Source organism: Mustela erminea, chromosome X, assembly GCF_009829155.1.
Source record: "Mustela erminea isolate mMusErm1 chromosome X, mMusErm1.Pri, whole genome shotgun sequence".
In the NCBI taxonomy this organism is placed as follows: Eukaryota; Metazoa; Chordata; class Mammalia; order Carnivora; family Mustelidae; genus Mustela; species Mustela erminea.
In genome coordinates, this window is record NC_045635.1 from 32,931,112 (window position 1) to 33,198,120 (window position 267,009).

The 267,009-nt window shown below is 41.4% G+C and overlaps 3 protein-coding genes, 1 non-coding gene and 1 pseudogene across 4 annotated transcripts; all 5 read left to right on the forward strand.

Annotated features, from left to right (window-relative positions):
- The first annotated feature begins 2,903 nt into the window (after window positions 1-2,903).
- On the forward strand, window positions 2,904-3,374 carry LOC116582895 (annotated as a pseudogene).
- A 7,723-nt stretch (window positions 3,375-11,097) lies between these two features.
- LOC116583843 lies at window positions 11,098-11,226 on the forward strand. Its single transcript, XR_004282939.1, has one exon. It is a non-coding gene; the product is annotated as a small nucleolar RNA SNORA77 (small nucleolar RNA).
- Window positions 11,227-27,854: 16,628 nt separating this feature from the next.
- Window positions 27,855-28,764, forward strand: LOC116582828 (ferritin heavy chain-like). Its single transcript, XM_032330621.1, has one exon. It carries the CDS (start codon window positions 28,073-28,075, stop codon window positions 28,622-28,624), a length of 552 nt encoding a protein of 183 aa, XP_032186512.1. The 5' UTR covers window positions 27,855-28,072; the 3' UTR covers window positions 28,625-28,764.
- A 56,906-nt stretch (window positions 28,765-85,670) lies between these two features.
- On the forward strand, window positions 85,671-189,679 carry LANCL3 (LanC like 3). Its single transcript, XM_032331307.1, has 5 exons — window positions 85,671-86,609; window positions 170,381-170,504; window positions 172,617-172,814; window positions 179,870-180,077; window positions 186,853-189,679. Exons 1-5 carry the CDS (start codon window positions 86,037-86,039, stop codon window positions 187,010-187,012), a joined length of 1,263 nt encoding a protein of 420 aa, XP_032187198.1. The 5' UTR covers window positions 85,671-86,036; the 3' UTR covers window positions 187,013-189,679.
- A 7,892-nt stretch (window positions 189,680-197,571) lies between these two features.
- Window positions 197,572-237,716, forward strand: XK (X-linked Kx blood group). Its single transcript, XM_032330764.1, has 3 exons — window positions 197,572-198,003; window positions 205,846-206,108; window positions 233,816-237,716. Exons 1-3 carry the CDS (start codon window positions 197,759-197,761, stop codon window positions 234,640-234,642), a joined length of 1,335 nt encoding a protein of 444 aa, XP_032186655.1. The 5' UTR covers window positions 197,572-197,758; the 3' UTR covers window positions 234,643-237,716.
- The last annotated feature ends 29,293 nt before the right edge of the window (window positions 237,717-267,009 follow it).

The following is a 267,009-nucleotide window of genomic DNA, read 5'->3' on the forward strand; positions in this document are numbered from 1 at the left end:
ATTGGCAGTTGATCTTAAATTTTTGTAATAATAATTAGTCTTAAACTCCAGTGTGCATGCCTATATCATTGATTCTCAGAATTTTGAGTTCCAGTGTTAGAGTTTTGCTGTTTATATTTTAAGTTTAAACTAACAAAATCAACATTTATCGGAAACATAAACAGGACTAGGAATAGCTTGAAGTACTATACACGATATAGAACATAGCACTAAGTAACTATCTGCCAAAAATACCATTTTCACAGACAGTAATATTTTCACAATTTGACAATGAATTCATTACGTGGAAGTGGGATACCTCTGGAACTTGTTTCTCTTTATTCTGCCAGCTCAGTTTCCCACCTTTTTGCCCCAAGTTTCCCAAGGGTTGATTCACTTGTTTGGATGCATGAGGCAGCCTGTGGATTTTCTATAAACAAAGAAATCACTTTGTGCTCAACTTCTTGCAGTTTTATGGGCAGAAAACTACAGGTGCTCCTTTGAGGTCTGGTTATAATGTTCATCAGAAAAAATTTTCCCTTTATTGATGTCATAGCCTCAGAGCTGGAAACAATGAAAAGTTGGGTTATTTCCGGAATGCTTCTCTTAGGCCAGACAGACACCGTTATCATCACCTTCTTGTTTCCACTCTCCTGCTCGGTACACCACACTCTACACTCTCTACACAGAGACCTTCTTTACTTCTCAGAATTTCAGTGTCCCACATCACACGTACTGGGATTGTTTTAGATTCTGCCAAGAAACTTCTCTCTCTCTTTTTTTTTTTTAAAGATTTTGTTTATTTATTTGACAGACAGAGATCACAAGTAGGCAAAGAGACAGGTGGTGGCGGGGAGGGGAAGCAGGCTCCCCGCTGAGCAGAGAGCCCAACACGGGGCTTGATCCCAGGACCCTGAGATCATGACCTGAGACAAAGGCAGAGGCTTAACCCGCTGAGCCATTCAGGTGCCCCGCCATGAAACTTTTCTAAGGTTGTCCCTATCTCCTTAGAATCTTATTTTGTAAGAAAGCTATTTACAAATTTTGCTGTTATTGCTTTCAAAGAAAACCTGTGTTACAGTATTTTTTTGTTCAAACCAAATAAACTTTAGTTCAGTTTAGTAAATGGGTGAGATTTTTGTAGGCCTGCCAATTAGTAAACCAACTTCCCTAATATGGTTGAATTTGGAATGCCTGCAACACTTACCTACTTTCCTACTCCTAAGCTGGCATGTGAAATTAAGAGCTAAAGTATAAATCTTTCAGGGTTTTAGACATTTTATTAAGAGATAAATAGCCTGCCTTTGCCTTCTGAACCATTTACATAAAGGTACTTCATATAAAGAAGAACGCACCTTAATGAGCCACCCCACCAATGTTCATACTCAGGCACATGCATATATTAATCCCACTAAAGTATACTTTCAAGTCCCTGCCACCAGTTTCAAATTTCATTTTAGATATTAAACTGTATTTTAGATACTCATCAGTCCTTGGTGATGACTAAGATTGATTTCTTTAACATTTTATGCATTTATTTGAAAGAGAGCACAAGCCAGACAGAGAGAGAGAATCATCAAGCAGAATCCCCACTGGGCAGAGAGCCTGGTGTGGGGTTCAATCTCATGAGATCATGTCCTCATCCAAAAACCAAGAGTTGGATGCTTAACTGACTGATCACCCAGGCACCCCAACTACAATTTATTATTTAGAAACTAATACATATATGTTTCTTTACCTAAAAAGGACCACAACAGATAGAACACTTGACTACCAAAATTTATTAGCTCCAGAGACAAAGTCAACTTTAGGGAAGAGGATGGATGACTTATCCAACCCACACCCAAATTTGACAGAACTAAGTTCATCTTGATTATTGCCTTCAGGCTATTTAGAGTAAGCTAAGCCATCTGTAATGTTTAAAATCCTACAAGCATATTCTACCATCCATTAGTTCCATTTTTATGATCAAAGAAATTTAAACGCAATGCTATAAACTTGAGAAGGGCAATTATAAAATGAAATTTACATGTGGCAGGGAAACTCAAGAATTTAATGTCTAATATTTTATTGTGCTTGAGTAAAATCATCTAATTTAGTTCAAAACTCCATTCTTTGTGAAAGAACATTATCAACAATAAATAAAAGCAGTAGTTTAAATTTCAACGTGACTTTTTTACGTGTAAATCTTGTGTTTAAGTGGTCTCATTTTCACAGAGACAATAGAAGATGAGAAACAAGCATTGAACTCAAAGGCCTGAATTACACTCTAAGAACTGCCATACTGGCTAACTGATTCTGGGCCAGTTCACCTCTCTGAGTTTTTGTTTTGTCACTTACAAACTGAGAGAGCATTGGACTAGTATATTAGTTAGGACATAAGTTATCTCTTTCCCTCAAGTAGATGTCTGAGCATAAGCATCCCAGGGTAGTGTGGTAACTTCAGGTAACAGGGCCCCAGATTCCTCCCATCTTGCTAGTCCCTTTGTAGGGTGTTGTCATCCCCTACATGGTCCAAGATGGCTCGCCACTACCACTTCTGCACTCCACCAAGCAGATAAAGGGAATAAAAAGGGGAGGAAACCTATTACTTCAGCTCACATCCCATTGGTCAGAACGTAGTTACCGGCCCAATTAGCTGCAAGGGATACATGGCATACAACTGTTTGTATTGGGTGACCCTGTGCTCAGCTAAATACGAGAGTTTCTATGAAGTAGAAAGAAGAGATAGCAAAAAATACTGGGGACAATGGGCAGTGTTTATCACAATGAGATAGCCTTTGATGTCTCACGTAAGGCTACACTTCTTAGGTTCTAAGTTGTGATTTTTGCTTTCACATATAGTGTTTGTATTTGTAAATTCTGCTCTTAGGAGATAGTTTATGAACTAATTAAAAAATAAAGATATGCGCCCTTTTACGAAGATGGCGCTGAAAGCTAAGAAGGAAGCCCCTGCCCCTCCCAAAGCCGAAGCCAAAGCAAAGGCTTTGAAAGCCAAGAAAGCGGTGCTGAAAGGCGTCCACAGTCACAAAAAAAAGAAGATCCGCACATCACCTACGTTCCGATGACCCAAGACTCTGCGTCTCCGAAGGCAACCCAAATACCCTCGAAAGAGTGCCCCCAGGAGAAACAAGCTTGACCACTATGCCATCATCAAGTTCCCCCTGACTACTGAGTCAGCCATGAAGAAAATAGAAGACAACAACAAACTTGTGTTCATTGTGGATGTCAAGGCCAACAAGCACCAGATCAAACAGGCTGTGAAGAAGCCCTATGACATTGATGTAGCCAAGGTCAACACCTTAATCAGGCCTGATGGAGAGAAGAAGGCATACATTCGGCTGGCCCCTGACTATGATGCTTCGGATGTTGCCAACAAAATTGGGATCATCTAAACTGAGTCCAGCTGGCTAAATCTAAATACAGTTTTTTCATGATAAAAAAAATAAAAAAATAAAGATATGCTACTAACAGATGAGAAGTGGTATTTTATATGAATATAAGCAGACTTCCCACTGGTATAGTTTGAGAAGACAAGCCAGGCTTTCCCTCCAATGGTCACTAATGTGTACACTGAGCTATGTGGATTTGCCAGTATTTAAATATTTTGATAGACAAAAGAGGAATTCCATATGATTCAAACTTAATATATTCATATACTTCATATAGAAGGAGTATGCCAAACATCTAAGGATAATTATAAAATAGCATTGCCAATCATCAGAATTAAATAATTATGACTATTTCAAGAAAAATGAAAAACTGGGTTCTTCACAGTATAGTTAACCCCTGAACAACATGGCTTTAAACTGCATGGATATGCTTATACATGGATTTTTTTTTGATAAATATATTGGATAAGTTTATGGAGATTTGTGACAATTTGAATAAAAATCTCTCAGACAAACCATGTAGCAGGGACATATAAAAATTATTTAGAAGTTATGCATATCATGAATTTATAATATATATACAATTTTATCATTTACTTTCATATATACAAAGCTATTATAAAAAGTTAACATTTATTGAAACTTACACACACATAGGGACCATGCATGGCACCATTTGCAGTTGAGAGAAATGGAAACAAACATAAAGTTGTAGTATCAATCGTAACCACAAAAAATTAACCATAGTAAATGTGTACTATGGTAATAGTTTCATAGCCACCTCCTGTTGCTACTGCTGTGAACTCAATTGTTGTGAGCTTGAACTTAAACTTAAAACACCATACAGTGCTAACCAGATCCACGTGAGCAGTTCATCTCTCCAGTAAACTGTGTACCACAGCAAGAAGTGATCTCTTGTGTTTCTCATGTATTTTTCATTGTGTTGTGTGTAATACCTCCAACCTTGAATAATACCATGTGATGCTGGAAGTGCTCCCAAGAAGCACAGAAAAGCCATGACATCACAAGAAAAAGTTGAATTGCTCGATATGTACTGTTGATTGAGGTCTGCTCCTGCAGATACCCACCATTTCAAGATAAATGCATCCAGTATAAAGATTATTGTAAAAATAGAAAAGGAAATTCATGAAGCCATGACTGCAGCAATGCCAGCACGTATGAAAACCTTGCACTTTTTGCAAAATATCTTTTTATCTTGTATTATAGGCGTGACTTTCATGTAGGTACAGGGTTGCTATAAGAAAGGCATACCTATAGATTCTAATATGATTTGAGAAAAAGCAAATCATTATATGACATTTACTCATATTTGACAACTTAAAGCAAAAGGAAGGTGAAGGATTTAAAGCTGGAGAATTTAATGCTAGTGAAGGATGGTTTGATAATTTTAGAAAGAGCTTTGGCTTTAAAAAAATGTCAAGATAAGGGGAGATGCAGCTTCTGCTGACAAAGAGGCATAAGATGAATTCCCAGACACCTCTAAGAAAATCACTGAGGAGAAAGGATATCTGACTGAACAGGTTTTTAAGCAGATGAAACTGCTCTATTCTGAGAAAAAAAAAATGCCACAAAGGACGTTTATTAGGAAGGAAAAGAAATGAGCACCAGGATTTAAGGAAGGAAGGGATAATTCAACTACTGTTTTGTGCAAATGAATTTAGGTTTATGATCAGGACTGTCTTTATTTACAAAGCTGCTAATCCCAAGACTTGAAGGGAAAGATAAACACTGGCTGCTAGTTTTCTAGTTGTACCACAAGAAGACCTGGACAATGAGAAGCCTTTTGCTGGATTGGTTCCACTGATGCTTGCCCCTGAAGTTCTTTTAATATTGGGCAGTGCTCCTGGCTACCCAGAACCCCATGAGTTCAACATCAATGGGGTCAAAGTGATCTACTTGTCCCCAAACACAATGTCTCTAATTCAACCTCTAGATGAGGGTCACAAGGACACTAGAGGCTCATTACATACATATTCTATGGGAGGGATTGTCAATGCTATGGAAAAGAACCCCAATAGAACACATCATGAAAGTACGGGAGGATTACACCATTGAAGATGCCATCATTGTTCCAGGAAAATCATGAAAGCCATTAAGCCCAGAACAATATATTCCTGCTGGAGAAAACTGTGTCCACATGTTTTCCTTGACTTCCCAGGATTGCTACAGAGCCAGTCAGGGAAATCCTGAAAGAGACTGTGGCTATGGGGGAAAAAAAAGGTGGGGGAAAAGGGTTTCAAGGTATAGATCTTGGACAAATCCAAGACCTAATCGACATCACACCAGAGGGACGAACAGAAGATGACCTGACGGAGATGAGTGCTTCCTAACCAAGTGCCAGACGATGAGAAAGAAAATGTAGAGGTCGTGGTGCCAGAAAACAAATGGATATTAGACAGCCTGGCAGAAGGGTTTCAATTATTCAAGACTGCTTTTGACTTCTTCTACAACACAGACCCTTCTATATGTCAGCACAGAATGAACAAACCTTTTAGAATCTGTAAAAGGAAGAAAGTGAGTTTTACTCACGCCCAGGTTAGGACAGCTGCCCAAGATACACAATCTTCACAAAGAAGAGAGTGCTTTGGGGAAGGCATATGCGATGTAGGGTTATTTACTTTTTTTACATAAAAAGTTACAAATCATCATGACAAAAGACATTGCAGAAAATTATAGACTAAGCTTTTAGTGTGAGCAGGTCTGTATGATGTCACTATCATGGGAACCAGGGAGGTCTTACTTATTTTTATAAGTTTGGGATGTTCTTTTTTAGGTCATTTGACGACAAAGCAGATGTACAATGTTGTGCTTGGGGCAGAAAGAGATCCCATGCACTGAGGTTTTGCCTAGTCATTCTGACCATGGTAAATGTTAAAGCATAGCTTCCCTAGGAGCCCATGAGCAGGGCCAATAAATATTAAAAGTTGAAAATTTCCTTTATTTTATCCAATGATACAGACACTGGTTTTGTAAAGCGAAATGACTAAAGAGTGAATGAAGGATTGGTACCATACAGAAACATTTTAAGAGAAATCAAAAAAGTCTTACGGGGCGCCTGGGTGGCTCAGTGGGTTAAGCCTCTGCCTATGGCTCAGGTCGTGATCCCAGGGTCCTGGGATGGAGCCTCACATTGCATCGGTCTCTCTGCTCAGTGGGCAGCCTGCTTCCCCCTCTCTCTCTGCTTGCCTCTCTGCCTACTTGTGATCTCTCTCTGTCAAATAAATAAATAAAATCTTTTAAAAAATCAGACAGAAATTACAATGTATTTCTGGAAAGTTACACCCAGGGGGCCTGTTGCTCATTCCTTCCCTTCTGCCTCCTCCATCTCTGCCACCCCTGAGACAGCAAGACCAACCCCTCCTCTTCCTCTTCCTCCTCAGCCCACTCAACACGGAGAGACAAGGATGAAGACCTTTATGATGATCTGCTGGTACTTAACAAATAGTAAATAATTTTCATGCTGTACAGTTAATGAATGTACCTGTTGTATAGATGTGTGTCTTCTTATGAAAATCTAATAACTGTATGCCAAGAAATAGATGAGATTTTTTTTGTCATCATCATTGCTTAAGTATCCATCATGTAGAACATCGTGTGCAAATCTTGGAAGTGGATAACCTATCCTTTCATAGGCATAAGATGAGTGGTATTTAATATAAAAATAATAATGTGTATGTTTTTCATTTTCTAACTTCGCTTTTGAAGACTTCTATTACCATACAGTAGGCATCCCCTCATAATTGGAGAAACTGTGTATCAGCCTATCATCACAGGTAGTTTTTTTTAAATGTAATGATGTTTCCAACATTTTATTATGAATATTATTATAATATTGTATGCCATAAAATTTTATAATGATTCATTCATTAGTGTATAGGCTAGGCTACTGTGAAGCAATCCATATCAATTTTGCTAGGCTGCCATAAAGCAATTGTTTTGTTGCTTCATTATCAATATATGTATGTGTTATACCCCTAAGTATTTCTTTTTCACATTATCTTTTCATGTTTGATGTCCAGTACTAATAATATGAATAGCATCTACAGTGTTTTGTATCATATAAGACAATGCTGATGCAAGTACTGACAAAAAAATGATTCATCTTGTAACAGACAACATAATCTTATGGTATGGATAAATACATATAGTACCAGAAATATATTTTCTCTTTTTTTTGGAAGATTTTATTTATTTATTTGACAGAGAGATCACAAGTAGGCAGAGAGACAGGCAGAGGGGGAGGGGGAAGCAGGCTCCCCGCTGAGCAGAGAGCCCAACACAGGGCTCGATCCCAGGACCCTGGGATCATGACCTGAGCCGAAGGCAGAGGGTTAACCCAGTGAGCCACCCAGGTGCCCCAGGAAACATATTTTCTCTCACAATTTTCTTAACATTTTTTCTCTAGCGTACTTTAAGAATATAATATATAAAATGTATAACATACAAAATATGTGTTAATCAACTATTTATATTTTCAGCACGGTTTCTGGTCAACAGTAGGCTATCAGCAGTTAAGTTTTTGCAGAGTCCAAAGTTATACATGGATTTTTAACTATGCAGAGGGTTAGTGCTCCTAACTTCCATGTTGTTCAAGGGTCAGCTGTGTTTTGTTTTGTTTTGTTGTTTTTTTTTTTTTTTCACAAACACATGACGTTAAGTAACACTTTTTATATAGCTCTTGTATACTTGGGCTGGAAATATGAAACTCTTAAGAACCAGTTTTCCCAGAATATATTTATGACTGGACCAGTATTGCAAGATACTCTCTTTCTAAGATAAATAAATAAAATCTTTAAAAAATACATTTACAAAGGGGACCTACAAATTACTCCTTTTTTTTCCTTTTAACATAGAAAATATTAAAAAAAAAACTTGAGCAGGCGCTTCATTATTTCCATATTTACTGGTATGAACTCTGAAATTGTATTTCTCCAATCAGAAGAAGAAAGCATAGCTCATGACCTTTTGCAGACTACAGTGCATCGTTCTTTAGCGCTGTTTCTCATGTAACTGCCAATTTACATGAAACAGTCTCTTGGCAATAATCACTCATCCAGAGCAAGACACTATTTTTGATGCACTCTTTCTAAGACAGCAAAGTTTTCATCTTTGAAAGGGATCAGTTTGCCTTTCCACTTATAAATACAAAAATTTAAAAGTACATTTAAGGATGCTATGGTATTATTTAACAAAGAGTTCTCAGTTTTAGAGATATATACTGAAATATTTATGGGTAAAAAAAGATAACATCTTACAGTTTCTTCAAAATAAGAGAGGAAGGGGAGAAATATTGTTATGAATTAATAATTGTTGAAGGTGGAAGACAGGAACAAGGGAATTTATGGTAAGATTCTGTCTATTTTTATATACAATTGAAACTGACCATAGCCAAAAGACAATTCATACCCCCCACAGCGCATATAGCTGGAACAAAGCATATTATTTCATACAAGGATAATGTTATCACAAAGTATTACAAAAGCAAATTTAGTTGTTTATATTTATTGTTAAGCTTAGTATATGGTACTATTTAAGGGTCATAAATTTTATTTATAATAAGCACAATAACCTAAGAATAAAATCTAGTTAGTTCTCCCTAACATTTATACTCTTATAAGAAATGAGTTTCTAGTATTTACACTATTTTTATAGTATATTCCAGAACTTTCCCTGGTAACTTTTTCAATATTTATACACCACCATTGTTGGATCACTGAATCTTGAGAAAATTTTTCTACTCCTGACAGAAACAACAATGCATAAATCTTTTATTGCATGCAAAAACTACCTTAGAGATTTGAAGAAAATGGGAAAGTGTGTACTTTTGTTTTTATGTATAAGAAACATATGGTTATGCTTTGGGGGGTAACTGTTGATTGACAATATGAGAAGTGATTTAAATGTAACTTCCAAAGTTAACTTATACCAAACAATTCCCTTTGGCAATTAAGACTTCAAAAGCAAATGAGAGGTAAGTATTTGATTTCCCACTTAAAAATGTAATTTTACTGGGGCACCTGGGTGGCTCAGTGGGTTAAAGCCTCTGCCTTCGGCTCGGGTCGTGATCTCAGGGTTCTGGGATCAAGCCCCACATCGGGCTCTCTGCTCCATGGGGAGCCTGCTTCTTCCTCTCTCTCTGCCTGCCTCTCTGCCTACTTGTGATCTCTGTCAAATAAATAAATAAAATAATTTTTTTTTAAAAAGTAACTTTACAAGTTATTACCTTAAATAACAAATGTAGGGACACCTGGGTGGCTCAGTCGGTTAAGCCTCTGCCTTCAGCTCAGGTCATGATCCCAGGGTCCTGGGATCTACTCCCACACTGGGCTCCTTGCTCATCAGGGAGCCTGTTTCTCTCTCTCCCTCTGCCACTGCCCCCTGCTTGTGTGCTCAGTCTCTCTCTCTCTCTCTCTCTCTCTCTGCCTGCCACTTTACCTGCTTGTGCTCTCTCTCTCTCTCTCTCTCTCTCTCTCTCTCTGACAAATAAATAAAATTAAATTAAAAAAATTTTTTTAAATGTAGTATGTAGATCATGGCCACTTAAACCATTTCCCAGTTTTACAAAGCAACCATTTTATTCAGCACCATTGACTAAAGAGGTTAGCATTGAATTTGGAAACATGATTTGAAACGTGTCTCCTCATGGAAGAGTCTTGGAAGTATATTTTATTTCTAAACTGTAAACAAATTTAAAGGATCCAACTGATAAAATGTGAATGTGACTTCAGACCCTAAGCAGCTTTTCTGCCATGTAAAGATATATTCTCTCCTCAGAGACAGTATAGCTCAGGGTCCTCAATCACCATCACCACCGTTTTTTCCCCCGCTTTGTCTCCCCCAGCAGAGGTGGTCATGTGACATTTTCCTGCACAACCCCAACCCAGAAATTTGAATTCTATGGTGCAATTAGATGGTCATAATTGAAGAGAATCAGGGCATTTAATACAATGGGTTTGGTATATGATCCAATAATGTGACTTATTTCCAGCATGCATGCCCACGGACTCATAGCTAGCTACTTTCACACATGCCCTTTATTATCTCATTCTCTAAACACTGTCTATAGCCTTTTATCACATTTGCAAAAAGGTCTATATTATTAATCACTTTCTTCAGGACACAGCAACATAACATGAAATACCACACACTATCCAACAAGTATTCCAGATGATATTAATGGTACCAAATTGAAGTTTGACACTATTTGGTACTTTTCTCTCTTTGTTGACTTTAAAAGCCCAGTCATTCCTGAAAGCTCCCTTACTTATCTTAGTAATCTCCACCCATGAGTTCATCTAATACTTTATTAAAGTATTAAAGTATTCCCGCCCAGAAAACATGTCCTTCACATTTACTGTCTACTAGGTAAAGTATGCATTGCTGCCTTTAATTGGAACTAAACTATCTTTTCCAAGTTCCAAAGGGTGACTCTTCACTCCAGAATTTGAAAAACAAACAAGGCCTAAATTAATTTTCTCTGTATTCACTCAGATTTTATAAGCTTCAATCTTGCACTCATATTAGGATCTGTCTTTGAAGACTGAAGAGTTCTTACTTAGAAAATCTACTCGGTAGAGTTCTCCAGCCCCTCAATTATACAAATTGCTGTTACTGAAGACGTTTCCAGTCCTGCTAATGTCCTACTTGAAGTCTGTGATCAAAACTGAACAAGGAAATATATGTGGGGGAAAAAAAATCAGTGTGTACAAATTCACTCTGCACCCAGCTGCAGCCCCGGGGGGGGGGTGCTTTTTCTGTATTCTATAGAAACATCCCCAAGTGGTGTGATCACCTTAACCCATCAAGGGCGATGCAACCTTGTGGGGATGCGGGGAGAAGAAGAAACATTAATCACTGTGGATTTCTGTTGGGTGCTATGACGTGTGGAAGCTTACATTTTGAGAGAGATACTGCCTTGATCAGACCAACATCAAGTCTAGAGCATATGATTTCATTTATTAGTCAAATCGTTTGTTGACTTGTTCAATCATTCATTTTTTAAAATCCAGTATTTATTGAGCTGCTACTGTGTGTTGTGACCTGCATATTGTTGAAACAATGGTGACCCTACCTTCATGGCATTTATGGTATAGGTAGTTATATATGTCTTTCTCTTTCTGAAAAAAAATGTAATTGGCTAGCACTCATGTATATGTGAGGGTTGTATGTTAGAGGGATGTTAAAAATGCATAACCAAATAATGAGGAAGAGGCAGAGTGGGAACAAGGTTACTTAGGGTTAGTAGCCGAAGTATCCAGGTATTGCGAAACATCATGCCCAGAAAGTTTTAGCTGTAAGAACACTCATGAGGACCAAATAGTCACTTTTCTTTGAGTCCATACTCCTCGTTTTACTGTGTTTAATGACTCCTTTTACACTAAAACAAGATTCATATCCATTCCCTAGCCACACACAGAGAATAAAGAGTAATGTTTGTCTTACCTATATAAGAAGGCCCATAATAAGGAAAATTTCCTAGTAATGAATAAGGTTTTGTCTCAGGGTTCCCTCAAGTATACCACTGGAACAAAGATTGGACTGCAAGTAGTTTGTTTTGGAGAAAACACCAAAACACATAATAAGGGAATGGGGAAGTAAGGCAGGGAAGGGAAAGAATCCAATAGAATAAGTTCATGGGCAGGTTGCCACTGTAGATGACTGGGACTCAATCCCAATGAGGAGTCTCAGAGATACTATGAACCATGCACCTCAGAATTATGCCTTCCATGAGAAAGAACCTGGAGTATTTATGCACCAACTACTGTTCCTCCTTGTATGAGGGTAGTTCCTATTGGGCCTTAACTCTCTAGCCTTTCTGATCTGCCATCCATGAACTGAGCTCACTCCTGGGGACAGAGAAAACTCTCTGGCAGAGAGCACAGGAAATATCTTCAGGTGACCCCAGGGCAGGCATATGGGCAGTTGCCAGCAACAGATTTTTAAATAAATTTGTATTTTCTTAATCATAAGAGTATTTACATACTTATGAAAACAGAAGTCCATTGTAAGACATTATTCAGCCCTCAGACAAAGCTCTTCCAAGGTCTACAACTCAAAGATTAGGACTATTGTCCTATATAACTTAAGAAACAATAAAATAGAAATATTTCTCTTCTCAAAATATCATAAAGAAAAAATCATACTGCATACTTATTTCCTTAGCAGATAATCCTATTCCTTCAGTCATTTTTTTGCAAGCAAACTCTGCCTTAGAGGATGTAAAATAAGATGCGACACCTTCATGTAGGGTAGCCCTTACCAACAAGATTTTTGGTATTCAACTTTCTCTTATAGTGATTCTTCCACACTCCTCCTTGGGTCAAACTGACCATTACATTAAGTAGTAAGAGGTCAACAGAGTCATTCCTAGTCTAGAACTTTCCATAAGAAAGTCACAGTCTCTGGCCACACGTGACAGAGGAAGCATCTGAATTCCTTCTAGAATAAAAAGTACAACTGGGTTATTAGGTGTTTGAACCACATGCGCTCAATCATAAAATAACTGTCAGGAGAGTATTAAGGACCAGTAATGATTCCCCCATGGTTCTTTGAGCTCATTTCTGCAAGAATTGAGTTTGAGTCTATTGGGGGCTAGAAAATGCTGAAAGCAGACTATAATTTTTCTTTTCTTTTTTTTTTTTTAGCTTTATCACCCACTTCTCACTCCTAGACTAAAAAATGGCAGTGGGCACTCAGAAGCCACATTTGAAGTGTTAGTTTACTTAATCCAAGCAGTAGGTATACCCGTTAGGCAATTATTTGAGACCTATTATGTGTACTAAACCGTTTAGAGGGGGAAGAGGGAAGGAAATATTGTCAAGACCACACAAAATTACATTCGTCTTGAAAATCAGCATACACAAATAGCAATGGTTATTAGTTGAATTGACCAAGGAAAAAGAGGTTGGGAAAGAGGGACTGAATAAATTTCTAGAAAACTAGTTTGAGTTCTACAAGGAAAAGAAATCTAAGTATCTTTTCTATCCTGACAATGAAATATTGATCTTTCCAAATGAAGGATGGAAGACCTTCATATGTGGAAATGCCACCCATAAAACAGAAGCACAATATTGAAATCAAGAATAACAAAAAAGGGGGCGCCTGTGTGGCTCAGTGGGTTAAAGCCTCTGCCTTTGGCTCAGGTCATGATCCCAGCGTCCTGGGATGGAGCCCTGCATCGGGCTCTCTGCTCGGCAGGAGGCCTGCTTCTCCCTCTCCCACTTCCCCTGCCTGTGTTCCCTCTCTCTCTGTGTGTGTGTCTGTCTCTGTCAAATAAATAAAATAAAATCTTTAAAAAAAAAAAGTGTGATGTTCTAACCAGCACATGCGAGGAGAGTCTGCAAAACCTAATTACCCTCGTGCAATCCATGACTAGAGGCTTGGCAGCCCACTGAGGAAAAGCATTGTTCATTCTCAAACTACAGTCCTTCATTATTTTTAAAACTTTAAACTAATTTTCTAGTAAAAAGTGAGCAAGGAAATACTATTCCACGGATCTGAATAAGAGAAAACTGGTCTTGCCAAAGGTTAGGACAGTCCCAAGAAAGCTGGGGCAGGGGGCAGGAGGTGTTACTGTGCTACTATGGAATCACAACAGCTTTTTCCTGGTTGTGTCTGTACTTTTCTGTTCTCACATTACTTAAGCTGGGAGAGGCCTCAAGAAAGTACATGGCCCAGTGTCCTGTTTATACTCCGTTTATTAGAGAGATGATTGAGGTCACTAGGGGGTACAGTTGAGAGTCGGATCAAACTTTATTCAGTGTTCATGTCATCTTGGGCAAATAATTTATAATCCGGATTTCCATTTCCTCATGCTAGAAAATTATAAAGAAGCAATTCCTACCTCATAGGATTGTGAAGCTTAGCAACAATGCAGAAAATAAATTAGTCTGGTAAGGACTCATCACATCTTTCATTTATTATCTGGTCACAGCACTGGGACTGGCTCCCTGGTCACCTCTATTAACCAGGGCTCACTGGGGCCAGTCTCCTGAGGAGACTCACAGCTAATAGCACTATAACTCATTTCTGAGGAAGTTTATCTACCACATGTATTCTCTGTAAGGCACAGCACAGCCTTGAACTTAAGAACATTCATAGTCCTTCAGCACTACATGTGGGAGCCACTTAAAATAGCTAAATCACCCAAAAAGGGGGGGGCAAAAAAACTTGGTACAAAATAGACCATGACTAGAACACTTGTTACATTATGAGAGCTAAATCAAGAAGGCAGAGTGGGGGTCCTGGTTCAAGATGGTGACACAGGAAGACCCTGAGTTCACCTTCTCCGCAGGCACATCAAATGAAACCAACAGAACAATTCCTCCTGAAGAAGAATTGAGGGTGACTGAGCAACCAAAGACAGAGAGAATGGCAAGAGCACAGCAAGAGAAATGAAGAAATGGTAACAAAGGTAACCCCGACCCCCAACACTGTGAATGGCAGTGGGGATAGTACTGAGGGACCAGGAACAGATCCCTGTCCTAAGGCACAGGAGAAAACCTTCAGTTTAAAAGGGCCACTTGTATATAAAAAAGACAATGCTAAAACTCTGCCAAGTGGTGGAGGAGCTATGGGAAAGCTCTCCAGTCAGAGGGACTGGAGAACCACACAGCTTATATTCCCACCTCACCTTAAATACCTAGACCAGAACACAGTCCAGATACCATAAAGGACCATGCTAGTCATCTAGGTGAACTTGCTAACTTCAGTGATCTGAGGGTCCACAAGTCCACACCTGCTCTAGACCTGCTGGGACACAGAAAAAAGCTGCAGTTTAAAAGGGTTGAAGAAGCGCAGGAAGGTTCTCTCTCCCATCCCGTCAAAAGCTCAGACCAGAGAGGTTCTGGCTCACAGTGAGCCTGTGACCGCAGTGAGCCCAAGCTCCTCAAACCCACACCAACAGCACTGTGATGCTAGGGCAAAGAAAACAAGCTGTGATAGTGTGTGTGTGTGTGTGTGTGTGTGTGATAGTTTTTACTTTTTTTTAAAGATTTATTTATTTACTTATTTGACAGACAGAGATCACAAGGAGGCTGAGAGGCAGGCAGAGAGAGGGGAGGAGGAAGCAGGCTCCCGGCGGAGCAGAGAGCCCAACGCAGGGCTCGATCCCAGGAGCCCAGGACCATGACCTGAGCCGAAGGCAGAGGCTTTAACCCACTGAGCCACCCAGGTGCCCCTAGTTTCTACTTTTTAATTTCATTTTTTTTTACTTTTAAAAACTTGTCTTATTTTATTTTGTTTTGTTTTTCCTCGCTTTTTTCATTTTTTTCCTTTACACCTTTTATTATTTTCTTTTCTTTTTTCTTTTATTATCACTCTTTCCTTATTCTCTCTGTAAAAAAAAGGGGTTTAAAAGAGTAACTAACATAAACTGCCACAGCTCCTGCTAGCCAGCAAAAGTCACCAATCACACACCATCTGCACGGGGGACACCATACGCAAGACCATTCCAACTTTAGAAGTAGCCCTCCCACCAAATCCATAGAAACCATCACAGAAAATCAAGCAAAATGGGGAGACAGAGAAATATGCTCCAAAGAAAGAACAAGAAAAAAAAAACAGAAAAAAATTAGTGAAATAGAAATAAGCAATATGCCTGATAAGGAATTTAAAGTAGTGATCATAAAGATACTCACCAAGCTGAAGAAAAGAATGGAAGAAATCGGAGACCTCTAATAAAGCGATAGAAAATATTAAAAAGAGCCAATAAGAGTTGAAGAATAAAATAACTGAAAAAGAAAAACACACTAGAGAGAATCAATAGTAGATTAGAGGATACAGAAGCACGGGTCAGCACGCTAGAAGAAGAGAGAGGGGAATAAAAGCACACAAGCTGGAGAGCAAAAAGAAGAAAGAATTTTTTTAAATGAGGAGTAAGAGTTCTCTTAGAGAACATTCACATTAAAGGGGAAGAAAGAAGAATATACAATGGGGAAAAGACAGTGTTTTCAATAAATGGTGCTGGGAAAACTGAACGGCTACACATAAAAGAATGAAACTGGACTACTTTTGAAGATCATGCACAGAAATAAATTCGAAATGGATGAATGACCTAAATGTGAGACCTAAAACCTTAAAAATCGTAGAAGAGAACACAGGTAGTAATTTCTTTGACTTCAGCCAAGGCGACATTTTTTCTAGGTGTGTCTCCTAAGGCAAGGGAAACAAAAGCAAAATTAAGCTGTGAAAAAAATTTTTTCACAGCAACACAAATAATCCATAAAAGAAGGAACAACCTACTGAATGGGAGGAAGGTATTTACAAGCAATATTTCCATTAAGAGGTTAATACTCAAAATATATAAAGAAGTTGTACAACTGAACAACAACAAAAAAATCCTATTAAAAAATGAGCAGAGGACCTAAATATTTTTCCAAAGAAGACATACAATGCTAACAGATACATGAAAAGATGCTCAACATCACTCATCATCAGGGAAATACAAATCAAAACCATAATGAGATGCCATCTCACATGTCAGAATGGCTACAATTAACAATACAGGAAACAACAGACATTGGCAAGGATGTGAAGAAGGAGGAACCCTCTTACACTGTTGGTGGGAATGCAAGCTGGTGCAGCCACTCTGGAAAACAGTATGGAGGTTCCTCAAAAAGATCAAAACAGAACTACCCTATGACCCAGCAATTGCACTTCTAGGCATTTACCCAAAGGATACAAAACTGGTGATTCGAAGGGGCACATGCACCCTGATATTTATAGCAGCAATGTCCACAATAGACAGATTATGGAGAGAGTCTAAATGTCTATTAACTGAAGAATAGATAAAGAAGGGACGAGATATATATATATATATATATATATATATATATATATATATGTCTACATATATATAAATATATACGTATAAATATATATATTTATACATATGTATGTATAAATATATATAAATATATGTATAAATACATTATACATATATAAATATAAATATATTTCCCATAATATATATTTTATATATATATATTCCATACACACACATATATATTTAATATATATATATAAAATATATATATAATTTATATATATATAAAATATGTGTGTGTGTGTGTGGAATATATGATGGAATATTACTCAGCCATCTAAATCAATGAAATCTTGCCATTTGCAATGACATGGGTGGAGCTAGGTGTATTACGCTAAGCAAAGTAATTCAGAGAAACACAAATACCGTATAATTTCACTCATATATGGAATTTAAGAAACAAAACAGCTGAATATAGGGGAAGGGAAAACAAGAGAGGGAGGGAAACAAACCGTAAGAGACTCCACAATAGAGATCCAACTGAGGGTTGCTGGAGGGAGGTGGGTGAGGCATGTGCTAAATGGGTGCTGGGCATTAAGGAGGGCACTCGTTGTGATGAGCACTGGGTGTTCTATGTAAGTGATGAATCATTTGATTCTAGACCTGAAACCAATTTTACCATATGTGTGAACTAACTAGAATTCAAATAAAAACTTGAAATAAAAAACTACAAAAAAGATATCACCTCATGCCTGTTAGAATGGTTAAAAATCAAGAACACAAGAAACAAGTGGTGAGGATGTGGAGAAAAAGGAACCCTCACATGCTGTTGATGGGATGCAAACTGGTACAGCCACTTGGAAAATAGTATGGAGGTTCCTCAGAAAATTAAAAATAGAAATACTGTATGATTGAATAATTCCACTGTTCAGTGTTTACCCAGGGAAAACAAAAACACTAACTCAAATACCATATGATTCCATTCATAAATAGAATCTTAAAATGAATAATAAAACAAAAAGAAATCAGAGAGAGAAAGACAAACCAAAAGAGATTCTTAACCATAGGAAACAAACTGAGGGTTGCTGGAGGGGATACGGGTGGGAGGATGGGGTAACTGGGTGATGGGCATTAAGGAGGGCACATGAGGGGCGCCTGGGTGGCTCAGTGGGTTAAGCCTCTGCTTTCATCTCGGGTCATGATCTCAGGGTCCTGGGATGGAGCCCCACTTTGGGCTCTTTGCTCAGTGGGGAGCCTGCTTCCCTCTCTCTCTGCCTGCCTCTCTGCCTACTTGTGATCTCTCTGCCAAATAAATATATAAAATCTTTTTTAAAAATCCTCAGTACAGGAAAGATTTAGTTCGTCTACCCATTTTCTGTAATGTAGAGATTTAAAGATGAATGCCTTTTAAGAAACTCTTAGTACTTTAAAAACTATCCTTTTGAGAGGAAGTTTGCTGTATGTATTAGTTATCTAGTGATGCTATAAAAAATTAACAGAAAATTAGTGGCTTAAAACAACACAAATTTCTCACCATATGATCCAGTACTTCCACAAAGAGAAAAAACCACTAATTCAAAAAGATAGATGCATTTCTATGTTTACTGCAGCATTATTTACAATATCCAAGATACAGAAGCAACCACAGTGTCCACCGATAGATGAATGGATAAAGAAGATTGGGTGTAAAAAAAAAAAATGTGGTGTATATACATAATAGAATATTACTCAGCCATAAAAAAGAATATCTTGCCCTTTGTGATAACATGGGTGGACAATAAGAGGGTATTATGCTAAGTGAGGAAGACAAATACTATGTGATTTCACTTATATGTGGAATCTAAAAAACAAAACAGACTCTGAAATACAGAGAACAAACTAGTGGTTGCCAGAGGGGAGCTGGGTGGGGAGATGGGTGAAATAGATGAAGGGGATTAATAGGTATAAACTTCCAGTTATAAAATAAATAAGTCATGGACATGAAAAGTACACTATAGGGAAAACAGTCATTAATATTGTCATAACGTTGTATTACAATATTGGTGACTACACCTATTGTGGTGAGTATAGAATTGTTGAATCAACATGCGATACCCCTGAAACTAATATAACATTGTATATTATATGAATTTTTGTATTGGTCAGTTCTGTAGGTCAAAAGTCTGACACAGGTCACAATGGGTTAAATCAATGTGTAGGTAGGGCTTAATTCCTTCTGGAGTCTCCAGGGTAAGATCTATTTCTTTGCCTTTTCTAGATTCTAGAAGCTGCCCACATTCCATGGCTTGGAGGCTTCTTCCTCAGTCTTCAGTACTGCTCCCTCTCTATGACTGTTCTTCTTCCACAATAGATCTTTCTCTGACCAAACTGGGCAAATTTCTTCCTTTTTAAGGACTCATGTGATTATATTTGTCCCACCCATAGAATTCATCTGATCTCCCTATTTTAAAGGTCTTAATTTGATCATATATGCAAAATCCCTTTCATCATGTAAGTGCACATTCATAAATTCCAGGGATTGGGGTGTAAATATCCTTGGGAAGTCATTATTCTGTCTACTACATGCTGCTTTATAAAGGAAACTAATTAACACACCTTGTATGAAACTAAAGCCAAATAACTTGCACTTAAAAAGGTATTTTTTCTTTGCACATATAAAAAGAATTATGGTGCTCCTTGAAGCTTACCAGTTTTCATGGTAATTGGGTCTTGGAAACTACATAAAGTTCAACTTTGTTTCTTTGACAATGTTTTTATTAAAGCATTTACTGAAGTGAATTAGAACCTGAAAATTGACTTACCAGGCACCAATTTGCAATGACTAATAGCCATTATTTATTTACAGCTGAGAGTAATCAAAATCTGGCTGCTATCTTTCTATGTAGGGGGGCCACATTAGTAAAAGAATGAGGTAGGAAACTCTTATATTTGGGGGAGTTATCTTAGGTAATTTTTCTACAGGGAAGCTATCTAACAAGAAACTTCAAAATCTTTTTTTTTTTAGTTATTTATTTGACAGACAGAGATCACAAGTAGGCAGAGAGGCAGGCAGAGAGATAGGGGAAAGCAGGCTCCCTGCTGAGCAGAGAGTCCGATGCGGAGCTTGATCCCAGGACCCTGAGATCATGACCTGAGCTGAAGGCAGAGGCTTAACCAACTGAGCCACCCAGGCACCCCAAGAAACTTCAAAATCTTATTCACAGGTCTACAGGATCACTTTTGCAGGACTCAATTGCTATTTTTTAGGCTTGGCTGTGGATTGAATTTAGTTGTGTTGGGTTCATGTCCACTCTACATGTGTCATCATTTGGCAACATGCCCCAGATATGGTCTTCAAATGGTGGATCTAAAAAACATAAGACGCCAAGCCCAAACATGCAAACACATTTACATCTTTCAGTCAAATGCGGGAAACCAGATGTCTTCTCACATAGCATTAACCAAAATAAATGACAACGGACACACAAAATCAAGGGTCAGGAAAGTAGTCACAGACAGGGAGGGAAGAAATAATTGTGAGTAAATAATACAATCTACCGTAAGGGAAAAGAGAGTACAACAGAGTTCCTGGAGTGACATGGAAAAGGTGACTAGTAAGATTCTAGTCTCACTAGATCTTGGGTCTCTAGATCTGTACCATTCCTAGACTGACTTATGGCTTGGATGATCACAATGACTGACAGCAACAGCAATAAGTTACACTGGGAAATTATGCAATAAATACAGATGAGAATTCAAATTTTAAAAGCTAATGACAGCCTTTGTTCATGCCACAAATCTAGCTTGAACAAATCAAGTGATTTTCCAAAAAGGCACTTGGAAATGTGAATGTTGTTAGGCTTCCATCTAGTGGCCGCCAAGAGCCATTGTTCAAGACGGATGATGAGTAAAGCATGTTAAAGACAGATAAATGAATAAATAAATAAGTAAATATCTAGAACAGGGAAGATTTTGAAGACGGCAGCATAGTAGGAGGACCCTAGACTCTTATCCCATGAACACAACTAGATAACTATCAAATCATCGTAAATACCCCCAAAATCAACCTGAAGCCTGATAGAAGACACTCCACAACTAAAGAGAGAAAAGAAGCCACACTGGAGAAGGTAGGAAGTGCAGAGGTGTGGTTCAGGGGAGAAACAGATCACAGATGTTGTGGAGGGGAGGGAGCTGTGGTTGCAGAGAAGGCAGAGGCGGGGGGGGGGGGAGCACCCAGGGGAATGGACAAGGAGAACATTTCCCTAAAGCCACTGGCTTGGAAAATGAGAGGGTTTGAATTTTGTGAGTTATTGCAACCAGCAGGGCTTAAAGCCTGGAGTTTTAAAGGTCAGTGAGCTTGGCTGGGATAGAACCTATAGGGTACTGTGCTGCTCCTGTAGAGAAGGCAGGCAAACAGCTGGGGGGCAGATAGCATGGAAACAGTGATCTGAAGATCACCTCGGGCATGCAGTGGAAGAGATTATTCAAGCTTCTCAGAGTACATCCCTAACAGGCAGCGTTCATACCGATGACTCTCTGGGAACAGAGGAGCTCACTGGTACTCTTTCCCTCCCCACCCCTCAGTGTAAATACTGAGCCACCTGGGGGAAGCAGCACAGTATCTAAGGGCTGCCTAACTTGCTTACAACAAGCCCCACCCCACTGTGCTCTGGCAGGACTGTCCTTCTCAGTCAAGCTTGCATCAGTCTTAGCACAGTGGGCCCCTCACCCAAAAGACCAGCACCGGTTCCTGCCCACACCATGTCTCTAAAGCCTGGAGTTTCAAAGTTCAGCAGGTTTGGATGGGATAAAGCCAGGAGGATATTGCATTATTCCTGGAGAGAAGGCAGGCAAACAACCCAGAGGCAGACAGAGTGGAAACAGTGATCTGAAAAATGCCTGGGACACACAGAAGGGAGATTATTTACTCTTCTCAGAGCATGACTCTGGAAGGCAGCATTTATGGAGATACCTCTCCAGGAACAAAGGAGCTGGCTGGCACAATTTCTTTCCCCCACCCTTCAGCGTAAATATTGAGCCACCTGTGGGAAGCAGTGCAGCACTGATGCTGGATGCCTAACTTGCTTATATGCAGCTCGACCCCTCTGTGTCTGGTGAGACGGCCCTTCTCAGTCAAGCTTGCCCCAGGCCCAGTGGAATATGCCATTCCCCTGGAAGAGAGTTCTGCAGAACCTCAGTGCTGGTGGAGTTGGTGTTAGGTCTCATTTCACAACCACACCAAAGCACACCTGGTTAAAACTCACCACATTCAGGCCAGGGAGCAAACACTGCCCACAGCAGGCAAGGAAAACCTTTGCAGATGACTGGCCTGAGGGATGGAGCAGCCAGAACACAACAGCAGAGCACATGCAGCACATGCTAGAGACATGCCCATGCCAGAGCACATGCACTCCCTGAAGCACTAGGCCCTCTGCATTACAGAGCCTCTTCTTCATAAAGCCATTATTTTCCAAAGCAGGAGACATAACTGGCTAAATAAATAGAAGACATCAATGAAGCCCTTACCACAGAGATAAAAGAGTCTAAAAAAGAATCAGTCAGAGATGAAGAATGCAATAAATGAGACCGGAAACAGGTTTGACGCAATAAAAAGCAGGCTAGATGAAGCAGAGGAAAGTATTAGTGACCCAGAGGACAAAAGAACGGAAAATAATGAAACTGAACAAAAGAGAGAAAGAAGAATTATGCAATACAAGGAAGACCTGGGAACACAGTGACTCCATTAAACGCAATAATATTCATATTGTAGGAGTCCCAGGAGAAAAAGAGAGAGAAAAGGGAGCAGAAAATTTATTTCAAGAAATAATAGTTGAAAACTTCCCTAATCTGGGGAAGGAAACAGACTTCCAGATTTAGAAGGTACAGAGATCCCTCAATAAAAGCGGGCCAACACCAAGACTTACTGTAATTAAATTTGTAAAATATAAGTGATAAAGAAAAAAATCCTAAAAACAGGAAGATGAAAGAAGACAGTAATATACAAGGGAAGACCCATAAGGCAGCTGGAGATTGTGCAAAAGAGTGGCATGATATATTCTAAGTGCTGAATGGGAAAATTCTGCAGCCAAAAATAGTCTATCCAGTAAGTCTATTATTCAGAATAGAAGGAGAGATAAAGAGTTTCCCAGACAAGCAAAATGAAAGACATTTGTGAACACTAAACCAGCCTTGCAAGAAATACTAAAGGGTACACTTTGAGTGCAAAGGAGATGCCAAAAGTGACAGAGATGAGAAAGAATCAGAGAACATCTCCAGACACAATAACAAGGTGAATTGCTGTCTTAACAATAGTAAGTCTTCTGATCCATGAACATGGAATGTCTTTACATTTATTCAGGTCCTGTTCAGTTTCTTTCAACAATTTTTTATAGTTTTCTGTGTGTGTCTTTCTCTTCTTTTGTCAATGTATTCCTTAGTATTTTATTCTTTCTGATGCTATAGTGAATGGAATTGTATTAATTTAATTTTCAGATTGTTCATTTACTGGTGTTTAAAAGCACAACCAACTTTTGTGTATTGATTTTGTATCTTAAAACCTTGCTGAACTTGTTTATTAATTTCTGTAACTTAAATTAAATTTCTGTAAATCCTTAGGGATTTCTATACATCATCTGTAAATAAAAATCGTTTTACTTCTTCCTTTCCTATTTGAATGCCTTTTATTTCTTTTGCTCATCTAACTTACCTGGTTAAAACCTCCAGTACGATGTTGAATAGATGTGGAGAGATCAGATATCTTTGTCTTGCTCTTAATCTTAGAAGAAAAATTTCACTTTCACCTTTAAGTATGATATTAGTTGTAGGTTTTTGTATATGTCTTTTTCAGGATTAGGAAGTTTCCTTTTATTCTTAGTTTTTTGGCTGTTTTTATCATAAAAAGATGAAAGATCTTGCAAATTCTTTACCCACATTTATTGAGATGTTTGTTTTTGTCCTTTATTCTATTAACATAGTGTATTGCATTGATTGATTTTCATATACTGAAACAGTCCTGCACTCCTTAAATAAATCCCACTTGGTTGTGGTGTGTAATCATTTGTAAATGTTGCTGAATTAAGTTTGCTAGTATTTTGTTCATAACTTTAATAGCTCTGTTCAATAGCACTATTTGTTGCTTTCTTTTATTGTGATGGCTTTGTCTGGTTTTGATACATTGCCATTTTATTTCTTAACACTTTTTTGATACTGTGCCATTTTAATCCTTTTACTTTCCAAAGATATTCTGTTGCTAAATAAATACGATTTTTCATTTTTCCTTAAAACATTCCACTTTCTGGATTTCTAGTTACTCACTGAAGGAAAGAGAGTGAAATTATGGAAAAGGAGAGAAAGTAAAACTATGAAACTAAAGCAAAGAGAGGCAAAAATACTCTCAGCATATCATGGACATGTATGATTGATCTCTAAGTAATTTTAACTTATTAACTAAATTCTGTGGCCTTGTCATAGGTTTTAAAACAGTTGACTAAAACTCTCCAGAGCTCTTTGGACTCCATTTTGTCAAAAGAGAACAAGGTGACTCTGGCCTAGATACACACACACACACACATACACACACACACACACACACACACACACACACACAAAACCACCACTATGACCACCTCCATGACCACCACACCTCCTTTAAACTCACACTCTGCCAAATTTGGTCTGAGAAGAAACTAACATTTCGCCACTGTAGAGCAGTAGCACTTATCTATTCTTTTTCATTTTTTAATATGAATATGTGGTTCATCGCCAGTGAGAGGACCAGGGCAGAGCCTAGTGAAATCATGCTGATAGTTCTCCTCTCACTCTGAACACATTGACATGGATAAAATCAAATTAAAAGAAACATCAAGGGGACACCTGGGTGACTCAGTGGCTTAAAGCCTCTGCCTTCAGCTCAGGTCATGATCTCAGGGTCCTGGGATCGAGCCCCACATCGGGCTCTCTGCTCCACGGCGAGCCTGCTTCCTCCTCTCTCCCTCTCTGCCTGCCTCTCTGCCTACTTGTAATCTCTGTTTGCCAAATAAATAAATAAATAAATCTTTTTAAAAAAAGAAACATTAAGAAAAATCTAGAAAGGAGTCTTATTATTCAAGGACAATCTTAGTCTGAAGGTTGGATTTCCATCCTTTTTCTTAGGGGTAGGAAATTAGGAAGGTAACTGACAAGAAAAACATTTGATTTTGAATTGGCTCTTCTTGTTCAGACACCTGGTTCTAGGCATACAGCTACAAATCATTCAAAGGACAAAGCCTTGGGTAGTCATCTCAATTTGCCCTGGTCCAAAACCTACCAAGAACCCTCATTCTCCCCATGTCTTTGATCCAGTATCCTTTGGCATCATACAGTGGAAACAGAGTTCTCACCTAGACCCTTATTCCAAATGACCAGCCCAACCACAGACCTTATAGCAGACCCATTGGTCTCTCCCTACTCCCAATAGGAGTAGACATGCTTGAAAACCCTTGGTGTTTTCAAGGTTCTCAACATTTTACTTTTGTCCCGGGCTGTGAAATACTTTGACTTGTGACAAAGTCTTCCTTACCTCTGCCTAACTGGACTTACTTTATTCTTCATTCTTTTAGGTCTTTTTAAAATTTTTTCTAAAATTAACATATAATATATTATTTGTTTCAGGGGTACAGGTCTGTGATTCATCAGGCTTACACAATTCATAGCACTCACCATAGCACATACCCTCCGCAGTGTCCATCACCCAGCCACCCCATCCTTCCCACCTCCCTCCCCTCCAGCAAGCCTCAGTTTGTTTCCTGGAATTTAGAGTCTCTTATAGGTTGTCTTCCTCTCTGGTTTCATCTTATTTCTTTTAGTTCTTTTTTAAAGATTATATTTATTTATTTATTTGAGATACGGTATACATGAGGAGGGGTGGGGGGAGGGCAGGGAAGTGAGGGAGAAGCAGACTCCCCACTGAGCAGGGAGCCCAATGCAGGGCTCCACCGCAAGACCCCAGGATCATGACTTGAGCCAAAGGCAAACACTTAACCAACTGAGCCACTCACTCAGGTGCCCCTTCATTTTTTAAGGTGGGAAGTTAGATAATTTATTTAAGACTTTTATTCTTTTCTAATATAGGCATTTAGTGCTATTGATTTTCATCAAAACATTAGTTTTAGCTGCATTTCAAAAATACTGGTATGCTGTGCTTCACTTACATTGAGTTTCTAATAATTTTTAATACCCCTTGATCTCTTGAGTCATGGATTGCTTAGGTGACTATTGTATTACTGATTTCCAAAAATTGGGGAATTTTTCAAATAATTTTCTGTTGATGATTTCTGGTTTAATTCCACTGTGGTCAGAGAACATATCTTGCATGATTTGAATCCATTTAAGCTTATTGAGACTTGTTGTACAGCCCAGATGATGGTCTGTCTTGGTAAATGCTCCATATGCACTCCAAAGTAAGATGCTTGTAAAGAATATGTTTGTGAAGTTTCTTATGTATCTATGATTTTTCTAAACATGACCCTTATTTTTTTCTTTTTCCTCCTTTTTTTTCTGACTACAGCAAGTAATACCCCATTGGTTGCCTGCAGAGAGTAGAACTATGTGGTTTTTGAGCCATGTGAATGCATTCATTATTTTAAAAAATGGGTATTTATATTTTTAAAAAGTAAAAGGTGGTAACTGAACCATGGTGGTGGACCAGACCCAAAAACAATGATATATACAAACACAAACCAGAATGAATATAGTTAGGAAACCAGAGGTCATGAAGAATGCTTGGAAGAGTGAAAGAGGAGCCACTTTCAGACTGATAAAACCAGAGAACTTAAAATACCTACAGCAGAAAGTCAAGCACACTCGAAGAAGCTTCAAGAAAAGAGTCCATGAAATCAAAGGATAGCAGAAGGTCCTGGGAGGACTGTGAGATTAAAGAGTTACTCTCTGAACAACAAATCTGTTTTCTCCTGCTCTGCTCTGATCCTCCCTTAACCTTACTTATATTCAACAAAGGCACAGTGGCAACTGAACTGCTTTAATCTCTTTAAACTACACTCCAAAGACAGTGAATTACTTGACCAGAAAGGGAACCCAAGTCAGAGCAGGTCTGAGAAAACTGTGGACCTTCAAAGCAGAAGAGAAATGAAACAAAACACATCAACCTAGAAGAGAGATCCACTGAAGTCTTTCAGTGTCAGAGAAATGCCATGCTTTTGGCTTTGGGGATGGTATCTTTCCTAGTTGCAAGCTCCATGACATGTACTTCCAAAGGAGAAAACCACTCCTTAATTGATATATTCCATCCTCTCCATTCAGAGGAGAACCCTATTAGTGAAATGAACGTCACAAGTATAAATCAGATCCATGCTAATTACCTAAGCTAATCAAATGAATCCTTCATTACTAAATATGAACGTGCAGTTTTAAGTATTTCAGGAAAGTCAAAGAGAAGATGATAAGCAGAAATACTTATATTTATATTTTACAGGAAACAGAAGAGATATTTACTGAAAATTCAAATTCACATTCTCAGAATTTGGGGAGACAATGGTTTCATAAAAACAGGCTGCAAGAAGGAAAGTACTTGGAAAACACACACATTATCCCAAAATTAAAAACACCAGGTACACAGCACAGGGTTGCCCTGACTCATCAAGCTCCAGCAGAACCTAGAACATTGCCCTTGTGGCCATCCCCTACCCCCTATCCCCAAACGGAAGCTTGCCCCCCCCCTTCCCTGGACCCCATTTCCGGTCCGATCCCAGGGCTCGCCCAACATCCCAACGGACACTTCCCTGAAGTCTCAAACCGCCGCTGCTTCTGCCTCTGGCCTCCCTTGCCGCTCAAGCTGGGAAATCTCCGAGGCCACCACCGCCGTCGGCCCCGCCGCTGCCCGCCGCGCAGCCCTCGCCTCCGCGCCACCTTCGCCTTCGCCCTGGTGCCCGGGCCGCCAGCCATGGCCACCCCGCTGCTCTCCCAAGTGCGCCAGAACTACCACCCCGACTGCGAGGCCGCCGTCAACAGCCAGATCAGCCTGGAGCTCTACGCCTCCTACGTGTACCTGTCCATGGCCTTCTACTTCGACCGCGACGACGTGGCCTTGAAGCACTTCGCCCGCTTCTTCATGCGCCGGTCCCGCAAGGAGACCCAGCACGCCGAGAAGCTGATGGAGCTGCAGAACCAGCGCGGGGGCCGCCTCCGCCTCCGCGACATCAAGAAGCCGGACCGCGACGACTGGGAGGGCGGCCTGAAGGCCATGGAGAGCGCCCTGCACCTGGAGAAGAGCGTGAACCAGAGCCTGCTCGACCTGCACCAGCTGGCCACCGACAAGAACGACGCCCAGCTGTGCGACTTCCTGGAGAGCCACTACCTGCACGAGCAAGTCGAGGCCGTCAAAGAGCTGGGGGGCTATGTCACCAGCCTGCGCAAGATGGGGGCCCCCGAAGCCGGCCTGGCAGAGTACCTGTTTGACAAGCTCACCCTGGGCGACAGCGACAAAAAGTACTGAGTTGGGACTGTTTTCCCCATAGCCCCAGGCCGCATGGTGACTTTGCCTGGTCACCATGCCGAGCATGTGTATTGCAGTATTGCTTCTGCAAAAGGTTCCAGTTCTTTTTTCCCAGTTTTGCCATAAAAAAGTTGTTTGGTTTCAATAAATTTATTTGGCTCCTAAATTTAAAAAAAAAAAAAGGTCTCTGGTTGATTTGAATGCAAATCTTTCACCTTTTAGGTTTTAAAACAGGAATCCAGGAGTCCTTGCATCCCCCTAAGCCCATCCACATGCATCTCAGGATCTCGGGAGGTGGAGGGAGAAGATATTACATAGGACCCTGGAAAACACACATCAGTCTTGCCTTTATAAACGATGTGGGGGCAAAGGGGTGGTGCACGGAGGTGGGTGGTCTGGGGCCCTGGTTGTTAGTGGGTGAATATGTATGCTAAAAGTATAAAAGGGGGGCGCCTGGGTGGCTCAATGGGTTAAAGCCTCTGCCTTCGGCTCAGGTCGTGATCCCAGGGTCCTGGGATTGAGCCCCGCATCAGACTGTCAGCTGGGTAGGAGCCTGCTTCCCCCTCTCTCTGCTTGCCTCTGTGCCTACTTGTGATCTCTGTCTGTCAAACGGATAAATAAAATCTTTAAAAAAATTTTTTTTTTAAAATTTTTAAAGCATAAAAGAACATGGTCTACAATTTACAAAGGTGATTGTCCCTATGGAAAAAGTGAAGAATGGGATTAGGCTGGTATTAAAGGGAGTCAACTTTACTTGAAAACTGTTAGTTTATTAAAATACACAAGTGTTAACAATTGTTTCTTCTGGATAGCAACACTGGGATCTTAGAAACAGGAATGACACAATATTTCTTTGACAAGCTTGCCCTGGGCAATAGTAAACGTGTAACTGACCCTTAGGCTGGCTTCCCATAGACAGGGGAGTGACTTTATAGGTCACCATTTTAGACATGCATACCGCCCTTACAAAATATCCAAATACAAAGTTCTCCTTCAATTGTACCCTTGCTTCCATTAACGTAGCAGGAGTATACAAAACCCCAAACTCCGTTATTAGAATGGCTGAAAAATACAAGGTCAGGGTTGAAGCTCAAATTTGTGATACTGAACATGAAGTAGAATAAATTCCCCCGAAAGTTAAGCCAGTGAGTCTGGCTGCTTCATCAAATGCAGCCAGTGGGCAAGAGCTGAAGCTGGGAGGCCAATCAGGAGAGCCTGCAGCAGATCCAGTGAGAGACCTCGGTGGCTGAGCTGGACTGAAAGCTACAGAAAAGGTGACAGACACAAATTCTAGTCGGATTTGGGTGAATCAACAAGATTTGCTCATGGACCACAGGTGTAGAATGAGAAATGAGGAAAATAATCCAGGCCCTGGTATTTGCACTCAAACCCCTGAGTTGACGGTGATGCTAGTTATTAACTGGAGGATGTCTGCTGGGGGACATGCGGGGAGGGGAAGGCATGTCATGTAAAATCTGAGAAGCCTTTTAGATATGCCAGGGGCACTGCCAGGCAGGGGGTCAGAAAAATGAATCTGGAGCTCAGGTGGGATGTCAGGTTGGAAATAAACATACGAGAGACATCAGTCCCAGACGGTGTTGAGGTCATGGGACTGGATAAGCTCCCAAGAAAGAGTGTGGAGAGAGTGTGGCACAGTCAACCTCATGCCCAGGCAGCTACGGTTAGAGGATGGGTTGAGGTGTTCCAACACCCAGAGGGCTGCTGGCCCCACCCTGACCATTATCTCTTCCAGACTGTGACCATGTGTGCCCATCCCCAGTGTCCCCAAATCAGCCTGTTCCTGGTGTAAGTGTGGTTTCAGGTTGCTCCTTTCAAGATGTAGAGAGCAGTTAGCCTATTACCTTGTCCTCATGGCTATTAGAAGGAAATTACTTCCCAGTTTTACTTTTTATGTATTTAAAGATTTTTGTCTATTTATTTGACAGAGAGAGAGCCAGAGAGCACAAGCAAGGTGGGGGCATGGTAGAGGAGAAGCAGGCTCCCCACCGAGCAGGGAGCCTGATGCAGGACTCAAACCTAGGACGCCGGGACCATGACCCGAGCCTAAGGCAGACACTCAACTAACTGAGCCACCAGGCACCCCTACTTCCTAGTTTAAGGGGGAAAAAAAAAGATTCCTGGAGGAAATGCTGAATCTGTTTTTTTTTCCTTTCTTTCTGTTTTCTGGGTAGAAAAATTATTTCTCAGTAAAAACATTTCCCAAGGAAATGACAGCACTGCTTCTCCATGGATTTTTTTGTGTTCCTCTTAAACAACTCAGCTTCTTTTTCTGTCCACAGTATTTGACCAAATGAAATCTGTACCCGTATAAATGCTAAAGTTGTCCTTGCCCAGGAAGAATACTCAGAACATGTTTCTTCTGTACCAGGCTGGTTACATAGATGAAGGTTAAAATTTAGATTTTGCATGCCTTGTCAAGGACGCATGGTTAGCTTAGCCTCTTTAAAGCTTGCAGATTGCTTTGAACATTTCCTAAAATATGAACAAGCTTCACTACACCATAATTACCTTTCACATTTCACTGTGACTATGCTTTAATACTTTCTTAAAAATGAGGATTATGTCCCTTTAAGTTTCCAGAAAATGCTCTTGCCCCTTTCCTCTTCTTAGTCAAACTCAATCCTTTCACACTTTCCTTCTCTGCCTCCTTGGAGGACCTTGAATAAATCGTATGTTTGATCTCACATACGTATGAGACCATACATACATCGTGTGTATGATCTCGGATCATACATTCAGGTGTTGACCGATGCTCTCTTCTACATATGAGGAAGCATAGGGTGAGCAATAATATATGAGTGCTTAAAAACTATAAATCAAGGATCCTTCTTACTTTCCTGTTTTGGAGAAGCAGTTGGTGTAGTGGCTTCTTAAGCTCACGTTGCCTGGGTTCATATCCCAGCTTAACCACTTACTAAATTGGGTGAATTGGGGCATATTACTTAACTTTTTCCTGCCTCCGTGTCCTCCCACGTAAAAGAGGGATAATAAAAGTGTCAACCCCACTGGTTTGCTTAGAAAACTAAATGAGTTAATATTTTTAAATGCTTACGTAAGTGCTTCTAAGTTCTTCGTGGTGGTGTTCCTTTGAGAAGATTTCACATCTGTACTTTGCCACTGGGGGTCTCTCTTGCATTTCAACCAACTGGGTCATTCTGCATACCAAGAAGGAAAAATCCTTGCTAGCTGCTTGGCAGTCAGGTCCTGCCAGGATTCAGGATAGCAGATCACTGTTTTCACTGCCCCAAACTCAGGTCCAAGCCTGGAGGTGTGTTTTGCTGCTTCAAACAGCCTCCTCCTCAAATTACACCCTACAGCTTTTTTTTTTTTTTTTTTTTTTTTTTTTGCTTATTCTTCCCAAACCCAGGTTGCCTGAGTTTCTCTTTCCAACTTAACTACATTCCATTCCTCAGAGGTGGGAAAGAAAACATAAAGTGCTAAACTTGATCCCACCATCATCTTGGTGTGTGACCTGAACTGGAGAGCAAGGGGTGTATTGGGAGGGAAGAAGGGCAAAAGGGCTACTGATAATACAATAATTAAACTTGATAAATCGCTTTAGCACAGAGGTTCTCAAACTTTGCTGCACATTAGAAACATGTGGAGTGTTTGGAAATCTCAATATCCAGTCCACATCCCAGGCCAAATACATCAGCCTCTGGGGCAGGACCTGGACATTCTAGGCATGAAAACCAGATCAAGCTCCTTACTACCCAAAGTGTGGCCCTCTGACCAACAGGTCAGTGTCATCAAAGAGCTTGTTAGAACAGAGAGGCACCCATTCAATTACCTGTTTTCTGTGGTTACGTTTGCACTACAAGGGCACAGTCAGTAGTTGTAACAAAGACCATAGAGCCTACAAAGCCTAAAACATTTACAGAAAATCTCTACCAGCCCATGTTTTATAGTAACTTGCCACAGGCCCTAAAATTCATCTAACTCTTCCAAATATTTTAAACTTTTCACCTGCTTTTATGCATCTGTTTGTCTTTTTCTGTTTTATTTTCTCTCAGTTTCAATCAATACTCTGGAATGCTTTGGATGTATACAATCTTTTATAATGCTATAAATATTGCCATTGTCACCTATCAGACTGACATCTTTGTGTATTTCAGCAAGTCAAACTGTGGGCTTTCTTTGTGTCTTCCGTTTTGCCAGTCCCTCAATGTGCCTTTGTTAATTGAAGGCCATCAATCATCCTGCTTCTGGGAGCATCGGAGTGGAACAGTGCCTGACTAGCCCTTTTGACTGATTCTCCATAATCACATAGTCATCACAGAGGCTGTTTAAAGTATACTAATTTTTAAGTTATTGCAATCTATTCCAATCATTTTTCCTACTGTGAGGCATTTAAATTTCATTAATATGCAGAACTACCGCCTTGCCTGAGGAGGAATAGATTCTTTCCCTTTTATCTGTATTTCAGTGTTTATTTTTTGTAATGTTGCTTTTGGTTTATAATTTATTACATATGATATTAACTATGTCACACACAACAAGATTTATTCTCTTTTTTCCTGTGCGATAATTCTCCGTGCATTATTTTTTTTTCTCCCAAAGTTAAATTCTTCTATAAAGTTTATGGAGAAATAAAAGTTTCAATTTAAAATATATTTCAGATCTATAAATTATAAGATAAACCTAAATTAAGACATTCTAGGAAAGGAGCATTCATGCCATTTGTGAATTTCTGGGCCAAAGAGCCATTCTTTCAACAAATTATATTGAATTCTGTGATGTGTGCTTCACTATACTTGGCCCTGGCAATATAAGGTGACTAGGGAACACTCCCCAACACACAGAATGGTGGAAAAGACAGAGGCATAAGTAATAAAATACTCTAATCTATTTGGGTAAGATCTAAAAGAGGAAGACACGCAAGGTGCTCTATGAGTCCAGGAGAAAAAAGTAGTCTGAATTTTACCTGGGACTTAGGAAATACCCACTGTGGAGGTAACACTGAGTCTTGAAAGATGAATTGGAGTTCTTCAAGTAGAGAAGAGAGGGAAAGGTATTTTAGCCCTTTGCTTTACAGTCAAATGCTCTACTCCTGAGCTATACCCCAAGTTTATTTGCTTTAAAGAAGCCAATTGAGAGGAAAAGCCTATAAATTTAGGAGTGGAAGGGGCTACGGTTGATGAAAGGAGACCCAGAGGAGGGGTCTCCTTTATAAAGTAGATTTACTTTATACAGGAGGAAGGATGGATTTTTCTTTTAAGAAACTCTATAAAAACTCTTCTCTCAGAAGTAATCAATGACTTAGTAATTAACATCTCCATAGGTCTTTATTCAGCACTTGTCCTGCTTAATCACTCTGTAGCAATTCCTGTCTTTTCAAGATTTACCTATGATATATCTGTAAAGAAATATACAGACCTGACCACTGTTGGGGAGGAAAATTCTTTTTCCACACTTCTAAGTTCTATGGCTGGTCAAACAATTAAAAGGACATAAAACAGATTAACAGGAGAAAAACAAATTTGATTTCATACATATGGGATTCCCAAAGATACAAGGTTCAGAAGTATCCAGATAATTGAGGTTTATATAAAATGTAAGAATGAAGGGGGGTTAGGAGGCTAGAGATAAAAAAGAGGAGGAAGGCCATTCACAGCAAGGCAAAGAAGCTGTTTGGAAAACAAAGGTTACCCTGTTAAGCAGATAAATTTCTTAGTAAAAAGGTATCTCTGGTAATAGCTCTTTTCCTAGTACAAACAGGCAGGTAAAGAGCTTTCCCTAAATCTCCTGGGTTTTGACTGCCTTTAATTCAAAATAATCCTTATGCCCAGGAGGCATATTTTGGGATGGCAGATTCTGTTCCTCTTCCCCACCCTTTTAGATTATGCTGCTGACCTTCAACTCTTTTTTTAAAGATTTTATTTATTTGACAGACAGAGCAGCAGGCAGAGAGAGAGGAGGAAGCAGGTTCCCCATGGAGTAGAGAGCCCGATGTGGGGCTCGATCCCAGGACCCTGGGATCATGACCTGAGCTGAAGGCAGAGGCTTTCACCCTCTGAGCCACCCAGGCGCCCCTCAACTCTTATTTTATATATATACTCCCCTTGAGTTCAGCCACATCCACAGCCAATGTTGGTATCTCTAACTCTCTCTTTCGATTTCTCTCTTCTCCCAGATGCTTTTCTTGACTACGAGACTAGCACAGTTACCTGTGAAACATCTTCGTATGGATGTTCTCAGAAAACTCAGACTTAACAGGTCTCCAGATGAACTCATTGTCCCTTCCCCAAAAGCTCCCTAGATTTGCCACACCTTCCCATAGTCTTACAAAATAAATTTCAGAATTACCCTAGACTTCTGGCTCTTACTCAGTCTGGACATACTTGATTTCTCTCCTTTCCATGTGTTCCTCTCCTCACGCACACACACCCCACCATCTTTTTCGTCCCTAACAATTTTTCCCCACCTAACAATTTCTATAATCTCTGAACCTGTCAGGATTCTTGGTAGCACATCACAAAATCTGACTCTGCCTAATAAAAACAGAAAAGAGTTTTTTTAGAAGGCTGCCTGGAACATATTGGAAAAGCTATAGAAACTTGACCAGAAAATTAGAAGCATCATAGTGTTTTAAAAAAAAATCCAACCAAATAAACTTGAAGAACTAATTGGCTTTACTAAATGACTTGTGAATTGGGAAGCACCTCATCTTCAAGTAGAGGGAAGCTCCAAAGGGTTACAGAAAGGAAAAGGCTTTTTTAAAGCCAAGACAAGGAAGTCATAAACAGAAAAGGGAATATTTTGGGTGAGATTATCTACCTTTGGGGACAAAAGAAAAGGGTCTTAGTAGGTCAATTACTTCATCTTCCTTCAGAATATGGAGAGTGTCCATGTAAAAGTCAACCATATTGGTAATGACCAGAGAATTGCTGACTCACTGGTTAAGAAGACATTCCTGAGGGAGTTTGAAAGTGCAATTAGGTTAGGTATTAAGACCTAGTGGGGTGACTTGGCCTAACCAATGCCATTTGGAGCCTGTCGTTTCTTTGTAATAAAAAGTGGAGCTTTGTCTCCCATCTGTTGTGACATTTTTCCTCAAACACAAAGAATGCTCAGATGTTGGACTGTCCAAAATGATAAACATACAATCTAGTTCTTCTTATCCTCTTTTAGTAGATGTTGTGATCTGCCCAGATCAACTTGATCCACCAGGAAACCCAAACCTCCAGCTGTTTGTGAGTACACTGCAGCTGACAGCATATACCTGTGACCTTCTCAGAAAGACTGACCTTGACTAACTGGGACAACCAAGGACAGAATCATAAACACTTGGACCCTTTGCCCTGTCTCTGCAGTGAGATTTATGCTGAGAATCTCTGTTCTGTATCAAGCCAAGGTTATATTTTGTATGAGGTTATATCCTTGCTTGGCTCTTCCTCTTCCCTATTCTGCTTCCCTTAGCCCTGTACAGATTTCTCCTGAGTATACACCTTCAAATAATCCCTGTCTTGGGCTCTGTTTCTGGGAAACCCAACCTAAGATTCACCCTTAGACAGAGTTGACCACCCTCTCTTTTATATTATCAAAATTCCTATTGATTTCTTTTTAATGGCACTTACTACTATGTCTGACATTTTTTTCACATGTGTACATCCCTTAATAGTGTAGGAGCCAAGGGCATGTGCCCCAAGATGGACCACTTTGGCATGAAGATTATTTTGAGTTACAAGCAACTGAAACCCAGAAGATTCAGGAAAAGCTCTGTATCCCTCCCTCAACTGCCTAAATGTACATTGGAAAGGACAGCCTGTACTAGATATTCCTCTTTACCTACAAAACTTACCTACATAATAGGGCAACTGTAGTTTCCTGGATATCTCCTCTCACCTTCCTGCTAATGGCCTTCCTCTTCCCTGTATCCTCAGATGCCTATCCCTCTCTTGGGATATGAACTCAAGATGTTCATTTAAATTTCATATTGCCTGACTATGTTTGGAATTTCATGTCTGTGTGGATTTCCCATATATACAAAACTAAATTTGATTTTCTCCTATTTTTCTGTCCTATGTCAATTTGATCCTTAGCCCAGCTAGGACAGAGGAAATTTCTTCCTCCCCAGCAGTAGGCTAGGAAATCTTTAAGTGCAGAAAATGGATTTTTTTCCCCTCTCCTTAGGCCCTAGCATATATGTAATGGGGACTTTTAAAAATAGTGAGGTGAACAACTTAGTTGAAAATTAAGGCCAGATCACAGTGGACTAAAGGATGAGTAGAAATGAGATAGTGGAGACAATAAATATAGTGGTAGGCTATTTGTTGCATGTCTAGTCCAACACATCAGCAAAGGACCAACCAATTCCTCCATTGTGCATACACTACCTACACACACACAAACATTCTAGGAAAGTCTCATACTCAAGGTCCAGAAATTCTATTTTTATATCCCCAAATATTCAAGAAAGTGATAGGTCTATCTACAGAAGTGATTACTGCAATAGTTTCTTAATCAAATTTTGTCACTCTGCTGAATATTCATCACTTTTTAAGATCATGCCTTTGATGAATTTTTTTTAAAAATGAATTCATTACAAAGAAGCAGAAGAAATACCTTATGTGGCCTCCAGAAAATAATTCAAGTATTCCAAATTACACTTAAGAATTATTTTCTATTTGTGCTAGAGTTGAGGAGATAAATAAATCAGCTTTTTTTTTTGTTTCCTTCTTGTGTCAGAAACTAATTAACACATAAGACCCAAGAATCAAAGAGATAAGGTTAAAAATATCATCTTTGTTACTTCAAGATTGAACTGCAGAATGAAACTGAATGTATGGCAATAATGGATCCACCAAAACCTCTTCCCTAACAACACATTCAAGAATGTAGTTTCCCACTTGCAGGTGGAAATCATTTCCCGGGGAACTCATCACATGTAGTTTGTAAGAGTGTGTGAGTCCCTTGGACAAATTGAATGAGAGAGAGAGGAAGAGAGAGAGAGGAGCTGTAGAGCCACATCGTGTTAGCTGGGTCTTCTGGGAGGCCAACTCTGAGACACAGAAATCCAAAACCTTTTAAGGACTGGGCAGTAAATCCTGTGAATGATAAAACAGGGAGGAAGTGGAATCTGGCCATGTGTGTGTATATGATGTTTGCACAATGGAGGAATTGGTTGGTCCTATATAGGTTGTTCAGAAAGGGACTTTGGGGGGTGTCTGGGTGGCTCACTGGGTTACAGCCTCTGCATTCAGCTCAGGTCATGATCTCAGGGTCCTGGGATCGAGACCCTCATCAGGCTCTCTGCTCGGCGGGGAGCCTGCCTCTCTGACTACTTGTGATCTCTGTCAAATAAATAAATAAAATCTTTAAAACAAACAAACAAACAAAGACTTTGGCAGACAGGCTTTAGGGTACCAGTCATAATCCCTGTCTTTGGGAGCTACTGCGCATACAGCCTTTGCTGATGTGTTGGTCTAGGCAGCCAGTTTTGTGCCATGGCACCTCTGTCTTCCCTGTAAGTTGCCCAGCCCATTTTGACTCAGTGCCTACTTGTAGAATCATTCACTGTTGTTGTCTCACCTATTGCCCCTCAGTTCACCCAGAAGATTGCAGCTTCAGTGAACAGTTCCTTGTTGCCTTACTCACCAGATGTTTCTTAACTTGAGCGTCTGTATTTTCCTGACTAAGGGCATTCTCTGGCTACAAGAATATTCTAGGTACACTTGTGAGGTAGGCCAGAAGTACCAAGAAATTTATTGCCCTAGGAATATATCCTGATTAATAAAGGATAGAAGTTGGTGGGTACATCCCCAATTTCCTCACTCTCTTGGAAGGGCAGTTTTGGTTTTTTTTCCAAGATTATATTTATTTGTCAGAGAGAAAGAGAACACAAGTGGGGGAAGTGGCAGGCAGAGGGAGAAGCAGGCTCCCTGCTGAGCAAGGGTCTTGATGCGGGACTCCATCCCAGGACCCTGGGATCATAACCTGAGCCAAAGGCAGATGCTTAACTGACTGAGCCACCTAGGCATCCCTGGAGGGACAGTTCTATAATATAATCTACAGAGTCTTTCAGAGGGTCTCCAGCAGAACTGAGTTCCATAGCAATAACCCACTTATTAGCAAATCTTTTTCTTCTTTTAAAAACTTTTTATTTAAATTCAATTAGCCACCATGTAGCACATCGATAGTTTCAGATGTAGTGTTCAATAATTTATTAGTTGCATATAACACGGCATGTTGTGTATAACATGGCACATGACATCATGTGCCCTCCTTAATACCCATCACCCAACTACCGTAACCCCCCCTCCCCTTGGCCACCTCCCATCCAGCAACCCTCAGTTTGTTTCCTAGAGTTAAGTGTCTCTCATGGTTTTTCTCCCTCTCTGAGGACTTCCAATTCAGTTTTCCTTCCCTTACCCTATTATCCTGTGCTGTTTCTTATATTCCACATATGAGTGAACCATATTATAACTGTTTTTCTGTTTGACTAACTTCACTCAGTGCAATCCCTCCAGTTCCATCCACACTTATGTAAATGATAAGTATTCATCCTTTCAGATGGCTGAGTTACATTAGCATTGTGTGTGTGTCACATATTCTTTATCCATTGTCAATGGACACCTCAGCTCTGTCCATGGTTTGGCTATTGTGGATATTGTTGCTATGAACACTGGGGTGTAGGTGCCCCTTTGGATCACTATATTTTTATCTTTGGGTTAGATACCTAGTAATGCAATTGCTGGGTTATAGAGTAGCTCTATTTTTAACTTCTTGAGGAACCTCCATATTGTTTTCCAGAGTGGCTGCACCAGCTTGCATTCCCACCAACAATGTAATAGGGCTCCCCTTTCTCCACATCATCACCAACACTTGTTGTTTCCTATCTTGTTAATTTAAGCCATTCTGACTGGTGTAAGGTGGAATCTCATTGTGGTTTTGATTTGTATTTCCCTGCTGCCAAACTATGTTCAGCATTTTTTCACGTGTTTGTTGGCCATTTGCAGGTCTCCGCTGGAGAAATATCTAGTCATGTCTTCTGCCCATTTCTTGACTGGATTCTTTGTTTTGGGGGGGGGATGTTGAGTTTGATAAGTTATTTATAGATTGTGGCTACTAGCCCTTTATCTCATATGTCATTTGCAAATATCTTCTTTCATTCTGTATGTTGCCTTTTAGTTTTGTTGACTGTTTCCTTTGCTGTGCAGAAACGTTTTATCTTGACGAAGTCCCAATATGTTTATTGCTTTTGTTTCCCTTGCCTTAGAGAAGTGTCTTGCCAGGAGTTGCTGCAGCTGCAGTTGAAGAGGTTGCTGTCTGTGTTCTCCTCTAGGATTTTGATGCATTCCTATCTCACATTTAGGTCTTTCAACCATTTTGAGTTTATCTTTGTGTATAGTGTAAAAAAAAAAAAAGACCAATTTCATTCTTCTACATGTAGCTGTCCAATATTCCCAGCACCATTTATTGAAGAGACTGTCTTTTTTCCATTGGATATTTTTTCCTCCTTTTAAAAAAAAAAAAGATTTTTATTTATTTATTTGACAGAACAGAGATCACAAGTAGGCAGAGAGGCAGGCAGAAGGGGAGGGGGAAGCAGGCTCCCTGCTGAGCGGAGAGCCCAATGCAGGGCTCCATCCCAGGACCCTGGGATCATGACCTGAGCCGAAGGGAGAGGCTTTTAACCCACTGAGCCACCCAGGCGTTCCTATTCTTTCCTCTTTTGTTGAAGATTAGTTGACCAAAGAGTTGAGGGTCCATTTCTGGGTTCTGTTCCATTGATCTGTGTGTCTGTTTTTGTGCCAGCACCATACCGTCTTGATGATTACAGCTTTGTAATATAGATTGAAATCTGGCATTGCAATGCCCCCAGCTTTGGTTTTCTTTTTCAATATTCGTTTGGCTATTTGGGGTCTTTTCTGGTTCTATACAAACTTAAGGATAATTTGTTCCAGCTCTGTGAAAAATGATGATATTTTGATAGGGACTGCACTGATAGTATAGATAGCTCTGGGAGCATACACATTTTAACAATATTTTTTTGTTCCAGTTCATGAGCATGGAATGTTTCTCCATTTCGTTGTGTCTTCCTCAAATTCTTTAATAAATGTTCTATAGCTTTTAGAGTATAGATCATTTACCTCTTTGATTACATTTATTCCTAGGTATCTCGTGAGTTTTGGTGTAATTGCAAATGAGATTGATTCCTTAATTTTGCTTTCTTCTGTCTCATTGTGTATAAAATGCAACAGATTTCTGTGCCTTGATTTTATATCCTGCCACATTGCTGAATTCCTGTATGAGTTCTAGCAATTTTCGGGTGGAGTCTTTTGGGTTTTCTTCTTGCAGTATCATGTCATCTGTGAAGAGTGAGAGTTTAACTTCTTCCTTGCCAATTTGAATGCTTTTTATTTCTTTTTTGTTGTCGGATTGCTGAGGCTACGATTTCTAGTACTATCCTGAACAACAGTGGCAAGAGTGTTGTTTTCCTGACCTTAAAGGAAAAGCTCTCAGTTTTTCTCAATTGAAAATGATAGTCACTGTGGGCTTTTCATAGATGGCTTTAGTGATATTGAGGTATGTTCCCTCTCTCTTTACACTGGCGAATTAAAATCAAGAAAGTATGCTATATATTGTCAAATGCTTTTGCATCAATTGAGATGATCATATGGCTCTTGTCCTTTCTTTTATTAATGTGATGTATCACACTGATTGACTTGTGAATATTGAACCACCCTTGCAGCCCAGGAATAACTCCCACTTGTTGGTGGTGAATAATCCTTTTAATCTACCATTGGATCATGCTGGTTAAAATCTTGGTGAGAATTTTTGCATCCATGTTCCTCAGGGATATTGGTTTGTAATTCTCTTTTTGATGGTGTCTTTGTTTGGTTTGGGGAATCAAGGTAATGCTGGCCTCATAAAATGAGTATGGAAGTTTTCCTTCTATGTCTATGTTTTTGAACCAGCTTCAGTAGAGTAGGTATTATTTCTCCTTTAAGTGTTTGATAGAATTCCCCTGGGAACCCATCTGGCCCTGAACTCTTGTTTTTGGGGGGAGGTTTTTGATTACTGCTTCAATTTCTTTGCTGGTTATTGGTCTGTTCAGATTTTCTATTTCTCATGTTTCAGTTTTGGTAGTTTATCAGTTTCCAGAAATGCATCAATTTCTTCTATATTGCCTGATTTGTTGCATATAGTTGCTCATAATATGTTCTTAAAATTGTATTTCCTTGGTGTTGGTCATGATCTCTCCCTTTTCCTTCATGATTTTATTAATTTGGGTCCTTTCTCTTTCTTTTTGGTAAGTCTGGCCAGAGGTTTATCGATCTTATTCTTTCAAAGAACCAACTTCTAGTTTTGTTGATCTGTTCTACCATTCTTTTGGTTTCTATTTCATTGACTTCTCCTCTAATCTTTACTATTTCTCTTCTCCTGCTTGGTTTAGGTTTTATTTGCTGTTCTTTCTCCAGCATCTTTAGCTATAAGGTTAGCTTATGTATTTGAGATTTTTCTAATTTTTTTTAAGAGAGGCTTGTATTACAATGCACTTCCCTCTTAGGACCAGCTTTACTATATCCCAAAGGTTTTGAACAGTTGCATTTTCATTTTCATTAGTTTCAATAACTTTTAAAAATTATTCTTTAATTTCCTGATCGATCCGTTCATTTTTAGTAGGATGCTCTTTAACTTCCATGTGTTTGAGTTCCTTCCAGATTTTCTCTTGTGATTGAGTTCAAGTTTCAAAACACTATGGTCTGAAAATATGCGGGAAATAATTCCAGTCTTTTGGCATTGGTTGAGACCTGATTTGTGACCCAGTATGGGATCTATTCTAGAGAATGTTCCATGTGCACTCAAGAAGAATGTGTATTCTGTTGCTTTAGAATGGAATGCTCTGTATATATCTGTGAAGTCCATCTGGTCCAGTGTGTCATTCAAAGCCCTTGTTTCCTTGTTGATCTTCTGCTTAGATGATTTGTCCACTGCTGTGAGTGGAGTGTTGAAGTCCCCAACTATTATCGTAATATTATCAATGTGTTTCTTTAATTTGGTTATGAACTGATTTATATAGGTGACTGCTCCCAAGTTAGGGGCATAAATATTTATAATTGTTAGATTTTCTTGTTGTAGACCCTTAAGTATGATATAGTGGCCATCTTCATCCCTTACTACAATCTTTGGTTTGAAATCTAATTTGTCTGATATGAGAATTATTACCTCAGCTTTATTTTGAGGTCCATTAGTGTGGTAAATTGTTCTCTACCCCCTCACTTTCAGTCTGGGGTGTCTTTTTGTCTAAAATGAGTCTCTTGTGGGCAACATATGGATGGATGGGTCTTGCTTTTGTATCCAATCTGATATCTTATGTCTTTTGATGGAAGCATTTAGCCCATTTACATTCAGAGTAACAACCGAAAGATATGAATTTAGTGACATTTTATCATCTGTGAAGTCTCTCTTTCTGTAGGTCATCTCAGTTTCCTTCTGGTCTATGTTACTCTTGGGCTCTCTCTTCACTTACAGGATCCCCCTTAATATTTCTTACAGGGCTGGCTTGGTGGTCACATATTCTTTCAGTTTCTTTTTGTCATAGAATCTCTTTATCTCTCCTTCCATTCCAAATGAAAACCTTGCTGCATAAAGTATTCTTTGCTATATGTGTTTCTCATTTAGTACCCTGAAGATAACATGCCCTTTCTGGCTTGTTGGGTCTCTGTGGATAGGTCTGATGCCAATCTAATATTCCTGCCCCTGTAGGTTTGTCTCAAGCTGCTTTCAGTATTTTCTCTTTATCTCTGAAATTTGCAAGCTTCACTACTATGTGTTGGGTATTGATCTATTTTTTATTAATTTTGGGAGGGATCTTCTCTACCTCTTGGACTTGAATGCCTGTTTCCTTCCCCAGATTAGGGAAGTTCTCAGCTATGATTTGCTCAAATATACCTTCTGGCCCTCTTTTTCTTCTCTCTCAGGGACTCCAATAATTCTTTTTTGTTGTTGTTGTTTATTTTTTTAAGATTTTATTTATTTATTTGACAGACAGAGATCGCAAGTAGGCAGAGAAGCAGGCAGAGAGAGAGGAGTAAGCAGGCTCCCTGCCAAGCAGAGAGCCCGATGCAGGGCTCGATCCCAGGACCCCGGGATCATGACTGGAGCTGAAGGCAGAGGCTTTAACCCACTGAGCCACCCAGGTGCCCCAGGGACTCCAATAATTCTAATACTGTTTTGTTTTATGGCATCTCTGTTTTCTTGAAACCTCCCCTCAGGATCCATTAGTTGTATTTCTCTCTTTACCTCAGCTTCCTTCCTTTCCATCAACTTGTCTTCTATGTAATCACTTACTCCCTCTCCTCCCTCATTTACCCTAACTGTTAGAGCATCCAATTTAGAATGCATGTCAGTTAGAGCATTTTTAATTTTGGCCTGATTACATCTCATTTCAGCACTAAGAGACTCCCTAGTGTCTTTTATGTTTTTTTCAAGCCCAGCTAGTAACTTTATAATCATTATCCTGAAGTCCAGCTCTGACATTTTACTTATATCCAAATTGATTAGATCTGTGGCAGAGTATTAGTTCTGGTTCTTTATTTTATTGTGAATTCCTCCCTCTATTCATTTTGTCCAGAGAAGCATGGATGACTGGGTAAGCAGAATCAAAAATATCAACAATGACCCAAGCAAAATAGAGAAATCCAAAGAGGTCAGAAACCATAAAAGAAAAGAAAATAGGGCGCCTGGGTGGCTCAGTGGGTTAGGCCACTGCCTTCGGCTCAGGTCACGATCTCAGGGTCCTGGGATCGAGTCCCATATCGGGCTCTCTGCTCAGCAGGGAGCCTGCTTCCCTCTCTCTCTCTCTGCCTGCCTCTCTCTCCATCTACTTGTGATCTCTCTCTGTCAAATGGATGAATAAAATCTTTAAAAAAAGAAAAAGAAAAAGAAAAGAAAAGAAAGGGAAAGAAAAAAGTGGGGGGGTGGATATGATTTCACAGGATGGATGAAACAAGGTGATCCACTTGGTCCTGAGTGTACTTTTCTGTGTCTTAGAAGACACTAAATCCAAAAATTGTAAACAAAGCAAAACTTATATAAATACAAAAATAAATTTAAATAGAGAGAAAGGAAGTAAAAAATGAATATATCTATAAAATGTAAATGTAAAAATTGAAAATTGAAAAAGGACTTAAAAAACCAAAGAGTTGATAAAATAAGAAAATAGTTGAAGAGGGAAAAAAAGAGAGAAAAGAAATGGAAATTTTAAACTGAAAGATAAATCAATCTTGAGAAAAAAACCTCAAATTCTATATAATATTTTTCCCTAGCACTGGAGTTTTATAGTCCTGGGTGGCCTGTAAACTTGTTGTTCACATATTCTTCCAGCTGGTCTTCTTGGGGGAGGGTCTGCTGCACTGATTCTCAAGTATCTTTGTCTGGGCAGAGTTGGACCGTCCCTTGCCAGGAGGCTGGGCTCAGTGTAAGCTGTTTTTGGTTGCTCTGTGTGGCTTTTGTTCCCCGAAGGCTTTCCCACCTCTTTAGAGGATCAAAATAAAAGTTGCTGTGCTTTGGTCTCCAGCCCCTGAACCAAAAGAATCATAGTCCCCTTGCTTTAGTAAATCCTCAGGGATAAGCTGTCTTCACTTTTGTGTGCGCTAAATTCTGCAGACTGGTATGGTGTGTGCCCAAACTGATCCTCCTGGGGAAAGATGGAGGGTCGCTGCTTTCCTGTCTTTTGCAGGGCCCCCGCACTGAAAGCTGCCCCCTAGTCATGCATGCACCTGCTCTATTCCTCCCAGGGGAAGGCAGATTATCCTTGCATTCCTGTCCTTTGCAGGGTCCTCACACAGAGAGCCGACACCTGATCAGGCTGCAGCTCACGGTTTATGGTGAACAGAGCTGAGAGCCCCCTCCCGAGCTTGCTGACCATAACCAGTTTCCCTGCTGCAGTGCTTGGGAACTCTACCAGCTCAGGTACCCCCATTCTTTCTCTGACTCTGGGTATCCTGAGATTATACTGTCCCACCTAGGATTCTGCCCTGCTTCACCAAGTAAGCACCTCCAGACAGGGATGTCTCTCACTAGAGCAGATTTCTAAGGGTTCTGATTTTGTGCTCTGGGACTATATCACTTTCCAGTAGCTGGCTTATGGAGGCTCCCTTCCCCCACTATTTATCTTCTGATATATGCCCTCAGATTCACTTCTCTGCCCCTTCTACTTTTCAAAAAGTGGTTGCTTTTCTACTTGTAGAGCTACAGCAATTCTTTTCTTATATCTCAGATTAAATTCATGGGTGGTCAGAATTATTTGATAGTTATCTACCTAAATTCAAAGGATCAGATGAAATGAGGTCCCCTACTCGTCCACCAACTTGCTTTACTTCTTTCAACAAATCTTTTCCTGGTTTCCCCACTCTTTTCCCTTTCTATGCTTCCCAGTATCACTCTGAAAATTACTTCTACACAAACCCTTTTCTCAGGATCTACTTTTGGGAGAACTCAAACTAAGACCCCACCCCTGGTCCTACCAGACTTTCCTTAGGAAATTTTTTTTTAAAAAAATGAGTTGGTGAGAAACAGAAAGAAGCAGACATATGGAGTGCAGATAAGTCAAAGAAGTTACGGAGCTTTATGGTAAAGAAGCAGGAACTCTTATGTCTGTCTCCAGAAAGGCCTTGAATACAGAACAACTTCTAGTTACAGCTCCTACGAGACCCAGTCCCATGCCCATGAACTTGCCTGCTGCTAGTTTAAGTATGTTTCTGTTCCTTGCAAGCTAAATAGCCTTCACTTGACCAGAAGGCCAAATAAATTCAAGCTTGTTCCAAATATGTCTTTTCATATCAGATTATTTTCATTTGTAATGGAGACAGCTTGTAGTTTCATCATTAATGACAGTCCTTCTTAACCATAACATTCTAAGATGTGGTAGAAGCTCTGGTCCCAGCAGGGACTCATTATTAAATAATTCTGAAGTTTAGGGGTACCTGGGTGGCTCAGTTGGTTAAGCCACTGCCTTCAGCTCAGGTCATGATCCTGGAGTCCCGGGATCGAGTTCCGCATCAGGCTTCCTGCCCGGCAGGGAGTCTGCTTCTCCCACTGACCTCTCTCCTCTCATGCTCTCTCTCTCAATAAATAAATAAAATCTTTAAAAAAATAATTCTGAAGTTTAAAAGGTAGTCCTGGAAACATTTGTATAGAGAACAACTTGTTCATTTAATTTGATTCTTGTTATTTCCAAACAGGCCCTGAAGAGGGTAGAATTTCCTATTTCAAATCCCATAGTCCCATATAACTTTACTTTTTTTAGACAGCTTGGTGATCACTAATTAAAAATATTTTTGTCAAGTCAATTTTTAAAAATTATTCTGTTATTCCAGCTTAGTAAGAGAAAGTGCAGGGCATACGAGTGGGTAGCAGGTAGAACTTCCACCAGAGTGAGATTACCCCTCTGAGGAAGATAACCCCAACCATGTTTTTAAAAATCCCTTCTATTCTAATTACCTCAGCAGAGGAGAGAGAAGAAGAACTGAGCGGAAAAAGGAGATCCCTGAAACTACAGTCAGATCCTTGGAAAATACATTCCTTGGGTCATTATTATTGCCTATTCCATAAGTCGGCTGAAATAGATAAGATTAGGCTTGTTAGCAAATATCTGCACAACCAATCAATAAAGAGCTCAGATTGTGCAGACCAGTTTCATCCAGCTTGAGTGTTTTCAGATTTTGAGATAATGATTTGTGAGTTCCTATCCTCTAAAGGATATCTGCACAGTATGGCTTCCTAGGAAAAAAAAACTCAGCAGGCCCCAACAAGGACTGCCATGAAAACATTGCAGACTGCATAGTTTGGCAAGAGGAGGCCTGCAAAAACTGTACAGTCTGAGACCCTTGGCACGGACCCTAGCTTCAGGCCTGAATCACACTGGCTGGCCCTGCAAAGAACCATATTTAACCTTATCTCATGCCAAGTCTTTATCTAGTGCAGGTCACAGAGGGATTTTAGGTACCTCCTTTCATGTAGACTTTCTTGCTCCTCATGTTGTGCTGAACTATCCTGCTAAGAAACCTGGGAGACCCCCACTTAGCTAAATGTCAAAGATGTTAGTACCAATAATGGATAAACCAATACCATGGGCACCTGGGTGGCCAAGAAAAGCTAAGAACTCGTCCATATCAAAGAAGGCTAAATAAATACTCTAGTTTCTCTTCAGATCATATAAATCTTTCATCTTTTAAAGGAGGCTAGAGGGACATGACAACTACATGCAATGCATAAATCTGGATTGGATCTGGGGGGAAAAAATCTTCCTATATCATTATTATGATGATTGGTGAAAATTGATATGGACTATATATTATATGACAAATAACACTATATTGTTAAAAAACAAAATTCAACCAAGTAAATTTGAAGATCTAATTAACTTTTGATTAATAAGGTCGCCTGGGTGGCTCAGTGGGTTAAGCCTCTGCCTTTGGCTCAGGTCATGTTCTCAGGGTCCTAGGATTGAGTCCTGCATTGGGATTTCTGCTCAGCAGGGAGCTTGCTTCCCTTCTCTCTTTGCCTGTCTCTCTGCCTACTTGTTATCTCTCTCTCTCTCTCTCTCTCTGTCAAATAAATAAATAAAATCTTTAAAAAATAAAATAAAATAAAATAAAATGATTAATATATTGGGCAGCATCCCATCTAACAAGTAGAGGAGAGCTCTGAGGAGTTGTACAAAAAGGAAGGAGGGTGGGGAAATAAAGTTATTAGGGAAAGAAAAGATTTGTTCCAGCAAGGTAGCTTTCTCTTAGGATGAAGAACAAGGAACCCTATCATGCTGATTACCTCGTCTTCTTGGGGGGCAGGGGGTGGAGATGGGAGAGGGATAGAGAGGGTCCATGTTTAGACCCAATATCTAACCCATTTCACCCACAGAGTAAAGACAACACAACTGAGGTATGTAGAATATCAGTACATCTGATAGATTATCTCACTGGTGCAGAGAATTCCTGACTGACCAGTTAAAACTACGTATCTGAAGGAAACTGAAATTGCAATTAGAGTAGGTATTTACGCCGCAACCTGGTGGCTTGGACTCAAGTGCCACCGTTTGGGGCATGTGGTTTTCTTTTTAGCAGTATTAATGCCAATATTCCTGAATTTGATACTTATGCTACAGTTTTTTAAGAGAATTTCCTTGCTCTTAGGATATATACGGTGAAGTGAATTAAGCTGCATCCATCTGCCTCTTCAACCTGAAATAATTCAGCACGTGTACGTTTGTGTGTATGTATGAGTGTATGTCCCCGTCCATGTGTGTATACAGGGGAGGGGTGAAAAAATTTCATTCTATCCTTCTAGTTTCTTTGGCTGGTCTAATAGTTAAATTGACTTAAGACAGATTAACAGAAGAAAAATAAAGAAAAGTTTAATAACATGTATACTTCCTATTTACATGGGAGAGGGTCAAGCATAACAAATAGCACGGAGGACATGGGGAGTTAGGAGAAGGGAGTTGGGGGAAATTGCAAGGGGAGGTGAACCATGAGAGACTATGGACTCTGAAAAACAATCTGAGGGGTTTGAATTGGCGGGGGTGTGGGAGGTTAGGGGAACCAGGTGGTGGGTATTATAGAGGGCACGGATTGCATGGAGCACTGGGTGTGGTGAGAAAAGAATGAATACTGTTATGCCGAAAATAAATAAAAAATAAATTAGAAAAAAAAAGAAAACTGAGTTACTCTCTAAAATGGCTGAAGACATCACCTTAAATATCATCTCTGGCTAAAGACAAAAGATGTTGGGGGAAGGAGAATCTAGTTATGGAAGGTTACCAAGCAAAGCTGCATAATCAAGGGTAAGGTTGTTATGCAAATTTAGGTCATTGCCTTTTCCACTGAAAAGAGTTTCTAGAGATTGAGTCATCTTCCTCTAACCAGTGCAAAGAGGGAAACACATTTACAAATGGAGATTTCCCTTATACATATAAATGTCTCTTTCAGAAGGGTACCATCTACTAAGTTTTCCAAGCTTCTCCTCTGTTCGTGGTTTCTTAAAAATAATTAGCCTAAAATAATCCTTATGCTTAAGAGACGTATTCTTAGGGGGTGGCAAATCCTGTTCCTCTATAGTACAAACACATATAATGCATATGTGCAAAAACGTTAACAACTGATAAGACTAAATAAAGGTAAAGGTAGGGAGTTATTTGTATGTTATATGCAATTTTTTGTAAGTTTTGAATTATTTCTCAGTAAAAATTTAAAATACCAATTTTTTCATTAAAACATGGGTTTTTAAAATTTAATTTTGATTTTAAATCCAGTATAGTTAAGACACAGTGTTATACTGGTTTCTGGCATACAATAGAGTGACTCAACAATTCTGCGTATTACTCAGTGCTCATCGCAATAAGCGTACAATTCAACTCCTTCACCTATTCCACCCAGCTCTCCACTCATCTCCCCTCTGCCAACTACCAGAGGGGAGGGGAGCTTCTCTATAGTTAAGAGTCTGTTTTTTGGGTTTTCTCCTTTTTTATATTTTTGTTTTGTTTTGTTTCTTAAATTGCAGATATGAGTGAAATCATATGGTATTTGTCTTTTTCTGATTGACTTATTTCTCTTAGCATAATGCCCTCTCTATTTCCATCCATGCTTTTGCATATGGCTAGAGTTCATTCTTTTTTATGACTTATATTCCATTTAAATACCCTAATGCTACTCTAAAGTGGAAAGAGAAGGGGTCTGAGGAAACTTGAGAACTCTTAGGTCCTCCAAAACATAACTGAGCATTATGAGATAAAGCCACTAAATCACTCTGAGACTCAGTTTCTATAAAATGATTGAGCTGGTCTAGGTAATCTCCAGGATGAGTTCTTGTTCTCACACTTGGCAGGACTTTTCGTTCCACATCTTTATTCTAAAAACACAAAGTCATAAACTATTTTTTAACGGTATCTATTCCTTATTGATTCATTTAAATATAGCAGCCTGCTTCCTGAAAGCAAAACCACGAACTGGCAACAGTGACCAGTTTCAATATAAATGTCTGGAAATAAAATTTAATGCATTTTAGAATAGAACTGCTCTAATAGGAAGCATAATTAATTCAGAGGCATCCTAATAGAGCAACCCTAGGTTTTTGGAATAGGTTCATTTCACCGTTAGAGTTAAGAGAATACAATTGAGGTGTACAGAACATCAGCACGTTTGACACATTTTAATACGGGATATGCAGTTTATACGTCATATAAATTTAAAAATGGCAGGAAAAAATAATGAATAATTTCATCAACAGATTATAACATTATCTGTTGGCAATATTATCTGACTTCTAGTGATGCAATATAAGCCCAACAGCTAGCTGTAAGAATAATGAATCTGAGCAAAAATTGATTGTGAAATGTTCTTGGCTTAAACCTGGAATAGCCATCCTGCTGGCCGAAGAGAAATCTATGCAGTAAATCGCTTCAGGAGGCCTAAGGATCTAGAAAACTCTGCTTCTAAAGGGTAAAGCATCATTTTCATATGGAGACCTACTTTCAGGTACAAAATTAAATTTTAGTTGGCCTCAGCTTTTTCCTTTTTCTGAAAGACCCAACTCACATATTTGTCATGCCTCCAGTTTCTGAAAGCTGGCAATGGTAGTCTTTTCTCAGATGAATTCCAAGGCTCGTTCAGCTTGGTTAGTTAATTACAGTCATTATCATGAAAAATACTAGGTCACATTAGTTCCATTTTTTGCTGAAGAGAGTAATGTGTGAATGTTTAGCCTGGTCATTTTGTATTCAGCAACTAGCGCTGGCTTTTATTGCTTGGCTGTGACATTGGTCGAGGTCAACTGCAATGCAATGAGCAAGCAGGATAGACTAACTCATGTCAGGAATGTGGCAACTGCATAATGTTACAGCATGTTTTCTTCAACACAAATGCACTGAGCCATTGCCCCATTTCCAACTCTGTCATCTTGGAAAAATGACTTGGCCTCTCCGTCCCTAAAATATTCTATCTGTGAAATGGGGATATGCTTTTATTTCTTGAAGAACAAAGCCTGAACTATTTTCTTAAGACAACAAAGAGTTTCTACTTCAGAAGGAATCGTGAATCTGGTAATGCAGGATCTTCCTTTTGTTCTTTCACAAAGCTTCACTGAAACAACAGGAAAGGGAATTCTTTTTAAAGAAGGAAACTAGAAAGGATAAGTTCAATAGGAGAAAGACAATAGCAACAAAATTTGAAGATTTTTTTTAAAGATTTTATTTATTTATTTGACAGACAGAAATCACAAGTAGGCAGAGAGGCAGGCAGAGAGAGAAGGGGAAGCAGGCTCCCCGCTGAGCAGAGAGCCTGATGCAGGGCTCGATCCCAGGACACTGAGATCATGACCTCAGCCGAAGGCAGAGGCTTAACCCACTGAGCCACCCAGGTGCCCCTACAGCAACACAATTTGGAAACTGGAAAGTAGTAAATGACCTAGAAAACCTGAGAAATAATCCTAAACTGGCAGCAGGAAAAGCCAAGAATCAAAATGATTTATCTATCGGCCCCTTGAACAGCTTAGCAACTGGTGATAACAGCTAATCCTGAAAGTTGGGGGGTAGGTGGGACTGACTGCAAGAAGACTGGGAGAAATCCATTTTATGAAGTGTTTTGAGTCCACATCCCCTTCACTATGTACTACACTCGACTGCCCTATCTTCATTATCACAGCAAGTAGGGGGTGGTCATTGAAGAGGATAGGATAGGCCACTTCTGGGTGGGGAAAACCAAGTACCGTTGAGGTCAGGAGTACTGTATGAAAAATAAGGGAGTATGTAAACATTCATATACTGAACTTGATATGCCACTTCTCTCAGCCCTTGTATTCCACTCAGACCCTGTAGCAAGAAATGGCAGTCAGACTTGTGCCTTTTAGGCAGGCTATTGGATAATCTTTCTTTGCGGATGTACATATCAGATGTTACCCAAGGGAACATGTCAATCATGTTATCACATTACCATGTCACCCATTCGCAATAGAGAATACCTACTCCCATAGAATTTCTCGTCAAGTATGAACAAACCAAAGAAAGTGATCTTTTGAGGAAAGCCTCTAACCTGAAAGACAGAGGTCAAATAAGACGAAACAAACATACAAACAGAAAAAGGAGTGTGGGAAGGTGAAACTCAATTTGCAAGAAGACAACTTTTCTAAAGAGGATAATTTCAGGGGCACCTGGGTAGCTCAGTGGGTTAAAGCCTCTGCCTTCGGCTCAAGTCATGATCTCAGGGTCCTGGGATCAAGGCCTGCATCGGGCTCTCTGCTCAGCAGGGAGCCTGCTTCCTCCTCTCTCTCTGCCTAGTTGTGATCTCTCTGTCAAATAAATAAATAAAATCTTAAAAAAAGAGGATAATTTCATTAGTATTTTCAGAGAGAAGAAAATATCACATCCATGAAGTAATAAGGGGGGGGCTAGTAAAAGGAACATTCAGAGAACAAAAAAGTATTTCAGGAATGAAAATTATGATAGGAAAATTTAGAAGTTTGTAATACAATGCTGAAAAAATCTTCCAGAAAGTAGAGCAAGAAGACAAAGAGATAGTATGGAAAAGATAAGAAAATTAAAGGACAAATCCAGATGGACCAAAATCCAATTAATGAAAATCACAGAAAAAATGGCACAAAGAAAATGGACAGGAAGAGATTATTAAAGAACTAGTAATAAAATGTTCTATAACTCAAGGACATGGGCTTTAAGTTTAAAAGGCTTATCAAGTGCCTAGCAAAATTTATAAAAGATAGACCTACATCAAGGAATATCATAACTGATTTTCAGAACCCTAAGAACAGAGATAATCCTACTTGCTTCCAGAGAGAATAAACTGTTCATGTTCAAAAGGCCAAAGATTAGAATGACTTCAGACCTCTCAAAAACAGCCCAGTAGCTAGAAGGCAAAGAGGAAATGCCTTCAAGATTCTAAAGGAAATTTGTTCCTAAACTAGAATGCTATTTAATTATCAATGAAGTATCAAAATAGAATGAAAATCTTTTTGTACAAGAAAAGTCCCCAAATTTACCTCTTTTATGTCCTTTCCTAGGAACCTATTAGAGGATGAGCTTCATCAATATAGGAAATAAATCAAGAAAAGGAAGATAAGGAAACTAGGAAACAGTGGATGCAACTAAAGAAGCTAAGAAATTCACAGGCTAAAGTGTGAGAGGAAATCATAGATAATAATTGAGCACCAAGAGTAGATACCCAGTTCTACAAATTGGGAGGTGGTTGGAAGATTTTAGAGAGGGTTATTAAATGCTGAAATGGAGAGAACACTGGATTATTAAAAGTGTTAAGAGGAGATTTTGACAACTAATGGAGAGTTCCATTTTGAGTTGATAGTAAGAATGTAGAAAATTAAATAAGAAAACAAAGAGTGGCAATCATTAACTCTGGGTAAAATTAAAAGTTGTGCAAAAATGGAAAAATAACCATAGTATTGTATGGGGCTCAGTTGTGAACAGTATTTATATAGTCAAGAAAAACACTTAATATTGAACTCCCCATAATTATGCTATTCATATATGAAGATGATAGATGATGGGTGCATGTGTGTGGTGGGTAATGGAAGGGCGAAAGTGAGCTATATCCTCATCCTGAATAATGGAAAGTTAACAGATAATGCTAAAAACTGAAAACAGGGACGCCTGGGTGGCTCAGTGGGTTAAGCCGCTGCCTTCGGCTCAGGTCATGATCCCAGCGTCCTGGGATCGAGTCCCACATCGGGCTCCTTGCTTGGCAGGGAGCCTGCTTCTCCCTCTGCCTCTGTCTGCCATTCTGTCCGCCTGTGCTCGCTCTCTCTCCCTCTCTCTCTGACAAATAAATAAATAAAATATTTTAAAAAAAAAACCTGAAAACAAAGAAAGCAAAAAGCAAGTTAAAGATATCGAATTAATTAGCTAAAATAATTAAAGACTGTTGCCACTGGAAGTGAAAATGGGGAAATGATTTGACTTTTATATTCTGTGCAAATATAGCACAGAATATATAATCAATTATAAGAAAGGAGACGCCAATAAGAATAACAAGAATTAAAGCACATCAAATTTGTTTAAATTTATGCCAAAAAATCAAATTATTTTGAAAGCTGAAAAATAAAGGGAAAGAACCAAGCATTTATCTTGCTTTTCCTATATGCACTGTACGTCAAAGTGAACAAATAGTTGAACAAGGAAAATTTCTGTTTTTAGAAGTATTCCAGCAATAAATGAGGAAGGAACAGAGTTGGAATATGACTGTTTTGTGACCCTAATGATATAATGAATCTGGAAAGTGACCATCGGTGTCTGCTAACTGCATGAAAAGCAAGAAAATCAGATATTATGAGCCTTATGATGGAAGTATCTACAAGTACCACCTACCTACAATTTCTTTTTTTTTTAAAGATTGTATTTATTTATTTGACAGAGAGAGAGAGAACACAAGTAGGCAGAGCAGCAGAAAGAGGGAGAGGGAGAAGCAGGCTCTCCGCTCAGCAGGGAGCCTGATGCGGGGCTCGATTCCAGGACCCTGTGATCATGACCTAAGCTGAAGGCAGCTGCTTAGCCAACTAAGCCACCCAGATGCCCCTATAAATTATTCTTATAAAAAATTCAAATCAAACAAACTAAATTTCTAGGGAAACTTGAACACTGATGGATGATATAAAGGAATTGTTATTTAAGCATGTCAATAATATTGAGGTGATTTTTTTTAAGTGTTCTTATGTTTTAGTAAAGGGTTTCTTAAACATCAGCATAAATGAGAGGGTAATTTAAAAAACAGATTGCTGCTTTTTCACCGCCATCCTACTGTGTGTAGCTGACTTGTTTCTGGGCAAGTCTTCTTACAAGACTTTCAGAATCAAGTGATTCCTGGCCAAGAAACAAAAGCAGAATCATGCCATTCTCCAGTGCATTCAGATGATAGCTGGTAATAAAATCAGGTACAACTCCAAGAGGAGGCACTGGAAAAGAATGAAGCTGGGTCTACAAGGCATCACACATCACGAGATGACACACCTAATTGGCACCACATATTTAATTAAGCTGTGTCAAGATCATGTGTTCCCTCCAGCACTCTGTAAACATCCTTCCTTGTGACCAATAGACATGTTTTTACCAGGGAAATGATTTTTCTGTTACTATGCCTCTTCACCAGTAAGTTGGTTCAGTAATAAATGTGAGATCTTCCAGTTCTAAAATAATAAAAACAGATTGCTTAGTCCCTACTCCCAGAGTTTCTGATCTGGTAGAACTTTGGTAGAGCCTGAGAATCTGCATTTCTGACTAGTTCCCCAGTAATGCCAAAGCTGCTGATATGGAAACCACTGTTTTAGACCTGTATTCTGAGGTATTTACAGATGTAACTATGTGATGTTTGAAATTTGTTTCAAAATTATATGGGAGGGAAAGGAGTAATAGAAGGTAATATGCTAAAAGATTAACCGTGAGTTGGTAATTATGAAAACTGGGAGATTACAACATGGAGGTTTATTATAGTTTTCTGTCTACTTTGGTGTATGGGGGAAATTTTCTATTATAAAAGTTTTTTTTTTTTTTTTTTTAAGGAAGGAAGGTAAAAAGACAACAAAATGAACTAAATAAAGCAAAATGTTTATAGGGATTTTCTCTGATACCCCCAGTTTTTTTAGCATGACCATGTATTACTTTTCTACTCAGAAAAAGTATTAAATTTATTCATACTTTTAAATGTTACTAGTCTGATATATTATTACAATAAATAAAGGAGAGGTTCAGCAAGGTTTCTGGACATATGGGCAACACGCAAAAATCAGCTGCATTCTTACATATCAGCAATAAAGAATCAGAAAGAGTAATTTCCAAAAAAGGATTATCAATATTACCAATAAAAATATAAAGCTCCTTGGAGGGGTTAAATCTAACGGAAGTTGTACAAAACTTCTATGCCAAAAATTTTAAAATTATTGAAAGACAATAAAGGTCTAAGTAAATGGAGAAAAAAATTATATCAACAGGCGCACTCAATATTTTAGTTATCTACTCCCCATATTAATCAATAATTTCAATGCAATCCCAATCAAGATTTCAGCTGTATTTTCATGGGACTTTGGAGGCTTATTTTAAAATTAATATGGAAGAACAAAGGACCAAGAATAGCCAGGATTATTTTTAAAGAAAAGAACTAGAAAGAACTTGCTTTACCATATAACAAGACTTGTTAGAAAGCTACAGTACCTAGTAGACAGTATCGGTTCAGAGATAAACAGAGAAATGGAACTGAGTAGGAAGTTCAGAAATCAACCTATGTGTTTATAGAAACTTTATATATGATAGAGGTAGTATTGTAGTTTAGTGGTAAAAGGACAAATGGTTTAATAAATGACATGAGGAAGTTGGTTAACAATAGCGGAAAAACTGAATCCACACCTCACATCATACACCAAAATTGATTTCAGTAGATTGTGATATTTAAATATGAAAAAGCAAAAGTTTAAAACTTTTAGGAGGAAATGAAAACATAATCTTTAAAAAAATTTTTTTCTTTATCATGGGAGGTAGAAAAAGGTTTTAACAGTATCAACCTTAGGGAAGGGAGGGAAAACTGAATGGGAAATCATCAAGGAGGGAGAAAAAACATGAGAAACTCATCACTATAGGAAACAAACTTAGGGTTAGTGGAGGGGAGATGGGTAGGGGGGTATTGGGGTGATAGGCATTAAGGAGGGCACATGATTTGATGAGCACTGGATGTTATATGCAACTGATAAATTGTTGAATATTGCATCTGAGACTAATGATGTACTATATCATGGCTAATTGAATTTAAATTTTTAAAAAGTATCAACCATAAATGGAAAAAATTAATGAATTTAAAATTTAAGTACATTAAAATTAAATGCAACACAGGTATCATAAAACACTGATACACATCAAAAGATACCATAAAACACTGACAAGACAGACTGTGAGAAGATTTTTATAACACACATCACTAACAGGTTTAGTTATGAGAATATATTAAAAGTTGCTGCAAATAAATAAAAGAAAGGCAAACAGCCCAATCAAAAGTGGGCAAAAGATACGAACAAGTAACTCATACACTATGAAAACTCACTGACCAATGAACAAAGTAACAATATAATAACCTAGGAGATAAATATTAAAACAACCACAAATACCATCATATATTCATCAGATCTACAAAAAATAAAAATTTTGATAATACCACAGGTTGATAAGGATGTAAACCAATTCAACCTCTCAGTGCTGCTAGGATTATAAATTGTCTCAACTACTTTGGTTAAAAATTTGGCAATATCTAGTAAAATGTATGATCTCGTGATTCAGCAATTCTGATCCTAGGTATATTCTTTAAAGAAACTCATACATAGAAATGAATAGATGTTTATAGCATGATTTTAGTAGGAAAAGGAGTAAAATCGCTTTAATATTCATCAGTGCAAACTGGCTAACTATATTGTGGTATAGCATGGTCATACAATACTATACAGCAATTAAAATGAATGAATTGGAGCTACATGTATCCATGTATTTGAGATAGTCCCAAGACTTATGATGATCCAAAAAGTAAGTTACAAGTGGTATGTACAGTATGATACCATTTGTATATAGTTTATCAACATGTAAAAAAAAATATATATATATATGCACATACATAAATTATATATGATATATGCAAAGTATAAAAATACAAACAGAAATAATAAATGCCAAATTTAGGGTTGTAGTCCCCTTTAGAGTAGGAGAAGACAAAGTCCAATAAGGACAAAGTCTTAAAATCAACCAACTAAAAATAATAGTAAGGGAATGATTATAACATCATTTTCAAAGTCTCATTGCTGATTATTTTATATACATGAAGTATTCAGGAAGTTTTAATGAAATGACAAAGGCACCAACTGCTAGCCTGAGCAAACTGTAAAAAGTCATCACTAGCATCTTATCAAACCAAATAATGAGAGTTACTGCTCTATTGTTAGCAATAAGAAAATGATGAGGGCGCCTGGGTGGCTCAGTGGGTTAAAGCCTCTGTCTTCAGCTCGGGTCATGGTCCCGGGGTCCTGGGATCGAGCCCCGCATTTGGCTCTCTGCTCACGGGGAGCCTGCTTCCCACACCCCGCCCCCCCCCCCCCGGCCTGCCTCTCTGCCTACTTGTGATCTCTGTGTCAAATAAATAAATAAAATCTTTAAAAAAAAAAAAAAGATGATGATTCCTCCTTCAGACAACTTAGAGCAAAGCTGATTGCACATTTTCTACCAAAGGTTATTTCCATCACTTGGGTTGTACTATTTTAAGCATCTGCCAGGTCTTGAGCAATTTCTATATATCTTTTTGCAGCACTCCCAACATCCAAATTAGCAACTAGATATACAAATAACCAAGCAAGATAAGAAATCATCATGTGTTTTGAAGTTAAGCCCCATTTGTCGAAAGGGAAAGTAAAATCTAACCTACTAACAATAACAAAAATATTCCTGTATCGTAGCTTAGCTGTGCTGCCATTTATAGAGTTATATAATTTTCATATTGAGATTTCAACAATAAGTCTTTGTTTTTAAAAATGAGAGAGTATAGGGGCGCCTGGATGGCTCAGTGGGTTAAAGCCTCTGCCGTCAGCTCCGGTCATGATCCCAGAGTCCTGGGATGGAGCCCTGCATTGGGCTCCTCTCTCTCTGCCTGCCTCTCTGCCTACTTGTAATCTCTGCCTGTCAAATAAATAAATAAAATCTTTAAAAACAATGAGAGAGTATGGCAGTGTAGTAAAAATTATTTAATTGAACTATTTAAGTTCTTTTGGGACATATATTATGATGAACCACGCTGCCAAGAAGGGGAAAGAATATTATGTCCCATCTTGGCTTACAAAAAAATTGTGAAATACTAGGCAAATAACAGTAGAGGAATGCAGCATTAAAAAATTATACTTTTAATAAAAAATACAGCAATTCCACAGTCCTGTAAAAATCAAGAAACCCTGTGTAAAGGCTTAAAAATCATGAAAGGAAATATATGAAAATATATTGGGTTACAGTTTTCAGATTTTCTACCATCAGCACATATTGCCTTTCTAAATGGAAAAATATTTTTATTTATTTTTATTAAGAATTCAGCATTGGGGCACCTGGGTGGCTCAGTCGTTAAGCGTCTGCCTTTGGCTCAGGTCATGATCCCAGGGCCCAAGATCAAGCCCCGCATCGGGTTTCCTGCTGAGTGGGAAGCCTGCTTCCCCCTCTCCCACTCCCCCTGCTTGTGTTCCCTCTCTCCCCGAGTCTCTCTTGGCCAAATAAATGAATAAAATCTTCTTTAAAAAAAGAATTCAGTATTATAATGTATGTAAATGTTTAGAGGATACACTTTCAACTCTAATTGTTAAGTTATTAATATGAATGATTGACTACTGCAATATGAAACTTCATTTGCATGCCTTGGTAATCTTTGTTTAAATATGTTAAGTATTCTATTCCAATCAGGGTGATAGCTCTTGTGTTTTCCAAAATCATCTCTTCAACAGATTTTTTTCTTCTCCAAACTGTGCTTTGTCCACATGTCAGATATACTCCTTAGTCATCTACCTGTGCAATTTATAACTAATTATAGTAGCTCTCAATCTTTGCAGCTTATTGGAATCTCTTTGGGAATTTCTTAAAATTCCAATGCTCATGCCACACCCCTGACGCATTAAATAAGAATTTATGTGGGTGAAATGCAGGTGTCAGCAGGTTGTCAATCTTTATGGTGATTCCAATGTGCAGCCAGTGAACTACGGTCTTATTACACAAAATGTGATCCATAAACCAGAAGCATAGCATTACCTAAGAACTTATAAGAAGTACAGAACCTTAGACTCCACCCAAACCTACTAATCAGAATCTGCATTTTAACAAGCTCCTAGATTATTCACATACATGTTGAAGGTTGGTAAGTGTTGTTCTAGAGTCCTCAAGTAAATGATTGAGGTTAATAAGACGAAGGTCATGAGTGTGACCCAGTAGTTTGACTATATTGGAGATATGTAGTCAGTCACTATCATTTACATTTAATATTTCCTGATTTTAAGATCATGTGTGTGGATAGTCTTTTGTACCCATGTAGATGCATGCTTTTAAAGACCTCCCAAAGTGGGTGTCTGGGTGGCACAGTGGGTTAAGCCGCTGCCTTCAGCTCAGGTCATGATCTCAGGGTCCTGGGATCGAGCCCCGTATCGGGCTCTCTGCTCAGCAAGGAGCCTGCTTCCCCCTCTCTCTCTCTGCCTGCCTCTCCGCCTACTTGAGATCTCTCTCTGTGTCAAATAAATAAATAAAATCTTCAAAAAAAAAAAAAGACCTCTCAAAGTTAAGGATGTTTCTGTTCCTTGTTAGGAGTTTCTCATTACCCCAGAAAATCGGTCAGTTAATGATATAATTACTCTCACACCATTTATAAACCTCATCCCACAAGACTTTTCACAGTCAGATTCTATCCACCTCAGCCACATTCCTGTTGGACCCCAAAGTCTTTTGCACATCCACAATGATTCATATTGCACAGAGGAAGCCTTCGATAAATATTAGCTAGATATTATTATTATTCCTGCCTTCAAATGAGCCATCTCCCTGACTAGAATGTCAATTCTCTCCTTCCTCACCTGGCAAATGCCAAGTTCGTATTCAAATACCAGCTCGCTGTGGAGACTCACCCTAAGTATCCTTGGGTGACGAGTCCCTCCTGCTTGTGGCCTTCTGTGATAATTCATCTGCTGAGAGGCTGTAGTTCCTCCTATTCTGAATACTCTTTCAGGAGAGGGACCACATGTCCTTGAACTCACAGGCCCTCCATAAATACATATATAATGAATCAATAAGTGAAAGAGAGAACCATCTCCCCTCAGGGAGATTTGCCAAGTGCATGGCAGAAGTTTTATTCAGGCAGAATAGAAAAACCACTAGAAAGCATCCGGGTTTTAAAATGACAGGGTTATGAGATGTATTTTTTATGAAGCATTTAGTGTTTAAAGAAAAATGTTAAATAATGCATTCTTTAAAGCCCTAAACTATAGACTCTTATTTCATATATATGGCTCCCAAGGAAAATTCCATATTATGAGAACTGGACTTTTATCTTTTCCCTGTGCTTTAATTAATCTACTCATTCATTCAACAGTAAATCATTTTAAATATCTACTCTAAGGCATTATGTTTTAAGCGCCTACATGAAGGCATAACAACACGAATGTATCACTCCTTAGTAGGATTAAGTAGATATAGTATCATATCATAATGCCTTATAATAGGAGATGATGTATATTTTGCAATTAGGCCAAACAGCCTACACTTGCTGTAGAGGGCACAATAATCCTTTTTTTTTTTTTTTTTAAATGGGTTTTTCTATGTCCCCACCTCAACTTTTGGTGTGCCTTCCACAGCCAGGCTAATACCTGCAGCTGTCCTTCAGGAGGACTCCCCGCAGGCTACTGGAAATGCTTTGCAATGGTTGCAGATATAGAAGTATGAAAACACAGCTACTATGCTTTAGGTTGGGACGACTCTATAAAGGGTAACTTATACTCCGGGCCTCCCTCATCAAAACAAGTCAAAGCTTTCTTTATGTAATTCAACCTAAAATGACACTCTCACTTTGTGTTTTCTCTTTTCCTTTTCTACTTCTTCCATTCTCAGTATTGTTATGTCTTTCCCCAACGCCTCTTCTCCATACCACACCCTGTCACAGGAGCATATCTTTCATAAATCCTTCCAATGCAAATCCTCTTCTCAGGGTCTCCTTCTGAGGATCATGACCTAAGACAGTTTTTTTGCTGTATTTCTATATAAATATTTAAATACACACACATGCACACAGAGTTTTACACATTCAGCACTCTTTAGCGTATATATTATTTTGCCCTTATCAACTAGTTATTAATATTATTTATACATCTGTATTTCCCAGTGGGTTAAAGTGTCGTTAAGAAGGGGAAATGTTGGGGCGCCTGGGTGGCTCAGTGGATTAAGCCTCTGCCTTGGGCTCAGGTCATGATCTCAGGGTCCTGAGATCGAACCCTGCATCGGGCTCTCTGCTCAGCAGGGAGCCTGCTTCCTCCTCTCTCTCTGCCTGCCTCTCTGCCTACTTGTGATCTCTGTCTGTCAAATTAAAAAAAAAAAAAAAAAAACAAGAAGGGGAAATGTTTGGGGCACCTGGGTGGCTCAGTGGGTTAAAGCCTCTGTCTTCGGCTCAGGTCATGATCCCAGGGTCCTGGGATCAAGCCTAGGATGGAACTCAGTGTTGGGCTCTCTGCTTCTCCCTTTCCCTCTGCCTGCCTCTCTGCCTACTTATGATCTCTCTCTCTCTCTGTCAAATAAATAAAAATCTTTAAAAAAAAAAAGAAGGGTAAATGTTTTATTCCCTTTGTGTCCCCTGTTCTCTTTCCTCCCCACCACCACAACATCTCATAGACTACCCATATAGAATACAAGCTCATTAATATGGTTTGTGTTTTTTCAAACCACATAGGATACATATACATTTTATAGGCATGTACATTAATTAAGAATCGTCAAAGGACTTAAGCCACATGCTATTAAAGGATTATTTTTCCAGGCAGGGAGAACATATATTTAAATGTCTTATAACTTAAAAATAACCAAGTGAATTTTTCTTTAAAGTGAATTCATCATCAAAAGGTTTTTAAAGTAAGAAACGGTGAAAATAATTATACCACTACAGAATCTGTCTCTTGGACCATTTTGTGATTAATGCCTACTAAAATTACTCAAATATAATCTGACACAGATTTTTCAAAAAGGCATAATTAGAAATAAAAGAGGAGATAAAGGGTTTCATCAAGTCTCTTTCTTTTGCCATCCAATCCAGTCCTACCCAATTCTTTTTCTGTTTCCCTAATATCCTTCAGCTAAGCCCCATTTGGGACACTTGCATGCAAAATTTTCACAGCAGGCAAATGCTCTTGGCAAACTGGTTGGCCTGCAAAATGTCTCTTCTCATCATTTTCCAGCATTGACAGTCCCCAGAATAAGGGAAGTGGCCCTTCCCAAGTCTGTTTGCTTTAACTCAGTTACCTACAATGCCTTAGAATGTTCTTCTCATCAGGCACTTGTACATTGTATTTCAGAAGTCATCTTTTTAGAGATAAAATGGATCTTCACCTTCAACCAATTTCCATGCAAATTAGGCTTGGCTAAACATGTAGCTGGAAAAAAACAAGCAGATGCAGAAATTCCAGACTAGAAGTATTTTTCATCACTTGTCACGTGTGGTAAAGAAAAGTCATTTCTCCATAAGCTTCTCCATGCCTGAGTTGTTGCCTCATGCCAGCTTTTTACAAAAGTCCACAATTGTTTCAATGTGGCTATTGCTATTCTGCATCTTTAATAGTCTACTCCATTTATTGTCATGGTTGGCCCTTATTGCCAAAGATCCAGACAGGGTTGTTGGAGAACATATCTTCCAGAATTAGAGCTTCTGAATAGAGGTGTGACATTCTAAGCAAATGCCAAAAATGATAGTGCCTCTGTGCCTCTGTTTCTTTCAAGAATCACCTAAGTCAGAACTGGTTGGGAGGGCTTGTTAAAATTGAGAATTCCTAGGACACACTGAATGAACCCACACTTCTAGAGATAGAGCTCTCCTCTTCATCAAGCTTTTACCTGATCTTCACTGTTTGACCCAAGAGTGAGCCCATGACTCAAACAGAGCCCATCAAAGCTCTTCCGCAGAATTTTAAATTTGATGCCCTTGGCTGGAAGGTCCATAACGAGCAAGAACTTTGTTTTGTTCTCTGATGTATCTTTAGACCCTCAAATAGTGTTGGTGACATAGTAGATTTTCAAATTGAATTAATAAAGTAAATTTCAGTTTCCCTTTAAGGATGAACATTGTGAATGGTGAAGCTACCATATTCCCCTACATTTGAAAGAAGGATATAGAGACAGAATGAGACTGTCCTAGAAATACTCAAGTCTGTAATTCTAGTTGTCCCTGAGTCCTAGCTACCTACCTGTCCTTCCCTTGGTTTTGTGAGCCAATAAACTGCCTGAATTTATTGCCCAAATTTGCTTGATTTGGTTTTTTATCACCTACAACCAAAAGTATTTCTAATAAACACAGCCAGAATTTTAGAATATCTTATTTGTAAATTAATTTGTTATATTGTACCATTTTTTGGCCTAAGCCAACTTCTGAAATAGATTTTTAAAAACCTGAGATACAAAAGGTTCAGGAGACTTATCTAAGTTACATGTTATTGTGTGGCAAAACCAGGACTAAAATTTATAATGATGTTTCCTTTTTGGTGAAAAAGAATACACAGATAAAACTTGGAAGAGATTGAGGGCTTTGAATTGTTTATACCACTCCTGTTTTCCAATTAGCTTAACATTATAGCATAACTGGTTGAGGAATGAGGGAGTTTCAGCCACCAGGTACTTTCAGAAATCACATTATACTAAAGATAGAATATCTGATAATTCTTGTTTGCTGGTAAAAATTTCAACTGTCAATGGAGAGTGAGAGTAACAAGGGAGCGGCTCCTTTTCATTTAATTCTAACCACAAAGACTTGTGTGGTGATGATGGTGATGTAAAAGTGTTAGGGATCTGAAGAATATAACCTTCTTGTCTTAGAAATTGCCTCACTTAGACTCTGGAATGTCTGCATACATATTTGGGAAGCAGAGCTTTCAAAATTTTCACAGAAAACAAAAAACAAAAAACAAAAACCAGAAGTGAATGCTTCTGTAGTTCATCTCTACAGTTGTACAGTAAGTGTGGTGGTGAAAGACTAAAAAGAGGGGTGTTTTGTTTGGTCAGCATCCTTTACTCACTGCTTTGACATCAACACCTTAATTTCTGCTGGGGAATCACTTCTCTTCCACTCCCAGAATATGTAGTTTGGTCCCACACATGAGCATATGACCAAAGTGTGGCCAATGAGATTTATTCTGGAGTGAGCATGTGACCCAAATCAAGCCAAAGAGAGTAAAAAATCTAAAGAGAAGCACTCTTTCCTATAGTTAACAAACCGAGGGTTGCTGGAGGGGTGAGGGGTGCAGGAATGGAGTACAGGGGTGACGGCCATTAAGGAGGGCTCTTGATATAATGAGCACTGGGTATTATATGAATCACTAAATTCTGCCCCTAAAACTAATAATACACTAGATATTAATTGATTTTAAATAAAAATAATACATTTTATTTTAAACAACTTTTAAAAATAAAGAAAAATACTCTTTTTATTATGCTTGTTAACCTATAGAACGGAAGCCTGTCTCCACTGTCTACTGGCAGCTATTTTGTCCACACAAGGTAAGAGCCTGCCTAGGAATGAATTCAACCAAGGAGATAGGGTGGTGGGAGGGATGGGAGGACAGAGAGAGAAAAACAGAGAAATTAACATCACTATTTTAGCACCTGGTCCTAGCCATGCCAGAACAATTAGGTTAAGATCCTGTAAGTTGGGGCGCCTGGGTGGCTCAGTGGGTTAAGCCTCCGCCTTTGGCTCAGGTTGTGATCTCAGGGTCCTGGGATCAAGCCCCACATCGGGCTCTCTGCTCGGCAGGGAGCCTGCTTCCTCCTCTCTCTCTGTCTCTGCCTGCCTCTCTGCCTACTTGTGATCTCTCTCTGTCAAATGAATAAATAAAATCTTTAAAAAAAAAAAAAAAGATCCTGTAAGTTCCCTTTTGTTAAAACCAGATAGAGAGGTTGAATTAGGTCCTGCCTAATACAGAGGCATCTAAAGAAATCAATGCAGTCTACATCTAAAACTAATGATGTACTATATGTTGGCTAATTGAATTTAGTTAAAAAAAAAGACTCAATACAGTTAAACAGGGAATTTGCTGGGTAACAAAGATTTTTAAAAGACAAAAACAAGACAGAGGAATTAACCAAATATGTATAAGAAGGAGTACCATGGGGGCGCCTGGGTGGCTCAGTGGGTTAAGCCGCTGCCTTCGGCTCAGGTCATGATCTCAGGGTCCTGGGATCGAGTCCCACATCTCTCTCTCTCTGCCTGCCTCTCCGTCTACTTGTGATTTCTCTCTGTCAAATAAATAAATAAAATCTTTAAAAAAAAAAAAAAGGAAGAGTACCATGAAGCCCTAAGAATGGCATTGGGAAGACACAGACTGTTGAGGCACATTATGTAAATATAAAAAAGAAGATATGATCCTTTTTATTTATTGTTTTTTTATTTTTGTTTTTTTTTAAGAATTTATTTATTTATTTGACATACAGATCACAAGTAGGCAGAGAGGCAGGCAGAGAGAGAGAGAGAGGAGGAAGCAGGCTCCCTGCTGAGCAGAGAGCCCGATGCGGGGCTCAATCCCAGGACCCTGAGACCATGACCTGAGCCAAAAGCAAAGGCTTTAACCCACTGAGCCATCCAGGTGCCCCGATATGATCCTTTTTAAAAAATTATTTTCTCAGCAAGAAGATACAGGAAATTATAAGAGTATTCACTGGATCATAACAGATGATGGAAGGAAAGCCCAAACTATTCCACTTCTATGATGTTTCTATTATTTTTCCATTGAGGAAAATTATTTTCAAATTGAAAAGGTTGGAACAACAAGTATCAGGAGAAAATAGAAATTTTGGACCCTTATAGAGATTGGAGGTTATGCCAGGCTAAAAACAACTTTGGCTGATTTGAACAGAAAAGTGATTTCGTAACAGGAAATTGGGCAGCTCATAGAAACTCTGGGAGAGGTGAAAAGCTAGACCCAGAGACTAAGGGCCAGAGACTTTGACCTAAATGACCCCACAGAACAGCCCATTGAGGATTCAGCTGCCACCATCACCATATAGTGGATAGTAAAGTTTGTGCCACAACTACCACGGTGTTGGACATTATATGCTGCTACTAGAATCCTATCTCTGCAGCCCTGGGAACTCTGTCTTGATACGATACTTTCCATCTGAGATGAATCTCATAGCCACAGATTTTTGTGAATCGTTCATTTCAATTCAAAGACTGAATTCACAGAGAAATGTATCTGATTAGCAGAATATACTTACATACTCACATTCTCAGTACAAGGAATGCTGGGAAAATCTGACTATGGCTTTTTTAATTCAGCAGGAGGAGGTAGGTTTTGCCTCTCACGAAAACTCACAAGCTGTGTGAATTCCTCAGAGAATGGAATTCAACTAGTATGCAACCAAAACAACTGGCAACACCTTCCACAGACCACATTTAGTTTGTTTGCTTCAAAGGGCTGGCTTTTTTTTTTTTTAAGAGTTTATTTATTTACTTGACAGAGAGACAGCGAGAGAGGGAACATAAGCAGGGGGAGTAGGAGAGGGAGAAGCAGGCTTCCCACTGAGCGGGGAGCCCGATGCGGGGCTCGATCCCAGGACCCTGGGATCATGACCTGAGCCAAAGGCAGACGTTAAGGACTGAACCACCCAGATGCCCGAGGGGTTGGCTTTTAAGAGGATTATTGCCAACCAGAATTCCTAGGAGAACCAGAAGCACCGGAAACCAATTTTTAAGAATGATTATTGAGGGAACTGGCAAAACTTAGTCTGAAGAATCATTCATTTCCTTTAGCACTGTGAATTCTAAGATGACAGCATCACATTTTCTAGGAATACTATCTAGTCCAAACCCCACATACACCACCCACCCAGCTCTTCCTTGTTGATCTGTTGCTAGATTTTTTTCTAGGAGATAAAACTGGGATAATTGGAGCCTGCTCATTACACACAAGGATATTTTAACAGATGCAAATGTCCTCTCATGGCCTAACTCTAGATTCACAATAAGGCTGCCTTTCCTGGGAAATCTTGTAAAAAAAAAAAAAAGCCAGAGGATTATAGCTCCTGGCAGAGACTAATATATTGTAATGTATGGGTATATGGACCATATAACCATATAAGCTATATAAAGTCTACAATAGCATCCTTTCTCCCTTTACTCCTTTGCAATAAAACCCTAGTTTTCTGTAGAGCGGCAATATATCCAACTAAAAGACTGTTTCAGTCATCCTTAAATTAGATAGGGCAATATGGCTGACAATTAGAAGGAAGCAGAAATATTCTGTGGGATTCCAAAGAAGGCACCTTCAAAGGGCTAACTCAGTGTAGAAGAACAACATTTTGTCCTCCCTCAATTCATTTCCTTGCTCCAAGCCTGGAATTTAGCCTTTGTGGCTGGAACTATAGTAGCCATCTTCAACTATGAAGTATCTCAAAATGGAAGCCATGTACTTCAATATAGTAGAGCAGAAAGACAAAAGCAGCCCAGGTCCTTGGTGTCACTGTGATGTCATCTTATCAGTCCTGCCTCTGTACCCTGGGCTTTTTCTATTAGGATAAAAAATATGTAGCATGAGATCTACTCTCTTAAACTTTTAAGTGTATAGTACAATACTGTTAACTATAAGCACAATGTTGTATAACAGATCTCTAGAATACTTCCATCTTTCATAACTGAAACTATACCAATTGAACATCTCCCCATTCCCCCACCCCCAACTGAGCCCCTAGCAGTCACCATCTACTTTCTGCTTCACAGAAGTAGAATCACATAGTATTTGTGCTTCTGTGACTGGCTTATTTCACTTAGCATGATTTCTTCAAGGTTCATTCACGCTGTAGCATATGACAGAATTTATTTATTTTTAATGGCTGAATAATAGTCCACTGTATTTATATACAACATTTGCATTATCCATTCATCCATGGAAGCATATTTTTTAAAAAGAATTTATTTATTTGACAGAGAGATCACAAGTAGGCAGAAAGGCAAGCAGAGAGAGAGAGAGGAGGAAACAGGTTCCCTGCCAAGCAGAGAGCCCAATGCGGGACTCGATCCCAGGACCCTGAGGTCATGACCTGAGCCGAAGGCAGAGGCTTAACCCACTGAGCCACCCAGGCGCCCCATGGAAGCACATTTAAGTTGTTTCCACCAACTGGCTATTGTGAATAATGCTGCAATGAATGTGGAAGTACAAATATCTCATTGAGATCCTAATATCAATTCTTTTGAATAAATGTCCAAAAGTAGGATTACTGGATCATATGGCAGTTCTATTTTTAATTTTTTGGGAAATGCCATATTGTTCTTCACCACAGTGGCACCATTTTGCATACCCATCAGGAATGTGCAAGGGCTCCAATTTCTCCATGCTTGTTATTTTTGGTGTTTGAGTCATGACCATCCTAAGACGTATGAGGTGATATCTCATTGTGGTTTGAATTTACATTTCCCTGATTATTAGTGATGTTGAACATCTTTTTATATACCGGTTAGCCATTTGTATGTCTTCGTTCGAGAAACGTCTATTCAAGTCCTTTGCCCATTTTCAAATCAGGTATTTTGTTTGCTTTTGCTATTGAGTTGTAAGTGTTCTCTAGGCATTTTGAATATTAACCCATTATCTGATACAGGGTTTGCAAATATTTTCTCCCAATCCATAGGTCACCTGTCCATTCTGTTTTTTATTGTTGTTGTTGTTGTTGTTTGTTTCCTTTGCTGCACAGAAAGTTTTTAGTCTGATGTAGTCTCAAAGCTTTTGTTGCATTTTGGTGTCATAGTCAAGAAATCATTGCCAAATCCAACATCGGAAAGTTTTTCTCCTATGATGCTTATACTTTCAGGACTTAATGTCTTTAATCCTTTTTGAGTTGCTTTTTGTGTGTTTTGCGAGAGTCAAATTTCATTCTTTTACATGTGACTATTCAGTTTTCCCAAGACCACTTATTGAAGAGATTATCATTTCCCCATTGTATATTCCTGGCACCCTTGACAAAGATCATTTGACTATACATGCATGCGTTTATTTCTGAGCTTTCTATTGGCCTATATGTCTGCCTTTACGCCAGGCTGTATTGATTATTTTTATTACTCTAGTGTGATATGTTTTGAAATCTGTAAGTGTGAGGCCTCTAGCTTTGTTCTTCTTTCTCAAGGTTGTTTTGGCTAGAGGCGCCGGGGTGGCTCAGTGGGTTAAGCCTCTGCCTTCAGCTCAGGTCATGATCTCATATTCCTGGGATGGAGCCCCACATCGGGCTCTCTGCTCAGCAGGGAGCATGCTTCCTCCCCCCACTGCCTGCTTCTCTGCTTACTTGTGATTTCTCTCTCTGTGTCAAATAAATAAATAAATTTTTTTTTTAAAAAGAGAGAAATCACAAGTAAGCAGAGAAGCAGGCAGTGGGGGGAGGAAGCATGCTCCCTGCTGAGCAGAGAGCCCGATGTGGGGCTCCATCCCAGGACTCTGAGATCATGACCTGAGCTGAAGGCAGAGGCTTAAAAAAGATTGTTTTGGCTATTCAGGGCCCTTTGTGGTTCCATATGAATCTCAGGATTATTTTTTCTATTTCTATAAAAAGTGCCATTGGCACTTGATGGGATTTCATTAAATCTGTAAGTCACTTTGGGTGCTATGAGCATTTTTACAATTATTATCCTTTAAAAAATATTTAACTTATTTATTTGTCAGAGAGAGAGAGAGCATAAGCAGTGAGAGCAGCAAGCAGGTGAGGGGGAAGCAGACTCCCCACTGAGCAAGGAGCCTGATGCGGAACTCGATCCCAGGACCCTGGGATCATGACCTGAGCTGAAGGCAGATGTTTAACTGACTAAACCACCCAGGCGTCCCAACAAAAATTGTCTTCTGATCCATGCACATGGGATGTCTTTCTATCTATTTGTGTCTTCTTTAATTTCTTTCAGCAGTGTGTTAGAGTTTTCAGTGTACAAATCTTTTGTCTCCTTGGATAAGTTTCTTCCTAAGTATTTTATTCTTTTGCTGCCACTGTAAATAGGGATGTTTCCTAATTTCCCTTTTGGATTGTTCATTATTAGTGGATAGGAATGCAACAATTCTTGTACATTGATTTTTAAAATTGTCTATTAACCTTTATTTTCAATTTTTGAGGTTTAAGTTCCAGTTATTTTCTTAACTTAATGTGTTTATATGAATGTAAATTTTTTTAAGCGTTTTTAGGTTCACATACAACTTTACTCTCCCCAGTCTTTTCATACATTGATTTTTATTCTACAACTTCAGTCATTTATTAGCTCTAAAAGGTTTTTGTGGAAACTTCAAGGTTTTTACATGTAAAATCATGTTATTTGTGAACAGAGATAATTTTACCTTTTGTTTTTATGATTTGGATGCCTTTTATTTCCTTTTCTTGTCTAATTGTTTTGGATAGGACTTCCACTACTATGTTGAATAGCAGTGGCAAGAATGGGCATTCTTGTCTTATTCTTGATATTAAAGGAAAATATTTCAGTTGTTCTCTATTGAGTATATTTGTTGCAGTCTTTTTATATACAGCCTTTAACATGTTGAGGTAAATTTCTTCTACACCTAGTTTGTTGAGAGTTCTTCCTATCATGAAAAGGTGCTACATTCTATAAAATGCTTTTTCTTCAAATATCCATGTAACTATGCAATTTTTATCCTTTATTCTGTTAACAAGGTGTATCATATTTATTGATTTGGGTATGTTGAGCCATCCTTGCATCCCAGGGATAAATCCTGCTTGATCAAGGTGTATAATCCTTTTAATGTGATACTGAATTCAGTTCACTAGTATTTTGTTGATAATTTTTGCACCTATATTCATTGGCTCATCTATTTTTCTTCTCAAGTAGTATCTTTTTCTGGCTTTGTTTTCAGGGTAATGCTGGCTTCATAAAATGAACTTGGAAATACTTTCTCCTCTTCAAGGTTTGAGGTGTTTGAGAAAGACTGGGATCATTTGTTCTTTAAAGGTTTGGCAGAATTCACCCATGAAGACCTCTGGTCCTGGGATTTTCTTTGGAGGTGTTTGATTACAGATGCAATCTCCTTACTAGTTGTAGATCTATTCAGATTTTCTAGTTCTTCATAATTCCATTTCGGTAGGCTGTATTTTTCTAGAAATTTATCCATTTCTTCCAAGTTAGCCAATTTCTTGGCATACACTTGTTCTTAGAAGTCTCATAATCCATTTTACTTCTGTGGCATCAGTTGTAATGTCTTCTCTTTGATTTCTGATTTGAGTCCTCTCTCTTTCATAGTCTAGCTAACGGTTTGCTAATTTAGTTTCTTTTAAAAAAAAACCCAACTCTTGTTATTTTTTTATTCTTTTCTATTCACTATTTTGTTTACAACTGCTTTAATCTTTTATTATTTCCTTCCTTCTCATATCCTTGGGCTAAGTTTGTTCTTCTTTCTCTAGTTCCTTGAGGTATAAAGTTAGGGTTTTTATTTGAGATTGCTCCTTTTTAATGTGGGCTTTTTTTTTTTTTTTTTTTTTTTTTGCTTTAAGCTTCTCTATTCGTACTGCTTTTGTTGTATCCCAGTTTTAGTTTACGCTTTTACTTTCATTTGTCTTTGCTTTTCATTTTCGTTTGTCTCATAATGCTTTCTAATTTTTCTTCTTGACCTTTGTTCAAGAATGTGTTGTTTAATTTCCAATTAATTTAATTTGTGAACTTGTAAACTTTCCAGTTTTCCTTAAGCTACTGAATTCTAGTTTCATTCCATTGTGCTTGGAAAAGATACTTGGAATGATTTCAGTTTTCTTAAATTTGTTAAGACTTGTTTTGTGACCTAACATGCGATCTATCCTGGAGATTGTTCCATCTGTGTTTGAGAAGGTGTATTCTGTTGCTGTTGGGTGGAATGTTCTATATATGTCTGCTAGGTCCATTTTGTCTATAATGCTGTCAAGTCCTGTGTTTCTTATTGATATTCTCCCTGGATGTTCTATTCATTATTGAAAATGAGTTACTTAAATCTCCTATTATTATTGTGTTGCTATCAATTTCTCCATTTCTGTCGATGTTTGCTTCATATATTTATGTCCTTTCTTCTTGGATGCATAATTACATTTAAAGTAATTATTGATAGGCAATAACTTATTGCTATTTAGAAAACTAAATTCTAACTTGTTTTGTCTCTCTTTTCCCCTCTTGCTCTCTTTATTTGTGTTTCACTGACTTCCTACTACAGAAGGAAGGATTCTTGGACTCATTTCTCATATTCTTTTGTGTATCTCCTAAAGGTATGTTCTTTGTGGTTACAATGGGGCTTGCAAAAAACACCTTATAACAGTCTACTATAAGATAGCAAATCAACTTCAAACAAAATACAACTTTATACTTTTACTTCTCCCCCAACACTTTATGTTATTGATGTAACAAATTATACTTTATATTACATATCCATTAATATATTTTTATAGTTATTTTTTATATTTCATTTTTTTACTTCTATGCCAGAATTAAAAGTGATTCATACATCGCCACTTCAGTATTACACTATTTGGTACTTGTTTATATATTTACCTTTAATTGTGAGTTTATTTTCCTATGCTTTTGTGTAATTGTTTAGCATCTTTTCATTTCATCTTGAAGGCCTCCCTTTAATATTTCTTGTAAGGCAATTCTAGTGGTAATGAGCTCTCTCAGCTTTTATCTAGGAAATTTATTTAATTTTAAATGACTGTGTGGCAAAGAGGAATATTTTGCTGGATACAGTATTCTTGTTTGGCAGTTTTTTTCTTCTAGCACTTTGAATATAGCATTGCACTCCCTTTTGGCCTGCAAGGTTTCTGCTGAGAAATCCGCTGGTCTTATAGGGTTCTCTTGTATATGATGAGGTACTTTTCTCTTGCTGCTTTTAAAACTTTGCCTTTGACTTTTGATAACTTCATCATAATGTGTCTCAGTTTGAAATTCTTTAGTTCCATCTTATTTGGTATCTGTTGGGCTTCTTGTATCTGGAAGTTCATTTTCTTCCCCAGATTTGTGAAGTTTTCAGTCATTATATCTTGAAATAAGCTTTCTGGCCTTTTCTCTCTTTTCCTCTGGGACCCTACTAAAGCACAGATTAGTCTTTTGATATCTCATAATCTCTTTAGGTTTTCTTCTCTCTTTTTCTTTTTTCTTTTTCCTCATTTGACTGGATAATTTCAAATGACCTTTTCTTCAAGTTTGCAAGTTCCTTCCTATGTTTGTTTATGTCTGGTGGTGAATCTCTCTAAGGAAATTCTCAATTCAGTTACTGCATTCTTCAAGTCTAAAATTTCTGTTCACTTCTTTTTCCTAGTTTCTCTTTGTTGAAATTCTCACTTTGGTCATTCATAATTTTCCCAAGACCTTTGAGCATCTTTATGACAACTGTTTTGAATTCCTTGCCATGTAATTCATGTATCTTTGTTTCTTTAGGGACAGTTCCTGGAGATTTATTTTATTCCTTTGATTGGGTCATTTTTCCTTGTTTCTTTATGTTCCTTATAACTGTGTTGATATTTGCACATTTGAAAAAACAGTCAACTCTCTCAGTCCTTACAGACTGACTTCATATAAGAAAATATCTTCACCAATCAGCTCAGCTAGAGATTCGGGGGGCCTCTCAAGTCTTTTTTTGTGAATGTATGTTCTTTGGCCTTATACATGCAGATTCCTAGTTAGAGAGATTTGTTGGAGTTCTTTTTTCAGGAGTTTGTAATCTCTTGCTCCCTCTGGTGTGTGTCTGTTATACTGTAGGTCCTCTGAAGCAGCAGCATGTTGCCCGGCTCTTCTTCATTCTTTGTAGCCCCCAGGCATCTAGAATATGCCAGTTCTTGTCTCTTTTCTGAGATAAGTGAGACAGAAACTAGTCCCTCAAACAGCCCTCCCCAAAAGCCAGAATGTCAGATGCATACTCCACTCCTTTCCCACTGAGGGAGTGGCCACCAAACTATATCAGCCTTTGTCTGCTGTGCCATGGGCCTTCTGGAACAGCAGCATGTCACACAGCTCCTTTTTGTTCATAGTGGCCCTACAGCATCTGGAGTATGCTGGATCCATCCACACTCTGAGATAGGCAAGACAAAAGTCAGCTCCTCAGAAAGCCCCCTGAAAATCCAGAATGATGGAGACATGTTCTAGTCTTCTCTTCCCCCACGAAAGAGCGGCGGCTGAGTTATATCACCTCTATCTATTGTACTGTGGTTCCCTTAGAGATCTAACATGCTGTCCAGCTCTTTTTTGTTCTCAGCAATCTCCAGGCACCTAGACTATGTCAGTTCCCATCAGTGTTCCAAGACAGGTGAAGCAGAAGCCAGTCCCTTGGGCAGCCTCTTAAAAGTCAGAACACTGGGTATATGGTTTATTGTTCTCTTTCCCTTCCTCGGTTAAAGCTAGGAGCTAGGTAGGAGTTGGTTCCAGATGACATGGCACTGTGCCAGGTGGAGGGGCTATGGCAAGAGAGCCCCACAAATGTTCTTACGGACTTCAGTGTATCTGGTTTCATACTTGGCCTCGAATGCAGGAGCCTCTTAACTAGCCTTCAGATTTCTCACAGAGGGCATTGGTTCATATATTGTTGTGGAATCAATTTTCCTGGGCGGAAGGAAGTTCTGGGGCTTCTATTCTGGCATCTTGCTGACATCACTCTAGTACCTTTGACTTGTTTTAATAGGTGAGAGAAATTGTTGTACTTAATTTTTAATACATCTTTCTTTTTAAGCAGCTAAATCTAATCCTAATGGATGCAGATGGATGCCCGCTTTAGGTGGCAGGTAATATTATACAAGGTCTTAAAACTTTATAAGTATAGGAAGATATAAATCTAAGATTCAAAATATTTTTCATCTCCCAAATATTTTATGAAAAGGAAGAAGTTTAGAAGAATAATGAAAATACAGAGAAGTATAGTTCTCAGGAAAGCAAATCCTCTTTTTGTTTTTACCCATAGGAAAACAATGGTTCTCATGCTGTTTGGTTAATTAGGAAGAAGAGGATAGATATCCAGATGTTAATCCCTTAGCCAGACTCATGCTCCACATCTTTTTTTGGTCTAGATACTTAGTCTACATCACAAACCGTGGTGAGCTTGTACTAAATAAATGGCTTCATTTTATTTATATTTAATCATTTGGTAAATGAAATAAAGCCATTATAAGAGATAATAGACCTCAGATTTAAAAATAAATATTGAGACTAGATACATATCTCTGCTTTTTCATGACATTCATCTGGCAGCGGGAACCTATTAGACTGTCATGATGTTCTATTCCATTGACTTATCTCCAGGTTCCTTATTATAGAAGGCCAATCCTTTGGATGCTTTTACACTCATCATTTATATGTACTCACCTACTTATCTCTTCTGAATCCACTAGTCCTTTATATCTGAATTCCAGTTTTGTATGTCTCATGCAAAACTCAAAATGCAAACATATAGCGCTCTTGACAAAAAGAGGTTAAATGTCACCATCTGAACGAAAATCAATTTTACTGAGTAGTGGTGGCCTGGAGATTCAGTTAAGTGAAGGCTCTAATTGCCTGCTTGTTAAATAGGCAGATAATACTGACAACTTTCTGGAACATCTTAACTGAAAGAGAAAATATAATTAAAGACTGAATATACTGACTTTTTTCTTTCTAAACTAAGTTTGTACTACACAACTTCTAGCCAATGATAAATGGAATTTCTCTGTCAATCCTTTCAGAAGCAGTTCAGATAACCACAGCAATCAAAGACATCTTGCAGGGTTGGATTTTTTTTTTTCAAAGTTGTGAGAGTTTGGTAAAGTAAGGAGAAATTGTGGAAAGCTTCTATTGTACTTAAAAGATTGAAAACCACTGAGTCAAACATCGCCCTCATTTCGTGCCTGCTTATCCTCCTCTGCAGATCTGCTCACCTACATGGCTTTATGTCACATGTTTTTACTTTCCTGCCTACTCTTAGCACTGCAGAACCAGACAGCCTTGAAAAAGATTAATTTTATTCTGTCTTATGCATCAGCAACAAAATTTGTCAACTTGAATCTTTATTACCAGCAATCACATCAAAGCTGAAAAACACAGCATGATTTCTCTTTCCACATTAGAGGTTGAATTTGTCACAGTAAAAAAAAAAAAAAAAAGGAAGAAAAAGGGAAAACAAAAGAAATCTTTAGGCCTGTAAACGTAATGTGTTTGATTTAGGAATGATTGAGAAAGAATAAGCAAAACAAATAAAAAATCAACCCCCCAACTCTTTTCTAAGGAGAATCAACTTAGGAAAAGAGGAAGATACAAGGGGTTAGGTGGTAATCAGGCAACAGGAATACACTTCTTGAAGTAACTATATGTAGAATAATAATGATTTTGGAGAAATGCTAACATTTATTCAGAGCAAGACATGAAGATAAACCCTTTACAGGCATTATCCTAACCACCCTATGAAACAGATTCTCTTATTGTTACCAATTTATGGATGAAAAAACTGAGGGTAAGGAAAGTTAAATAACTTTCTCAAAGTCACACAGTTAGATTTGGTGGAGCAGGAATTTGACATCAAGTCTCATTTCAACACCTTCACTCATTCACTGCTCAAGAGCTCTTCTCAATCAGCTCTTGTTCTACCACTTGAACTGCCTTCTACAACCTTTCCCAATATTTTTCTTGCTTCCCTCCCTGCCTACCCAGCTCTGCTAAACAAATCACAGCAAACTATCTTTTTAAAGATTTACTTATCTTAGAGGGAGAAGGGGAGGGAGAAGGGGGGAGAGAGAGAGTGCACATGCAAGTTGGGGGGCACAAGGGAGAGGGGGAGAGAGTCTCAAGCAGACTCTGCACTCAGAGTGGAGCCCCACGGGGCTCGACCTCACAACCCTGAGATCATTACCTGAGCTAAAACCAAGGATCAGACCCATAACTGACTGCACCACTCGGGCACCCCCACAAACTACTTTAAATTATCAAAAACCCAAATTAGTCTAGATCTCTTTCTTTTGTAAGTGACAGACACCCACTTGAGCAAAAGAAGGAATGCACTGGGTCCCATAATGGAACAGTTCTTCAGGTAAAGCCAGGTGTGGATGTACCAACAATGTTATCTGGTCACACTTTTTATCTGTGACTCAGTTCTGCTTTCCTCTGCGTGTTTTACACTAGCTTTCTCCTTGCAGTCACAGGATGGCCACCAGCAGCTGTAAATTTAATCCTACTTTAGCAACCCCAGCTTTCCCAATGGTTCTAGCCTCTCAGAATTGCTTCTCCATGGGCAGGCCTGGGATATATGTTCACCCTTAGGGACAAAGGAGTGGTTTAGCTCCCTTCAAATTACATGTTAAGGGAATGAGAAATGGTTGTTTTTCAAAGGAAATTAAAGATACTACTCATAGGAGAAGGGAAGGGAAGCTGGGTTGACAAGCACAACAGATCTTGCTCTGAAGTCTAGGTACATGCCTTTCTCCATGTCCTCACTATAATAACCCATTTCCAAAGCTTACCTCCATCAGCCTCCTTTAAGCAGACTTACTGAATTTTGACTGCATCTTTGGGACTTAAATACTGAAATTATATATATGTATTATATATATATATGTAGATAGATAGATAGATATAGATATCGATATAGATAGATAGATCTCTTCACACCCACCCACACATACACCATATATATTTTTTCCCATAAGACTGAAAGTCATACTTGGGGCGCCTGGGTGGCTCAGTGGGTTAAGGCCTCTGCTTTTGGCTCAGGTCATGATCCCAGGGTCCTGGGATGGAGCCCCACATCAGGCTCTCTGCTCAGCAGGGAGCCTGCTTCTCCCCCCCCCCCCGCCTGTCTCTCTGCCTACTTGTGATCTCTCTCTGTCAAATAAGTAAATAAAATCTTTTAAAAAAAAAGACTGAAAGTCATACCCAAAAGTTTTCAAACTGAATTATCCATCGTCCTTCTTCTCATATTTATTCTACTACCTATATCCATTGACTTGGTGTAGAGCACCTCTATTGGCCCAACTGTCCAGAGCAGAAACCAGCCATTATCTTTGATTTTTCCTTCTTACTCCCATATCCAGTCAGTCACCAAGCCTGTAAATCCTACCTGCTTAATATCTCTCGACTTCCTCCAAATCTCTCCATCCTTCTTGCTACTGACCTAGCTCAGATTTCCTCATTTCTTGATTATTCTACTTATCATCCTGATAAATCTTCTGCCTCTCAAATATATCCTCCAATTTTCTAGAAAAAAAATGATCTTTCTAAAACACAGATATGATCCCATCATGCCTCTTCCCCACCATTCAGTGACTCCTTATTGTATGACTGCAATGGGCCCCGGTTTCCTCATTGTTAAAGGAAAGGATTACATTGATGATTTCTTGGACCTTTCCAGCTTTGTGACTCTGCTAATCCTTGCCAACCTAAAGCAATTATCTTCCTTTGGTTATCTGGTAATAGACTTTTCTACCTTTTGGACTATGGGCTGAGACCTCAGTTCTTTCTCCTATCACTCCTTATTATACCTCATGGGAATGCTGGGCTAAGATATACTAAGAAATCTTTTCATATTGAAGACAGTTGGAAAAGTATGAGCATGAGAATTCCAAAGTCATAATCGGTTATCAATTATTTGAGACTTATCTTCTAACTACTATCTCTTTTGCATTCATGTAAATGTCTAGAAATTGTATCAGAGACAAACTCTACCCTGTATTTCTTGCACTGAAACTTCTTCCAACAGTGAGAACTATAGATGTAGAAACAGAAATATTGTTTTATCATAAAACAAAAAGCAGAAGAATTAATTAATGCATTATTCATTACAAGGTCATTATTTGACATCTGTTGCAATATACCACCACAAGGATTCTCAATCACTCCTCGCCTCCTAATCCTGAATACTGGAGAAAACCTTAAAAATGACTACATGTAGGAAACTTAAAAATTTCAAGTTGGAGAATTTACTGTAACCAAAGGAACACCCCCATCTTCCCTTGCCCATTTAAGGTAACTATACAGATTTGTCAGTTTAAAATAGAGGTGTATCTGTTTTCATATTTTGCTCCACACAGCAATAATTTATTATAGCACATTCAAGTCATACTCCATACATACATATTATAGTACCCAAAGGTATAACTGACATATATTTTTCTCATATCCAGTAAGGTAGGGTGTACATTATTACTTGTTCTCAGCCAGTGTGACTGATTACACTGGGCTGTCCCTCCTTCAGAAAGAGTGATGGGTGACAGTTTACTTATTTCTTTTGCCTAGTTTTTAATCTGCCATTACACTGTGTGCTGGTGATCATGTTTGACACAAAATGGCTAAAAAATGTTTAAAATGGATAATGTCGGATACAGAGAAAAAGAGGCAAGAAAGAAAATCAAATCTTATGTCAAAATGCACATTTTTAGGGCTGCTATACAGAGAAGCACTATCAAGAACTTGATCATGAAAGTTGACAACAAAGCTCAGCTAGGAGTTAGGGATTGGTGGAAGTTTTTGACATTAAGAAGGGTATTACTGACATTGATAAATATCTATGGAGCAAAGATTGTATATAAGGCATTAATCTAGGTGCTTGGGATAAAGCAGGGAACCATGGAAACAAAAATGCCTGTCCTCATGGAGATTACATTCTAGGAAAAGGAGACAGACAAGAAACAACATAAATCAGTAAAAATATATGGTGAATAGATACTAATGGTTGGCAGGGGAGGGTTACAATTTGAATGATAAGTTAGGGAAGTCTTCATTGAGAGATGAAAGGGCAAATATATCTTTTGAAGAGTATTCTAGGAAGAGAAAACTTTCCTTTTTTAAAAGATCTTATTTATTTGAGAGAGAGAGAGAGAGCATGCGGGAGGGAGGGTCAGAGGGAGAAGAAGACTCTCTGCTGAGCAGGGCTGCATGGAGTCCATGCAGGACTCCATCCTGGGACTCCGGGATCATGACCTGAGCCAAAGGCAGACGCTTAACCCACTGAGCTACCCAGGCGCCCCCAAAGAAAACTTTCCAAGTTAAGACTCTGACTAGTATGTTTGAGAAATATCAAGGCAGCTGGTGTGGCTGGAATTGAAAGAGCAAGGGGAAGAGTAAGAGAGAGGTCAGAGAAGTATGAAGGGCAAGATGGCAGGGTGCCTTCTGGGCTGTCCTATGGGCTCTAGATTTTACTTTGAGGGACAGGAGCAACACTGCCATCAACCAGAAGATTATATTATTCAGGATGCTATTTTGAGATGGGGCTATAGGGGACTAAAGAGCAGAAGCAGAAGAGGTCTCCAAGGCTTAGGTAACTAAGCTAAAAAATCAGAGAAGCATTTCCAAAGATAATGTACTATAAGACCTAGACATAGCTCTGATTCAGTTACCGGAATTTCTAGGTAAACCATTTCTAGGATAAGCCCTTAGAACAAAACTTTGGAAAACTTTCTGAAAGTATTTTTAGATGGTTTATCCCATAAAATGTACTAACCCTTAAGTGTTGAGGTTTGACAGTCATAAAATTACTGAGGTTTTTTTATATTCACCCTGAGAGGGCAATGATTTACATCAGAGAAACCCTTTGATTTTAATATTTTCTTCCTGGATAGTTTTGCATAATTTTATGTGATTTCCTTGATGAACCCACTAAAACTATTTTCCCTCCATAGTTTTGCATAATCTGCACAATAAGGAAATCCTGAGGAAGAACTAGGAACTGGGCAATTCAGCAAGATCACAGAAACCATGTGTTGGGAGCTGCTTGTCAGCAAATGCTGCAGAGATTCTGTAAAGATCAGGACAAATCTTGCAGATAAGGGCAAAATAACTGTCTTTGGGAAGATTTCGTATAGGTTGCATATTTCTTTGTGGGGTCATTGCTACTTCTAAAGAATCCAACTAGACTTATTATTTTGCAACACAATTTTCTGTGTGCCTGCATACTTCCTGCCTCCCTGTCCAGAGTTCCCCCAAAATATTCCTCTTCCCAACTATTTGTTGCCCGGTTGAGGGGGCAATATAGATTATAGGAGACTTTATGGCATTGGATGAGGGGAAGCTAGCAAAATATTCTAGTTACCTTTGCTGCACAAAAAATTACCATTAACCTTAGTAGCTTAAAAAACTATTTTATTTTGCTCATAAGTTTGTGGGTCAGGAATTCTGGAAGGGATTGGGACGGTGGTTCTCATAGAACTTCTGTTATCTGAGGGCTCAGGAGGACGGTACATCCGAGGTGGCTCACTCGCATGGCTGTCAGCTGATGCTGTCAGCTGGACGGTCAACCCAAGCACCTGTAAGTGGCCTCTTCATGTCGTCTGCATTTCCTCACAATATGGTCACCTCGAGGTAATCAGATTCTTACAAGGCGGTTCAAGGCTCCAACTAGGACTGGTCCAGCATGTAATACAGAAGCCACCACCATTTCGTTTGTTTGTTTTAGCTTTGGATGCCGTGCAGTATAATTTTTAACACATTCTATGGTTATAAGTTAGTTATAAGCCCACTCAGATTCAAGAAGAGGGGACACGTACCCTACCGTCTGATAAATGTCAGGGTCCAATGGCAGAGGAGCACGTGGCGTAGGAGATGTTGTTAAGGCTGCATTTGGAAAATGAAATCTCCTACACCTGGTTAGTTGGTAAAAACAGATTGTGTGAAGTCACTGTAAAGTGTACAGGTCAGCAGCCCATGGAGAGATAAAGAAAGGAGGCAGAAACTGCAGAATGTCTTCGTTCTTGCATTCACAAGAACAAAAGGATCCAAGAAACAGACATCAAGTCTGGGTAACTTTTAATTGTCTTTATTCTGCATTCTACACTCCAGGTTCGCTTGGTAACTAATCCATCATTTCACAAACTTTTATTGAGTGACCGCTACATGTGCCAGAGGCTATTCTAGGCTCTTGGTGCCTATCAGTACATAAGTGTAACAAAAAGCCCACCATCAAGGAGAGTGTATTCTAATAGAGTCATGATATTAAAATAAGCAATGCGAATTAAGTAAATGGCAATTGGAGGCAAGGCCTCATGTGGTCTAAAACTAGTTCCACCCTGAAGGATGTTCTGGACTGAAGTTTTCCCAGGTGATTGTGCAACAGACCAAGTGGTGGGATCTTGGGAAAGACATTTATAGTTAAAAGGGCTAATTTGTCCTAGGAGTTTAAGAAGGCTTCCGGATACCGCAAACTTCTTGCTTCTCCCAAATCATGTTGTCTCACATCCAACTGGTAACCTCTGTTCTACTTGTTGGCATCACTGTCCAACACCCCTAGGAACCCCAGTAATTCACCCCACCCTGTATACACACCCTTTGCCATCTACTTCAGGGTTGCATAAAGACACCCTGCATTTTTCACGTGATTTGCCAATAGATTAAGGCGGGTAAAAATGTGTCAGTTTTAAGACCAGACCTAAAGAAGTCTTGCACGGGTTCACCTGGGCTCTTGCCCTGCTGCCCCCGCCATGCAGGCATGCTGGGGTTGGCTGCAGGGTGAGAGACAGACATGTGAACCAGAGCCCAGCTGCACGATTTCCCCAAGCAACAGCCAGCCCACCCCCAGACACATGAACGAGCCCAGCCAAGATCCCAGATGCATGAACAGTAAACTTACTTGTTACAGGCTACAATATTTTGTGGTTGCCTGCTATGCAGCATTTTGGGGCAACGGGTGGGGGGTTGACACAACTGAGAAAAGGCAGAGCTCCTTCTCGTGGAGACCTGCTTACTGGTCTTACTTTTTTTTTTTTTTCTTTTTTGAAGTCAGTGAGCACAAGTCCCTGTCGTTGCTGCTGGTGTTACCCTGGTGCTGGGATTCGTGAAAGGAGTCAAACGGAGCAGAGTTGCCTCTAGATGCATGACAGAGGGGAGGTGTGGAGGAATGAAGTGGAATAAGGCTTCATTCCTGCCTGTGAAAGTGCATTTTAGGTCTCCTTGTGTGAAGGAACAAAAGTCACTCCTGTTTACCACCCTTGAGGGATGAGGAAGAAATCCAGAAGCGAAACATTCCAGTTGCTCCTTTGATATGCTTAACCCATCAAGCTCCCTGCCTAAAAGTGGCTTTAGCTTTTTGTTTGTTTGTTTTTGTTTTTAATTGTAATTCAAAACAAATCTGTTTTGGCAGAATTATAGGAGGAGGGAGGCCACAGCATCCCTATGTGGCTATCAATCCCAGCAGGAATCTCGCCAAACAGAGCTCCTTTTCCAGAATGCTTCCAGCAAGGATGGAGGGGCAGGCTATTTAATCTCTACTTCCAAATCATCGTGACAATTACCACTTTTGAGGAAAAAACTGCCTCCAAACAGAACTAGCCTTTCAGGTAAATGGAGCAGTTGCTCTCCCCACCAAGCGTCAGAAACTTTTCCACGAGTCACTTATTCTTTCGTGTTTCACACAACAAATACCCCTGGGAGAGATGACCTCTTTGGCCTTCACTTGTCAACACTTTGGGAATGGAAGAATTATTTTAAAACAGCTGAGCAAAAGAAAGGCAACTTTTTTGTGTGTAATTGTTCATTTTCTGTCTTTCTCAGTGGACGGCAGGGTCCAAGAGGTGTAGGACCCTGTCTGCTTTGTTTATCCATCTATTTCCAGAGTCCAGGACACATATCAGACTCTCAATAACGCCTGAGGAAGGAAAGCAGCAGGGAAAAACGGGAGAAGGGAGGAAGGAGATAACTAAGGACCCGCAGAAAAGGGTAAAAATGCTGAATTAAAATTCGCACGCAGCATTTGCCCTTATATTCAGTTAATGACTTAACGATGCATGCATGGGAGGGAGGGGTCTCTAGAGTAGGAGAAAGACAGAGCCGCCATCCTCTTACCTTAACCTGGTGTGGTTCTTTGCATTTTTACTCCTGTGTACTCCAAGAAGAACATGACAACCAAGGCCAAGAAAGTTTCCCTATGGGGCTTTCCACCGATTCCATGCTTGAAACGTGATGTACTCAAAGCCCTCAGCCTTTGGGATGGAAACATTCAGAATGAGAACTCCAAAGTGACCAAAATGAGAAAACAAGTTTCTGGAGGGCTCTCCGTTTTTTCCTAGCCAACTCCCCCCCTCCCCCACCTCGCCCCAGTTCAGTGGCTTCTCAACCTTTAATGTGCATGTGAATCACCTGGGGATCTTGCTAAATATGCTGATTTTGATTCGATAGCTTTGGAGCGAAGTCTGAGCTGCTGCGTTTTTAACACTCTCCCAGGTGATGCTGATCGGCTGACTCGAGGACCACACTTTGAGTGTAGTGTACTAGGGACTCGAGGTCTTCACCTCCAGCGTCAGGTGTGTGTGTGCCGAGCCTCAGCTTTCCGGATCGGTGTCCCGCACGTCCCCGGCCTTCCGCCGGGAAGGGAGGAGCCGGGGGCGGAGCGGGAGGAGTGGCGCGGGCCCCGCGTGGGTCCTGCCGGAGATCACCTCGGCCCCTTGGAGAGGCGGCCGAGCTGCGGCGGCGCAGGAGGGGGCGGGTTCGGCGAGGGCGCGGCCTCTCGGAGGGGGGCGTACGACGCGCGTCCCCAGCGCCCGCCTGGGCCACTCGGGAGCTTCCCGGCAGCCCGGTGCCCCACTTGGCAATCCGCTCCGTGCTTCTTCCTCGCGCCCGCCTCCTCTTGTCACCTCCCGTCTCAGCCTCCCTGCTCCATCCCCGCCGCATCGACCGCCGGCCGAGTGCCTCCGAGAGCGAGAGGTGGTGCGCGGGGCTGCAGGGCGCGCCCTCACGCGGACCCCGGCCCGGCTTTGGGGGGCACGGGCAGCAGCATGGACACCAAGCGCTGCTTCGCCAACCGCTTCGATGACTACCAGGGCAGTCTGCTGGCGGGCCAGTGCGAGGAGGCGGTGGCGCCCTTGGTCACCGCCACCATCGAGCGCATCCTTCAGGAGCTGCCCCCGCTCGGGGGCGGCGCTGAGGCCCGGGGGGCGGCGGCCGCGGCCAGCAGCTGCCAGGGCGGGCTGTACGGCGGCGTGGCCGGGGTGGCCTACATGCTCTACCACGTCTCGCAGAGCCCGCTCTTTGCCGGGGCCCGGGAGCGCTACCTGCGCTCGGCCAAGCGCCTCATAGACGCGTGCGCCCGCGCCGAGGAGTGGGGCGAACCGGACGCCGACACCCGCGCTGCCTTCCTGCTCGGGGGAGCGGGCGTGTACGCCGTCGCCACGCTCGTGTACCACGCCCTGGGCCGGTCCGACTACGTGCAGCCGCTGGGCAAGTTCCGGGCTCTGTGCGCCGTCTGCGCGCCGGTGTCCTTCCTGGAGTGCGGCTCCGACGAGCTGTTCGTGGGCCGCGCGGGCTACCTGTGCGCCGCGCTGGTGCTCAAGCAGAAACTCGCCCAGGAGGTAAGAGGCAGCCCCGGCCGCGGGGGGGCGCTCGCCGCCTGCCCGGCCCTTTCCCCCGAGTCCCGGCTGCGGGAGCAGCGCACCCCTACCCCCTGTCCTCCGCACGCCTTGTTACTCTGGCGCTGTCGTTTCCTCAGTCTCCAGAGGTTCATCTGTTTTTGTCCGTCTACCCCCCCACCTTTTCAGTCTCTCAATTGTTGGGATTCCGCGTCTTTGCGCTTTGTTCTTGTTTTACGCCGAACGTGGCATCTCCCCAGATGCCTCCTTGCCCAACAGCTTCCTGGAGGCCCTTTGGGGCGGGGGGAACTCCTCGAAAATGAAAGGGATTTCCCTTCTTTTGACCCTCCTGTCGAAAAGCTGAAGCACCCTCGAATGTCAAGACTGCTGGCAAAGTATTGGAAGTTTGGGGGGCTGGTTAGGTTTTCATGGTTTCCATGGCTAACGTGGAGGTAAATGGCTTTGACGACAGCCCAGGCCCCTCCCTCCCGCCGGTCCCCCGCGCCGCTGTCTGTAACCCAGAATTACGGCCCAGCTGCGGGTCTGATGGGCTGACTGTGGTTGCTTACTATTCAGTTAATCTCAGGGCTCTTTTAAAATGCCTGTCTAATGGGGGTGTCCTCTTTGAAACGCATTAAAGGAGACAGAAGTTCACCCCATTGTAATCGAATGTGCATTTTTCATTCTAAAACACGTAGTTAGGATTGTCAAGATGACGACGTACTTAACAGGGCAGGTTTTCTTAATGAATAGCTTTCCAGTGGCTCCTTGAAGTGAATTGGATTTCACAACTACATATTTTTTTTTTCTGGATTCACTTTGAATACAGCATGTGACCATTAAAGGAGAATGTGCCAGTTCCTGTGGCGTAGGGGGGGAAAATCCTCCAAAGGATCATAGTAACTAGAACTGAGAGAGAGGCATTTTCATTCATAACCCAGTGGAGCCAATATTGTTCTAGGGAGGAAGTGACACATTCAACATGACTTTATTTGGGTGAAAGAGGCGTTTGAAGAAAAATTAAAGGTACACAGTGTTTTTAAAGTGTAATTAACTTAGATAACTTCTAAGATAACAGAGGCAGACTTGATTTTTTTTATTTATAGAAGGTGAGGTTGATACAAGTGAGAAAAAAATCAGTAAAGACTATGCCCTGTGCTAGCACGGTAGCAAAGATCTGTGTGACAACGTTGTCTTGAAATAGTTCACTCTGCTTCTGAGTCACTGTTATCTGCTAGCAGTTCCCCAAGGGCCCTTCCAGTTGTAGAAAACCTTTCAGAAGGCCACAGGGCTATTTACATATCATTTGCATTTCATTTGCATCTGCTCCTCAGACCTTGCAGTCTGGTGGTAGGCGATTTTCAAATTCAGGGCTTTTTTGGCCTGCTTTCCCTTTGTGTGCCTTGGGGTCTTCTCTCCAGATTGGGGTGGTGAAGAGTGGGAGACCCATCAGGTCATACAGATGGACACAGACCTCAAGGATTCATTGCCCCAAAACTGGTGGCCCAGGGCCAGTCTGCAACCCTGATCCAAACAGACATTTATTAAGACCTCTCTGCTGCCCTCCTGCCAAACCAAATCTGTCTTTTTATACTAATCAATTTGAGGTTCTTTGGCCCCTACTCCCAGGAGACAGAACAAGTTCTGAGGGTTGTTCAACTGCTCCCCCAGCCGCCGCCGCCACCACCACCACCAAAACCAGCTCTTAACCTGAGCAAATAAGCTAGTCTCCCTGCCAGCCTCAGCTGCAGTAATCTGAGAAATTCAGGCTTGAAAAGTGCAGGGCAGGGGTTAAGCACGCCTGGCTGGAAGCCCTTCTGAGGGGAAAATATGTCTTCTGCGCCATTCCCACTCCTGCACCCTAGCCAGCATATGGCTTTGCCCTCAGTAGATGATCCATAAACGTTGATTAAATTGAGTTGCCAACTTCTGTCATTTCTCTATAAATAATCTGTTATTATGTCCTGGGTTTCTTTCCTTCCAATGTCATTTATATTCACTTTGCTCTGGCAATTCCTTCAGTTATCACCCTAGTCTGTATCCTCCCCACACTACTTGGCACAGCTTTGGCACCTAATAAATAGTTGAATGAATGAAGCCCCATTTACTGGGATTAGTGCAATATACTCAGCTGAATTCTCTCAAGCCATTACATGTACCTCTTAGAAACCAATCTTAGAAGCACTTCATTATGCCATTTCCCCCACTCAGCATCCTGCAGTGGCTCCCTATTACCTTCTCTCCAGGGACTTCTCATCTTTCTCAGAGCTCAGATCCTTAAAATGGCCGACAAGGCCCCACATGATTTGGCCCCCCTGCATACCTATTGCTCTTCTGCTCACTCTGCTTCAACCACACTGGCCTTCTTGCTGTGCCAGGCATTTCTTGTCTCGGGGTATTTGTACTCGCTGTTCCCTTTGCTTGGAATACTCTTCCCCTAGCTATTTTTATAGCTAGCTCTTTGACCTTGTATAGGTCGCTGCCTCATCAGTGAAGCCTTCCTTCCCTGTTCACCCTCTATGAAACTGCAACCTTGTCCCCTAACTTGATGCCCTTTACTTGTTTATGTCTTTTCCAATTAGCAGGTAAGCTCCATACGTGTAGAGAGGTTTTCTTTTATCGTTATAGTCTCATCATTAAGAGGGTACCTGGGACATATTCAAGTTCTCCCCTTTTCCTTTGGGATTATTGCAAATACTGTTTATGGCTTGCTTTGCCACTCATTCTGAATGGTGAATATGTCCTATTGGTCGGAATCCTTTCTTACCACCAAGGTCTCAGTAAATTTGTGTTGCCCGAATAAGTGAATACCAGTTTCTTGGAAGTTTTGCCTGAGATCAAGCTTAACCTTGAGACCGGCGCTTGTTAAACTTGAACGTTCATGGGAATCACCTGCAGATCTTGTCAATAGAATACAGACCAATTCAGCAGGCCTGGCATTGGGCCTGAGATTCTGCATTTCTAGCAAGTTCCCAGGTGATGCTGCTGGTCCAGGGACCATGCTTTGAAGGAGCAAGGCGATGCAGTGCGGCACAGGATTGGGCATACCAGTCATGTCTGTTGAGCTTTGCTATAAGACACCATTCTTTGAAGCTTGATATATTTTTTTATAAGGTTGTCGTTGAGAATACTGATCACTCTATCCTATCATGCTTTCATTATAAGGACCCACAAGGGGAATTTCTCTCAGTACTTAGAGTACAGAAATGGTTGTGCTCTTCCTGGAAATTGATTGAATTTTTTAATCTTCAGAATATGTCACGTAACTGACATGTTTCTCACTTGATGCTGGTTACTAGGAAGCCTGTGGCCAAAATTGCCCACATATCTGATTATAAAGTGCCTTATGTACTTCCATATACTAGCATTTAATTTGGGTTAAATTTTTTTCATCCTTAGTCTACCCTTTTTTGACTTCCTTCCATCTGATTTTATTGTTTGTATCGATAAGATTCAGAGATGAGAAAAAACGTGTGTCGATGTATGTACAGAGACAGCGACAGGAAGAGTCGCTCTAACCAGGTAATATATTTTTGTTCAATTTGGCTCTCCTGGAAATACTCAAGGGAAGTAGCTTTGACGGTTTGTTAAGCAGATATCCTTGAGCAACGGGGCACTGAAGTCCTATGAAATCACACCATAAAAACTTATATTGGGTCCATTCTGCTTTCCAGATTGGGGGAAATGTAGCTGGGAAAAGTTAGAAATGGTAGAGGGATAAAGGGGAGGCCTAGGGACAACAGTTAAAATAATAGCTTTGCCACTGGGTGACATGGGACAAATAATTTTATATCTCTGAGCCTCAATTTCCTCACTTCTAAAATGGATGAATGATAGCTTCCTTTTCACTTAATTCTGTCGTTTATTCCTTCATTCAATGAATGTCAGGATTTTACATGTACCAGGCCCCTTGCTAGATGCCAAGAGTTAGTAGTGAGCAAAAAATCAATATAATTATGTTGTGGCAAGTGCTCTGAAGGAAGTAAACAGGAAATACCTGGGGGCAGGGCAGGGCAGGACAGAACAGGAGAGGGGTGGGATGCTCCCTGGCAGAGGATAGCCAGGAAGACTTCTCTGTGGAGGTGATGTCCTGGCTCATCATTGAAGCCTGAACATGAAGCGGCTGCTTTAAGAGTAGGCATTCCAGACAGCAGAGACCGGAAGGATGAAGCCCCCAAGGTGCAAATCTGCTTGTAGATTTCAAAGAAGTGGAAGGCCGCCCAAGTGATGGGAGCAGAGTGAGCCAGGGCTAGAAGGATGAGAGAGCCCTCAACCGACTGCGTAGGAGCTGTGAGCCGGCTCAAACAAGATCCTGCAGGGCCAGGTCAGTCAGGAGTTGAGGCTTGTCTCCGGTTTTAATGGTCATGTCTTCATCTTACTTACCTTTAAAAAGATCACCCTGGTTTTCTGCATGGACAGTGAATTGAACAGTCACAAGGGGGGCTAGTTTCATGGGGTCCAAGCCCCTTTTGTGCCAAGGATCCCTTTGTAAATTTGGTGAAGCCATCGCTAGATCTTTTTCCTTTCGTTCCTTTTTTTTTTTTTTTAAAAGATTTATTTATTTGAGAGACAGGGAGACTGAGAGAGAGAGAAAGCACGAGCAGAGCAGAGGGAGAGGGAGCAGCAGGCCCCCGGCTGAGCAAGGACCCCGCCCGACATGGGGCTCGGTCCCAGGACTCTGGGATCATGACCTGAGCTGAAGGCAGCCACTTAACCGACTGAGCCACCCAGGCGCCTCCCATCAATACCTCCTAGAATAACATTTTTAGGTGCATAAAATCAAACACTTAGGGTTACAAAGGAAGCCAGTTATATCAACATTCAGTTAACAAAACGTTTGAAAAATTGTGATGCAGTAGCCTGTGTGTTTCTTTATTAACACGTTAAATAACAAGATTTCGCAGCAAGCCTACAAATTACGGTACCTTTGAAAGAGTGATGAGGGTCAGTGATATTTCGAGCTATCTTCAACAACTGCAGTGTGATAGGAATATAGCTGTGATTTCTATAGGTGGCAAAGTCACAAGTACTTGAGTGGTTCATGGTCTGCATTTGTAATGAAAGTAAATGCGAAATTGTTTAAATGAGATTTGAGGAAATACAGATGTGATTTTATTTCCCCAGCCAAAGGGGGCTGGTCTGGAAGTTGCTGTGGTGACTCACTTTAGATCAAGTGCCTTTGCTTGGCCCACAGTAGCTGCTTAATGGAATCAGAGTTGTTCCTTTTGCATCCATGAACAGAAAATCAAAAGTGATTCTGAACATCATATAGAAAATCACACCAGATACCAGGAATATATCTTCCTTCCATAATTATATATATCTATTGCTAGATTGTTAATTGGGTCCTTGGCTCATTCCTAAGGCAGGTGGTTGGCAGCTGTGTAAGTGGTGATGCTTTTAGCCGCAAATAGTAGACTGTCCAATAAAAAGTGATCTGAATAATGGGAACATCTAGTACCTCACTTTCTAAGGGGTGTAGAGCTAGGCCATTACAGATTGGTCCAGCAACTTGAGAAGGTCATCCGAACCCAAGCCCTTTCCAACATTTTTCTCTGCAATTTTCAGTGTAGGAGTGTCCCACTCTCTAGGGTTGCAAGATGGCCACTGTCATTCCAGACATGATGTTCCCATTCAACTAAAGTAGAAAGGAAGAGTCTGAGGCTTTTTTCTTGCTTCTTTTAAAAAATCATGTAAAACATTTATACTTGAAGAATTTCCCTTCTGCCTCATTGTCCAGCACTTAGTCACTGGCCACTTCTGGTTTCAGGGGAGGCTGGGAAGATTATGTCCTTCATTTTTAACCTAGATCATTGAATGCAGGCTCTGACAAAAAAGAGGAAAAGGAAAAAGCTGTTGCGTGGATACCAAAATGTCTGCCTCCTGATATCCCTTGGCAAGGTCTGTCTTATGACCTCCCACTTCCTTGGCTGTTGTGAATAATGTTGCCATGAACATGGGCATGCATGCATCTCTTTGAGATCCTGTTTTCATTTCCTTTGGATCAATATCTACAAGTGGAATTGCTGGGTCATAGGGTAATTCTTGTCTCTCTGATGACAGCCGTTCTAACGGGGGTGAAGTGAGACCCTATTGTGGTTCTGATTTCCATTTCCCTGGTGGCTAAGGATGTTGAACACCTTTGCAGTTACCCATTAGCCATGGGTATGTCTTCTTTGGAAAAATGTACAGTTCTTCTGCCCATCTTTAAATCAAGTTGTTTATTTTGCTATTGAGCTATATGGAGTTGTTTATATATTTTTGATATTAACCACCTATTCAAGTAGAGTTTGCATATATTTTCTTCTATTCCATAGGTTGCCTTTTCATTTTGTTCATGGTTTCCTTTGCTGTGCAGAAGCTTTTTAGTTTGATGTCATCCCATTTACTGATTTCTGCTTTTGTTCCTTGTGCTTTTGGGGTCCTATCCAGAAAATCATTGCTAAGACCATGTCAAGGGGCGTTTTCTTTTATTTTTCAAGATTTTATTTATTTATTTGACAGACAGAGATCACAAGTAGGCAGAGAGGCAGGCAGAGAGAGAGGGAGAAGCAGGGTCCCTGCTGAGCAGAGAACTTGATGTGGAGCTCAATCCCAGGACCCTGAGATCATGACCTGAGCCGAAGGTAGAGGCTTAACCCACTGAGCCACCCAGGTGCCTCAAGGGGTGTTTTCTTTGCTTTCTTCATATTTCACAGTTTCAGGTCTTATGTTTAAGTCTTTAATCCGTTTTGAAATAATTTTTGTGAGTGGTGTAAGATAGGAGTTCAGTTTCATTTTTCTGCATGTGGTTATTCCGTTTTTCCAGCACCACTTACTGAAGAACTAGCTTTTCTCCATTGATTTGTCTTGGCTCCCATGTCAGATGTTAGTTGACCATATATGTGTGGATTTATTTATGGACTCCTGATTTTTTTCATTGGTCTATATGTCTGTTTTTATGCCAGTACCATACTGTTTTTATTACTATAGCTTTGTAATATAGTTGAGAATCAGAAAGTGTGATGCCTTGAACTGTACAGTTCTGCCTTAGAATTGCTTTGGCTATTCAGGGTCTTTTGTGGTTTCATGTCTTTTAGGATTTTTCCTAGTACTATGTTGACTAGTTGTGGTGAGTGTGAGCAGCTTTGTGTCTTGCTCCTAATCTTGGAGGAAGAGTGGTCAACCTTTTATCATTGAGTATGATGTTTGTTAGCTGTGGGCTTCTCTTATATGGCCTTGATCATGTTGAGGTGTGTTCTTTCTATATCCAATTTGTTGAGAGTTTTTATCATAATTGGGTGTTGAATTTAGTCAAATGCTTTTTCTGTATGTCTTGAGGTAATCCTATGATTTTTTGGTCTTCTATTAATGTGCTCTATCACATTTAATAGCATATGCTGAACCATTCTTACATCACAGGGATGAATCCAATTTGGTCATGTTGTATGATCCTTTAATGTGTTGCTGAATGTGGTTTACTAATATTTTGTTGCAAATGTTTGCATCTTTATTCATTAGGGGTATTGGCCTATCTATAGTGCTTTTATCTGGCTTTGGTGTCAGGGTAATAATGGCCTCATAAAATGAATTGGAAGTGTCCCCTCCTTTTCAGTTCTTTTGGAGGAATTTGAGGATTGACATTCTTTTTTAACTGCTTGGTAGATTCCTTCAGAACCTGTGGGTCCTGGTCTGTCTTTGATGACAGGTTTTTGGTTACTGATTCCATCTCCTTACTCCTTATTGGTCTGTTTAGATTTTCTATTTCTTTTCCTTTTTTTAAGATTTATTTATTTGACAGATCACAGGTAGGTAGAGAGACAGGCAGAGAGAGAGAGGAAGGGAAGCAGGCTCCCTACTGAGCAGAGAGCCTGACATAGGGCACAATCTCAGGACACTGGGATCATGACCTGAGCTGAAGGCAGAGGCTTTAACCCACTGAGCCACCCAGGTGCCCCGATTTTCTATTCTTAATTTTTTTGAAAAAAAGGTTTTATTTATTTGTGTGACAGAGCACAAGTAGGGGGAACAGCAGACAGAGGGAGAGGGAGAAGCAGACTCCTTGCTGAGCAGGAAACTCGATGCAGGCCTCTATTCCAGAACTCTGGGATCCTGACCAAAGGCAAAGGCAGACGCTTAGCCAACTGAGCCACCCAGGCACCTCAGTTTTCTATTTTGTTATGATTCGATCTTGATAGATTGTGTGTTTCTATGAACTCATCCATTTCTTCTAGATTGTTCAATTTGTTGGTGGTACATAATTGTTCACAGTAGTCTCATACCCTTTGTATTGGGGTGGTGTCATTTACTATGTCTCTTTATTTCTGATTTTATTTGAATCTGTTTTCTTTTATTCTAACTACAGGTTTGTCAGTTTTGTTTATCATTTCTAAGAATCAATTCTTAGTTGGTCTTTTCTATTGTGTTCCTGGTCTGTATTTTATTTCTGCTCTGTATAATGTTAGGTTGTTTGAGATTTTTTTCCCCCTAGTTTTTCTTAAAAATTATTACTGCCCTCATACTCAATGGGTAAAGCCAAACAATGAGAAGACACAGAAAGGTACATAACAGAATGTCTTTGAACATATTATCATTAATTTATCTTTTTAAGAAATATTCCATGTAAATTGCCTATATCTTTATCCATCTATGGAAATGATCATATTATATATATTCTATAGTTTTCTTGCACATGACTGCATAGAAAGAGGTCTCATTCTTTATATTGGTTTGATTTAATGGCTATAGCACAATTTAACCATTAATGATTGATATTAAATTCAAGTTTTTTTCTTTTTTTGCTGTCAAAACCGTGCTGTAAAGAATTCACACTTATACATATAACATGCATATATACATATGCAATACTTACATGTAATGTGTACAGACATATACATGTCTTTTAATGTATGTTTATGTATCTTCACCTTCTGTTGCAAGTATATATATGTAGGATAAATTTTTTTATTTATTTTTTAAGATTTTATTTATTTGCCAGAGAAAGAGCACATGCACCATCACAAGCAGGGGGAGTGGCAGGCAGAGGGAGAAGCAGGCTCCCTGCTGAGCAAGGGTGGTGACCCCAGTGGAAGGCAGGCAGACGATTTACCTCTTAACTGACTGAGCCACCCAGGCATCCCTAGGGTAAATTTAAAACACAACTGCTCCTTCAAAGTTTATAGATCGTTTCCATTTGATAGAGATGATCAAAACTGCTTTCCAGGAAGATTTTATCAATTTCCTTTCCCTCCATGTGTATTGGGGAGTGCTGATGTTTCTACATTTTCAGTGCTGGGTTTCATCAGACTTTTTAGTAGATGAGAAACTGATAGGTAGAAAATGAGGACGGAAGTTTCTAGGGCAGAAAATTAGTTTCTGTTGTTTCCTTCGACACTCAGCAAACAGAATGCATAGGCAGGGTTTCACTCATTCTGGGTTTGAGTGGTCTCTCCAAGCAGCTGTGTGTTATGCACTGCTTATGAAAACCCCACAAGTTTGGCTTGAAATGACAGCAGGTTGGAGAGTGTGGTTTTTTGTAGGCCGAGTCCAGTTCCTCGTTGTCTGCTTACAGACCCACCCACAAGCGGGGCACATCTATGAGCTACAGCTTACATCCTCTGTTACTCTTGAGCCAGAACCCTGTGATTGCTAGAAGGATGTAGGGACAAACTTTATAAGCTTGATAAGCACTTTACATATGTCCTTTAATACTACCAGCAACCTTATGACTCAGGCACCATTGCTATCTCCATCGTACCCAGTGAGGGAACTGAGGTGCCCAGAAGCTAGGGAACTTCTTCCAGGTTACACCCCTAGTCAGTGGTAGAAATGGGGTTCTGCCCCCTGCAGGCTGGTTGTCAAGTCTGTGCTTTCTCTTAGTGCTCCTTATACTTAACTGTGCGCACAGATCTCCTGGGGATCTTGTTAAAAACCAAGTTTTGATTCAGCAGGTCTAGGTTAAGGCCCAAGATGCGGCATCCCTAGCAATTTCCCAGGTGATGTTGTGGCTACTGCTTCTGGTTCACAGAGCAAACTTGAGAGTAAAAAGCTCTAAATCACTATTTTTCTTCCAATTTTATGGGATTGCCTATCAACAGATTTGATGGATTCCCCCCAAACTTCATGATTTTCATCGTTTGTCTTTTGTGCTGAAAATAATTTCTTCCATAAATGCCAGACTATTAGCTCTTCAGGTCATAGTTAATGCTGAAGGAAAGATTCACTGCCTGGCACATCTCCTTGCAGGTTTAAGAACTCTGTTATCAATCTGTGAATGAATGTGTGGATTCCTTTTTTTTTCCTGATAAATATAATTTTGTACTATATATACAAGGTTTCTTTCTTTTTTTTTTTTTTTTTGGAGGGGAGCAGGGTCGGGGGTTGGGTGAGCCTGGTGGTGGGTATTTAGGAGGGCACGTATTGCATAGAGCCCTGGGTGTGGTGCATAAACAATGAATTTTGGAACACTGAAAAAAATAAAATTAAAAAAAAGAAAAAGAAAAGAATTTCTTTAAAGGCCCAAATACACCAAGTTCCAGCAGTTTTAAATTAGTTCATAATAATAGAAGAGACACGTCATTACATTTCCAGATCAGATAGAAAACATGATTTTGATGCTCCTAGAACCCCTCTCATTTTAGAATCTTTTAATTAAATCTACCTGTGTGACATAAAGTAGTGCTGCCCCTACTCTAAATTAATTTAAATGGAAAACGCTTAGACCTTTTCCTTTTTATTTTTTATGATACAGTGATTTAAAAAATCTACCCAGTAGGGGCGCCTGAGTGGCTCAGTGGGTTAAAGCTTCTGCCTTTGGCTCAGGTTACGATCTTAGCAGGGAGCCTGCTTCCTCCTCTCTCTCTGCCTGCCTCTCTGCCTACCTGTGATCTCTGTCTGTCAGATAAATAAATAAAATCTTTTAAAAAAATGTACCCAGTAATGCAGATTTCCTTAGAATTTATTTATACCTTCTCATCTGTTAAATACATTGCACCAGGGACGCCTGGGTGGCTCAGTTGGTTAAGCAGCTGCCTTCGGCTCAGGTCATGATCCCAGCGTCCTGGGATCGAGTCCCACATCGGGCTCCTTGCTCGGCAGGGAGCCTGCTTCTCCCTCTGCCTCTGCCTGCCATTCTGTCTGCCTGTGCTCGCTCTTTACCCCCCTCTCTCTCTGATAAATAAATAAAAAAATCTTTAAAAAAAAATACATTGCACCAAAATCTAAGCTTATTGTTGGCATTGTAATTATTTGGCGAGAACATGGTTTGTAATTTTCTTTTTTTCTTTCCATAAACATATAATGTATTTTTAGCCCCAGGGGTACAGGTCTATGAATCACCAGGTTTACACACTTCACAGCACTCACCATAGCACACACCCTCCCCAATGTCCATAACCCCACCACCCTCTCCCTACCCCTTCCCCCCAGCAACCCTCAGTTTGTTTTGTGACAGTAAGAGTTTCTTATGGTTTGTCTCCCTCCCGATCCCATCTTGTTTCATTTATTCTTTTCCTACCCCCAAACCCCTCACGTTGCATCTCCTCTTCCTCATATCAGAGAGATCATATTATAGTTGTCTTTCTCCGATTGACTTAGTTTGCTCAGCATAATACCCTCTAGTTCCATCCACATCGTCGCAAATGGCAAGATTTCATTTCTTTTGATGGCTACATAGTATTCCGTTGTATATATATACCACTTCTTTTTTTTTTTTAAAGATTTTATTTATTTATTTGACAGAGAGAGATCACAAGTAGGCAGAGAGAGAGAGGAGGAAGCAGGCTCCCTGCTGAGCAGAGAGCCCGATGAGGGACTCGATCCCAGGACCCTGAGATCATGACCTGAGCCGAAGGCAGCGGCTTAACCCACTGAGCCACCCAGGCGCCCCTATACCACTTCTTCTTTATCCATTCATCTGTTGATGGACATCTAGGTTCTTTCCATAGTTTGGCTATTGTGGACATTGCCGCTATAAACATTCAGGTACATGTGCCCCTTCAGATCACTACATTTGTATCTTTAGGGCAAATACCCAGTAGTGCAGTTGCTGGGTCATAGGGTAGCTCTACTTTCAACTTTTTGAGGAACCTCCATGCTGTTTTCCAGAGTGGTTGCACCAGCTTACATTCCCACCAACAGTGTAGGAGGGTTCCCCTTTCTCCGCATCCTCGCCAGCATCTGTCATTTCCTGACTTGTTAATTTTAGCCATTCTGACTGGTGTGAGGTGGTATCTCGTTGTGGTTTTGATTTGTATTTTCCTGATGCCGAGTGATATGGAGCACTTTTTCATGTGTCTGTTGGCCATCTGGATGTCTTCTTTGCAGAAATGTCTGTTCATGTCATCTGCCCGTTTCTTGATTGGATTATTCTTTGGATGTTGAGTTTGCTAAGCTCTTTATAGATTTTGGACACTAGCCCTTTATCCTTTATGTCGTTTGCAAATATCTTCTCCCATTCTGTCAGTTGTCTTTTGGCTTTGTTAACTGTTTCCTTTACTGTGCAAAAGCTTTTGATCTTGATGAAATCGCAATAGTTCATTTTTGCCCTTGCTTTCTTTGCCTTTGGCTATGTTCCTAGGAAGATGTTGCAGTGGCTGAGGTCGAAGAGGTTGCTGCCTGTGTTCTCCTCAAGGATTTTGATGGATTCCTTTCCCACATTGAGGTCCTTCATCCATTTTGAGTCTATTTTTGTGTGTGGTATAAGGAAATGGTCCAATTTCATTTTTCTGCATTTGGCTGTCCAATTCCCCCAACACCATTTATTGAAGAGACTGTCTTTTTTTCCATTGGACATTCTTTCCTGCTTTGTCGAAGATTAGTTGACCATAAAGTTGAGGGTCTATTTCTGGGCTCTCTATTCTGTTCCATTGATCTATGTGTCTGTTTTTATGCCAGTACCATACTGTCTTGATGATGACAGCTTTGTAATAGAGCTTGAAGTCCAGAATTGTGATGCCACCAACTTTGGCTTTCTTTTTCAATATTTCTTTGGCTATTCAAGTTCTTTTCGGGTTCCAGATAATTTTAGGATTATTTGTTCCATTTCTTGGGGAAAAAAAAAAGGGATGGTATTTTGATAGGGATTGCATTAAATGTGTAGAATGCTTTAGGTAACATAGACATTTTCACAATATTTGTTCTTCCAATCCAGGAGCAGGAGAATGGAACATTTTTCCATTTCTTTGTGTCTTCCTCAATTTCTTTCATGAGTACTTTATAGTTTTCTGAGTATAGATTCTTTGCCTCTTTGGTTAGGTTTATTCCTAGATATCTTATGGTTTTGGGTGCAATTGTAAATTGTAAATTGACTCCTTAATTTCTCTTTCTTCTGTCTTGTTGTTGGTGTAGAGAAATGCAACTGATTTCTGTGCATTGATTTTATATCCTGACACTTTACTGAATTCCTGTACAAGTTCTAGCAGATTTGGAGTGGAATCTTTTGAGTTTTCCACATGTAGTATCATATCATCTGCGAAGAGTGATAGTTTGACTTCTTCTTTGCTGATTTGGATGCCTTTAATTTCTTTTTGTTGTCTGATTGCTGAGGCTAAGACTTCTAGTACTATGTTGAATAGCAGCGGTGATAATGGACATCCCTGCCATGTTCCTGACCTTAGCAGAAAAGCTCTCAGTTTTTCTCCATTGAGAATGATATTTGCGGTGGGTTTTTCATAGATGGTTTTGGTAATATTGAGGTATGTGCCCTCTATCCCTACACTTTGAAGAGTTTTGATCAGGAAGGGATGCTGTACTTTGTCAAATGCTTTTTTAGCATCTATTGAGAGTATCATATGGTTCTTGTTCTTTCCTTTATTAATGTATTGGTTTGTAATTTCCTTATTACTGATTAAATTGGGGGAAAATGTGCGTAGTAAAAATTCTTTTAAATGGATTGAATTATTTTGCCAATAATTTAACCTCCCAGTGTTCTAAAAGAGGTTGTTTTAATGAAATTACACTGTATTTATTGACCTCTAAATGTGAATATGATAGATTGTATTAATTTTTTATTAACTTGGCTGTTTTCATTTTTGCTGGTTAATGAGTGATGTTCATCATATGACAGGCCCCTACAAAACACATGGTAGATTTCCTCTATGTGGCAGAGAGGTCCTTTAATAACCCCACATGGTGATGGTCTCTTGGTAAACTGGCCAGCAATCCATGGTGTGGTCCACTAAGTGTTTTTCTTCATGATTGACTTTCATTGATTGATCTCTGACCTATATTCAGTAATTAAGAACAATACCTTGGATGTTTGGTCTGTCCCAAAGAAAAACATGTTGTTTTCATGCATTATTTATATCTAAGTACCACTTATCTTTGCCTCATTGTTTTCTTTGTGGGTTGAGTTACTAGGGAAACCCACCAAGTTAACAGACTCATTATTCTTGGGGTGCTAGCCCCTTGGACAAATTAAATTTTCAAGAAGTCATTTGATCCACCTTCTTGAAAGCTGAACAAGGAAGTGTTTTTTTTAAGATCAGGTTTTCTTTTCTGAACAGCTTTATCCATTCAACAACCCAGACAAACGAATGACTTTGACACACTGAAGTGTAAGTGTTGCTACCTGGCCCATAAAGAAGCTTTTTCTCTGAAGAGAGACAGTCTTACAGACTTGATGGGTGAGAACATCATCTAAATTAGAGGTGGCAAAACAAATATTGGTCATAGCACTATGTGCAGTTAGCTGTCACTGTGCCCATCTGCTGGCTCCATTGCTTTGCATGGAATGGATTTCCTGTGCTCAGTGGTGTGTTGAAATCTGGTGTCCATGGCAACCAGAACATCACCAATCTCAAAGCACTCACTGTGGGGACCAGCTGAATGTTCACTTATACAATGACTTCAGGAGGGAACCGCGTTCCTAACAGACTTTATATGAAGAGATCCAGTGCTCAGCCAGAAAGTAAGTATTATCCTCATGCACATTTCAGTAACATAATCTTACTATCTGAAATGTTCTTTCCTTGTGAGGCAAAGAGAATTACACACACATCACAAATCCCACCTGTTGAAATAGGTTGGACTCTCAATGAAGACATGAAAGCACTATGTTTAAGAGGAGAACTTCCGGAGTCCGATAGCTTGGGGTTTGGATCCTGGCTCCACCACAATCATTGGTTGAGCTTTGCCAAGTTTCTTAGCATCTTGGAAGCTGAATTTCCTCGTGTGTGAAATGCATTACTAGCAGCATTCACCCTGTAGGCGTAGGTGTGTTACGAAGATCCACTGAAAATGGGCCCGGAATGTGCTTAGCAGGGGGTCTGTCAGGCACAGGGTAAAGGCACCAAGTCAGCCATTATTAGTATTTTAAGTATGATAAGTATGATTTTCATTAATGCAAAGCGACACCCGGCGTTGGCTAAACATAGGTATGCTTTTTGGACATTGAGCCCGTCTGTCTAATGTTCTCTGCAGTGACATTCAGAGCTGCTCTGGCCCTGATCCCAACAGCAGAGCTCTGAGCTCTTCACACAGGCCATGCAGGAGATGAAGCTGAGCAGCTCAGAGAGCGCGTGTGAAAGCAAATGGAGTGGCCGGTCATCACCCCTGAAACACGAACCTATGCGTGCTGCCCTCTGCACTTTGCTTTCTCTGGCAGGAGGGCTGTTTCTCTTTCGAAAATTTCAGGTCCTTTGCGGACTTATTCTAGGAATTGGCTTTCCTGAGTCTCTGATTTGTACTCCTCAGAGTAAATCGCCTAATTGGCTTACAGTGGCAGGAAGTTGCTATTGCCAAGTGACGGTGGAATATTCCTTGGTCCATTCCCCCAGAATCTGGATGGCACATTGAACAAACTCTCTCTTGCTCTCAAGTTCTCATCTTTGCTTCTAAAGATCATTTGCTTGCATGGCACAAATTCAGAATTGGAGCGAAATTTCAATAGCTGTATCTCTGGTGAAGTGACAACATCAAATGAGTTTTCCTTAGCACATGTTCTGGATCATGTATACGTGGTAGCTTGTTTCAGAAAAGGATGAATACCAATTAAGGATCCTTTCCCGTGTTCCTTAGGCTTCTGGGCTCAGAAATGATGGTTTTTCTTGCATTAATGCACTTTTCTATTTGTGTTCCAAGACTGTGTGGTATAAGCTCACTGTCAGTTGCACAAACTTAAATCAACATTTTACTCTTTAGCTCCTAACTCCTATTTGTATTCATTTATATATTTATCTGGCTCTAATAATAAAAGTATAATTATGACTTCCTCCTATCCCTAATCATTGAGTGGTTATGTATATCCATTAGTTCTGCTTACAGTCTGCAATGCCATAGCAACTGGCTTTGGGTCTTGGCCTTTTTCTTTATGGGGGTCTGTTCTGTTTGTCTCTGACCTGTGGCCTTAGGTCGGTATTTCTCACATGCGAGCACACATTAGAATCCCTTAAAGGGCTTGTTATAACACAGGTGGCTGGGCTCCATTCCCAGAGTTTCTGATTCAGTAGGTCTGGAGTGGGGCCGGAGACTTTGCACTATTAACAACTTCCAGGTGCTGCTGCTCATTTGGAGACGACATTTTTAGAACCACTGCCTGAGACTATTCCCTTAACCTTGAGCAAACATCTCAGAAATGGTGGGAACTAGGAGAAGGCATAGGGGGCAATACCACAAACGTTACCACCACTGGAAAATAACTCAAAAGACAGGACTTACTATACGACAGGCACTCTGATAAGCATATTATATAACCTATTATGGCTCAGAGGCTGCTTTTCATCACACAGCTGGCAAAGTTGCTTAACCCATGTTTGTCTGACTATAGAACTGCTTCACTTCTAGGGCTTTAAGTAAGGTCTGATTTCTGCACGTTTTTCTACTAACGTTTACCCTGCTAAGAGGAGAGTGAGTTGTACCCAAGACATCTGGAAGAGTAGACACTCTGAAGCTGAAGGTGTCACTGAAGTGTAACTTAGAATTGAATAAAAATGGCAGTTCAGGAGCTCGTTCTGCAGTTGTCACAAACATCTGGAAGCCTCGGCTTCCTGGAACACTAGGAAGGTTCAGGAATGGGAGGTTCTCAAAACCCATGGTAGTACAGGGGCTTGAGCTTTCTGAATATAGTAGAACCAGTTGCAAGCTTGACAGAGTGATTAGACATCTAGAGCCTTTCCCAAACCCAAGCAACTAGATGATGGGCTCAGGCTAGTTCTCCAAAAGCCATTTCTGGGTTGTAGAGTGATGGGCAAGTGCTTCATTAAGAAAGGGATTCTAAGGGACACCTGGATGGCTCAGTGGGTTAAGCGTCTGCCTTTGGCTCAGGTTGTGATCTCAGGGTCCTGCAGGGAGTCTTCTTCTCTCTCTCTCCCCCTCCCCCCACCTTTTCTCCGCCTCCCCCTGCTCGTTTCTCTCTCTCTCTCTCTCAAATAAATAAAATCTTTTTTTTTAAAGTGCTTCTTGGAGAAACCAGTATGGGAGGAGTGGGGGCAAGAGTAAAGGGCAGGAAGTCAAGCAAAAGTGAGATGTGGGCTAAGTCCCAGCTCTGTCTCATCCTGTAGGGGAGCTCTGGATTGTAAGTTACATCACAGGGTTTGTCCTGACCAGAGGCACACTCTTGCCCCAGTGAGTCACTACAGCTGGGGGCGCAGGCTGTCATCTTCACAGGTGTGCCTGTTCTGTTGGCATGTGTCCAATGTGGCTCTTGTAGCCTAAAAGTTAGACCCTGGAAGAAGGCTACGGGTGAGGGTTGTTAGAAGCAAAACATATGGACACAGTCAGGGCTGGGGGGTGGGGGGCAGAGGTGGATTCACAGACTCAGTGGAAAGGATTTGAGGGGATCAAGTAGGAATACCCAGTTTCTGTATAGGGGCCCTCCGGACCTTAGGAGAACCTTGATCATCACTTTCTTGACAGACTGAATTAGAGAAGCTCTGAGCTTTGAGGCCCAGGTCACAGTCAAGGGCAGAGATGAGATACTTTGCTGAAAATAGCAACATTACATGCTGAATGGTGAGACCCCCCCCAACACACACACACATACACCGTGCCCCCCCCACCCCGATCCCGGCAACATATTACAGGCCTAGCTTCTCAACTCAGCCCCCAGAACACTGGCAGACACACTCACCCCCCCAGGAGTGGACAGGCTAAAGAAGGGTCTGTGGTTGTCAAATAGATTCAACAAAAACAACCACAAATACTGACATCTGTAGGTGTATCTCCTCCCAATGACAAAGCAGTTACACTGCCTTGTCACCCTATAGTCAGTGCCACCAATTGGCTAGCACTCTTCTTCCCCACCCCGGGTTCCCACTGAGCTTTTTAGGTTGAGACTTTTAAATAGGGCCTGTCAGAAGGCATTTGAAGAAAGCATCTGATGTGAAGGACAGTGATCACAACATATAGGAAAGCCAAACTTGGAATAAACAGTTAATACTGGGAGCAGAAAACTTCCTGAGTGCCCAAATCTATAATTAATATTACCAGAGAGGAAAGCGATCACATGTATGAAGTAAAGGCAGGATGTTATTGAAAGCAATATTCAGAGGACAGAAAAAGAACTCTTCGGAATTAAAAATACGATGGCAAGTAAAAATAATTTAGTAGAACGTTTAGAATATTAAATCGAGGAAATGTCCCTGAAAGTTTAGCCAAAAGACAATGAGATTGATAAAGAGAAAAGACTAGGGACGTCTGCGTAGCTCAGTCATTGAGCGTCTGCCTTCAGCTCTGGTCGTGATCCGGGGGTCCTGGGATCGAGTCCCACGTTGGGCTCCCTGCTCGGTGGGGGGCCTGCTTCTCCCTCTCCCACTCCTTCTGCTTGTGTTCCCTCTCTCGCTGTGCCTCTGTCAAATAAATAAAATCTTTAAAAAAGAGAGAGAGAGAAAAGACTAGTTAGAGGAACTAGTAGTCAGTTCATCTAGTAGTCAGTCCCAATAAACTAGACCCAAGTATATGAAAAGACCAAAAAAATGACTCAAAAATATTTTTCACAGGAGCAAGACTTGAGTTGTCAGCTTTCAGGGGCCCATCAACATGTTGCATGGAAAAAGAATAAAGAGATGTAAAGGCTTCCAAGGAGAAAAGCAAAACTGGTTCCATAAAAGGATTAGCACCAGGCTTTGAATAGCAACTTGGGAAGCTGCAAGACAATGGAGTAAGGCCTCCAAAATACACAGAGAAAATTACTTATCAACCAGAATTCTATAGCAACCGAAATGATCAAGTGTGAGAGTAGGGAAAAAAAAATAACCTTGCAAGGTCTCAAAAGAACAATTAAAACTTTTTTTTTTTTCTTTCAAAAGCAGACATTCTTTTTTTCTTTCAAAAGTGTGAGACAGAAATAATCTAGACTTGCAGGACATGTGTTAAAAGAGCTTAGAGGCCAGAGGTTGTAAATAAAGCAGCCACCATCTGGAACTCTACAACAACTTTATAACTGGCTATATATCCATTGTAAAGGGGGACTGGACCAAGGAAAAGGAAACTACGGGAATCTCAAAATCTGGAACCCCAGTGCAGGTGAAATGATAGGAAACTTCCAGAGTGATGGTAGAGACAGCCCCAAATGACAGCTGGGTATCCAGGCTTGAAGGCAGCCAGTGAGTACTGAAGCAGAGCTACAGCTGGGATGTTGCCAAGATGGGGAAAAAAAAAAAAATTGAAAGCTTACCTGATGTGTTTGGATATACCTAAGGGAGTTTTGTAGGTCAGTTGGAAAGTCTGGGCATGCATTTATTACAGACAGAAAACCAAACAATATGAAAAGAGAAGACAGTTATTAACCCTGAGGTGGGATAAACTAGGAGAAAGAAAATGGTGATTCATTGTACCTGGTTTTGCTGAGTATTAATTTAACCTAATGTTGTTTTGGTAAAAGATGTAATATAACTAGGGTGTTTGGGAAAGGGAATGTATGTATGGAGAGAGAATAAGAGAGCTAAATCTTCATCCTCCATGTTAGGAGATTAGTAGCACCTAAAATCGAAAAGCCAGGATATAGCTGTATAAGAAGAAATATGAAGAGAAGTAGCAAAAAGACAAGTGTTTTAAATTTTTTTTTTTCAATTTTTATTTTTTGACAGGGAGACGGACACATGCAGGGGGAGTGGGAGAGGGAGAAGCAGGCTTCCTGCTGAGTGCAGAGCCCCACGTGGGGCCCGATCCCAGGACCATGGGATCATGAGCTGAGCAAAGGCAAAGGCTTAATGACTGAGCCACCCAGGCCCCCCTTAAGTTTTTGCCACAAAGGAACAGAATGTGGATGGAGAGGGGTGGAGGGCAGGAGCCCAATATTATCTTAAGGAACTCTGGTGTTTTTTAAAATTATTTTTATTAACATATAATGTATTATTAGCCCCAGGGGTACAGGTCTGTGAATCGCCAGGTTTACACACTTCACAGCACTCACCATAGCACATACCCTCCCCAATGTCCATACCCCAAAGGAACTGTTTTTTAAGCTATGCACATGTATTTTTTTGAGAAATACGAATACAAAGAAAATAACATTTTAAAAAATTAACCTTACTCGTGCTTTTTAGGTGTGACTTCTCCACAGTCTGTTCTGTTCTTCGCGTTTATGCTGTTCCTGCTCAGTGATGCAGGAATGTTCTGAGAGAACATCTATGGAATGTTACCTAGTAATGAAACAACGTGGTCATTTATAGGTCAAGTTTGTCAATAAATACTTCCTCATCAAAAATATGGCTTGATGTATCTTTTATAACCTTAGAAGACATACTAAATTAGGCTATAATGGTATTTTACTAGTTTGAATGGTTGAATGGCTTTGTGTCAATTAAAATCTTCATATGGTTCAATTTTGCGTGCCCTCCTTAATAAAGGATTGAGGAAAATGAGGATCAGAGCTACATTTAAGCTTCTACCCCAGAAGAAGAGAGAACCCAGTTAAAATAATTAAAAGTGAAAAGATGATTAGAATACAGTAACGACTGATAAAACCATTTATGTAAAGTAGAGCAGGAATAACGTTTTTTTCATGGCAGTGCCTCTAAGATGCTCCAAGATCCTAAAATGCTTCCAAGACATTGCAACCAGTAGTAACTAATAATTATATAGAACATTAAGTCTGCTCAGTACTTTTCACATAAACTGTTCCGTTTAATCCTCACAGTATCTTTTCGAGTTAGATATTATTACTACTTCCATTTTCCGAATAGAAAATAGAAAACGTTGCAGAGAGGTTAAGTAACTTTCCCAAGGAGATTAGGGTTGATAAGTAGGATAAAGATAACGTTTTCAAGCATGATACTTTTGATAGGAACTAACCAGTTGGAAAGAGACGAGAGATCTAATTAGACTTTACCTATGGGACTTACAGTTCCCAGGTGATAAGGGACTGAATCTAGTCTAGAACTCAAGTTCTTCTCCAAGGTCCTGATCTTTCTGCTGCCCTGGGCTGGTGATACCATTCGTGTTAAAGTAAATTCTCCATTCCCTAAATATACAGATAAATGTTCACCGAACGGCAGATAATTGTTGGTGTTCATGGAGAGAACCCTTGAGGGAGTTGGCAGAGCCTCAAAATCCATCCTGGGGATCCAGGACTGAACTGGTTGTTCACTCTCACCACCCCCAACCCCGCCCCACCGATTCCTCACAGTAGCTAGAAAACTCAAAGAGAGGAGGTATCTGGAAGGCTTTTCAGGTACAGGTGTGCAGTGCCCAAAGAGAGCACGATCAACTGGTAGTGTGATGCCGCCGAAGACCAACACGGATGCTAACGCGTGAGGATCCAAGGTAGATGGCAAATTGTGAGATAAATAATCCTAAGCAGAAAGTTTCTAATACCACATTTGTTATTTTTCTGAGTTTCTTTTGAGTTACTGTATTCTAATCATCTTTTCACTTTTAATTATTTTAACTGGGTTCTCTCTTCTTCTGGGGTATTTTTTCATAAGCCTTTTTTCTTAATCGATCCCTCCCACAACCCTTCCCCCCGGCATCTCTGGCTGCGCTTCTGGGTGTACCGTTCACTGCACATTTCATGTTTGTTTTCATCCTACACGTTTCCGAGGGAACCTTTCCTGCAGCATACCTGGGCCAACTCCGAGCTGCTCATCTCCACTCATTTCTTACTACTACTGAGTTGAATAATAAGCACATGCCTGGCAAACAGAAGATTCTTAGAATTTACTGAAGGAAAGGAGGAATGCAGATGGAATGTTTTTAATTTTATGAAAGTAAATAACCCCCTTTATTCGAGGCTCCAGAAGGAGCAACCCACATTGTGAAAGCAGCTCTTACCTTAATGCATTGTAGCTTTTATGGGTCTGACAGCAGAGCCACTTAGGATTAAGTATTTGATGGGCAGGATACTTGGTTAGTCATGAATTTTGTCATATTTTCACTCACAGCTTTGTGACAGCCAAAGGATGCTAAAATTCTACCACTTGCACATTACACTTAGGCATTTCTGGGCTGACACACAGACCTCTCTGATTGTTAACATTAAAGATAGCTTTCGGGAAACTGTAATTTTGGACTTGTATAATACCTGACATCTAAAAAGCTTTCTGTTTTGCTTTTTAAAAATAATCTATTACTTTTATATTCACGTGGGTGATAAAGGTTGGAAAACATACAGAACGTTTTATCTTCTTCTGTTTAAAGTTTGCATTCGTGCTTTATAAACATTGACAGATGTAGACACTTAACCATTAGATGGCCTTCCCCCGATTTTTCTGGATTGTTTTGAAAGACTCAAGTTTTCCTGTAAAGAAGAAAATAACTTACTGTAGACAACTGTCAGTTTAATCGCATATTAAAATACTGTCCTTCAAACAGTTGTTAAATATTTATGAACCATGTATGAATAGGAGGAGAAGAGTCAAAGGCAGTTTTCAGTTAAGTACACTTCCACAGCGAAGGAATGAATACCTCATCAAATCCTTCCCATAGCAAATAAACAGATATCTGAAGAGATAATTAAATCTAAGAAATGAGAAGGAAATAGGAAACTGAATTTTGATACGGCATACTATGACTTAATATCTCTCTTCATCTTAGCATGAGTTTTTAAAAGATTTTATTTATTTATTTGACAGATCACAAGTAGGCACAGAGGCGGGGCGGGGGGGGGCGGAGCAGGCTCCCCGCTGAGCGGAGAGCCCTGTGTAGGGCTCCATCCACGGACCCTGACATTATGACCTAAGCTGAAGGCAGAGGCTTAACCCACTGAACCACCCAGGTGCCCCTTAACGTGAGCTTTTAATGAGCAAGGTGGTACCCGGAATGGTAGAGCCGTTTCTAATTTCTGCCATTGCGTATTGATCAACATGTAAATAACTCCCCATCAGCATTTGCAGCCGGAAACAATTCCCAGTTCTTCCTCTTGGTGCCGGGGACTTCTTAGAGATTCTAAGTAAGATGAATGTGTCAAATGTCTTTTAACATTTGGCCTTGAAGCTTAAAGCATTCTGTGTTTTCCATCAGGCAAGCTGTGTTCCCGTCCAAATGTTAATCAAAGGCAGAACAATACTCTTTGATTTCTGTTACTGCCTGGCGTTTTGATTTTGTTTTTGTTTTTGTTTTGTTTTTTCTAGATTTCAGGCCAAACATGGTACCTTCTGAATAGTCCGTTGTTCTAAAGTTCTGTTCCCTGGCAGTTAATGCTATGGTGCTTTCAATGTGTTCACAGTTACCTCTGGATATCGACTGCCAGGGATTTCTTTGTTTTGGGCTTTCTGTAGTTTCACCATCATGTGTCGAGGAGTAGATTTCACTGTAATCCCACTACTTGTTTCTGTTGGGCTGCTTGTATTTGTGGATTCTTGTCTTTAATCAGTTCTGGAAAATTCTCAGCTGTTGTCCTTCAAATATCACTTGTTCTCCATTTTTTAACAATTTTATTGAGATAGAATCCACACACCATACTATTCACACATGTGCAGTACACAGTTCAGTGGTTTTAATATGTTCACAGGGTTGTGCTGCTGTTGTTGGGTCCCCCAAAAATGGGTACCCCAATAATGGGTCCGTGATTAAAGGAACGAGACTGATACAAAGCAAAAGTCAGCAAAGCTTTATTTTGCGCCAAGCATCAAGAATCAGACCGACCATCAAACAGACCGGTTGGGGCTGCCCCTTACAGAGAGGACGACCCCTCCCTGCTTTCCAGACTAACTTTTATAGAGCAAAGGCCATGTGGTTGGGCCTGGCCACACACAGGTGGCTAATTGAATTACAATTCACCCCACAGTAGCCATGGAAACTAGCACATCACCTTGGTAGCTAGGAGACAGTATGCGCCCCCACTGATTGAATACCTCCACCTGGCCTGACCCACTCTTGTACTTGGACTTTGTTACCAGAGACTGGTTTCTGGGACTTGTTTTTAAGTAAGTTCCCCTGAAGGAGGGTGACAAAGTTTAAGTTCTACAACAAAATTCAGTTCAATCAGGGTGGGGCTGCTCTGGCTGAATAGGCCCTTACAGCTGTCACCATGATCGATTTTAGAAGATTTTTTTTTAAAAGATTTTATTTATTTACTTGGCAGAGAGAGACAGCGACAGAGGGAACACAGACAGGGGCAGTGGGAGAGGGAGAACCAGGCTTCCCACCGAAAAGGAAGCCTAATATGGGGCTGGATCCCAGGACCCTGGAATCAAAAGCAGACACTTAATGACAAAACCACCCAGATGTCACGATTTTAGAACATTTTTATCACCCCAAAAGGAGACCCTGAAGCCAATTAGCACTCACTCCTCCATTATCCCCATTTCTTCCTCCTAGCCCACTGCTCTAGGCAACAATTACTCATTTTCTTTTCTTTATGGATTTACCTTTTCTGAACATTACATACAAATGGAATAGTAGAGTATGTGGCCTTTTGTGACTGGCATCTTTCACTTAGAAAAATATTTTGGGGGCACCTGGGTGGCTCAGTGGGTGAAGCCTCTGCCTTCGGCTCAGGTCATGATCTCAGGGTCCCTGCATTGGGTTCTCTGCTTAGCAGGGAGCCTGCTTCCTCCTCTCTCTCTGCCTGCCTCTCTGCCTACTTGTGATTTCTCTGTCAAATAAATAAATAAAATCTTTTTAAAAAAATATTTTCAAGGTCCATCTGTGTTCTGGCATGTATCAGTCCTTCATTCCTTTCTACTGCCAAATAATTTTTCCATTCTATAGATACATCACATTTTATTTGTCCTGTCATCAGCGGATGGTCATTCGAGTTATTTACAGTTACTGGCTGTTGTGAATAATGCCTCTGAACATTCTTACGCAAGCTTTTTTGGGGACCTACGTTTTCATTTCTCTTGGGTATATACTTAAGAATAAAATTGCTCAGTCAAATGGTAACTTCGTTTTTAACATTTTAAGAAACTGACAGCCTGTTTTTCCAAAGCAGCTACACAATTTTTCCGTGACATCAGCAATGTAAGAGGGTTCTAGGTTCTCTACCATCTCGTCAAAACTTGTTATTACCAGGGGCACCTGGGTGGCTCAGTGGTTAAGCCTCTGCCTTCGGCTCAGGTCATGGTCTCGGGGTCCTGGGATCGAGCCCCACATCGGGCTCTCTACTCAGCAGGAGCCTGCTTCCCCCTCTCTCTCTCTGCCTGCCTCTCTGACTACTTGTAATCTCTGTAAAATAAATAAATAAAATCTTTAAAAAAAAAAAACTTGTTATTACCAGACTTTTTGCTTATAGCCACGTTAAGTGGGTGTGAAGTGGTACAGAATTGTGGATTTGATATGTATTTCCCTGATGACTATGGTTTTGAACATCTTTTCATGTGCTTATTGGCCATTTGCCCATCCTTGGAGAAATGTCCTTTCCATCCTTTGCCTATTTTTAATTACTTGGTTTTTATTACTGATTTGCAGAAGTTGTTTGCATATTTTGAATACAAGTCCCTTCCTTATCAGAAATAGGAATTGCAAATATGGTCTCCCATTGTGTGTCTTTTACCTGTATCGATGTAGCACAAAATTTTAATTTTTGTGACGCCCAATGTATCTTTTTCCTTTGTCCCTTGTGCTTTTGGTCTTATGTCTAAGAAGACTGCCTACCTCAAGTTTATGATGTTCCCCATTTTCCATACCAGGGCTTCTGTACCTTGGGTGCACATTAGAATCACCTGGGGAGCTCTAAATACACCTGCCGCTCAGGTGGTGCTCTAGAACCATGAACTCAATCTGCTGGAGTGGGACCTAGGCAGCAGTAGTTTTATAGATCCCACAGGTGACTCCAATATGCAGCCAAGGTAGAGAACCAGGGCTCTATATCCCTCTGGGATCCAAATGGACCTTTTATTATCACTTCCTGCTGCTTCTCCTCGCTTTCACATTTGCCATTCCCTTGTTTTTCTGTGCTGCATTCTAGGTCGCCTCTTCACATCTCTCTTCCAGTTCACCAGTTCTCTCCTGAGCATTATTTCACCTGCCGTTTAACCAATCCATGCATTGAGTTTTATGTCATTTTTTTTTCTTTTCTGTACGTTCCAGGTGAGCCTTTCTCAAGCTTTTGTATTGCTTACGAAGTTTCGTAAATTTTACCCTTTTTTGGAGCATTTAATGCATCTGTTGGGAATAGAGGATCTGTTAATTTAAATATTGGAAATCCTTGGTGATCTAACTTCCTTGTTTGCTGTTCCTGCATATGGTCACTCATGGTGGCTTATTTCCTTGGGTCTTTGGTCTTTCACAGGGCACATGCATTCGGTTGACTTTAATATGTGGTGCCTAAATAGAGGATGCTTCTCTTTTTTTGTTGCTTTTCTTTTGACGATTTTATTTATTCACTTATTTGACAGATCACAAGTAGGCAGAGGCAAGAAGAGAGAGAAGGGGAAGCAGGCTCCCTGCTGAGCAGAGAGCCAATGCGGAGGTCGATCCCAGGACCCTGAGATCATGACCTGAGCCAAAGGCAGAGGCTTAACCCCCTGAGCACCCAGGCACTAGAGGATGCTTCTTTACAGAGATTTGTGTTTGCTCTGTCTGGGATTCAGGAGTACTGGTGGCCTGGAACCACTTTGGCCTTTCTCCTGGGCCCCCAGCTTAATACAGGAGATACCAGCGTTAGCCCTCAGGACAACCTTCCGTGCTTATCACATATACTTCGGCTCAAGTTTTTGGTTTTACTTTTTTTTAGGGGAACATGAGGCTTCCCTTACTGTATTTGAGTCTAACTATGTACCGGCAAGTAAGCCTTGCGAAGGATATGGGGAATTTCATCAGTTACAAGATTCTGTCCTTTACAAGATGCATTTTGCTCATGTACCAATGAGAAAGAGAAAAACCAGTCCATTAAACGGACACAATACTTTTTATCAGTGAGGATTTTACACTTCCTGAAAGAGCTCTCTTTAGAGTTATTTAAACATGGACTTTTATCATAGATCATGCTGGTGGATACCTAAAAGGAAAATATAAGCAAAATAAATTTGTTATGATATTCATAAAACTTTCTCACATTCACACTTCAACAGGTCTGAGTTACTTTCTCCTTTGAGCCACTGATGGTCTGTGATTTTCCACAATATAGAGTCTCCTGTGCCATCGAAGGCACTGTGATGCAGCATTTCTTAAGAGAGTGTTCTACTTTGTCTCTTGCATTTTTTTCCAAGTCGTTGACATCCATTTGGGACATCCATACATAGACCATAAGAGCAAAATCCTGCTGCCTCCAGACAGATCGTGATTTTGAGACACATTTTAATTTCAGAGATGTTAAAATGTAGAAAATAGGTGCATCTTAGAATCGATAAGTCCGTTGTCAAAGGGAAAGGCCTTTATCTTTGTCTTGACCAGTGCTACTCACAATGTAGCTTGCAGGCCAGTACCATTCTGCACACTTGTTATTGGGCTAAAAGGATGTAAATGCAGAAATGGAGAGTAAGCACTTCAGAACTTTTCAAGTAATTATACCAAATAATTTTTGTTAATCGGATCTAATAATTTTAAAAATGGGACTTGTATTTAATATGCATTAGAATTTAATTTTCCTGGCAATGTATCAGTATGTTATTTTAGAAATAAAAGAGACAAAGTTGTCCTTGACCAGTGATAGTTTGACTACCATTGATCCTAATGGTGCCCAAAGTTTAGCTTCCAGCAGAATCATCTGCAGAGCTTGGGGTGGGATTTGAGAATTTGCATTCCAGGTGATGCTGATGCTGCTGTTCTAGGAACCACACTTCCAGAACCACTGCCTTAGCCCACCACATTGCTAGAAGCAGGAATCTTATTTCCAAGAACTTCTGGCTTGGTTTGTAGGACAAGGAATCGCGATGCTCTCTTGGAAAGTTCATGCTTCCAGTGATCTTCATGAATTTAAAGTAAGTTCTTTGAACTTCACTTTCATGTCCTTTCCTAGGTGCACTGTTGAGAACACCACCAGTTTCAGGCCTGGCACGATCAATGTAGGCTACAGGGTAGATATGATCTTATTACATTAGATGTTCACACTCTTAGAAGAGCAAAAGATGCATTTTATTGTTTAAGTGAAGTGATTCCGTGATTTGGACGTAAATAAGATCCCAGTTCTCTTTGGTAATACCATGGACGATCTGTTAAAGCATTCTAGGGTCTGACCAAGTAGCACAAATGCCCAAGATAACCCTTTGCAGTGGCAGAGTGGCATAAACCAGACAGCATACCAGACTTCTGGGACATTCCTGTTGCTTTGTTGAAGTGACAGGAGGAAGCATTTTATGAAAAATGTGTCTTGCATATCCATAGCATAGTTCCCAGCAACAAGTGTTGTTATCATTGTCATCTTGAAGAATATATGTTAACCTTAGAGACCTTGATAAATGACCTTTTAGGGGGAAATTAATATCTTTAGACCAGTTGAATATATTAATCATTGGTGGCATTGGCAGAGTAAATTTTCCTCCTGCTGCTGTGGCACATGCTGTAAGTCCTTGCAGTGTCCACAGGCAATGTTTATGGCCCTCCAAATATTAGACTATGCCTGCCATTTGCTGGGGTGGGAATAATTTACAAATCCTGCTTTCTCTTAAAGATCTAGGATGGGGGCCTGTGAGTCTGCATTTCTGAGAAGTTCCTGGGCAATGTCGCTGTTCCTGGTATGAGGACCACACATGGAGTGGCAAGATGCTAAACACTTTTGAACCACTTGCTTCCAGAGGGGTACCCCTTCTTTCAAACTAGCAAGTGGGGTGCTGGCATAGCCCTTCACCCAGAAGCTTAGCATGCTCCCCCGGAGTAGTCATCGCCCGCATCGCTTGGTTCCACTTAGGAAGAACATTCTGCTTACTCTGTGGACGGTATTTTCATCAGAAACCACTCCTTTTATGCCTGTGTCCTTTAAGATCTTTTCACTTTGCTCATTAAAAATGTCAACTTTATTCTCGTGGAAAAATGCTGTCGAGGGAAGAGTTGTAATGAATGTCACATTGAAGGTGATCACATGGCTTCGTATCAGAAGAAGAAAACCCCAAATCCCAAGGACAGTCCCATGATGCAGGCTTGTGCTGTGCCACTTAATAACATCCTCAGAAGGCCAATAGCTTTCACTTTGCAAACCCAGCTTGAGGTCAGTGGTGCGTGAGGGTGAGTACTGCTTTAATAAAATAGTTTAATTGCTTGCTTTGGTCCTGGGTGAAATAGGATTGATGAGGGAGATGATGAGAGCCTGTGTGCAGCCATCACTCACCGTGAGGCCTCATGTGCTCCTATTCCCGAGGAGCAAAGTACAATATTCTAGCAGGGACTTCTGCAAACAATGAAATCTGCTCAGATCTGAGTGTGAAATCTGGACTCCTTTCCTACCGGAATGTATCAGTTAGTGACGCTTTTAGCAATAAGTGGTAGAAAGCCTGACTTACAGTGGCTTAAGCCAATAGGGTTATTATTTTAATATGAAAAGAAGTCTGCAGTCAGGTGTCTGCTGGCGTTTGTTCGATGAGCTGGTGCTGTACTTTTTTTTTGCCTTTCCCATCTGAAGGTTGCAGAATCTGTGTGGAAGCTCCAGCCAGAATGTCTGTGTTCAAGGCAGGAAGAAGAGGGAAGGCCATACTGTGTCTGGATTTATCAGGGAAGCAATATCTGACTATGAGATCTCTAGCAAATTTCTTCTTCTGTCTGTTGACCCAGACTGTTGGGTGGCCACAGAGAGGAGCCTGGGAAAGCTTGAATTTATCTGGGCCACCTTGAAAACTGTCGGGGTTCTATCAGGTAGAAAAAGATATTGGGTAGTCAACTAATCGTATGCCATACCAAAGGTAACTAGAAGTAAAATTTTTCCACCTTCTTTGACTTAAACTTAGGTGTCTTCTTAACAGAATCCAATGTTCCTTATTAGGAAATAGAATATATGCTAGGGAGAGGCTTAGTAGAGGGAAGAAGCAGGGGTCAAACAGCCTTTCAGCACCCAAACTTTATTCCTTTTGACTGAGATACATATATCTTTATGTATCTCTCTCTCTCTATATATATATATATACACACGTTGGGTTTTGAAGGCACAAATTACAGCTAAAATTGAGAAGAATGGTAAATGGACATCGTGCACACAAGGTAGCTTGGAGGTTCAACAACAATTTCCAATGTCATAAATATGGCGGCACCCCTTATCCTACAGTTTTATTAGAAAGTTCAAGCATTAAACAGCTTGTGTTGTCAGCTTAATGAATCCCTAATGATTCTGAAAGAAAAGCTTGTACTATTAATTATAATTAGAATGCCTCTTGGGACACTTCAAGATTCACTTCTTGATAAGGAGCAATCAATAAAGTCTTTTGATAAAGAATGAAACAACATGGAATGTGGAAATCAAGGGAGTATGATGTTCCTTTTAAAAATGTTCTTTGGACATTTATTCTTAAAATAATAGGTTTCCAGTGATGTTACTGTAGGTTTGCTGTTGATTTTTAGACATTTTACATCAAGTAGAGGTAATTAGACCCGTGTGAGATTATGATTTTCCACACTGTTGAGCTGGGTAACTGCTTTCCCCCCTCTTCTTTTTCATTTAACCTTATTAAAATAATTTAGTTGCTAGGAGTTAACTCTTCTTTTGAAGATGAAGAAAAATGCAATTTTGAGGAGAGAGGGTGACGTATTTCTCTTGATTAAAAACACAGTGCGTATGGTCAAGATCAGGCTTTTCAGCTTGGCTTTGTAACATTTTGAAGGTGATTGCCTTGTTTAATCCCCTTTCTCTGTGCTTTCTGGCTCTGAATTCACTCAAAACTTTTTATCTCTAGCCTGGTCACTGGATGAAAGGGAATGATGATTTCTGTGTTGTGCAGATTTTAGAATTTGGAGGAGAACAGTGAGATAAAAGACAACTTTTAATTTCCTTTCATTCACCTAGAGGAAATAGAAGTGTTTCACGGGTTCCCATAGAAAGTCTGGTAGGAGATGGTGATTGGGAAAAGATATGGGTGGGCCTCCTTTGATCTCTCTCAAATCAGGAGATTAGTTCTTACAGAGAATTCCCTTTCCTGCTTCCAAAAGAGTGTAAAATAGCTCAAGTCCAGGTGTAAAGGATGGGCAGAGTCCTGGTAGGATTGTGTGGCAGAGAAACGACAACATAGAATCTCAGGGTTTTTTGTGTATCCCTTTGAGTGAATGAATGGGACTCATGCTCCCTGGGAGATGTGAACATTGGCGTGCTGGGCTCTAACTTCATGTTGGTTCCTCTGCCCTTTGGAAATACTTGTAAGCATTATAGACTCTTTTGTGTTTGCACAGAGCTTAGAAACTGCTTCCACCACTGCACTTGGCACTTTAAGTCCTGAGCTGAGTGCTCCTTGTGGGCGGACCCAAGAACTCAACCTCCAGAGGGCAGGGAGTATGTCCTGTCTTGTTTTCCATCATCGTTGGTACCAAATAAATGGATGCACGTGTGTGGAACCCGACTGCAACTCTATGTCCTTTTGTGATCCTCATTTTCATTGGAATGTTGTGCCTGCTTTCACTGTACTATTCAGCTTGTTTTGAGAGGCTTTTTGATATGACTTTGAGGGGTACTTGAAATATCTTGACCTTTTCTTTTCAGAGTACATTGATTAGAGGGGATACCTTGTGCAGCAGTAAAGCAAAAAAGAAAGTGTGGGAGGGAGTTGAAGAGAATGTGAGGAACGTTGAGGTTGACAGGCACAGACCTATTCAGATTTTGAATTAACCTTACATGTTGCTGCCTAAGAAACAAACAGTAAAATGGGCAGCTCTGTTGTTTTTAGGAGATGAAAATATTCTCTTGGCTCCACGCAGCGAGGCTGTGATCTTGAAACACTGCCAGCCTCCCTGCTGGGCAGCCTGCCCACGCTTCGCCCAGGCACTGAGTTCTTTCTCAGCTGCTCTGGCGTCTGTGCCCTTCCTGCTGTTCCCCACTTTGCCAAAGGCCAGCCTCCCTGAGCCATATGAGAATCTGCCCTTTGTTGTACTTGAGCAGAGGTTGTTTCCAACATTTCAATTGCTCTTCTCCTTGTGAGCCAGAGAGATAGAGAGAGAGAGAGAGACACGCAGCATGACAGCTGTTAGATTCTTCAGCCAAAATGTAAGGGCTGTTACGAAGTGAAGCATCCCGTCCTGGAAGCCCGTGGCCTCCCTCCAAGTCCTTCTGGCTTTAAAGTGGTAGTCAGGCCTGCCTTTGTGCAAAGAGCTACCGTGAGAGATTCTGCGGTGCTCTGAGCTCTGGAGCTCCTGTGAGGAGTCACCTGGAGAATTTTTTTCGAGACACTCAATCTCGGTCAGTTACTGCTGCAAAACAAAACGACCTCACAACTTAGCGGTTCATGTTTTGTTTGTTATCGCTCACCAGTCCGTCTGATGGTAGATCTGGGCCAGGATTGCTCATATTTCTGCAGTTGGCTGAAAGGTCAGCCAAAGCTGGTTGATGCAGGACGGTCCCACCTATGTGCCTTTCAGCAGGCTGGCTGTTGGCTGGAGTGATAGGGGTCCCGGCTTTCCAAGAGCGGGAACAGAAGCAGGCAAGGCCTCTTGAGGCACAGATTCAGAAGTGGTATTTCATCACTTCTGCTGCATGTTGACTAAAACAAGCGACATGACCGGCCCAGTTTTGAAGGACGGACTGTTGGACTCCACCCCTCGCTGAGAGGAACTACAAGGTAAAATTGCAAGGGCATGGATGCAGACAGGGAAAGGCTTGGTGGCAGGCTTTGCAATCTGTCCCAGTGTGTGGTATCAGAGACATCAGGATGTAGTGTGTTGGGCATGCACATGTGGATATGTCTTCTCAGGGTCCTAGATTTCTTTCTTTCTTTTTTTTTTTTAAGATTTTATTTATTTGTTTGACACACAGAGAAAGATCACAAGTAGGCAGAGAGGCAGGCAGAGAGAGAGAGGAGGAAGCAGGCTTCCTGCTGAGCAGAGAGCCCAATGTGGGGCTCGATCCCAGGACCCCAGGATCATGACCTAAGCCAAAGGCAGAGGCTTTAACCCACTGAGCCACCCAGGCGCCCCTCAGGGTTCTAGATTTCTGGGAGGTGTGGGGCGATGTGTGTGTGCCCAAAAAGTTATGGGCAGGTTCTGAGTTTTCCACACTCCTGTCTCCCCTTTTCCCTCAACATGTCTCATTAGGGCCGCCACAAATAATCTGAAATACCTTTCTTCACCTTGCAGGTATCACACCATTCCTCCCGCAGCCCCTCCACATGACCAATGCTAGGTATTAAATCTATGTAAGTGCAAGGTATGGCCAGAATGATTAGGTGGTGTTCAGTGATGTGCTTTTGCTGTTTGCTCACATGAAAAGAAAAAAAAAAGATGGTGATGATTAATCCCAATTATTAAGCTATTATGTGGGGGTTTTAGACAGAATTCTTGACTTTAGTTTGAAATACAATGACTCAACACCTGAGATTTTCCTTCTCAGAGCAATACAGAATTTCATCTTATCAAGTATGCACATCCATGGTGTATCTAATTTTGTGTATTTCATTTTTGTTTCTGATGACTCTCAGGGTGGCCTACAAGGCCCTGTAGGAGGGGCATCCTCCCTTCCTGGCCTCAGTTCATTGACCTCCTCTCCTACCTAGCTCCCCTTGGCTCTCATCACTCCAGGCACACCTGCCTCCTTCCTGCTCTTCAGACACATGGGCACCTGCTCTACATTTTCCTCTTGGCATCGATCACCTTCTAGTATACCAGATAATTTAGTCATTTATAGTATTAATTGCGTATAGACCGAACCTCCTCCTCCTCCTGTGTGTTGGGGGGTCCCCAAGACCACCCCAGGATCGATGATTCTGTAGGAAAACCCAAAGCACTCAGGATGTAGTCATAACCATGGTTATGATTTATTGCAGCCAAAGGACACAAAGTCAAATCATCAAAGAGAAAAGGGGCTTGGAGTGAAGTCTGGGGAGGAGCTGGATGCAAGCTTCCAAAGATCCTCTCCCAGTGGAGTCCAAAAGTACGAGCTTAATTCTCCTAGCAGGGAGTTGCGACAGCACGTGGGAAATGTTGCCCATCACGGCAGCCCATTAGAGACTGAGTGCCCCAGGTTTGAGTCACATAGGGGGCTGGTCATGGAGGCACCTTCTACGTGGTATGTACCCAAATTCCGGTCTCCCAGAAGGAAAGCAGGTGCTCACAAATAAACACTATTACTCACGCAAACCATATAGGCATAGCGAGGCACACTTACTAGTCCAGGGAATGGCTGTCTAGAAATCCAGGTTCCAAAACTCCTGCTGAGGGCCAGCCTCGGAAGCAGACTTTTCTAAGGATGGCAGTGTCAAGCCTGCTGTGATGACTGTTTTCTCCATGCCATGCAACAATATAAGCTCCTTGAGGCCGGAGATCTTTGTTTTGTTCCATGATGGAGTTATCCCCTGGAATAGTGTTTGATGCATAGTAAGTGCTCAATAAATATTTACTGAATGAAGAACTGGAACCCAGACCCTTGAGTGGACTTTCTTTGTGGCAGAAATACTATGTGAAGGAGATAGAATCTAATGACTTACACCTCTGAGGCTTTGCCTGAACCAGCGGACTCCTATACTCCCATCCAGACAACTCTGTGTCCAGGGGGGCTTGAAATGAGCTGAGCTTCCACATCCTGATCGGATTCTCTGTTTCACCTGTAAGTCCCATCTCCACAAAGGGCCATTCTCATGATGGACTCATGCAGTGTGGGAGCCTGCAAGGACCTTCTCCCTCATGAGTCCACTTGCCCAGAACAATGTGTGCAGAGGAACCTGGTTGGTTGCTTAGTGAGGACACTGATCTCTGTTTGTTTTTTTTTTTTTAAGATTTTTATTTATGTATTTGACAGACAGAGATCACAAGTAGGCAGAGAGGCAAGCAGAGAGAGAGAAAGGGAAGCAGGCTCCCTGCTGAGCAGGGAGCCCGATGAGGAGCTCAATCCCAGGACCCTGAGATCATGACCTGAGCCGAAGGCAGAGGCTTAACCCACTGATCCACCCAGGTGCCCCCTGATCTCTTGATCTTGTTTTTCCCCTTTACCACATCTTTTTGTTTGTTTGTTTGTTTTTGTTTGTTTTTTGTTTTGTTTTGTTTTGTTTTTCCCATCCCACAGAGCCTAGCACAGTGCTAAGGAAATGTTATGTTTTCTTTAAACATCACTAGCTGCTAAGTGGTCTGGGTCACCAATTGACTCGTGTCCAGTTGTGACATTTATGCAGGCAATGTCTTAGTTTTTTTCTCTTAATGTTTATCCTTAAAGGCAAGTATACCACATTAAAGGAACTCCCCCCCCCCGAAACCATATACATATCCTTGTTTTTCTTGGTTTCCAGATCCTGAAACCATTTTTCACTGTGACCATGTAAGCTCTTTAGTTGAGTTGCCCTATTGTCACTGACTCTTCAGGTAAAAACCTCATATTTCATGTCCCACTCCCTCAGTATCAGAAGGATTAAGCTAATTTCAAAACTACTTGTATCAGGATTTCATTTCACCTGGAAAGTCTATTCATTTCATCAGAGCCTTGCTTGTCACAGTCTCAAGTTTGACAAATGGGCAGAATGAGTCATGTGCTGCAATTCGACAAGAAGCGCCCTGCCCACCTTCTATGTCTCTACTTAGGCTTGGTCTCAGCTCCAAAATACCGAGTTGAATTTATCAGCAGGATAAATGAAAGGTCTTCAAAAGCAGTATCATAGTACCATCTTAGAATATAAATGCTATGCAGCATTTACTATCAAAATTAAGTTTTAATGTTTTTGCAAGAATGTGTTGAAACATCGTTCTTAACAAGAGAATATCCTCATTTGGCATCTTAATAACAGTCCTAACGAATGCTGAGTCACTTCTGAACAGGGAAAATATTCTTCTGAACGGAAGGGGATTGTGAATCTATTTTTAGCACAAATAAAAAATAATTGCTCATCAAGATTCCTGGACTGATCAGATGAATTAATATTTCTGGCCAAGAAATGATAAATTCTGAGGGAGATAAACTGTCAGGGAGCATTCACCAGCAACTTTAACAAATGACTTGGTCTTGACAGAAACGTTCTAAATACAGCTTCTAACTGTTTAAAGTATTTAACCATTTTGACAAGATTGAGTTAGCCTTTCCTGAAACTTTAAAAAAAGTTGACATGAAAAAACATGAATCATATGCCAATATATTAACTTGGCTAGTGCTCTTGAAGGTAGTGACTTTGTTACTTTCTAGAAGTAGTAAGGACCTAAGAGAAGTTCTGTCTCAAGGTTGTCTTTCTATAGATGAGAAAACTGAGGTCCAGAGAGGTGCACTGTTTTGAAGAAGGCCACACAGTAAACTAATAGAGCACAAAACAGACCTTTCAGTTTCAGCTCACTGGACCATTCTGATCCAGTTTTGTTTTGTGCTTTGTCTTATATTTTTAAGATTTTACTTATCCATTTGAGAGAGAGTGAGAGTAAGGGAGCATGAGCGGAGGGTTGGCAAAGGTAGAAGGAGAAGCAGGCTCCCTGAATGGGGGCTCAATCCTCCATCTCAGGACCTTGGAATCTCGACCTGAGCTGAAGGCAGGCACTTAACCCACTTGACTGACTGAGCACCCAGGCACCGTATTCTGATCCAGTTTTATGCTCTAAGGCAGGGGTTCTCACAGTCCAGCAAGCATCAGGATCCCCTGGAGGGCTTGTTCATACACACATTGCTGGCCCCTCCTGCCAAGTTTGTTTCGATAGATCTGGGATAGGGACATGGAATTTGCATTTTTATTAAGTTCTCAGGTAATGCTTGATGGTCCTGATCCAGTGACCATACTTGGAGAACCACTGGGTTAAGGGGTGGAGGGAATGTCAGGAAACTGAGAATAAACGTGTAATTTTCTTGGGGGGAAGAGGAAAGACTGATTTTAGCTAGTCCTGAGTATCTTTGTGCTCAGAGAATAGGTCTATCAGTTATTTTACCTTTCCGATTGCACTTGAATTTTTTTGTTAAGTGAGGTCTGTACTCTTTGCACAAATACCTGGTAAATGTCTTACCTGATTCAGATTATGACCCACTGGGTGCCTGGATAATGGGTGAAGGGGACCATAGCAAATCAAGGCTAAGGAAGAGAAAATCCTTGAGAGCTACCTTCAAATATGGAATGATGGCTAACTGCAAACACCTTTTCAGAACCTAACCCCCCCAACCAGGAAATCATCAAATTGCCTTTATTCATCGTGAATATTTACATTAACATAGGAAAAAGGAGATCTAGACGTGATGACTGGAAACAAACAAACAAAAACCAGGCAATCGAGTTGACAAAGGGAATTAAAGTTAAAGCAGGAATTGGATTAAATTGCCAGAAATGTGCTTTCTCTTTTCCTTGGTGCTATAGAATTTTTAGCACTCAGTATTAAGGTTAAATCTAAAAACTAAATTCTCTCATAGATTCTAAGCACATCTTTTCATTAACATAAGGTTTCTTATTTCCTGTTTTTATCTTTTTGTCCATATTCATTAGCTAGATTAAAATGGATGCCTTATAATATACTGAGACAACATCAAAATTGGTGGTAGCATCCTTTCTCCCCACCTCCTTCCAGAAACCTGCCTGCCTGCTTAAAAGAAACCCATATTTGTCTGCTCAGAGACCCTCTTTGTTATCCCTTTCACCGTCCTAGAGTGGGCAGAAATGATTCCTTGCTGACCTAGAGGCTAAATCAAGGTTTTGGGAGAAGGGAAGAGATAACAGGGAAGGAAAGAAAAGAACCCAAGTAGATTCTGGGGCCAGAGAAATCATTTGTGTGTAATTGAAGCAGCTGTGAAGGACAAAGGGATTGGAGAATGGGGAAGGGGTTTGAGGAAGTGTTACTATGGGTTATGAATAGATTTATTGTACTTTGAAAGACAAGAAAAGAAAGGAGCTGCTCTCTGATGATCTGTAATTGCCAAAAGAGACTTTGCTCCAGGATTGGACCACATGGCTGCTTGGATTTATTAAGTTTACCCAAAGTACCTCAGACTCAATCTCTGCTCTAATAAAATTTGCAAGATGGAATTGAGGGAATCCATGGAAAATTAGGTTTCCAGGGAAACCAGCCTGGATGGGATAAGAGGAACACTATACCTATCTATCAATTAATAAATATTTACAGTCACGTGAAAGCTCTTGCTGTTGGCAAGATGGGAAACTTTCCTTGCTGCTCTAGCAGAACCAGTGGAAGAGGTAGGGCTATGGAGGTCCAGGAGAGCGCTGATCCAGCTCTTTGCTCCCCCTCCGCTCCCCACCCCGCCCCACCCCACCCCCGCCTGCCTCTCTGCCTACTTGTGATCTCTGTCTGTCAAATGAACAAATGAAATCTTAAAAAAGGGGGGGTGGTGGAATACACTTTGGCTTCCAAAAGACGGTTTTGGTAAAAACTCTGAGTCCACTTTCCGTTCTTGGGAAACTGAGTGTATCAATTACCTACTGCTGCCTAACACACTGTCTCAAGAAACTGAGTAGTTCAGAATAAAATTCATTAATTTTGGTCAAAAATCTGAAATCTAGGTAGGGTTCATCTCAGGAGAGATGGCTTGTTTCTTGTCCTTCTTTGATCAACCGGGAAGGCTCAACTTGGGGGTAGGGGAACGATTTTCAAGATGGCTCACTCAGAAGGGTAGCAAGTTGGGGCTGGTTGTCTACTAGGAGCTCATCCGGGGTTGGGAGCCTTGGTTCCTCTCTGCACTGAACTTCCCATGGAATGCTTGGGCTTTCTTCCAGTGTGGTGGCTGGATTAAGTGAGCATCCTGAGAATATGGTGGAAGTGCATGGCTCTTCGTGTCCCAGCCATGGATGTCATACAGTGTCGCTTCTGAAGTACGCTGTTGGCCAGAGCAGTCAGGATGGCTGTCAAAGATCAAGGGGCAGGGGAATGCAAAGGAAAAGTCTATGGATGGGCTATTGTGGACATTTTTGGTTAATGTAACCTGCCACGTAGGGAAACCTAAGGCACGTCTTGGGCTTTGAATTAACGTCTCCGTATTTGTCACCTTGTTCCCTTTCCTTTTATCCCTGCAGACAGAATGGTTGGCCCTTACGAATAGTCTAATCTCAGAAACAGCCCCATTTTTTTTGCTTGCATCTTTAAGAAGCCAGTTTGGGCCATTTTTAAGCATTTCAGGCTAAAAACCTGGGAAGGAGAGATTAAAAAAGAATTCAGTAAGAGAATCAGAAGCTCCCCGTGTTAATCAGTGGCTTTCCCAGCTAGCAGCGGCCCTCCTGACACACTAAGAGATTCATCAATTTTAGAACTTGACGTGTAGTAGCCACTATGTTCATTGTAGGTGCTTCCTGTCTTAGTTCGGGTTCCCCTAAAGTACACTCAGAGACAAGGTTTTGGGAGTGACTAGTTTACGGGGCAGGTGACCCCAGGAAGCACAGTGTGGGAGTCGAAAGTGAGGTAAAGAGGGGAAGAAAGCCCACGGAGGGCGATGATGATGAACACGATCTCCCAGATGATCCCGCTGCTTCAGTCCAAGACAGAGAGGCAGAGTGCTGAATGCCAATTAGCTCCCTTACCTCTCACCACACCGCACCCCCGTGCTTTGTCCATCTGCTCCATGGCTGTGGCCGTTTCTTCTCTGTCTCCCATCCCAAACCATGGTTTAAGGTGCCTTTGCTTACCTACCTTGCCATGATTTGTATTCTGTTCCATCCTTCTCCTGGGTATAGCCCTAGTCGTCCTGTTAACCGCAAGGATAAGGGCCCGCAGTCCCCTTCTGTTGTGGGAAATGGGAACGTTCCCTGAGTATCAGCAGTTATAGACGGTGTAAGAATTGAAGGGAAAGACTGCTGTAGGCCAGCGTGCCTACAGTGGTGCCGGCAGACGCCCGGCATCACTGGCGTGCTTGGCGTCAGTCCCTACAGGATGACAACGCACGGAGGTACCTGAGCATGTAGGCTTTGGGTCCCGAATGCCTGCGTTGGGATCTCCGAGCTCCACATTTGTGCATTCCCAGGCAAGTTACCTGAACCTTCTGTGTCTCGTTTTCCTCATCTGTAAAGTGTCATGTGATTATGCTGCGGATCAGCTGAGATAGGAGATGCATTGGGAACGTTGCATTGAGAGTTACTGAGCATTCTGTAATGTTTCGTTATTCTTGCCCATGTCTCAGACCTAGGGAGTCATAATCTCTGAGGACAGTGCCTGGAAACCGGCATTTCTAACCAGCCACTGCAGTTTGAACACCGCTGCTCCAGGCTGAGAGGCAGAGGCAGAGAGAGATCAGGTGATGTCAAGACAAGATTGATTAGCATGGTAACACCTCATTTCCTTAGCAACTTTGGGAAATGAGGAGTTTTCCTGTGAGTTCTCCAGATCCAGATGGCTGACACTTTTGTCTTGTTTTAAACATTCAATCTTTTTTTTTTTCCTTCTCTTTTTTGTAGAGAGAGGATGGGTGCAGGGGAAGAAGCAGAGGAAGAGAGAGACTCTCTTTTTTTTTGTAAGATTTTATTTATTTGTTTGACAGAGATCAGAAGTAGGCAGAGAGAGAGGGAAGCAGGCTTCCCACTGAGCAGAGAGCCCGACGCGGGGCTCGATCCCAGGACTCTGGGACCACGACCGGAGCCGAAAGCAGAGGCTTTAACCCCCTGAGCCACCCAGGTGCCCCAAGAGAGAGACTCTTGAGCAGGCTCCATGCCCAGTGTGGAACACGAGGCAGGGCTCAGTCTCACGACCCTGAGATCATGACCTGAACCAAAATCAAGAGTCAGATGCTTAACCAACTGAGCTACCCTGATGCCCCTGAACACTCAATCTTAAAAGCTAAAACTTGATGTATTATTCATTCTGAATTATAAGTTCTATTACATGCTGACACGGAGAATTCTGGAAATAGTAGTGTTGTAGCAATACTTTCGAGGTGACTCAACATCAGAGAGCCAAACAAATAGTAAATATTTATTGACTCCCTTGCCTGTGTCCCCTCATGGTAGTCGGTGCTGGGGATACAATGAAAAACAGGACCAAATCTCTGCCTGCAAGATACTGTCTAGTGGGAGAGAAGGCAGGAAGTGGAGATGACACGGCAAGAGAAGTGATAGAACAGAGGGCTGTTTTGCACTTCGTCATGGGGATGTCCTAATGAGGCTAATGAGGCGGGAAGGTATGTGGCCTTCATGCTGGGTCGTTGGAGTGCTCAGGCCTGCTAGCTTATAGCTTCTGCATCCTTCCCTTGTTTTCATTGGACACTCTTTGTTTTGTCCATTTATCTGCCTTCAAACGACATTGCCATCCTCATGTAATGCACTGCCTCTAATCTGCTATGGGCTGGAAACCAGGTGCCTTAAGCTTGCCGGAACGGTGCCCTCTCAGAGAGGCCTTCTCTGACTTTGCCATCTGAAACAGCGTGGCCCATTCCCCCCAGGCCCCCTCCCCATACATTACAGCCCCATACTCTACTTGATTTTTCTTCATGGCATTAATCACAATCGCAACCTCGTGATGACCTATTACATGTATTTCTTTATGTTCCATGCTGTATATTTTCATTAGAATATAAGTGCCAAGAGGGCAAGGGCTCTGTCGGTTTAGTACACCCTCTCTCTTCAGCACCTAACGCATGGCCAGGCTCAGGGTAGACCTTCAATAAATACTTACTGAGTGAACAATAATTGCAAATACATTTCTTTTTCTCTATTTTATTTTGAGGTATACCTTGCCTCCGGTCAAGTGCACCATCTGAAATATTCAGCTCAGTGACTGGAGTATGTATGTGCACATGTTATTACGTCACCTGGACCAGGATGCAGAGCATTTCCAGAACCCACCCAGCAGGCCTCCTCAGGCTCTTCCCAGTTGATCCCTCCACTGAGAGAGACCTGCTCTACCGACTGCTCTCACCCTGATTGGTTTTGCTCATTCCTGAGTTTCAGACACATGTAATCACGTAGTTTGTGCTCTTATGTCTGCCTTTCCAATGTGATCTGTGAGATTTATCCGTGCTGAGTGTACCTGCAGCCCACACTTTATTTCGTCACTTGCAATGGTCACAGTAAATTTATTGCCATACGTTTAACCCATTCTGCTCGCATGCAGGTTGTTTCCAGGTTTGGCTGATAGGGAAAATGAGCCTGGGGGATGGTCCTTGCAAAGCTTTGAGTAAAGGCCATAGGTCAGTTCTACATTTCTGGGTCTGTCCCCTTTTTTCCTGCTACTTCCGGGTTCTGATTTATGCTGGACCTGTGATGAATGTCTGAAACTATCACATTTATAAAATCCCTAGATGGCCTGGTGGAGAATAAAAGCCACATTTCTGCTGGTTTATCCCATGACATAGAAGCAGAATGCTGATTAGCCATCCCGATTCTGGTATCCTTCCCTTTTCTTCCTCTTTTGCCCTTGATTCTTGTTCGCTTTCTGCTAATTCCCTCCAGTAACTGGGGGCACCTTTGGGCCTAATGTGTTTTATAGCAGTATTTCTCAACCATGGCTGCACATTATAATCACTCGGGGAACTTTAAGAATAATACCCATGCCTGAGCTTTACTCTAAAGCAATTAAATCTGTATCTCTGCCAGTGGGGCCTGGGTATTAGTGTTTTGGAAGAGTGTTCCAGATGATTCGAATAGGCAGCCAAGTTTAAGAACCATTGCAGGACACACCTTGGAAAGAGTGTAGTTGTATAGAACCAAGTAACAACTAAGCCCTTTCCCCCCAAAACGAGCAAAATCAACTTGTTTCCACATAATTTACTAGATAGAGGTCTTTTGAATGCTGTCCACTTTATAAATTTCAAGGAGCGATATATGAAAACTGCTTGAAAATGAGGGAGCCAAGGAATGTGGCTTTTTACCCACACCATATTAGTCACTTTATGGCGTCTCGAGTAGTGTTAACTCAAGCTGGGCTCATGAATTATAGTTTAGATCCATCATTCAAAATCCAGGCTGTGGCATGGACACCTTGACTACAGCTGAGTGGGTGCCTCAGAAAGACCGTTATTGTGATGGCTTTTTTTTTTAAGATTTTATTTATTTGACAGACAGAGATCACAAATAGGCAGAGAAGCAGGCAGAGAGAGGGGAAGAAACAGGTTCCCTGCTGAGCAGAAAGCCCGATGTGGGGCTCGATCCCAGGACTCTGGGATCATGACCTGAGCCGAAGGCAGAGGCTTTAACCCACTGAGCCACCCAGGTGCCCTGTGATGGCTTTTTTTAATGGGCATTGTGTGTAAGCAGAATTAGCACCAATGGGTCCTAAGTGTCATGAGGTCAGGGTCTATTTTTTTTCCTATTTATTTTTTTATTATTATTTTTTTAAAGATTTTATTTATTTATTTGACAGAGAGAGATCACAAGTAGGCAGAGAGGCAGGCAGAGAGAGAGAGGAGGAAGCAGGCTCCCTGCTGAGCAGAGAGCCCGATGTGGGACTCGATCCCAGGACCCTGAGATCATGACCTGAGCCGAAGGCAGCGGCTTAACCCACTGAGCCACCCAGGCGCCCTCCTATTTATTTTTTAAGTAGGCTCCATGCCCAGCATGGAGCCCAATGCGGGGCTTGAACTCACAACTCTGAGATCAAGACCTGAGCTGAGGTCAAGAGTCAGATGCCTAACCAACTGAGTCACCCAGACACCCTGGTCAAGGTCTATATTTATCTTTTTATTTTTTTAAACTTTATTTATTTGATCAACACACAGTGAAGAGAGAGCATGAGAGGGAGGTCAGAGGGGGAAGCAGACTCCCCTTGGAGCTGGGAGCCCGATGGCAAGACTCGATCCTGAGACTCCGGGATCATGATCCCAGCCGAAGGCAGTCGCCCAACCAACTGAGCCACCCAGATTCCCAAGGGTCGATTTTTAAATCACCTTTCCTGACAACACCCAACAGTGTTTTGTACACTGCAGCTAATATCTATCAAGTACTTTGTTAATTTACTGAACTCAGCATTTACAACTCATTAATCTGTTAATCCTCACTATAATAGCAGTCTTACTGAATACTTATGTGCTATGCCCTTTTATAAGCTCTTCACATGTTTATTCATTTGCTCTTTTCAACACTGAGTCAAGTTTTTATTATCATCCCCATTTTATGGGTTAAGAAATGGAGGCACAATTTAAGGAGTCAGAGACAGTAACTAGTAGAGCTAGGATTCAGGTAGTTTGGGCTCAAGAGACTTTTTTTTCTTTTTTTTCGTTGTTTGTTTAATATATATTTATAAATTTTGTCTGTAAACATGGATTAGAGAAAAAATTACATTAAGAAGGACTTTTGGAAAGTCAGCTTGGGATTTAGAGGGGTTTAAACTTATTTTAATTCCAGTGCAGTTAACATACAGTGCAATACTAGTTTCAGGTGTACAATATGGTGATTCAACACTTCCATACGTCCCCCAGTGCTCATCATACCAAATGCCTTCCCTGCTCCCCATCACCTGTTTCACCCATCCCCTGTCCACCTCCCCTCTCGTAACCATCAGTTTGTTCTCTAGAGTTAAGAGTGTGTTTCTTGGTTTGTCTGTCTGTCTGTCTGTATGTGTCTCTTTCTCCCACCCCCTGCCTTGTTCATTTGTTTTCTTAAGTACCACATAGGAGTGAAATCATATGGTATTTGTCTTTCTCTGACTTAGCATTATATTGTGACTTCATGTCATTGCAAATGACAAGGTTTCATTCATTATTATGGCTGAGTAATATTTCATTGTATATATATATATATACAGCACATCTTTATCCATTCATCAGTTGATGGACACTTGGGTTGCTTCCATAATTTGGCTATTGCAAATAATGCTGCTATAGATATGGGGGTGCACGTATGCTTCTGAAATCAGTGTTTTTGTATCCTTTGGGTGATACCTAGTAGTACAATTGCTGGGTCATAGGGTCATTCTATTTTTAACTTTTTGAGCAATGTCCATGCTGTTTTCCAGAATGGCTGCACCAGTTTGCATTCCCACCAACAGTGCATAAGAGTTCCTTTTTCTTCATGTCCTCACCAACACTTGTTTCTTATGTTGTTGATTTTAGCCATTCTGACAGGTATGAGGTGATATCTCATTGTAGTTTTGATTTCCATTTCCCTAATGATGTGTGATGTGGAGCAAACAATCTTAAAATTTACATGGAACCACAAAAGACCCCAAATATCCAAAGCAGTTTGGAAAAAGAAAAACAAAGCTGGAGGTATCACAATTGTAGGCCTCAAGTTATATTACAAAGCTGTAGTCATCAAAACATTATGGTATTGGCACAAAAATAGACACACAGAGGAGTAGAACAGGATAGAAAACCCAGGAACAAACTCACAATTACATAGTTAATTAATCTTCAACAGAACAGGAAAGAATGTCCAATGGGAAAAAGACAATCTCTTCAAATGGTATTGGGAAGAGTTGTCAGCTACATGCAGAAGAATGAAACTGGACCACCTTACATCATACACAAAAATAGACTCAAAATGGATGAAAGACCTAAATGTGGGACCTGAAACCATACAAATTCTAGAAGAGAGCACAGGCGGAAATGTCTCAGACATCAGCCGTAGCAACAATTTTCTAGATAAGTCTCCTTTTCTTTTTTCTTTTTTTTTTTAAGATTTTATTTATTTTATTTGACAGAGATCACAAGCAGGCAGAGGCAGGCAGAGAGAGAGGAAGAGAAAGCAGGCTTCCTGCTGAGCAGAGAGCCTAATGCAGGGGCTTGATCCCAGGGTCCTGGGATCACGACACTGGGATCACGACCTAAGCCGAAGGCAGAGGCCTTAACCCACTGAGCCACCCAGGAGCCCCCTAGATAAGTCTCCTGAGGCAAGGGAAACAAAAACAAAAAGAAACTATTGGGGTTACATCAAAATAGCTTCCAGATGGTGAAGGAAACAGTCAACAAAACTATCAGATGACCGAAGGAATACGAGAGGATACTTGCAAAGGACATATCCAGTAAGAGTTAATATCCAAAATATATAAAGAACTGATATAACTCCACATCCAAAAAACCAACAATCCAATTAAAAATTGGGCAGAAGACATGAACAGACCATTTCTCAAGAGACTCTGTTCTTACATATCCAGTGCTTGTCAAATTTTACCATGCATAGAAATCACCTGGGGATCTTGCTAAAGGGCAAATTCTGCAGGTCTCATAAGAACCTGGGTGGTGTTGATGCTCCAGGTTCATGGTCCACACTGTGAGGAACCAGGACATACTCTATGAGATAACTTCTATTACTGTCTCCATTTTCAGGTGATTACTCTGGGGCTCGGAGAGGGTAGTGTTTTCACCAGCAGATCCCCACTGTAAAGTCAGAAATTGGAATGTATTAAATAGAGCCCACACCATTTATCTTTCATTGGTACTTTTTAAACCTTGGAAGTGAATCTCCTATCAGCTTTTATCTTCATCACGTTTTCTTCTTATGTCCTAAATAGGTTGTTTCACCCTTGCTGTTAACAGAGAACAAAGAGGAAACAACTCAGCAAATTTTCACTGGGGATGTCTTTCTGTGGTTTTTAATTTTTTTTAAACCATTGCCTTCGCTTTTGAAAAAGTGGCACAGACCTGGCATCCTACTGCTAGTACTTCTTGTTAAAATCTCTAAACAACATTCAGAAATTATGCTGCTGTCAAAAACTAATGATGTACTATATGATGACTAACATAATAAAAAATTATAAAAAAGAAATGCTGCTACTTAAGGTTTGGTCATCAGCAAAGAGATTAATTTCTAGTTTTGGGGTGAAAGGAAATATTTCCTCTCGTGGCCTTGGCCCCCACACTATCCTAATACCATAGATTGCCTTCTTCCTGAGTGGCCTCCCTCAGAACAAGGCCCATCAAAAACAAAATAAGAATCCAATTTAATGTTCCTTGCAACAATTCAACCATTACAGGTTCCGGGAAGAGCTCTCTGTGTACTCCCACCACTCTGGGTAATGTTTTCTAACCAGATAATGCACGTATGTGACAAAGAGTTTTTGCCTGGAGGAAAATTTATTTACTTACTAGATTATTTTAAGTGGTACTTCTTGGCTCAGAGAACCAGAGGGAACAATGTGTATAATAAAGAATTCGTAACTCATAAAAATATGTGACTTCATGCAACAGGAATCAGGCATGAAATCATAGTGTCTCTACATTGTAACGGGGTCCACTGTTAAGAAAAGGGCTCTTGGCTGCATCTTATTCACTCGAATTCTGAAACTGTGCAGAAATATCAGTTGAGGCAGTGGCTTGTGCCATATTTACCACTGTTGGGGAGAAGAAGAAACCACACCTGAAGTCTAGGGGCTGTATTCACGTCACTCATTCATTCCATTCAGATACCCAGTGAAGATCCTGGAGGGCCACTGGGCGAGGTAGCCTGGAGGTACCAAGGGGCATGAAATATGGTTCCTGACCTCCAGGAGTTCACAAAATCACTGGGGATACAAAACAAAAAGGAAAGAGGTTAACGGAGGTGGTGTGTGACAAGGATTATAGAAATGGTGCCCTGTGTCTTATAGCAGCGTTTCCTCAGAGGGACCCTGCACAGTGCACCTGCATCATCTGAGAATTTTCTGAGATACATATTCTTGAGCTCTACCCCAGAACCACTGAATCAGATGCTCGGTGGTTGGGGCCAGGGATCTCCACTTCTAACGAGATCATAACACAGTTTGTATACACATTAAAGTTTTAGAAGCATTTTTAACACTTAACATTTCTAATCATCAGGGAGATGCTAATCAAAACCACACTGAGCTATCACCTCACACCTGTCAAAAGGGCTAGAATCAAAAAGGCAAGAGACAAGTGTTGAGAAAGATGTGGAGAAAAAGGAAACCTTGTGCACTGTTCGTGGGAATGTAAATTGGTGCAGCCACTGTAGTCCTTTCAAAAAATTAAAAGTAGAACTACCATATGATCCAGTAATTCCACTACTGGGTATTTACCCAAAGAAAACCAACACTAATTTGAAAAAGCTACATGCACCCCTATGTTTATTGCAGCATTATTTACAAAAGCCAAGATACAGAAGCGACCCAGGTGACGACTGATCCATGAATGGATAAAGATGTGGGGAGTATGTGTGTAGTGAAACACTACGCAGCCATAAGTAACCGTGAGATCTTGCCATTTGCAACAGCGTGGATGGGTGTAGAGGATATAATGCTGAGTGACGTAAGTCAGACTGAGAAAGACAAATACAATTGTGCTTGTATGTGGAATCTAAACAAAACAAATGAATAAACAAAAAGCAGAAATAAGTACAGAGAACAAACTGGTGGTTGCTGGATGGGAGGGGTGGGAACTAAGCAAAATGGTTGATTGCGAGTGGGAGGTCCAGGCTTCCAGTTAGGGAATGAGTAAGTCACAGGGAGGAAAGGCACAGCATAAGCAGTATAGTCAATGGTACTGTAATAGCACTGTAGGCTGACAGATGGTAGCTACCCTTGCGGGGAACGTAGTGTAATATAGAGTCTTGTCAAATCGCTACGTTGTACACATGAAACTAATGTTACATTGTCAAGTATACATCAATTAAAAATTTTAAAAGCACTGTTTTAAAAAAGATCACTTCTATCAGAGGAAGAACACAGGAAGGTCTTGTCCTCATGGGACTGTCATTTAAAAGAAAAATGAAATTTAAATATGAATTATCAAATGTGATAAGGAACATTAACAGCTACGACTGGAGGTACAAAGAAGATGGAAGTAAAGAGAGGAAAATTTTGTCAGCTTTGCAGGTGGGGAGATCTTTGAATGTTCCCTGGAAGGGGCCTTGGAGGATGGGAAATGTATCAGTGAGGCGTGCGTTTGACTGTAACAGAAAACTTAATTGGCAGTGAATTGAAGAGGGGGTTCTTTCTTATACAAGTAGTCAGGGGCTAGGTGACCTCCAGTGCTGATTCGGGTGTTCAAGGATGTCAGGGTTCTGGGTCAGTGTCTCTGCAGCTCTCTCTCTCTCTCTCTTAAGGGATCAGGGATGCCTGGGTGACTCAGTGGGTTGAGCCGCTGCCTTTGGCTCGGGTCATGATCTCAGGTCCTGGGATCGAGCCCCGAATCGGGCTCTCTGCTCAGCAGGGAGCCTGCTTCCCTCTCTCTCTCTCTCTCTGCCTGCCTCTCTGCCTACTTGTGATCTCTGTCTGTCAAATAAATAAATAAAATCTTTAAAAAAAATAAATTAAGGGATCATTGCCATACAACATCGTATTAGTTTTACGTGTAGAATGTGAAGCTCTAAATATGTATATATTGCAAAATGATCATGGTTTCTTTCCATCATCATACATAGTTTTTTTTTCTTGTGATTATTAAGATTTACTCTATTAGCAAAGCTTTCAGTATGCAATACAGGATTATTACCTATAATCCCCATGCTGTATATTACATCTGCATGACTTGCTTTATAACTGGAAGTTTGTACCTTTGACCCCCTTCACCCATTTTGCCCATCTCCTTCCTCCCACCTGTGATGATCACTATTCTGTCTCTGTACCTATGAGCTTGATTTTTTGTTGTTGTTTGCGGAGGGGGAGGTTAAAGATTCTGTATGTAAGTGAGATCATACAGTACTATCCAGTCTTATTTCATTTAACATATTACCTTCAAGGTCCATGTTGCAAATGTGTAGTATGCCTCTCCCCTACCCCCTTACAATCATAAGATGGTTGTTGTAGCTCTGAGAATCACATCCTCATTCAACTATATTCATAGGCAAGAAGAGGATTGGAAGCGGGACAGGTGGCACAAAGAATTCTGCTTTCTTATCAAGTAGGCAACCCTTTCCTAGCTGCCTCCCAGCAAACCTCCCCTTTGTCTCAATGACTAGAATTTGGGCGTATAACCATCCACACGGGGAGCTGGTCTACTTTCTATGGCTTCTAAGAATTCTAGCCCAAGATTAGTAGAATTGGACTTCTTTTTGCAGGGAACAAGTATTTTTAAGTGGTAAAAAGACTATGGCACAGCAGGACTGTAGTTGGTGGAATCAAGAGAAAGGGCATTCCCTGGAGAGGGAAAGACATTAAGTATTTACATTAAGTGGATACACATTAAGTGGAGAGTGTATGAAGAATGATTACTAGATGAGGTTGACTGAAGCAAGGGGTCTTACAAAGGAGTGTCGAGGCATTTGTCTTTAATCTGGGGAACCCTTCATTTAATTGGAATCGGATGTGGAAATCCTTTTCAGAAAGGAGAGAAAAGCATAGCTGCTGTGGTCAGAAGGAAGATGGGAGCCCTGGAGCCTGACCTGCTTCAGCTGAGAGGGCGTCTTGGGGTTTTCGTTTTGGTTTTTTGTTTGTTCTGTTTTTTAACTAAGATGTAATTGACAATACAGTACTATATAAGTTTAAGGTATACAGATAATGAATTGACTTAAATGTGTTGTGGAATGATTAGTGGAGAGAGTTTAGTTGACATCCATCATCTCACGTAGATACCAAAAAAAAAAGGAAGAATGTTTTTGTCCTTGCAATGAGAACTTTTAGGATCTATTCTCTTAGCAACTTTCAAATATACCGTATAGCAGTGTTAACTGCAGTGGTCATGTAGTCCTAAAAGGGCGTTCTTGAAGGTCAAACTGAAGGGACAGTGCACTGCTACTGAAGGGACAGTGCACTGCTACTTTGACCCTGCCACCCCCAAGGTTCTCAGGGGCCTTCTGTGTCCTTGTAGGAGGAGGCAGTGAGGCATCTGGCCTCAAGCTGGAACTTCATAGGTATCTCTGGACAACAGAGTCACCCAGGCTGGGTATGTGTATTTGGTTTTAGGATATTGCTTTTTGTAAATACCACGTGTGGCCCTGCAGCTCTTAATCCTGTTCCTGACCTTGAACTGCTAAAAACTAGAGTTGAGGGGGACATCATGGGGGAACACCCAGAGGAAGGGGAGCTCTGTTCCTTGCAAGAAATAGTGCTGTTCCTCACCTCTTGCTCTTACCACTCTCTGTTAGTTTCCTAGGGCTGTTGTAACAAAGTGCCATGAACTTGGTTTTATAAACAATAGGAATTTATTACCTCATAGTTCTAGAGGACAGAGTCCAAGATTGGGGTATGAGGGCCCTGAGGTAGGATCTGTTCCATGCCTTTCCCCAAGTCCTACTGTTTTGCTGTGGCATCACTTGCCTTGTGGATCTCTGCCTTCATCTTCCCATGGCGTGCTCTATGCCTTCATGTTGTCCTCCCTGTGTGCATGCCTGTGTCCAAACTTCTACTTTTTGTGAGAACACAAGTCCTATGGGATCAAGGCCCACCCCAGTGACCTCAACTTAATCATCAATTTCTTTTTTTTTTCTTAAAGATTTTATTTATTTTATTTGACAGATAGAGATCACAAGTAGGCAGAAAGGCAGGCAGAGAGAGAGGGAGGAGGAAGCAGGCTCCCTGCCGAGGGATGGCGGGGCTCAATCCCAGGACCCTGGGATCTTTTTTTTTTTTTTTTAAAGATTTTATTTATTTATTTGTCAGAGAGAGAGAGCGAGCGAGAGCGAGCACAGGCAGACAGAGTGGAAAGCAGAGCCAGAGGGAGAAGCAGGCTCCCTGCGGAGCAAGGAGCCCGATGTGGGACTCGATCCCAGGACGCTGAGATCATGACCTGAGCCGAAGGCAGCTGCTTAACCAACTGAGCCACCCAGGTGTCTCAGGACCCTGGGATCTTGACCTGAGCCGAAGGCAGAGGCTTTAACCCACTGAGCCACCCAGGCGCCCCAATCATCAATTGCTAAATAAGGTCACATTCATAGGTACTGGAGATTAAGACTTCAACATGTCTTTTTGGATGGATGCACTTTGACCCATAACACATCCCATATTGTAGAACTGCACTTCTCTTTCTCTGGGGCTTTCCCTCCCATTCTTGATCCCAGTGATGATGCCACAGGCCAGTCCATTAATTCTTATGCCAATGCCAGTGCAATTTACTAGGGAAGGTGGGTTATTCCAAGGAATGTTTCACCCTCACTCTTCTGTTTGAAGACATAATTGTGTAGACAAGTGTATGAAAAGACATGCGAGGCTAAGTTATATCCCATGCAATCTTTTGCATGGGATCCTAAGTTTGAATTCAAAAAAGTAGAACAAAAAGACTGACTAATTATAGTCATTGCCGCTGTTATCATCTACATAGCACTTTCACACGGATTCTTGTTTAGAAGTATATTCCTTTCTGCTAGTGATCAAAACCCCTTTTTCCCATCCACTTTACTCCGTAATAAATTCTCCTTGAAGGTGTGTTCTGATAGGATTATCTGACAAAAGTCCTTTACTTAGAGATGTAACTGGACCTTCCCAAATTTAGTAGAGTTCGTGGAACACTGAGCTGAAGTCCAAGTAAGGGGAGATGGAGAGAGATAGTAAACAAGACAGACACTGAAGAAATACAAAGCGGAATTAAAAAAAAAAATTTTTTTTTGTAAGGGCACTGACAAAGGGAGTTAAAATTTGGTTGAGCCATTTTAAAATTATATGGCTCTATTTGGTGGCATATATTATTATTAAACTTTGAAACTTGCTAATTAAATACTACTTACTAGTGAGAAAATCTGCCCTTGATCAAGAGAGAAAAAGAAGTTACTCTGCAGACTGTGGTCTCGGCACTTTCTTGCATTCAACCGTGTCATCAGATGCTCTGACCATTTCCTCTTACACAGTGGAAATTTCCTGTCATTCCATTTTCCCTGCAAATGGAAGATAGCTGAACAGAACCTCCATTTACCCCTCCCTGTACTCAGATGCTCATTATGTCATCAAGTCTTCTCTCTCTTTTATCTCAGTCTATCAATAAGCTCCCTTCATTTCTCTTCTTCAGAGTGCTTGAAGCATGACACTTGGCCATTGCTCACAGTGTCACTCCTATCTAGAATGCTCTTCCCTCTTTGTTTTCTGCTAAAATACATCCCTTCCAGCTTCGAGACTTAGCCAAGGTGAGAGCTCTGGGGCACATACAAAAAGGCACAAAATGGGGATGCCCCCAGAAGGGCTGTAAGCAGATCCTCAGGTGACACAGTTTAGTCTCCTTCTGTGTTTCTCTGCAGCCCTCTTACTCTGCCATGCCTGAAGTGCTCATCTTATTGACCAGTTGGAGTTTTCTGGAACTCTGCTCTCCTAAGATCTCCCTAACTGCTCTGGTGAAATAGAGAGCATGGAAGTCTCCAGAGAAAGATGGCCTAAAGGCAAAAGAGCAGGTGACTCTTGGGGTCTCAGACGTGGAAAAACAACCAGGACCAACAGGGCTACACATAGATTTAGGTACCATTTCGGCTGCGGGAGGATGGAACACTTCCTAAAAAAGAGAAGGAGGCAGATATTTGGGCCTGTGATGGAGTCAGTGAATTTCATCTCCCCACTTCCCATCAGGTCTAGGGGAACGGAGACTAGGTACAGAGACCTTGTGGTCTCATAGAAGGTAGGACACATTGATCTGGCCTGGCCTGTTGCAGATCTTAATTGCTGGTGATCCCACTTCCGGAACCAGAAATCCCAGCATTCCTTTGGCAGTCTTACTTCCCAGGGTCACAGAGAATTTGCAAGTGGGGTGAAGATTATAGGACTAACTGTGGCTAGGATGGAAAGATTTAACTATATTCCCAATACCTTTAGTCCAGTGATAACAGCTGTTGGAAACTGATAAGGTGTTGTATCCAGAGCAATCCTTTGGATCCTTGGTTATTCTTGAACATTGAACCCCACATGCCTGACTTAAAGGAGTATCCTTACTAAAGCTGAGAGGCCCTTGCTATCGCCTGAACTCTTCTGGTACATTCCTGGAATTACCCAAAGGGCTAGGGAAGTGGCGGCAGACTCCTAGCACACAACTCCTTAATACTGATCCCCACAGATCACAGCCTTGTTTCTGTCACATCAATAGCTCCCCCATCTCATTTAAATCCAGATTAAGGAAAGCATTTAATACGAGATTTCAGCCTTTCTAAATTAGACCAAGCTGGCTTTGGAGATCTCGGTAACAAGCACCTTTGTATTATTCCTTCCATTATTCTGCTCCTCAGACAGTGTCTGCAGCTCTGGTGGGTGTGTGTGTAGCTCTCAGTCTCTGAGGTCATGCACTGTGTCTTTTTTTTTTTTTCTAAGATTTTATTTATTTATTTGACAGAGAGATCACAAGTAGACAGAGAGGCAGGCAGAGAGAGAGGAGGAGAAGCAGGCTCCCTGCTGAGCAGAGAGCCCGATGTGGGGCTCCATCACAGGATCCTGGGATCATGACCTGGGCTGAAGGCAGAGGCTTAACCCACTGAGCCACCCAGGTGCCCCATGCACGGTGTCTTTTATTCTGTAGACTCTATACAGAGTTTGACACAGTACTTGCAAAATATACACATACTATTGCTTGATAAATAAATTTAAGATATTTGGTTGGTTCTGAAGATCACTTCTGTAGTCTTTCTCTAGCTATAGGTAGTGAGTTCTACAAAATTCCTTTGTTGAAGGCAATTCCAGTTGAAGGGGTCATCTTTATGGCAGAGTAAGTATGGGTGGATCAAAAGCAGCCCATAAGAAATATTTTCACATTCACTGACATGTGACCTTACAAGCAGCTTTCCAAATAAGGAGAATACCAATAATATCTTATCACCTTAAATTAGTATTTGGTGATTTTTTTTTCTTTATCTTTTCCTCAGTTCCCTTGAGAGTTCTATCTATCTTCCCTCCAGTTTCAATAAAATGATATGTTGTGATATGTTGTAGAAGATAGATTTTCATTTGTTAAGACTTTTGACTGTGTCTAGTCCTGTCCAGGATCTCAGTCTTTCTGATTTTGTGACTTGAAATTGTTGACTTTGACCGCCCAAGTGGTCTACCTTAGTGAACCACTATACTCCAGGGATGGGGAGGCAGGCCCTGGGGGACTTGAGGTGGGAAAAGTGATGTTGGTGTGAATCCAGCTCAACTCCTGTCCCCAAACCTTCCCCCCGACCAACTGGTATCCCCTTGGCCCAGCACCCAGAGTTCAGGCCAAAGCAATACCATCCGCTTTTCTCACACACACCTCTCAGGTGCCCCCTGAGGATGGTTTACGGTACAGACGCGTAGGCCAACTTCTCCTCTTCCTTTGTCTTTCCCAAGACATCATTGCCAGAGCTTCTGTTCCTCTTTACCATCTGTTTTCCTTCCTGCTTCTCAGCTCCCTCTTCATCTGAGGAGCCTTCCACAGCACTGCCCTCCCACTTAGTATTTCCTAGTATCACACTTCTTAGAGTAGTGGAGAGGTGTCAGAATTCTATGTATGGGAGAGGAACTCCAGTTGGAGGGAAACTTGTGGAGTCATAGAAGAGAATTCCCAGGTTTTCTTTCATGTCAACAATTTAGCTCTTTTTATACCTCACAGCTTGTAGACCTTGTGCAAGTCCTCACCCCACTTCCTTAGTCTGGAAGCAGGAGAGGTTCCCTGTTGCCTCCCTGGCATTTCCCAAAAGGAGTTGTGAGATTAGGGATTATGCAAAAAGAGGGACCTTTGGTCAAATATTTTCTTTGCAAACTCTGACCCACTGTACTGAGAAATCACATGTTGTGTGTGTGTGGGGGGGTCTTTTTAAACCTAATATTTAGGTTATCTCTAATATTTAACCACAAGGACATGTGGTTAATGGTTTCCCCATTCTCCCAGTCATCCATTATCACATGGTAAGACAGAATTTTGTAAGTACATGGATAACACATGAATTGCACTCTTCTTCATGGCTTCCAAGCCTGCCGCAAAGTGGACTGAATTTCTCTGTTCAAACTGAATGTTCTCTCTCTCTCTCTCTTTCACAACATGGTGTGCTATTCCACTGGTGTCTATTTTCTCAATTTGCTGGTAGTCCACCTCTGGGCCTTTGCTCATGCTGTTTTACTCCCCGGGTACTCTTAACTTTAGGCACAGATCCCCTGTGAAGCCTCCTCAGTCTTCTCCTTCCTCCAAATGCCAGTAACTTGGTCTTTAGTACTGCATCGATTAAAACCAAAAACTGTCCCCAACGACAAAACTCTACGTTCCCCTAAGGCATGACCATATCATGTCCAGCTGCAATATTTCCCCTGAGCTGCTCTTGAGGATATAAGAAATGCGCTAAACAAACCTCTTCATTGATTGACAGGTAACAAGACTATTCATTCGACCATAGAAGTGGTACCTTTTGAAAGGCAGCTTTTCGTGGTTTTGTTTTCTTTTGTTTTGTTTCATTTGCATTGAGTACCAAAGTATAGCACAGCTACTCTGTGTTTACCCACATAAAAGCCCAACACGCTTATTTCCATTGTACTTTAAGGAGAGAATAATTGTTATGGAGGTTTTTTTTTTTTCTCCCAATTTGACTGAAGTGATTGCTTTCAAATTTCATAATGGCTCAATGTCTCAGAAACACTTTAATCCTCCTGGACCAGTCCTGGCATAGGTGTAACTGGAGGGTCTTTTCCATTTGGCCTCTCTACAGTGGAAGATGAGCCATGAAGATAATGCAGACATTATCTTTCGTGTGTCCTCAGAGTTATGTAAATAGTCATACCTCCCTTCCTGACTGAGAAGCTGTCATTAGTTTGCTTTTCAGGTCATTCTCCGTCTACTGAATGAAATTCAATAGTCCTTGAAAAGTCAGCCTTCCACAGCCTAATCACTAGATCATTGTTAAAAAAAAAAAAAAAAGTTATCCTTTTAAAAGCATTGATTTTTCTAAAGTAATAGGAAGGCTATTAGGCTTTCTTTTTGTTTTTCTGTACACCTTTAGGGACTATTCAATTTTTCTATTTATTTGTATTAATTAGATTTCCATTTTAAAAAAGACTGCGTGCTTTTGGTACACACACACACCCCCAGGTGTGCAAGGGGGTATATCAAATAAGAGATCAGTATTTCTCTCATCTCAAACTGACAGTCTCCAGTTCTCATCCCCCAAAGCAGACAATTTGACCTGTTTCTTGCGAATTTTCCCAGGAATATTCTAGGCATGCCCACACACAGGCATGTGTGAGCAGAGCAGGTTACAGACGCTGCCGTGTACCCTACTTTTTGAATCCGACCCTGTCTGTCGAAGAACTCATCATGTTAACAGGTACAGATCCACTTTGTACATTCCGTGGCTGGACAGTATCTCATTGTCCAGGTGGTACCACAGTTCATTTAACCATACCTTCTTAATGGGCATTCTGGTTGTTTCTAGTGTTTTGCCGTTGTTTATAATGCTGTCATGTATCAGACATACATCTTTGTATACCTATAGCTAAGACAGTTGTTTCCCCTGGTTTTTTTTCCAGTTTTTTTTTTATATATATAATTGACACCCATCACGGATAAGTTAAGGATACGCAGCACAATGGTTTGATTTACATATATTATGAAATGATTATCAGTGTTTAGTTAACATCCATCATCTCATATTGATACAATAAAAAGAAAAACAGAAAAAGGAAAAAAATGTTCTTTGTCATAAGAACTTTTTTGTTGTTGTTATAAGAGTAATTAAGGATTTATTCTCTTAACAACTGTCCAGAAATCCTACAGCAGCCTTAGCTATGGTTGTTATGCTGCACATTATATCCCTACTACCTACTTGTAACTGGAAGCTTGTACCTTTGGACTCCCTTCCTCCAGGTCCTCCTCCCCTCTGCCTCCCACCTCTGGTAACCACAAATCTGCTCTCTTTTTCTATGGAGTTTTGTTTTGTTTTGTTCTGATATTCCACATGTAAGTGAGATCACACAGCATTTGTCTGACTTGTTCCCTTTGCATAATGGTCTCAAGATCCATCCATGTAGTCACAAATGGCAGGATTTCCTCCTTTTTTATGACTGAATAATATTCCATTGTGTATACCAGATACCACAATTCTTTATCCATTCATCTGTCAGTGGTTTCTTATATCGTTTCCATGTGCTCAGTGTTTGATCAGTGTTGCCAAATGGCCTTTCAAAGAGGAAGTTCCTATTTACCCCCACCCCAAATAGTGTGTGAGATTGCTTGTTGCCCCACCAGTTACCTGTGCTATAAATTGCACTCACCTGTTTCTGCCACACTGCTAGATTTAAAATGGTATCTCATTTTCATTTATATTTTTCTAGTTTGAAGATAATTTTTGCCAAAGTTTGAAGTCTTTTGCATATCATTATGTGCATATTCCTTTTTTATGTCCTTTTCTGTTTCTCCTTTGAATTGTTACTTTCTCTTGGTTTGTAAAATTTAAAACACTAATATTGGGGCACCTGGGTGGTTCAGTGGGTTGAAGCCTCTGCCTTTGGCTCGGGTCATGATCTCAGGGTTCTTGGATCAAGCCCCGCATCTGACTCTCTGCTCGGCAGGGAGCCTGCTTCCCCCCGCCCCCTGCCTGCTTCTCTGCCTACTTGTAATCTCTGTCTTCCAAATAAACAAATAAAATCTTAAAACACTAACATTGTCTGTCACATATTTGGCAGCATATATAAAATCATCCCTGTGTGTTTTCTTCTACAACTTGTGTGATTGCTTTTTAAGTGTTTAAGTATTTTATTCATCTGGAAATCGTTTTATTATGGGAAATCATCACAAAAACAATACTACTTACATCATTATAAGTTTCAGGAGAACAGAGGCAGAGTTTTTTTATTAATACCAGCTGTGGCCACAATATAATGGGTAGCACATTTCTGGCAATTTTTGTTTGTTTGTTTGTATCGACTTGTTCTCAAAAGATTCTATCACCTTAAGTTTGGGAGAGTAAGTGGTCATAACACACTTTATTGAGATGGCAGCAATTAGGCAACAGTAGTGGAGGTGATGGTGGCAGTTAAGGAGTCATTCTCAACATCGTCTCCATTGCTTCCCCCTCACAGTGCTCAGGGCTTTTGGCGCCATAACAAATGTATCAACCCACATAGAACAACTTTCTGGTACTCCCATGTGAGAATTCGTCCCCTTTGAACTGCCTCTGAGTAGAGGAGCCCCACACTATTGTATAGCAGTCAAACTGAGGGCACCAGGGAAAGGGGGAGACGGGTATGTCCTAGAAAATTCTTTGGAATCCTCTTAGTAGCTACCAGGCAGTACCATGTGCAGGTTCCCCTGGGTAGTTAACAGACTGAACCTCTTCTCTACCACTAGTTTAGAATCTGTACTTGATAGACAGCTAGGGCTAGGTAAATGTCTTTTTCCCCCCAAGATTAAAAGGGTCTTCTTTTGATTTCGATGAAGTCCCAAAAGTTTATTTTCACTTTTGTTTCCTTTGCCTTTGGAGACATATCTTGAAAGAAGTTGCTGTGGCTGATATTGAAGAGATTACTGCCTATGTTCTCCTCTAGGATTCTGATGGATTCCTGTCTCACGTTGAGGTCTTTTATCCATTTTGAGTTTATCTTTGTGTACGGTGTAAGAGAATGGTCGAGTTTCATTCTTCTACATATAGTTGTCCAGTTTTCCCAGCACCATTTATTGAAGAGACTGTCTTTTTTACACTGTATACTTTTTCCTGTTTTGTCGAAGATTAATTGACCATAGAGTTGAGGGTCCATATCTGGGCTCTCTACTCTGTTCCATTGGTCCATGCCAGAACCACGCTGTCTTGGTGATCACAGCTTTGTAGTAAAGCTTGAAATCAGGTAATGTGATGCCCCCAGTTTTATTTTTGTTTTTTGGCATTTCCTTAGCGATTCAGGGTCTCTTCTGGTTCCATAAAAATTTTTGGATTATTTGCTCCAGCTCTTTGAAAAATACCAGTGGAATTTTGATCGGAATGGCATTAAAAGTATAGAATGCTCTAGGCAGTATAGACATTTTAATAATGTTTATTCTTCCGATCCAAAAGCATGGAATGGTCTTCCATTTTTTTGTGTCTTTTTCAATTTTGCCTCCATCAGAAAGGATGAATACCCAACTTTTGTAGCAACATGGACGGGACTGGAAGAGATTATGCTGAGTGAAATAAGCAGAGAGAGTCAATTATCATATGGTTTCACTTATTTGTGGAGCATAACAAATAGCATGGAGGACAAGGGGAGTTAAAGAGGAGAAGGGAGTTGAGGGAAATTGGAAGGGGAGGTGAACCATGAGAGACTATGGACTCTGAAAAACAATCTGAGGGGTTTGAAGTGGCAGGGGGTGGGAGGTCGGGGTACCAGGTGGTGGGTATTATAGAGGGCACGGATTGCGTGGAGCACTGGGTGTGGTGCAAAAACAATGAATACTGTTATGCTGAAAATAAATTTTTAAAAAAGGTCTTCTTTTATTTTTGGTACATTTTTAATTGTACTTTTTTAAAACTTTTTAATTTTTTTATAAACATATAATGTATTTTTAGCCCCAGGGGTACAGGTCTGTGAATCGCCACGTTCACACACTTCTTTCACCATAGCACACACCCTCCCCAATGTCCATAACCCCACCCCCCTCTCCCTCCCCTCCTCCCCCCAGCAACCCTCAGTTTGTTTTGTGACAGTAAGAGTTTCTTCTGGTTTGTCTCCTTCCCGATCCCATCTTGTTTCATTGATTCTTTTCCTACCTCCCAAACCCCCTACATTGCATCTCCACTTCCTCATATCAGGGAGATCATAGGATAGTTGTCTTTCTCCGATTGACTTATTCCGTTCAGCATAATACCCTCTAGTTCCATCCACATTGTCACAAATGGCAAGATTTCATTTCTTTTGATGGCTGCATAATATTCCATCGTGTATATATACCACATCTTCTTTATCCATTCGTCTGTTGATGGACATCTAGGTTCTTTCCATAGTTTGGCTATTGTGGACATTGCTGCTATAAACATTCGGGTGCACGTGCCCCTTCAGATCACTACGTTTGTATCTTTAGGTAGATACCTAGTAGTGCAATTGCTGGGTCATAGGGTAGCTCTATTTTGAGGAACCTCCATGCTGTTTTCCAGAGTGGTTGCAATTTTTTTTTATTTTTTTATTTTTTTAAGGGGCTGGGTAAATTTCAAAACATGGTTGCTATTATTTCAAAATACATAACAAACACCTTTAAATCTCAGTGGCTTGCAACAACAAACTTTTACTTGTCCTCGCTCATGGGGTAGCTCTGTGTGGGTTCAAGTCGGCTCCATGTATGTCCTCATTCCTAAAGGGTTCTCGGTTAGCTGGAGGGTAATCTCATGGCAAGTGCAGAAGTACAAAAGGACAAGCCAAATCATACCATCATACTGAGCTCACCAAGGTCAAACTGAAGGGACTTCCAAGTAGGTTCTACCTACTTATGATAGAACACAACCTAACACAACCTTGGGGTAATAAGAATAATGAACTTCGGAGCCTGACAACAATGGGATGGCAGATACTGTTAAATAGCCATTCAAAACCCTTTCTCTCTTTCTTCCAGGGTGGGGGACCCTAGTCCCCACAGTAGAGAATCATAATGCCAGATACTTTTCCAGCCTCACTTGTAGCATAGGTAGCCGAGTTACATGTTTCTGGCCAATGAGACATTGGAAGGACTCTGAGGTGCCTCTGGGAAATTACTTTCCTGTTTGAGTATGCCATTTAAATTTTTTTAAAAAGATTTTATTTATTTATTTGATGGAGAGAGATCACAAGTAGGCAGAGAGAGAGGGGGAAACAGGCGCCCCACTGAGCAGAGAGCCTGATGTGGGGCTCGATCCCAGGACCCTGAGATCATGATCTGAGCCGAAGGCAGAGGCTTAACCCACTGAGCCACCCAGGAACCCCAAGTACGCCATTTAAATGCCCCAGTAGTCTCATCTACAAGTTGGGGCGAGGTATACCTCACAGAGCTGTATTAGTCAAATTTACTCTGTAACAAACAATTCCAAACCTTTGGCTTACAAGGACAGGCACTGGTTTTCCTCGCTGATGGTCTGCAGGTCATCTGGAGGTGGAGTGGCTCTGCTTCGGGCTACAGGTAGGGATCAGCCCAATTCCATGTATTTCAGGACAAGGTAAACTACACAGGCGTGTTTAAAGCATCTACTGTGGAGTCTCCTGCCTGGCTCAGGAAAGCATGAGACCCTCGATCTCAGGGTCATGAGTTCAAGCCCTTGGGATGGGTGTTGGGATTACTTAAAAATCTTTAAAAAGGAAAATAAGGCTTCTGTGTCCTTAGCATTCCTTTGATGAAAGCAGTTCTCATGTCAGAGCCCATCAGTAGGGCAGGGAGGCATGCTCCATCTGAAATGAGAAATCCTGAAGTTACATAACAAAGGTATGGCTGTGTAATCCTACTCCAGTAGAAGGAAGATTTAGAACTTCCTAGGTGTGTGAGCCTAAACAAATTGCTAGCTGACTCCCTGTCAAGACAGCAGGGGCCTCTTTCCTCTGGGATGATGCGAAGATTAAAAATAAACCATGTGCCATAAAGGAGGCCCTTAACCAAAGTTAGCCCTGTGCCCCCATCACCAAACTCTGTTTACTAAGCGGGTTCCTCCCAGAAACCAGGTGTGTGATTTAACACCGGTGTTCCGTGACATGTGGATGAGAAGTCACCAAAACAGAAGGCTTCCCGAGGGAGGAGGCAGAGCATTTATTCACTAAGCAAGCATTCATGGAACACCTGAAGTCATTATTTCAAGGCCATTTTCATGCTTTCATGCTTCAATAAACCGTGACTGGTTTTTGGTTTTGGTTTTGGTTTTGGTTTTTTTGCGCGGCTGGGGCAAATGACCCTTTACCCCACAATAGCACTGGTATTTCAGGGTTGATTTTGGTTATTTCATAGGCTCCCTCTGCTGGAGGAAAACGGCATCTTCTTTTCTGAAGATGAAGTTCCTTTACCTTTAATTGAAAAGCAACTGTAATAAAAAAAATTTGCTGCATTGCTAGCCTGGCTTTTCATATAGTGTTTCTGCTGCCACGTCCTAAACTTACCTGCTACGGAGCTCTAACACCGACTGGCACTTCTTGCCTTTTCAAAGCAGAGCCTTACAAAAAAGTCTGATTTTAAAGAGTTTACCAGAAATGTGAATTGTTAATAAGCAGGTTCATGTTTCCTGTAAGTAATGCCCTTCTTACTTCAATTCTAACCTTCTCAGTTTTAGAACATCTGGGAGTATTATGGGAAGGCTGTGCCGGGCCTATTTAGAGGTGCTTGCTAAAAGAAAATTAGCCTGAGTCACCAGGTTTGTTAGGTAGGTAGACTATAATTGTCTCTAGAAAAAGCGAGGATTGATGCAAAGCCAACTCTTCCCCTGCCAGGGGTAGCCACACTTTCTTAGGGCATGCACGTTTTCAGGGCTATCAAAATGAGATTTTTATGTGAACTTATTTTTTTAGAGAGCCATTGTTCATTGCTTAATGTGTACAGAGTTTCACTTTATTTCTGGCTAGGCAGTGTGCCAAATATGTCTCCTTTGCCTTTGTCACCTCTTTATCTTTTTGGAGTTGCTTTTTTGGATTTAAATAACTCAGGAGTGTATTCAGTGAGTTCTGAACTGGCTGAGTCAACGAAGCTTCTAGGTGATGGTATTGAGGGAAATCTTTTTTTTTTAAATTAACATATAATATATTATTTGCTTCAGGGGTACAGGTCTATGAATCATCAGGCTTACACATTTCACAGCACTTCCCATAGCACATACCCTCCCCAATGTCATCACCTAGCCACCCTATTCCTACACCCTCAACCCCAGCAACCCTCAGTTTGTTTCCTGAGATTAAGACTCTCAGGGTTTTTTTCCCTCCCCAGTCCCATCTTGTTTAATTTTTTCCCTCTCTACCCACCACGACCCCCCTCCCTGAGTCTCAAATTCCTCATATCAGGGAGATCATATGATAGTTGTCTTTCTCTGGTTGACTTATTTCACTTAGCATGATACCCTCTAGTTCCACCCACATCGTTGCAAATGGCAAGATTTCATTTCTTTTGATGGCTGCATAATATTCCACTGTATGTATATATCTTCTTTATCCATTCATCTGTTGATGCACACCTAGGTTCTTTCCATAGTTCGGCTATTGTGGACATTGCGGCTATGAACATTTATCGAGGGGAATCTTACCGTAAACGGGAACTCCAATGTACGTGGGGCAGCATCAGCACATCCATTGCAACCACGGCCAAAAACTGTGTTCTCCTATGGCTTTGAAACCCAGAGCATGGTCCAGCATGACATGGGGACAGATTGGTTAAAAATGCAAGATACCAGCCCTTCTCCTAGACCTACTGAATTTGGCTGTGCACCTGCACCAGCTCTCCAGGGCATTCCTGTGCCCATTAAGATCTGAGAAGCACTGGTCCACAGTGAGGGGAAATCGCCGAGTAATGCCAACCCCAAGGTATGCGAGATAGCACTGGCACCTCAGAATCTGTCATAGCCAGAGACACCTTACTCCTGCCCTCCACTGAGGTCTGTGACTAACACCCATGGGCCCAGGGCCAGCTCCACCCATTGGCCCTGTGACGCCGGGCAGTGAGCCCACAACCCCTGCCCTGCAGTCAGTGCTTACTAGCCTTGTTAACTGGCACTTGCAGACTTTGACCTCATGGACTCTGACTTCCTGGACCTAGCCATCTACCCTCCCCTGACTTAGCTGACTGTTACAGTCTATTTATCACTGGGCGTCTTTGGCCCAAGCTCCTGCTTTCCCAGCTGGGATGGAGCCAGGCCCAAGTGATGACACATATTACTGCTGAAATTGCATTGAAAGAAACTGGCGGGGGTGTGTGGGGGGGGCGCCTAGATGGCTCAGTTGGTTAAGCAACTGCCTTTGGCTCAGGTCATGATCCTGGAGTCCCTAGATCAAGTTCCACATAGGGCTCCCTGCTCAGCGGGAAGTCTGCTTCTCCCCCTGACCTTCCCCTCTCATGTTCTCTCTCTCTCTCTCTCTCAAATAAATAAGTACATAAAAATCTTTACAAAGAAAAAGGAAAGAAACGGTGGGTCTTCAGCAACTAAGGCCTTAAATGAGTCATAACTTTTAAGATCTCAGATGATAGAAATTAAAATTGAAGTAGCTTAATTTTAAAACTGGGGGGCACTACTCGGGGTCAAATATCATGACGTGATTTCGGGGATATACCTGCTCTAAAAGCATAACTCGAAATGGATCAGGAGGAACATTGTACACATCCAAACTGAGGGATAGCCAAGAAAATAAATTGCTTATACTTTAAAAATGTCAAAATCAAGAAAGACAAAGCCTGGGGATCTGTTCCAGATAATGAAGTCCAAAGGACATGAAAGCTCAATGCAATGTGTGATTCTGGATTGGATCCTATAATAGGAGAAAAAAAAAACTCTTTAGGAGGATTTATTGGGATTATTGGAAAAGTTTAATGTGGACTGTAGATTAAATAGCATTGTATCAGTGTTTGATTTCTTTGTTTTGATAATTATGCTATAGTTGGATAAGAGAATGTCCTCGTTTGTAGGAAATGCATACTGAAGTATTTGGGGGTAAAGGCAGCTTAACTCTAAAATACCCCCTCCAAGACCAGAGAAGAATGGAGCAAATGTGACAAAATGCTAACAAAACATGACTATGGGGGCACCTGGGTGGCTCAGAGGGTTGAGCCTCTGCCTTCGGCTCGGCTCGAAGCGGGGGGGCCTGCTTCCCTTCCTCTGTCTCTCTCTCTCTCTGCCTGCGTCTCTGCCTACTTGTGATCTCTCTGTCAAATAAATAAATAAATAAATAAATAAAATCTTTTTAAAAAAAGTGATTATGGGTACATGCTATATGGGAAAGTTTGTACTATTCTTATTCTTATACATAACCTTTTGGAATTCTGTACTAAAAATTTACAAAAATAAAAATAAGGGGAAGGGGCGCCTTGGTTTCTCAGTGGGTTAAAGCCTCTGCCTTCAGGCTCAGGTCATGATCCCAGGGTGCTGGGATCGAGCCCCGCATCGGGCTCTCTGCTCAGCAGGGAGCCTGCATCCCTTCCTCTCTCTGCCTGCCTCCCTGCCTACTTGTGATCTCTGTCTGTCAAATAAATAAATAAAATCTTTTAAAAAAATTAATAAAGGGAGAGTTTTATCAGCAGAACACTGGGGAACTTCAGAGAATTAAAGGAAGAAATGTAAGACTCAGGGCAACACTGGAGAACTGGGCGTGAAGGCTTAATGCCACCAGAGCAAACTCTGATCTGGAGAAGCTTCTTGAACAGAGTAATAGAAACCTGGAAACTTAGAGCAAGAAAAGGGCTTTTAGGGTCCCTAAACATCTCCCATTTCACAGATGAGAAAACTGAGATCCGGACAGCAAAAGTGACTTGCTAATGACAGATAATTAATATAATTTCTAATTACAGGTATTTAGAACTCCTTTTGCCATGGGTTTATAAGTGGATCCCTAAAGTTTGTGGCTTTTCCTTATACTTTTAACGTAGAATATGAGTTGAAGCAGGAACAAGATTAACATGAATGATACGCTGTAACATGAACATATGTTTGATGAACAAATATCTAAACAAGATCCCCCCCACGTGATGAACATATCCCCCCAATTTTGCTAGTAATATATTTATGATAAGTATTTAAGTGTGTATTTAAGAGTGGTAATAGTCTTTTAACAATTTTATTTGTATGTGAAAATCAGCTAGAAGATTCGACTTTCTCTACTTATCACGTGCATGAGGACATTCTGTCCTTTTCCATGGCATTTTTCTCACCTCACCGAACACATCATCTTCCGGTTGCAAAGTAGCACCGGTCCAGACTTGATTGTTGGAAATGTCCCTGTGATTTGGAGAGACTGTGATTGCAGTCCATTTAGAAAGGATAATCTCGGGCATGGAGGGGCACCTAAAAGCCATCTAGTCCCACCCATCTCTTCTAATGGTGAAAACTGCCTGCAGTTGGTAATTCAGATTCTCTCCCGCACCTATTTTGCACTAGGCAATGGACTTAAAATGGAATAGTATCTATTAACATATACCGAAGTAATTATCTTTGACATCACTTCTGAAATAGCGGTATATTTAGAGAAAAACAGAGCTCCTTTAATCATCCTTCCTATAATCCTGTATTATCTGTATAGAAGAGGCATTTGTGTAGTGCTTGGATAATGAGTCTGGGAGCCGATAAACCTGCCTTGACCAATTACCTCCATGACAGCTTTTGAAATTGAATGCAAATCCTAGCTGAAGGATCCTGCGTAGTGGAGTGCAAAATTGAATATGTATAATACGGTGGCTTAGTGTGTGGTGAGAAGCAATGAATTAAAAAAAAAATAAGTATGTTTTCTGTCACCTGTGTTCAGACATGATCACGAATGGCTCACATAAATTTTTCCAAAGAATATGAATCCCTATAGTTCGCTATGGTGACAGACACTGTCTGTTGCCCACCAGATATCCATTTTCCACCTCATCCTTACTAACGGAACCCTAATCTCATTTAACATAGCAGTGTTCTCAGATAATTACTTGATTTTCCAATCTCTCTGTGAAGGTGGCTGTGCCACACAGTACTAGCTAGTGACATGTCAGTGTAAGTAGACTTGTGAGTTCTGGGAGACCTTTTGCTTTACTGAATTTAAAAAAAAAAAAAAGGAATGGATATGACTGGTGTTGCCCTTCCCCATTTCTTCCTGCCTTGGATATAAACATGGTGTTCGGAGTTACAGCAGCCTTTTTGTGCCTGTGGGCGAAGCTGAGGGGAGGGAGGGAGAATTGTGACATTCTGACTGACGTCACAAACCACTAAACAGTATCAGCTGTGCGCTACTTCTGGACCTTGTTATGTGAGAAAAAATAGCCTCTTACTTGATTAAGCCACTGGAAGTCAGAATTTCTAACAATTTCACTTAAATGCATCCCGATACAAGTATAGCAGACCCTTCTGGGCAAGTGTGGCTAGCTCTGGATATCCCCAGTTCTCTGTGAAACAGTCTTGCTCCCTCTCTGGCTGGACTTCTGCACCCGTGTTGATGCAGTTGGGGTAAATCCACTTGCCAGAGGCCGAGCCAATCAGATTCCCTCCCAGGAGGTTGACAGTCAGTTTCAGTGGTTCTGATTGATCCCGCAGTGTGGCTAAATTTGAAGGACATTATAAAACTTGGAAGTCAGGTATGTGTTATGTTGTGATAGGAGGTCATTTGCAGCCGTGGAGAGGTAGGAAAAAATGAATCGGTGGAAAGTGAAAGAGGCAGAGTCCAGTGTCATCAAGAGAGAGAACACTACCTGGGGCCTGGTACATTTCTGGTCTAAGTATTTGACCGTTTGTAGTTTTGGCTGCCCTTAGATTCCAGGAACTCTCCAGCATCCTTCCAGAGAGCCAGGCAGCCCTGTGTGATTAGCAAGGTGGTGCCCCGCAGAAGAGGTAATGTACTTTTTCTGCAATTCATTTGCCCAGAAAGGGACAGATCTCACACACAAGACTTAGGAAGGCCCTTCTTCAGGACAGCTAGTAAGGTTAGTGTCTTATAACCAATGGATCTTGACATTCAGACAAAATGTATCAATGACCAGTGAAACCATTTCTTCTAGTACTTGACAGATACATTGTTCAATACCCTGATTTATTTTGCTATTAAAAATTATAGTTTGGGGGTGCTTGGGTGGCTCAGTGGGTTAAAGCTTCTGCCTTCGGCTCAGGTCATGGTCCCAGGGTCCTGGGATCGAGCTCCGCATCAGGCTCTCTGCTAAGCGGGGAGCCTGCTTCCCTCTCTTTCTGCCTGCCTCTCTGCCTACTTGTGATCTCTCTCTCTGTCAAATAAATACATAAAATCTTTTTAAAAAATACATTTTACACATAGCAATATGTACAAATCCTAAACGCATAATTTAGTGATATCACTGTATGACTCATATACTCACTCTCCAGATTAAGGAAAGGAACACTTCCATTATCGCAGAAATTTCCTTCATACCACTCAGTACCACTTGCCCCCAACCCCCAACAAAGGACTCGGGGCAGTAACCACCCTTCTGTATCACTGTAATTTGTTTTGCCTTCTTCTTGAACTTCATATAAATGGGGTCCTACAGCAAGTAGTCTTTTGTTCAACATGCTCATGAGATCCAGCTGCGTGGCCGCATGTGTCAGTGATTAGTTCTCTTTTTATTGTTGAGTAGCGTTCCATATTGTGAATATACCACAATTCATTCATTCATTCTTCCCTCAGAGGACATTTAGGGTGTTTCCAAGTCTTATGAATAAAGCCTGTGAATAAACTCTTGTGAGTTTATTCTGGCACAAAGTGGACCTACCTGCTTCTTTCCTTGGGCACTGATGAATTGTAGCAAAAGTTCAAATTATACATTTTTCCCAGTAATAAACATATCTATAAATTTATATAGATATATAGATCACATGCATGCACCTGCACAAATTTTGTCTTGAGTTGTTCCTTTCTGGTGTAATTAGGAGGGCTTATTTTGTAAGTACCTCTTCATAATTAATTAGACATTTAATGTACCTATCCATTTGACATAGAGACACGGAGCTACTCTCTCAGTATTGTGAGGATGCCTGCTTTGGTTGATTCAAAACTTGCTAAATGGTCAGTAGTATTTTGTGTTGCAACTAATGAAGCAAACTTATAGGAAAGGTACCTGGCATTAAACTTGTAACTGAAAGTCTAGTCTGTGACCAGGTATAAATACAGCAAAGCTACGTGAACCACATAAGATTAAGCCGAGTCCTTTGTTCCAACCACCTGTGCAATTTGCAATATTAAATAGTGCTAGATTTGCAATGCAAAGCCCTGTAAAGCAATGCCTGTGTCCCAGCATCATGAGTGGGGCTTTTTACAAAACAGGAATGTCCAGCCCTACCCCACCTCCCATAACATCTTGGTCTACAGTGGGGCCTTGGTTTTCAAACCCGTTCATGTAATTATAGGCTATAGCAGCTGGCCAGCAGAAAATTTCTTTCCTGTGTCCATCGTCACGATTCTGGTGATTACCCTCAGCTGAACACTGGTGCCTGTGAATGGATTTTATCTCCTGTTAAACTTTCCCCAGGCAATGTGAGATGAGGCATACAATTTACTCTTTATGAAGACAGCCACATTAAAATGATAACAAATGATGGAGAGTGGCTGAATAAGACATATTCAGGGTAATAAAATATGAAGCACAATATGAATTTATTCAGGCCAACCTTTATACTAGGCTAGGCTTTATACTTAAATACTGAATTTATTCAAGCTAGGCTTTATTTATACTAGGCTGTAATCTCCACTGATGGCAGGGATTTGTCTCTCTTGTTCACTGATGTTCTCCTGGTGAGCCATAGGAGGGCTCAGTGAATATGTACGGAATAAACCGTGTATAAGACAAGGACCTTATTTACTAACTTACACGGTTATAACTCCTGCTTTGCGTAGCACTGGCTATATATCCCAGGTGCTCCCCTCAGCCTCGCTAAGGACCAGGAAAAAGCCTCCTTAGCTCCATTCATTTGGCAGCGACCAACTTGGAATCTGTGGAAGCTCAAATCTAATGAAGAGGATTTGGGGACCTTCTCGTCCTTAACAGAGAAAAGGTGTCGATTTAATTCATTCTTCTGTCTTCAGCCACACAGCCGGCTCCTCCTAAGATTCTCTATTCCTTCTCTTTCCCTTACGCGTAAAATTAAGATCGAAATGAGCCACCATGACACTTATGTTCATCGTGGCCGCCTGACCCCTAACCAGGGGTGGTGGTGGCTGCTCCCTTCACATCTTCATGCGCAGATGACCCCAAATCTCCTTTTTCGGTGTGTCGGTTATGTAGAAAGTGATTTGATCTGAATTTTATAATCTGGCTCTCCTAAGATCCCTAGCTTAAACTTTCTGAATAGAAACCAGACAACAGGAAACCACAATCATTCTCCCTTGCAAGCACCTGAAGACCCATTGTCAGCATAACAAAACTACTTTGGACGAGATTACACAGAGGGTTCTCTACAATACCTATGTGAATACGAAGGGAGGAAAGAAAGTTATGCACATACTTACAAAACATATAAATCATGAACCAGAAAGGTCGTGGGAAGTCTCTTGGTCAGCAGTGTCATTTCATAGATGAAAACCATGAAGCCAAAGAGATTAAATCACTTGCCTGGGACCATATAATGACAAAGCCAGAATTTCTGAATTTCTTAGCCATGGTCACCCACCCCCCCCACCCCAGCAGCTTTAGGTTTCATTTTGCACACAGGGAAGGTACCACTCATGCCAGACCCACACTCTATCACACTGGTTCCTTCAGCCCCAAAGAACGGATTTACTAAAGTGCATTTTAAGATATTGGGGGGAAAAAGATCTAAGCAGTTTTAAAGAAACTCTGCCTTACCTCCCCTGTTTCTGACCTCCAAGGCAGCCATCAATCCTGTAGGCCCACACCAAAAAGCTTGGCAAAAGAAACCCTTTTGGCCTGTTCTGTCAGAAGTACCTAGGTGAAAGAGTTATTGAGCCTTAAAATGTCACAAGTTGTTCAGATATTATTCTTATATGGCCATTTTCACGAGTAGCTCTCCAAAGTGACAAAGTAGGCAGCCCGTAATATAATCGCTGAAGTTGAGGTGACACTAGTTCCTGGAAAAGCAGGTAATTGCTTCACAGCACTTGTTGCTGAGGCTCCCGCGGGCTTCCTCTCTGTCTTCCCAAATCGACTTTGAGGATTTCAAGATCTACTGTCATGGCAGCAGATGGGAGAGTGCCCATTGTCCTTGACCTAGAGCAGGATAAGTGGAAGGAGAAGGGAGATCATCCAGGGCTGTGACAGCAAAGGTGACAGCTTGCTCCCCAGGCTTTGTCTCTGGGCTCTAGGATAGCACTTAAGAAAAATCAATCACAACTTTGTGAGTGCCGCCGGGCCGGGGCTGGCAACTGCAGTTAAATTTGTCCACCTAAGACAACCTCACTTTAAAGAGCTGGGATACTAGATGTTTCCGTGGAAACAGGTACGTGTGGACAAAAACTGCTTTACAAGGAAATGAATGCTAGCCATCCTGTTAGGTTGGCACTTTCTGGCTACCAAGTTGATGTGAGTAACCCAATGAACAGTGACTTTTTAAAAATTAACATATAATATGTAACTCGTTTGAAGGGTACAGGTCTGTGATTTACCAGTTTTAGACAATTCACAGCACTCACCATAGCACATACCTTCCCCAGTGTCCATCACCCAGCCACCCCATCCCTGCCACCCCCTTCCCCTCCAGCAACCCTCAGTTTGGAACAGTGACTTTTATTTATTTATTTATTTTTAAAGATTTTATTTATTTATTTGACAGAGAAAGAGATCACAAGTAGGCAGAGAGGCAGGCAGAGAGAAGGGGGGAGGCAGGCTCCCTGCCAAGCAGAAAGCCCGATACAGGGCTCAATCCCAGGACCCCGGGACCATGACCTGAGCCAAAGGCAGAGGCTTAACCCACTGAGCCACCCAGGTGCCCCTGGAACAGTGACTTTTCGAAAGGGAATAATTTTTCTCTTGTAACAAGAGTCCGGAGATAGGTAGTCCTGGTTGGGATACAGAGATGCTCAATGATAGCCACAAACCCCAGGATCTTTTCTTTCTTCCCCATCATTTTTTGAATGTTGGCCTTTGATCCATGTGTTCATTGCCTAGGGTACAAAATGGTTGCTATAGCTCCAGGCCTCACATAAATATCCGAGACACCAAAAAAGAGGAAAGACAGGTAACAGCCAAGTCTATCCACTTTATTTCCATTTATCATGAAATAATAAGATTTCTAAGAAGCTCCTGCCCCGGAATATTTCCCCACTGATCAAAATGAGGCTACATAGCCAAGCCTAGCTTCAAGGAAGGCTGAGAATGGAGTATGTGGCAAGAGACAAAAAGATTGATGTGATTGGCTGAGGCTATTCACTATTTATACCCGAGAGCTAAACACAACTGTCACCCTAATAAAATTGAGATCTAGTTATCAAAGAATAAGGGGAGAGTGGGTGTTGAGTATCTAACTAATGGTGGAAGCCACAAATATGTAATCAGAATTCGCCTTTCCAAATAGGAAAGGCCTTTACCATATACCTGATTGTACTCAACTACTCATCTCTGTATTTTTGAATTCACTAGTGCAGCATTGTACACCTAGGAAGCACTTGAAAAAATGTCTGTTGAATCACAGTTTGAGAATACTGCAATGACTCATTCATTCAGCAGCGGCTTAGAGGAGGGTCTGATGTGAAATGTCAATTATGCATCTGGCATTCATAACGGAGCCGTTCACTTTAGAGGCATCAGGAGGCCAGAGACGACGGATACTCAAGTAGCCAGTATAGAGAGGCTAAAACAATTGCTAGTTCTTTAAGCTTTCTACTTAGGAAGAAAGTACATAAGAGAATATGCATCTTAACAATGCCTGGGACAGAGGACAGGTTAAACATGCATCATGATCTCATTGCAAAGGACCTTTGGCTTAGCCTGTGCAGAATGAAACCACTGAAACAGACCATCACAGCCACATCCCAGAATTAGAACCCAGATAGTTATAGACAGATTTGTAAATAGTTGTCATGAACTGTTGAATCACAAAATAAAAAAACACTCTTGCTGAGAGGCACATTAAAAACCAGTGCAACTCCTTGTTTTTTGTTTTTTGTTTTTGTTTTTGTTTTGTTTTCAGAAAAGGAAACTAAGGTCCAGAAGGTTTATGTGATTGGCCTAAAGTTACATAGTTCATGACAGAGACTTGTCTAGAAACCAGATAAACTTGAGAACTGTTTTCCAGAAGCAAAGAAACGTGGCTTGGGGTAAGTAGGACAGTGAAAGGCTCAGAGTGTGGGGATGAGAAAAGTAAATACACAAACATGAAGGGCCATCCATTCCCAGTTCGTAAATTAGAAGTTACAACAACTGAGAAATGCCAGCTGACACAAGCTGGTCCTGGAGTGGAACATGGGGCATGAGAGGTGAGCAATAGCAAGGTTCTTTTATGAGAGAGATCCGGAGTGATCCTGATCTCAAGGTCACTGGTGCTGAATGGTGGGAGTTGAGTGACTAATTGACCTTTGGATAGCTTCCATGTGTTGTGCATGTGCTTTATGCTAGGAATTGTGCAAAGTGTCCTATGCGGAACACTCTCAGCTATGCAGTGAGATGGGTAGGTCTTGTTGCTGCTTTTTACGAATGAGTAAACTGAGGCTTAGAAATTTTCAGAAGCACCCCCCCCACCCCATTTATCCACAGGGCATATGTTTTAAGCCCCCCAGTGGATGCCTGAAACCATGGATAGTACTGAACCCCATATACACGATGCTTTTCCCTATACATACCCAGCTGTAATAAAGTTTAATTTACAAATTTGGCACAGTAAAGGGTTAATATCAAAGCTAACAGTAAAATAGAACGATTACAACGAAAGAGAGCAATATAAGTTCTACAAATGTGGTCTCTCTCCGAATACCGTATTATCCTTCACTCACCCTTCTTGTGCTGATGGGAGATGGTAAGACGTCGATGTGATGAGGGAAGGTGAGTGACGGAGGCACTGTGACTTAGTGATAGGCCACTGTTGCCTTCCGATGATTCATCAGAAGGAGGATCACTTCTTTGGGACCCTGCTTGGCTGAGGGTGACTGACACCACAGGAAGCAAAACCTCAGATATGGGGAGATTTGCTGGTTAAGTAACTGCTTCAACCCATCATGCTAGAAAGTGGGGAAGCGAAGTCTGGAACTCGGGTCTGTCTGACCTCAAAGCCCCTATTTTTCTATCATCCTGCTCTGCCCCTTCTTTCGTTCCAGAGCCAAACAAGAGCCAGTATGGAGCCCCGAGGAGCCTCAGGGGTCAGTCACCTGGTACAGTGCCGTGCAGTGGGTTCTCAGACCAGCAGCGCGCCCACCGCCTGAGAGCTTGTTACCAACGAGACCGCAGGCCCCGTTCCACAGCTGAGGAGTCAGACTCTCTGAGGGGAAGGCTCAGGAGGCTGTGTTCTAGCTAGCTGGCTAGGTGATTTTAAAGCACCCTAAAATTTAAGAAGCCTTGACTTAGCAGGTAGATTTTAGTGCAGTCTCTTTCTGTTAAAGGTCAGGAGGCACACCTGGGGAACTTCGTCAGTTAAGCAGCTGACTCTTGATTTCTGCTCAGGTCATGATCTCAGGGTCATGAGATCGAGTCCCGCTCTGGGCTCCATGCTGGGCATGGTGCCTGCCTAAGATTCTCTTCTCCCTGAGAGGGGAACCCTCTTGCACTGTTGGTGGGAATGCAAAGTGGTGCAGCCCCTCTGGAAAACAGTATGGAGTTTCCTCAGAAAGTTAAGAGTAGAGCTACCTTATGACCCAGCAGTCGCAGTACTGGGTATTTATCCAAACGATACAAACAGTGACTCGAAGGGGCACGTGCACCCCAATGTTTATGGCAGCAATGTCCACAATAGCCAAAACACTGAAAGAGCCCAGATGTCTATCAACAGATGAATGGATAACAAAGAGGTGGCGTATATACAGTGGAGTGTTCTACAGCCATCAGAAAGAATGAATCTCGCCATTTGCAACGACATGGCTGGAACTAGAGGGCATTACACTAAACGAAGTCAGTCAGTCGGAGAAAGACCATATGATTTCTCTCATATGTGAAATTTAAGAAACAAAATAGAGGATCATAGGAGAAAGGAGGGAAAAATGAAACAAGATGAAATCAGAGAGGGAGACAAACCATAAGAGACTCTTTTTTTTTTTTAAGATTTTATTTATTTATTTGACAGAGAGAGATCACAAGTAGGCAGAGAGGCAGGCAGAGAGAGAGAGAGAGGGAGGGAAGCAGGCTCCCTGCTGAGCAGAGAGCCCGACGTGGGACTCGATCTCAGGACCCTGAGATCATGACCTGAGCCGAAGGCAGCGGCTTAACCCACTGAGCCACCCAGGCGCCCCCATAAGAGACTCTTAATCTCAGGAAACAAACTGAGGGTTGCTAGAGGGGAAGGGGGGTGGGGATGGGGCATGGGGCAACTCGTTGACGAGCATTAAGGAGGACACGTGATGGGATGAGCACTGGGGGTTGTATGCAACTGATGGATCACTAAATTCTGTCTCTGAAATTAGTAACACAGTATATGTTAATTAAAAAAATATCCTTTAGGACGTCTGGGTGGCTCATTCGTTAAGTGGCTGCCTTCAGCTCAGATCATGATCCCAGGGTCCTGGGATGGAGCCCCACATTGGGCTCCCTGCTCAGCAGGAGGCCTACTTCACCCTCTCCCACTCCCCCTGCTTGTGTTCTCTCTCTCTCTCTCTCTCTCTCTGGCAAATAAATAAATAAAATCTTAAAAACATAAAAAAATTTAATTTTAAAAATGTAAATAAACAATTTTAAAAATCCTTTCTCCCTTTCCCTCTGCCCTTCCTCCCCTAAAAAAAAAAAATGAGGAAACAAGAGTTCTGATGACTGAGCCATGGTTACTGGGGCAGAGTAGGATCTCAAGCCCAGGCCTCCTGAATCCCAGGGCAGTGTACTGTCTGCTGTGTTCTATGATTTCTCCTTGACTGTCCTACAATATGTGCACTGGTGCCGGTGCTGGAAACACTGGATGAGGTTCAGTGGACCTCTGACCCAGCCCAGCATACCCATTCATGTGGCATATCCGGTTTCTCCCTCCACTCCCCTATGAGTCACACCAAGCGTGTTTCCCTATACCTGAGAGTATCTTTTGTTTGGGAGGTCTTTTGTTCTTCCTCCCTTTAGCTTTTCTCTTCTTCTTCATCATGATCGTCGTCATCATCATCATAGTATTATTATTATTTTGCTTTAAGAACTATTTTTGCATTTGTTCACTATTTCATAGCAGTGATTCTCAAACTTGAGCATACTTTGGAATCACCTGGGGAGCTTTTAAAAAAATCCTGATGCCTGGGTCTCACACCCAGATTGTCTCCTGTATTTGGTTTGGGGTGTGGCCAGGGCATCAGGATTTTTAAAAGCTCCCCAGGTGATAGCACTGTGCAGGCAACCATCGGCAACTGCTTTTTTATGAGTCTCACCAAGACCTGAGGAGGTAGGGGGGCAAGTCCTTCTGATGCCCTTTCCATAGATAAGGAAGCTCGGGCTCTGAGACATTCAGTATCTTACAGAAAACAGTGACATCATCTAGTGGCACTTGGTGCCGACTGGGTTACCAGGTAGTTGTAATAAATCTTTAAAGCCAGCAGTCAGTCTGCAAGAATGGGGTAAAATCTGTTTGTCTTTTCTGGCTTCCAGTGTTTTCTGGGCTCATGTTTCATGAGAAGAGGAAAGAAGCAACTTTGGAATGGTGTCTGGAACCAAATGTTTATAACTGGAATTCCCTGCTGAATGCCTTTAATAACTAGAAGATAATCACTAACTAGAGCATCCCCCCTCCCGTTCCTCATCACCCAGCGTAATAATGGTCAGGGAACATCAGGAAAACCAGATGGAAGGAACTTGCTCATTCTGCACCAGCACACGTGCCCTGTTTGGAGACTAATTAAGAAAATAACAAACCTGGCCGCATTGGCTAGACGAACTCTCCACTGGGGTTTGTAAATTTGGACACGTTTTTCCTACACACAGCATATTGGAAGAGAATTTCCCGTTGTTGCTGCTTCTCTTCACGGAGTATTCTGATGATTTAAATTATGGTGTGCAGTGTTTCTTGCCAGGTGCTCTCTCTTACTTCTGTGAATGTCTTTGGGAACTTACTACAGTTCCTTCAGTTTATCTTTCACCCTTCCCAGGAGAAATCCTCGGCTGCAACCAGCCTCTCTATTCCCATAATCCCTTGCTACTTCAGGTGCTCTCCCTGGACCAGCAGCAGCAGCACCATCTGGGAGCTTGTTAGAAATGTGGAATCCTGGTCCCATCCCAGAGCGACTGAATCAGAATCTGCATTTTAACAAGAGCACCAGGTAATTTGTATGCTGTGGTTTGAGAGACATTGCTCTAATACCCAGAGTTTTCCCCACCATCCCACAACTTAAAATGCCCACCCTTCCAGCTACTTCTATTTCCCTACTTCCTACTTGTCCTTCAAAGCTTAACTCGGATCCCTCTCCATCTGTGAGGCCCCCAATATTTACTGCCCCCACCTTATCCCCCTATAGGTCATGACTTTTCGAATCAAAACAAATGTTGAATGTTTCATTGTTTAAATAGTTCAAGTATAAGGTTGAATGTTTCATTGTTTAAATGGTTCAAGTATTATTAGTGTGTTTGTTTAGAATGTTAGAAATTTTGTGTTTTGCAAAATTACACTGTAAACAACAGTAGCTGACACACTTAAGCTAATCATAACCAGTAATAACAATGATCAGTCAGGTTAGACCAGGTTATGTTGCAATAAGCAGAACCTCCAAGTCTTAGTGACTAAAAAGAACAACATTCCGTTTCTTGCTTATAGCATATGTCCAGTGTGGGCAGCTGGGGACTCTATACCAGGTTTTCTTAATCTGGACCCAGGCTGATGGAACCTCCAAAGACTGGAGATTCAGTGGTTTCATTGGTGGAAGCCTGCAAAAATTACCTGCTTCTTAGTGGGTTTTGCTGTAGAGCAGTACACATTGTATTTGCACACATTCCACTGGCAAAATAAATGACACGTCTCTGTCCAATTTCAAGAGAGCCAGGAAGTACAATCTCACCCTAGACCTAATAGAAAATCTGGAATATTGGTGAAAAGCCTTTGCATCTATTACAAACAACAATGATAACTCTAGGGGCACCTGGGTGGCTCAGTGTGTTAAGCCTCTGCCTTCGGCTCAGGTCATGATCTCAGGGTCCTGGGATCGAGTCCCGCATCTGGCTCTCTGCTCAGCGGGGAGCCTGCTTCCTCTTCTCTCTGCCTGCCTCTCTGCCTACTTGTGATCTCTGTCTGCCAAATAAATAAATAAAATCTTTTAAAAAAAAAAAACAATGAAAACTCTAAGACACTGTTTACCATTTCCTCACCGGGAGAAAAGGCAGAATACAAAGCAGGGGATTACATGTGGACAGAAAAATGAAGAAATCTGAAAGTAAAAATAGAATTTAATAGATAAACATATAAGGACGGCACTTCCTTAATCTTTCTTTTTTAAAAATTAGTCTAATTATTAAGATTACATCTTCCCCCAGAAGATGTGCCTTGCACAGGCTTTGCACAAAATAGGAATTATTCGATTCATCAAAATCTCTTTCCTGCTTGAAAGCTATCCCTTAGCCCTGTCATGTATCTTTAAGCTTCTTCTCCCTCAAAGGAGTTTCCCTCAGTTTTTGTCTTCTCAGTGTTTGAGGTAAACCTCCACCCATTCCAGAGATCTTCTGAAAGCCTGCCTCTTCTCTGTGACCTAGTAGGTTCCAACCAAACCACAACCCCCAAAAGGCATAAAAAGTATTTTAAAAAAAAGACAAAAAACCTAGCCGATTGTGAATATTGACTTTGTACAATAAAGTTTCCCTAACTTTTTAATTTGAAATTATTTGCATTGAGAATTTTTAAAAATGAGTCTCCTTTTGGGGATGAGATATTTTTCCCTGCTTCACCATGGTGTGCACAGGAAACTTAGGATTGTCTCTGGCTCTCTCCTGGGATGTGCTCTGCAGTGCTATATCTTTTACTGGCCCTAAACCCTGAGACAGGAGACACATCTTTAAGGCTTCCATCTCCCCAATTCCAGGAGGGAGCAGAGGGCACACATCCTAGCTATCTATAAATCCCCAAACCTATCTGGTGGATCATAAGACCTCTCCTAAGGCTTGGCACAAGGTGGAGTAGGAATGAAAGCCGGAACTCCATACTGACTTTCAACTTCCTGGTTTCCTTTCTGTGTCAACTCTTCCTACCTTAAACAGCTTTTAGTTCCATCCTGACTCTGTATGTCCTTCAACAGTATTCTTTATGGTATCAGCTTTAAGTTGGAAAATACCCAGGTTCTGACAACTCAAAAGCTTTTTCCTCAAAGCTTTTGTCTGTGGGCGTCATGTCATTTTGATATTCCTTAGTAGTCAAATGACTTGTTTCTTTTCTCTGAGCAGAAGCCCAGACTGCCATGTATGGTGGTAGACAAAGAATTGGGGCCAAATAAATTGCTGGAGGGAAACACATAAATTAATATCAGATTCTTACTGTGTGTTTGGTGCGATCTAGGAGTGGCTTTCTGCATTCCGTGTAGATGAGCAATCACACACTCAGGACATTTTGGACCATTGCTTGATCACGTTGGCAATGGTTGATCTATAGCTACCAAAGACCTCCACTTCAGAGGGCCTGTGGGCAGGCTTGCCTGGGAAAGAGGCCTGTGGTGAAGGAAGCTTTCTGGGCTTGTTCATTTCATCCATTTCCTTAATGAAAGTCTCTGCTGGTCATGGAGATGGCTCAGTTACCATACAACCCTCAGGTGGGGTGAAGAAACATAGCATGGGCTTGAACTTCCTCTCAGCTCTTCAAATGCAGAGCCCAACCCCATAGGAACTATTTCACCACAGACACCTCTGTGTGAGGATCGGTGAAGGGAATCAGTTCAACTAATGAAACTTTAAATCAAACTTGCTTTGTATTTTTGAGGTATCATAATTTATTTTAAATCAACGTAGAAGACAATTTATTTGAAGAACCAAATCCATCCAAGATAACAACGCACACATAGGCCTTAGGTGCTACAAATACAAGAGAGGGAATTTGGGTTTGTTTCGGCAAAGGCCTGATGGGCAGGGAGGCCCTCTCTGCCATCTCATCACTCCCCCCCCTCCCCCCACTGCAAATGCCACTTCCTCATTCCCTGGGCCTTGTTGTTTCTGAAGCACCGTGGCCCTCTTCTCAGAAACACGGACGCCATCTTAGAGGTAGTGTGTGTGCTTAAGAGCACGTTCCTGTGTGTTGTCTCCGGGCTGAAGAGATGCCTGAGAGAGCAGACAGATGAGGAAAGGACAAGCCCCTCCCACCGCATCTCTTCTTTCTGTGCTATTTGCTCAGGGGGAAGAAAACTGCACGCTCTTCCTCAGTATTCCTCCTCCACACACTTTTGAGGAGCACTGTTTTCACTTTTTATTTGCTGATCAATGAGCCCAAGGGTAGGTCTTGTCTGTTCCCAGAGATAAAGAACTGCATGCATAACTGGTCTTTATCCAGCCAAACTAGCACCGTTTCTCTTTGTTTTTCACAGTGTTTCTGAGAGATAAGAGGAAACCATGCAGACATGATGCATGACCAGGGAGGTTTTGAAATACTTTGTAAACTCTATTCTGAGCTGTGGATTAGGGATGGAAAGAAAGGAAGAGGGCACCACATGTAATCTAAGTTGATTTTTTTTCCTGCATTTAAAACAAGCACGTGAACACACACACACACACACACACACACACACACACACACATGCAGAGAGAGAGAGAGAGAAAAACATGAATAAATGCTCAGCTGAGGAAAGAATAAGCTGATTTTCAATTAGTAGCATAAAAGTAAAATAAGGAGAATTTTAGTAATTCCAATGAATACGTACCCTGAAGATTCAATGATCTTTTCCTATCGAAGAAATATTTCTTTTCATATGGATTCAGGACCGATATTGGTAGACAGAACCTAAGTTCATCTGAAGAGCCAGATATAATGCCAGGAAGATGTGGGTTGGGACCAGGTTAGAGTCCTATGAAATGCATGCTGTTCGAGGCTCTTAGCATGTTTCTGAGAGCAGGCCAACCTGGAGGCGTGGTTGGAGGGGGAATAGAAGCTTTTAAGTAGAGCAAGACTCAATGTAACATCAGCTAGCACTGATAAAGGCACAAAGAGAAAGGTGTTTTCAACAGCAAATGAAAATTTAGGGTAGCAATTTGAATAGAGGCAGGGTAGAAAATCCTTTAGGAGAAATTTGCTGCTCAGCTCTGCTCAGACCCAAGGTTGAGCCTTGAAATGATGGCAGTGATGTCTGGGAAGATAGAGTCTTCGGGAATTTTAGGCAGAAAGGAGGAGTACAGCCAAGAGACAGAGGTAGGTTGCTTATAGAAGGTAAATTTAAGTTGAAAGCCACAACATCATTATTGCTGAGCAACCAGAAGGAAATGAGTTAGTAAAGTCTTGGTGAAGCTGAACCGTGCTTCCTTGTCTGTATTACGTACTCTGCATTACTCTGTCCACCCTTAAGCTCATGGACTTAAATTGCTCTATGGTAGACTTTTGGCTATATCTTATCTCCAGTGCTGGAAGTGAGTTCCCTGTAGGGAAAAAAACATGTCCCAGGTTTTCTAAAATTTCCCCCATAATACCGGGTATAGGACCTCACTGGAATGGTCACTCAGTAAGTGTTAATTTGGCAGAATTAATTAACGAACAGCCTCCTCTTTATGTAATTAATTTTCCAAATTAATTGCTAGATTGGAGGAGGCCAAAATCTGGATTATATTTTGCCCTTCTCATGTTGAGTAGATCAGAGGAGCAAAACCCTGCAAAGAAAGAAAAGGAAGCAGGGGGGAGAGGGAAAGAAAAAAATCAGTAGTACTTTATTTCAGAAGGAATTGGTGAGTATAATGGTAGATACCAGGCAGAAAGATTTGGTGTGTGAGTCTTAGGAGAGGGGCCAAAATCCAACGGACTTTTCTTTGATCTTAGAGTCATTCCATCAGACCAAGGCTGAACTTCAGATGATTCTTGAAGGGGCAGGTAGGGGGCAGACAATGGCCACGGTTATTCTGACTGGTACTTTCCTGGTACAGGAGTGCGTTTCCGGAAGGTTGGCTTCATGAGAGCAGAGGTCTTAGCTGTCTTTTCTTTGTCATACCTCCAGCATCTAGAACAGCTTTCCTGCCATGCAGTAGGGGCTTAAGAAATAATTGTGGAATGAGGGGAAAGAGGAGGGCTCTGCTTTTCATGCCAGTAAAAACCTGGCACTTATTTACTTCCAGAGGCCCCCTCAGGTTCGGTCTTAGGAACTGAGGATACCAAGAAGGTGAGAAGCCATAGTCTTGGGGCATCTTGATTATCTAGTAGAGAGAGACAGGGACAGAGGCATAACACCCCAGGTGGTAAGTGCTCCCCCAAAGAGTCATGGTGAGATAGAAGGAATGAGCCAGAGGGAGGTGGGCGGAACCTCTCATGCCTAAGTAGAATTCTAATAAACTCAACACTACTTTGTAGGCTCGAGAACATTTTCATCTCTAGGGTCCTAAAATGGACCGTGGGTAGATTGAGTGAAATGTGGAAGCCCGCAAGTCATTGTGTGTCAGTCATCTTCTATTCAGAGTACGTTTGACATTGGAATTGAGTTTTGCCTTGGTACTTACTGGACTTTGGTTTCATTCTGGGGTGCAAAGGCCACCGTCTGTCATGCAGCAGCCTGTTGTAGCACTGTGGCTTTATAAGCAGTCTAAATGACACAAACCGAAGGTCCGTTGTCTGGGCCAGACCTGCGCCGCACACTGGGAGTGACAGCTTTGTTAAGCATGAGCCATTAGGCCCAGTCTTTGTTCTTCTCTTGTGCAAGTTCTTGTTCCTGTGACAAGGATTAATAACATGACCACAGTAAAGTGGTCTTGGCATTTTATAAAAGCCTGGGGCAATAAAAGTGTGTGTTTCCCATCAACACAGCAAATTTTCTGAAGAGAGTGGATAAACTTGACAACAAAAAGAGAATCAGTTATTTAAAAAAAGAAGTCACTGCTGGCTAAGCTTGTTTTTGTAAGAGGAAAAGGATTTGGGGAATATGCTGATGGACCTTAATGAAAAAATCCAGTGTCTGTGGAAAAAAAGAAGATCTTGATTTGACTTTTGCTTCTTGATTTCCTTACTTAGGTACTGACCCCAGCACAGATCAAATCAATTTGCCAGGCGATTCTGGACTCTGGGAAGCAGTATGCCATGAAAAAAAGGAAACCATTCCCTCTGATGTATTCTTACTATGGAACTGAGTACTTGGGTGAGTGAAAGTGTTGGCAAAGCCCTCTAATATCCACACTGACTAAAAACTAGAAGATTCCATTTTTGTTATAGGTCATCACTATTCATTTAACTAGAAACACTTAAAAATGCTGTGTAAAACCAAATATTGACAGATTCTACAAATCACAATTTAATGTTTGTTCTCATAGTCTGACAGAAAGGTATTTTAATGATTTGCTTTCACTAAAGACTGAAGTCCATATTCTAGATTGTGAGTTCATGGGCTGAATGTCACCAAAAGTTTGTGACTGGTTTACACATTCTTTGCCAATGGTGCCTCAGCACAGGGGAACAGGATGAAGCCACTGACATTTCCAAGTGTTTAATATTCGTGGATTAATAACAGACTCCTGATTCATAATGGCTACTTTTGTGATAAGAGGCCTGGAGAGTGAAGATTAGTTACTCCCCTCTTGAATCTCTCAGTGGCTGCCCATCACTCCTGAGTGTAACTTACAGGCCCCCCACTTTGCAGATCTCCCTTTCGTGGTTCTGCCCTGCCTAACCTCCTACAAGCAAAGTGCCCTCAGATCTTCCAAGTCTTTGTGCCTGTTGCTTTTGCCAGAATGCCCGGCCTCCCCCAACCCCTTCAACTTAGCTGGAATACTTACACCTAGACTTCAAGGCTGATCAAACATCAGAGCTGTGGAGAAACTTTGTGCTTTTGGAAAAAGGGTTTATTGAGTCCTCTCTGGAGAACCATTTACACATTTCAGGCTTTACCCTGAAGCAAAATCGGTTAGTGTCAGGTCACCCTGCTACACGTTTGCTGGAGCCTTCCTTTATCACATCACACTGTAATCAGTGGTTCGCCTGTCCAACCGCCTCAGCGGGCTTCATGCCTCTTCAGGAGGAGGACTTTTGCCCACTCATCTTTGTGATCCCCGGACATTTGCCAATGACCCGCACATAAGGAGGGTGCCCAACTTCGCCAGCGAGCGTACAGACTAGAAGTTCTCTGAGAGTTTTCTCCAAGGAGCTTTAAGTTCCTATCTGACTTTCTCTAGAATCAGACCTTGAGATAAAGATTTGGGTATTAATTAATGGCTTATTTGGGAGGTGATCCTTGAAAGTGTCGCTAAAGGAATGAAGAGGTGAGATAGGGTAGAGAAAGAGGTTAATAAGGGATGTAAGAGTGAACAGCTGTGGATAACTGAGGCTTAGTTCTATTCGGGACCCTGAAGACTATCTAGAACATGCCTCAGAATTGTTGTACCTCACTGGTGAGGGAGCTGAGATATTCATCTACCAACTCCCTGCTTCCTGGGTGAAGGGCTGTTCCCAGACCTGTTAATTCCCTAGGATTTCAGTCCTGCCCCTGTGGGCTGGGCATACCCTTGTGGCCAGAGAAAACCTCAGGCAGAAGGATAAATGCTTGAGGTAGAAGGTGAGGAGGAGAAGTGCCCCAGAATGGTGAGTGTGGGCGAGGTGATGGGCAGGGCACTGGCAGTGTCTGCTAGAGTTCCTTAATAGAGCTATTCCTTTCACTATCTGTCTTCTTAGAGAAATTAACATTCTAGCCATTTACATGTATAGCACAAATCAGATTGCTATCTAATGCATAAATATTTTCCTGGGAAGCTTTTTTACCCAACAAAAATCCAGTGAAAGAAAGGTACCTTCAAGTATTATGACTAAATTTTAGGAAGAATTTTTATTTTATTTTATTTATTAGGGGGGGCATTTTTATCCCCTATTAAAAAGTTTTATTTATTGGAGGGGCAAAGGGAGAGAGAGAGACTGTTAGTTAGACCTCTTGTTGAGTGCAAAGCCTGATGCAGGGCTTGATCTCAGGACCCTGAGATCATGACCTAAGCTGAAACCAAGAGTTGGATGCTTAACTGACCCGAGCCACCTAGGCGCCCCGGAAGAATCATTTTTTACTGGACAAAACTGAGGCCATTTTTGGAGAGTTCAAGTGCCTGAGTGCAAAGAGAAAGCTTTACTGTTATGGAGTTGAGTTTACTGTGTCTGCCTTCAAGTAATATTGCCATTCTTTTTTTTTTAATACTATGATTATCTTTTCCCTAAATTAAATGAGCTGTGCTCCCAGTTATGTGAATTAATTATGCTTTGTTTCTTGATACAGGAGCAGCTCATGGCCTGTCGTCCATTCTCCAGATGCTTCTGTCTTACCACGAGCACCTCAAGCCCTCTGATCAGGAGCTGGTGTGGCAGAGCGTGGACTTCCTCATGGAGCAGGAACAGAACTGCAACTGGCCGCCTGAGCTCGGCGAGGCCATCGAGAGAGAGAACGAGCTGGTGCACTGGTGCCACGGAGCCCCAGGTCTCACCCACACTATTATCTGAAAACATTAGCCAAAGAGAGCTGTCTTTTCTGAGGAGTCAGGGTATTTCTCCTGTTAGGTCATCACTACATGAGCTAAAAAGGTCGAGACGAAGTTTGTCAAACCAAAAAAAGTCTTGATCTGTAAAGGATCTTCAGAACAGATGTTGTAATTTTTTAAAAAATTTTTATTTATTTGACACAGAGAGAGAAAGCGAGAGAGGGAACACAAGCAGGGGGAATGGGAGAGGGAGAAGCAGACCCCCCACTGAACAGGAAACCCGATTCGGGGCTCGATCCCAGGGTCCTAGGGATCATGACCTGAGCCGAAGGCAGCCACTTTAACAGCTGAGCCACCCAGGCGCCCTGATGCTGTAATTTTAAAAATATATGATCTATAGCTCTTTGTGTATAGGTTAAACTAGCACTGTCCTATAACATATAATATGAACCACATAAGAAATTAAATTTTTAGTAGCCCCATTAAAAATGTAAACAGAAACTAGTGAAAGGAATCTTAATAGTATATATTTTATAACCCAGTATACCCCAAGTATTATTTCCACATGCAACCAATTTAAAACTCGACATATTTCAGTTTTTTCCATATTAAAGTGTTTGAAAGCTAGTGTATATTTTATATTAACACCCCATCTCAATTCCCACTAGCCACATGGCAAGGGCTCAATATCTGTGCGGAACAGTATAAATCTGGAGGCTGTTAATTCAAGATGTGTGCCCTGGACCAGGGGCAGGGGCAACGTGGGAGCTGGTTAGAAATGCAGAACCTCAGGCTCCATCCCAGACGCACTGAATCAGAATCTGCATGTTAACAAGATCCCTGCATGATTTATATGCACATTAAAGTTCGAGATGCACTATTCCATAATTTTTCAATGAGGATTTCCATCATCACCTAATAAAAAGTCTAGAGAACTGAGGAGCCATCTGCAGTGAACTCTCTGGAATTGAGCCTAGAAACTTATCAGACTCCATCTCCTTTTTTTTCCTTCCTTCCTTCCTTCCTTTCTTTCTTTAAATCCCATTATACTGTTAATTAGGCTTCCTGAGGAACAATCTGAAAGAAATTAAATTCAAATAAATCAATTAATTTCAGTTGATTGGCCAAGGGAGAGATTGAAAATACCAAAATAACACAAAAGTTTTGGATTAGGAGTCAATTTAATTTTCTTTTCTTTGTCAAAGATTTTATTTATTTATTTGAGAGAGAGAATGAGAGTCAGCAGGAGGAGGGCCAGAGGGAGAAGCAGGCTCCCCGCTGATCAGGGAGCCTGGCACAAGGCTCAGTCCCCGGACTCCGGACTCCGAGATCATGACCTGAGCCAAAGGCAGACGCTTAACTGACTGAGAGCCACCCTGGTGCCCCAGGAGTGGATTTAATTTTCAAGGCTATGCTTCAGTGCCATGATATATTCGATTTCTCTTTAGTCTGTTACCTGATTTTTATGATTTCCTTTCCACTCCTTACCTAATTAATCTTCTGTAATCCAACTGCAATTTCATTTTCTCTTCAATACAGTTTGAGTTGAAGAGGAAGTTTTAGCTCCCTGGCCATGCTCTCTCCGCGGGCCACATTCACCTAAGGAAGGGACTTCAAAGCCTCTTGTGTGTGCTCGTACCAGCGCGTTGCGCATTACATCCAGGCTAATTCCCGCTGGTGATGACTTGAGCCCATTTCTTCTGGCTTTGAACTTTCTGGAGAAAAACAAGTTATTTACCATTCTGGAAATGATATCGCTTCATGTTAGGCTCAGCACTCCCATATCCCATTTCCCTTTAATCATTCTCAGGGATGGTATCTGGCTATCCTCCAAGCACCCCCAGAATCCTTGAATTTTGGAGGTGTCCCAAGTTAAATACAGAATATTTTAGAGGGACCCAATGTACTAGGAAAAGCATTGCGAAGGATGGGAAGATAATCCTTTATTTAAATTAATTTAAGTTAAATTAATTTAAATTAAATTATTTAATTTAAAATTATTTAAAATGAGTGACTGGGTCAGTTAATCGATGGGGATGTCTTTGTGGAGCGGTTATTCCGCCCTCTTTGTACACCACATTCCTTCTGTCTTTGTAAATCCTGTACTGTAACCGTATGGTGTAGGATTTATCACCTTGGGGGCTTTATTTGTCCTCATATATCATTCACGTTCTGTGTCTTCGTAAGATTAAACATAAGGTGCAGAGCAAACTCATTAAACCAACCCCCGTATCCACTGAACTACCAGAAATAAGCCAACTCACAAATGAATAGAGAACCAACTGGGGGCCCATTCTGCATGCCAACCTGCACTCCCCCCTCAAGGGTATTGGTCTTCCTTTTATGAGATGTCCTGAAAACAGCGTAAGTGTGATTATAAATCTGGTGAGTACAGGTTAAAGACCACCAAGTTGGCAACACTTGAACGCCCTCAAAATTCTAACAAAAGATGACTTAGAAAAATTATTTTCACTTGTTGGAGGGAAACGTTTTTTGAGAGTAGATTTATGAACAGCACTGATGGTTTGGGGCAGCAGACTGATTCCGTGAATAAAAACCTGCCGGAGATAATGCAAATGTGGAACTTCATCAGCTCTACCTGATCTCCCCCTATAATTGTTTCCTATCAACTAGTTCTTCGCCCCACCTCTACAGGTGACAGACAGCCCTCGTTATCATGTAGGCAGTATGGAAATAGTTCTTGCCTCAAGGTTAATAACTTTGGGTTCTAATCGTAGCTCCAACACTAACCACTAAATGACCTTGAGAAAACCACTAAATGACCTTGAGAAAACCACTCTGTGCCTTTCGTGGCTTTGTTTCTCCATCTGTGAAAAGAGTATGTGGAGACGGAACAGTGAAAGTCAGTCTTTTGATCACTGCAGATCCCCTTCGTCCTGTGGACCCTTGCCCCTCCTGATGGACATGCCCCAAAGGATCTGCAGATGCCTCGCATTTAGAAATAACCAGTGTAGCGTCTTGTTTTTCTCACTAAATGCACCGAAGTATAGCCAGCAGATCCATCTGACCTCTTCATAGTCTTAATGATTCTGAAATACAGGATGAGAGCCATTTACAAAATCATTAAACAAATGCCACGGCTAAAATAAACTCTGGGTTGCGTTATGTTACATCATTACCGTGGTAACACTGACTGTGCATTTCCTTTCCGCTGTGTGAAACACAGGTGTGGCTAGTTTTTAAAATCATTTCACAAGGGCTCCTGGGTATGTGACTTTGACTAGAGAACAAGGGCTTCTCCAGGGTGGATGTCATTGGTCACTAAGGGATGTCATTGTCAAATGACAGACCCAGAACGGACCTGTGCGGTGATGCTCCAATCTGTTCAAACTACGTGTACCGAGCGAGCTGTCACGAGGCTCTGCTAGATTGCGAGCTTTCACAGGCTTAGCTTCTCAAACCATACTTCTTAAGTAATAATTTCTTTCCCCAGCGTTTGGTAAACATGTGTATCTTTGCTGACTTAGGTTTCTTATCGGTGCACAATAATCAGTGTTCTGGTGACAAAATGACACAGTTCCTATCAAAAGCAAAGAAACCCAACAGTCCTTCCTTTTAGATTAAGCAGCCTTATTATGGATTTCAGTAGGTCAGGTTAGAAGACAAGGGGTTTAGAAGTCTTTCAAGGTCCTTTCCATGTACCACTGTGTGATTCAGGCTGCAGGAAAGGTCCTTTGTCTCTGGCCAGAACCATCGGATCGATAGCTATTAAGCTGCCTTGGGCTAATGGCCTGGCACAGCCATCGGACCCTATCAGCCCTTCTTGCTTCCACACCTCGTCTCCACAGCGGTGTCAGCCTGTGCTGGGGTGAGAAAGGAGACATTATAAAGCCAGCAGGTGTTTGTGGAGCCCTTGCCATGTCAATCACCAGGCCATAGAACAGGGGACCAAAGGTGGACAAAATAGAGTTCCCGCCCGTGGGTAATTTGCACTATTCTAGGGGAATAGAAACATAGTTGTAATATGATATATGTATCAGTGCTCAGGTTTGTGTAGGGAATGATGGGAATTCAGAAAAGGGATTCCTGGTACCCCTCCAGGTTTAGGAAAGGCTTCCTGGAGGCAGTGATGTCTAAGGTGAGCTGGCCAGGGCAAGAAAGTTGGGAAGATTATACCAAGAAAAGTCAGTCAGAGGCTTGGAACTACATAGTAAAGGAAGGGGAACTGTGGGGAGTGTTAGTTTTACTGAAGCAAAGAGCTTCAAGTAGGTAATGGAGGAGACATTGGCAGTGAACAGAACACAACCTGAGTCACAGAGGGCTCTTTGTACCTCAGCTGGAGACTAGCTTCACCTGGCTTCTGAGTGGATGCTAAGAGGCATAGATGACACCTCAGAGTTGGTCCGTCCTGAGGCAGCGGAGCTGACCTTTGGTCTCCCCGTGTTAGCCAGTCTTTGGCTGAAATCTCCTGGGGAGGTGGGCTTATAGCATACCCTCTCCTTTGGCTGAGTGCAAATCTCCCAAGAAGCGGGCAGCTGAGAGCTTTATTAGCAGCCAACTCGTAGCATCTAGGAAATGCGGCACCTGCAGGTAAGGTAGAGGCAATCCAGCAGAGCACCAAGGGCTCCCAGTTCACCTGGCAAAATCCTCCTCCTCTTTGATAGTCAGGCCAGATGGTGTCACTCCCCCTAGTGGGCCTTTCCTACCTCTAGGGGTGGGTTAGGAGCCTTCCTGTGTGTTCCATGACAGCTCTACTTCCCCTCAGATAACTTAGTGCCTCCAGTTAGATCGTAAGCATTATGAAGGGAAGGGTTTTTTAAAACCTTAGCACCTACTACTGTACTTGGTATACAGTAGGTGCTCAGTTACTACCTAAACAACGACCACATCCTTTGAGCCTTTTATTAGCCTCTTTGCCATCTTTCTAACATGATCAGCTCATAGTTACCCTGTTGTGCTTGTTTAGGTCTCTCTTGACACCAGCGTGGGACATTTTCTCTAATACTAACCACATTATTAAAAATAAAAACCAACGAATCTACAACAAAATCCCTCCCACTGGTTCCCTATTGCCCACAGAATACAGTCCATGCTGCCTAAGTGGACTTGTAAAACCATCCATAACGTGAACCCAATCCACACTTCCATCTCCCCGTCCTTTTGGTTAGAACACTGCACTACGCCTTCATGCGGATTGTGTGCCGTGGCTCCAAATCTTTGCCCTTGTTGATCCTGATGCCTAGAATGCTCTCTCTAACTCATTTTGGGCCTAGAGTTTCCTATGCATCCTGCAAAATCCTAAAGAAAGCCCTGCTTCTATCCCAGGCCTCTCCCAACTGTCTCCCTCAGGGAGCTTCCACATTTTTGATTCCTGTAGGATTATTGACAACATCATTCAATTTAGGCTCCAACAGCATCATGAACTGTATGTCCTATGATGTATTGTTCACATGCACAAATTTTTCTCTCCCTTTCTAGACAGTACCTTCCTTAAGGTCAGGAATCTTGTTTAGCATTTATTTCATAGAACCCAAGGCCAGGACTGGTTACATAATTTGGGGGGGCCCAGCGCAAAGTGAAAATGCAGGCTTCTTTAAAAAACCAATTACTAATTTCAAGATGGTAACAGCAGAGTATTAAACCCAGCTTGAGGTCTTCTGGAGGCCCTTGGAGACTATACAGGTCACATGCCCATGAAACAAGTCCTGCTTAGGGCTATGTATGCAGTAATCAATGATCACTTAAAAATGAACGGATACAGTGAATGAAAAAATGTGTAATTAACTAAGTTCAATTCTTTTAAAATCTTCTTTTAGCTTGTGGAAGACACTTTGTTCCTAGAACTGAAGAAGGACAATAGGCTATAGGTGACCATTGTCAGTAGTTGACTGGAAAGCCTTGGCTGAGGAGAGCTTCTGGTTATGTGTTAACCATAGGAAGTGTTAGAGAATAAATTCTAAAAGAGAACACAATCTTGACTCATACAAACATAAAATAAACATAGGTCAACAATTTTATTTAGCTCATTAATTAATGAAGGAGCCGGAAAGGTGTTAGAGCTGGTTTCAAAGGAAAATTCCAGGAGCAGACATATTTACGAGCCATTGGGAGTGCCGACGTGGATTTGCTTACTAGATGCAAAACCAGCTGCTACCACAAAGGCTGAGGGAAGTCAAAACCACCTCTCCCAGAGAGAATGCGATTTTCTAGGAATAGGAATGATTTACATTACTATCAGTTGTCTACAAGGTAATTTCTGTCTCCACAGAGTTGTATAATAGCCTGGTGGAAAGACAGTGAGAGGCCAAGATAACCCTGATGGAAGTCCAGTCTTTCCCTCTTTAGGAGAGAGGTAGAGGCCGTGTGGGAGAGGGAGAGATCTGGTGTTACTAATCTCTCTGAATATGAGCATCTGGAACTTGGGGGAACTCATTTTCATGAATAGCTGTCGCTGCTCTTGTTTCTGTTCCCACCTGTGTAATTGAGATTGCCTCTGCTGAGGGGGTTTGGAAGGCAGATGTCTTCCTTTGGAACAATCGAGTAGGGAAGGACTCGCTCCATGGCTGGAGTAGAAGTCTTGGCCAGGTCGTTTGGCATCATTGTTTTTTCTGGAAGGACTCCCCAGTTTTGCCTGAAGAAAATGTGTATAGTTATAAGCACGTTAACGGTGGAAATGCCGAACCTCTGAGGGGGCATGGGCAGACTGTATAAACTCTTAGCCATTTCAAATAGCCAGATATGCAGAATGCTTAGCAGAGTATCCATCGTTAAATCTTAACCCATTTGTCAATTATGGGTTGTATCACTCTTGTTCTTGTTGCTCTGTCTCTGGGGGCCAATACCACGATACAATTCAAACAACTAAATCTCACAGGTAAAATAAGACTAGAAGATTCTAGAGTACTGTTACTGAAAACATGGTTCCCAGAAGGCCGCTTGTTAGAAAAACAGAATCTCAGGCCTCACCTCAGACCCACCATATTAGCACGGGTGTTAGACACTGGTGATGTGTGAGCCTTTTACAGGGTGTTGGAGAAGTTCCCCGTAGGATAAGGCTCCAAAGTCACCTCTAATATCTCCAATGTTTTCACAGGAATTGCCTATCTGTTTGCCAAAGCTTATCTGGTTTCCAAAAAACCACAGTACCTGGACACCTGTATCCGGTGTGGGGAACTTACGTGGCAGAAGGGCCTGCTGAAGAAGGGGCCAGGGATTTGCCACGGGGTGGCCGGCAGCGCTTACGTCTTCCTGCTGCTCTACCGTCTCACCGGAAACTCCAAATACATCTACCGGGCACAAAGGTCAGCTGATTGTCGCGTGGATTGTTCTTTGTTTTTTCCTAAACGTGAATCGAATTCATGTTCTGAATAGGATTTAGAGTTCCATGGTTTGGAAAGTGAAAAATGCGTCAACTGTGCACTCTAGCAATGTGCTTCTCTTTCGAGGTGACAGTGTTACCACTTTCTTAGTTCTCCTCTCATAGATCCAGTGTGTCTGTGTATACAAGTGAATAGGCGGGCTGTATATCTGAAGTTTTGTCCCTCTTTTTTTATACAAGTTGTAGCACCTTGCTATCTGAGCAGTCACCCTAGACCAGTACACGAGCAACTCTTCACTGTTATTGTTGTGTAATATTACATCGTACAAATGACCCAGAGTTTAGTTACCAGGTCCTTGTAGAGGGATATGTGCATTATTTCCAATATTTTACGTTACAAATCATGCTGTCATGAATAACCTGGTATATATCATCATTTTTCCCATGTATGGGTCCATCTGAAAGATAAAGCCCTAGAAATGGAATTGCTGGGCCAAAGGGTATGTATATTTGAGATTGTTTTTTATTTCACATGACATCTGTCCTCTTAACATTTTCTTTAAATATGTATTTATGTATTTGAGAGAGAACACGAGCAGGAGGGGCAGAGGGAGAGGGATAGAATCTTAAGCAGACTCTGCACTGAATGCGGAGCCCCGTGCAGGGCTCGAACCCACAACTCTGAGATCATGACCTGAGCCAAAACCAAGAGTCGAATGATTAACTGACTGTGCCCCCCAGGGGCCCCCCCTCTTAACATACTTTTAAGTGTTAGCTGTAGGCAGTGTTGTACAGTGCATCTCTAGAACTCATTCATCTTGCACAGCTGAAACTTTATACCCATTGAGCAACAACTTTCCGTGTTCCCCCTCTGTCTCCAGTGTCTGGCTACCACCATTCTATTCTTGACTTCTACGAATTTGGCTAGTGTAGATACCTCATATAAGTGTTACCATGCAGTATTTGTCTTTTTTGTAACCTGCTTATTTCACTTACCATAATGTCCTCATTTAGAACAGTATCTGACACATAACTGCAATGTAAGTGTTCACTGTTATTATTACTAAAAATTAGAGTTCTATCACTTGAGACATTTCTCAATGCATAAATGCATGTCCATATATCTATGCATATATAACCATGTATATATATATAAATATTAATAAGATCCTACTGTTATGTATATATAATAGTACTATACATGTGATTTACAGCTAATGATTTTAAATTAACAATTTCCAAAGGACATCCTTCATTTCAGTTTCTATAGATCTAGCTCATTGTTTAAATGACTGTACAGTTATTCATTATAGATGTACCATGATTAATTTCACCAGTCTTTAAGTAATGAACAGTTGGTACCTGTGTGATCTTTATAGATAACAAAAAAATTGTCCCAGATATCTAGTACATACATTTCTGTGTTCTTGTGCAAGCATTTCTTGTCACAGAAATTTTAGAATTGAAGTCATTAGACCCATTGGTATTCCTGGCCTATTCTTTTGCCTATTTTTATCCTATTGTGATGCTTAGCTTGAGGATTGTAACTCTCTGTTACAATATATGCTGTGAACATTTTCCTATGTTGCCATTTCTCTTTCAACTTAGCTTGTGGTCTTTTGCCAGACCAAAATTTTGAGTATTTTTCTTGATAAACTTTCAAGATTTCCGGATTTTGTGCTATACTTAAAAAGACTGTTCCTACTCCAAGATTACAAAAACATCAGTTTATTTGACTTTTAGTACCTTTGTGATTTTAACTTTTCACAAAAATAAAATTTATACCTCCTTCACTCATTTGTCCCACCCACTTAAAAGTTACCTTAACTTTCAAATCTTTGATTAATCTAGAACTTACTTTTTCTAATGGTGTTATCTGGGTATCTGTCTTTGTGTTTTTTAATGAAAAAACAAAACGTTCCAATAATATCTATTGACGAATTACCCCAATGATTTGAAATGTCAAATTTATCATAAGCTATTTATATAAATGTTTGTTTCTGGACTTGCCATATTTTATTATTCATTTTCTCTCATTCATTCTTCCCATTGTATTTTATTTTATTATTATTATTATTATTATTATTATTTTTAAATTATTTATTTATTTATTTGACAGGCAGATCACAAGTAGGCAGAGAAGCAGTCAGGGGTGGGGGGAAGCAGGGTCCCCGCTGCACAGAGAGCCCAATGCGGGGCTGGATCCCAGGACCCTGAGATCATGATCTGAGCCGAAGGCAGAGGCTTCGACCCAGGCACCCCCTTCACATTGTATTTTAGAATCAGTTTTCAGATTTAAAACAATTCTGTGGCCATTTGATTGGAATTTCAATAAATTTATATGTTACTTTAGGGAGAATTAACATCTTTAGAATATTGTTTTCCTATCCAGGAATGTGGTATGTTTTCCCTTTATTTAAGTTTTTAGAAATGTCATTTGGTAAGGTTTTGATCTTATGAAGAAGCTCTTGCATGTTTCTTGTTAATTTTATTCCTAGGTATTTTATGTTTCCAGGTTTGTGAGCACAATCTTTATTGCAGTTTAGCAAGCTAAGATGCACTTCTTTCCTAGAAATCTGCATTGTTATAAATGTCTTAGTTTTGATAGATGTCATGATATATCTGGCCGTCTTTCTGAACTCCATTACTGTTTCTATTAGATTTTCATTAGAGTCCATTGGGTTTTCTAAATAGATGGACATATTTGCAAATAATTACAATTTTGTTACTTGCTTCTTCCTTTGTATTCTCCCCCACCTCCCCCATTGCATGGGTTGGAATCTCCATAAAAATGTTCATTAATGGAGGCAATAGTAATGGTGATTTTATTAAGAATGCTTCCATGTTTCACCCCGACCTTTGAAATTTGCTTCTTAGGATGTATATCATGTCAGATTATGACACTCCTCTGTTTAGGAAAATCCAGTGGCTTCCCATATGACTCAGAGTAAAAGCCGAAGTCTGTCCTCTGAACAAAAGGCGCTACAGGATCTTGCCTCCCATTGCCTCTGTGATGTCATCGTCTACTCTTTTCCACCTAGTTCTTTCTACCACAGTGGCTTCCTGTTGGTTCTTTGAAGGTGCCAAGTGCAACCTACCTCACAGTCTTTGAAGTTTTGGTTCCCCCACCTGTAATGCTCCCTTTCCTAGGCACCTGAATTCATTCAGACCTTCACTCTAAAGTCATTTTCTCACAAAGGTTTTCCCAAGCCAACTTAGCTAATATTCAATGTGTATATATATACACACATATATATATGTGCGTATATATACACACACACATATATATATACATACATTTATTACAGGTGAAATATATATATATATTTTTATATATGTATAAATTTAAATATATATATGAAATACCCTTTATGACATTTTCCAGTAGGAACTGAAGGAAAAATACTAACATATGTCAGGCCTCCATTTGGAGCTTCATTGTTCAGGAATTCCTTTAACATATTTTCATTCATGGCTCCCTAATCTGTTTGGTTGCAGCCTGACCCTTTATTTCCCAAATGTAGAAAAAGAAAGTCCTTTTGAATTCTGTCTAGACTAATGCAGTATCACCTTTGGGACTGGTTTCCTCAGAGATTGTCAGGCCCTAGAAAGCCTAGTAAAAAAGGACCAAAACAACCCCTCTATTTTTCTGGCAGACCCATCCTAGCTTACAGAGTTTTAGTTATGAGGTTCTGGGGCCCAGGGCCCTTCAGACAGGTTCCATTTTTCACTTCCAGGTAGAGCCCGAAAATGTGCGGGTCATATCTGAATATTTGTGGGACATCGCATTTAATTGCTTTAGTGTACTGAAATTTCCATTTTATTGTAATTCAAAGTTAAATATTCTATGGCCCAAACTGGGGAAACCTCCCAAATTTTGGCAGTTCCTAAAACACTAACGTCAGACAATATGTACCTTCCTGTAATAAACATTACTTGGTCACCGGTTGAAATGTATAGTTGAAGAAAAATAGTTGATAATGGGTTCAGTTTCTTCCATCATATTTTAATTATTTAGGGTTTCTGCCTCTTCTTGAATTAATTTTTGTAGTGAATATATTTCTATAAAAGCTTTTAGTTCATATGGATTTTCAAATGTTTGATGTAAAACCTTAACAGTGTAGTTCCATGGTATTTTAAATTTCCCATGCCTGTGATTATGTACCTTTTTGCATTCCTAATGGTTTTCCTTTTTGGTCAGACACCAGCATTTTGTCTATGTCATTCATCCTTTTAAGGAACTGGCTTTTGGTTTTGTTTATTGATTCTTTTTGTGCTTCATTTGCTTCTTCATTCATAGAAACTTTCTGCCTTTATTTTTTCTAGTGTTCCTTTCCTTTTGTATTTTCTACTGTTAAAAAAATGCTTCATTAGAATACCTTACATCTTTCTGATAATAACAATAATGAAATTCTCAGATGAATGAATTTCCCAGAGTTCAATTCTTGTCTAATCAATAGGTTTTGATATGTAATGTTCTCAGTGTCTATAGTTCTTTTTAGTTCTAGAATTACCATTCTGACTTCTATTTTGACAGCATTTTTTAGAAAACTGAATTTGCTAGCTTGAATTTTGCATCACTGGGTAGAATTGGGGAGCAATCATTTTCATCTTGTTTATCTTTTTTTAATTCAAATTCCATTAGTCATTTTCACTTGAATGGGATAACACACTATCCCAGTCAGAACACAATGAAACTGCTACTCCCATATATTGCTGGTCTATTTACTCTTATAAAATGCTATATATCATTTAGAAATTATTTTGAAAAGCGCAAAAAAGTGTTTATCATATTACATTAAGTAAAATGTAGGATACTAAATATTATACAGACTATAATTTCAATACTGTGCTAAATAAATCAAAGCTTAGGGGGGAAAAGGGTCAGGAGGAGAAAGAGCAAAATTAACTATGGATTTCTTTTCAGGTACGGTGGCATGGTTGTCTCTGTTTTACAAACATTCCTCTATGTTTATGTGAAAAACAATATTTACCATATATCAGATGCTTGCCATATGCTCAGAGCCTAATATATGGTATCTTTAATCTTTACAGGTCATCTTACACAACTCTGCAACTTCACCATTTTAAAGTCAGATTAAGAAATTTGCCAAAGGTCATATAACATGAAATTATCAGAGTTGGGGATCTCAGCTCCAAAGCCCTTCCTCTTTCTGCTCTACCAGGACTTTGTAATCTAGGGTTTGTGAATTTACTTGAGAAAAGCCTTATATTTCAAACTGAAATGGAGCATTACCTTCAATTCTGGACGTGGGCAATAAGCCACAGGAGAATTAGTGCTAGCCGTGACTCTCACCAGTAGAAGTCACAGCTATTCTCATGCCGTATTGCTCTTGTTGCAGATATTATGAAATATATTTGACTCTCGTAACTACTAAAAATGTCAGCAGTTATTGGACTCACTGCTAGATCTTGTGCTTTAATGTGTTAATGAAGAATCTATATATTATTATTTCACAAATTTGGTTTTACAACTTTTGCTAACTGTGCCTTGATAGAACTAATTTCCTTGGGAATCCTGTGTGTTTTATTTTCTGTATTTGAAGACTTTTTTTCTGGGAGGAGTACAGACTGTGAAATGATCCATGGCACCGGAAAGCTTATGGCTCCTCGAAGCTATACTTTGAAGTTTCATGGCATAATGACAAATTTCGAATTAACTCTCAAGAGACATCATCATTCTACTGTTTAAAATTTTAAACTCCATTTAAAAATTGTTGCATATTCAGGAAAACAGTTGAGAGAAAAATTGTACCAAACAGAATTGCAGTATGTTTCCTGCTGACTTATTTTAAGCTGCTGTTGATAAATCCAAGAGCCCTAAAAAGATCAAATAAGTAATTACTCTTCATGGACGCCCCCCCCACATACATTCACACACACACACACACACACACACACACTCTCTCTCTCTCTCTCACACAGTAGCAATAATCTAAATTTATGGCAGTATCAGCTCTCAGGCCTTACCCATCTGTGAGTTCCTCTGAATTGGTGATTGCGTCATTAACAGAAACCAACAGAGCAGGTCCGAAAAGACAGAACACAGGTCACAACACTTTCAAAGTTCTTAAGTACTACAATTCAAATTGTAAAGAATTTGAATAGGATTTGTGGCAAATGCAGGTAGAAGAAAAAGGATCTTTCATTGAGAATCTGGAGGCTAGTGATTTGTTTTTAAGGCAGATGTCCTAAAAATAATCTATCTTGTAGCTGAGTTTGCTATTTGATGTCATGATTATAAAATGTTGCTCGCCTTTTCCCATTCATCTTATTCCTTTGTTTGCCCAAAGCACAGATTGTATAAAATCTTGCCCATTTATTTTCACAGTCTCTGCTCTCTGTCACATATAAATGAAACCTAGCTCAGAAATGATATGACTGCAGAAACACAGCATATTTACTCTTTTAAAGGAACAGTCATACATCAGTTTGCTTCTATTCCAAGTAAATAAAAATATGGTTATTTATCTGTCTCTTTTACTTTTAATTATGAATGGCAGAAGAAATGAAATCCACAGAAAATACCAAACTGCTTTGCTTTGCAAACTCTGACAGTAGTTGAATTTGCTTGTCAACACAATTTGTTGTGAAACACACACAATTATATAACAGATCTTCTCTCTCTTTTTTTTTAAACAGAGAAAAAGTCTTTCTTAAAGTATTAAGCAACTCAAGGCCAATAATCTGGAAACCCTCGTGTTAAAACTGTTCATATGTTCTTCTTCTTCTCATAGGTTTGCTGAGTTTTTATTTACGGAGGAATTCAAGGCCGGCTCTCGTGTCCTTGAAAGTATATACAGCTTGTATGAGGGATTCTCCGGGACCGTGTGCTTTCTGATCGATCTGCTGCAGCCCAATCAGGCTGAGTTCCCTCTCTTCAGCGTCTTTGTCTAGAAGGCTCCATCTCCCACTGTGGCCCTGCAGAAGGTCCCTGAGATTTCCCGAGCCTACCCGAGGCAGTTTCCACATAAGCCACATTCAATGGTATCACAACCATGAGCCTTAACATTGCCGCCAGAAGGAAGGAAGGCAGGGAGAAGGCAGGTGAATGCAACATGATACCAGACGGAAGGAGGAACAGTTTGAGAACCTGCAGAATTAAGACCCCACAGCTCTTCTAAACACCGCAGAGACTTAAAGTTTCAGGGAATAGTTGTGAAACCAGAGATCAGAGGAAAAAAGGAAAGAGAAATCATCCGTTTTTCAGTTATGGCATAGAAAACAAAGCTGAAATGTGGACTATGTCGATAAGATGCCAGTACTTTTGCAATTGGAAAGAGAATTTGGCCATTTGTGGGTGCCCTCCACCCCTACATTCAGAAATGAACACAATAAAAAAACCAAAGTAATTGCCCAGCTGCAAATTGCTAGGAAAGATAAAATGTCAGATTGCTGAAGGACAAAAGAGGAAACTCCTTTATTTATTCAAATTCATGTTTTTACTGAATGGAGAAATTTGCAGATGAATCTCTATCTTTAATCATTATCTGGGCCCTTCAAAGGAAACATATCATAACCTTTTATTTTTGAAGATTTCGTTTTTAAGTAATCGCTATGCCCAGTGTGGGGCTCAAACTCACAAAACTCAGTTTAAGTCCTGAAATTTGAAGGGTCTAACATCTCTTTTGGGCCTAACATCTCTTTTCCTCGTTCCCTTTTCTTTCCTAAAGCTCAATTAGAATAGTAAAGTTCATAGACTAGCAAATACTGTAGTAAGTGTTGCAGTCAAGTATTTTTCTCAATTTGAAATGTGAGCTGTGTCTTCTCTATTGTTAATTCATATTAAAATGCTTATGTAATCCCTATGAAACTATTAGCTGAACTGTAAAATACACTTGTGGTAAAAATTGCTCATCTCAAAGATCAGGGTAGCCACTACAAAGTTATGTCGTTTCTGCCTTTCATGGAATACTAGGTCTCCTGGGACAGGCAGACCCTGGCTGAGAATGAGACCTAGTGATGGTGAAAAGAACATTGCTAAAGTTCATGCTGTTAGATTAAGAGATGAGTGAACTCGTTGGCTGATTGCCGTAGTCCTCAAGACACAGGCTCCACTAGAAACTGTCTACGGTCCCCACTGAGCCAAGCTGTCATATTAAATTCTACCCTGCTATAGACATGTAGAAATTGTAAAACTACTTCAGGTAAATAGGGGTTTGCAGAATACAGTAGATACACCTGTCAGGTCAACGTGAGCTTACCCAGTTCCTAGAATTTGGTTACTGGCGATTTCATACATCGGAGTAAGGAGGGACTTGTGTGCCATACAAGATTTAAGAATTATTGAAATAGTCATCAAATATTTGCATATATGTGATAGATGAAAAATATATGTGTGTATTCTACATCTATCTCCATGTAAACCCAAACACTTATTAATTCAGTAATTCCTAACTTCTTGCTTTATAGATAAACTGGGAGGAGTTGGGAATACTCTGTTGCCTAAAATGTGTGTGTGTTTGTGTGTGTGTGTGTTGACATGTATGTGTGTGCCATGTGCTCTGTGTGTGTGTGTGCATATGTGCACACTTATTTTCCTGGGAAGAGGTTCTCTAGCATTTACAAGATTCTCAAAGAATCTGTTGGCGCTCATCAGAACAAGCAAGGACAAAATGGTTTTGAAAAACATGCACCTTTTTCATTTATTATTTCATTTTCATATCCTCAGATATAAATAGATGAAATTGGCTTCACTTGTTCATTTTGAAAATACTCAGGCTGGAGCAACATCACATAAATAACAGCTTCAGATGACTCTCAAAGCTGGGTTCTAGAAATTCTTTCATGAATAGTCGAGGCCCTCTCAGAAAGCCTTAAGGCAAAATGCCTTCTGTGGAGTAGTCTCCTTTTGAAATGATAGTGGTATACCTGTTTTTCAGCATCTGGTTTCAATGCATTCTCTTTGGCCTCTAAAGGCTGAAAGTAATAAGCATACAATATACCGGGCTTTGTGCAATACATGTTTTTTTTTATCATCCGCCAAACCTTCAAGATGATTTAGGTAATTGATCCAAAGTCTCACAGCTGGGACGGGGCAGAATGAAAATTCAAATCCGGGGTTTCCCTTCACGAGTATGTTTGTTCAGTCTTCTAGACTAGAATCTGGGGATACAGCAGTAAACCAAAGTCCCTTCTGGAAGGTACCTTTGGTTTCTGTTTGCTGATCCTTTCACCGTTCATTTTGACACCTGAAATCTAAAGCCCTAAGAAGGGATAATGTAGTTTGACATATGAGTTTCATTTCTAGGAACTTCAGGACAACTGGACACATTCATCCTCGCCCACCCTCTTAAGGTCTAGCAGGGTAACCATGACCTTGTGCTGACCCTTCGGAAAAGGCAACCCTTTTGTGTGTCAGATCCAAGCAAAGGCCATGTTTGAGTGTTTCTTTATGAGTTGACACCTGGGTAAATGAGAAACAAGGGTAAGCTTGTTTAGCACTTAAACATGCTGATAGTTTTCATTTTCCTGAAAGAGTTGAATTGTAGCTTTTGGGAGACCCTCTTCTATCTTGTATTCTCAAGAAAAGGGAAAAGACCCTTAAGTGTTGCAGTAGAAAGCATGGCATGTCACTTCTTTTTTTTTTTTTTTTTTTTTTTAAAGATTTTATTTATTTATTTGACAGACAGAGAGAGATCACAAGTAGGCAGAGAGGCAGGCAGAGAGAGAGGAGGAAGCAGGATCCCCGCCGAGCAGAGAGCCCGATGCGGGGCTCGATCCGAGGACCCTGGGATCATGACCTGAGCCAAAGGCAGAGGCTTTAACCCACTGAGCCACTAGGCGCCCCGGCATGTCACTTCTTATTTCCTTAACCAACTTGTTCCCTTCTAAGCAGTTACATCCTTTTCGGAATACGTGCTTGGGCAGGTTGCCTGGTGAAGGCTGCAGGGACATTTTCACCACCACTAGTGTAATTTTAACATTAGTTACTGTATGTGGCATAAATAGTTATAAACCCCGAAGGTAACAGTGGAAATATGTGAGGATAGACTGAAAGCATCTCTCCACAGTGGGGAGATTGGAATATACTTTAAGAATGGGAAGTTTTGGAGAATATTACAACTCTGTGAATTTGTTTCATTAACACAATTATGGACCTTCTCTTCCACACATACTCCCAAATATCATATATTTTGCCCAATCGCATTTCAGCCATCAGTTTTTACTTTTTTGCTCCATTTGTAACCTAATAACTGAGGTTCAACAAGCAGGTTTTTCAGCATAGATACCCTCTGTGATTCTTCAGGCAACTGACGACACTACTAGGATAATAGTATTTACTTTATGGTCATTTGAGAAACAGTCATTTTGTTGGACTGTGTTAAATAGCAACTCTTTCATGGCACTATATAATTAACTTCCTTTGACGCACTAAGATTTTAATCAAGGTAGTATTCAAATTGTTTCAATTCCTGTAGAGAACAAATCTCAATAATTTCAGTGCAACTTATGCAAGCTTGTGATTTATAACCATGCTGAGGAACACATAAAGGGAAAAAAACATTAGTATTGCAAAGAGCCTTCTCCACCTCACAGGGTTGTCCTGAGGATTGCCAATGATAAAAATGGATATAAAAGAGTTTTGTAACATGCAGGTCCTTTATGTATTTTAAAGGGAACCTAGGTAGGTTTTTTAAAAAAGTTTTTATTTATTTATATGACAGAGAGAGAAATCACAAGTAGGCAGAGAGTGGAGGGAAGCAGTCTCCCTACTGAGCAGAGAGCCCAATGCGGGCCTCGATTCCAGGACCCTGGGATCATGACCTGAGCCGAAGGCCTAGAGGCTTTAACCCACTGAGCCACCCAGGCACCCAGGAACCTAGATTTTAAGTACCTATGATGTGTGTAGAAAACTGTGCTTGATTTTGGCCTCAAATAAGCATTTTAGCCAAATGGAATCTCCATATGTGGATACAGTGCTTGGGGTCTGGATCACTTGATGGGTAAAAATGAATATATTATATTCTTTTTTTTTTAAGATTTTATCTATTTATTTATTTGACACACAGAGAGAGATCACAAGCAAGCAGATAGAGAGAGGGGGAAGTAGGCTCCCTGCTGAGCAGAGAGATCATGACCTGAGCCAAAGGCAGAAGCTTAACTCACTCAGCCACCCAGGCGCCCCTAAATATATTTTATTCTAGAACCAATCCTGACCATAGTATTTGTGCCTCCTGACTCACTGGGGCTTAGTAAATAGGAATAGGCTGGTTTAGCTCGAGCTCCTTTTAATGCAAATATTTATTTTGCTTGCTGGAAACAAAGGATTACAGTGCCAGTAATGTGAGAAAAGGAGCTGGCAGGCGAGCTCTGCAGAGCAAAAATGAACTGGGAAACAAAGTATTTTTGGTTGAGTTTGTAATTCAGGCCTCAGTGTAATTCAGGCCTCAGAACTGTGTGACATATAGCAATAGAAGCATACTCTCAATTACATATGAGGCCTTTGGGGGATCTGGGTTGTTTATTTAACACTGTCCCAAATTAATAGCTAAATGAACAGCCTCAGATTTGCCAAGACCATGTTAACTTGGCATAAACTTGGCCAGGAAAGCAAATCGAAAGGCAGCCACAGGTAGGTGGGGAAGCTGGCTGGTGTTCCAAATGTTGTGGGTTTTATTGCTTCCTGGGACCTCTAATTCCCACCCACCCCCACCCCCATCACCAGCCTCCCCTGCCATTCAGCAACTTCATGTCCTCCCTTTGGTCTTTAAATAGTACATTCTGATGTTTATTTTTTCCTGTGTGTGCTTAATCATGTGACCTCCTTTTGCCTGGGAGGGCAGGGTTTCTCCTTATCTCTTCCATCCAGGTCGGTTTGTAGCTAAAAGCTCCAGGCTCCATGAGGCTGGACTCCCCTCTGGACAGAAGGGCTGACCTCAAGGTCAGCCGCAGCAGGAGTTGGGCCCATTGTGCAGTGGGGTCGCAGGTCCAGGACAGTTCACCCTGAGCACAGCTGTGCAGGAGGATAGAATGGCAGCTGCATTGTCCTGCTTCTCCTCCATAAAGAAACCTCCTCATTGTATTTGTAGTGTTGTGGAAAATGCCAGAGTTGATGCTACATTAAGTATCTGGGCCTCCAGCATTACCATAAATCTCCTACTGGGCTGTGGGGGCGGGGTGCCCTCTCTCCCTCTTTCTTTAATTGGAAGTGCTAATGAATTGAGGCCTGATGGATGATGCCTCTAGGGGTAAAAAAACGTTTTAAAAAATTCCCTTCAAATATTGAACCTTGTCATTTCCACCTAGACTCTTCCACAAATGGCAAAGTCCCTGATCTGATCCGCAGAAATGCCTGCATCTTTGTTTGCCTTCAGGTACCTGTTACTTCCACCTCTGAACTGAATCTGAAAAATCATTTAAAAGGAAAACCAAATCATATTTTTGTTCTTTGGAGCAGTTTGTTGGTGAGTCATACGATGGAAGGAGCAGGCTAGCTTTCCTTTTCTTGCCTTTCTACCCCCGGTGCAGTATCAAGGAAGAAGAGAAACAAGGAGAAAAGATACACGAGGTGAGGCTTGACTGTGGAGGACCGCGAAAACAGTTTGCAAGCCCTTCCTGTTTGTTTGCTCTTTGGTTTTTCTTAGCCCTGCCCCACCCCATACGAAATTGCGTGTGTGTGTGTGTGTGTGTGTGTGTGTGTGACAGAGAGAGAGAGAGAGAGAGAGAGTGAGTGTGTCTGACTTAGGGAGAGTCAATATCACATATTATATAAAACCCAACAGCTCTTAGATATATTTGAATGGTGAATTAGTATATGCTGATTAATGAATGGATCTTCACTGTGTGTTAACTGCCCACTAATAAATTAGTGCATAATTAATGAGGGCCCTCGTTACACTTCTAGTTGTCTATCTTCAGCATTCACTTTCATTAAAACTTCTGCCAGGTTAGAGCCATTAGTAGCCAACTGTAGGAGACAACAGATGTGAGTTTCACAAAGAGCCGAAAGCACGAGTCAGATACAATTTAAAATTTTTCTAGTAGCCACATTTAAAGAGGAAAAACAAAAAGATGAAATCAATTTGAATAATGTATCTGATTTAGCTCAATGTTTCCTGAATATTCTCATCTCAACATGTAATCAGTACACAATTATTAATGAGATATTTTACCTTTTATTATTGTTGTTATGAATCTTCAAAATCTGGTGTGTATTTTATACTTACTGCACGTTGCAAATCAGACCAGCCACATTTCACAGGACTCACCAGCCACATGTGGGCTGGCCACTGTGCTGAATATCAGAGGGCTGGCATTCACTGCTGCTTCACAGTCCTGATGAGGTTTTCCCACAGCTGATGTATGTTTTTGTTGTTACAAGAGGAAATGGAGACAAACCACTGCATGTTATTTGAGTCCTGCGGTGTTTCCCCAAATTCTGAACACTAATACCAAGAGCTGCCCTGGGGAAAAATAGATTCTGTGATTAAATAAGTTAGGCAAGTTCTGATCTTTTGCCCCCTTTTGGAGATTTTTATGGTGTATTAACATATCACAGACTGAGAAAGCCCTCTTGGATAAAGAAACCTGTTTGAAGTTGTTGAGCTGTGTCTGTAAGTTTCAACCTCCTGATTGTCCCTGTGGCCCAGCTGCCAATGTAAAAACATGGTTAGTCTGACATGCTATGTTTATGGTATACTTGCAAAATTTGTCTTTTCTACAGTGGAGTTTTAATACTCCTCCCTACACCCCGGCCCATTAAAGATATCAGAATGATGGTTCTGTCCCAGAATATTAATCCCTATTAATTATCTTGTCCTCAGAGACCTGAGATCATTCTTTACTACACTTTTGGGGACAAGAATTCTGAAAATCCTGCAAGTGTCTCTACATGAGAAAAGCTTTTGTGTCTTCCCCTCCTTCTCCACTTTTCTTGGAGCCTATCTCTACTTATTCTTTGTATTCAGAATCACTGGAGAACCAAGATACATTTCCTTGTTCTAGAACCCCGTAGTAAACTGAAACCAGCAGATGGCTTTAATGTCTTGCACATGGATGTAGATCTTCAGAAAGGACCCAAATACACACCTTCCTCTCATACTTTCAGAAATTATGAGCACTCTAGAAAGATGAGGAGAGAAACATCTGAATGTGTATAATACAGCCTTTTAAGTAGAGTAATACCGTCCTGCTATTGCTTTCTATTTTGTGTGTGGTGTTGATTTACATGCTTTAATGTGTACTGTTTTTGCAAAGTATGTAAGCTTAACAGCTGTCAATCTTCAGCAAATGATCTTTTTGCCTTTGTTTTAGTGGGACCTCTGATGCCGCCCCCATACGTTTTGCTTTGTTATCTGTGCTTAAGTGGCAATTACGAGTTATCAACTTCTGTCGCTGAATTTGGTCCAAGTTGACTGCAGTAACTCTTAATAATGTGTATGTATTCAAATAAGATTGATCTTAATGATCAGTTTTGTCTCTTGTTTTTTCGGACTTTAGTATTTCAGTAGTAGAAACGTCTTCTGAAAACTAACAGCAGAATCCCTTTGCTCTTGAAAATGCAAAGTATACCATCGGGTTTATATAGACTCTCCAGGAGTAGGAGTGGAACATTTGAAATGCAAGAGTTTGGTTTTAGAATCTGTCTGATCATGAAGGGCAGCCCCTTCTCTAAAAAGGAAACAGCTTTCCCAACTTTGAACATCTGGGGGAGCTCTACTTGGAAAGGCAGTCTGAGTTTTAATCTCATGGATTTAATGGCGCTAAATTAACAAACATTTTTAAAATGGATTTTGTAGAATTTAATTATTAAGGAAACACTTTGCAAAGCCATATAATGGGGAATAGTCAAGCACCACATGTTAGTTTTGGAATGTGTATTTACCAAGTGAATAGGATTTACTTCACCAAAAAGAGTTTTTGCACAATTCACAATACTTACAGAAGTATGATTGTATCAATGGAGAAAAAAAGCTCACCCTCCTAATGATACATTTCACATTCTCTAGTAAACTAGTGCAATTCTTTATTATTTTAGGGGATACAAAAGTATAATCTGTCAATAGAATATAACTGCTTATTCCTAATTGTATCTAGGAATGAATACACACTATTATTTAAAGTAGTCTTAAATTTTGAAGAACTGATCAATAAATTAATATTATTAATAAAATTGTACTCTTTGCAATACACTCGCCTCAGCACAAATGCAGATTTAACATAAAATTATAAAAAATACACCAAATAATAGAGATTAGTTGTTATTACTTTAAACTTCTAATTCCCATTAACGTTAAGTCCAACACCAGTTATCTCTTGCATATAACTAAAATTTTGAAAGTCTTGCACACAAAATAAGAGGCTTCTTCAAAAATGTCTTTTTGCCAAAAACAGGTTCTACGACCTCTTGCTAATTATATTATATTTCTTTAGGGGTACTTTGAGGCGCGTTCAAAGACGTATTGTTAGCAGTTAGGTCTAAATTTAAAGCAGAACATTCTGCCAGATATTTTACTATATCACAAAATGTTGTAGTACTGTATTTTATAATGAAACCAAATTCTCAAGTATTCTGGTATGTTACATATTATTATACCAAAAAACCACTTTCTATAAGTCTATTATTATGTACATAATATTTAAAAAAATGGGTATTTCAGTCCTAGAAAGAAAGTATAATGTAATACGTGACATTAAATTGATCTTTAGTCAAAGTTCGCTTAGGTATTACAGGGAAAGAGCAATCAGAGGCTTGAATGTATACATTATTCTCAAGGACAAAATGGTAAATGATAATACATAAAGACACGGTCACTGGGGCAAGTTAGCTGGGGTGCACACTGAGAAGGATCAACTTGCAAATGCTCATCAGATTTTAGCTTTTGCTATTGGTTGTTCCGGGAGGGGAAAGTGCTACAGTCAGTTGATCTTGCCTCCCCTTCATGTGGGGGGAGTTTCTCACCGCCTTAGCGTGGTATAATGAAATCTCTTTAGAAGCAAGCTTGAGTCAGAAGCTTAGAGACGCACCTTACTGTTTTAAAAACTGCTGTTACAATGTTCTAAGCACTGTGATCTTTCCAAATGTGTTTTCTGTATTTTGTACTGTAGAAAATAATTCACCATAAACTGGGCTCTATAGTGTTTAAAGCAATGTTATTTATTGGCTTATCCTTCCCCATATTTATGTACAGTCTACTTAATCATATGGAACCTGTGATAATCCTTTGCCTTAAATTAAAATTCAATGCTAAATATTGAGTGCGCTCTAATTAATAATTCTAAGCTACAAATTAATTTCTCCTTTAAAGCTTAATACGGTGTCAAATAAAATATTACCCAAATATTCTGTGGAGTGTTGCTGCCTATTCTGTGTTTGTGACAGTGTGTGTATCTTGATCCAGGACATGGTGGCCTGCTGGGTTCTATAAATAGATATTAGTAATCCTTTCGGAGAATGGGCCTGCTACCTCTCAGCTGTCGGCTGTATCCTCCCCTCAACCCTTGTAAATAGATTTTCCCATGCCACACAAGAATGAAGAAAAACAGCCCTTCGTGTTCTCTCCCTCTACAATTTTTGTCTTGATGTCTTCTGAATCTTCATATTCTATTTGTGTCGACATCATTTTCCTAAATAGAAAAATGACAGATATGCCTTATGATTGATGGACTGCCCTAATTTCAGCTGGGAAAGGGACCTTGTAATTATTAAGGTCTAATCCCTTATGGAACAGGTTAGGACCAGAGTTTTAGGGAGATTTAGTGACTTGCTCAAACTCTGAGGGACAGGGGGGTGGGCTGAGCCCATCCTGATGTTGACAAGGTTGTCACAAGCTCAGTGAGTGAAAAGGAGTTAGTTCTGGGGCTGGCACACACTAGCAAGCAGAGGTATGCCTTGGGCTAGAAAACCGTTTCCTTATTAGGTCCTGGACTTCCCTCTGTGAGTTAGTCACAGTTACAGAGGAATAGATTGTGTAGGCAGTTTTTCTGGGAGAGCAGGCGTTGGCTCCTAAGGATTGTCTCTGATGCTGTTCAACCACAGCAAACAGCGTTTTAGACCGCTGTATCTGGAAGACTGAAGGGCATGCTTATGGGACCCACTGGAAAGGTAAATCCTGGCTACAGGACTTTACACTTGTACTTTGAAAAGCATCTGTGTGGCCTGGGTATTTTTAAATGACCGGAAACGCTGGTTCTTTGAGGAATTAGGCGTTCCCTAGGCCCACAAAATAGAGACTGGGATGAAAAGGCGTCCAGACCCGGATTCTGGGCCCCATTGGTCGCAGTTTTTCAAAAGGATGTGAACGGGAGTGCGGCCCAAGGGCTCTAGGACCCAGAGGCTGAGCACGGGGCCAGAAGGGCCCGCCGCAGCCGTTGGGGTTGCGGCGCGAGCAGTCGCAGGACGCAGGTTCGCGGCCCGCCTGAGGACTGTCGCCGCAGAGACGCAGCGGGCAGTGTGGCGCGCGGGCGGCGCACGGTGCGCGTGGGCGTGTCTCGGCGGGGCCGCGCTTCCCGCCCCACCCCAGCCCGGCCGGTCGCCCCCAGGCCCCGCTCCAGCGCCCCGGCCTCTGGGCCGGCCCGGTGCCCTCGGCGGGCAGCGCAGGGCGCGGGAGCAGTCGGGGCCGGGCATGCCGGGAGCCCCCCCAAGGGGCAGGCGCCGCCGCTACCCCGTCTGCCGCCGGTGCGCGCCGCTGACGCGCGGAGATGAAATTCCCGGGCTCCGTGCTGGCGTCCGTGTTCCTGTTCGTGGCCGAGACGACGGCGGCGCTGTACCTGAGCAGCACCTACCGCTCGGGCGGGGACGGCATGTGGCAAGCGCTGACGCTGCTTTTCTCGCTGCTGCCCTGCGCGCTCGTGCAGCTCACGCTCCTCTTCGTGCACCGCGACTTCAGCCGCGACCGGCCGCTCGTGCTGCTGCTGCACCTGCTGCAACTCGGGCCGCTCTTCAGGTGCGTGCGGGCCCCCGGGTCCCCTCCCCGCTGCCCTGGCCGAGAGGGGCGGCCTTCCGGGAGGGGCGGGTGGCTGGACTGGGTGCCGGGCCCAGGCCCGCCCAGCCCTGCTCCTCGGGCCCCACCGTTCCAGTCACGCGAATGCGACAGAATCCGGGGAGAGTGGGAATAAAGCTGGGGCGGACCGCCTTCTTCTGAGGTTCTCGCGTATGAAATTGCCAATATTCAACTGAACTTGACCAACAGAAACGGTAGTTGCATATAGTTCGACCTCGTAAAATACAAGACTTCTCTAGGGTCGGGTGGGCTCTGGCAGGATTGGCTTGTGTCGTGACAAACCCTTGAGAAGTGTGTGGGTTAAATCGCCTTTAGAGCAAAAGCGTGTGCAGATTCTTTAATTTATCAAACACGTGGAGTTCCCTGTGTGCCAGGCACTGTTCTGAGCGCTCTACAAATACTAATTTATTTAATTCTTACGCAGAGCTCTAGAAATCCACGCATCATTCTCTTGGTGTGGAAACAGGGTTGTGGAAATACCTTCCGGCCCTGCCTAACTTAACAAACACAGTCGTTGAAGCTGGAACACAGTGTGCCTTGAAGACACAAACTTGCCTGCGTTAAGAAAAAAAAAAAAAAACCATTAGTGGCATTTCTGGAAATTAATTTCTATTAACACAAAGCAAGTAGAATGCATGGTAGTGAAGTAGACTGGCTTAAGGACCATGAAGAGAGTTTAAAATGTGTTGTGTTGACACCTTTCAACCCTGCATGGAAAAGCAAAACAAAGGATTCTTATCTGTATTAGAAAGCAAATTATAATACAGAATTTATTTTTTTTAAAGATTTTATTTATTTATTTGACAGAGATCACAAGTAGGCAGAGAGGCAGGCAGATAGAGGGGGAAGCAGCTCCCAGCTAAGCAGAGAACCCAATGCAGGGACCCTGAGATCATGACCTGAGCCGAAGGCAGAGGCTTAACCCACTGAGCCACCCAGGCACCCCTATAATACAGAATTTATACACAGGAGAGAGATGAATTGGAAGAGAGAGAAAGGCTAGAGCTCATCTGCGGGAAAATTCAGGTAGCCAGGAATCTTTCCCTACCGGTCATCTAGTCACGAATCTTTCCCTACCAGGCAGTATCTCCCCTGCCCCAACACACCCAGAGACAAAAAAAAAAAAAAGTCCAGTAGCAAGATTGATTTGAGAGAGGCCTATTATAAAACTTTGCACTTCATATTAAATACAGCTGTCCCCAGCTGACGTTCAGAATACTGCCCTGCAGCTCACACACAGTCAGGACAAACTGGGTGAGCAAGTCTCCCAGCCTCCAGAAGCCACAGAATCCTAGAAAGGAACAGAAACAGGTACACTAGCGGAACTAAAGCGTTGCTGCTGACATCTGAGAGCAAGGGAAGAGTTAGGAGGGAAAAAAAGAAGGACAGAGAGAGAGAGAGAAAGAAAGAGAGAGGAATTTTCAAAGTCGTGCAACTTGGAGCTATTTAGTGAGGAGTTAGTCCTCTCTGGCCAAGTAGGCGACAGCATCCTGATTGTAATTCCCCCCCACCCCCCACCCCCATTCAGTAAAATCAACGGGATCTGACTTTGGGCAAGGCACTCATTCTTTATTAACCTCATCTGTGAAAAGAAAACTCATTGCTCACGATGTTTAAATGAGGTGACAGATCAAGGGAAACTGATAATTCTCAGCTTGTGCTACATGGTTTGCTAAGATCCCTCAGGATGCTGAATCCTCGCCATGAAGTAGATGTCACTGTTCCCATTTTATAGATGAGGAATAGGACGCCTCAGACCATGTTTGCAAAGCTTCTTAGAAATTGAATTCGGTTTGGGGCGCCTGGGTGGCTCAGTGGGTTAAGCCGCTGCCTTCGGCTCAGGTCATGATCTCAGGGTCCTCGGATCGAGTCCCGCATCGGGCTCTCTGCTCAGCGGGGAGCCTGCTTCCCTCTCTCTCTCTGCCTGCCTCTCCGACTACTTGTGATTTCTCTCTGTCAAATAAAAAAAAAAAATCTTAAAAAAAAAAAGAAATTGAGTTCGGTTAAAAAAAAAAGAAAAGAAATTGGGTTTGGTTAATTATGTTCCCCACACTATGAAAGAAAGCAAAAGAGTGTACATTTTACCAATAGTCCCATCCTAAATTAAAACAGTTTGGTTATCTTGGCAAAATCTAAGCAGATGACCTAAATAGCTATCCAGGTGAGTGATCTCTGTCATTACTGCCATTTAAAATCTTTCTAAATTCTAATAGTGACCCAAGACAAAGCTAGTGATGTGATATGTATAAAAATAGGATAGCACATATGAACCTGAGCTCAGGGAAATATGCCAGGTTGTAGAGAGTGGTAATTTCTGGATGACGGACTTATGGGCACTTTTAATTATCTCCTGGGAAATACAGAAAAGTATATCATTTTCTCCTTGTTATATACTACTCTACATTTTTCCATTTTTATAGTAAAAATATTTTAACTTTATTTTTAAAAAGGGTGGGTATTTTGAAGAGAACTTCTCAAGCTATATAAAAAGTTTCAATACCATAAAAAGACCTATTTCCAGAAAATTCTGAGTGGGTCATTGTCTTCTTGGGGGAAAAGCAAGATAAGACAAAAAATAAAGCACCGAACCACCCTCTTCTGTCAACAAGGACTCTCTCATTCTAATGGAGCTGATTTATTTCGAGGAGATATTGGGCCCATCATCTTAGAGCTGAGGTACACAAAACATGGGTTCAAACCTCTTAGCTTCCAGATTAAGGGAAAAGTGATTTGCTGTTGTGTATTCTCAAGACTTAATGTCTTTTTTAAAAAAATTATTTGACAGAGAGAGAGATCACAAGTAGGCGGGGGGGGGGGGGGCGCGGGGGGAGGTAGGCTCCCTGCCAAGCAGAGAGCCCAACCCGATGCAGGGCTCCATCCCAGGACCCTGTGATCAAGGCCTGAGCCAAAGGCAGAGGCTTTAACCCACTGAGCCACCCAGGCTCCCCAGGACTTAATATCTTATTCGAAGTTTTTCCTGCTGACAGTTTGATTCTATTTTAACTCCCAAGGCATCAGCTTTGCTTCAAGATCAAAATTATTTGCCCCAAAGGAGAGTTACGGTCTTTTTCTTTCCCCTCTTTACTGATCTGACTTACTAATAGTTTGAATTGTCTTTGGAAAATTTATTTTTGATTGGGTGCTAAGTAGCCAAACTCATGTTTTTGAATTCACTTAGTTAAACTGTACTGCATTACACTGTAATAATTATGGGCTAAATACTAAAAACTAGGCCCCACTCCTTCTTTCCCTTAGGAAAGCACTGGGAAAGCACCATATGTCATTTATCAGTCTTATATTTAAAACTGTAGTTGCAGTTTTTGTGGTTGTTTCCTTATTAAGGCTAGATTTGAATGATGTGATCATTGAATATTATCTTGAATTATTTTATTTTATTTTATTTTAAGGATGATCTTATTGCAAATGATAATGGATATTCTGGAAAACCAGAGGGGGGAAAAACACCTAACAACAGTAAAATCTGTTTCTCATCCTTTTACAATTATGTTAATTTTTCAAATTAATTGGGAGAAGAAATAAATATAAATGAATTTCAAGTTCAAGGAATTTTCCTCTCTTTTTATTTACTGGTATAGTGAGGAAAGTTTGGGTTTGTAAAAATGAAAGCTAAGAAATCCTAGTAATTTTTTACAGAACATTGCAACATGATTCATCATAGTAGTTCTTTGTATAATAGGCTTTCAAAAGATTTTAAAATAATAATAATAGCCTATATTGGAAGAGCTTTTTTTTGTTGTTTGTGAAGTGCTTTTATGTACAGTATTTAATTCCATCCACTCTAAAACCCTGAGACCTGTCATTTTCTTTTTTGTTACATTTGAGAAATTGAGACTCTTGGAGATTATGCAAGTGGCTTTTAAAAGGTCAGGTGGTGCTTTCTATGTAACTAGTTTGATTCTTTTTTTTTTTAAAGGTTTATTTATTTATTTGACAGACAGAGATCACAAGAAGGCAGAGAGAGAGAGAGAGAAAGCAGGCTCCCAGCTCAGTAGAAAGCCCGATGCGGGGCTCGATCCCAGGACCCTGAGATCATGACCTGAGCCAAAGACAGAGGCTTAACCCACTGAGCCACCCAGGTGCCCCACTAGTTTGATTCTTGTGTAGCCTCACTGAGCATGTGTGTCACATGAAGACAACATGGTGTGTTGGAAGTCAGAGAATTTCTTTTGGAAACATGTTTTTATTAACTGCTTTAAAGGGTCTCTGGTACCACAGATTATTTGTGGAGACACCAACAAGCATGGTTTCAGCTAAGGGATAATTTCCTTCCCCTATGATGCTTGAAAATAGGGTGAAGTGAAAGAAAATGGATCAGCCTGCTGATTATCTGTTATGGGTTGGTAGACTATGCCTTACAGATCAAATCCCCACTACCTGTTTTTGTGAATAAAGTTTTATTGGAACACAGCCATGCTCATTCATTTAATGTATTGTATATGGCTGCTTTTGTACTGCAGTGGTAGAGTTGAGTAGTTGGGATACAGACTGTCACCTGCAAAGCCTCAAGTATTTACTCTTTGTAAATTCTTTACAGAAAATGGTTGCCACCCCTCGGTCTACATGATACTGAAAAACAGCCTTGAAAGATTTTGATGAAAATATTTAACTTACAGCTATATTTAGACAATCTCTCCCCCCACCAAAAAAGAAAGGAAAAACCCTGCATTTGGAGTAATTGGTCGAGTCTTGCAGAATTCCAAGAAGAATGGTAGTTTTTTTCTTATCAGTTCTCTTTATCAGTAGTGGCAAGCAGGGGAAGTCTTAGGACCATACACACATTTATTAAACACCTACTATATGTAAAACTCTGTGCTGAGATAAATTTATTAATTGGGAAAAACAGTGGATTGAGAGGGTGGCCACTTGGGCTTCAGGGCCACCTTTGTCATTAGCCATTCTGGAACCTTCTGTAATCCCTATTGGTAGACCTTGAAGTTTCAGTTTGTCAACAGTTCAGTACAGGCTTCCTGTTTCATACAGCAACCTCCTCAGCATCAAGAGACTGGCTTTCTCCTCTGAACCTTTGTTTTCATACATTCACCTCTTAGCCTGTGCTGGTGTTTGGTAGTTGGTTTAGTCTTTAAAAATTCTAAGTTTGATTTTATTATTCAGGTAAAACATATTTGTTGTTGAAAGGACAGAAGAGCAGAAAACAGACACAATTAAAAAATTTTTAAAAAACCTAATTTGACTGCCTAAAAAGAATTTTTACCCTTTTGTTGTATATCCTTACTCATATTTTTATAGCAGTAAGTTGGTAAACTATCTTTTGGGGGAAAAAGCCCTGAATTGCGGAGTTGCCTGGTTTCTGTGATATAAATATTCCCGTCATGGCCTATTTCAGGCTACCAGTTTTTTAACAACTGGCTCACAATTCCTAACTATTTAACAGTCTCTTGAGTCAGTATGAGTCAAATTAAGCACTCCAGTGTTTATATGTATGTGTGATTTATATGTTTTTATATATGTGACTTTTTTAATAAAAAATTGAATTTTCTATATGTATTCTATTATAATTTATTCCTTTCACTTACCAAATATAGTAAACATTTTTATATATTACTAGATGTATGTCTGTACCATCAGTTTTAAGAATTGGGTAATACTTCATTGACTATATATATAATGATTTATTTAATTATTATTTTATTTTTTTATTTTTTTTTAAAGATTTTATTTATTTATTTGACAGAGAGAGATCACAAGTAGGCAGAGAGGCAGGCAGAGAGAGAGAGAGGAGGAAGCAGACTCCCTGCTGAGCAGAGAGCCCGATGCGGGACTCGATCCCAGGACCCTGAGATCATGACCTGAGCTGAAGGCAGCGGCTTAACCCACTGAGCCACCCAGGCGCCCCAATTATTGTTTTATTTTGGAGCCCTTAGATTATTCCCAGAATTTTGCTATTGCAAAATAATGCCATGATTCAAATCTTTGCAGTAGGCTTTCTGAGTTAATATATGAGAAATATTTTGTAAACTGAAAGTGCTATGTAAATATTAGTTGTGTTCATTAGCATCCTCATTGTGTATATGTACCCTTTTCCATTTAGATTATGAGCACCTCTGTGAACGAGGCAGGTGTACCCCAGCTGTCTTTGCATTTCCCACAGCACTGGCAAAGTCCATCTGCATTCACCACATATTTGAGAATTAAGACGATGGTCAATTTATTCTGTCCTGTACTCCTTGTTGCATGAAATTGCTAGGCCTCAAATAGTTCTTGTAGAAAAGTCAGTTGCATTAGCTGACCTTGAACTCATAACCTGTACTTCATTATTTTCAGTTGAACAGATTAGCCCAGGCTGTTTTACCAGTTTTTATGTATTATATCAAAGTGTCTTTGACCCCATTGAACAAAATGTACTAGACAAACCTGTCTTCCTCACCTTATCTCTCTTTCTCTTACACACACACATACACGCACCTTCTTCCTCCCAGGAAGAAAGGAACAAAGACAGCAGTCACAAAATATGTCCCCTTTGTATTCATCAGAGAGCCTCTTGCATTTCCTTTCTTACATCAAGTTTTATTATTTAAAATTATAAATGTATTCTTGTTGCCATAGTGGCCTCAGGTGAGAGTACAAAGTTAATAACTTTCAATAAAATAGATGAAGCCATAAAACCTTCTGGCAGCATTATAAGGTTGCTATAAAAATGCACATTGGGAGAAAAAACATCCTTTAACGATTTTTAAACCTAAGGCCATGAGCATTTTTCTTGTTTCTAAGAAAAACCCATTTTCTCCCAACATTTTATTATGAAGCTTTTCAAACATACAGAAGACAACTTGAAAGAATTGTACAGTGCTCACCACCTAGGTTTTATAGTTAACATTTTGTTTCATACGTGTTTCCGTCCCTCGACTGACCCCTCAATCCGTGTGTGTGTGCGCGCGCGCACGCTTCAAACGAAATCACGCACATCAGCACTCTACTTCCCTTTAGTATCCCTATCATTACCTAGAGAGGAAAATCTAAATTTAAAAGCCGGGTGCTGTGTTATTCTAGAAAGGTGACTGGTTAAGTCTCCATCCCTGGGGCAAGCTTATTCATAAGTAAGACATAGCTGACAGACCTCCAGACGGGACTGACTTTAGTCATGTCCCGTAAGGGTTTATGAGAGCAGAGAGCTAGGTAGTATATTGTGGTCTTACAGGCGAGTGCTAGATGGCAAATCGCTCTGTGCTAGGGGCTCTCCCAACCATAGCTGCTGCTTTAGCTGAGGTGATATGGGGCATCTACTGGATGTGGGGGAAAAAAATATATATATATATATATACATATATATATATATATATGCCTACATGTATCAGTACACACACAAACATACACACCCTTTTACTGTATTATTGCCATAGCAGTGTGGCCAAGTAGGTATTATCTCTGCTTTATAACTGAGGGAAAGGGCTCAAGGGTTAAATGACTTGCCCAGGACTGCACAGCTAGTAAGTGTCTTGGAGGGAAACTGAACATTCTTCTCTGACTCTGCAGCGTGAACCGCTTCCCATTCCCTACTCCGTTTCCTGGCCTCGGTGGCCTTTGGTGTCATCTCTCAATTAGGTTCACAGTCATTTCCAGCCGACCTGCTGGAGGGCCACAAGAGGATTCACTTCATGCTCAGAACACCTCGGAGTGGATGATTTGAGAGAAGCGTCTGTCGTCCAGAGTGGCCAAGTCAAAGCTTTGAGAATCAGACTCATAAGTGTAAGCAGAGACAGAATCCCATCTGTCTCTGATTACCCTGACTTGCTGATTTGTTTGCAGGTGTTTTGAAGTCTTCTGCATCTATTGTCAATCAGGCCACATCGAAGAGCCTTATGTCAGCATCACCAAGAAGCGACAGATGCCAAAGAATGGCTTCTCAGAAGAAGTCGAGAAGGAGGTGGGCCAGGCGGAAGGCAAGCTCTTCACGCACCGGTCTGCATTCAGCCGCGCGTCCGTGATCCAGGCCTTCCTGGGCTCAGCCCCGCAGCTGACTCTGCAACTGTACATAAGCGCCCTGCAGCAGGACGTCACTGTTGGAAGATGTATGTATATTTTTCATTTCTACCTCCATTCTGGGGTCAAAGCAGGGAGTCGAACATCAAGTTTCCTTTGTTTCATGTGAATTTCATGCGTATGGGCCTTCCGTTCGGAGTCTGCATTCCAGTTACTAAACTGAAAGCTTAGTTAAAGTAATAACAGTGTTTTGCTTTATGAATCTGCAGTTTGTGCAGGCAGCTCAGAAGGGTTCACTTGTGCTTCACTGTACATCAGTTGGGGTGGCTCAAAGACAGGGAGCTAGAGCCCATGGAAGGTTCCTTCCCGCACATTGCTTACGGCCGATGCTAGTTGTTTCTGAGTGCCTCTGATCTTCTTTATTTCCTCTCTCTACGTGGGCTAGTTGGGGCTTCCTCCCAGCGTGGTGGCTGCTTTCAAGTGTAGTGTCCTGGGAGCGAAAAAGGGCAGGTGGAAGAGTATCACCTTTTGTGAACCAGCCTCAGAAGTCACGTGACATTATTTCTGCTCTGTTTTCTTTGTTGAAACAGTCAAAAATCCCATGAACGTTCAAAGGAAAGGGAGGGGAGGAAAGCTCTGACTCTTGACGGGGAATGGCAGAGTCCTAGAAATTCATTGCCATGACCATTTTGGAAAAAGCAGCTTGCCGTTGGCTGAAAATACACCTGTCAGAAGCTGGGTCTCTTTGGATTTTGCCTCCATCGTTCAGTGGTAGTTCTAAACCAGCTGAGAGCCTTGGTTGTAATGGGTTCTTTGTCATGAATGATGGAATCAAGAGTACTCTCCTGTCTTCTTGAAGTTCTAATAGGTAGCTCAGCTTTTAAATGAACACATTTGTCTAACTGTTAGACTGTTCTTACATCATCAAGTTGAGGGCAGGTTTTGTTTAAGCCAGATTTAAAAAACAAAAACAAAAAAACAAAACCTCTACATGCCTAAGACACAAGTGAAAAACCTTTATATGAGGCAAGGAAATAACTCCTCCCAAATGTTATAGGTAAAGGAAAACCACATATTCAGTTAAGTTTTACTATATAGGTAAGCAAAAATGAGTTAAAGCCTTCAGTTGAAAGAATACATATTTAAGATAACACTGAAAATGGAATTAAAAAAATAAATCACTCTTAATGAATGTTACTCCCCTCAATATTCTCTTCTTTCTGCCTAGGCTAGATTTTACCCTCTAGGCTCACTAGTAAAATGGCTTAATTTACGGCAGAGTCACAGGGTATTTGCATGGCAGAGCTCATTCAGGTTACCTCAGAGTGACTGTGATTCTTAAGGTATGTCAGGATGGTAAGTTGAGGTCTTGATCCTTGGTCCACTTATGTTTATGTGAAATGCCTCCCACAGCCCCAGGCAGACAGTAGGTGCTCAATAAATGTAGCAGTATCTTTGTTTTCTAAGGGCTTGTAACCGGCATGGACACTGACCAAGGGGAGTCCTCTGCATGCCACTCTACCCTTTGCCCAGTTCTTGGTGTTTCCATGTGATGGGGACACAGCAAGAGAGCAGAAGTGGTGATAGCCCATTTGATTTTGGCCAGTTGATCCAATCATTTCCCTCAAGTTTTTTGAAAATGAAGATCGTCTTTGTTGACCTAAATGAAGAGGCAAGGTCAAAAATCCTAAAAAGAGATGAATTTATTTGGGAATAGCGGAGAAATTGTAATTTGGGACCCACAAACGAAAGGAAGCTGCAGGCAAATCCGCTGAAGGTTGTGGGTAGGCCGTCCTTCGGGGCGGGGAATGCAAAGAGGGGAGAGTTCAGTTGGAATCTGTTGGAAACAAGTAGAGACCAGCCTTAAAAATTCCCCAAGCAGACAAAACCAGTCCAGTCTTACAAACAAAGCTCAACTCCACTCATTTTGTGAGACCAGGCAACCTGGGCCATTTCTTGTTCATGCCTCTGGGAAATCACAAGCAAGTCTTTCCAAGTTGATATGAAGCAACCTCTGATTACTTCGCTATCATTAAGAAAATCACAGTATTATCAGTTTTGTTGTAAATCAGACACTATGAAAAAGCAGTCTCTCGTGCTTAATTTTTGTTTTCCTTAGGGCACAGGAGTGTGATTTTCCATTTCATGTCCTCTGGGTCTATTTTAGATTGAAGTCCTTTCACATTTCACCCTTTTGATTAAGATCTTTCACAGAACACATTGGTGATCAGTTATGTCCTTCAGACATATTGACATTTTTGTCAAAACAGAGTTCTTTGTAGGTAGATTGTATGGTTTGTCCCATGGAGCTAAGGAAGGTTTTCCTCAGATGTCTCTTCCCATGGAGCAGAGGACCATCCTCAGTCATTTTTCCACACAGAGCTGAGGAGGACCCCATCCTCAAGTGTCTTGTCCCATGGAGGAGGGAAATGATATGGAATGTCAATGACCTCATTTGAACAATAAGAGGATTGAAAAATGAATCATCTCAGGTATGTCCCTTTAAGGTGGATGGCTTAGTTTCCATGATTATTTGAGTTTCAGGAAAAGCTTTTCAAAGGAAAAGAATTTTATTTTATACATACATTTGGGAAGAAGACATTGGCTTATTAATACAAAACAGAAGAAATTTAATTCAAATTAAAAAGATTAAACTGAGGACCAAAAGCCCAGTGGTAGCTAGTGATTGAAAAGCACTTCTCAGTCAGTTTCCCTCCTCTTCTCGGAGTAGGACACTGGTTGCCCCTGCTGGGCAGTGAGGAGGTTTAGGGCTCTGCAGTTTTATAGAACTACTTCGACAAGGCTATGGATTTGGGTCTGCTGATATGCAAAACCTTGGACAGAAGCATTGAAAGTGGTGGACATAACTTTAGAGAGATTGCAAATTGTTTTGTTTTGCTTACTTTTTGCTACTTCAACCCAAGGAAGAAAGGCTCTGGTGAAAGTGTGCCCCAAACTTTTTCTGGGGTTATATGTAGGTAGCCAGCCATAATTATAACCTTCCCAGTTCTGACGTGTTCTTTTAAGTTGATAGGACAGAGACCCTACATTAGGTATAAAAGCAGCAGAAAAAAGGATTTTTCTTATTTCGGTATCAGGGGTAAGGCAGCAATCCCTCCACATCCCTTTCAGTTGAGGGATAGTATAGAATATGTCTCTTCCACATAAAAATACATACCCGCTCTCTTCTAAGGATAAGGCATAATTGGGTCCTTTTGTCCACATTCTTTCCCTTGGAATGAAAGAAGCAATCTCATAATCAGAAATATAATCATTATTATACAGAGCACATTATAATCTGTTTTACTAGCATTGTGGGAATGATTACGCGAGCACTTTAAATTTTTATGGATCTCAAGTAACAAATGAGCTGATCTAGTATAAGTTAAGATTTTGGTTGAGGTCTGGGAGATCTCTAGGAAAAAAGTAAGTTTAACTAAGTTTCCATGTTTACCAGATATTGGTCAGTCCCCAGTGAAGTACCATTGAATGGGAGCACATTAGCTTCCCATTACAAGTCTTACTGCATTCCTCTTGCCCTGCCATAGGGAATAGAATCTTCTGGAGTCCAATAGGGAGTGAATTCATGTTCATCTAGGTCATATAAAATAGTATAGTTACAAATATTTATGGGGAGATACCCTAGAGTTTTGCCATTTCCATCATTTTTTTAAGATTATTTATTTATTTATTTGACAGAGAGAGAGAACAAGTAGGCATAGAGGCAGGCAGAAAGAGAGGGAGGAGGAAGCAGGCTCCCTGCTGAGCAGAGAGCCCTATGTGGGGCTCAATCCCAGGACCCGGAGATCATGACCTGAGCCAAAGGAAGAAGCTTAACCCACTGAGCCACCCAGGTGCCACCGACACCTTGATTTTAGCCCAGGGAAGCTGATTTCAGACTTCTGACCTCCAGAACTGTTAAGAGAACAAATGTGTATTGTTTTAAGCCACCAAGTTTGTGGTAATTTGTTATAGCAGCCATAGGAAATTCTGTAACAAGTGATTTTACTTCAGACAGAAACATTCTCTTTTTGGTACTTAATTTAAAAAAAAGATACATAACGATTTTTCATTATCTTGAGACTTATAGTAGAGTCTCAGTCACATGTAGTCTCATTCATATTTATTACTTATAAGTTTTATTTTTTTATCTTATTTATTTATTTTTATTTATTTATTTGACAGACAGAGATCACAAGGAGGCAGAGAGAGAGGAAGGAAAGCAGGCTCCCTGCTGAGCAGAGAGCCTGATGCAAGGCTTGATCCCAGGACCCTGGGATCATGACCTGAGCCGAAGGCGGAGGCTTTAACCCACTGAGCCACCCAGGCGCCCCTACTTATAAGTTTTAAGCACTTGCATTTCACAGAGGAAACTGGGGGGGTAGATAATTGTGAATTTCTGTCATTTTAGCAGAGCTCGTGAATACAGTTAGCCTAGCTTTTATTCAGCTACATAGTTCCCTTATACATTTAACAACATGGCAGAAATGAATACATTCATCTATAAACCCAACGATTTAGCCTCTTCATAGCATATACAAATAAGAAGCAAAAGTATATAAATAAAATTATGCTTAGTAATGAATGTTTTAGTATTCTTACTTGGAAATGACCTAGATGTCCATTCTGTGTCTAATGTTTGATAATATTGGTCAAAGGTCTGCAGTTATCTAAAGATTTTGGAAACACTTTCAAGGTGACATACTACAAAACCTCATTACTGTGGAAATACAAGTTTGTCAGAACAGTGATTCAATTTGCTTAAACATAAATTGATATTTTTGTAATCTTAAACATTCCGTAGGTAATTCTAGCCCATGTGATTATAAACCTGTGTAAGTTCAGCAAAACTATACCCAAGAGGCATAAAAATGTAGGCTTGTATTATATTTCACAAAAATACATATCCGAGAAATCAGTTGTTTTCATTAAACCCCAAATATTATACTAGTTGAAATTGTCAAAGATTTACATACATTCCATATAAATTTGAATTCTTAAAATACATTTTTAAAGTCTAACACATTTAAAATATTTGATTTCTGTATTTTAGGAAATTTTGGTTATATTCCATTTATATAAGCAATTACTTATCTGCATATACCAATAAGAACAGAGGTCCTTTAAATTAAGAAAGAGACTTTATAATCTAATATATTAATACCATCTTAAGGGAAGAAAATGTCACACATTCATACAATCAGTGGTGAAGGCATTTCTGAATTACAGATATAGAAACATATAGCTCCAGAGAAACAGCTTCAGTTTTACAATTTTAACCATGGATCAAGAGTAAATACAGAAACAAAATCTTCCCAGTCCAGATTTCAAAAGCTATTTCCCTCCCAAGGGGCATGAAATTCTGAACTGATTTAAGCTTAAAAATAGACTAATAAACAAAAAGACTGACAAACCAGATTCTCTGTTGCCTCTCTCCCAGCAGGGGCTGGATCTCTATAAACCATGAGTCCATGTAAAGAGATCTCCAGATGGTCAGATCCTCAGCCCAAATTCCCATCCATTTCTGCCAACCATGGGGAATAACTTAATGGCCATAAATGAAAACAAAAACAAAAACAAAAACAAAGCAGAAATACATTAGTATAGAGGGAATTTTTTAAAAAGATTTTATTTATTTATTTGACAGAGATCACAAGTAGGCAGAGAGGCAGGCAGAGAGAGAGAGGAGGATGCAGACCCCCTGCTGAGCAGAGAGCCTGATGCGGGCTCGAGTCCAGGACCCTGGGATCATGACCTGAGCTGAAGGCAGAGGCTTTGACCCACTGAGCCACCCAGGCGCCCCTAGAGGCAATTTTTTAAAAGACAGAAAAAGGCAGAATGAACACAGTTCTGTTGGCATTTTGGCTTCAGCTAGGAGAGCCAAGAAAAGACACTCCTGGGCTTTAACTCTACATGAAGTACATTCTCCATGAAACATTTACCTGCCTATCAGGCATTTCGTTGTGAGTTTCAAGGCTGTGAAAAGATATTTTTCAAAAGGTAAAATCATGTGTCACTTATATAGATGTGGATACATGTTAAAAGATTTTATTACTTACAAAGGAGTGGACAGGTGTTAAAAACCACTTCAAAAGAGAACAAAGGGATGTTGATTAGGAACTTTGAAATAAAGATATCCTTGGGAATAAAACTGTTTTTTTGCACCATGGGAGGGGAGACCATTGAACTGCCACTGGACCACTTGCTTTGCATGCTTATCAGTGACATGACAGCCTATATCCTGGAGCTGGCAAGCAACAAGGCCCGTGACCTTTGCCTCGCAATATGTGGAGTGAGCAGTGCCAGACCTTGAGCTTTACTACTTCCTTAGGGATGGGACAGTCTGTCTAACTAATGATATGTCCCAATTCAGGAAGAATTGCTGATTCCGGTGTTCTAGAGCCTGGCGAGGGCCCTCATGGCCTCATCCACTGGCCGGTCCCCTCACAGTTAAGGGAGCCCCATGCTACTGCCATCAGCAAGTGCTATTAAAGGATTTGACTCCATGGGTATGGTTCTGCCTCTTCTCAGTTTCTGTCATTTTGAGTTGCAAGTGTCTGTCAGGCATCATCACAGTTTGAAGATTTAGTTTGCAAGCAAGAATGGATGTATAGCCAGGAAAGCTAAATCTGGGGCCTATAGCAGGCTCTTGGATACCCTGAGCCACTTTCCCTTGGCCCTCTCGATTTTAGCGCAGCTGTGGGGAAGAGTTCCACATGCACTGCCAGCATCCCACATCAACCGTGAGTCCCAGGACACACTGTGGTATTCTCTTTTTCTGCTTCCAGGTTTTCTCCTATGCCAGAGAATGCAGCTCAGATATAGATGAGAAGTATGGGGGAACACTGTGGGGCCACCTGCAAACTAAAGGAGATGGTAGTCAATGGATATAGCCTCGGCCTCTGTCCTTAAGATAGATAATTTGGGGTCCAAACTGTATAGTCCTCTGTGGATCGCCAGAGACAATGAGCCCTGGTTGCCACGGTGGTAGCTGGCTTCATGTAGTCTTTATTAGCCCTGCTGCCTTCACTCCTTCACTTCACTTCCCAGGCTTACATCCCAGATGATCCATGTGCATCCAAATGCTTGCCTCAGGCTCTGCTGCTCAAGAGTAGTCATCTGAGTTGGTAATTTGAACCAAAGCAGGCCAGGCATGTGCAGCTGTGGAAAAGGCCACTAGAGTCCTCCAGCGTACAAGTTCTTTCAGAGGCTGCAAGAACCGAGGGGCAGGTGTGTTTGAGGTTTGTACGAGAGAATGAATGAAGTCGTACACCAAAGATTCTTAGCAAGATGGGGGGAAATAGAGGGTTCATTTGATGTGAGTGCTTGATAAGAATAAAAAAAAACAGTCGTAGTAGTTCTTAGACAAGTGAGTTGAATGGGTAGAAAATGGTGGTTTAGCATAGGATGTTTCTGGAAGTGGTCTCAGAGATGCTTCTAATTCATCTCTCCTGTTTCACTTCTGCTGTATCTGGGGAAAGGCTGAAGAGGCTAGGGTTCACTGGTCTAATTTTGTAATACGGTTCTTTGAACTTTGGTAACCTAACCTAATTGTCTTCATTTTAATCAGGTCACTTCCCAGAGATGTGCCTTGGCTGGACAAATTGTCTAGCTTCAGGAAAAAACTTCCTTAATGTATCACCTATTTCCAGTGCCAGCTGTGTTTTATGAACTAATCTAAAGATAACAGTTATAATTCATACATTCTTAGAGACACGTGGAAGGAATATTGAAGGATAGCTCTGTGTGTGTGTGTGTGTGTGTGTGTAGTGCTTTATATAAGTTTATACGTTTCTGCCACATCTCAGTTTTTTGCATGTGTATACACACTCACATACTCATATGCACATATGTACACACATACACAAAATAGAAAACTTCAAAAGGAGTCTCAAAAGAAACACCGAAATGTTAGTTTTCTTGAGATAGTGAGGTTATGGGTTATTTTTTCTTCTTTCCAGTTATCTGTGTTTTTCATGCTTCCTCCATGAATGCTTATTAGTTCTGGTTGGGGATGGGGAGAGTGGTCAGGCCTGATCTACTGGTCTACCCACGGGTCTTTGTCTTGCTCATTTGTGCAGTTTTGCACTTATGGGTTCTCAATATATAGTCAATGAATGGTGAAAACTAAAGAGCAGGGCAATTGTATTAATTTCAGTTTTACAGAAGAAAAGGCAGAGTGTATCATTTAAAACATTGCAATTGCAAATGAAAGAAGTCCCGACTAAAAGTGGTGTAAAATAAATAAAAATATGAAAATTAAAAATATATGTAACGTTAATATATATCACCTCACCTAACACATTCAGAGGCAGAGTGATCCCATGGTTGGCTGACTTACTGGCATGACGGTGTCATCAAGGACCTGGGGATCTTCCACCAGTGTGTCTGTTTCCCCTTGTGATTGCAAGAGGACTGTGTATTCATAATATATTGCTGCATAGTAAACCACCACAAAACTTAGTGACTTAAAATAATGATAGTCATTTCTTTTGCCCATGAACTTATAATCTGGGCAGATCTCTGCAGGGTCAGCTTATCTCTGCTCCTTGTGGTATCAGCTGGAACAGCTTGACTGAAGGCTGGAGAATCCCCTTCCAAAGTGGCTTAGTCACGTGGCTGGCAGTTTGGTACTCCGCTATTGTTCGCTTAGCTGGGGTTGAGGGCCCGACGCCTTAGTTCTTTTCCATGCGGGCTTCTCCTTTGCTCCCTCACAGCATGGCAGCTGGGTCTTAAGAATGACTATTCTAAAAGACATGCAGTGGAAGCTTTCTGTTTCTTAATATGTTCGCCCAGAAACTGGCAGTCATTTTTGCCATTTATCAGTTACCAGACCTCAGGTTCAAAAAGAGGAGACACAGACTCTACTTCTCAATGGGAAGAGTATCAGAGAATTTGGCTGCCGTGTTTTAAAACATGTATAGGTTGTTATAGATCTAGACAACACATGTAGGCATGACCCAAGTCAGGGAGAAAGAAGAGAGAGGTTTCTTGCTGTGTGTCTTTCTTTACTGGGGAGGAACACCTTTTTTTTTTTTTTAAGATTTTATTTATTTATTTGACACAGAGAGAGAGTTCACAAGTAGGCAGAGAGGCAGCAGAGAGAGAGGGGGAAGCAGGCTCCCCACTGAGCAGAGAGCCCGACATGGGTCTCGATCCCAGGACCCTGAGACCATGACCTGAGCCGAAGGCAGAGGCCTAACGCACTGAGCAGCCACCCCTGGGCACCCCAGAACTCCTTTTCGTTCAGCAGAATTCTCGGGTTTCACTGGGCAGACATAGGTCAGGCTAAACCAGTCTCTAGCCACAGTACTGGAGTTACAGATGCCTCTAAGGTATAGATGCCCTTGTCCCTGAAGAGCAGTTGGGTGGGGTCTGGAATAGATAGACCAACTTCATCTACTGAACCCTGTGAATACAGCATGCAAATATCATTTTTTTTTTCCATTTGCAACACAAAATTGTAAGAGGCTGGCCTACACAACTCTTGATTTACTCCAGGAGCCAAAACTGTGAGCATCTTCCTTGAACATGTGGGAGGGTTAGCCTGTAATCAGAATTAGCCTTCTGCCTACAGGGAAGAATGGAGGAAGGGTACCAGTTAAGTGGAAGGCCCATCGTGTGGGCAGCACCAAGGTTCAGGAAGTTTAAGGGCTCAAAGCCAAGACTGAAACCCAGGATTTTGGATGCTTGGCCCATTGTTAGTCTTTCAGCCAACACTGCTTCTCATGGAGATGGAGAATGTAAAGAGGTAGCAAGGATTTAAGAGGTCATCATGTCTGACTTTGTACTCTATGAAGAAATCTCGTCTTCGGTGTCCCTTAAAGGTGGTCCGCCAGCCTCTGCTTGGTTATGTTCGGCAGCAGAGCTCTCCGTCCTCAAAAGGCACCATTCCATTGATAAAACTTCCTTGTTAGTATGTTCTTCCTTGTATCATAAGTTAAGTGGGACTTTTCCTTTTCCCGCAGAAGACAACAGGGCCAGGAGCTGAATGTGCCACATACAGGAAAAAAAAAAAAAGCCACTAAGAATTGGTCAGATTCCTTTCTTCAAGATTTTCCAAGTGTGACAAACCAGCCCTACCACAGTCTGCCCCCATATCCCACTCTCAGATTCTATCAGGAAATACCTTTGGGAAGGGGTGAGAGAATAAGGGCTTCTATAATATATGTGGTAAGAAGCCACTCCCACCCTTTCCCTCCCAGAAACCACCTAAAGTGGAATTTCAAGATGCAGAGTGCTCGCAGCATGGGTAGTGGTGAAACACTTCGTTTCGTGCCTTCTTTTTTTTTTTTTAAATTTTTTAATTTTTTTATAAACATATATTTTTATCCCCAGGGGTACAGGTCTGTGAATCACCAGGTTTACACACTTCACAGCACTCACCAAAGCACATACGCTCCCCAATGTTTCGTGCCTTCTCAGCTGGGAACCCACAGGCCCACCCCACTGCTGGTCTCCTGAAATAGTTCAGGGTGTGTACCCTGGAGTTTGGGAGTATTCACAAGCGTAAAGACTGAGACCTGATTATGATTTGTAGATTTTGGAAGGTGGGAGACTTGAGGCAGCAGCCCCTGGGGTGAGTAGAGACCAAGGTACCATATGCCAAGAAAGGGGACAAGAGGGCTCCTTGATAGACGCTAGCTGCTGTAAGTGGCCCAGACCACCTAACACATTTATTGTTGCTCATCAAGGTTCAGGTCAAGTGGGCAGTTCTGGTCTGGGCCAGCCAGGCGCATCTTGGGTCATTTGGGACTGACTGATGGAGGATGGCTGCCCTCGGAGTGGCTCACAGGGGCTGTACTCCCTGTTTCAAGGCTTGGGGAGGAGTCAGACCATGGAAAACCATGCGGTCTGGGCTCAGAACTCGGACACCATCACTTCTTCCACATTCTGTTTCCACAGAGCCCAGTTGAGAGGAGATTGGGGGCAAAAATAAATCCCTTCCACAATAATACCCCACCAAGCTGACACTACTAGAGTAGAGATTTTTCATAGAAATCAGCCTCCTCTAATCTTCAGCCTCATGGTTAGACCTGGTTTTTTCCCACGAAAGCAGCACTAACACATCCACTCACCCTCACTTCATGGCAGACCTCCAAATAGTCACAACTCTCTCATCTCCTTTTTCATTTCCATTCTCCAGATCTTCCATTCATTTCTCTAATGGAATGCATTGTAGCCATCAAGGTTACTGTACTCAACATAAAATCTGGCTTGTCACTTCCTTTCTTAAAACACAGCATTCATAATTGCATGTGATGTTGCAGACTTATTTTGGCAAAAACTCATAGCAGTGGGACTATGTTTTATTTTATTTTGGGGCTTTAATCTGAACTCTGTGGTTTTATTTATATGCCCAAATGATTTTAGCTTCAGGAAGAGCCGAATAATGCAATTGGTTTATATGGATGGATATAAATTCTCCCCCCCTTTTTTTTTGGTCATACTGAGAGTGGCTAAGCCAAGATTTACCCATCTGTACCTGTACAGTGTATTTTTAAATATATAAAGGTAGGGCTTGATGTTCTTTCTTGTTCTATTTCCTTTTCTTGGATTCACACCCAGGGTATCAGCCTGTTGAGATCATTTTGAATCACGATTCTCTTGTCTTCCCAGTTTTGTCCCAGGTATATGTGTATGTCTTCAGTGGTTGACAAGAATGTGAGATTAGGACAGCCCCAAAGCCACAAGCCTCAAGCTCCTTGACAAATGCCCTTTAGCCTGAATGGAAGTAGTGAAGAGAATCAGTACGGATGGCTTATCCAGGTGCAAATCCATCTAACTGCACTCATGTTAGCATATGACTAACTGTGACTTCCCCACAAGGATGTCATGAGGGCTTTTTTCGTGTTTTTCTGGCGGCCTGGTAAAAACCACACAATGTCTGCACCATCTGCCCACTTATTAACTGCAGGTATTTTTTTCTTTGTACATTAACTTAAAATATTGGTATTATAAAATATTAAGACATACAGACAGGAGTGGAGCATAATATAACAAACACCCACATACCTCCTTGCTTCCTTTATCAGATATTCACATGGCATGTTTGCTTCAGAATTATGGTTTTTTTTCTCTTTTAAGAAATAACATATTAGTGTAATTGGGACACCCTGTGACCCTTGTCATGATTTCAGAGTTTAGCATTCTCTTGAGGATTTATAACTTAATTGCCTTTGTACTGTGTCCATAAATACCATATATTGATTTTGCAGGTCTTTAATCTTTAGCATTCTGCAAACATCATCTTGGAATTTGCATTTTTTGCTCCACATAATTAGTGTTTTGAGAACCCTGCATGCTGATGAATGTAGTGCTAGTTTATTTTGTGTGTGGTTTAAAAGTGGTCTATTGCAGGCGACAATTTTCCGTAAAGGGACAGATGGTAAATATTTTAGATTTTGCAGGCCATCATGGTCTGTGTCACTTATTCTTTGTTTTTGTATGTTTTCTGACCCTTTAAAAATGTACAAAACCTTCTTAGCTCTTGGGCTGTACAAAAATAGGACCCAGTTTGCCAACCTTTGTTCTACATATGACTCTAACACTATTTTTCCATCTTCCTTTTGATTTTATATGGCCTCCTAGATCTCAGGTTCTTTTCTGAAGCAGAAGTCACAATGACTGTGTTGCTCACCTCCTTAGGAGAGTAGGAAGACAAGGCAGAAAATGAATTTGAAAGTGCTTTGAAATGTTACAAAGGCTGTTTTATTCCTTTCCTGTCTTCTTACTTCCCTTTTCTATCTTGTCCTTCCTTTTTGCTGGCCCAAGTAGGCTCTGAATTAAATTTCCGTGAAGAGATCCAGGAGCTCACTGAGAAGCCTAGATGGTCAAGATACACACATGAAGATTGTGTGAGGCAGCTTGGGTTTGGGGAGGTCTGAGCCCAAACCGCGGAGTATTATATTCTTACTGGAGGTTTCCCCACAGCTTTGGAGCATCAGTGCTGCGAAATTCAGGGGGCATTTTCATTCTGGGCAACCTCAGAGCTGAAACACAGCTGGTACTTTGTTTAAATCCTCTGGGACTAAGGTCAGGAGCTTGGGATCATTGCCTGTTCTACTATTGAATAGTGCAACTGAGCTGACCTCAGAGACCTTTTGTCTCTTAATTTATAAACTGCATCTATCAACACAGGCTCCACAGGAGTGTTGTGAAAATTAAATAAGACAAGCAGAAAACATTGGCGTGTGGTACGGGCCATTGGTTAGGATGTTCACTAGAGGTTAATTAACTATATTATTAATTGTTTATTTATGGAGGGCCCCCTTTTAGAGAAGCTACACTAGATAGCAAGTCTATAAGTGGTATATGCCCTTTTTTGGGTATAGTATTGGTAACTTTAATGGATTTTAATTTAATGAAAATTTTAGCCTTATATAAGTTGATTCAAATGGGTTTGGATTCTATGTTTTGGCTCCTTCTCTGGTCTTGAGGCAAACAGTGAGAATTAATTTTTCTTCATGGGAAGGTATTGCTAATGAATTTATTTTTTTTAAGATTTTATTTATTTGACAAAGACAGCAAGAGAGGGAACACAAGTAGGTTGAGTGGGACTGGGAGTGGGAAAAGCAGGCTTCCCGCTGAGCAGGGAGCCCCTTGTGGGGCTCGATCCCAGGACCCTGGGACCATGACCTAAACTGAAGGCAGATGTTTAGTGACTGAGCCACTCAGCCACCCCTGAATTGAATTTCTTTAATAGATAGACACCTATTCATATTTTTAATCTCATCTTTTGTCACTTTTGGTAAGTTGTATTTTTCTAGCAATTTGTCCATTTCACCTAAGTTACTGAATTTATTGGTGAACGTTGTTAATAATATTTCCTTATATGTTTGATATCTGTAGTGATATAGCCCCTCATTTCTGATACTGGTAATTCATATTCTGTCTTTTTTTCCTTGATCGGTCCAGCTAGGAGTTTATCAGTTTTGTTGATTTTTTTCAAAGAACCAACTTTGCTATGTCTATTTTTAAAACTATTCTAAAATAAGAAGTTTAATTTGAGAAAAATATGCCTAAATAATAGCATTCCTCATACATTACTGCCAGCAACCCCTTAAGCACATGTTTAAAAGCACTTGGCCTGGTGAGAGGCATGTGAACATACTAAAACTATTCTAGAAAGGTGAACTGAATTCACATTCGTGTTTCTTAAGTGCGACATATTCAGTCCTTCCTTGTCCTCTGCTGTCAAAGATCACCCTGATCACTGAGTGGAGGAAAAACAGGTTGGCTAAGGGCTGGAGATTTGCAGATGGGCAAGGGAAACATGTAGAAAGGGTCAGACCTAGGGGTGCCTGGGTGGCTCAGTGGGTTAAAGCCTCTGCCTTCGGCTCGGGTAATGATTCCAGGGTCCTGGGATCCAGCCCGGCATCCGGGCTCTCTCCTCAGCAGGGAGCCTGCTTCCTCCCTTCTGTCTCTCTGCCTGCCTCTCTGTCTGCTTGTGATCTCTATCTGTCAAATAAATAAATAAAATCTTAAAAAAAAAAAAGAAAGGGTCAGACTGGCTCTCACAGCTGTGTTAAAATGTGGGTAATAATCTTTGGTATCGCTGGCCTTTTTTTTTTTAAATTAAGGCTGATTCTGCAGTTTTTCAGCATGTAGGAGACTGAGAAAGATTTAGAGAGCCAAGCTTTATATTTCCAGAGATAAGTAGTGTATAATGCTTGGTTCAGATTGGAAGCTATATCTGGTATTTCTAATTGTGCCTCAAGAGACCTAAAAGTAATTTTGAATCAGTGGATAGAATGAAATTGAATTTTCTCTAGGGAAAATAATATTAAGCAGAAATTCAAAGCATCTTGTAACAAGGTTATTGTAGTGGCATATGTTCATTGTGTTTAGGAAAAAGTAAGACAATAAATTCATGACTTCAGAACTTCCAAGAATTAGCTACTTTGAGTTGAACTTAAGGACATGCAGTTGTTACTATCTGCTTCTGTGAACATTTTCTGAGTTGTTATGGTGTATGTGGACGAGGATCCAAATGTCAGGGTTAATTAAAGGGACTGCATTTGTGTGTGTGAGTAGGGCAATGAATTATCTAGTAAGAATCTAGAAAACTTACTCTTTGATTCAAAGTTTTCTTCATTTTTAAACCCTTTAGAAGTACATTTGAATGATGTTAGCTAGTGCTTAGTAAAAAGGATGGTAATATATTGAGCAAAGAGTTGGTTAAATAACAGTGACCGGCAGAGCAAATGTGCCATGAAACTCAGTTAAAACAGTTCAAAGGAGATGGAGATTTCTGGGTGTTTGATTTTCTGGTAAACAGGGGCATTCCAGAAACCTATTTTGTTCATGTATTTTTCAGCCTTATATTTTATATCTTTCTGCCTTTCTTTGGAGAAGATCCCATATGCATTAGAAATATTCTTTTTTTAAGATTTTTTAAAAAATTTATTTTTTAGTAGGCAGAGAGAGAGAGGAGGAAGCACGCTCTCCGCTGAGTGGAGAGCCCGATGTGGGGCTCGATCCCAGGACTCTGGGATCATGACCTGAGCCGAAGGCAGAGGCTTTAACCCACTGAGCCACCCAGGCGCCCCCATTCTTCCTAAATTTAACTCACCTCTGAATGCACTGGGGAAAAAGTACTCTTGTGTACTACCAAAACTTCTTATCCAAGCTTGGCTTCTGTCTGGGTGTAGGCTTCGATTTTCTTTTCGGGATTCTGTGACTACAAGCCAGTGGAAGTTACTTAGTTACTTAACGCTACTCAGTGGGAAGGACCGCTGCCTACCCCCCCCCCCAAATAGTATGTTGTCAAGGCTGTGCTTGGATTCCCTGGAGGATGGCAGTGCTGCTTTTACAGCTTCTCAGGTTTCCTTCTAGAGCCTGTGTTTGAAGAATCCAGCACACGGCCTTCTGATTCCACATCCACATCTCTGCAAAGTAGGTCTTGGTAGGACAGCATGGAACTGGGGGCACTGAGCAGGTATAGTCGCACACAGAAGAACTGAGGTCTGCTTTGCAAAGTCCAAGGCATTTACTTATCCATTTTTTATTATTTATATTCTACATATTTCTAAAGGTTTTCATGTTATTTACAGCTGTAAGCACATACAAAATAAGGCCATTAAATAAGAACAGAAAAGCATTTGAAAAGAGGGAAGGGAAGATAGATTTGGGAGAAAATTATACTGAGAATCATTGTGGGAGTTGAAAAAACTAGTGGAGTAAGGAGGTGTGTGTAAATATTTGTGTGTGTGTCTGGGGCTCAAGTGTTGGCGAAGGCAGAAAACGGAAGAGATTATTTCAGTTGTGGAGGGTCAAGTGGCCATGCCTGATTATTTTTAAAGTTCATTGTACTTGAGTAACTGTGTTTTAAGAAGGTTTGGTGTGTCTTGCTGTAGCTGAGAAGGTGCAGCAGAATGCAGAACTTCTGTCTTGGGCTTCTGAGTAGTCCTGCTACAATCTTGCTATTAGATAACCTGATATAGGGGCCTGTGCATGGGTCAAGTACTAAGTTTCTATGTCTGGGTATGGAGGGCAAAGGTTTTCTTTTCTGTAGCTCACCTCACTGGTGCCTTGTCTCTCTGCCTGAGGCAGGATAATAAGGAAGTTGGTAGGGCAGATAGAGGAGCGTTACCCCCATTTGTTGTGCCTTGGGAGGTGATTCCCAGAAACCAGCTTAGTGCAGTGTGATGCCTGCCCACTCCCCAGTGCCTAGACAGCATGATTTCAGGAAGTTTTTATGTAGAGAACACTCATGTAATAGAAGATAGGTATGAAATTTGGGCTCAGTGGAAACAAGGAAGGATTGGACAACTCCCCAAACGCTTGGGAGGGATTCTCCCCACTCCTTGAAGACCTGGGCAATTTCAAGGGTAGCAGATTCCTGCTTCTTGCTTTCCATTGATAAAAAAGATGAAAAGTGAAGCTAAGACCACAGCTAGGGAAATGAACCTCATTATATTTATTTAGGCATAATTGCCTACTGCTTAAGACCAAGATTCTAGAGCAAGATAGCTTACATTTGGATTTTAGCTCTGCTAGTTGAGTGATTTCTAGGAAGTCATTTAGCATATTTGTGTATCTGTTTTGTCTTCTGTATAATGAATATAATAAGAGTATTTACTTTATAAATTTTATAAATTTATAAATTACTTTATAAAGAGTATTTACTTTATAAAATTATTGTTAGGATGAAGTGTTGAGTACCTATAAAATGTTTATACTAGTCCTTGGTATGAAGTAAAAGTACAATAATTTTTTTGGACATAAGAGAGATGATCTGGAGTATATTTTATCATCCAGTTTCCTTAGGCAAGAAATACAAATATTTTGGAGAGAAAAATAAAATCATTCAGGATCTTTGGGGATGTAGATGGTAATAATCACATTATGCGTGCTATGAATGTTGGGCTATAATATTTGTTCTGACACTTCTGAATACAAAACAAGATAATAAATACATATTGAAACTCCTCAATTTCTGACCAAACATCTAGAAAACTGGCAGATGTTCAAGTGGGATTTTGGTAACAGTTAAGGTCTTCATCACCCAAACTTTAAAATGTATTTTATAGCATTTTAGGGTGTCATTCTGGTTACATCTTTAGAGCCAGTTTTGTTAAGTAGCTAAGTAGTGCTAAGTGAGCTAAGTAGGGGTTTGAACTGTGTTTTCTATTTGGCATTTTGCCAGTGTAGGGAAGGAAATTTTCTGGAACAACTTCATTGTGGGTTTTTTTGCCTTCTAAAAATGTAATCTAATAAACATTTATTAAGTGGCTAGTTTAAGTATAATAGTACTTCTAGATGTATTTAAGTAAACATTTTCATTGAAGTATAAAAGGTGCGCACAAAACTATACTCATCATGTGGGTGATTAATTATCAGAGAGTAAATGTGCCCATGTAGCCCTCTATGCAGGTCAAGAAACAGAAGAGTACCTACACTCCCAGAAGCCTTCCTTATACTCCTTATCACTTTCCCAAGCTTCCTTCCCAAAGGGTATCCACTAATCAGAAAGCAGACTTCTAACATCACAGATTTTTAATTAATTTTTCCTGATTTAAAAAAAATCCGTGTAAATAGAATCAGGCCTAGCTTCTTTCATTCGACACACTTTGTGAGAGTTATTTATGTTGTGGATTGTGGCACAAGTTTGTTCTTCAGCATAGTTGTGTAGCATTCCATTGTATGGATATACCACAATGAATTGATACAGTCTTCTCTTGATTAATACTTAGATTATTTCCAGATTTAGGATTATTAAGAATAATGCCACTGAAAAAATCCTAGTAAATAAATGCCTTTTAGTGTATATGTATATGCACTCTCCTATGTCTATACTCAGGAGTTGAATTCCTGGGTCATAGGAATGCCTATGTTTAGCTTTTTGTAGAAACTGCAAAAGTGGTTGTATCAGTTTACATTCCCACAAGCAATGTATAAGAGTTCCAATGGCTAACACCTGGTTTTAATTTTAGGAACACAGTGGGTATATAATAGTGTCTCATTTTAGTTTGAATTTGCGTTTCTTGATGACTAATGAGCTTGAGTTCCTTTGCACATCTTTAGTGGACATTTTGGTGTGTGTGTGTGTGTGTGTGTGAGAGAGAGAGAGAGAGATGATTGTTTAAGTCTTTTTGCCCATTATAAAAATTGAGTTGTATTTATCTTTTTGGTCCCTGTTCAGACCTTCCTGTATCTTCATGTTTCCATGTGGGATCAATTTCACTGGGCCCAAAATATCACCTTTATTATTTTCTTTATAGCAGGTCTGCTGGTGACAGATTTCCTCATTTTTGTTTTGTCATAAGATGTCTTTTACCTTCATCTTTAGACATTATTTTCTTCCCACTTTGAGATGTTCATTCCTTTGTCTTCTGGCTTCCATTATTTTTGTTGAAATGCCAATGTCCTTGCTGCTTCTTTGAAGTTAATTTTTTTTGTTTGCTTGATTGCTTTTTAAGGTTTTCACTTTGACTATAGTGTTCAGCATTTTAACATATGCTTAGTGTAGTTTTCATATTTATCCTGCTTGGGGTTTAGTTTTATCTTTCAGCAGCTCGGGAAAATTCTCAACCTTCATTTCTTTAAATATTGTTTTGGACCCCTTTTTCTTTTTTCTCTCTCTCCCCACTCCCTGACATTTTCACTTTCCTGTAAGTCTCTCATTCTTTTTGTTTCCCCATTTTCTTCTGACTTGCCTTCTGTCTGGTACCAATTGTCTTTATAGCTATTTGTAACCTCTTAAACTCATTTGTTGATTTTTAAATTGTATTTACTATATTTTTCAGTTCCGTTTTTAAAATAGTTTCCAGTTCCTGATAAATTCTCCATCTTCTTATACAATTTTGTGAACATATTAATTACAGATATTTTTAAGTCCAAGTCAGATACTTCCAATATCTATTATCTCCTATTGGCTTGTTTTTATCATCTGTTTTCATTCTTGGATTTTGATAATTTCTTGGTTTTGTTGTTGGCATGCCAACTTATTTTTAATTAAATGTCCGTTGTTTGTTTGTTTTAAAAAGAGAGATAATTTGAAGCTCTGGATGAATTCTCTTTCTCCAGGAAGATTTAATGCTTTTTTTTTTTTGAGAGCGAGCAAGTGAGTAGGGCTAGGGGGTTAGCTGGGGAGGGGCAGACGGAGGGGGAGAGAGAATAGTAAGCAGGCTCGATGCCCAATGTGGAGCCTGTCTTGAGGCTCCATCCCACTGCGTGACACCATGACCTGACCCGAAATCAAGAGTCAGACTGAGCTACCCAGGCGCCCCCAGGAAGATTTAACTTTTGTTTATAGCAGGTAATTGGATTAGATACAGGTGAATGTGATTATTTGCAACTTGAGTTGGTTGACTAATATACTTAAGTCTTTGTGAGGGCTTATCTGTTTCTGGTCACCTATACTCCTAACATCTCGTCTTTTGGGTTCCCACCAGAAAGCTTTCGGTCAGAATGTCAATATTTGCTCCCATACCCACCTGCTCTGAGACATTACTGAAAGCTGTGTTCAAAGTCTTAATCTCTTAGTACCTGCTGTCATACGGGCAAATATCTTGAGGGGAAAAGCAGCTTCAGAATTTTTTCTTGGGATTTTTCTTTGCGATCTTGGCCCCGGAAATACTCACTGCTTTGGTAGATCTCTGATGCCTTTGAGTGGATGTTTTTCCAGTTGTTCTTGGCAGAAATATTACACCAAAACAAAGGAATCTACCATTGCCAGGATGAAAATCCCTTTTGGCTTTTTCATGCCAGTTTTTTTTTAGGGAATTAAAAATGCATGAGAAGATAGAATTATACTTTTTTTTAATGCTCATTGATGGCTCTGGGTAAGGCTGATATAAATTAGTCTGTGCAGATATGGCCTTTGAATTTTGTCAGAATTTTTGGGATACTTATGGGACAGTGTGAAATTTCTTGTGAGTTTGTTCTACAGTTAGAAACGAAAAGGAACTAAGGAAGATGGACAGATGACCAATAATCACATGAAAAGAAAAAAGATGCTTGGCATCAAATTTTCCTGAGTCACCAGAAGAATGTAAATCAAAATCACAATGAGATACTACTTCACACCCACTTGGATGGCTAGGATCAAAAAGTTAGTAATAATAAGAATTAAGTCAATAATAGTAACAAACATTGACAAGGATATAGAGAAATTGGAAACCTCATCCGCTGCTGATGGGAATATAAAATGGTTCAGTTGCTTTGGGAAATAGCAAGGCAGTTCCTCAGATGATTAAATATAAAGTTATCATACGACCCAGCATATGATAGACTGAAGAGAATGTATTTGTACATGACCGTTCATAACAGCACTACTCAAAGTAACCAGAAATGATGCAAATTGACATCAACTAATGAATGAATTGAAAAGTGTACTGTAGTCATACAGTAGAATATCATTTAACCATAAAAATGAGTGAAAGACTAATACATGCTACAGTATAGATGAACTTTGAAAACATTATGCTAAGTGAAAGAAACCGGTCACAAAAGGCACATATTATGTGATTTCATTCACGTGAAAGTCCAAAACTGGGAAATCTTTGGAGACACAAAGTAGATTAGTGGTTGCTTCTGGCCGAGTATGGCAAGGGTCTTAGAGAAATGATAGCTAATGGGCACCAGATTTCTTTTTGAAGTGATAAAAATGTACTAAAATTGACTCTGGTGATGGTTGCACGTATTTGTGAATGGACCTCAAAGAAACCCACTGAATTGTACACTTTAGATTGTGAGTTGTATGGTGTGTGAAATTATATCTCAGTAAAGCCATTAAAATAAAGAACCAAAGCCATTTCTGTGGTAGCAGCTGGGGAGGGAGGGTAGCAGAGGCAGATACAAGTTCATGGTGATGACGAGCTCTCTCATTCTCAGCCTCTTTATTGACAGTTTGTTAACCGATCGTTGGGGCCTGGAGTCGAATTAGAGCTGCACACTGGAAAAAAAACGATAAAGTAGAACCCTGGGTTCTAGAATAAGCAGTCAGGGATCACTCCCAGGAGTAAGCTGTAGAATCCCGCCAGAATAGTGATCTACTAGATAAGTGGCCCAGGAAAACCCAACACTGCCAGGATCCTCCAGAATGGTCTTGCTTCTGGTTGGGCCTCACATGCGGATGCAGTGCTTAGCTTCCTTAGTTATGCCCGTGGTCAGAGAATATTGTACTGGTCCTACATCTCCCTGTTTTGCAGGCCTGTCATGTACCTCAAAGAGGATTTTTTTAGAATGTAGACTTGAATCTCAAAGACATTTTCTAATTTGGATCTGACCTCAGGAAATGTTGGAAACGGGTGCAACTTCTTGATTGAGAAAGGCCCACGGAAGCAGATGTATTTGCATAGGAAGCCCATAACCGCAGACATCACCCTCTGGTAAGGGGCTTTGAGAGTTCTCATTGCTCACTTCAATTATAAGTCTGTGAGAGACCCGGAGCTTACATTCTGTATTCAGTGCAGAAAAAAGGCTGTTCACAGGTTGTGCCATTTTTAATTCACTTATTCATTTATTCAGTATACATGTATCAATTACCTGCTTTGTGCCAGTCACTGTGCTAGGTGCTGGTGACAAAAATCTGTATCAAAACAGAGGCACCACATAGGAGATCGTGCCAAACCCAAGATATCAAGTGATGAAATCAAAGTCTGCATAGGTAGATGGCTGTAAGATCTCAATAAAGGGGCAGTTAATTGGGCTCAGAAGAGTCTTGGAAGCATTTAGCACAACTGAATGAATGTAGTCAAATAAAAGCTGAAGAAAAGCATCATTGATGAGTTAACACTTTAACTGAACCTTAAAACAAATAGGGTTTATCCAGGCAAAAAGACAAGGAAGACTGGCGGCAGAGAAAGAAAGGAGTTAGGACCCCGTGGCAAGAACCACATGAGAGTTAACAAGGGACAGAACCAGAAAGGCAAGAGGAAAAGAACTTCGGGCAGTACTTCTCAAACTGTAATGGTCATACTAATCACCTTGAAAATCCTGTCGAAATACAGATTCTGATTCACTGGGTCTGAGGTGGAGCACGTCTAACAAATTCCCAGTGTCTTCGCCCCTGGTCCATGAGCCACACAGAGCAGCAAGAGTTGAGAGATCTACTTGGCTGTGATGGGACAGGAAGGTGAAAAGTCCTACTGAACACGTAGATTTCTGGATAGGGTGATCTGGGCTGATGGTGTGTCATGGGCTGATAGAGGAAACATCAGGAATTTTCAGGAAAATAAGTTTTGTTCTGTGGTTTTGTTTTGAGGCACTTGTAAGATCTGTAGGAAGAGAAATCTAGTAGGCCATGGGATAGAAGGAGACCATAAAAGCATGGTTCCTGAATGGAAGAGAAAGATGTACCTATGGATGAAGTTGAGAAGAGGCTACAAGGAAAGCAAGAGAATGATTAGTAGCAAACAACGTGATCTCTTCTCCAAGAGAAGTTTCGAGAAGGTGTGAGTAAGCAGCATCCCATGTTACAGAGAGATCAGGAAGGAGCCAGACCAGAATCCAGACTGCAAAGAGTTTGAGGATGAAGGAGTGAGTGTTGTGATCAGAGATAACTCAGGAGGTTTGACTGAAAAGCATCAAGGACAGTGGAAGAGTAGACAGAAGTTCAGGGTGACGGAGGGGTCCTTCCTCTCTCTCTCCCGCACCCTACTCTTCCTTCCCTTCCCTCCCTCCCTGTCTCTCTCCCTCTCTTCCTTCCTCCCTTTTAGCATTATTATTATAGCAATTTTGCGACAGGCGAAAAGATTGAGAAGCTACTATAATGAATCTCCCGTTCCATCACACAGCTCCCACAATTATGTCGGGTTTTGCAAGTGAAGGATGGTTTTTCAGATGCAGCTGACATAGGCATATTCATACACTCAAGGAACCAAGCCGAGAGCGCGAGAGCAGCTGCAAATTCAGAAGAGAAAGATGATAATTGATGGAACAAGGTTTTTGAAAAGGAAGCAAGTGGTAGAGTGCAGTACAGGTGGAGATCGTGGCTCTCGACAGTAAAGAAAGCACTTTCCAGCTGCTGAGTTGAAAGAAAAAGAGATGAAAGTACTGCCCTTCCGAAATCTGGTTAAAGGCGTTCCTGGGTGGCTCAGCCGTTGAGCGTCTGCCTTGGGCTCAGGTCATGATCCCAGGGTTCAGGGATTGAGTCTCACATGGGGCTCCTTGCTTGGCGGCGAGCCTGCTTCTCCCTCTGCCCTCCCCCTGCTTGTGCGTGCTCGCTCTCTTTTTCTGGCAAATAAATAACAAAAATTTTTAGAGAGAGAGAGAGAAATCTGGTTAAAATTCCTATTTTCAGAAGCTTCCTGTGCTAACCCCTTCAATTGCCCTCTGCCACCTCAGTGTGCCTCGGTTCCGTCCTTGAAGTCATTCACTAAATTTGGGGGAAATGTCTATTCCACCTAAACATTTTATAAGTTTAGTCATTTTTATTTGAAGATCCAGTGTCCATGGAGAGTAGTCACATCACAGAGAACTGCCATATACCGTCTCCCATCTGGGGAGCAGCCGCTGTTACCTCTCCAAAGCAACAGAGAAGCTGTTCCCCTTCTCCTACATAGAGAATTCCCCTGCTAAGAGGAATCCTGGGCAATAAAATATTCTTCATCACTTAACATAGAGATTTGGTTTGGGTGTCAAGTCAGGAAATGAGTAAATTCATGCCTAATAACAATTTGTTTCTCTATGAAATAGGAAAAGAGTTCATTTGGGAGGAGATGATTTGACAGGAATTGAGTAGGAAGAAGCTTTATAAGTATGGCAAGAGTTTGAAATAGTGCCAAAGTCTTCTGTTCAGCTTTACCTAAGGGGATGTCTTGCCTTCTAATAAAAGACTAGAGCAGCAAAATGCTCCCCCCGCCACACACACACTCATAGGAAATGAGAATAGGATTATTAGAGGGAAGTGAGACTTCTATGAAGTGCCACTAAAATGAGCAGGACTGCCAATGGAGCCCTTTTGTGTTGACTGTGGAAAGATAAGGTTGGAAAGTGGCATCAGGGAACTTTTTTCCGTTTAAGTCTGAATAAGTAGGTATTCGCATGGCAGCTTAATTCAAGAGGTAGAGATGTGCATTCCAAGCATTTTGTACAAGCCTTCTTGTCTTCCAAGTACATCTCTCTTCCTGGACCCCTTTCTACCTGTGACATTTTGCAATGACCACCCAACAGTGGGAATGACAATTGAAGTCAGTGATTTTATGACAATTTCTTTGCATTCTCAAAAGGCTTCAGTGGGTGGTTGCCACCGAGCACCAGTTGGGTAATCGTTGGCTCATTCTCTTTATAGAGAAATAAATGCAATTTGGAAATAATTGGCCTAACAAGAGAAAAATGGGTAAACGCTTAAAAAATCATTTGGGTCATTGTACTGTTAAAAGTAATAAATAATTTGAAGAACCAAAATATAACTATATAAATACTATATGTGTGTAAAGATACAATTGACATTTTAATTACTTATGCTTAGCTCATCTTCTGCATATGAAATATTTTTCTTGTGGGGAAAACCGAAGGGCTAAGAGAAGAAGATTCAATGTTAAATCCTTAGGGTGTAGAAATTTGTAAAAATATAAAATACATAAAACATATAAAAATACATCACTGGTAACGTACTACTTTATAACGCTCCGCTGAGTTAGCCTCTCAGGAAAAATAATTCAGTCCAATTGCTGCCCAGTATACTCATGTGATAGTGTTTCTGTCTTTTAAATTTGATTAGTAGATGATAGTCTTTCCAGTGAATGGATTTGATGATTTAAATCAGTGCCAAAAGACAATGAAAAAAGTCGATGCTTTGAGTAAAACTGAGCTTCTCCCAGGCAAATAAGTACCAAAGCCTCAGAGCTTTTATGTCCACCAAATATAGATGTTTTTTCATTGATTTAGAACTTAAATAAGGAGGGGCACCTGGGTGGCTCAGTGGGTTAAAGCCTCTGCCTTCGGCTCAGGTCATGGTCCCAGGGTCCTGGGATCGAGCCCCGCATCGCACTCTCTGCTCGGCAGGGAGCCTGCTTTCCTCTCTCTCTCTCTGCCTGCCTCTCTGCCTACCTGTGATCTCTGTCTGTCAAATAAATAAATAAAATCTTTAAAAAAAAAAAAAGAACTTAAATAAGGAAAAAACTCTTTATTCCCATGTGTTTTAAATTACACATTTAAGGTAGAGACAATTATGTTATATGGACATTGCACTTTATGAAGCAGACATAGAAGGTATTATCATCTCAATTTTATGGGTGAGAAAACAGAACCCAAAGAGATCACCATTTCCCTGGTGTGGCCTGGCGGGACAAGACCAAAACCAGAGCCAGACTCTGGGTTCCTCACCCCAAGCCCTGCCTCCCATCTCTCCTTGCTCCAGTATTTGGAGGTGGTGCTGGTCTGTCGTAAGGGATTATATTTCAGTTTCAGCCATACAGTTTATGTTAATGGCTTGGCGGCACATTTCTGAGACAGTAGCTCACAACTAGGGTTGTACTCTCGAACACGGTACCATGTCCCATTTTTTTTTTTTAAGATTTCATTTATCTGAGTGGGGGCGGGAGAGAGAAAGCCTGAGCCGGGGGTGGGGGGTTGGGGGGTGGGGCATTGGGAGAGGGAGAAGCAGGCTCCCCACTGAGCAAGGGGCTCCATCCCAGGACCCTGAGATCATGGCCTGAGTCGATGGCAGACGCTTCACTGACTAAGCCCCCCAGCCGCCCCACCAGGTCCCATTTAAAATGAGCCATATTTATGCTTGGTATAAATTGAAGAAAGCCATTAGCCACAGGTCATTTTTTTTAAAGATTTTATTTATTTATTTGACAGAGATCACAAGTAGGCAGAGAGGCAGGCAGAGAGAGAGAAGGAAGCAGGCTATCCGCTGAGCGGAGAGCCCGATGTGAGGCTCGATCCCAGGACCCTGGGATCAGGACCTGAGCTGAAGACAGAAGCTTTAACCCACTGAGCCACCTAGGTGCCCCAAGCCACAGGTCATTTTAAGAAATAGGCAGCTCAAGGGGTGCCTGGGTGGCTCAGTGGGTTAAAGCCTCTGCCTTCGGCTCAGGGCATGATCCCAGGGTCCTGGGATGGAGCCCCGCATCTGGCTCTCTGCTCAGTGGGGAGTCTGCTACCCTCTCTCTCTCTGCCTGCCTCTCTGCCTACTTGTGATCTCTCTGTGTGTGTGTGTCAAATAAATAAATAAAATCTTTAAAAAAAACCCCAGCTCTTTAAAAAGAAATAAGCAGATCAAGTTGAGATTTCTCGAAACACCAAGGCCTTTCAGCCCGAGACAAGATTCCCAGTAATGGTGAGAGATTCTCGTTTCTTCAGCAATCCGCAGTTATGGTCTTAAATGTAACTGAAGAGTAAAGAAAAGTGAGCATTCTATAGTTGGAATATTAATTGCAAGTTCTCGCAGATATAGAGGAACTCACTGAGCAATTTATTATTGAGACCTTTCTGTTTGTGTACCTACTGCTGTCCTGTGTTCAGAGGCACCAAGACAGAACGTCAGACTTGGTCATTTTTTTTTTAAGATTTTATTTATTTATTTGACAGAGAGAGAGCACAAGTAGGCAGAGAGGCAGGCAGAGAGAGAGAGGAGGAAGCAGGCTCCCTGCTGAGCAGAGAGCCCGATGAGGGCCTTGATATCCCAGGACCCTGAGATCATGACCTGAGCCCAAGGCCGAGGCTTATCCCACGGAGCCATCCAGGCACCCAGACTTGGTCATTCTTGACTCCGTGGGAATTTATAAGCTAAGGGAGGAAACAGAACACACCACATAAAGGAACTTACATATTCTGGCAGAGCAAGATGGCGTTAGAAAGATGTCTGAATTTGAGTTGACCCTGAAGCAGACATGGAGACAAGGCTCTGCGTGCATGTGTCTTTGGAGGAGGGGGTAAGGAGCACGGGAGAAGGGACTAAGACAAGGCAGGCACGGCAGCCAACAAAGGGAGCGGGGTTAGACAGCAGTCACCACGCATGACCAGCAAGTTGTCTGTAAGGAAACACTGGAAAATTGGAGAGGACACAGGCCTCGGAGTTGCGCTACCCAATGCGTGGGGGGCAGGGGGGTGGGCAGGGTAGTTCTGTTCCAGCTCTTATCAGGGCTAGACTTGGATCAGGAGGGCTGTCCCGGAGCATGGATTCCCTGGCCCGTAGGCCTCCCCGGCCCCTGGGCAGAGCAGCATCATGCGGCCCTGGGAAAAGCCATGCAGCACAGCGAGCGGATACGGACCGCTGGCAGTCATCCGGTGAGCAGAGAAGAGAGGGGTCTGAGAAATAGGGACGAGGAAGTATCTGTGAGAGCAGGATTCTTGGTGCCGGTGAGACTCGACCGTGCTCTTTCTCTCCTCTCCCCAGGTCTCTTCATGGTCCTGTCCCTGTTGTCCATTGTATACGGAGCGTTGCGCTGCAACATTCTAGCCATCAAGATCAAGTACGATGAGTATGATGTCAAAGTAAAGCCTCTGGCCTATGTGTGTATCTTCCTCTGGAGGAGCTTCGAGATTGCCACTCGAGTCATTGTCCTGGTCCTCTTTACCTCCGTCCTGAAGGCCTGGGTGGTAATGGTCGTGCTCATCAACTTCTTCAGCTTCTTCCTCTATCCCTGGATCCTCTTCTGGTGCAGTGGCTCCCCATTCCCCGAGAACATCGAGAAGGCCCTCAGTCGCGTGGGCACCACCATTGTCCTGGGCTTCCTCACCTTACTCTATGCCGGGATCAATATGTTCTGCTGGTCAGCCGTGCAGCTGAAAATCAACAACCCTGACCTCATCAGCAAGTCCCAGAACTGGTACCGGCTCCTGGTGTACTACATGCTGAGATTCATTGAGAACGCCGTCCTCCTGCTCATGTGGTATCTTTACAAGACTGACATCTATATGTACGTGTGCGCGCCTCTGCTGATTCTGCAGTTGCTCGTTGGCTACTGCACAGCCATCCTGTTCATGCTTGTGTTCTATCAGTTCTTCCACCCTTGCAAAAAGCTCTTCTCCTCCACTGTTTCGGAAGGCTTTCAAGAGTGGCTAAAGTGTGTCTGCTGTCACTGCAGGCAGCGGAAGTCCCGTGAGTCTGTAGGCAAGGCGGATCAAAGGTCAGTCGGAGACAGAGATGAGACACCTTCTAGCAGTAAAATAAGTTCTGTGCCCAGCCAGATTTTGAATACCGAAGAGCTCTGCTCAGCTTAGTAGGACCTGAGTCTCTCGGAGTTCAGACCTACTGTTTTCTGGGTTGATCCTTGTTCTTCATACAAGGGACGGGCCCTGTGCAGTTGACAGAGAGGGAAGTTAGCTCTTAACTCCCTGTGAGTTGCTCCTCTTTAGAGAGCTCTTGGGCATGTGGGAACTATGGAGAGAAGCCAAGGAAAGCCCTGAGTATTGGAGAGGCAGCCCAGGGTACCACTATTTGTAGTTGACCTTAATCTCCCAGGTGTTACTGGCCTTTTCCCTGACAAGGGCCCTTGGCTATCTGAGTTGGGCTGGTTAGATCCATCAGGTAGAATGAGGACAGGAGCTTTCTGGTTTTCTAGGTTTTTTTGAACTGCTGGTGTAGGTAGCCTCTTGTTTTATTTTCTCTGAGCATAGCTTTCATTCAAGAGCTGTCCTCATGACCACAGAAGGTGAGTAGGGTTTTGTCATCAGCAATATCATTCCTGTCAGACTTTTCAGAGAGGGCTGTTCAAGTTTGCTTTTTGAATAGGCAGATATTCCATTTTCTCTCATTAGGGCTCTTTGTACATAACCAGCTATAGCCACCTTGCCCTGCTGTGATTCAAAAGTTCCCACTTGGAGACTTTATTCCCAAGGATTCATGGATGCAAAATTGAATTCTGGGTTTGGCTTTGGAAGCCCGAGGATTTTAGGATGGTTTGTATTCCTTCAATGTGTTCAAGAGATTCTGGATTACAAGGGTTGTTAAAATATCAAAAGGATATAGGCTTTTATAAGCAGAAATCTTACCTTCTCAGGATGGTTGAAGATAAATGAATCTGCTGGAAGGCAGGTTTAAACCTCCTCAAGGTTCAGTCCCATCCTGCAATTCTGGGAAATTTGTAGTTGACTTTGTTAGGATTTGCCTTCTTGACAAAGAAGAAAAAAGAGTCTTCTCTTCCGCCTTTTCTTCCTAGCCTGTCAGAAGAGCTTTAGACAAGAGTTACATTGGTTAACTTAAGCTTTTCTAGGAAACTCCTCAGAAATCTCTCCCCAGGCATAACTACGTAGGGCATTTTACTTTTCATTATTGGAAAGGAAAGGGTCTCCTCTCCCAAGTTAGATACTGACTTCAGAAGCTTTTAAATTATACAAAGAGATGAAATGACCAGAGGATTTTTGTCTTTAACTGAATGTATTTTGATTTGGCATGATTGTGAGTTTTTGGAATGCTATCTCCAATTTTATGCTTCTGTGCTCTCCCGTCTCCAGTATAATTTCTCTTTTAATCTGGAACCGTATTTATTTCATCAAAGGATTGTATAGCGTATCCTCAGTTGTCTCGGGAAAATGCCCGGATCTAGTGCCATTATGTCTACCATAAAAACCTTGATAAGGAAATATCTGGATCAGGTGACTTGTCACTGACTAGGCTGGACATTGCAGGGCAGTCAGGGTGTATGGTCTAAGGACCCCTAATGGCTGAACTTTCTGACCCACTCAGTTTCTTTCTTCTTTTCTTCCCCGCCCCACCCCCGACCCAGTTTTTAATAGGCAGTCTGTCAGGAGACAGGTTACACATGGTGAGTTTGAGCAGGAATTGTGGTCCAAATTAGAGAGGGATGGAGGGACGGATACATCCAACCTTGGCTTGGAAGCCTGTCTCACGAACTGTTACCAAATCTCAGCCTTCAAATGCATTTTAAATCATTTGAATGTAGAAGATAGCTAAGCATCTTAAATGACCCCAAACCAAACTAACAGTGATGGTCTGTCAGGCTCCTATAACCCAATTATAAGCCACATTTATAAGGCCAAAGAGGTTTGCTCACTAAACTGGACATTTTGTCATCTTTAACCCTTGACAGACAGATATCCCTGCTCTGGGACCATGTGTGTCCATTCACTTTGGGGGAGAGAAACCACTGTTATTTTCTGTGTGGTAAAAATTTAAGTCATGGTGAACTGAGAATTTTTGTTTTAAAATTATTTATATTATACCTCTGAAATGATAAAGTGATGATAGTTCAGACTGCAAAGCTAGGTTGCCCGAAAGACAAACAAGCAAATTCCCTCGTGTGTTGAGAGTTAAAATGCTTTTCATTATAATTCCAATTTTTAAAACTCTCAGTGCTTTGTCTAATTAATTGCATGCCGTAACTTGTCATGACAGCTGCTCGAACTGAATCATGATCATTTAGCTGAATGGAGTTGAAGTGTTTCATCAGAATATATTGAAATAAGATCATCAAACACATTTAGGCTTTGTCTCTCCATTACTGGAGACAGCACAGTGTAGAGACTGGCGCCCCCTGTGTAGCCCACAAGTTACTGAATTGTCGTATGCCTCAGTTTCTTCACCCACCAAATTTGGATGATATACTTGCGCGGCCTACCTCACAAGGTTGTTGGTTGAAAGATCAAATTAAAATAAGAGATATGAAAATGCTGTGAAAATATCTTAAAGTGCCATGCATATTTAAGGAGTTGTTCATATAGTTATTCAAGTCCATAAACAGGTTGTTACTATGTTTTTACTGTTAGAAGAGAAATAAGCAGTATCATCTCCATGAGTGTCTCGAGTGAATACCTTGGCCTTTGACCTTATGGAAGGGCAAGTGTAAATGGTCTTTATTCTGGAGAGAACTCAGCAGTTGCCCTTTCTCTGGCCATAGGTTGCTTACAAATATTAGCACCGAAACACATGGTACTTGGAGGAAGAAAACCTCACTGGAATCTGAGAAATTGCTTTTAGTGATTATGCGTTGTTCATTTTTGTATCTTTCATCTTTCATGAAGGACATAGTAGCTAGTGTCTTTTGACAGTTATGCTTTATGAGTTGAATGCCTGATCCTGTTAGACTTTAATTGAATATGGGTTTAATCTTTTCAGGCTTGTAAATGGGAAAATAAACATTAAAAGTGTCAAATACTGCGTTTCCTTGGAAACCACCTTAGAACATTAGTGCTGTGGTTATGAGTGTTATGTGTCAGTACCTCTCAGTCAATAAACTGTGGATGTGAACTTTTTCGCAGGCTGCTTCCATTGCAGCCATTGACTCTAATAACTACTGTTTATGTTTCTTCATATAATAAATTAATTTTTCAGTTTCCCCTTGTGTTTCATTCCTTATACAGTTCTTCCCTGGCTTTTTGATGTCAGGGATTATTTTAAAAACAGAAATTTGAAAATGGTTTCATTGTGATTAATTATGGCTTTTTTTAACCTCACCTGGAAATTCCTTCTGCAGGACGAGAAATTTGAGACTGCTAGGATTGTGACTTGCAAGACACCAACAGTTCATGGAATCTTCTCTGTTTCATAAGCATTTATTGCATTCGTTGAAGCTACACTGCTTGATACTGAGGTTCTTCTCAGCTGACTGTTGATTGCTGCGTGTGATACCAAAAAAAGAGAGGCAGTACAGATCTCTTCTAGACAAACATAAATGGTGTACTGATTCAGAAATAAACAGGTGACTTGATATTAACATAAATAATCAAATGTAAATGACAATCCATTTACAAACTATCCACTGATAGTTTTGGAAGAAAAACTATCAGTTATTGAAGGAGTTGTTTCAGAGCATGAGATAAACGGGGATTGTTTGAGTAATTCCTTTTCTGAAGATGGCCTTGCAATTTGGAAAGACTCAGCTAAAGGATAAGTCCTTTCAAAGATTGCCCTTGGCATTCAGTCAACCCCTTGAGAAAACTGAATATCAACAAGTACAATGTTTAAGTAGGTCAATCTAAAATTACTTCATTTGCTGTTTGTAAGTGTTTCAGTTTGAAGTATTTTCAAACTAATGGAAAAACCTCAAGAAACTGCAAGGGATTCCTTTCTATCTTGCACCTTGGTCTACCTATTAACATCTTTCTGTGTTTGCTTTGTCATTCTTGCTTTGTCTCTTTCGCGCTTTATTCCGAAGTACTTCAGTGTGTGTTTCCTAAGGGCAGAGGCATAGTACAGTGACTAAATTTGGGAAATTTAACACAGACACAATACTAGTTATCTGTCTGGCCTCCACAGTCCATTTAACAATGGTGCCAAACACTTCATTTTTTCACAAAGCTTCCCCAATGATGTGAATCTACACAGTCCTCTTCTTGGAGGGTCTCTTTATTTAAAGTTATGAGTAAGGTTTAACTTCCTGTGAACACTGGGGCATGTTATCAGTACTGATGAACAGCTTAAAACCATACATTTGGGATGTTTACTGGTAAACTGGGAAATTTTTTCAGGGGTGCCCATTTTACGCATCAAGTTTGGCTGCCTAATATGTGAGCCTGTAGTTTACTCTCTTGCCCCACCCACCGTGATAGTTCTGTTTTACACTGTGTAGGCTCAAGTTTGTAAAGATTAGGAAGGAGCTGAGGGAAATAGAAGTTATTCCTCTATGGCTATATGGTTCCCCCCTTCCAGGAAACTATACACTCTATGCATATCTTTCCAAAGAGGAAAGAGCTCAGAAGTGGCAACTCTAGGAGCGCCTGGGTGGCTCAGTGGGTTAAGCCTCTGCCTTCAGCTCGGGTCATGATCTCAGGGTCCTGCTCAGCGGGGAGCCTGCTTCTTCCTCTCTCTCTCTGCCTGCCTCTCTGCCTACTTGTGATCTCTGTCTGTCAAATAAATAAATAAAATCTTTAAAAAAAAAAGGAACTGGGAATTCAGAAACATCCCTAATGCTGTCATTCCCAGTGCATAATAAACCCTATCAGACTAGGCCCTTAACCTGCAAAGAAGCTGTGTCTGTTGCAGAAGCCTGCCCTAGGGAATGCCCCATTCCTCCTTCTCACCCCCTCTGCAGACTTGTTTCTCTGTCTGTGATTAGGCCCAGGAGGTCAGAAGCAGTGTTGGCCTAAGTGGGTTTTGGAAGCCAGAGCGCCATAGATCTGGAGATCTTGCCTGGGCTTCTGGTCCCTCCCTGCCTCCCATCCTGAATTAATTCTTTCTCTCTGAATGATGGGTTCCTGATTGAAACCTGATTAGCTTGCTTCCTAGAGCCCTGGGAATAGCACCTTCCATAGACATCTGGTTTCATTTCTTATCAGTCAGCTTCCTACTTTAATTACCTACACTGTACAGTTTACGAGGCAGGTTTCAAGGAGCGACAGCACTCAAGAAACAAAACAGGATTTAGAAATCTATTTTGGGGTGGTGCTGTAAGACTATCCCCACCAGCTCCCCAGCACAGAGAAGAATGGTTCTCCGGTGTCACCTTCTAACAAGGGGACTTGAAGCAGAGTGACAGATTTTTTTAGAACAACGGTGCCCAGCCTGACCTCCAAGAACTGGACCGGCATTGCCCTCCTCACACTAACTAGATGTTTCCACACTAACTAGACATGTCTGGCACACACTTGTGTGGTTCGTTTTCAAACCAATGGGGATGCTTTTGGGAGTGATAGACCAGGACTGATTAAATGTGTTGCTGTATTTAAGGTAACTGCGTCATCATCCCCCAGCCTCTACCATGAACAGGTCTTAAAAATTCAACTACGGTCAGGAGGGAGGTGACCTTAAAAGACCTCCTTTGTAACTGGAAATGTCAGGAATTACTACGTAGAAAGTTGTTTTTTGTTGTTGTTGGTTTCTTCTTCTTCTTTTTTTTTTTTTTTTTGCTCTGATGGAATAATTTCTCAAATATACTTATCTCTTTTATCTACTTATACTCTTTTCTTTTGGAAATGAAAGTTGCTCACATGCAAATCACTTGGCTTCTCTCATTTGCAGTTGGATTCAAGAGATGAGAAAATATTTTTAGTTTCAAAATGTGATGTGAATGTTCTAACTTCACGAAGTAAATTATCCACCTTCACACAATGTCATCAAGGTGAAATGTTTCAAAGCACTAATAAATGTATATGTCAGCAGAATAACCATCCCAATAACGAAGTGATTTCTGGGCATTCCTCACTTCACCTCCCAAGTGACCTCCTTGGGCTTACTAGGAATTATTTTATCAAGATACCTCCAACTACAATTTGTAGAAAACCCAATCAAAAGTGGTTTTTAAACAAGAGGATTGTTATCTGACCTAACAAGTCTGGAGAGAGGTGGTTCTAGATTGCCGTGGGCCAAATAGCCTCAGCCTTCCAACTTCCTTTCTGCTGTCTGCAACCTGTCACTTCACCTCCATGCTCGCCTCCTTGTAATTCCAAGACGGCAACCTGAGTCCCAAGAGGGCATTTTTCTTTGGGCAACTCTTTTACTTCTGGAGAAAAAACTTTCCTAGAAGCCCCCAGCACCTACAGCAGAACTTCCCCAATTTCTTCCTGGCTGGGGTTGAGTCACATCCCTCCTCTAAAGCTGTCTCAGGCAAGGAGAATGCAATCGCCATGCTTTCCTATGACTGCACATTGTTCAGTCCCTGGGGGCTGGCAAAGGGGCCACTGTCCATTAGCTTATGGGAGGACGAATACCCACAAAACAGGGTTCTGCTAGCAACAGCAAGTGGGGGAAATAGCCATTTGCTGGGCAACCTGTAGTGGCTTTTATTTTTTAAGATTTTATTTATTTATTTGACAGACAGAGATCACAAGTAGGCAGAGAGGCAGGCAGAGGGAGAGAGGAGGAAGCAGGCTCCCCACTGAGCAGAGAGCCCGATGCGGGGCTCGATCCCAGGACCCTGAGATCATGACCTGAGCCGAAGGCAGAGGCTCAACCCACTGAGCCACCCAGGTGCCCCATGTAGTGTCTTTTTTTAAACTAAAGTATAATTAACATAGAACATTATAGTAGTTTCACATGTATAGCATATTGATTCAAACAATTCTATACGTTGCTCCATACTTACCACCGTAAAAGTACTCACGATCTGTTACTGTACAATACCATTGGCGATATTCTCTATGCTGTGCTCTTCATCTGTGTGACTTGATTTATAACTCGAAGTTTGTACCTCTTAATCCCCTTTATTTCCCCCATGCCCCCCCCCCCACCAGCTCTCCTCTGAAAACTGCCAGTTTCTTCTCTGTATTTGAGAGTCTGGTTTTTGCTTGTTTGTTCATTTGTTTTGTTTTTTTTTAGATCCCACGTGTATGCGAAATCATATGGTATTTGTCTTTCTCTAATTCATTCCACTTGGTATAATACCCTCTAGGTCCATCCATATTGTCATGTATGGCAAGATCTCATTCTTTGTATTTATTTATTTATTTTATTTTTAAGTTTTTAAAAAATTTATTTATTTGACAGACAGAGATCACAAGTAGGCAGAGAGAGAGAGAGGGGGAAGCAGGCTCCCCGCTGAGCAGAGAGCCTGATTCGGGGCTTGATCCCAGGACTCTGGGATCATGACCCGAGCCAAAGGCCGAGGCTTAACCCACTGACCCACCCAGGCGCCCTGATCGCATTCTTTTTAATGGCCAGGTAATATTTCCTTGTATATACGTATCACATCTTCTTTATCCATTCATCGATCAGTGGGCACTTGGGTCTCTTCTATATCTTGGCTTTTATAAATAATGCTGCAATATACACAGGGGTGCAGATGTCTTTTTGAATTAGTGTTCTCATTTTCTTTGGGTAAATATGCAGGAATGAAATTACTGGGTCGTATGGTATTTCTATTTTTAATTTTTGAGCAAACTCCATGCTGTTTTTCGCAATAGCTGTGCAAATTCACTGCCCCACTAACAGTGCACAAATGTTCTTTTTTCTCCACATCCTCACCATTACTTGTTATTTCTTGTCTTTTCGATTCTAATCATTCTGGCAGGTGTGAGATTATTTGGATGGCCTGTGGCTTGGATTTACATTTCCCTGATAATGAGTGAATTGTGCATCCTGTGTGTTGGCCACATGTATGTCTTCTTTGGAAAAATGTCTATTCTGGCACTTGCCCATTTTTAATTGGATTTTTTTTTTTTTGGCATTGTCCAAGTTCTCGACATTTTTGAAAATCAAGACTCAGCTAAGCTGATGAGTTGGGGAAGAATGCACAAGTTCCCTAGCCTCTCTTTCCAAAACGAAAAATCCTATACTTATTTCTTCTTGTGCTATGTGTCCCTGGTTAAGAAGTTCTCTGGAAGAAGCCATGTATTGAATAAACAGTGGCAATTAGACCCAGTTCTTGTGTGAGGGTGCCCGCTAGTGGGGTTGGTTGTCTCAGTGTCACAAAGATTGAAATTGTGGAGCTGTGGGCATCTAGAAAGAGCAGGAAGGAAGACTCTCGTCAGCTGTGGAGAATCAGGAACCCCAGAGGTTTGATGGGGAGAACCAGATATTCATTCATTAGTCGCACACACATTTAGAGTGCTTCTGTGTACCTGATGCTCCACTAGGCACTGAGATGAGCAAGAAATACATCTGGTTTTCAGAACTCATACTCTATCTGAAGACAGCCATCCAACCGGGTGATTTCAAAGCTCTTTTCTCATCAGAGCTGTGATGGCGGTATACCTAGGAGGTCCCAGGGACAGAGATAAGGAGTCCAGATCTGGGCTTGGAGGTTCAGAGAAGGTACAAAAAGAAAGTGACATAAAATCCGAGACCAGGGGTCAAAATACCCTGAAATGTATAAAGCGTAAGCCTCAGGCCCCCACTGAATGCTGGGAGGTATAGCATGTTCTGGGCGGGAAGGAGAAGTCAGGAAGCAATGGGGAAGCTCATCTACTAAGCATTTCTGCCACACCGTCTGAAGAGATCACAGAAGGAAGCAACCTGAAAATAAGTAATTTGCTGTGAGTCGTTTCATTGTCAATATTCTTTCATGTTGTACCAAATTTGGAGTTAATCTTTTTTCGCGGGTATTTCTTTTTTTCAAAACCTCTCCTCAGACCAAATTATCTGTTTCAGGCACCATAAAACTTGGATCTGCCTCTGCTTGAGATCTGAATCATGAAGAGGCATTTGCCTGATGAAGGCACTAGAAAGAATGTTCCTGGTAAAAGGGACATCCTGTGAAAAAGCCTGGAATTAGTACAAAGGACATTTCTAAGTACTGAAACAGCCTGTAGGTCCGTGTTGCTGGAATGTGAGAGAGAGCCCATCAGGAGGCACGCAGTGAGGGGGAGAAGGAACGATAGTGTTGACATGAGTCAAGCTTATGCTAAGTGTCTTGTAGCAAGTGTGGTGGCATTTCTGGCGGGGGGCGGGGGCTGGAACAAAGGGGCACAAGTGTGTATAAGGCAGCCCTTACTCAGTAGGGAGGACTTGCTCCCGCTTGGACCTCAGGCCCATGAGCTCTGAAGAGCCACGAGGGGGTCACTAGGCTGGAATCAGGAGGGTTCCAGACCAAAGATCTCTGGGGTTGGAATCCCATTCTCCTACAGTATTTGTGCTCAGGGCCACTCTCCTCTTTTCCTGGTAACACTGATAGGACTTACCGAAGCCCAACTACTGAATTAGAGCACACCTGAGCCTAGAACCTGGTTTATCGAGTCTTATTTCTTTGTTCTTTGGAACCAAAAAAGTTACCCCTATTTAAATAGATAAATTAGGGAAAAAAAATTCAAGCCGGTATTTTAGGAGGGAGACTAGTAAGTGCTTGAGTTGCAGAGAAAGACAGTTGGATCACAGGGTCATAGTTACATGGCATTTGATGGTGTGAGGCCAGAGAACAAGAAGTACTTCAACTCCTACCCGGACCACTCACCTCTTTCTTCAAAGTCCCCATGACAGTGTTTCCTGAGAAAAGAAAGGTAGCAAAATCACTGACTTCCCCACACCGTACTCAGGTGTACAAATAAAATGTATCTTTTTAATAGAATCCATCTGAACTTCCTCATGATTCCCAATCCCCATTTAGCACAGCACACACACACACACACACACACACAGTACCCACAAACCCTTGCTAACCTTGGCTTCTCTGCTACATCAAAGTCTCCTTGAACTAAAGGGACATCTTAGACTTAAAATGCTCTTTCAGAATCCCTGCCCTGCCGTCCTCCTTTGCTAAGATGGTGGCACCCAAGTGTATGGGAGAGGGACTGTGTGACTTCATGGCAGAGGACCTTGTGACCTGAGGCTGGTCTTGAGGCCAGGTCAGGCCCGTGTTAGCTCTCCCCTGGGTCCTCCACATTCTGCAGGCGTCTGCTGCTGAGGTCTGCAGCTGGGGGACCTGTCCTCTCTGCTTCCTCCGCCTTCCATGGCTCACTGTGAGCTGCAGACCCCAGAGCCTATACCATTCCCTCCTTTGGGCCCTGGAACTGGGCTGTTCCCCACATAGAAGAGGGCATATGGAAGGCTTTTAGCTTCAGCCTCACATTCTACCTCTTCTGGGCAAGGCTGGACTTCCAAATCCCTAGAGCCACACCAGAGGGCTAGTCCCTGCCCTCTCCGTGTCTGACTGCACCTTTCCTCCCCGTTGCTAACACATGATTAGGCAGGGCCCCAGATAAACGTCCCTCAGGGGTCACCAATGGAAAGAGGAACAAAGGCTCCCAAACCTTTGGTATTCTCTCAATTGATTCAATATGTCCCATTCCCAGGCTTATGTCTGGGGACTGGCATCAGGATTCAGGGGGTTCGCTCTTCCCACAATCACCCAAGAGCCCACTTCCTCTCTCTCATCGCCTGGCTTACTCCGGGACAACATGCCTCCTGTTCTATGTGCTCAAGGCTGAAAGAGTGTCCTCTCCGCTCTCGAAGAGCAGGGTGGCCCCAGCCCTCTAGGATTTGCTTTTGACGTGCCCAGTGAGAGCCAAAACGGTTCTCTCTCACAACAAAGCCTGACTTCCACGATCATGTCTTCAACTCAAAAAAACCTTTTTTGCTAAGTTCAGATGTAAACACTCCGCCTTCCTGTCCCCAGTTCTAGCCCCTATTACATCCCTTAATTCCCTCATCCCAAGCAGATGCTGCCTCAAGGTGACTAGGGACAGGGTCAGCCGCATGGAATGCAGAAGGGAAAAGTGCATTAATATGCATCTCCAGATATGCTTATCACTCTTATGACAATTCTTTCGGAACAGTTTAGTAAATGCCAGGCCCTGTTCTGTGGGCTTTAACACTAATCAAATCATCTTAATCCTGGTGACAGCTTCATGAGGAAACGGGCACAGAGAGGTTAAGTTAGTTGCCCAAAGTCGCACAGCTGGCAAGGTCAACCAAGGATTTGAGTCTAGACTGGCTCCAGAGTCTATGCTTTTAACCTCCTGAGCTCTTCTCTCCCCCCACCGCCCCCTTCCCCTCTGTGGCGCTTCATTTCTGTTCTTGGGAGACACAAAGGTGGCAAGCTGCGAGGAAGCCTTCTTTCCTCACGGGAGACCCAAGAGATCTCACTACTGAAATGCCTTCTGGGAGGAGCTGGAGTACAATATCTAAGAAGTAAATAAACGCTTGGGAAGACGACCTCAACTGTATTTACTATTAACCATTAAGCACCCCCTCCCCGCCATATTCAATCTGTCTCTGTGGCCTTCCCATCGTCGTTTGCTTCAGGCCCTTTTGAATTCCAGATCCTTCTGTTAACCTGGGGTTGTTTATTATGCAACTCTCCCACTCACTACTGCCTCTGGATTTCTCCTGGCCATCACTGGTACTCGGCCCTACACGATTTACATGTTTCCATGTGATTATATGTTGCTTTCTTGTTATGTCCTCCGTGCGCGTTTTACTTCCTCGCCTTGACTGGGAATTCCTTGAGGACGTGGGGAGGGGGGTCCTGCATCAGACTCGCAGCCCCCCAGCCGCACCCCCTGCAGTGTAGGCAGTGCGGGAGTAGCAGCTCAGTGAACTTGCGGAGTGATTCACTTGCAAAAAGATAAATGATTTCTGTGACTTCATTGACGTTTCAACTTCTTTGCCTACTTACTTACCCTTCAAAAGTTCGAAAGCTACACGCCATCTCTGGGTTCCTTTATATTTCAAACAGATGCGGTGGGCTCCAGGCCCTGTTAGCGCTGCCAGCTCCTTCCCGAGAGACCCTGGGCAAGGTGAGTTCACCCCTCCCATGCCTCAGTTTCCACAACTGTAAAATCAAGATACAGGGGCACCTGGGTGGCTCAGTGGGTTAAAGCCTCTGCCTTCGGCTCAGGTCATGATCCCGGGGTCCTGGGATCGAGCCCCGCATCGGGCTCTCTGCTCAGCGGGGAGCCTGCTTCCCCTTCTCTCTGCCTGCCTCTCTGCCTACTTGTGATTTCTGTCAAATAAAAAAAAAAAAGTTTAAAAAAATCAAGATACAGCTGTACTCTCCCACTAGGTTGACATGAGGAGTAGATGAGCTAACACATACTCAACACTCAGACTAGAGCTCGGCATGTTGTAAATGTGCAATAGCTGTCCGCTCTATAAAAATAGATGCATTTTCTTCATTTACCTTTTAATGACACTCCTACTACCCTCGGGTTTCTAGACCACCCACTTACCCTCAGCTGGCGAAACACGATATTTTAAATATTTTCAAGTTTCTATGCATTCACCCATTTCCTCATATTTTTCAAATACGTGATTTCCGAACGGACTCCTTGACAGGCTCCTTCTCCTCGGCCACCAGGTGGCGGTGTTTGTTCAGCCAGGGACCTAGCGATGGCCCTCGCCTTACATGGGAGTCCAGCCTGAGCTTGGCCTGCTGTTTCAGAAGTCACACACTCCCCCTGGGTCGTCTGATGGGCTGTTCCTTTCCTTCTGCTTCTTTTCCCTTGGACCACTTGACCCACCTGTGTTCTACATCTAACCGCCTCTTCAAATCTGCACCTTGTAGACAGTGGCCTTGCAGAGACCCGGTTGAGGCTTGCATACCAGCTAGCAAGGTGCCCACCAGAAATAATGCTTTCAAGAAAGATCTGCTTTGAAAATCCAGGAAAATTCAATAGTAAGTCACCAAATATTCAATCACTAAAGGGGCAGGAAAGTCAGATGCTCAGCCAGTGTCTTTATTCTAAACTCGTCACTCCATTCCAAGCCCACAGTAGGCCAAGATAACCAATCAGGACATCTGTTGCCACCCCGATATTTGCCATGACCTCAGTCATGTCAGCACAGCTCTCCAGAAAGTTTCCAGTACACAGCAGGCCAGCAAGACAAAACCACATTTGCCGTCCCAGGTAGGGCAGGTTTCTGGGTCTGAGAGGGTATATGTGCCGTTCCCAGGCCTTATAGCCTGCACTTAGGGCTGCTGTCTAGACCTCACCGCCATTCCTCTTTCCCAATATGAGCTATCACCAATGAGCCCGTTCTATGTGCAAGGCATTAAGTGAGTCACAAGCATCATCTCATTTTCAAAACAGGGCTGAGAAGTAACAGTTACACATGTGGAAACCATGGTGGGGGTAACAGTTGGTCTAAGGGGCACCTGTGTTCTCAGTGGGTTAAGCATCTGACTCTTGATTTCAGCTCAAGTCATGATCTCAGGGTTGTGGAATCGAGCCCCCTATTGGGCTCCGTGCTCAGAAGGGAGTCTTCTGGGGACTCTCTCTCCCTTTCCTTCTATCCCTCCCCCCCTCAAAAATAAATAAATCTTTAAAAAAAATGGTCTAAGTCATGCAGCCAGGAAGTGGAAGAGCCAGAGTTGAGTCCAGGCCATCTGACTTGAAAACCCTTGCTCTTAACCTCCCACTCCCTTGAGGGCTTCCAAGACATCACATGTTCTTGCTTCAGAGGCCAAAAGTAGAACAATGCCTGCCATCACCCTTGTACCCACCCCACACCCACACTTGCCAGATGTCACTCTCCCTCACCACCCATGGCTCACAGCTCTGCAAAAAATAAAATCAGAGTTGGTAACCTGACCTGCCACTCTGGAAAGGCTGTGCTCCTTTACTCTGGGGTACCATCTCCAACAAGCTGGGAAAGAGCCCCTATAATCCCCACAGAGGCAAGTTAACACTATGGCAACAGGAGGTGGGACATAGGGTGAGGGAGGTGACGGGATCTGCTGTGCCGAAGGAGGCTGGGTGAACTTGCAAATGGGGGGAAAACACAGGGTGGCTTGCAAGGCGGCCTGCCTATCCAGAGCGGAGGTTTAACCTCTCCGAGTAAGTCAGTCATTCCTCCAGACCCCGGGGAAGGGCTAGCTCCTGAAAGGCCCATAAAGAAATAAAGAAATTATCCTCCGAGTGCCTCTTGAGGTGAGGGAAGGGGTCAGCCCTTCCGTATCCTGGGTGAGATAGGTTGACACACCATTTCTGGGACACGATGCGTTGGACAAAGGCTGGTGACAGATTCCGCATGCCTGCTGCTTCAGTCCTGGGTCACATTTACCTTCCTGTTCGGATGAAGAAGAGGGGAAAAAACAGATTGCCCTCATGCTTTTGGTTCACTACATGATGCTTTATTGACCTGGAAAATGCGTAGTCATGGAAACCGTGGAAGGCTTGTTCTGGAAGGGCCCACTAGCCTAGTGTTGCCATCCATATCTTTTGTAACTTACATTCCAGAATTTTTTTAACCCGTGGCTTGCAAACCACCAAGGGATCCCAAAATCACTTTGGAGGGGGGCGGTTAAAGTCTGATTTTTTTTTTTTTCAGAAAAAGGGAAAGAGACTAGAATTGAATACAGAGGAAAGTAGGAAAATGCATTGCATGTATAACGTCAATTATTCATTATTCTTCGGGGGGGGGAGATTTTTGTTTCCATTGTATACATTTATGAGTATCCTGAGTCACAGTGTAAAATGTATCCTTATTGTGACTGCCGTCAGAAATGTTTGTGAATCTCTTAACCCAAGTCTCAACTTGACAGAATGGGAAATCCTCCTTTTGTTCAGAGAAGGACAGTATTTGTAATCATCTGACACTGGACACAACTCAAATAGCCACCAACGCTAGAAAAGAAAAATAAAGTGTGGCGTAATTATACAGAGGGAATTTTATCTATACAGCAAAGAAAGTGAATGAACTATAGCTATATGTGACAAAATGGATGAGTCTTAACTAATGTTCTTTTGAACATACAAACACAAGAAAATGTCTACTTTATGATTCAGTGTATGTGAAAATTTTAACAGGCAAAATTAAACTCTGTGACTTAACCCGTAGGTGGTAAAATCATGAGGAAAATGATAATTCATAAAGCCAGGTTCCTGGTTACCTCTGAAGGGAAGGCAGTTAGACTTTAATCAAAAAGGGATAGACCAAGGGAGGGATACCACAGGACTGGTAGTGTTCCATTTCTTTTTTTTTTTTCTTTTTAAAGATTTTATTTATTTATTTATTTGACAGACAGAGATCACAAATAGGCAGAGAAGGAGGCAGAGAGAGAGAGGAGGAAGCAGGCTCCCTGCTGAGCAGGGAGTCCGATGTGGGGCTCGATCCCAGGACCCTGGGGTCATGACCTGAGCCGAAGGCAGAGGCTTTAACCCACTGAGCCACCCAGGCACCCCTACTGTTCCATTTCTTAAATCTGATGGTGCCTACACGGGTGTTCACTTTAAAATTTTTAGTTAAATTGTACATTGATTTTTTTAAAGAAAGGATTTTATTTATTTGTTTGAGAGAGGGAGAGAGAGGGTGAGTGGGAAGAGGGACAGAAGGAGAGGGGCATGAGGGCAGAGAGAAGCAGACTCCCCACTGGGCAGGGAGCCCGACGAGGGGCTTGATCTCAGGGCACTGAGATCATGACCTGAGCAGAAGGGAAATGCCTGATGGATGGAGCCACCCAGGTGCCCTTGTACACTGATGCTATATGCCCTTCTAGATACGCATCTTTCCTTATTTTTAAAGAGATTTTCAAAAGTGAACAAATTGGTACCTTTAAAATCTACATTTTAATTAGTTGCTGTGAAACATCTTGTCAATGAAAGTCTCACAGAAGTAATGATATGGTTAAATTATGCCAGAGCCCATTAGTGTTGTCCAACAGAAATTTCAGTGATAATGGAAGTGTTCTACGTCTGCACCACTAAAGACATGTAGATACTGAGCACCTGAAATCTGGCTACTGCTGCTGAGAGATTCAATTTTAAATTTTATTTAAATTTAAGTATTTCAAATATAAAGACCCGCATGTGGCTATCAGCTACCATATTGGGCAGTACTGGTCTAGACCCATTCGCTTGGTATAACCATAAGTACTAATGCTTTATCTTTAGGCCATCCTAAATTTGAATCCTACCTCTGTGACTACCACCATAAGACTTTAGATGAGGTACTTGATTTCTCTAATCCTCAACAGACTGATTTGTAGAATGGGGATGAGAAGAAATACTTCTTAATCTTGATGCGAGCACTGTATTGAATTAACGAATGCAGACCACCTATCACAGCCCCTGCCAACAGTTGATGGTCAGGCAGTGTTGTTTTCCTTCCCATATCTGTGTGGCCATCTTGAAATTGGGTGACCTTCCAATAAGGAGTGGGTGAGAGAACACAGAAAATGTGGTGCTATCAACTTCTCATCTCTGACAGTAGGTCTAAGTGCCCTCGTTGGAAGGCAACAGCACCATCGTTGGCCCTCTTTTCCAGAGCTTCTTTCAGAACTCCAGCTCCAAAGAAACATGTCTACTCAGGTCTCCAAGAAGAAATGGGTTCCAACACCAGCCCAGCCCTTAAATATACAGAGAGACCACCTATTATCATGATTATTTTTTTTCATTTTGGCTTGTTTTGTTTCTTAGACTCAACAGTTTATATATTTTGTCTTTATGGAGCAGGATGCATTATTTATTTCTTCCCTCAGTGAATAATTTTTCAAGGTTTTTCCCTTTTGATATGAATATTATATTATTATTATTACATGTTACTGAAACTTAGTTCATACTGTCTTAACATTTTTACTTTTATGTGTTTCTAATGTGTCTTGACAAATTTGCAGTGTTTTAAAATGGAATTCTCATTTACAAATGAGAATGAATTGTGTCCCTCCCCAAATTCATAGGTTGAAGTCCTAACCCCCAAGACCTCAGAATTTGACTGCTTTTGGAGATGAAGTGTTTAATGAGACAATGAAGTTAAAACAAAGCCTTAGGGTGGGCCCCAGTCTGATATGACTGGTGTCCTTCTAAGAAGAGGTTAGAGCACAGACACACACAGAGGGAAGAGCGTGTGAGGACAAAGGATATGATGGCCACCTATAAACCAAGGAGAGGGCCTTCAGAATAAAACTGACTCTTCAAAACTTTGATCTTGGACTTCTAGTCTCCAGAACTGTGAAACAATAATTTTTTGTTGTCCAAGCACCCCCGATCTGTGGTGTTTTGTTATGGCCACCTAATAATAAAACAGCTGTTTCTTTCATGAGGCTTCACAGGTCACATATACTTGGCCTGAAATTTTTTATCAGATACCTCAATTGTTGCAGTTTCTGTTAAAATGGTCTGGTGGTTGAAATTGATTGCACATTTTTATGTGAGCCAATAATGTGAGGCAAGTCTTTGAAAGGGTAGTACAATTGGTCTGAGATTGCACCACTGACATGCTATCTTTAAAACATAGGAAGTCAAGATCCCCCTTCACCCTTGACTAGTCAGACAAGACCTAGAACATTTTTCTCAGTTCTGTGCACCACATTTATAAGGGAGGTAAAACTCAAGCATTTTTGAGCACTGTGCTGTGTGCACTGTGTACTCTTCATTATCCCCCCAGCTCAGTGAGGTGGATATTAATACCCCTCTTCCATTTTTCAGATGATGAAGCTGAGAGTAAGAAAGCTGAAATAGATTGGCTAAAGTCATACAGCTTTATGTAGGGAAACTGGATTCAAACAAAGTCCAGCAGCAAAGGGGTTAATTAAATTTGCTACTAGAGGAGGGCCTTCATTCTGGGTGACTTCAGCAGATCCAGAACCCTGCTTCCCTCTTCCTTAGCCTCCTCATTCAGAAATCATCCTCTCCCCCTACATCAGCTACCCTGTCTCATAGCCATGCTCTGAGCCTGGTCACCTCTCAGAAGTATACCACCTCTAAAGTTTCCATCTCAGACGTGACCCCTTGGATCACCACTTTCTGCTTCTCTCTCTTCCTCACTCACTCACATCCAAGGTTGACTGTCTCGACCTCATCAAAATGTTTGGTTTCTCTCTGATTTTTGACTTCGCCTCCCTCCTGTATGTTCACTTCCTGGTCCTCTACCCATCTTAGACTCTACCATCCATCACTTCAGCATTGTCTTGCACACGTCCTGAACTCCCTCACACACTGTCCTTCCATACCACCTGTCAGGCAAGACCCAACCCTGATCACCTCAGCTGCCCTGCCTTCTTCCTCTACACTTGCACATAAGTTGGTAAGAAGAGCTATGAAAATTACCCCAGATTCATACCACTGCTGATCTATGATCTCGGAGCCAAGTGCGTTCTTAACTCTGCCTTGAATCATTTTGTTCTCTATAGCCGAGCCCTACGTCTAACAGCAGACACAAAACTTGAAAGCTTTCCTCATTTTCCTGAAATGTCCATTAACCACTTCATTTTCAACAGAAAACATTTCCTGTTCTTTCACAAAGAAAATGGAAACCACAAAGAGGAAGTCCCTCTAGCCCCTGCCACCAGCCCTGCAGACCTTTTTGCATCTGCACTCTCTTTCCCTCCTTTTACAAGAGAGGAGCCCCTCCCCCTCCGGTCTAAGTCTCCTTCCATTTCCTTCTTTCAAAGTACTCAGGAACCTTGTTCTGCCAAAGATCCTCTGTGTGTAGCTTCTTCCCTTTGTTCTAGCTTGTTCTCACCAACCGTTACAAGCTCTTAATTAAAAACAAAATGAAACCAAAGCCCTCTGGTGTCCACATTTATTCTCGAATCCAGCATGCTTTCTTTTCCCTATCAGAGCCAGCCATTTTGAGGTGACTCTTGTCTTTCATCTGAGCCCATGAACATCTGGCTCCCCTTGGATCACCACTGTCACTGATCATGCTGTCTACTGAAACCTCATACTGAGGTCACTGATAACTTCCACTTATCACTAAATCTGGGGTCACTCATTAGTCTGTATTGTACCTAATTCTTGGCATCAAATGACTAGTACCTGGAACTCTAGTGGCTGCCAAGCCCCATAGTTGCAGATTTTCCCTGTCTTCTCTGACCGCTTTTCCTCTTCTCCATTTCAGACTTGTCCTTTTCTGTTAGCCTTCAAACCAAAGTCTCCAAGGAATATCTGCCCTTGACCTCCTTCTTTCTTACTGCTATATTCTCCTATGGCCTTGTTTCCCTTCTACTTACTTTTTTAAAAAAATTATTTTTAATTTTTTTCAGCATTCCAGAATTCATTGTTTATGCACCACTCTCAGTGCTCCATGCAATCCGTGCCCTCCACAATATCCACCACCAGGCTCACCCAACCTCCCACCCCCCGCCCCTCCAAAACCCTCAGATTGTTTCGCTGCTGGGAAAATTGGACAGCTCTGTGTAGAAGAATGAAACTCAACCATTCCCTTACACCTTCTACTTACTTTTGACACTCACACCTGTGTTTCCAGCCAGACCTCATTACTGTGTTCCACATTTATACATCCGACTAACCAGCCAGTGTTTCCCCTTGGAAATCTCTCCTTCCCAACCCACCTGAACTCAATCCTGTACAAAACTGAATTCATTACCCTTCTCTGCCTAATGGTTGTTCTTCCTGGCCATTTTCTCCATATGTCCTTACTGTTAACCTGGTTGCCCAAATCAGAAACCAGAGGTCAGACTTGACTCCTTCCTGTTCCTCACTGTCATCCAACTAATTCCTCAGTCAACAAATCCTGGCAATATTGCTTCTGAACTTCCCGTTTCTCCCCCTTGCCATTCTCCCTAGTCTATTCAGGTCTAATTCACATCACTATCATCTCTCACAGTGGTAGGGCGGTGTCTATTTGCTGTATTGTTTGAGATTACTGGATTCTGCTGTAGAAGACAAGAAGACAAATGCGACAGGTAAAACTCATACAATGTGTTAGGCAGAGATCAGTGTCTTAGTCAGCTCAGGCTGTGATAACAAAATATCATAGACTGGGTAGCTTAAATAATAGAAATTTATTTTCTCACAGTTGAGGGAACTGGAAGTGTGAGGTCAGGGTGCCAGGATGATTACATTCTGGTAAGGACTCCCTTCCTGGCTTGTAGATGGCTGCCTTCTTGCTGTGTCTTCACGTGGCCTTTCCTTGGGGGTCTGTGCACACACATGTACGCACGTGTGTGTGTATGTGTAGAAAAAGATCCCTTTGTCATTTTCTTTTTATAAGAACAATGGTCCCATCAGAGGTTCCCACTTGTATGATCTTATTTAACCTTAAGTAACCCCTAAAAGTCCTATCTTCAAATACATTCACACTGGGGGTGGGAGCTGCAACATATGAATTTTGGGGTGACAAAATTCCAACCAAAACGATGAGTAAGTTATTAACCTGGAAGACGTGAGATAAGTAAAGTAAGTACAGAATATGTGTATGAACCTAGATAGAAAAAAATGGAAAGAGCACCGAAACACTAGTAGTCATGGTATATATGATAAATATACATGAGGTAGTTGAGGCATAGTCTTTTACATGAGGATGATAAGGGATTCTATATTCGTGAAGTCTTACATTGGCCACCCACTGGTGACACCTTCCTGGTCCCACGTGTCCTCTCCCTAAGAAATATGAATCAAACCCTCAGGTGTTCTGTAGACTTACTGACAGATATAGCTGTGGCTGGGTATACTTGTCTCCCAGAGGAAGTGTGTGGCATTGGTCTTAGGTACTTTCTGTCTGTGGTCCCCTGGCTTAAGTCTCAAGTCTAGTGCTCACAACTGCACCGTGAGCTGGGCAGGTGGATGCAGCAAGAGACAGACAGACTGGATGTATGCCCACTGCCTACTCCAGGATTCAGGAAGTGTGGGCCCTCTGCTTTTTTGTGCCCTGTGTGCAGCATGTCAACCTACCTCACCTCTTTCCCCTTGCCATTTGCTCCATTTGCTGTGTGTCTTAAGGTTTGTCTGATAAACTGTGTTGATGAAGCCTTTTCATGTAGTCTGTGGGTCTTTTCTGTAACTGCTGGGACAGTTGACCTGCTGGAGTACTTGGAGGCCACCATTGCCTTAAGGTAGTTTCCCACATGACTGGTGGATTGCGTTAATAGCCTCCATTCCTCACCCCTCCCTATGTGTACATAATGTGACTTTACAGTTCCTCTCAAAAAGGGATGAGATGTATTTTCCTGCCCTTTGATAATGAGCTCTACCATGTGCTTTGCCGGATGGGATGCTGGCAGACATGACGCTAGCAGAGGCTTGAAAGAGCACTTTTCTGCTTAGGTTTACTCTCCTGCACCCCTTCCATCTGTAGGAGAATGATGTTCCCATATTTGCCTGCTGTGCCCAGGAGAAGGATAAAAACCGCAGGCTATGGAGTCCCAGCCAGCAGAACCCAGTCTAGATCAGCTGACTCCCAACTTGCTCAGCCAAGATTAGTCATCTGTCAACTGATCCACATACTCGCAAGAAATAATATCAGATGCTGTTTTAAGCCACTAAGTTTGGGATCTTTTCTTACACAGTGATAGCCAATTTACACACTCACTGAGACATATTCTGGAGCCTTCTAACTTTTATTTGTTGATAGTGCTTTTTAGTTTATAGTCCATTTCTTATTGAAGGCATAGTTCTCTACTAACACACAAATCAGATCATCTTACTCTCCTTCTTAAAGCTTTCAGTGTGTCTTGTCTATCTTTAGGATAAATTACAAACTCCTGCATAATCTGGCCCTGCTCATTCATCTCACCAGTCTCATTTTTGACATTTCCCTCCTCTCCCTCTCTGTTTCTTTTTTTTTTCAAAGATTTTTATTTATTTACTTGACAGAGAGAGAGATCACAATTAGGCAGAGAGGCAGGCAGAGAGAGGGGGGAAGAAGGCTCTCTGCTGAGCAGAGAGCCCAATGTGGGGCTCCATCCCAGGACCGTGGGATCATGACTGGAGCCGAAGGCAGAGGCTCAACCCACTGAGCCACCCAGGTGCTCCTCCCTCTCTCAGTTTCAAATACATCGAGCTATTCGCAGATCCTTGACTGAGCCCTGTTCTCTGTTGCCTCCAGGCCTTTGCATGTGCTGTTTTCTCTATGGGAGACATAGATTAGTTTCTTTGGACTTCTATCACAAAATGTCACAGATCGAGTGGTTTAAACAACAGAACTTATTGCCTTATAGTTCTGGAAGGTAGAATTCCTAAACCAAGTTGCTAGCAGTTCCCTGCTTCCACTGAAACCTGTGGAGGAGAATCCTTCCTTGCCTCTTCCTGGCTATGAATAATTATTGGCAATTCTTGGCATCCCTTGGTTTGCAGCTGTGAACATTTCTTCTCCCCCCACTGTCCCCACATACTTTGTTTATAAGGACACCAGTCATATTGGATGAAGAAGGGTCCATCCCACCCCTGTATGACCTTATATTTCCTTTTCCCTAGCTTTATTGAAATATAATTGACAAATAACATCGTGTAAGTTTAGGGTATACAACATGATGATTTGAGACATGCATATATTGCCAAATGATTACTATGATAAGGTTAGCTAACACCTCCATCACTTCACATAATTAACGTTTGTTTTTTGTGGTGAGAACATTTAAGATCTAGCTTTGTAGCATCTTGCAAGCATACAACACAGTATCACTAACTGTAGTCAATGTTCTTCACATTAGATCCCCAGAATTTATTCATCTTAGAGCTCAAAGTTTGTACCCTTTGACCAACATCTTCTCATTTCGCCCAACACCCAGTCTGGCAACCACCATTTTAGAGTTTGTGTGAGTTAGACTTTTTGCGATTCCACGTGTAAGTGAGATTAGACAGTATGTGTATTTCTGCGTCTGGTTTATTTCACTTAGCATAATGCCCTCCAGGTTCATCCATGTTGTTGCAAATGGTAAGATTTCTTTTTTTTAATGACTGAATACGTTTTCTTTATCCATTCATCTGGACCATACTTTCTTCCTACCTTCTTGTTTCTAGGCATGCCTTGTAATTTTTTGTTGAAAACTGGATATTTTGAATATTATGGTATGGTGACTTAGATTCTCCCTCATTCCAGGATTTATTGCTTGCTATGGGTCACAGTTGTTTGTTTAGTGACTTTCCTAAACTGCTTTCGTAAAGAATATATTCTTTGCTATGAGTGGTATATGCGGTCTCTTTCCTTTAAGTCAGGGACCAGCTACTTATTTGACCAAGATTTCCTTAAACACTTGGAGCCAAATTGAAAAAGGCAGGAGGGGAAGAAGGAAGGAAGGGAGGGAGGGGGGCAGAAGGAAGAGAGGGGGGAAAAATATACTCACCAGGTCCTTGAAGATTGGCTTCAACCCTTAAGCAGGCCATTTCCAATGCTACCTTAGCCTTCACTTCCTACTTGCCCTGAGCCTAAATATCAGCCAGAGGTGGAAACTTATGGTTTTCTTGGGTCTTTTCTGAGCATGTACCCTACCCTGGATGTGTGTTTGCGTGGCTTTCTAGTTTCCCCAGTCTACCCAGCAGGTTGTCAAAACCCTTATTCCCCCCCCCCAGGAATCTCATGCCACAGCTTTTTCTGCCTGTCAATGTATCTATTATTTGCTCAAAGTCATGTTTTTGCTCCAGATGGCAGTGGATTTCTTTCTGATGTCTTTGAGGGAGGACCTTTTCTTAGCCACTTCACCTTGAAAGAACTCTGATGAGGAAAACAAAGTGCTTAGGTCCCTCACAGAACCCCCAGATAGGTCAAAACAAACGCTGACAAATGCTGTTCCTTGGGAGCAAGGTCTGCTCCAGTCCCACTACAAACAAGTACCTGTGAAGGGAAAGCAGCCTGCCGTCTTCAAGACCATTGCCACATGGGGGGAAGGGGATTTGAGAAGGGCAAGTGAAAATGCCACAAACCTCTCCTACTGTGTTTTAGTGGCCATTCTCTTAGCTAAGCATTTGCTCCATTGCGAGAAACCTCTCATTATCTTCCAGAGTTTGGATAAGGTTTATCTTGTCAGTTTTTCCCAGGTTTTCTGATGATTCTGGGGATGGACAGGCCTCTGCATTTCCTTACTAGTCTGTATTAATCTTCTCAGGCTGCCATAACAAAACATTACAGACCAGGTGGCTTCAACAACTGAAATGTGTCTTGTCTTGGTTCTCAAGGCTAGAAGTCTCAGATCAAGGTGCCATCATGGTTTATTTCTAGTGAAACCTCTTTTCCTGGTTGTAGACTGCTAATTTCTAGCTATGCCCTCTCATGGCCTCTTCTCTGCGCCCATGCAAAGAAAGAAAGAAGTCTCTGGTGCCTCTTCCTCTTTTTACAAGGACACTGTCCTATCAGATTAGGACCCCACCCTTACAACCTCATTTAACCTTAATTGCCTCCCTTAATGGCTTTACCCCCAAATATAGTCATACTGGGGGTTAGGACTTCAACATACAAATTTTGGAGGGACACAATTCAGTCCATAATACCATCATTTTTGCTCAATTCATCCCTGACTGTATTATTATTATTATTTTATCAATAAAGTAAAAAGCTTTGGGGTTGCCTGAGTGGCTCAGTTGGTTAAGAACCCGACTCTTGGTTTTGGCTCTGGTGGTGGTCTTGGGGTCATGAGATTGATCCCCATGTGGGGCTCTGTGCACAGCACGGAGCCTGCTTGAGATTCTCCCTCTTCCTGTGCCCCTCCCCAACCTCAAATAAATAAATAAATAAATAAATAGATTAAAAAAAAAAAACTTTTCTAGTAATGATTTGTTCCCTGCCCCCGGAACAATTTTATTTTGAGGCTACTTGCAAGGAGTTTGGGGAAGTTTGGGAGACCTAGTATTTTTTTTTTTTCATTCTCTGTATTGGGAGACAGCAGAGAAGAAGGAAGTTGAGAAAATTTTTGGAGTAGCCAAAAACAATGCCTATTAACGCTGGTATTTAGCAGACTACATTACCCTGGAGAAATGTGAAGTAGATCTAGCCAGGGGGTACCTCATTTTGACTCTGGGCTTGCACTGCTCATGGTGCCCCTTTGATTTCAGCTGTTTCATTAACGATAACAATTTTATACAGTCACCTGTGACCCAAGCATAGTTCATCATGGGCCATATTGCCAGATAGTTTGGGAGAGTCTGGGCATCTATATTCATACATGTACCATATTTCCAAGGACACTGCCATTTTTGATGGGCAAGTTCCATTTTTTTTAAAGATTTTATTTATTTTATTTGACAGACAGAGATTACAAGTAGGCAGAGAGAGAGAGAGGAGGAAGCAGGCTCCCTGCTGAGTAAAGAGCCCGATGCGGGGCTTGATCCCAGGACCCCGGGATCATGACCTGAGCCGAAGGCAGAGGCTTTAACCCACTGAGCCACCCAGGCGCCCCGGGCAAGTTCCATTTTTAAGCCAAATCAATAGTTATAAATTTGAATCACACAAGACTGAGAGTTATCCAATTATATATATATATGGATATAGATACTAAATTTTAAAGGAAGTTGAAGAAATTTTAAATGTCATTCATTGTCTTCAAATCTGTTTTTTAAATCGTAGTTTCATTTCCACCGAACTGTCTGCCTTTGTTCAAAATTGTTAACCCACTGAACCCAGGAGGTTTAGAACAGGAAATGAGTGTGGTCTCTGATTTATATTAAGTCTATCTTCTGTATAAATATCTTCACTTCCTTGAACTGACAACAATATTCACATTTTTAGCCTGTAGTTTCAAGTTCAGTGTGTGCAGATGTCTTCCCATGTCAGTGAGAAAATAAAACCTTATGATTCATTTGAACTCTTGGTGGTTGAGTTTAATTACTGAGGTCTCAGACTCAAGGAAGAAGTTTGGTAAATCTCATAAATGACCACAAATTAATAATCTCACTGCATTAAAATAAAATAATCATTTATTATGTGCTTAATTTTTTTTTACATATGGTCCCTAAATTAGCAAAGCTTGAAAGTACACAAACATGGGAAAATTCTCGTTCTTGATCTACCTCATCTACAATGGGTGAGTTTACCTTGCTCAATGAGAAGTTACTCTCTTAATGATTGTTGCAGTAAGGGGTGGGCACACCAGCCCTCTTCTCTGGACTTGAATAAACCTTTGAAACATGCATATACATATTTACCATTTATTGAATGTGATTCCATAAGTGGCAAATGGATGCTATTTTCCTGTATAGAGTCAAGTTCTCCAGGGTTCTGCAATCTTCTTCCCTTTAATACGCAAATCCCTACAATCCAAACCCCAGAGAATGCCCACAAGTCCAGTGCATTTTCCCAAATACTTCTGGGGATTTTTCAGCTGTTGGTGGCCTCCTGGTTGTCTCCTGTTGCTCCCCAGGGGGTCATCTCTGATCATCTCACCAGGACTTCTCCCTGCTGCCTCAGCCCCTGCTAGCCTACTTGGGCCATGGCCAGGATATACCTTATCTTCTGGGATGACCATTCATTCAAGCTGATGCCATATCATGCCTGTTAATCAGCTTTAGTGAAGACATACAAATAGCATAAAAGAATTACAGTATAGGAAAGGGAAAACCAGCAGTCATTATTGTGTGCCCCTGTTCTATGAGATTCACCATGGACAGGAAAGCCCCTCATTGGCCATGTCTTCTTTTGGGCCAGAAATTCTGTCCTGTTCTGGGGCCTAGTCATCATCTCTGTGAGAACCACTTGTATCCACCATGACATTCTGTTTCATAATCTCCAGTGTAAGCTTGAAGTCAGCTAACACTCTAAATTTCTCCACGCAAGGATGTCACCCTTTCATTTTACTGTGCTGAGCAGTTTAGCTCTTTCCCAGCTACACCTCTGACACCCAGACCAGGTGGTACCTTTGAATCACGAAAAAGCCAATCTAAGTGTCTTCCCCAGTGAAAGGGCAGCATCTTGCCAAATTGTATTCTACCCCCACTGCCAGAGAAATCTGTACACACCGAAGACAGCTTCGAATGTCATATTTTAAAAAACTTTTTATTTTAGAATAATTTCAAGCATGCAGAAGAAGGACCAGGATAGTACACAGCAATCTAGTATGCTCTTGACCCAGATTCATCAACTATCAAATATCAGTATTTCATCACATTATAGTATTATTTTTTTGAACCATTTCAGCCTAAGTTGCCTATATTTAGCCTTAAACACTTCCGTGTGCATTTCCTAAGAGCGAGAACATCACCAGTGATATGACAAACCAATGTCTTGTGCCTCCTGATGCGTTGTCCTGAGAAGGACACAAGTTACACCATTCCTATGGCACCGCCGGTGTTCCAGGGAGAGCTGACTCTTGGATCTCTCACTTGACTAACACTTAACTTACTGGTTGACATCTTCACAAGGATGAGCCTTTGCTACCTGCCCAGCGCAGGTCGTGGGGGAGCTCACAAACTTTCTGGGGTGGAGCAAAGTGATGGAGAAGACTCAGAGACAGAGCTTTCCACCTTCAGGGCCAGGTAAAATATGCAGAGACTGGTTGTAGGGAACTAACCCCTTACTGTTCAGCTTCTCCAGGCTTCTTGGGCTGAGCCGGTTGTGCTTGCGTGGAAACTGTCAGTGACATTTAGGCTGTCAGAAGGGGACAGGAGACCAAGGACGATTGTATCAGTCTTGTGACAAAGAGTTATATTACACGTTGCCAACAAAAGCACGATAGCAGAGTTCAAGTCAGGGGCCTTGGGCGGCAGCTGGTACTCATGAAATGATTTTATTATTTATGACGAAGCCCTAGCTTTACAAAATGGTCTGGTGGCTCAAATAAGCAACAGTGCAACAGACTTCCCCAATTTCAATCTCAGCTCTGGCATCAAGTAGCCATTTGACTCTGGGCAAGCTACTTTATCTCCCTGGGGCTCTCATCTCTCATCTGTAAAACGGTATTTGAGTTTCCAATTGCTGCCATAACAAATTACTCAAAGCCAGTTGGCTCACAAGAGCACAGATGTGTTTTTTTACAGTTCTGGAGGTAGGAAGTCTGAAATCAGTTTTACTGAGTAAAAAGCAAGGTGTCGGCAGGTTTGTATATCTTCTAGAAAATCGAGGAGAGAATTCATTTCCCTGCTTTTTATAGATTCCAGAGCAGCATTCCTTGGCTGATGGCCCCTTCCTCCATCTTCGAAGTCAGCAGCACAACATCTTCTCTCTTCTGATCTCTGCTCCATTCCTCCCATCCTTTCTCTATGCCTCTGAGCCTCCTGTCTCCATCCAGTAAGGACCCTTGTGATTACACTGGGCCCACCGAGAATAATCATGCTAATCTTCCCATCTCAAAGTCTTCAATCACATCTACAAAGTCCTTTGAACTCCATAAGTTAATATATTCACAGGTTCCAGGAATTAGTACTGTTGGGGAATGTGATCAAAAAGACGTGACCACCAGTCGACCCCTGAGCTGTTCCTGGGTACTTGGGGGCCTCTCAACCCCCACTCTGTCCTTGGACTGTGGGTTCCACTAACCTTGTCTGCTCCCAGAGACTGCTCCAAGGACAGAGCCTTGAGATGGTGATGGGATGTTGAAAACACTTGCACGGTGTATGTGACTGAGCCCAGTTAAGTTATCTTTATGTAAACTTTTAAGATTTGGAGGTCAAGTGTGGGAACCTATCCCTCTCACTGCCACCCAAGATAAACCCTGTATGTAAGTTCCCCTTTGCTATTATTAAAATGACCACCTACCCACACCGTCACCGACAGTGTGCGGCTGCCTCTCTCCCCGCTCCTTGACGGCTGCCTACAGGGGCTGGTTTCATATTACACCAGGAAACCTCCCAAGAGAGGGTTGTGAACCTATTAGTACCTAAACATCTTTGGTGGGAAGGGACCCCATATTCATCCTACTACAAATGGATATGATCATTTTACATACCTTGCAGGGTGGTTATGAAAAACAAATGAGGTAAATCACATAAGGCTGTTATGAAGACCAAGATAAGTCTGAAATATTGATTTTTTTTTTCGAGAAAGACAAAGAGAATAACCAATTTACCACAGGAGGCCTACTGAAAAGTTTTAAATTCAAATCAATGATTAGCGAGAGAAACCATGTGAGCTTCAGTTTCTTCCTTATTCTGGTCAATGAATGTATACAAATCACATTTAACCTAAAGAGTTTAAATTCTTTTTTTTAAGATTTTATTTATTTGATAGACAGAGATCACAAGTAGGCAGAGAGGCAGGCAGAGAGAGGGGGAGGGGAAGTAGGCTCCCTGCAGAGCAGGGCTCGATCCCAGGACTCTGGGATCATAACCCGAGCCAAAGGCAGAGACTTTAACCCACTGAGCTACACAGGTGCCCCGAAAATTCTTTTTTAAGAGCTAAAAATTTAAATCTTCATCACCAGACTTATTAGCTTTCTATTAAATGAAATGCCACTTAAAAATCATGTCCTTAATTACCTTTAATTACCTATCTCACTAAATGTCTCTTCTTTTATTTTCTCCCTCTAACAGGGGATAGAACATGTGAATCCCTTTCTAGCAGCTGTACTCCACTTTCACTAACCTTTGAAACTGTGGTTACGGAGTAGAAGTGGGTTTCAGTACACCATGCGTTAGTAGGAACCCTTCGAGGTATAAATGGTAGAAAGTCAACTCAAACTGTTTTTTAAAAGCAGGAAGTGGTAGTGGTGGGAATTAATGGCTTATGTAACTGGATTTGATACTATAACGTGACCACCAGGCTGAACTTCAGGAATCAAAGATTTACTCCCCTGCTGTCAGCAGCCACAGCACGGACTGTTTCAATGAAGACAGCTGTCTTGTCTAAGAGCATCTGGACTCATCCCGGCTTCAGATCTCCCCACAGGTCTGAGGGCTTCCTGGGACCACACACTGATCATTCAACTTCCCCTTCTGCCCACTGCCGATTTCTTATTTTTCCTTCCTTTCCACGGGTGTTTACCTGCAAAGGCACTCTCTTATAAAAGTCCTGCATGTTCATCTCCACTCCCAAGAAACCCAATCTTTTAAGAATAACAAAGAGGGGCGCCTGGGTGGCTCAGTGGGTTAAAGCCTCTGCCCCTCATCGGGCTCTCTGCTTGGCGGGGAGCCTGCTTCCTCCTTTCGCTCTCTGCCTGCCTCTCTGCCTACTTGTGATCTGTCAAATAAATAAATAAAATCTTAAAAAAAAAAAAAAGAATAACAAAGATGTCCAAGTGTCTTGGGCAGATCAGACTGGAATTCAAATGACTCCTTCCTTAGGCAGAGAACTCTAAACAGCCTTCTTTGGATCCAGTGCCCACCCCTGGGCCAAATACTGTGTTCAGGGAGGTAAAGTCCCCTCACGGGTCATCCTTAGGCAAAGAAAGTAGGGCCAAATAACTCATAGAAGCATCCAGAGTGGGAGTATGGCAGTTCTTGAAAGTACAGCATACGCAGCCGAGAAAAAAGGAACAGAAGTCAAGGTACCTGGGTGGCTCACTTGGTTAAACACTGAATTTTGGCTCAGGTCATGGTCTCAGGGTTCTGAGACGGAGCCCTGCCTCTGGCTCCACACTGGGCTGACAGTCCAGCCTGCTTAGGATTCTCTTTCTCTCTCTCTCTCTGTCTCCCTCTGCCCCTCCCCACCCTGTGCCCCACCACCCCTGCCGCCCCCTCCCTGCACCTGTTCTTTCTCAAAAAACAAGCAAAAAAGGAATAGAAATCCATTTCTCCTATCACCAGGAACGAAACACATTGGGAATCTTGGTGTGGTAACACACCTCCCTTTCTTCAGCAATTTCACACTTACTTCTGGGAATAAATTAGGAGCTTAATTTAATTTGAAAAATCAAGAAGGAATTATACTTGGGATGCACAGTCAGGGAATTTCTTGGAGACTTGGGTCTGCTTATCTCCTTTTTTTCTCAGCCAGAGGTGTCTAGGATTTCAGTCACATCCGAGGGTGTTACTCCTGACTGCCTATTGGGAGGGTGAGTACTGCCTTCTTTTCGCCACAGTCTGGCTTGATACTAAGAGCTTAGGAAATAGTGGAAGCCAAAACGGCTGGGAGAAGGTACAGGGGTTCAGTTTTCTTTTTTTTTCTTTTTTTTTATATTTTTATTTATTTATTTGACAGAGAGAACGAGAGATCACAAGCAAGCAGAGAGGCAGGCAGAGAGAGAGGGGGAAGCAGGCTCCCTGCTGAGCAGAGATTCCCAGGACCCTGGGATCATGACCTGAGCCAAAGGCAGCAGCTTAACCCACTGAGCCACCCAGGGGCCCCAGTTTTCTTTATTCTTCAGGTCCAGTCAATCCCAGTCAACCATTCCCTGTTGCTTTTTATCAAACCCTCTGTCTTTCCAAGAGTGGTGCACTTTACAATTTGCTTGAACAGTGTTCTCAGAAGGGAAGGAACTTTCCATAAAAGAAAGCTTTTACTCCCGCCCCCCTTTTTTGTGCAACTGATCTGTCTTCTTCCAGCTGTGAAACTGATTGAGGTCCTTAAGGCCCTCCAGAAATCTCTACTCACAGCCCTGTGATTACTTTTACAAAGGGGGAAAAAAGCAATGGGAGGGAATGGTTGATTACCCACGGAAAATATCCTTTCTCTTTTGCATTTTCTCTCAACTCATGGAGGGAGGGGGAGGGAGTTGGAAAACATTCAGGGAAGAGGTTTTTGTGAAACAAAGAGCATTATTTCTTAGCACATGTGCATTCATAGTCCTCTTGCTATGGCCTCCCCAGCAGAGCAGAGGCATTGGGAGGGGGAAGAGAAAATGTGGGAGACGCTTGAAGATTTCGATGAGATAAAGGAAGATGAAGCAGCAGGCTGGGGAAGAGAGGCGGTGGGGGGCAGTGGAGAGGAGGAGGTTTTGGTAACTTTCACAGAGCTTGAAGGAGCTGCAGTTTGCAGGACCCGCCCCACCCCTGTGGAGGAGCCTGAGCAGGGCAGAGTGCGGGAGAGCAGATGTGGAAGCTGGTGCATTCCTCCTTGCCTCACTTCTTTAATTACATAAGAAAATGAGTACATGCCTCAGTTACATTTTGTGTATCAGGCAAAGTCCAGCCAGGTAAAGAAGACTGCATTTTATTGTATTTATTTTAAAGATTTTACTTATTTATTTGAGGGAGAGTGTATTGTGTATATATATATATACAAGCAGAGGGGAGGGGCAATGGGAGCGGGAGAAGCAGGCTCCCCGCTGAGCAGGGACTCGATTCCAGGACCCCAGGATCATGACCTGAGTCGAAGGTAGGTGCTTCCCCAGCTGAACCCCCCAGGTGCCCCCAAAGCACTACATTTTAACACAGGTAATTTCATGCTAGGAATTCGTTGCATGGATGATGGGAAAATGCAGAATCCCCACATGGGTGTGCAGGCAACCCAAAGATGAACAACTACAGGAAGTGGTTACCACCCTGGGGGGACACCAAGAGGAGGTGGTATAACTCAAGCCCAGAAGGCAGGGCCATCTAGCAGGAGCCAGAACTCATGTTCTTTTTTTTTTTTTTTTTTTTTTTAAGATTTTTATTTATTTATTATTTGACAGAGAGAAACACAGTGGTGGGAACACAAGCAGGGGGAGTGGGAGAGGGAGAAGCAGGCTTCCTGCTGAGCAGGCAGCCCGATGTGGGGCTCGATCCCAGGACCCTGAGATCATGACCTGGGCTTAACTGCTTAACTACTGAGCCATTCAGGTGCCACCAGAACTCATG

What these genes read in the sequence shown, in the direction of transcription:
- LOC116582828 (XM_032330621.1), top strand. Translation starts at nt 28,073, where the DNA reads ATGGCCACCCCGCTGCTCTCCCAAGTGCGCCAGAACTACCACCCCGAC.
- LANCL3 (XM_032331307.1), top strand. Translation starts at nt 86,037, where the DNA reads ATGGACACCAAGCGCTGCTTCGCCAACCGCTTCGATGACTACCAGGGC. An exon ending in CTGGTGCCACGGAGCCCCAG is followed by an intron (nt 172,815 to 179,869) that starts GTCTCACCCACA and finishes ATGTTTTCACAG; the next exon opens with GAATTGCCTATCTGTTTGCC. An exon ending in TACATCTACCGGGCACAAAG is followed by an intron (nt 180,078 to 186,852) that starts GTCAGCTGATTG and finishes TTCTTCTCATAG; the next exon opens with GTTTGCTGAGTTTTTATTTA.
- XK (XM_032330764.1), top strand. Translation starts at nt 197,759, where the DNA reads ATGAAATTCCCGGGCTCCGTGCTGGCGTCCGTGTTCCTGTTCGTGGCC. An exon ending in CAACTCGGGCCGCTCTTCAG is followed by an intron (nt 198,004 to 205,845) that starts GTGCGTGCGGGC and finishes ATTTGTTTGCAG; the next exon opens with GTGTTTTGAAGTCTTCTGCA. An exon ending in GGACGTCACTGTTGGAAGAT is followed by an intron (nt 206,109 to 233,815) that starts GTATGTATATTT and finishes TCCTCTCCCCAG; the next exon opens with GTCTCTTCATGGTCCTGTCC.